This window comes from Crocodylus siamensis, chromosome 1 (genome assembly GCF_052110815.1).
Source record: "Crocodylus siamensis isolate JL-2025a chromosome 1, ASM5211081v1, whole genome shotgun sequence".
In the NCBI taxonomy this organism is placed as follows: Eukaryota; Metazoa; Chordata; order Crocodylia; family Crocodylidae; genus Crocodylus; species Crocodylus siamensis.
The window spans coordinates 114,600,186-114,888,543 of NC_143395.1; the positions used below are offsets into that span (position 1 = coordinate 114,600,186).

General features: G+C 44.2%; 1 protein-coding gene across 1 annotated transcript; it reads left to right on the forward strand.

Moving 5' to 3' along the window:
- Nucleotides 1-47,057: 47,057 nt before the first annotated feature.
- Nucleotides 47,058-216,363, forward strand: GRM1 (glutamate metabotropic receptor 1). The gene is made up of 7 exons (XM_090033204.1): nt 47,058-47,269; nt 101,176-101,411; nt 145,866-146,112; nt 173,469-173,637; nt 175,939-176,065; nt 182,685-183,615; nt 216,303-216,363. Exons 1-7 carry the CDS (start codon nt 47,058-47,060, stop codon nt 216,361-216,363), a joined length of 1,983 nt encoding a protein of 660 aa, XP_089889330.1.
- The last annotated feature ends 71,995 nt before the right edge of the window (nt 216,364-288,358 follow it).

The following is a 288,358-nucleotide window of genomic DNA, read 5'->3' on the forward strand; positions in this document are numbered from 1 at the left end:
TGAATACGCATGACGTAGAGGGTGCTGGAGCATGCTAATTAGCACACTCCAGGAGACTCACAGCAGCCTCAATTAACTAAGTCTGCTCCAACGCATGCTAATTAGCACACATTGGAGCAGATCTCTTGTATAAGTGCCCTATGGGGTTATCTGATAGCTAGCATCCTGTTCCTTTACCATTTTCTTTACCATCTTGTCATTTTTTTTCCAGAATAGTTTGATTCTGGGACATGTCCACCAAATATGATGGAATCCTTCCACACTCCCTCCAACACTCGCTCATTACTGCATCACTTATATGCTTAATTTTAATTGTGTCTTCTTTTCTACCTGAGCACATCCCCCTCTAGTGCCTAGTAGGGCTTTACTAGCAAAGGCTACAGGCTGCTGCTTTAACATCACTATTGCTCCTAGACCATCTCCTGAGACATCACACTGTAAGATGTAAGTGTCTCATAGGGTATTAGGACTGGTGCCTGACTTTGAGTTTGACTTTATTCTATGAAATGCCTGTTTTTTGTCTGTGGTCATTCCAATCTGCTTCATTGTTTGCTATACCTCTCAATGACTTGAAGACTTCTAGTGGGTACATCTGAATCTGTACAGGTCCTGACTAAACACCCTTCACATCTTTTGGTCTGGACATTTCTTCATAGCTTCATTTTCTTAGGTTTCTTCTTGGAATCCATCAGAGGTTAACAGATACCAAATTTAGAGGATCTCAGCTCCAAATTCTCTAAATTCAACATAATATTCCACTCCTAACACCTGTTTAATACTTTCTGGGCACATCTACCTGTGAAATTAATTTGATGCAATAAACTTTGGTGCAGTTTGCACTGGAATTTATTGCTCCTGGGCACAGCATTTACACATGTACCCAGAACTGTAGCACATTGAGACAGGGCAGCAGAACGCCAGCTGGCAAGGAGCCTGGGGGTCTGGCTGGGGCATGAGAGTGCTCCCGTGTGCCCCAACCAGCCCCAGAAACCACCTACATGTGTGTTACAGCACGCTAAATAACTCTGCTGTAGAATAATACTTGTGTTCGTTAATACTGTCCTATGGTGGAGTGAATTTGTTTATTTCAGCCTAATAACACTGCTCGTGTAAACAGTGACACTTTAGGGCAGAGCTAATTAGGCAACTCTGAAGTAAACATCTCATGTAGATGCACCCACTGTAATTTAATATCATGGTCCTTCTTGGATTTCCTCTTCCTTGTAAAGTTTCCTCCTTGTTCAACAATAAGAACATCACCAACTACAGTCTGGGATATCCCACTAACATTCGGTTTAAATTACACTGAGCATCTATGAAGTTCGGTTAATGCTCAAAGGGCATTTTTACACATGTTCTAGGATGTGGTGCCGGGTACTTTAATTAGTGAGCTGTGCTAATTAAAAGCATCTGTGCATCATGTGCATCAGTGTCCTGGCACTGAAAAAATGGTGGCAGGTTGCTTTGAACTAAAATTCATTGAATGTGTTTTATTTAAAAAAACCCACCACCATTTTTCAGTGTGGGGACACACAGGAATGCTGATATACACAATGTGGAAGGCTGCTGGAACATGTCAATTTCCACGCTCCAGCAGACTCAATTAATCGAGCCTGCTTCGACACTTTGGATTTCCAGCATATCAGAGCAGACTCCTCATGAGTCTCCAGCAGCCCAAAGTCATTTATATCCCCAGCAGTAACTGCTGAAAGGTATGCTAGAGATTGTCAGATGTTATCAGATTTGCCCATCACTTTGGGGTGCACTCATTTATTAGGGATACATTTCTAGGGTCTTTGTAATTCTATCAATATGCTGTCTGTGTTACTTGCGTTTCTTTACAGAGCTGTATATCCCCCTTCTGCAAGTCCTCACCTCCAAAGGAGCTATCTTGCAGGACTCAGTTTCAATGGGGCTGGGTTCCTCCAGCCACCAAATCAGTCATACACACACAAACGCACACAGATTAACGTGACATGCCTGACCCGGCTGAGTTGATCAGCATGGACAGGCTGACACCCTCATATGCCAAGAATCAGTGCATCAGAACAACAATAAACTGCAGTCAGACAGAAGCACACAGGTAAACAGAATACTTCTGAATCCGGCTCAGTGTCCAGCTGACACCTTCATGGGCCAGCATTCAGCTCATTAGGGCATGTCTGAGCCAAACTGGGTCAATCAGCCTGTACAAGCTGATCCCCTTATGTGTTTCAAACTCAGCACGTCCCAATCTTTTAGCCTCTTGATGAGCAGACCCCACAGCATTTTTGGGCTTCACAGGGATCTTTAGCTTAGGTAAAAGAAGCATTGTTGCAGAGCAAGTGGGGAAGGAGAAGTAGAGAAGGAAAAATATACCCAGTTACTACCAGTTTTACTATAAAAGTTATTTATTGCTAAGTATATGAAATATATAATGGTACTAGTAGTAATAGACTTGCAAAGGAAAAACAAACACAAACAGTTACAATACTACCCTGGTTTCACTAAGTATTTGGGAAACTTAGCTCAAACTTAACTAATACAGGTCAGGTTCAGAAATCTATGCCTAGAGAGAAAAGAGAAAAGAGAGAGAGAGTGACAGCTGGGATCTCACCAGTCCAAGGCACTCGGGTTCCAATGCTGACAGGTAAAGTTCTTAGCACAATCCTTGAAGGGAGATGATCTGTTTCTTCCAACTTCTTAGGAACAACAGCGGATGGTGTCAAAGAGATTTTTCCTCTTGAAGCACACACTTTGCTACTTTTTTTTACAGATTTTTATACCCTCAGTTCAGCTTCTTCAAAGCATTTTTTTAATAGTGTAAATAATTGTCTTTTCTATTGACAATGGGTTATCTGTTTTGGAACATACTGATTAACAACTTGGAAAAACATAAGTTTTTAAGGAGTAACCAGACACTTAGGAGACAGCTTGAAATTCCTGTGGCTAGCAGATATACTGATGAGATACCTTATTGTTTCTTCGGAAACCATAGATAGCTTGCGGCATCAGGATTTTGGATTTTTACCCATTGTGAATAAACCTCAGCTTAGCATGACTTTTCCAGATCTTACTGTAGTCTTTTAACAGACTTAAGGCAATTATTGGAGTGTTCATAAACTTTTGTGAGGAGGACTTCCACCAGTCATCCTTGGAAAAGTATAACAACATTTGTGGTCAGGGCTCCAACGGGTTGGATGCTGTGATGAACCCTTTACCATTGTTCAAATGTTGCCCATACCCCTTCTGACTCAGTCTCTTGCCTTAGCATTCCCTAACCCGGTGACTGAGTTTTAGTCAATCAAGTTTAAATAGGCCTCCCATAGTGGGACCAGGGAATGTATGGCCCCAGATGCCTATTAAACTTTACTTCTGCTTAGTTCTGGTTAGATGAGGTGGGGGTGTGGTTGGGAAAGGTCCTTTGTAAATCCAGATTAGAACTGGTCTGATAAATGCTGAGCTGTGTGTGTGTAAATGTGGGTTGATTAGCATTTGGAGTACAGATTCCCCATCATGCAGTGCTCCCCTGCTTCTCTGATCCCAAAATTCACTGCGGTCTTTGCTTTGGGCTTTCTGTTCTCCATCTCCCATGTAAATGAATTGTCATCTGGTTCCATCTCGGATGCAAATGAGACCTAGGGTAATTGTTTCACTTATCTGGATGGCTTTAGGTGCATGTCCCACTGCATCTTCATTGTCTTTCATAATCAATTTTTGTTTAGGTGGGGGGGAGGGTGGAATTCTTTGTGAGTCAGACAGGCTGCGTCTTGTCCCACGGTTCTCCAATATCACAGAGCTGAGAGGTAACAAAGATGAATGGATGGCTCATCTAGCTCAGTATGGAGGGACCTATTCTTGACACTTCAAATAGTTAAAGCTTTTAGAACAAGTAGTAACTTGGTAATATGTAGTGAACTTTTTTCAATTCTCTGTTCAGTAGTTCTAAACCAATACATATCTCAGTTTACCTGAATCTTTCCCCATCTATACTAGGCTGATGAACTATGCTGTGTGAATTTCAGTAGGTGAAATGATGTCTTTTCTTTGCAAATCTGTCAATTTCTTCTTAGTGGGACCCTCAGAACTAATGTAACTATATTTTGATAGTGTCAGATGCTGCATATCTGCAGTCCATTCCCTCTTGTCCTTAAAGTAATGTCCTTACATTCTGTTAGTATGTGGGCCAGAGCCCATGATGACTATTCTTTCTTCTATTTCACATGGAGGATATCCTGGTGTGGTACTGTAATCAAATCCAAAGTTTGCATTGCCCTGCTGCTAAGCAGTTTCTGGTACTCTTGTGTATGAGCTATTATAAACACCAAACAAAAACATCTTGTGTTATAGCTTTGTTATCAGAAACCTACATTTGCCCTTTGACATCAGAAGGTTTCTGTTATACTTCTACAACACCACATTCTGTTCTCTAATATTTCTACTTTTTGGTCCTGCTGAGATTACATTGCAGCTGGCTCCATGGTCCAGCTGGAATCAACCTACTCAATGATCTAATAGCACAGTTACAAAAAGGAGAGTTTGATGTCATGTTGCTAGCCTAAGAAAATCAGCAGCAACTAGAACAGGGCCATGTCTGAAATGTCTAAGTGAGATGGCTTGCCTTCCACATACTGACATTGTACCAGTTTGGTGATTTTTGTGTTGTATAGGTGGATAGCAGCTGCATTTTCTTTCTCTATTTGTAGTCATTATAATTTGATTTTACATGCACTCCCAGGTCTCTCTCCAGGATCATAATATACATGCTATAGGAGCAATAACACAGACTTTAGGAAAGACAGAAATTAAATTATTGCTTTCCAAACAATTTTATTTTCTGATGAAGGCTCTGTAGAGAAACCAGGCTTGACCCTGAGTGGTATGGTTCCCCAAATATTTTGAATTAAGAACAAATAGAAATATATGATGCCAGGAAAGTCAGTCAAAGACCTGGCATGATAAAAAATAGTATAGATAAAATAGTGTAGATACAGATATTGTAATAATATAAATAGTAAGACAGTATAGTTGAAATAGTATTGGGTATAAAGGTCTTGTAATGAGGTGCAGGTCTCAGGAGCTGGAACCTAGCTGCAGAGGGTTAAGGGGATAATAACCTACCTGTTTAAGAGCACTGGATCAGCTCATAGAGGTAATGATCTGGGCACAGAGGGACTTAAAAGCTCCCAGGAAAGGAAGCTGGGAGAGGAGAGAAGATTGATGCTTAGGGAGAAGAACAATGACTCTATCATTCCTCCAGGTCTGAAGGAAGACCAGGGGGTTGATTTTGTGGTTGTTCTTTGCACTTCTACTTGTAGTGTTTGCTGTGGTGAGAAGCTTTCTGTATAGATAACAAAGGTACTAGAACTAAGAATTGGTTTTATGAGGAAACTGGCTCCTGAGTCTTCCTAAGGTCAACCTGCTACACGTGGTGGAAAATGTGGGTAGTTTAATCCCAACTCTACCCATGGAGACAGGAGCCATAATAAAATGGAAGAAGGGGCTGCAGAAGCAACGTCAGCTGTTTCAGCAGCTCTAACTCTAGCAACTGCAGCAGTTCCAGAGGGAGCAGCAGCAGCAACTGTAGCATTTCTAGAGGGAGCTTGTGGAGTCAAAGCAGACTCCTATCCAAGTTGGTGAGTTCCAGACTGCCATGAGGATAGAGGGTTCAGTCCTCACTAAGATGGGACCTGCAGATAACCCCAAGGCCTTGCTCACAACTTTGAAGCAGGTGGTGGAGATCTATCAGTGGCCTCAGGATATGTGGATTGTCAGAGTGGCCCCGCCATTAACTGGAGAGGAACAAGCTAAGTAACTTGTGGGCTGATGTAGCCCAAGACTATAAGACACTCAAAGTGGCTGTGCTTGATTGGTTCAGCCTCACTGAGGAAGCCTATTGTGACAGGTTTAGATTAGAGACATGGGACCCAAAAATACAGGCCCAAGCCGTGGCCCCAAAACTAAAAGACTTATCCACCTACTGGCTCTACTCAGACTCGTGATCGGCTGGAGAGATCGTGGAACTTGTGACTCTGGGACAATTTTGTGTTATCCTCCCTGTAGAGACTTGGAAGTGGGTGTAGTGCCTAGGGAGGTGTGGCTACCCAGGGAGGTGTGTCCAGCTTGGAGTAAGGCACCCAGAAAGTGGAAGACTTCATGAGGATGGAGGTAGATTGCTGGGGAAGCCAGTAACTTTCTGACCTAAGGAAGCCAAGTCTCTGGGGAAGACCACATTAACCCCATTTCCACTAAGACCCCATCCTAGGGTAGGGCCCTGGAGTGACCCCTCCAGAGAAGTGAGCCATCTCTTGCATTCCCTGCAGCCCAGGAGGAGGAAGAGAGACTCAAATAACTTGTTTTTGGTGCAAGAAGAAAGGCCATTGATATTGGGATTGCCCACAGATAGATTGTTGGTACACTTATGCCTATGTTTCCAAGGTGAGGTGGGGAAGCCCATATTTGAGGGGATATATGTTTCTCATAAAGATTGGGGATGCCTTGATGGCTGGGCTCATAGACTCAGGCTCTGGACAGACTTTTTCCCAAGAATAATATGTGAATCCTGCAGACATCCTGGTTGGGGAACGTACATATGTCACTTTTATTCATGGGGACTCCAGACCTTACCCCATAATACACCTGAGCCTGAATATTGGGGGGAAAGAGGGCCACGTGAGAGTCAGAGTGGCCTACCAGTTGGTTTACCCTGTGGTGGTGGGACAAAACCAGGGCTCAGTGAACAAGTTATTACAGTTAGCTTGAAGGATGGGAAAATCCCAAGCTGCCTCTAGTCCAGCAAAGCCATAGCTCAAGGACATATTTCCCTTTTCAGATGCTGAGCTCTTTGGTCCACAACCCAGATCATGCCAGGAGTGGTGGCAGGTCAGACAGGAAGCACTTGTAAGTCAGAAGAAGCACTCAGGAAAGGGGGTTGGAGTGCAGTGCAATCTGGACCCCCTGCCAGATGACGCAGAAGGTCAGAGAACCTCTGAAATCCCCTGGGAGAGGGAACTGTTTCAGGAGGGGAAAGCTGGGATTTGGTGCAAGATCAGAGGGAGGACCCAATATACCTCCCTCTGTATGGATGATTGGGGCAGCCAGTGGGGGTCACAGTAGATGCAAACTTAGCCACCCAGGACCCCCATTTTGAGTTGCAAGAGGACCTCTTGATGTAGGTGTTCAAAGACAAGGCCACAGGGGCCTGGCAGTCCCAACTTCTAGTGCTGGAAGAGTACTTCAGATAGGTTTTAAAGCTGGCCCGTGATGTACTACTATTGGGGGTGGGGGGCATCTGGGGATGGAAAATATGCTGGTAAGGTTTTTCTGGCCGGGGTGTACCAAGAAATCAAGGAGTATTGTGTATTCTACCCAAGTCCCAGCTGGCTGTCCCCAGTGCACTCATAATGCTCCACTAGTACTGCATCCAGTGGTCAGCATACCTTTTGAGTTGGAATAGTGTCACAGGATGGGGTCCCTAAGGATGGCCGTGTTACCCCTGAGGCCCCTTGACTATGCCAATACAGCCCGCTGGGCACCCTCTATTCTCGCCCACCACATCTTGATGGATATATGATATAGGGAGGCTGCCTTCACATCCCATTGGACATAGTCTTAATGAATTTCCTTGACCCCATGGGTTCCTGAACCCCTTGTGGCTCCTGTTCCAAAATAGATGTCACAGGACACTCCAGCCTTATGGGCTATATGTGTGGCTCCAACCGCCCCTTTACCACGTCCAAGCCTCACAGATGGTACTGGCGTTGTCTTGCCTAGGCCTCCTTATAATTCAGCCTCTTGTCCTCATCGGGCTCTCTGCAGCCCTGTCTCTGTGCCCCTCGATGCTAGGGTCTGTGCACCGCAAAGTGCTGCACCCTTTCTGGTGCCGGGGTCTGTGTCCACAAATGCTGTACCCTCTTTGGCACCAGGGTCTGTGCCCCCCCAAATGCTGTGCCCTCTCTGGCACCAGGGTCCCCATGCTGCAGTGGGCCCCCAATAAGGCCTCTTCCTTCCCCAAATAGCCTCACCCAAACCACCAGCCTTATAAAATGGCAAACAAAACATAAGACCCTGGGCTATAACATAACACAAGCTACATAAAGTGTGCTTGGCCCCTTTACATTACCCAGAGCAGAACTTAGTTAGGCCTCTTCCCTTTGCTTGCTCTAGGAGGGCTCCTGCTTCGTTGGCCACCAGCAGAGAACTGACTTCCCTAGTCACCGTCCTGGGGTTTATATGGGCCAAGGGCCCTGCCCCTTCTGGCCAGCTGACCAGCTGAAGGTGCAGACCAATTTTCTCATTAGCTAGCTGCCATAGCAACCTGTAACTGGGCTTCTGTCTGGCTCTTTGGGCTCTCCCCAAGCAGTTTCTGCTCCTCTTGGCCATCCTCTCAGCATCTCCACAAATGGGCACCTCAGAACTGCTATAGATCTTCCTCTTGGGTGGGAATTCCTAGGGAGGTTTTAACTGACTAGGGCATGGGTTTTAAGTCCAGGTTACTGCAAGAGGTTTGGGGCTTATGAAAGGTCCATTTGGTAAAAAGCCAATGTACTATCTCTAAACAGATGAATTGGTCAAGCGGTTTAATTGAACACTGAAGTGAATGTTGAGATATTTGTCTCAGCAGCAACGAGGAAAAGGACAAACTTGTCTTCTGTCTTTTCAGGGACTTGAGCACTTCAGAATAGAATTGCACTTAAGTGCCTAAGTCTGCTTATGCATCTATTAGGTGAAATAGAATCTGACCCAATAAGTCACTGAGGTCCTGGAACATGATTTCTCCCTTGGATGACAGAGCTGTTGTTTTGGTTGTGATAGTCAACATACCTGATACGGTTTTCATAACAACCCTGAACAAAAACACGATAGGATTAATCTTTCCTTCCTTTTAAAGAAATACCTCCTGGTCTTGGCAGAGCAGTTTTCTATCCCTATGCATACTTCTCATGAAGACAGAGACAAACAACAAGATTTAAAACTCTGGTCAGTTTTTACATTAAAAAATATCATGCATAATCTGTTTGGTGGAGGTCTTTGCCTCCAGAACAGTAAATAACATCTCCTGCAGCCTCTCTGTCTGTTAGGACATGGGCTGGAAGAGGATGAATTGCAAAGCCTAGCAAGGTCACTGCTATATTTCTTACCACTTTTGGCACTAATCCCCAAGATAAATATTTGTTTTCTGCCCTATGGTAAAATCTAATAAGAACAAACACACATTATGGACTCCCACACCGTGTAATGACTTCCTCATATCAGGGGTGGTCATGATGCCCCCTGGTGACCATTCAGCCCTTGCCACCTTATCTCTTCTTGGGCACTCCCCTTTTTGCCCACCCCAGTTTGATCTTATCCTTTCTTATAAAAGGGATGCTGCCCCAGGGCTTCCCAAGCCTGATCTTATTCTTATGACCACAGGTGTTCATGATCATTGCCTTAAGGGCTCATTGCATGGCTCCATCCATCCCTATACCATGCCCCATGCCTCACAGGTGTTATCGGTCACCAGCCCTTTTGGGTCATGGCCTCTCTGCCTGGGCTCTTTACTCACTTCAGCTAATCCTGGGTGTAGTTTCTAAGCTCACCTGCTTTCCCTGGGTGTTTCATTTATCATAGCTACTCCCAGGAGCAGCCTCCCTGCCTGTATTCCCCACCTGGGCACTTTGCCTACCCAAGCTACTCCTAGGCATTGTGTCCCACCCTACCTAGCTTTGGCTTCTTCCTGGGCTTTGGGATATTGACACTGAACTCTGGGCTGCTTTTCTCTTCTTCTGCCCCTCATTGGGCTTCAGGGTACTGACCCCATGCTCTGGATTGCTTTGCCCTTCTTCCTCCCCTTTCTGGGTTTTGGGGTGCTGGCCCTGAGCTCTGGGCTGCTTTGCCAGTCCTTGTCCCTAGGCCTGTCTTTTTCAAGTCCTGCTGTCTTGCTGGGCTCCAGCCCTGCTCCCAGGCTTCTGACCATGTTTGTCCTGCCCCAGGCTTAGGCCTTCCTCCCTGCTCCCGAGTCACAGGCTCATCCACCCCTGTTCCCAGGCCTATCACTTCCAAGGCCTGCCTCTCTAGGCTATGGGCTCCCCCCGCTCCCCACCTAGTTCCCAGCCCTGCCCTATTCCAAGGCTGTGTGCTGCTTACCCCAGTTCTGCTGTTCCCAGGAGCACTACTACAGCCCTGTTGTCAGGAGTTCCTCTCCCTGTGGATCTCAGAGCTAGGCTGCCTAACCAGCTCAGACCTGAGCTCAAGCTCAGCCCCCTTCTGGTCAGGTGACTTTCTAATCAGCCCCGGTACACCAGGAGGCTGTTTTTCAAGCAGTTTCTTTGCTCATAAAGTGACAGGCTTGCCAATTGCCTTGTCACACCAAAATCAATCAGAAGAAATTCAACAAGGCCAAAAGAAAAGTCCTGCACTTGGGATGGAATAACTGCATGCATAAATGCAGACTAGGGAATGACTGACTAGGTTGCACTACTGCAGAGAAGGACCTGGAAGTTACAAACCTGAATATGAGGCAACGGTTGGAAAAAAAAGCCAACATCATACTTGGTTATATCAACAAATCAAAGGAAATGATTATTCTGCTCAATTTGTCAGTGGTGAGGGATCACCTGGAGTAATATCTATAGGTTTAGTTTCAACACTTCAAGGAGGCTGCGATGTAGATGATTACACTGTTCAGGTGGGTGGCAAATTGGCTTAGGAGTTGTACACAGAGGGTGGTAGTGGATGGGTTGATACTGACCTGGAAAGATGTGGGCAGTGGAGCCCTGCAAGGCTCGGTCCTTGGACTGGTGCTGTTCAATGTCTTCATTGGTGATTTAGATGAGGGTGTGGAGAGCACCCTGTCCAAGTTCACAGATGATTCCAAATTACGGGGCCAAGTTCCACCAGAGCGGATCCAGGCGGGAACAATGGGCAAAGTGAAATAGGATGCAGTTCAACAAAGACAAGTGTAAAGGGCTGCACCTGGGCAAAAAGAGCCATCAACACACTTACAGGCGGGGGGATAACCTTCTCAGCAGCACAGCAGTGGAAAGGGATTTTGGAGCTAGAGCTGACTCCAAGATGAACATGAGTCATCAATGTGATGAAGTGATCAACAAAGCTAACCAGACTTTATCATGCATTAGCAGGTGCATGGTGAACAGGTCCAGGGAGGTGATGCTTCCCCTCTATGCAGCACTGGTCAGGCTGCAGTTGGAGTAGTGTGTCCAGTTTTGGGCACCGCACTTCAAGAGGGATGCGGAGAATCTTGAAAGGGTTCAGAGGAGGGCCACTCATATGGTCAGAGGCCTGCAGGCAAGGCCCTACGAAGAGAGACTGAGGGACGTAAATCTCTTTAGCCTCCACAAGAGAAGGCTGAAAGGTGACCTTGTTGCTGCCTGTAAATTCATCAGGGGAGGGCAGCAGGGAATAGGAGATATTCTATTTACTAGGACACCCCCTGGAGTAACTAGAAACAATGGCCACAGATTGATGGAGAGCAGAATTAGATGGACATTAGAAAGAACTTCTTTGCAGTAAGGATTGCCAGAATTTGGAATAGGCTTCCAAAGGAGGTGGCACTCTCCCCTACCTTGGGGGTCTTCAGGAGGAGACCGGACAAGCACCTAGCTGGGGTTGTCTGACCCCAGTGCTCCTTTCTGCCCAGGGCAAGGGGTTGGGCTTGATGACCTACTAAGTTCCCTTCTGACCCTAACATCTATGAGTCTATGAGGATGTGGACAGATGGAAAGAGTCCAGTGGAAATCAACAAAATGATTAGAGGCCTGGGAACCATGACATGCTGAAAGTCTGAAATAATTTGCGTTATTTAGTCTAGAGAAGAGAATACTGAGATGGGATTTAATAGCAGTCTTCAAATATATGAAGCATGATTACAAAGAGGATGGAGACAGGCATTTCTCTGTGGCTGTAGGGGACAGAACTAGGAGCAACGGTCTCAAGCTTCAGCAGGGGAACTTAGTTTGGAAATTAGGAGGAACTTGCTGACCAGGAGTGTATTCAAACATTGGAACAGGCTACCTCTAGAAATTTTGGTAACTTCATCCCTGGAAGTTTCCAAGAGGGAGGCTAGGGAGACTAGGATGTTTCGGGGGGGGAGGGAGAAGGGGGTAGAGAGGAGGGGTGATTCTGTCTTGAGCAGGGAGTTGGACTACATGACCTCATGAGGTCCCTTTCAGCCTCATTTTCATATGATCCTATGAATGCCAACTGCAACTGTAATGGCAATGGATGTTCTAAACCAGTGGTGCTCAACCTTTTTGCCTGGTGGGCCAGATGGGCAATGCCTGATCTTGCTGTGGGATGGCCAGAGAGAAAATAACAGGGCAGCCTAACCTTCATTCAGTTGTGCAGTGGAAGAGGGCTTGGTTTGGCCCCAGCCTGGCCAAGCAGTGGGAAGGGAGCATGGGCTGGCCCCTCAAGGAGGTGGAGAGGGAGTGTGGCTCAACCCAGAACCAACCTTGCAGGGGGAGTGAGCATTGCTCAGCCTTGCAGGAGGAAGGGGGCATGGCCCAGCCTCAGTTTGCCCATGCCAGGGGAAGGTCATAGTCCAGCTCTGCTCAGCCCCATGGGGCTTTGAATTTTGGCAGTGAGGAAGGGTGGAAATATGACCATTGCTCCCATGCTGCCAAATTTCCCAACTTGTAGGGAGCCCTGAAGGCTAAATTACAAGGCTCCATGGGCTGCATTTGGTCTGTGGGCTGGAGATTAAGCACCCTGTCCTAAAGAGGCAAAAGATTTAAAACTTGGCCAGGGCACTAAGCACTAACAGCACTGTCAGCAACCTAAATGGAATGAGATTATGAAAACGCTTACTCAAGAAAGGTATGATACTTTATAAATAGCAAGGACAGCCATATTACAGCAAATTGCTATGAATTCTTCACTAACTTATCAGTGACTCCTAATACCTCTTTGATCCTGGGAAGGTCTGAGGAGCTCCTGGAAGATGCTGAGCTCCCTCAACTCACTCTTCTTTAATCATTCTCTTCAGTGAGCATTTAGTGCTTTCAACAGTTCCCAGGAAGTTTCCTAGCTTTGTAAGCAATCACACTGAGCCCAGATGGCTACTTACCTGAAAGCGAATATACACATGCAATTAATGTGAACCAATAAGCTCTGGAGTTTATTGCCACTTGAATGTTTGCCTGAGACTGCAGCACATTGAGCTGGGGTGGAGCAGTCCCAGCTGCCAGGGGATCCAGAGGGGCTGTTCCCCCAGCTCAATGTGCTGTGGAGGGCCTGGCTGGGCACGAGGGTGCTTCAGCAGGGGGCTAGCTAGCAGGCAGCCCTTGCACTGGAGCACCCTTATTCCCCAGCCAGCTGGGGCAGTGTCTACACATGCACTGCTGTGGAGTTTTTTTACTCCGCAACAGGACAGTACTTGTATTTACAAAAGAGCTGCTCTAATTAAAGCATTGCCAGGTCTCCTGTATTAGCATCCCTGCACTTAAAAATGGCAGCAGGGGTGCTTGGACTAAAACTCATTCATGAAACCAGGGGTGATGCATAGGGGGTGCACATGCACCCCCTAAGCGTGGTGGTGCACCCCCTGCAAAAAGGCACCACCAGTACAGTGGGAGGCACCTGTGGGCAGCCACTGCTCACCACCCCACTGTCGACACTGCCAGCAGCATCTGTGGGCAGTCCATGATTGCCCCTGGCTGCTGCCAATGCTGCCAGTGGTGCCTGTGGGTGGTTGCACTCGTCACCCCACCCTGCTGCTGCTGACAGTGCTGACGGCATCTGTGGGAGCTCTGTGCTTACTGCCACCAGGCTCCCGCCATTGCCACCACACTCCTGCGGCCACCATCACAGCCATGCCCCACCAGCCACCAGGGGCACATGCTGTTCATGCGCCAAACTTTAGTTCAAGTGTCCCTGCTGCCATTTTTAAGTGTGGGGATGCTGATACATGAGACACAAGAGGCTGCTGAAGCACAGCATTTGCAATGCTCCAGCAAACTCAATTCATTGAGTCTTCTCTGATGCACTGGAATTCCAGCATGTTGGAGCAGCCTCTGGACTTGTGTATAGGTGCTCTGGGATTACAGGTACTAAACTTAATGTGCTGTAATTATGGCACATTAATGAATGTTGGTGCGTCTGTCTGCCCACTATACGGCAGACACACGAATATAGTAGACATGCCCACTCTGCAGCAGATTATGGTAGATGTACTGATGGATGTCAACTTCAGCTGAATTCTCCCTCCTGTTGGACTTATGCCAATATTTTCCAATTAACCACATCTTTCCGGTATGCAGATTTGACATCCAAAGAAATACATTCCTTCCTTCATTTATTATTCTTATTGACAAAACCTAGGGAGTATTAATACCAGTTACACAGCACTTTACATCTTCAAAGCACTTTACAAATATTGCTCCAAGTTATGAGAGGTCCTCTCCTCTCTAGTGACTAAGAAATACAAATCTTTAAATTCTTCAGTATTTTTCACTTATGTGATGCTCATTCTCATTATTTCTAGGATTTTGCTGTCTCTGTTAAATTAAGCTAAATGCTCCCTTATGAGTAACCCCTATATTGTCCCCAGTGATTTGAAAAAGGCAACAATATTTTATGAGTATGGGTTTTTTTGCTTAGGAAGAAGTGATAATGACTTTTCAGCTGCACACTTCAAGGGCTGCAGTTGAAAAAAAAGCCCATTAAATCAAGCAGAAATGTTCCCCACACTCCATTTGTTACACTCATCAACTCTAGTTTAAGTGTCTCAAGGAATGGGATTTCTGGTTTCTGCCATTTCCCTTGAACTGTTCCTCTGCAAAATAAACTGTACTGTTGCATGTCCATGATATACAGCCCAAAATCTGTTTTCCAGTTTTGTTCCATTGCTCCTTGTTACTGCTACACGCCCTTTATTACTCTGAGTTTTTTCTTTTCACTGTCATAAATTTGTTCTCTTCCCAAGTCTTTCCCACTCGACCTTAATCTTCTCTAAGTAAAGCTATTCATAATTAGCTTCTTACTCTTTTCTCATATTTAAACCCTTTCCACCCTTTCACCCTTTTGTGGCTCTGTATTTTCTGCAGTTTTCCTATGGTTCAGCTAATATTGTACCTACATCTGAATATAGTAGTCCTAGTGTGGACTCATTAAATTTATGTAGAAATTAACCATTACTGCTCTGTGCTGTTACTGTAATGCCTCTGCATATGGAGTCTGTAACTCAACTGACTTGTATTTTCTGTCATTAGACATATTCTGAAGCTCATTGCAGTCAGTGGAAAATTCCCATTTACATCAGTGAGCTTTGGATCAGTCCTGTATTGTATTACAGATATCACATCTAATTTGTTCTCCCTCATTTTCCCTAGATCTTTCTAATCACTATTACTTTTTTTTGAGCTTTCCCTTCTAGTAAAATCTGTCACCTACATTTTTCCCTAATACATATTTTATTCAGCATTGCTCCACCTTGAATCTTCTTATTCTTTTTGGCCCATTTTTTAGTTTCTTCTAAATTAAATTTGCCTTTAGGTGCTTTTGCAACTCTCTCAATTATATTACCACTTGCAAATTTCACTTAAGTGCTCTTCTTTCCCTTTGAGATCATTGAAGACTATGGTGATGAAGATCAGTCCTTGAACAGATTTACGTAGCATCCTAGTTGTTATTAGCCTACAGTACAGAATATGATGTTTATGGTTACTCTTTATAAACTTTTTGACAATCCTTGAGCTTTTAATACAAAGAGGGGAAAATAGAGAATTGTTAGGTCTGATGGTAAATGTGCGGCTTGCAGAATCTTATGTCCTGCAGTAATTTTAATAGAAAATTCAATGACATATATTGGAAGTCAGTGAAAGCTACAGTATGAGAAGCTAAAACTCACTGATAAAAAGCAATCAAGAAAGAAAACCAAAGTAATAAACTTTAGTGATCCAAAAGTGAACGCAATTATCTGTGTATTTTAATTTCTTTTTTCAATCCAGCATATTCTAAAACAATAGGGGCCAATCTTTTTGGCAGGGGTGCAACAATTTAACCCCACACCTTCCTTGATCCCTTTCCCATACCACATCTGCTGTTCTCTCAACCCTGCAGGTCACACCATGCCACACCGCCCTTCCCTCCAGGGGCAGGGATAGGAAACAAAGGGAGCCTGGAGACTCCAGCAGCAGCAGCATGAGAGCAATGGGGAAGCAATGCCAAAACCAGGAACCCAGAGGTTAACCTCTCAGGGGACAGCTGCTGCCCACCAGTTAGACAGCCCTGATTTAGACTTATGATTCAGAGCTGCCATGTAAAGGGACATTTACACAACATTTCACTTCTAGTAGACCATTTATGGTAACCTGTGTAATCTTATCACCGTAGTTGCTGCTGCTCCCCTCAGCACCTTCTCGTAGTCATGAAGGTTCTGGTTCTAGATTGATATTGCTACCTGTGAGATCACTTACGTTTGCAAAATATCACCAAATCAAAGTTGTGCAATTATGCACCCACTTTGCATACATTTTAGGGAGGGGCAAGAGATTCCCCACTAAGAAACCCTTTTCATGAATTACTGACCTGCCAAAAAGTGAGGTTCACAAAATTGGCTTAAATTCACCCACTATTTTTATCTAAAACAATGTCAAAATTGAGACATGGCAAATGGTTTCTTTCAACATTTCCATAATGTTTTGTTTTCAGGCATTTGTTGTAAATGCTAAGGATACAAAGGGCTAGCTTAACAATGCAACCAGAGGAGGAGGAGGAGGAGGAGGTGGTGGTGGTGATGGTTACCTGCTGGTCTTGAAAGCACTTTAAAAAAAATGTCAATAAACTGAAGAGACCCTGGAAACACTGTAAGAATGACAAGAGGTTTAGCACGTTACGGGGGTGTACTATAATACTACATAAAGCCCATAGTAGCTCTTCCTAATTTCTGCATTTTGGCTTCTCCAGCGTAAGGTGTTTTTAAAAAGAGTATCCTGATTTCTGTATTAATCCTTATGTGCTGCTCCTAGTGGCTATAAAGAAGAGGTACAAATTAGCATGCAGTTGAAATACTGTGTACCATGAAATTGCCTTATGTTAGCATAAATGTTATTGATGTACAGAAATGTTACAAAAAGTCTGTGGAGCTTGTACATGGCATTGCAATGTGTAAGACAACAATAAAAGAAAGAGTACAAGTAGCAATTTAGTTTTTATTTGTTTGGGTTATTTTGATGAAGGGAGTTTTACTTCATTTAAAAAAAAATCTACCCTGTATATGAACTGCAACATCTAACACCAATTTTAATTTGTTCCATCACAAGAATAGATTGGTCCTGTTTCTGATATGGCTGAGAATACCATAAGTTATTGCTCTGAATTTCAGGACAAGGGGAGAGACTGATTTGATGATCATGCAAGAACTCGAGCTTAGGTTGAAATTGCAAAAGGGTAAGAAGATGTTAGGGACCTATTACAGAACATCTAACCAGAAGGAGGAACTGTGTGTGCTAAATTGTGTTTGCTTTTGGAACGCCTGACAAGCAAGCAAACAACAGGACCTGGCTGTAATCACGGATAAATCTGGAATATCTTTTGGAAAAGTAATAAGGCAGGAAGCACACAATGCATCATGTTCTTGGGAAAACATTTCGTTTTAGAAGCTGAGAAAGTTATAAGGCAACTAGCTAATTCAGACTTGATCTGACTAATAAGGAGAAACTGACTGAAGACTGAAAGGTGGAAAGTGACTTGGTGAAAGAGACCCTGTAACAAGAGAGTTTATCATCCTAATGAATGGAAGGAGTAAGAGCAGCAGAATGTCCACCAAAGAAACATACTTCAACAAACTTGGGGCTCTTGAGAAGCAATATAAGGGTAAGGGAAAACAAGTATTCTGGCACTTGTTCAGAGACTATGTTAAAGACACAAGAACAAACTATCCCAACGCAGAGGAAGATAAGCATAATAGGAGACCATTACGGCTGCAAGAGGAACTCTCTGAAGACCTGACTACCAAAAAGGAATGTAAAAGTGCAAATTTAGGTCCTGTGATTAAGCATCTGTCTAAAGGAGTGCATGTGAAGATAAAATCAAAATGACTAAGATTCAAAATGATTTACAAATAGTAAGGCGTATAAAAGGTAACTACAACATGCTCTATCAATACATTAGAAATGAGAGGAAGACAAAGGAAAGCATAGGCCCTTACTTATTAGGAGAGAAGAGCAAATAATGGACAATGTAAAGAAGACTGAAATGCTCAGTGCCTTCTATACCTTCAGTCTTCACAAATTAGGTTAACTGTGACCAGATACCTAATTTTTTTAGGCTAGGCTAAGGAAAGAATAGGTTAAAGAAAATGTAGCTGTTAGATGTACTCAATTCATCAGGGCCTGATGAAATTCACCCTAAAATACTTAAGAAACTAGCTAAAGCAATCTATGAACCATAAGCAATTATCTTTGAAATCTCTCTGAAGTGGGGAGAGGTCCCAGAGGATTAAAGAAGGGCAAAGAGGGTAAAAAGGAGGTCTCTGGGGATTGTAGAACAATCAATCGAACTTTGATACCCCAAAAGATATGAGAACAAACAATTAAACCATCAATTTATAAGCATGTAAAAGGATAAGAAGATCAAAAAACAAGGTATAGAAGAAAGGTGGGCACACAACTAGTAATTGTATATAATAAGTATTTATTAGTGGCTCCTTATAGAACCATAGCATTTAAAGTGGGGCTCTGCAAGGGTTTGTCCTTGTTCCTGTTCTGTCAATGTTTTTATTAATAACTTGGATGATGAACAGAGAATATGCTTACAAAACCCGAGTAAAGCATCACACTGGGATGGGTTGCAATTCTTTTGGGATCGTAATCCAGGATGATTCAAGATGATGTCAATAAATTGTATAAGTGATCCCAAATCAGATAAATGGTCAACAATATGATCAATAAAAATCAACAAGATGATGGCTGATTTTTAGAAAAGACAAGCACAAAATGCCATCAGGGAAAAATCAACTGCACAACTACAAACTGGATAGTATTTGGTTAGCCTGAAAAGACCCTGGAGGTGGATCCCAAACTAAATGAGAAAGTAATGTGAGGCTGTTGCAAAAAAAAAAAAGTCATATCACTTTCTGGGATGTATTCAAGTATGAGACATGGAATGATAATTCGGCCCTACCAGTGCTAAGGCAACCTCTGGTTTTAGGCAACACACTTTAAAAAAGATGTCAGCAAACTGGCCAGACCCTGGAAGCACTGTAAGAATGACAAGAGGTTTAGTAAATAGGACCTAGGAAGCAAGGTTGGAGAAAATTTGGGTGTGTTCAGAAAAGAGAAAACTAAAGCAGAGAAATACAAGAATAGTACTGCATTACATGAAAAGTCATTATAAGAACTATGGTGAATTGTTCACCACATCCATCAGGGAAAGGCAAAAAAATATCATCTCCTTAAGTGGCAATAAAAAGGATTGAAGTTAGACATTAGGGAAAAGGCTTTCAACAATCAGCCGTGGAACAGGCTACCTAGAGAAGTTGTCACTAGCAGTTCATGAAGTTAGACAAGTATCAGTCACAGGGGTACCTGGATCCTGCCTTTGCTGGAACCCTTCCAACCTTACATTTCTATGATCCTAAGCACCAACTCTTGCACAGAATAAACGAATTGGCAATGCTTAAACATACTTTTCTGAACCCTGTAAAGGAAAAAAAAGATTTACTTTGAGATGAGCAGTGCTTTGTACAGTGCCAGTGCATCTGAGCAGGGCACATCATTTCCAGCATACAGCAAATGCTGCCAACTGGAAACAAATCAAATGTGTTCTAATGAAGAACTTTTATTTTGAAAGGTAACAAGCTGCATAGGTGTTCTGGCCATTCTGCTTCTTTCCACAAGGTGAATTTGGCTGAAAACAAGGAAGAGTCTGGGAATTATAACTCCAAGTAATAAAAAGGTACAATAGTTGGAAAAAAATGATAATGCTAGACTTAAAAGAAAAAGCTTAAAAGAGCAACAAATCTCATTCATTCACTATTTCCAGGAATTGTTCATTCCACCAAGAAGTAATAATTTTATTTTATTTACTTTTATTTTGGATGAAGTGTGTGTGGTAGAGTTTGATTAGTGAAGGGATGGGCAGCACAGTGGCAGATAAGGCAGGCAGCAGAAGGTAGAGTATCAGATCAGATGTACTGGAATCCACATCTACCATGAATGTGTGCTTTATTCACCATATTACATGGGACACTGATAATCTTTCCTATTGGCACTGTTCCACTTCGAACTTTTCACTTAACTATCCATTGAATCAGAGAGTAGTTAACACATTTCCCTGGGAAGGTGGGTAATGTGGGTTCAGTTCTTGAGGCAGAGAAGAGAACTGAACCTGGGTCTTGCGTATCCTGGGTGAGCACCACGAGTTATGATATATTGGCCACAAAGGCAAAATGGAAGGCAAGCAGGGGTGGGGAGGATGAATATGCTACTATTTCTTTGAATTCAGTCCTTTTATTCCAGCTGCTTATACATGTGGATCTTACTCTCAATGCCAGAAAGCACCCCAAAATGATATTTTCCACATTGACCAGGTACAGACATTCAAAATGCCTGAGCTGGAAGTGATCTAAGTTTTGTGCTTTACTCTAAGCACCCTAGGTTAAGTTGGAAGTAAACAGAACTAATGTTCAACCTTTGGTGGGGTGACATGCTGACTGCCCGCACTGGCCAAGGCCAGGAGGTTGGGGGCACTCTCACACACCTCCCAGTGTGCCCCACAGGCTCCCTGGGTTGCTGGAGATTCCTGAGTGCAGCCGAATGGCTAAACCATCCCAGATTGGCTGGCAGGGATGGACAACCCCCCCGTTCCCCCTGCCGTGTCACCATAGACTCTCCCCTGTGCTCAGGCCTAGGCTTCCAGAAGACCCCTTGAGTAAGTGCCTTCTGTTATGACTTGCATGTGTCTCCATGTCCCTGGCTGCCTGCACCTTGCCATGGCATCCGGCTACACATGCCCAAGCAGGGAAACCCAAGAGCTGCAGCATGTCCTGCTTGTTGCTCTGTGTGACTCTCGCAGAAGGCTGCAGGACATCATGGCTGCTGGCAGATATTAAAAAACAAACAAACTGGGCTTTACGAGAAGAAGCAGTGTGTTACTTTGACCCAGCTCTGCAGCATCTATATAGATCCAGTGCTTCAGCAGGGCTTTTTTATGCTTTTAGCTATTAGATAAAAGTTCCAAAAAAGCCCAACCAAAGCGCCTGATTTATACAGATTGTCAGGCAAGCTGGGTACAAATAATGTGCTGCCTCATCTGAGCATGTGCTGGGCGTGGTGTGGGAGCATGCCAAGTTTAAAATAAAGTGCCAATTTTTTTTTTAATGTCTGCGATCTGCCCATGTGTTCCTACTTGGACCTGATGTGGTGATGGGTCATGGTAGCACATGCCTTGATGCCCATGAGCCAGAAGTCAGCCATCCCATGTGGGCCACCCACCACACCCTGTACTTACCAAGTGTCATGGACTGGTCCACCAACTTTAATATGGCTCATGAGGACAAGGCCACCTAGGACACCATGGTTGCCAGGGTGTTCTGGCACCATCTCCAGACTATTAAGCACTGGTATTGGGCCTGTGCCACCAGCACTGGCTGGTGGGAGTGGAGCATCTTGCCCACCTGAGATGACAAACAGTGCATCCAGACCTTCCATGTGTGCAGGACCACCTTCATGAATATTGTTGCCCAGTTGGTCTCCCACATCACATGCTAGGATGACAGCATGCGGGCATCCCTCACTCCAGATAAATGGGTGGCCATTGCTTTCATGAAGCTGACCACTTCCACAGTTACTATTACATTGCTAGCTGATTTGGCATGGCCAAGACTATGGCTAAAGAGGCTGTCTGGGTGGTGTGCCTGGTCATCTAAGACATCCTGGCCATCTGTTTTATCTGCCTCGTCAACCCACCAGAGGTAGTTGCTTGCTTCCACCACATGGGCTTTCTTAGCTGCATGGACAGTTGTGGATAGTAGGGGCTGTACACAGCACCCATATCCCTATTCACTGCCCACCCCAGGCTGTCCGTATGGCTACTTTTCCAACATCAACCACTGGGATGACTTCACCCACATCTTTTTGTCTGGGTGGGCACCTCCTATGATGCCTGTGTCTTCTGCAATTCCCCATTTCCTGGACTGATGGAGAGCAAACACTATGCTCCAGGGGTCCCAATTTCATCATCATTGATGTCATCACCTCGCCTGCATTGTTGGCCTGGTTTACTCCTTCCTGCCCTGGCTGATAAAACCCTATGGGAGGAAGCTGGACTGCTGGAAGGAGCACTTCAACTACTGCCTGAGCAGGTGGTTCATGACTGGAGAACACCTTTAGCCACCTCAAGGTGCACATGCCTCAAGATAGAGAAGGAGAACCTGCCACAACTCATCACCACTTTCTCACAACATCTCTGAGACCAGGGGGTAGGTTTTCTATGAAGCCTTGGGAGAGGAAGCTCTGTGTGTAGACTGGACAGGGAAGCTTGAGGATATACAACACAAACATGGGAAAGTCAGTGAGCTCCTTGCTGATGGTGGGAGCACTGGCCTCATACAGCAGCATACAGTCCTAATCCATGAAGTCCAGTCTGACTACCACCTCACCCTTCAGAACCAGGAGCCCTCCCTGGATGAGTAGGGCCAGAAGACTTTGAGACCCCATGCCTAATTCCAGACCTATAGGCCTAATACTCAAACATTTTGCATCAACAGTACTCAATATCAAAAGGAATAAGAAAGACTTCTGCAAATATACCAAGAGTCAAAGTAGCAATAAATGGGAAAAATCAGTTCCCAAACTGATAGAAAAAAATGAAAAGAATCAATTTTTGATAATTTTAAATATTATTTTACAGTCATTCATATCTGAAAAGTATCAGCCACCTCTTCTGAGAATTGGGAAACCAGATTAACATGGACGGTATCTAAAGAAAAATAAGATATTTTGCAGTGTTGTTTTTCTAAATAAATTCCAGCAATTGACTTTTCATTAATGCTTGTTACCAGGTATTTTTCACCCAGAAAAATTAGAAGTGTTTTAGGATATTATACCTGATTAAGAATCATAGAATCATAGAGAAGTATGAGTGGAAGGGACCTCCATATGTCATTTAGTCCAATCCCCCTGCCTGAGGCAGGATCATCCCTATCTAAGCCATCCTATACAAATCCATTGCCTAACCACTTTGCAAAACTATAGTCAACGCTGACACAAAAACCATGACATAATACTGTAACCTGCCACAGATTAAGCAGGGGGACCATTGTGCCTAATATCCTGCTGCTGCAAAGGTTGTTAATATACACCTGAGAGATCCCAGGAAGAGAGCTATGCCCCCACTACAGAGGAAGGCAAAACTCCCCACAGTTCATACACCAACCTCACTAGGCTAAAATTCCTTCCTGACCCCCAGTATAGTGATTGCTTTGACCTTGAGTGGAAGGGCCAGACCCTCTAGCCAGGAACTTCTGGGTTTAAGTCCCAGCAGGAACTCTAGCACACCCCAGTCCCAATCCCCAGCCTTGGCTGCAGCCAGTACTGTTTAAAATAGAAACAGACAGAAAAAGATATATGTAGCAGCGGGAGGGGGGAGAAGTGGTGAGGAGGAAAAATTCTATCCTGGCCCCATGAGGTAATCAACAAGGCCAAGAAGCATGGGAAACATCCAGAGAAGAACAAAGGGATAGCTATGTCTCGGTCATCCCTGACCGAGTGCATGTCTAACCTCTTCCTGAACACATCCAGGGATGGAGAGTCCACAGCTTCCCTAGGCAGTCTGTTCCTTTGCTTCACTTTTTTTTTAACCAGTCAGGAAGTTTTTCTTGATATCCAGTCTAAACCTACTTCGCTGCAACTTCAAGCCATTGGTCTGTGTCCTACTCTCTGCAGTAAAAGTGAATAGGTATTTTCCCTCTTCTTTATGGAAGTCTTTCAAGCACTTGAAGAGTACTATCACATCACCTCTTAAGTGCCTTTTCTTAAAAAGTGCCTTTTCTGAAAGCTAAACATGCATATCTCCTTCAGCCTCTCCTCATATGACTTGCCTTCCAAGCTCTTTATCAGTTTTGTTGCCCACCTCTGGACCCTCTCTAATTTATAGTTTCATAGTAGTTTCATAGTAGCTGGGGTCAGGAGGGACCTGAACAGATCATCTAGCCTGACCCCCTGCCACAGGCAGGAATGAATGCTGGGTTCACAAGACCCCAGACAGGTGATCATCCAACCTCCTCTTGAATTTGACCGAAGTAGGGGCGAGAACCATTTCCCTGGGAAGGTGGTTCCAGATTTTGGCCACCCTGACTGTAAAATATTGCCTTCTGATCTCTAACCTAAACCTATGCTCCATCAGCTTATTACTATTGTTCCTCATCACCCCAGGTGGTGCTGGGGAGAAAAGGGCTCTACCTATTTGCTGTTGATCTCCCGTGATGAGTTTGTAGGCAGCCACCAGGTCCCTCCTCAGCTTCCTCTTGCTGAGGCTGAACAGGTTCAGGTCCCTCAGTCTCTCCTCACAGGGCATGTCCTGCTGCCCTCTCACCAAGCAGGTGACCCTCCTCTGAACCCTCTCCAGGCTGTCCACATCCCTCTTGAAGTGTGGTGCCCAGTACTGGACACGGTACTCCAACTGCGGCCTGACTAAAGTCGCATAGAGGGGGAGTATCACCTCTCTGGACCGGCTATAGGTGCATCTTTGGATGCATGACAAGGTATGGCTGGCCTTACTGGCTGCAGTCTGGCATTGGTAGCTCATGTTCATCTGGGAGCCAATAATGACTCCAAGATCCCGTTCCGCCTCTGTGCTTTCAAGAGGGGAACTCCCCAGCCTGTATGTATGCTGTGGATTCCTTCTCCCAAGGTGCATCACCCTGCATTAGTCTACGTTGAATCCCATCCTATTCTCATCTGCCCACTTTTGTAGTCTGACTAAATCTATTTGCAGCCTCTCTCTCCCCTTAAATGTGCCCACCTCGCCCCACATCTTAGTGTCATCAGCAAACTTGGACAGCATACTTTCCACCCCCTTGTCCAAGTCAGTGATGAAGATGTTAAACAGTGTGGGCCCGAGGACTGAGCCCTGGGGTACCCCACTACTCGCATCTTGCCAGGTTGAGTACAACCCGTCCACCACTACTCTCTGGGTGCGCCCCATCAGCCAGTTTTTTACCCATCTAACTGTGTATGCATCAATGCCACAGTCACTTAATTTATTAATGAGAACAGGGTGAGAGACAGTGTCAAAGGCCTTCCTAAAGTCTAGAAAGATTACATCCACGGCGACACCATCATCCAAGGATTTAGTTACTTGGTCATAAAAGGCAATCAGGTTGGTCAGGCAGGACCTGCCTTCAATGAACCCGTGCTGATTGCCCCTGAGCATGATCTCCCCTGTTGGTCCCCCACAGATGTGCTCCTTGATGATTCTCTCCAAGATCTGCCTGAGCACCAAGGTGAGGCTTACAGGCCTATAGTTACTTGGGTCCTCCTTCCTCCCTTTCTTGAAAATTGGGACCACATTAGTCAGTTTCCAATCCCCCAGCACTTGGCCAGATGACCATGAATGCTCATATAGTCAAGCCAAGGGCTCCATGATGACCCCTGCCAGCTTTCTCAACACCGTTGGGTGGAGGGCATCTGGACCTGCAGGAGGGATCTGGAAAAACTTCTCCATGTCCTTTTTCTTTTTAAATATGAAGTTCAAAACTGCACACAATAGTCTCAATGACATCTAACCAATGCTGAGTAGAACATGCTGTGTCTTGCACCTAATGCTACTATTGATGCATTCCAAAACCACATTTGCCTTGTGTGCGGTTGCGTCACACTGCAGAGTCATATTAAGCCTGTGGTCCACCAAGACTCCCATATCCTTTTCCACAGAGCTGCCATCCAGCTAAGAGTCGCCCATTTTTTATTTGTGTTTTTTATTATTTTTCCCTGAGGTGTAGCACCTTGTATTTGTCAGTATTGAATATCATCCTATTGGCTCCAACCCAACTTTCCAATCGTTAAGATCCTTCTGAATTGCTGTCCCATCCTTCAGTGTGTTTGCAATCTTTCCCAGTTTCATGTTGTCTTCAGACTTGCTCAAGAAACTCTCAATTCCCACTTCCAAATTATTGATAAACATAGTGAACAGCACTGAGCTCAGGACAGACCCTTGTGGGACTCCATTTAAAACCTCCTGCCATCCATTTATAAGTATCCTTTGCTTGTGGCTATTGAGCCAGTTATCTATTCACCTTATTTTAGTTTTTTCCAGCCCACATTTTTCCAATTCGTTTCTGAGAAGCTAATGAGGGACCTTATGAATACTCTATATCCACAGCATTCCCTCCATCCACCCAAATAGTTACTTTGTCAAAGAAGTTTGTTTCATATAAATAAAAGTCACTTCTAGCATGAAAACACGCTATTTATATCACATTTCTTTAATAATAATGTTATTTATTAATTTTGCTATTATTTATTACAATTTTCCTGTGTGACATGAAGCTAATCTTCAGAGCTATTAGTTAAAGAAAAACCTACCTAGACAGCATGTATTCATTCTAGAAGGTTTGTTTTAACATATGAATCAGAAAACACCATCTTTCCTTTATCACAGCACTCAAATCAGGAAAGGCACTTCAGCTATCCCTAATCTTCTCAAGATGACATCCACTCCTGTGCCTCTGGCCAGCACAGAGTCTTAATTTCTACTCAAGACTTATTGTGAGAAGTTCTGACCTTCTTCAATGGGTGGATTTCATCTTAAATTGTATCTTCTCACACAGCTTTGTTAACATAGCAGAAAACATGTTTCTGTTTTCATAGTCATAAAGGATGGAAACTCCAGGAAAATTTGAAAACTGTTAACACAGGAAGAACAAATGGCTCATGGAGCCATACTGATTTGTACCAGCTGATGATGTGGCTCAACATTTGGATTAATGCTCAGTATGGCCCACCATTGTGTTATTTCAGTTTCATGGCAATTAAACTCAATGGGCAAGTCCCCATGAGTGTGCATATGCAGGTGCACTACAGTGCTATGGACCTGGGTTCCTTTGCAGTGTACCAGAGTATGCGTGCAGGGGCACACCTTGGGACAAAGGGCAGCAACACAAATATGTGATGCTGCTTATTATCCCATGGGAAACGTGCCCCTGCACATGCATGCTCATGGGGACGTGCCAAACTGGAATAATTGGAATGGCAGGGGTGTCAAACTGGATTAACTCCGCTGGCAAATGAGGCCATATATTTCAATCTGTATCTATGCTTCAATCATTATTTATTTTCTTTTAAATAAATCATGTTAAAATTTACTGTGTTCATAACTAGTCTTTCTAATGACGACCATGGCTAGTAAATCAGCTGGAACCTGATGAACATAGATGTATCTTGTTTCATTTCCCTTATCTGATTCTCTCAGGAAACTAGTCTGACTAAGCTTGTCATTACATTTTAACTGAGGAACTTGAACTGAGACTGCAGGTTATTTATATCATAACACTTGATATTCTATTAACCTCCACCACTAAAGTAATCTGGCAGTATTATAAGGATGCTAAGCAACTTTAGTTGGATCCCTTCCATCTTCTTGACTAATGCATTTGAGCACTGCAGTCTGAGGCTCTGAAACATGAAAAGACAGAATAATAATTCTGCCTTTGTAATTGTTACTCAGGGAAATACTGCAAAACATTTTTGCAAGTAGCTGCTGCAGTTTAAAAATGATTTGTACTGGCCACATTCTCACTGCTGTTCATTCTGCGCAGACGGTTAGGCAAGTGGAATTAACTTGCTCAAATACTGTTAGAGAATGTAATATACCCTCCTGTAGAAGACTAGCACAAGCACAACTTATGAACTTCTACTTATGAGCCTAAGCTTAACCTTGGTGGTGGGGTAGACTCTTTCATCTGGATCTCTGCAATGGGGATAAGTCCACACAGAAAACAAATTAATTTGTGCTGCCTTTAAATGTGCCGTTTCCAACCAAAATGAACATTGACAGTGCAGTATTCATAGATGTTGTTTGAATATTGTTGAACGTTCTGAACTCAAAGATATTGTTTCAGTCCCTTGACAAAGCCATAACTAGCAAGTTGGAAGCACTTTTTACTTCACTTTAAATATATAATTTCCCTTTCACTCAACAAAGCATAGTGATGCACATGATCAGTTCTAGTTAGCCAGCCACTTATTCATTAGCTGATATCCAGATTCTTGTTGGCAGTAAACATACAATGTACACATTTGCTCTAGGAGCTCCTCAAGACATGGGATCTTTCTGAACGTTTCCAAGAAACCATTTATCTGCTGAGGAGGAGAAAGAGAAAACACATGAAAGTACTAGAATGTATTTGCAGGACATGTGAAAGGCTTGTTTGATTACCTGGTACTTGCTAGTTTGTTTTCAGTAGGATCCATGTAAACACACTTGCCTGAAATTGTGTAATGGAATATAAGTGATGCACAAGACAGACAAAAGAAGGGTTAATACTGCACAGGTATTCCAATTTATTATTTCTTTTTTTATATAATTATTAATATTTATATATTGCATTCATAAGGCAGTAGCAATGAAGGGTTCATGTTCCAAGTGCAAGACTATGTACAAAAGCAGCAACAAGGGACTTGTTTGAATAACTCAGGGCTGGTAGCATGTCTCAGCCTTCCAGTTCCAAAAAAAGTGGTTCAGTCTTCATAAGCCACTCAGTCACTGCACTCGCTGCTGAAATAACCAATGAAGGGCTAGTTCTGACAGGACACGTGCAATGTTTTCATCAACCCCCCAGAACTCATTTTTTAAAGACAACTCATTAGTCATGGTAACATTTTTCTATATCTGAGCAAGGACACATTTGAACTGGGAACGAAAAGATTCAGCATACCATTGCCAGTGTTGAGTAGGGTTCTGCAAATGATCATCAGTTTAGAATTTGTTCACTGAAAAATGCAGCTTTGATTCACCCAAAATTCAAGTGACTTCAACCCGAATTTGATTTTTGATTTGACCGGGAGTTTTTCAAGCTAAGGCTCTGTTCACAAAGCCAGTGGAAGACAGCTGCTGCTGCTGCTCTTATTCCTTAGTCTAGGTACAGACATTCAAAGGGCATTTATACACATATTTTTTTATCCCATGGCATGCTGGAGATCTGCAGCTTTGGACACAAGCTGATGTGAACTGCGCTGCACCACGTGCAGTTGTGTAAGTGGCAAAATGCAAATCAGCACACAGAAAACGGCAGTGGTGCACTTTTGAACCACAACACCTTCTATATGTTTTAGTTCAAAAGTGCGCTGCCACCATTTTCACAGTGTTGACACGCATTTCGCTGCTTATACAACTGCAAGCAATGCAGTGCTGGGAGCTTTTATGTGTAAAAATGCCCCAAAAGCCCAAGACAGAATCAATCTAAGTTATGCAATTTTCTACAAGCGGTGTAGTTTGAATCAGTAACGAACAAAACGCACATTCACCCTTTTGTTCTGGGGGGGGCAAATCTTAGACTGGGTTCTGCCACTTTTAAATCAGGCTGTGTGCGCTAAAGTTCTGTTCTGTAATGAGTACAGACCAGCTTCTGATCACTTATACCAGTAAAAGTATAATGTCTGTACCTGGCCTTATTGTCTATCCATTAGGTTTGCTTACCTCCTTGCTGAAGCAGAGGTAGGCTTTGAACTGAAGCCTCCCATTTTTCATGTGAACATTCAAACTATTGCACTATCAGATATTATCTGAAAGCCTCCAATTTTCTCCTATTCAAGCTGTTTTGTTTTGTTTAAAATACTTTAATATGTACTGCAGGACAGGCCAGATCCCAGGTGACCAATTTCCTACATGAATGTCCTAACTACTACCAGACTAAACCCTTTAAGTAGGTTCTCTCAATATCTTCTGTTGAAATTGTTCCCCTGTATGTTAAATACTTAACTAATCACAGGTACAGGAAGCCTAGATCCCTAACTACATGGATAATTAGTTAGACTAATTTGCTCAGTGAATATTTAATGAAGTAGAGTCCAAACAAATTCTCCAGTCTAGAATATCTTTTACCGTCATGGGTAGAGAGTTCTTGTAGTCCATGGCAAGCTTTGGTTCAAATCCTCACTCTGAATCAGAAGGAGAGGGGATATGAATGCAAGTCTTCCACATCCTAATTATGGCTCCTAACCGCCAAATATAAGGAGAACTCTGTGAATGTAGACTAAGTCTCTTTACAGTTACTAGAAATACCTTAAAACAAATAAAAATAAAATTGAGGTAAATTTTCTATTTGACACAAAATGAATTGTCTGGATTCATCCAGACTCTGAACATCTTTGGTTTCTTGATATCTCTTAAATGATTTGATTGAGATGAAATGATTTAGTTGTTATAGTTCCTTTTTTATATGGAATGTAATCAGGACAGAGTCCTTGACAGCTGTTCCCAGAATGCAGAAATGTGATTTAAAGTCAGAAGCTGAGCTGGCCTCTAAGGAATTCACACGTATAGAAAAAGCCAAAAATGATCACATATGAGGAGAGATAAAATGACTGAATAAGTGATGATGGTAATATATGTATTTTTAAATACATATGTTTAATACTTTAGCAGCTGCATGGAGCACTGCTCTTTTCTAAAATAAAAAGTCTCTGTATCTTCCATGGACCAGTCTGAGAAAGAGCTTTTCAATATACTGTTGATCAGCTGTCTCTTAACATAAATCAGAGTACAAATCACTACATGTATTACTAAGTGGTGGTTGAAAGCAAGTGACAAGGGCACATTGTTTGGACTTGATGTACTGTAGGTAGCTACCATTCATTTCAGTACCTAACCTGCACAGCAATCATATCTGTAACAGCTAGACCAGTTTCCTCACAACAAATGAACAGCGGAGGAAGAAAAGGATTTTTTCTTGCTGATTTCAGAGAACTTGTTAAACTACTAGATGCTTTAGTTCACCATTTAAAAAAAAATCATTTTAGCATTGTGAACAGACTAGGGATAGATGCAGAGGTGTGCAATTAAGATATCTTGAAGACTAGAATATCAGAGCTGGGAAGACAAGTGCAGTCCTGACATTTTCAAATATCACTCTTGGCTGCAGCAGCATGATCAGAGTGGTGTCATACTGAGACTGGGATTTTGAGTGTCGGCTTACTCTGCTCCTGGTAAGTCCAAAGGAGTGTAAATATTGCATTTAATGGAAACAAAATTAGGTGAATATTGAACACTTTTGAAAAGCCTATCTTTAAATGTTTGACTGTGGTGCCTTCTCAGGAGCACCATGTGCCAATAGTTCCACTGACACGACATTTTTAGAGAATGCTTATTTTTACAGTTGTGACCATAAAACTGATTTAAAGAAACAGTGGCCTTCTAAAAGTAGCTACATTTTAACAAAACCACAAATAAATACAAAAAGGAGGACTCAGATTCTTTGTGTGTGAGAGCTGTACTCACCTCTACTAAATTCATGCAGAAACACTCTCTTGTAAAAGAAGAGGTTTCTCGGGGGGGGCGTTTGCTTTGTTTTCATGTAATCATCTATTTCATGGCTATGCTCTTGCATCATGCTAACATGGTCTGAGCCTTACATAGCCCCTTTTTAGGCAAGAAACAGTCACTTAGAGAAGGTTGCAATTTAGGGGGTTGGCAGATGTAACAATTCAAAAGTTTCAAACACCTTATAAATGTTTTAAAGGGCCAGCTGCACACACAGGAAAGCCCTTTGAAATATTCAAAAAGTGGCGGAGGCATTTCAAGACAGTACCTCTTAACAGGAAGTACTATTGGAGCGTTTCATTTTTGGTTATATCTGCATGATGTTTCACTTTCGGTTGATGAGTACAGTGTTGTGTTGGGATTTGAGCAGGGTAGAAGAGGCTCACACTTAGGTGCCTACATCCACTTTAGGCACCTAATAGGTAAACTGAATCTGGGCCTAAATTGTGTTATTGTCTAGGCAGAGGCTATGGGCCTGATCCCGAGTTTCTATAAATAGGTGAAGCTCTAATTAAGCTGGAATAAGTATTGGTGAAGCTAGTATGTCTTGACTTTCATTTTTAATTTCATTAGAGCAGTTTATGCCAGCTGATGATCTGCCTTAGCTACCATTGCTATAATCTTGAATATATAACTTTTTAAACATTTTTTAAAATCAGCAATGACCTGAGAGTCCACTTGCACTCATTATAAGCTGTTTTAGGGCCTTGTTACACATTAATTTTGGACAGCTCCTGGAGCTCTTTCCCCCTGGATTATCTGTCTGTTAACACCTTGAAGTGACTTAAAGTAGTCATTATGTGGATCAAAGTTACAGTACTACAGGGCAGGATTATCTTTCATTTGCACAACCCAGCTCCATTAGCATGTAGCCACTCTCCACAGATGTGCAGCTCAAGTTGAAGTTTTCCAGTATCCCAGGATGCAGTGGCTCCTCTCCAATCCTCCTGTTCTATGGACTCTCACACCCCCGGCTGGTTAGTGGAACTGCAGCTTTTCTATTTCTGCAAGCCTCCAGCCCCCCAGCCCAGGAATGGCAGCCCAGGGCACTAGTACTGTAGCAAGTGGGGGCAAGCGGGGTGCCTCCGAAGTGGGGGTGAGGAAGTGGCACTCAGGATAAGCCCGCAGCGGCAGCCCACCCTTGCCCTGTGCACAGATTTGGGTGGTACCCCTCCACCCCCGCCTACTGTGCTTGTCCAGGGGTGCATGCAGTGGTAGGAGATGCCCTTCCCCTGTCCCCGTGCCTCTCCCAAATGAGCCACTTGCAGTTCTGTCCCACGCCCCACCCCGGCTAGGCAATGCCTGTTGATGGGGCTTATCCTGTTTCAGTTAGCTGGCCAAAGCTTTAATTATTTCCTTGCAGTGTCCTGTGATTCCCTTTCTGTGACGCAATGGGAGACATCTAATCGGAAACGCAGGATGTCAGAAATTGGCTGTGCAATATTTTTGAGAATGGATATCATATCCTAAGAATTATACACATTTTCCTCGTACAGTTAGGTTACAAGAAATCACCTGGCTTTAGAATTGTGAGCCTGTGCCAAATCCCACTGATATCAATTGTCATGCCTTAGGTTTATGTGCTGGAGATCAAGTGATGTGATCAAGAGATTAACTTTCATCCTTTCTTCCATGGTAAAGAATTGGACAGTTGAACGGGAGCATTAAAAAGGGAATTGCTGCTTTCCCCCAAATAGCTGATACTGAGTATTTCTGAGAGAGAGAATATTGGACTGATTGGACCATTGGTCTCTCCTGGGATTTACATTTCTCTTTTCCTGTGAGCTGTGATATCTTCATGTCATTTATTTTCCTGTGAGTTGGTGTGAGAGGTCAGTTCCACTTGGCTGCACTAGTGTGAACAATGGCTTCTAGTCACTGCAGACGCTCCATTAAAAATCATATTGTGACAATCAGGAAGACATCATGTGTCACCACTGTGTTTATATTATGGCACCATTTACACTGTTATTATTTGGTGCAGTAATTACCTTATTCCTTTTTTGTTAGTCCTGCTCTTTCTTCTTTTATGTTTTTGTTTTAAAGAAGAAGAAATAACAGCTTGTCTCTTTGAGAGCAAATAACACTCTTTAAAAGCAGTTGCCAGGCAACATACATTTACAGTTTGGGTGGGCTGCTGCATGTGTACTCAGCTCTGAACAAAAGTGAACCCCAAAATAAAAAAATAAATGAGCTTCCTGCCTTGATAAATCTGATCAGAGAGATAAAATACGTCTTTGCAGTGTTCAGCCTTGGGTACCACTAAACTAGCCTCCTGTAGCATGATGTGGCTCTACTCAGGACGTACATCATCATATTTAATGTGGGAAAGGAAGATTTTGTTTTTCCATCAGAAATTCAGTCACATGTAACACCTTTGAGGGTGGAACCAAAGAAAATTGCTCCATCCAAAAACAGCCCACCCCAAACTGATGAGCCAACACCTGAGGAATATCGAGAACCCGTGACTCCCACCGGTAACTAATAGTAAACTGTCATCACCTCTTAGTATATGATCTGACATTTCTAAAATCGTAACTTTTATCTTAACAAAAATGTTAACACCTTACACACACATGCATTGCAGGTGTGTTGTGGGAACAGGCTGGGAATCACAGGTGGAAGGGAACAGCTCCTTTCTTGTCCTGAGATGCTTTTGGATTCAAAAGATTTTTCTTTCAAGACCCAGTCAAACGGAAATATAAATAGATGTAGGAAGCTGCCCAAACACTAAGAAAAAGCATCTGGCTTTTCTGTTTCCAAGAGAACTTGTGCATTCTAAGATTGACAGAGGAATTCCAGTGCTTGCGAAGTAAAAATTACACATTGAAGGCAGATGTTTGCACTATACGATCCATGGAATGCTTTTTTCCCCCTCTTCAACTTGTTTTTTTGCTTTGAATATTTAATAATACTATGTACTCAGGCTGATACATTTCCCCCCCCCCCCGAGAAGTAGAGCAAAATGAATGGATTTCACCTCTTCCTCTAATTATAATTTATTTTGAAAGGAGATACCAATGTTCTTAACCATGTTAATTACTCAAAATGAGTTGTTGGATAATCTTGGTCAATAATTCTTAGTCTGCAGCATAGTCACAAGGAGGTCACCAAGAATGCTGCATATTCAATATTTGAAATTCAAACTATTTTCAATGGATGCATTGTCCCGTACACTCTCTTACTACTTGTATTAATTAGGCCAGTGGTGTCAAACTCCCCCTGGGTCCTAAGCCATATATAGACCCTGGGTGTTTCTTATTGGCCAGATCTGGCTTGGGGTAGTGGGGAGGCTACTACAGAAGCAGTGAGGAAAATAGCCATGAGCCAGGCAGGCACTTGCAGTGGCAGAGACATGTAAGTAGTGTGGGGGGGAGACAGGTATCTCCAGGGCAGCCCAGGGCTGTTTTGTACAGCCCTTGTTTGCCACTCTTCTGCTGAGGGCCATATCCAATGGGACCCCAGTCTTCTGTGGCACTCCACACACACTGCTGCCCATGCCTCCAAACTTCATGGGTCACTGGTAGTCCAGCAGCCCATTTGGCGTGGATCCATAGTCCTGGTCCAGCTCATAGGCAGTATGTTTGATACCCTTGCATTAGAGAATTTCTCTCCAAGCAACAGAAACTATGGGGTCACATATCCAGGGCAGGACATTCCCAAGCTTGCCAGCCCACCTGCTCCCACTGACATGTTCCAAATCCTGACTTTGCAGTGGTGAGGCTACTCTAGGTTGTCCCTGTGTGGCTCTTCTTGAGACCTTGGTCTCCATACTTGAGAGTAGCCGCTGTACCTAACCTTGGAGCAGCCTTACCAGAGTATCTTCAGATTGGGAGCATGCCAGAGGGAGTGGGTGGCCTGCTTGTGCTCACAAACAGCAATAATCTGACCTGCAGACTTTTGAGGTTAGGTAAGTCTATAACATCCCTATAGACAACTTTGGCTCACATGCCTTAGGTTGGCCCCAATGTGAGGAACTACATACTGCTTATCTGAATCTACTAGGAATTTTGGCTGGATGTGATACTCATTCTCCATTTCTTTTTCTACGCTGCTTTATGACATTGCTGTCATTTGGAGTTGCGTTCACCCTAGAGGTGCATTTCACCTGTATACCTTCATGTGAATGTGGTAATGCTTAAATTAATGTTTGCAATGTGCTTTGAAAGCTTTAAGAGAACAGTGTTATAGAAGTTTAAAATATTGTTATTATAAATTATATCCTTTACATTTTTTACTGATTTATTTTTTTCTTGGGTATTATGGACTCAGTAGAATTTAGATGTTTAGGGACAAAGTTTTAAGTGTGTTTGGTTTTTCAGCTACCCACAAGAATCCTATAAAAATAACAGAAGTTGCAAAGGAAAAGTTCCTTTCCTCCATCCTGTTTTGCACTGTCACCTCAATGTTCCTTATTTACAACAGTTAGACCCTTTGTCACACACATGCTTCTTTTCTAATTTTGTGTTGCTCTCTCTCCAATCTGCTCTCACATTCACAATGGGAAGCCCTACAGAAATCCAGAGATTTTTCTTCCTGTATTGCAATTGGCCCAGGGGATAGCATCAAAGGTGAGGGACAGCCTTGCTGCCTCTATTTGGCAGATTTAGAGAGAGAGAATACCTGAGGCCAAAGAAAGCAGATGCTCTTTGTTCACTGCTCTTTCTCTCATCAAGCCAAGTTTTCCCATATGCACCATAAGAACCAAAGGCACGCTGACTATCAAATGTTGCCTCATCTTTAGATCCAGATTCATGCAAAGTCACTGAGAGGTGAAAACTATTATATGCAGATCCCAGTAGCTTTTCATTACTGCCTTCTTCAAATGCCACCTCTGAGCTAGCATTCGTGGTATACTTCCTGGTGTCATATACAGGACAAATAACATCAGCAGAAGATCCAGAAAGGTATCTGCTGAAATATTCCAGATGCTCACATGGCAGACTCATGGCAAGCACTCTTGGAACTTCAAAAAAGCACTGAGCTGATATTCCTTCTGCAGTCAGCATCATGCCAGAGAAATTAAGAGGTTCTGAAGAATGTAAAAGCCTTTGTATTATCAGCAAACTTTAGGTTTTTAATTAGCACTTCTTTAAGTAAAAGTAGTAGGGGTTTCAAGTGGGAATAAATACTTGAATTAGTCTTGCATCATTTTTTCACGTGAAAAATAATTTAAAGGGGAGGAAAATGTAGTAGAATGACTATATAGTTTAGATATAGAGAAAACGTAACTCAATCAATGAACAGGCGACTGAAAACTGTAGTGTCTGACCTTTGAGAAACATACTAAGGTGCTTTTCGGAGCTGGCTGCAGAGTGAATTCTACAATGCTACTCTGTGGATGCATGTACATGAGACATTTACCAAGCAGTTGACTAATTAGCTGCACAGAAAATATCATGGCATTTACACATGCACCCCTACTAGGCTGGAGTAAACTAATTTACTCTGCAGCAGTGTATGTGTAGGTGCTGCCCAGCTGGCTAAGGCATGAGGGTGCTTCAGTGTGGGTCCTGCCTGCCAGCTAGCCTGCTGCTGAAGCTCTCTCATGCTCTAGCCAGCCCCTCTGCAGCACCTGGAGCAACCCTGGGTTGACAGGCTGACCCCTGGGATCCCCTGCCAGCCAGGGTTGCTCCACGCAGTCTCCACATACCATGCCTGAATAAGCTGCAAAGCTTATTGCTCCGGAGTTAATTGTTCCCGGGTGCACATTCAAGCAATGTACCCAGGAGCAATTAACTCTAGAGCAAATTAGTTCCACAGTTTATTCAGGCACAATAATTGCACATGTAGATGCACCCTGTCAGAATGATTTGCATACTGAAGGAGAGTTAGAAACGGTAGGTAATCAACTTGTGCTAGTTATGCCAATGCTCTGCCTGTCACTAACACAACTATCTCACAGTGTTTAATTACAACATAAACATGAGGCCCATTGCTCTAGACCACAAGACAAGATTTTCAATCAGTGCTAAATATTTTTGGCAATTAGTGGTTTAAAAATTTATAGACCATTTCAGTTTTCACATTATGGTATGATGCTAGTAAATGTGCATGTTATTTACTACTGCTACTGACATCATGAAATGAATCACTAATATAGGGTCAATTCCAGATTGGGCTGAACTCCTGTCCCTATCTGAAGCATCAGCACCTGGCTCTGGGTTACATGTTGAGATCCAGTTTCCCCTATTCTCCTATTAGCTGGTGTAAAAACTGCTTAGGTTTTGCCTAATACCGTTACAGCTAGAACACTTATCCAAGATGTAGGAAATCTGGCTTCTAGGCCTTGCTCAGCTTGAAGAGGGTCATACCCACATTTCCCACAAGTGTGTTCTTTCTACCAGGCTGTAGAATAATGCAGGTGAGGGTAGTACAGTACCTGGCAGACAGTTCTGTCTGTTTTCCACAGCTGTACAAATGATTTACATCTAAGTCAATTGTATTTGAATACAATGGCCAGGACATCACATGATACACAAATATACATTCATTCCAGCCCTGTGCTATAACAACACGTTAATTACTTTTAGCCTTTGAATTGCTTCACTTTAGTTACTAACTTTATTTAACCACAATTTCCCCCCACTCTCTACTGTGAGTCTACTAACAGGAATAAAAAAGGTCTGCTCTTTTAATGACTTTTCAGCTCTATGAGCAGACTTTGAAAATGATAATTAACTCAGTTAAAATTTGTAATAGTAAGGTAGTCATACAGCATAATGAGGGTGACTGTGTCCTTAGGGATATTTGCGTACTGCTTCTTATTTTGCAAACATTGGAATATAGCAGCTCAATGAAAGTCTTCACAAAAGGACTTTCCAGTTACCATTGTACGAAGAACCAGGAGATTTTTCACGCCTCCATTAACATAGCAATAGGTGTATTCTGTGTAAATTCCATGCTACAATGGAACAGTAATTCTCCTTTCCTAGCTTTACAATAAACTGGCTATTCTGGATGAGGAGAAAGAAATCATGACATGCAATTCCACAATAATTGACAGGTAGATTAAGGTGGGGTGTTCCTTTCTTACTTAATGTAATCGGCTTGTGCTAGTTATGTTGGTACTCTGTATCACTGACACAGCTGTCTTACATGGTTTCATTGCAACATAAGACTTGTTGCTCTGGAAAAGAAGACAAGATTTTCAATTGGTACTAAATATGTGTAGTACTTAATGATTTAAAAAGTGTAGACCATGTCATATAGAATATACAACCTGTTATGGTATGTCACTTGCAGTTGTGTATACTAGTATTTAGTACTACTACTGATGTGTCATGAAATTAAATAAAACTAATAAACATAATTTAAAATAAAAGTAAGATGACAAAAATTCTAGATTTTTTTAAAGAATTAATGTTGTGACAAGAAGTTTCTGAAACTGAATAATTTTTTAATTGCATTTCCTAGGAAATTTTGACATTCTGGAATAAAAACAAATAGAAAGTCTGAATTTCAACCAGCTCTGCTTGTATTTGCCTTTATTTTGGGTGGCAACATGTGTGAATGTGTCTATGATTTCAGCTCTCTGGTTCAAAAAAGCTTCACTATCTGCTCCAGTTAAAGACAGCTAACACATCCAGTAATTTCAATAAGATTTAATCCAAACCATTACAGAATTACTCTTAAATGGAAGTTTCTCTCATCTGTTTTGAAAATTTCCTGGAATTTGGGGGAGGAAGTTGTGGTTTTTTTCTTCTTTTCTCTTTGCTGCTCTAAGGAGTTGTTCCACTGATGCATCTGTCCTTATCACATTGCTACAGAAGAAATACACTTAGAAAGACTACAGGCTTCCAAATTAAATATCTTGTTATTCTATGTTCAATATGCTTCCATTTCTTAAAATGTTTACTTGGCTACTAGTAAAAGTATGCATCAGACTAAAAAAAAAAGTGCTGCTTAAGGAATCATTCAATATGTAAGAAGTATAGCGGGTAGAAAAATTTCTGTCTTCTCATTAGAAACAATATGTCTATGTTCAAAATTAAAATGGTAAGTTCATACCTTCTCATCTCCAATTAGTCATATGGAAATACTGTTAGGTTCCCATGAATTCCATGGATCTTAGTGGATCTTATACTGAGTGAATTGCACTGATAATCAGTTCTTGTATTTTTTTAAACCAAAAGGTTATTTAGATTATTGAAAGAACTTTAAAATATGCATGCTTTTCTGTATGGATGCATTTCGATATATTCAGTATGCATTACATTTGTTCACATTGAACAATGAAAATGGATTATTTACTTTCACAATTTTTTTTAGTAAAGTTCAGTTTTACTATTTTCCAACTAGATCAATATTGAAATGTATATTTCAAAGCATTGTAAAGAAATATTCATAATGCTTACCCATTGAAGACTTTTCCCATTGAAGACTTTTGGAAAGCCTTCATAGACACATTCTATTAGCCTTAATTTTAGACTTACCATAGTGGGGGTAGGGCTTGTTTTTAATTTTGATTTTTTAAATAAGCTTTCTTGATTTGACTATGTCCTTCAAAAAGTTCAGCATTTTATTTTTGGTATGACTTACAGTCTTGATAAACAATTCATGTCTCTATGTATAGTAAAGAAATAAATGTTATACAATGCATGCTTATAAAATAATCTACAGAACATTTTTGTTGTCCCAGTGTAGAATTCCAGCCCTTTTCAATATAATACTTAAGTCCTATTGATTTTAAAGACGGTTAAGTACATGCCTAGATTTAAGCACTTATTTAAATGCTTAGATGAACGTGTATGGATTGAAGCATGTTCACTGATAATTTGCTGAACTGGGATCAAGACTTGCAACCCAATAATTATTTACTGAAGGGGTCTGCAAAGAATGCCACTGAAATCAATGAATGTCTATGTGACTGCAAGTGTCTGCCCACACGGCACTCTCTCCTGACAATACCCCATTTAATTATGCAGAAGTGCCTTAAGTTAGATCTTTCAAATAGATTTAAAACTTGCCAGAGTAATAAAACATATTTCTAATGTAAATTATACAGTGAGGATGTTTGAGAAATATAGAATGTACCTTATTTCCTCATGGAGACCTAGTATTTGTAGCAACACACTATGGGAGAAAGCTAGGCTGCAATTTTGGTTTGCTGCAATTTAAAAATAGCCCCAACTTTTTTTTCTTTCTCTGTTTTCCATTTACCATTTTTTTAATATGATGAATTTTCCCACTAATATAGGAAAAATGGGTTGCTTATGGTCATCTTTAGTTTGCTGTTTGAAATGTATTTGTTAAGAAATACAATTCCTTCTTTTCAAAGGTCTCCTTGGTTATATTGAGTTTTTTCCTCTTCTCCCACTTCCCACAACCTCAAACAACTTTTCATCAGAAACACATGAGACAAATGTCACATGCAGCTATCCAGTGAATATCCAACTGTACTAAAAAAGACTGAGGAAATTATGATGGCAAGGGCAGAAAAGGATCCTTAGGTTTAAGCTTCTTACTCAGTGATGACCGGACCGCAGCTTCTTAGTCATAGGTGGCTCAGTGTGTTCCCTGCAGCTTTTTACAGAAAATGTTAGCAAAGGTATTTTTACTGTGTGCAGCAGATATGAGTTTCCTGCAATCATGAATGATGCTATACATTTGCTATCTAACCCTGCCACTTGTGGTACAAGCACTGTATTGAACCTGAACTGAAGCTTGTTTCCCATAAAATTCATTGAAGGGTGTACAGGCCGTTGTGTCTTTTTGGTTAACAATGAGTGTCCTTGGGATTCCTGTGTCCATCAGGACTGAGTGTCACTGATCTTTCTTGCAGATGGTTACCCAGCTTAAACAAAGGCTCTGCTTTATAGCCCATTAAAATCAATAGAAAGATCTTCAATGACCTCAGAGGGCTTTGGATCTGATCCTATATCTTCCTACCCTTTGAGGTACACTTTTACATAGATATTACTGTGTAGTTTAACTTTCATAAATGTAAGTTATTGCTAGTCAATTTTAAAAATTGATCACCTAATTTGTATAAAATAGGGAAGAGCATCTGTCCAAGGGAGAGACCTAATTTCCTCTCTGTGAGAGAAGCCTCTAAATGGTTATTTCAAGTTCATAATTTATAGATTCCAGTTTCCCTATGATTTATGAGTTAAACTGCCTGTTAGGAAGAATGAGTTTTGTGTGGGGTAGACAGGGCATAATTTCCTATCCTTAAAGTGTTTTGCAATTTACACAGGCATATTTTTCTTGTTTGTATATAGTACTTTCAAATGCAGCCAAACCTGTGTTTTGTAGAGGGCCCATTATTAGTAGGAACTCCTCAAGCAGTATGCCTTCTGCAGACCACACCAGACATGAGCGTACTGCGGGAGGGTAACATCCTTCCAATCTTCCTAATTTCAAACAGAATCAGAATCTGCAGGCAGCCTTCTCTCTTTTAGGCTCAGATTTTGTTTTCCAATTATTAATGTAATAAAAATCAGTGGAATATAAGGTAACAAGAGTAAGTTCCCCTTGGACATCACTCTGTGGTAGGTTTTTGGGACTGTGTTTTCAATTTATTCCTTTCCTGAAGGAAGTAAGGAATAAATAGTCATAAATATCTTTTTATACTGGCTTGCTCCAGAAACCATTTTCATCTGATGGAGAATTTTGTATGCTTATCTCATTTAATATATTCACTCTGGCTCACAAAGGCAGCTGCAGAGTGTTAAGTTTCAGTCATCTGATGGCTTAGTGGAGAGGGCCATTCACTGAGAAATGAGTTCGCATACAAGAGATCTTCCTAAAAGCTAATTTTGTGGGATGGCTATTACATTGGATGGTCTGTGATTACACCTGTTGTAATTTAGTGTTGAGAGATCCCATGCTGTCTCAATTATTTCTAAATCCAGATACTTTGCCAAATACCAGGAGCAGCTATTTAGTTGACAGTCCTAAATTTTCAAGGCAGCTCTCAAGATTTTAGTTGTTAGGACTCCTGTGACTTTAATTGGAATCATATAGCTTAATTTCTCTTTATTGCCCATGTACTTCTACGAAAATGCACCCCTACGGATTGGACAGTAAACATAGGCAGAAGTTTCTTTATACAGTAGACTACAGTGAGAATTTTCAGATTTCATTACTCTGATCAGAAGTGGCGTTGTGGGCATTAGAATAGCAAAGGAAAGGATCAGGGTGCAAAGACACAAGCCCTGTTTTGAGGGGGTTAGGTAGAGCAATGGAGTGCTGAAGTCTGGTGCTGCCTCAAAGTACAAGGAAGCATGTCAACCTCATCCTCATAATGTGCTTAGGTTTCCATCTTTGATGTGTTTGTGAAAATAAGAAACAAAGTCTCACTACCAGGTTGGGTTAGACTTTTTGAAGATGGTGGTTATAGAAGCTGTCTTCAGAATAAATTTAAAGAAGCAATTCACCTCCCTTATGTAACCAGTTAGCTGAAACAATAAGACTGTCACCAAAAACGCATGCAACCATACAGCAAGGATAAAGTAGGAACAACTCTGTGGCTTAGTATGTATACCAAACATAGGGCTTGTGGCATTGTTGGGGTATCTGTTTGGGCACCCGTGAGAAAATTAAAGAAGCTTAGGGAGAATGCAGCAAGGAGCATTAGATGCAACTCTAGCAGCAAAACACTGAGAGAGAGCCCATAGGATAACTGTTGGCTGAAACGGGCTCTGAGCTATGAGTTAGAAAACTCTTCTCTCTTTGCTCCTCCTGTCATCTGGCAGACAGACCTTTATAAATTCCTTGTATTTAACACAATCGCCTCATGGATATATTACTTCAACAAAATCTCCTACTATTGGACATTAGGAATGAAGCCCCAAAATAACACAGGGAGGATGCTTGAGACATATAGAAAGTACCTTATTTCCGAGCGGAGACCTAGTATTTGGACAGGCACCTGGCTGGGATCACATGATCCCGGGTTTGGCGACCCTTTTTTTGCCTGTCGGGGGCAGGGGGTTGGACAAGATGGCCCATTGAGGTCCCTTCTGACACTGGAATCTATTAATCTATTTGTAACAAAGCCCTACAATAAAACACTGGGCACTCTTTTGGCTTGCTGCAATTCAAGAATAGCCCCTGACTGGTTGTTTGTTTGTTTTTTGTAGTATTTTTGCACTCTGGAGTAACCCATCAGATCATGCTTCATTGAAGATTTGTACTTTATTTCTATCCAGTCAGAGACTGCATGAATGACTTCTACAAAGTCAGATGAGTTTCTAAAGCAATATTTTACCTATCAACCAATACTTATAATAGCTCCTGCCCTAGGGTATTTTTCAGCTAAAACCTATTCTTCTGTTCAACTGATCAACTGAATCAACTGATCAAGAGCCAAAAGCACTTGAAAATGCAGTCCATAGTTATCAAAAGTGGCTTTTGATGGATGGCTCCTATGGTTTTCTTAGTGCTTCATTTGTGTAACTCACCTGAGCATAAATTTTTTTAACAAAGCCACAAGCAATGTGAGAATTTAGCAACTGCAATTTTCTTTTGGATCCCTCATTATATTTCCTTATTTTTATGAAAATAAATATAATTTGATTTTCTTCTTACAATATTATTATGAATCAACAGCAGCTTTTAAATTTGTATTGTGGAGGTGGAAGTACACAGCAACAAAGCCATGCAAACAATCTGCAACAGTCTCCACACAGAAAAATAAAAATATTTATGGGAATTACTACTATTTATTAATCATATAGTGTACAATTGCAAAATTGTCACATAGATTTATCAGCTAAGTCTCACAATATACTTACCCGTTATCAACTAAAGAAAACATTGATAATATTTTGTTGATAAATAACTAGTCACTGTGGGAAGCAAGCAAATAGAAATTTGCTGATATAGCACCAATGGCTACTGTATAGAGAAGCATGAAAACAACCTCCCTGACCCTACACTGAAGTTAATAAAAAAATGACTTCCACTAGGTATGGATAGACCTTCAGGCTGGATCCAGACATGCAGGCAGGTACTGCTTGTGGTGCTGCAAACCTTTTTGAGGTTTCCTGAGGCATGCTGCACCCCAGCCAGCTCCCCTATTTCCATGTGTTGCTCCCCGGCTGGTTGGCTGTCCCCTGCTAAGACACCCTGTGCCACTACTACTTGTGCCACTACTATTTGTGCTGCTGCAAATGCATACTCCTGCTCATGTGGACACAGCCTAATTGGACAACCTACAGGGGTAAGGAAAGGTGGTACATATTAGCACAGTTCTTGCTAACCTCATCTTTTTCTAGGATATTTATTCTCTTTCATTTTACCTGCTGCAGAATAAAGCTGAATTAAACATTATTTATTGATTACACGCTTTCATATTGTCAGCTCTCAAATGATAAAAAAGAAAACACAAATCTGTATATCATCATGAAATTTAGCACTCAACGTTCAAAACATCTCTTTCTGTCTCTAAAATTGAAAAAGGAAATAGCTCTCTAAAAGTAATGTTAGTGTCAGAGTTAAACAATCCAGAGAAAGTAGCCAGCTAAAAGGAAAGGACAGATGTAACCTTGAATTTTTTTCTGTTTGCTAATTTAGAGAAATGTACGTTCTTTCTTCAGTGCATGATTGCAACTGACATTATAACAAGCTGTATGGATTCCAAGAGAAAAGCATATATTCTCTTTAATGATTCAGTTATTTAATTCAGAACATGATGAAATTCAGTTGCCCACGTAAGACAGGTTTGCCATAATCCCAAGGCCAAGGATTTTTTTTGAAAAGTGTTGTTTCCCCCCTTCATTTTAATTTAGCGTTCCAGTTTGTTTCCCCTATCCTTGGTAGTAGCCACTGCTATGCTTTTCCCTTTACAGAGCTTTGACATACAGGGCTTTGAGGGCATCCTACACTGTGAGGAGAGAGAAAAAACGGATGTTGTTGAGCCTAATGAATTTCCTCAGCTTATGAATAAGGGGAAATAAACCTTTGGCCAGATATACAAGATGAGGGGATTTATTTTAGTGACTGTGAAGGCATAGCTAGGGCTGCTAACTGTCTCTAAAACTCTCATATCCCCCGACCTTCCTCTAGGAAACTTATAGTACTATATGTTATAAGGAAGTTGTACTGAAGGATGAAAAGTAAATGCTAGGAAACAAAGTAGCACATTTCAGACAAAGATCAGATTTATGTTTCGACACAGAAGAAGATTTTGTTTATACTAGCAGCATGGAACAATGCTGGTGAATCAATTAAATGTCCAGAGAATTAAATGAGGCTTCCTAGCCTGTAGGTGGACTATCCATCAAGATTTGAATGAACAGCTGCTAATATTTTCCCTAGATAATATCACATAACAGCAGAAACTCTAAAGGCATTTCATTAAAAGAAAAAAAATGATCATGAACAAAGCACCAGTGTTGTGAGCCTAACAGATATTTCCTATAATACATTGCCATTCCATTTTAATTCCCATGATTGTTAGAAACAGTGTTGTTCACCAAATTAGTATTTTTATAGGCAAACACAGTCCAAAGGAGCAATGGGCAAAATCTATCTATCTATCTATCTATCTAGCTATCTATTTTTGCTTCCTTTGGGCCTCATACGTGCCAAAAGATATTCCTCATAAATCTGGTATAGAATTAATGCAAAGGGAAAAGGATGTGAGGAGTAAATGTGTAGGAATAAAGATGCATGAATCATCAAAGCTGGATTCAAAGCCTTATATTTTTCTAGCCTGATATGCTTTTGTAAGAGGAGATAACGTACAGCCTGTCACCTCAGTTACAAAGGGAGGGCTTTGGGGAGAATGATGTTATGCATTCTTTATATAGAAAGGAAGCAACCCTATTTATGTTACAAATACATACCAACAACAGGTTAAGAGGTCCTTATTAAAATTGCAAAGTTAACCATTCAAAAATTAAACAGCACCAGGCTTTTCATGGTCTGTGAACTTCAATTCAGCCTCCTTACTTGGGGGTAAGCTTTCTTCCCAGTTCCCTGTTCCCAAGGCAGGCACCGTTTACCAGAGGTAAGCTGTCTCCCTCCCCCTTCTCTCTCTCTCTACTTCCCCCCCCACCCCCCCATGACATTGGCAGCCACTTCTCTCCACACTTTCTCGCTTCCCTTCTTCCCCAGTTGAGACGAGTGCTGGCCTGTGGTGCAGCCAGGTCAGAAGCACACTCCTGTGGCTCTAGAAAATTAAACTCCACTGTTATCAGATAATTAAAGACTGTATCCTTAAATTAAAAAGTAATAAAGAATTAAAGACTCTGTCTCAATGGTCTAAATGGGGGATGGTAGATCTAAAGCAGCCTCTATTCCTCCATATTCTTGCTTAGGTGCTGAAGGTCTTGATGTGATTTATACTGGTCAAAATAATAAAGTGCCTCTCATGCTGGAATGTTCAAACTCTGACCCCTAGGTTCGATTCAAACTCTGATTTATAGAAAATGGCACTAGTAAACTATGAATTGCTTAGGCTCAGAATTGACATGGCTCACATGATCAGAAACTCAGCTCTCAGATACAGGTTCTATTGAAGAGAATGATAACACTATACTGTGGCATGGGAAGCCAACAGGAGAAAGCGGGGAGTAGGCTTTGCTATTAGAAACAGCTTACTATCTTTCTATGTAAACCACATTTCTGTATCTATTTGACGCCCGATGTTCAGAGTGCATACACAGAATGGCTTCACCAAGTTGTTTAGTGTCTATGTGTCTCCCCTTCAAGCTAGTGATGAAGACAAGAATATTTTCTACCAACAACTTGAAGAAACTGAAAAAACTGACAGAAATGATGCCATTATAATACTTGGTGACATCAATGCAAGAGTTGGATGTAGTTTTAAGAACTGCCCTGGACAAACATGGAATTGGTAATATGAATGAAAATGGCCAGCGAGTGTTAGAACTTCATACAAATCAAAATCTATGTGTTATCAACACCAACTTTGTTGGGGAAATCACAATAAAAATATCTTGGAACCATCCAAGATCAGTACACTGGTACCAATTAGATCTCGTATTGCCAGGCTTAACCACCTGAAAGAAATCCTGCATATAAGATCATATTACAGTGCTGCCTGTAACACTGATCATGCCTTAGTTTACTTCTGATTCAGGATCAGTGCCAAAAGATCCACCATAGCAAAACTACCAGTCATTGTCGAATAGACATCAGCCAAACTAAAGAGATAGAAAAATGCAAACTCTTCAGCGAAGGAGTTGTAAAAGCAAGGTTACCTAACAACTCAACCACTGAGGCTTTGGAAAACTTAAAAACTAACATGTTCAATGTTAGTTGAAACAGCAACTAACAGCATGTAACAGCATTTGGCAAAACATGCAAGAAAAATGCAGACTGCCTTGAAGAGCACTCTGAAACCCTTCTACCACTGATTGAGAACAAAAGAACAGCACTAAACAACTATAAGAAATCTCCCAACATAATAACCCTGAAAAATCTAAGAAAGGCTTGAAGAGGAATGCAAAAGGAGGCTAAAAAATGTGCCCAAGTTTTTTGGCTGAAACTCTGTGATGATTTTCAGAAAGCAGATGACACAGGTGATAGTCATGGAATATATGAAGGCATCAAATGAGCAATTGGTCCAGGCAAGAAGAAAACTGCTCTACTGAAAAACGTAAATAGAAATGTCATTACTGATAAACAAAAACAACTCAGCATGGGATTGAACACTATGGAATTCTATACTCCAATGAGACTGAAATCAAACATGAAGAACTCAAAGGATTACCACAGTTCCAAGTTATGACGGATTTGGGCAATGAGCCTATATTACAAGATTTGCAGAAAGCAATTAAATCAATTCCTGGGAACCAGGCATCTGGCAACAGCTGTTTGCCTGATGAAACCTACAAACGTGCCAACAACAAATGAGTTTGAAAGCTTCATGAAGTTATACTGCTCTGTTGAAAAGAGGAAGTGGTACTGCAAGATTTCAAAGATGCTTGGTTTGTACTATTATACAAAACCAAAGGGGATAGAAGCAACTGTGACAACTACAGAGCTATCTCCCCATTGAACATTGGAAAATTGTTGGAACAATTGCAGGAAGAATAGGAAATATGGCAGGCAACTAGCTTGACTTAGTAGAGAGCTCTTAAACACAAAAAGGAAGCTTACAAGAAGTAGAAGCTTGGATAGATGACTAGGGAGGTGTATAAAAATATTGCTCGGGCATCCAGGGATGAAATAAGGAAGGCCAAAGCACAACTGGAGTTGCAGCTAGCAAGGGGTATGGCGGTAATAAGAAAGGTTTCTACAAATACGTTAGCAACAAGAGGAAGGTCAGGGGAAGTGTAGGTCCCTTTGTTAATAGGTCAGGCACCCTAGTGACAGATGATGAGGAAAAGGCTGAAGTACTCAATGTCTTGTTTACCTTGGTCTTCACAGGCAAGGTCAGCTCCTAGACTACTGCACCAAGCAGCACAGTTTGGGGAGAAGGTGAGCACCCCTCAGTATTGAAAGAACAGGTTAGGGACTATTTAGAAAAGCTGGATATGTACAAGTCCATGGGGCTGGATGCAATGCATCCAAGGGTGCTGGGGGAATTGATTGATGTGACTACAGAGCCACTGGCCATTATTTCTCAAAATACATGGTGATTGGGGGAGGTCCTGGACTATTGGAAAAGGGCAAATATAGTGCTCATATTTAAGAGATGGAAGAAGGAGGATTTATAGAACTACAGACTGCTCAGCCTCACCTCCGTCCCTGGAAAAATCATGGAGCAAGTCCTCAAAGAATCCATTTCTAAGCACTTGGAGGAGGAGACAGTGATCAGAAACAGTCATCATGGATTCATCAAGGGCAAATCATGCCTAACCAACCTGACTGCATTCTGTGATGAGATGGCTGACTGGCTCTGTGGATGCAGGGGAAGTAGTGGATATGATATACCTTGAGTTTAGCAAAGCTTTTGATACAGTCACCCTCAGCATTCTTGCAAGAACATTAAGGAAGTATGGGTTGGACGAATGGACTGTATGGTGGATAGAAAACTGGCTGGATTGTAAGGCTCAACAGGTAGTGATCAATGTCTCGATGTCTAGTTGGCAGCCAGAATCAAGTGGAGTGCCACAGGGGTCGGTCCTAGGGCTGGTTTTGTTCAATATCTTCGTTAATGATCTGGAAGAAGGGATAGAGTGCACCCTCAGCAAGTTTGCGGATGACACCAAGCTGGGGGGAGTACTAGATATGCTGGAGGGTAGAGTTAAGACTCAGAGTGACCTAGACAAATTGAAGGATTGGGCCAAAAGAAATCACATGAGATTTAACCAGGACAGGTACAGTCCTGCACTTAGGATGGAAGAAATCAATGCACTGCTGCAGGCTTGCGACTAACTGGCTAAGCAGCAGCTCTACAGAAAAGGACTTGGGAGTTGCAGTGGACAATAAGATGGATATGAGTCAACAGTATACCCTTGTTCCCAAAAAGGCTAAGAGCATACTGGGCAGCATTAGTAGGAACGTTCCTAGCTGTCCAAGGGAAGCAATTATTTCCCTCTATTCAGCACTCCCTTGGTGGGGCTGTGCATCTCCTGGTTAGACGGAGTTTCTGCATTTTGGCTAGGAACCTACGTGAGTGGTCATACCTGGCTGACTGCTCTTCCCAGCAGATGTCTGGGAAGTTCAGGTCACCCATGATGACCACGTCTTTTGACCTAACTACCTCCGTGACCTGACTTAAGAATTCCCGGTCTAGCTCTTCCCCTTGGTTGGGTGGTCTGTAGTAGACCCCCCCACTGTTAAGTCTCTTTCCCCTCCACTGCCTTGTATTCTAGCCCAGAGCACTTCAGTGTGCCCCTCCTCTGACCCTGTGCTACTTGATGAGGATGTGTATTCCTCCTTAATGTAGAGTGCCACACCCCCACCTTTCCTCCCTGTCCTGTCCCTCCTGTACAGCCTATAGCCTTTGATATTCATTGCCCAGTCATGCATTGGGTCCCACCATGTTTCTGTGAGCCCCACTATGTCTGTTGCTAGTGGCTGCGGGTGGTCACTGCTTGCCCACTCAACAAAGCCCTGGCTGGAATGATTTAGTTGGGGCTGGTCCTGCTTTGAGCAGAGGGTTGGACTCAGTGACCTCCTGAGGTCCCTTTCAACCCTAATTTTCTATGATTCTATGAGATGTTTGACCAAGAAAATGCAAGAGAAGTGTAGAGAAAAACAAATAACACTGTACATCGTGTTCATCGATCTGATAAAGGCCTTCAAAACAGTCAAAAGCCTTTTTACTGTTCTGAAGAAACTGGGCTGTCCCCCCAAATTGCTGAACTTCATTCACTATAGTGTATGAAAAAAAGAATCAAATGTCTTTTTGGCATCAGGAATGGGTGAAAGGGGGTGCATCTTAACCCCCATGCTTTTTAGCATCTACTTTTCATTCCTGCTTCTTCATTCATTCAAGAACAGCGATGATGCCATTTATCTTTGAACCAGACTAGATGGAGACTTGTTCAATATTGCAAGGTTTTGCATGGAATCCAAGGGGAAAGAAATGGTTCTGAGAGATTTCCTGTTTGCAGATGACATGGCCTTGGTTGTCCACAGTGAAAATTCCCTGCAAAATCTCTTGGACAGATTTTCGGAGTTATTCAAGAGCTTCAGGGATGGCAAGTAATCTCAATAAGACTGTGACCATGTACCAAGGGGTGAAAAAACCAATACCTGACATAAATCTTTTGTTGGTATTGACAGTTTTTGCTACTTGGGTTCTGTAATTAACAGGAATCTTGACCTTCAAACTGAACTGACAAACAGAATCGGAAAGGTAGCTAAGAATTTTGGGCTATTACAGAAACATACATGGAATAACTGGTAACGATCATGCAAATCTATGAGGATTGTATGCTGTCATCCCTAGTTTATGATTCATAAACGTGGACTACATATGCTTGGCACATCAAGAGTCTGAACAGCTTCCACATGAAATGTCTGCATAAGATCCTGAAAATAAAGTGGGAAGACAGACTACCAAGCACAGAGGTACTGAAGCATACAGGACTAACACGCTTAGAAACTACTACCAGGAAGAGGAGGTTGTGATGGATTAGCCGTGTCAGGAGAATGGGAAGGTACTGTATCCCCCAGAATATTTTGTATAGCAAGATTCAAGGTGGATCTAGAAAGCAGGGCCGCCCTCTATGGCAGTACCATGATGTGTGCAAAAATGATATGAAGTTGCTCAATATCAATGTAGAAAGCTGGGAGGAGGGCACAGAATCCTGTCTGATTTGGAGGGAACACCTGGCACTGGATGCAGCTCAATATGAAGTGGCTTTTGTCCAGAGGAAGAAGCAAAGCGAGAAAAAAGAAAGCAGCATGCTGTAAACTTGGACTCCAACTCAGACAACATATGGATCTGTGAAATTTGTAACAAGCTGTGTCACTCTCAAATTCAGCTCATCAGCCACAAATGGATTCATCAGGCATCTGACTAGACTTCTTATGTGTACAGCATGATCCAGAGGATTGACAGTTGCCTACTATCATAGTGCTGAATTAAGGTTGCTCAGGTAATTTTAATTCTAGAATCTTGTAACTTTTGAGTAGTTTACTTTGCAACCTTAATGGTGTGTGTGTGTGTGTGTGTGTGTGTGTAATTCCTAGCATGCATAAGAGTGATATTGTAGCCCACAGAAGTCCAGTGCTGCAATTGCAGGGAAAGGCCTGATCAGTCCCATGCTAGATCATGTCCAATGTTGATAGACTTCGTGGAAAATCTGATTGCTAAAATCTAAGAAATCTCTTCTGAGCACATGAAAACTGTAATTTTTCAAAGGCTTAAAGCTTCATCAAATTTGAGCAAATTTTCCGAGGAAGGTGAAAGGCAAATCCCTGGCAAGTTTAACTCACTTTCCATATTTTGAAAGTAATTAGACAAAGAGTTTTCTTCTGTATAAATGTTTGAGGTAATTTAAACAATATGCTCTGATTTATGAAGAATTTCAGGATGTATGTAAAAGAACATTTCCTTTTCATTTCCTCTTCTTACTTGAATAGTTTGCCAGTTTTCATTCAAGGTAGCTGCCATCAGATACTCTTGAGTGGAGACAAAGACTGCTGACTGTTTTGGAAGGAGGATAAATTCTGACTATGGGCTAGGAACATCACAAGTAGGAACCTGTGTACAAAGCCAAAAGCTTATGAAATAATACAACACAATAGATTTGGTCACAACTGTAAAAACCAGTGTGTAATGCCAATAACTTTATTGAACCTATAAACTGAGAAACATCATAAAGTTTATTCTGATACGAGGTGGCCATCTATAGAGGACAAAGAGGCCTTTCTGTACAATTTCTCATAAAAATGCTCAGGAAAGAAGGAGCCAAATGACTTGAAGTGTACAAGGCATGTATTTTTGTTCTTGTCCATCAGTTTGTTTAATAAATTGAAAATGCCTCACTTGATTGTGCAGAATAGGGATTAGGATCCTTTCTAAATTCTGTATTTCCTCACATTCTCAGTTTGGTGGAAGCTCTTATACTCCTACTTCTGGGGAAGAACTTCTTTTGAAAGAACTATAGTCCTTTTCTTTCCTACTGCCTGATGCTATCATGGCTTGCTCCAGATACTTCATTTTCTATGGGCAGGTAATGGTCTTGATGGATCACTTAGATCCCCTTTAAAAGTTAATTTAATTGTGGGGTGGGATGGGATCTGAAGAGAGGGATTTTAACCTGGATTCTGAGAATCATGTATCCTGCTATGTCAGACATTCAAGGCCTGGCATGGCAGGATGTGTAGTTTTCGGGATCTGGGATAAAAACCCTCATATAGATTCTGTGTCTGCCAGAATTGGCTAATCCTAGGTTCCCTGTGCACCCAGACATTTCAATTGGTTTGTGACCAGCACAATACTGTGGAGCCTGTATCTGATGTAGGGTCCCCACATGACAGCATATTTAAAAGACATCGAGGCAGACCAGCACCAAGGAGTAGCTCCTGAATCCAGACTCCCCTTGTACACACCACACTTTGAAATTAACTCTGATATAAACCTGCCACAAAGATATTCCACCTTTAACATCTCTATGATTGGTTTGCCATTTTTACTGCATGCTAAATTCCTTGAATGCATGGCATGTTGCTATTTATCCCAAAGTGAACACATTAATCGTGTAGGCTCCTGACAGATGTGAAAACCCCCCCCCAGCACTTTATCGGAAGAGGAAGTGCATTAGTTCAAGACAGCTCCCTAATGTACTTCAGCGGGGATTTTTGGTTCTTTTATCTAATAGCTGATTCAAATGCTGAGCTTAACTTAAAGTACTGGGGGTTTTTTTTGACATCTTTAAGAAGCCATAACATCTGGAAGGGGCCTTACATTCAGACTCAGCCCCTTTACATTTTGATATTTCAAAGGCTCCATTTTGGTATGTTCTTCTTCTCAACCTTTTCAGGCTAACCTTGGATTCTGTTTTTCAGCATTATGATATGAGTCCTCCATGGTCAGATTGGCATGGACTGTGGGGATTTCTGCCTTTCTCTATAGCATCACCCTCTTCCTTGAATTTCTCAAATGTATTTTAACAACCTTGCAGTGGGACTGTGCTCTTGTTGCCCTGCTTTAACTGTGGCTGGTTAGGTTGTCCTTGCTCTTTGGGGGCAATGTGTTTTGTAGTTGTGACAGAGTTATTGTACAGTTTTAGGGATAGGTTTGACAAGCATTTGTATGGGGTGGTTTGGATAGGGATGATCCTACCTTGAAGAGGGGATTGGAGTAGGTCACCCTTTGAGGTATTTTCCAGCCCTACTTCTCTATGATTCACTTTTAGCTGTCAGCTTGTCATAAGGCTACTATGATACTTTTGACTGACTTGTTTTTCTGATGCTAAATTATGGATGTTTCATAATTTTATGAAGTCCAGTTTAAACAAAAGAGAAATAATTTTGCTCAGTTCTAAATATTTAAGTAAGGCTCTTTCTTTATTATTTTCCTTTGAAAATATTCTTTAAATGTGAACAATGTGGAAGGTTATACTGACATTGGATTTACAAATTCTCCAAATTATTTTGCTAGTGCACCTTTTTATCTTCTATGATATAGGATCTGAGTGAGATCCCTGCTAGTTAAGATCGACACAGTGAATTAGTTAACAATTGCGTTCTTTCAAGGTCAGATTTTTGAAATCCTGTCTTTATGGGGTCTCTGTGATCACGTTATTTTTAAAATGCTGCTTACACAAAGGACAATTCTAGAAATCTTAGTGGCAATAGGTTGTCTTAACACATTAAAGCTGCTTTAAAATCTGTACCTGAGCTTCCTGCAAAATCTCATATTGAATTTCAAGGCCTTTTAATGACATGTGGCTGTTAGTAGTTATTCTCTAAATATCTGACTGGATTTGTCCTCATGTCGCCCTGATGACTCTTCAGTGTATTTTGAATGTGACTTTGAAAAAACGAACGCTCTCCAGTTGTGGAATAAGTTTCTTAGCAAGGCCTGGAGAATTGTCACACTTAAGAGAAAACTTAAAAATTATGTTTGCTGTTAATTTGGGACAAGTGATCTAGTTCAGATAAAATAACTGCTCCAAACATATGCCAAGAACATAATTTGATTTTTATACTCTTTTATTTTTTTTTAAATAATGAATAATCTAATATGGCCTTTGTAATTGTTCTTGAGATTTGATCATGGCAGACTCAAAATATCCTGAAAGATGCCATTTCTGCTGTGTTTCTCCCCAAGCCTAAAGGCATTTCTGCAGCTTTGCCCCATAAGATTTTAGTCCAATTTGTGAAACCATAAGGTTCAGCCTATTTCAGTAAAACTTGAACAAGAATTGCTTGAGCAAAAGAACCGTGAAGCCTTCTGAGGTTAAGCTGTCACTACTTTTATTGTAAGCATTTAAACTATCAGTAGCATATAGTGCCTTAAGATTATAAGAAAAAGAGATGTTTAAAATTGACAGTTATATTCTACTCCAAGCTTTGGTGCTGCTAAAGACTAGGGCTGTGTGAAGCTTTGGTACCTGATTTGATTCAGAGGAGATTTGGCCCAATTTGGGGACTGAATCTCCGAATCAAAATCAAATCAGGAAACCAAATAAAAGCTCTGAATTGACTCAAAGCATCCAAATCAATTCAGAAAAGCTTCAGAAAAGATTCAGCCACTTCAGAGATTCAGCCATAGACTAAACAGGCAGCTGACACGGCTGCCTCCAACTAGTAAGTCTGTTGGGGTTGGGAGAGGGGTGAGGGAAGGGGCATGTAGGAGGGTGGGATTGGGACTGGGGCTGGGACCAGGACAAGCTACCCAGCCAAGGCAGGGGGTGCATTACACAGGGATGGGGGCAGGGTGGCATGGTACGTGGGCACAGCAGTGCTGGGAGTGGGGGCTCTGCCCTGCTGCCACTTGCCCAGCTGGGGCAGAGGGGGACAGGATGTGGGTGTGGCTCACTCCAGGCAGAAGGAGGCAAGTGGCAGCAGGGCAGAGCCCCTACTCCCAGTACTGATGCAGGCACGGTAGCACTGGGAACAGGAGTTATGCCCTGCTGCTGCCCAGAGCAAGGCAAGCCTGCATCACCCTCTGCCCCATGCCAGCTGGGCAAGCAGCAGCAGGGCATAGCCCCCCTCCAAGCACTACTGTGCCTGCATCCCATGCCTGTCTTTGCCAGCTGGCAAGTGGCGGCAGTGCTCGCCACTCAGCACTGGCTGGCAAGCAGCAATAGGGCAGCGTTCCCACTCCCAGCACTGATGCGGGTGTGCAGCAGTGCTAGGAGGAGGGGCTATGCCCTGCTGATTCCTGGAGTGAGCTGTGCCTGCATTGCACCACCCCCATTGCACTGGATGGCCTAAGCAGGGGATAGGGCCAGGCAGGGCAGCCGTGGGGGCTTCTCCCATAGCTCCTCCCACCTCTCTGTTGGAGAAGCCCCCCTGGCTGCCCTGCCCAGCTCCAGACTCCCAGCACTTAAAAAAAAAAAGCCCTGCACTCACTGGCTCTGTCAGCGGTGATCAGGGTCTCTGAGGGCTTGTGGCAGAACTCCCCTGTGCAGCACGGGGCAGCAGAGGGCAGCAGGGATTGCTCCTGCCTTGGCACAAGCACAGCAGCTGTTGCACTGAATGGGTGCAGCATGGCTTGGCAGCACACAACACACTGTCTGGGAGGTGTGATGGCTCCATGTGTCACCACTCTGGCACCACTCAGCCCCAGTGGCCCCAGCTCCCAGACTGTGCGCAGTGCCCTGCTGAGCCACGCTGAACCTGCACCATGGGGCAGCTGCTGCACGGGTGCCAGGCAGGGGGGAGATCTCCACTGCCCCTACTGCCCTGTGCAGTACAGGGGGGCTCTACCATGAGGCCTCAGAGGCCCTGTTCCCTGCTGCTGCAGCCAGCGAGTGCGGGCTTTATTTTTTTTTTTAAGTGACAAGAGGTTGGGGCAGGCCAGGGGCTGGGGCTGGGCAGGGCCGCCATGGGGGCTTCTCCCGTGGCTTCTCTCACCCGGCAGGCACAACTGGAGGAGCCATAGGAGTACCTGCAGCCACCCAGCTGTGCTTGCCTCTCCCTGGCCGATTCGAACCTCTGAATCAGCACTGAATCAGTGCTGAATCTTTGATCTGATTCAGTTGAATCGAATGGGTACAGTGATTTGAATCACTGAATTTAATCACTGTCCTCTGAATTGGTCAAATCTGAATTGAATATTTCCCTATTCACACACGCCTACTAAAGACTGACTTGCCCGCTGGAATTAATTAGAGCAGTCTCAGCACCATCCTATCTTCTTGGAAAAGGCTCTGTGTCACAGAGTGTCACTCAGTCTTTCAGGGGCTTGGTCATTGCAGGTTTACAGCTGAGAATCTAGTCCATAAAGAATAATCTGAAGTCAGTAAAAAGATGAAATCGTAGGAGAACTAATACCATGCTTTGTGCAAACTTAGTGGAAATGTACTTCCTTTAAAAGATGAATGAATGAGCAACTGAATAATCATATGGTGCCCCAGCCTTTTGAAAATTCCCTTTTGTGTGGGAGCTTGGTATGCTGTAACTTCAATTAGCCAAGTCTACACATCTGGTAACATATACACATTCTTTACTTTAGACTATTTTAACATTACTGTCAGGAAGTGCTTTATTGCTAAGATGCTTTCTATTCAATTTCACATTTCAGTGACAGGATTAAATACCTATTCAGGAATTCATAACCTACTGTGGCATTCCTTAGGGCAGGGCAGGCCAAACTGGATCATTACACCTTGTAATTTTCTCTCACTGAGTATGTTTGCCATTTCCTCTCTTAGAGTTCCTGCTGAGAAGACATACTGTAACAGTAGCTTAGGATCCCTGACTCTGGATCTAATCACACAATGGTTATAATTTGTAGTCTTATCCAGGACTAAAAATGCAAAAGTTGACAGTGTAATTAGGATTTTGGTGTCTCTTTGCAACCTCCTACCAGCCTCTAGATAAATTATTTGGAACAAATGATGGGAGCAGAGACATCTCTTAAATAAGAACACTGCTGTCACTCAAAAGGTAACAGAAATGGATTAGAAAGGCTTCTTCAGATACCAGCTTCTCTGTAATGAGGAGCCCCAGTACAACAACAAGACACAACTAAAGCAGCAGTTTGATGTACCATGTAGACCCATGGCTACCTATTGGAATAGACCCAGTTAACGAGGCATTCTCATTTGAGAGGAAAATCAAGGACTTGCAATAGAAGAAAGATAAGTGTCTACAAAGGGGCTGGATCCAGGAAATAGAAACTATGTAAAATGACCCTGACATTTTGATTCTGGATGCACTTTTAACCCACCATTGGGTGTATATTTTATTTTTCATTTGTCACCTTTTCATATTCTGCTACAGCCTACGTTATATTTCCTAATTTGCTAAATAACCAACTGAATTTAATTTCAGGGGCATCAATGCTGGTCATAAGAGGTGGTCTGACTCTTGGTTACTGGTATTTTATGTATCTAAAGCCTTTTAACTATATTTTTCACATTGTAGATTCCCTCACTCACACTGTGCTATCAAATTCTTAGTCTGGTACCTACCAGACTACAGCTGTTGAAGTATACAATGTTGTTTGAATCTTCAGCTCGCTATGGTAAGACTTTAGTAATTTTTCCTACAGGTCACTTTCAAAAAAGTAGGACGCTTGTTCCTGTAAGGTTGCACTGCTATTTTCAACTATATTCCCTTCATGAGATGGTATTTATATCACTCTGATATTTTCTAAAGATTGGTTGGTTATTTGACATTTACTCTCCCTGGTGCTGTCCCTTTTTATGTAGCATTCCCAAGAAAGCTTTTTCCTTTTGTAGCCCTGGCTCCATTTTTTCACGATGTCACAGGTGACGCTGGCCTGATTTTTTCTTTCAGCTCTTTGAGCTTACGTTCTGTTCCTATATTCTGAGGTCTTTCTACTTATGTCCTCAGGGTTTCTTTTTTATCCATTAAAAAATAATTTAGACCTGAGGGATGGGGAAAAATATCTATGTTCTCAAGATACTGTGTTCAACTTTCAGGTGACATGCACCTCTCAGCACTAGGAGGACTAGAGAGCAAGGGCTGACTTTTTTTCTACAGGTTTCCAGGTGCCTTGTACAGTTGGCTCTAAATCCCTTCTGAAGAGCCTTTGTGTCAGAGCTATGTCTCTCTCCCAAACCATTTACAATTTCACACATTCTCATTAATATAACAAAATGCTTGACAAAATCTTAATTTACTGGATGTCAAATTTACTTTTTAATGAAGAAAATGGCATGTCTGTGGAAACAAAGGGACTGAGCTCTCTGGGCAGGTATCATGCAGGGAGGAGCTGTTGTAGTCTTTCCTCCTCCCACACATCTTGACTTATCCTTAATGCACCCGAATGTGGACTTACAGTACTCTAATGCTCCTGGTCTTGGGTCTATCTTAAGTAGAGACTGCAGAATTGTGTTAGACTGTGGAGTGCTTTTCTGCCACAAAATAATGTAAATTGAAGGATAATGTTAAATGTATCTTGTTTTACCTGCAGTCTCAGGAGAACTTGAAAGACCGTATTTAAAATGCACCCAGTTTTTAAATACAAGTTGAGATTCTGATATAATTACACATTTTATTTTGATGTGACTCCTTTAACTGTGACGGCATTGCTCCTGAATTATATTGATATACGTGAGATGGCAATCAAGCTCACAGTATTTTCTACAAGCAGTTGAACTGATTGAGTGTATCTATATATGACATTAAGGTGACATGATAAACTCCAGTGCTATTTGTGCTGGAATCAGCTGCTCCCAGGCACAGTGTCTGCATGTGCACCTAGGACTTCAACAGGGCCAAGCAGCCCCGGGCTGGCAGGGGGCTCTGGGTGGTGTTATAGGGCTAAAGTGCTACAGTGTGGGGCTAAGAGGCAGGCAGCCTCTGCACTTTAGCACCCTCGTGCCCCAGCCAGACCCTTTCACGGTCTACATGTGTATTTTGGCACATGTAAGTACTCCGTCATAAAATAGTACTGTCAGGGACTATCCTATGACCGAGTTAATTAATTCACTGCGCCCTGCTAATATAGTTTTATCTTTAACCTTTGTCCCTTTAGGGGGGAAAACCTTATACCGCGATGCCAGTCCAAGAAGCTACAAAACCATACTACAGGAGAAGTTGGGACTTCTCTTTCAGTGCCTCCATTTATTTTACTTTTCATAAAGAGTATGTACATGTCCATTAACACTCACACACACTCACCTACAGAAACCATCCACACAAAAAGAAGATGCATCTCAAAGTATATTTTTGGAATTATTTGCTAAATGTACATTACACTTCATCCATACGCCCCCAGGCACCCTATCCAAAGCAATCATAAAAACAAGAAGAAAAAAACCTATGAAAATCCCAAAGTACTAAGTAATATTTCCATGCCAGAAGATGAGTTCAGGGGCATTTTTGAAACACTACTCTTCTAATTCAGAGACTACACGATACGCTAAATAAAACATTTAATGAAATTCCCAAGAAAATTTTCCACCCTCTTCTTCCTGAGGTCCGGATTTACAATCTTTTTTCTTTCAGGAGGTCCATGACTTATGACTACCCAGAGAATATTATTATGCAGGCTGTCTATCCACTCTCTTCTTATCTGAATGTGAAAATAAAACAAACAGAAGCTGGTGATGGAAGGGAATGGCAGGAAGACTACTGTGAGAAACTAACAGGCTAAAGGAAATAACAAATACATCAGCGGGAAATAAATGCTAGGGGGAAAATAAAACCATAGATGAGGAGGGAAAGGAAATCAATGGCTCTAAAATGGCCGAACTGCTTTTAAAAATCTATCTTTAACAAGAAAATATAAAAAGAATACAAGGACATTTAAAAAGGAGTGAAAGGTTCCACCAACATAGTAGAAAGCATAAGGGATGTAAAATGATGCTTTGATAAATGGCATATCTAAATGAATGAACAAGTTATAGCAGAGGAAATAAAAGATCCAAATTATGGTTGGGAAATTATTTGGATATATGCAAGCTGATGCTGCATATGTAAAGAAAAATAATTCAAAACTCAGGTAATGTTAGGAAGTCAGTCAGGGCTAAAATGTGTTTTTGTCTAACAGGGTTATATAGGGCATCTTTACACATATTCACGGGTGGAGGGGGGCACTTAAATTAGAACACCTTTCATTTGACATGCTTTAGTTGAAGTGCCCCCACTCCCACGTTGATGTGCAGGGATGCTATATACACATGACGCAGAGGTTGCTGGAGTGTGCTACTTAGCATGCTCCAGTAGACTCAATTAATTAAGACTGTTCTGACACATGCTCTACATGTCTGGAACATGTATAGGTGCCCAAAGAAGGGGAATACAAATTATGTAGTATTTCATCTTCAGTGAATATCTTTACATTAGCATCAACTTACTATGATGCATTGGTGAATTAAGTCCAGATTTTTGAAGAATCAATATGGTGATATTAATTTTTCTCATTTCTGTTCATTTGTGTCCATAATTTTAAGAGGTCAGCTCTCAGTTGCTCTCTTCGTTCCAAACACTTTCGTTTTCACATAGAAAAATCAGTAGATTTTCATAGAAAAATCTCCCTTTATAACTGAAACTAGGCTTTCTTTGGATTGTAGTAGGTCACTATAGTCAGGTCTATACTGCACAAAGCAGAACCTTCCTGAGACACTAGCTCCCAAAGGAGAAGTAGCATAGCTCCAATGATGTATTGCTGTGCTCATGCCAAAAAAAGCTCTATTTATAATCACTGAGAGAGATTTTATTGGCACAGTGCTGCATTAGTGCAGCTACATTGTTTCCAGTTTGAGAGTTATGTCTGCAGAGCAGGCACTGCCTGTCTCAGAATGCAGTATTATGTTTCCACACGGCGCTACCTTGTCCATATAGATATGGCCTAAACCTCTGACCTGGACCTGAAAGACTGAGTTGGAAGTGGTGCTTCCCTCAAAATACCCCATCAGAATACCGGGGCAAGAGAAACCTTAAGAAACTTCAATGAATTATTAACTTGTGTTTCTGACCTTCAAAGAACTGGGTGTCATTTGGGCAAAATTTACTAGTATATTCATTCACTTTGCATCATTCTAGTAACAAAAGATGAAGATGGATTTGCACTGACTTGGTGTTACCAGTGCAGCATGAAGCTCCAGAACACACTAGCAAATCTTGCCCATAAATGTTCTCCTATTTGGAATGAAATATTTTTGTGGAATCAATGTGAATAAACTGCAGAGTAAGAGGTCAAGGTAAAAAAGTAAAAACCACAGTTTTGCATAGCTCTGCTTTTGAGCCCGTATTTTAAATGTGCCCATGCCTGGAACCAACAGAGTTGCTAGTTCCTGTGATTTAATTATAAATCTTACAGTATCTGGCACTTTTCTTAAAGCTCCATCTCCTGGATGCTTATCATGACATATAAATCCTAGACTGTGGATAAAAAAATGAATTTCTACTTTTAACAATTACAAAGGAAATCCTGAAAACAGGAAGTGTGAGCCCATAATGGCTCAAAAACCAAGAGATAAATAACCCCCCCCCCGAAATTATTACATTTTGAAACAGAATGATTTTGAAGCCAATCTCATGATGTTATGATGCCTGACTCATGAACTTTGAACATTTGGGATTGGCCACGCTGCAGAAGTCTCACAAACTTTATCTGAGTAAGACCCATGGATGCACTCAAAGTCCAATTCTTTGTCAATCGCTTTTAACACTGTAGCTAAAATACATGCAGCCACTGAAGATTAAAATACAGGAACCATATGTTGTCTAGAAAGTTACCATCATAAATACCTTTACTCACCTGAGTTTCAAAGTGGACCATATTCCCTTATACATCTTTGTTTTTGTCCTGTGGGAACAAGCAAATATACTTTCTATAAATGAGAAATAGAAAACCTCTTCAGAACTGTTAAAAGACAATGAAGGTTTGGTATTTGGCACTGGTGAGGCCACATCTGGAGTACTGTGTCCAGTTTTTGGCCTCCCACTATAGAAAAGATGTAGGCAAATTGGAAGCAAGTCCAGCAGAAGGCAACAAAAATGGTTCCAAGGCTGGGGCACATGACTTCGGTGGAGAGGCTGAGGGAACTGGGTTTACTTAGTCTAGAGAAGAGAAGACTGGGAGGGGATTTAACAGCAGCCTTCAACTACCTGGAGTGGGATTCAAAAAGGGATGGAGTTGGACGGTTCTCAGTGGTGGCAGATGACAGAACAAGGAGCAACAGTCTCAAGTTGCAGCAAGGGGAGTTTAAGTTGGAGAACAGGCAAAACATTTTTACTAGAAGGGTAGTAAAGCACTGGAACAGGTTACCCAGAGAGGTTGTAGGATCTCCATCCTTGGAGGTTTTGAAGGCCCATCTTGAGAAAACCCTGGCTGGAATGATCAAGTTGGGGATGGTCCTGCTTTGAGCAGGCTGTTAGACTCTAGATAACTTCCAGAGATCCCTTCCAACACAAATTTTCTGTGATTCTATGAGGGTTATGCTGCCTTTTTAGATTCTGGTGAAGAAGCTCTGGTAGAGAAGGCAGCAGCAGTTTCAATTTCCATTATTGTTAAATGGGCTCATTGGCTTTAAATGAGCTTATTATTTCACTACAGCAACAACAAAAAATGTATCTGATTAATTAGGCTCTGGGATTTCATACAAAAGAAAAGATCTAAAAACAAATCTGCCCATTTGCTTCATGCACTTATTTTTATTTCTATTTTTTTAAGGATATGAATAGCTTCTACAAAAGACACTGCCAAGTGTTTAACATTGGTGTATGCTTTTCTGGGGATCTCCTGACCACAGCATTTAAAAAGGTTTTATTTTAAAAATTCCCTTTTAGACTTAACCATGTAAAACCCTTCCTTCTCTACTCACCCACCTTATGCACAAAATAACTCCTGCCATTTCTGTCCACTGATTAGGTAGACTCACAGTAAAGAAATGCCTCTTTGCTTCTGGGTTATTAGGAAACATAGTCCCAATGCTGTATTCAATAAAGTCTACAAATTTAGAGCCTTGACCAATACCAAGACAATAAAAACCTGATATCGCAGATAGTGTTTTCATTGCCCATTAATTTCAGGACTCTTACCCAAGACAACTTTCAACCTTTCAGTATTCCTGGCTGACATAATTATATCAGATATATAAAATCTGGCATATCAAAAGGCTTCTTCTTCATCCTGTTAGGACAAGAAGATTCAAATAACTACCAAAAAGATACTGGATGATCATAAAATACCTCTCATATTCCACTGCATATCAATAAAGATAAAAATGCACCCCCCGCTTTGTAGCTTTCAAGTATTTTACAAGCTTTCAGGTTGTAACATACTGGCTGTGCAGAATTGTGACTCACAGAAGAGTCTTATTAAGATTTAACAGAGGCCAGAAATTCTCCCTCTGTTTCTGTAGTGCAGGGGTGTCAAACATATGGCCTACGGGCTGGATCTGGCTCACATAGTTGCTCTATCTGGCCCAACTGGCTACCAGTGGGCCACTAAAAGTTTTGGGGCATGGCCAGGGGAGAATGGCTTGCTACAGAATGCAGGGCCCTTGTTTTGTGCTGGCTGGTTTGGATAGAAATGATTGTGTCTCGGGTAGTAGATTGGACTAGATGATCTATCGAGGTCCCTTCTAGCCAGCTTCTCTATGATTTTATGATATGGTGATCACTGGGAGGAGGCGGAGCGAGGGCTGATACAGCCCTGGTTTCTCTCCAGGCGCTGTGCCTGTTGCCACAGAAGGAGTCCTCAAGCAACAGCCTCCCTGCCACTGTGTGCTAGAGCTGGACCCAGAGCTGTTGTCACCTTGTGCCCCATGTGCTGCATCCATTGCATGAGACATGTGGTGGCAGCAGCAGCAGCTTTAGCTCTGGCATGAGGCATGCAGCAACATGCTGTTGCCACCACATGCACTGGGGTGGGAGCTGGAGCTGCTGCTGTAGCCAGAGCCATCCTATGCTTGGGACTGGATCCTGCCCACAAGGAACTCCATAGGCTGGCTCCAGCTCAAAGCAGGAGGTGTTTGACACTCCTGATGTAGCGGAAGAAAAGGTTTGTATATTTTTGCTTATCATTCACAAAACAGAGCAGAGTGGCACCCACCATAGGGTGCCAGTAGATGTGTGAGGACACTGCTCCAATGCGTTGTAATTACTTGACTAATTGAGTCTTCTGGAGCATACTAATTAGCACGCTCTAGCCACCTCCGCATCTCATGCACCAGTGTCCATGTGCTTCAGAATGGCAACAGGGGTGCTTTAACTCAGGCTCACTGAATAAGCTTTAGTTAAGCACCCCCATCTCCATTTTGAAGCACGGGGATCCTGATACATGGGAAGCTGTGGGTGCTTTAATTAAAGCGGCACTTCAAGCCACTCGAATTAAAGCGTGTCCCCCTCCCCCACCCCCGACTCCCAGAGCACATGTAAAGATGCCTTTAGAGACTAACTTGTTTCTCATTTATATTGTAAATCATTGTTTATCATTTGTGTTATGCTTAAATTTTGCAATGCTGAAGTCCCATTGTGCTGGACAATGTATAAGTGGACAGTAAATAGAAATCGCTATCCAAAAAACTGCCTATGGAAAATGTAGGACAACAGGGAGGGGGGAAGTAGAATTAAGAAATTTTCTGCAATCACAGGGGTTACATTTGCATGTGTCAGCTTTGCCTGGCAACTCTAGTGTCTGTTGTCTTTAGGATGCAGATTTGTTGGTAGGTAGAATGACATTCCCATTTATTCAAACTTTGTTAATTATACATAAACATTACTAGGTATTTCACAGCTGGACAAAAGCAGTTACAAGTACCAGCACACAAAGAAGCAAGTTAGTTAAACATGGTCTAAACATTAGTGCTTGCTTATAAATATATTAGTAAGCAGAAACATATAAACATATAGTTTTGTTTGCTGACACTTTATATTTTTCTTGCTTCCAAATGTCTAAGATAGTAGTGAATGCTGCTGTGTTTTTAATTTTGCTTTGGGGTGTTTTGTTTGTTTGTGTTTGGGGGAGGTGGGTTGGTGAGCATTTTTCAGTTGGTATTATTTCCTAAGTGCTGTTAAACCAAGATATATTAAAGGCTTTTTCTGGTGCTATTATTTTAAATAAAATGAATTGTATCTAGTTAATGTGGAATATGAATTCTTCACTTTTCAGATATTAATGATTTTCCAAAGGCAGTCGCCAAATCAGAGACTTGATTTGGATCTTTTCCAGATCCTTTGGAAAATTACAAGTGGCAGTATCTTCAGGTTATTTGCATACTGGATCCCAACATTGTTTCGTGTTTGAGTACAACTCCCAAAGTTGTAGAATTACAGAAACATAGAAAAGCAGAGCCGGAAGGGACCTCAAGAAGTTGTCTGGTCCAGGCCCTATCTCAAGGCAGGTATATCCCTGCTTAAAACATCCTAGACAAGAGTTTGTCTAACTTCCTCTTAAAACCTTCCAAGGATGGAGATTCACAGTCATAAAGAAAAAGTTCTTCTTCATATCCAACCTAAATTTCCATTGGTACAATTGAAAGCTATTATTCCTGGTCCTGTCTATAGTGACCACTGGGTTCAATAAATACAAGCAAGAACTAAAATACAAGGAGAACTAAAACTTTACTGTGGAGCAGTAGGTAATCTCTGCAGACCTTTTGTCTGGCTCTAGCTAATTAACTCATAGTCTCTCAGTCAGGGAGCTGTCTCCCAATTCCAGACTCCCTCAGTTTCCTGTTGGGGAGCATTTCTAAATTTTAACTTCTATCACTACATCAGTAAGAGTTTAGAAGTTCTTGCCTAATGGTTAGACCACTGAGGGAAAGCAGAGGCCTGAGGCTGGGTCAGAGGGTGGGACCCAGATTACCAAATCCAGAAGGAAATCCAGGGGCAGAGTTCACAACACACTCTAAGCTCAGGTTCAAAGGATAATCCACGAATCAAATTGGGTCAGGAGCCAGGAAACAGATCCCTGGTGAAATCCAAAGCCACAGTCTAGAAATAAGCCAAAACTAGGGTCAGGAACCAGGAAAACCAGAGTATAGGAACCAGGAGGTTTGCCACAGCAGAACTGTTGACTGGCCTGAAAACCTAAGGTCCCAGCTGGTGCTAAATGCATAGGCAGCATGCCCAGCAGCTGAAAAGGTTGTTCACTGTTCCTAAACTGGGGCAGAGTTCATTTGCTGAGGTACTTGACCCAGGCTGGCCTGCCTGATCAGTGATCAGAGTCCCTGACAAAATCTTCCCTTGTAACAATAACTAAAAAATCAATTAACACTAAAAAATCACTGAGCACCCATCTGTAGAGGGAAGGTTACTGGCGCATCACTCTGAAGTGAGTCTTTATTACTCATTTCCCCTTTTCTGTAGCTCTTTTAGTAATTCTCCCTTACTCTTTCTCAAGTTTTTATTTTCCTCCCAGACTGGTGATGTATCAAATCCAGTTTCTGATTTGTTTTTCGTGGGAAGCTTTTCTTCCAAATCTTGATAGACTTCAGTCCTAATACTGGGATGTAACTGATTTGCACTTTTGGCAGCTGTGCTTTTGCACCTAGCACAAAGGCCATTAATTACAGACTGCTGAGGCTGATTTCCTCTTTCTGCTTGACAGTATTTGTATTTGTGCTTGTAGGTACATTTCCTCCTGTAAGGACATGGTTGTTTCTTGCGTTGTGGAACACTTGACTTCTTCCTAAGAATTGTGTAGATTCAGGCCATGATGACCAAGAGGGTCATTGGGAGGCATGACTGTTGTGTCTTCTATTGCAAGTATACAATTAACTAGATTCAGTTTCACACAAGCTACCAGAGCTACAATTGGTGTAATCTCCCTAGGCCAGCGGTAGGCAAAATGTGGCCTCCGGGCTGGATCTGGCCCACCAATTGATTGTATCCAGCCTATGGCTGTCCATGTAGCACTCCACAGGGGGCAGAGCCCCAACTGCTGCTGCTCAGGACAGCCCACGCCATGCTCCCAACCACATCCATCCTGTGCTCACCAGACAGCACCACCCCAGCCCCAGCCAGCATGCACAGCTTCCCTGTGGGGCTGCTGCTGCCGCCGCCTCTGAACTGCTCAGCTCCCCTCATCTCCAGAGGCTCCTTGTCCTCCTTCTGCTGCCCTGCTATGCTGCTCTGGGCAGCGGGCAGCAGCGGGAAGCCATGGAGATGCATGCCAGGCAGCAAATGCCCAGTCAGGTCTGGGGGAAGCTGCAGCTGAGCAGCTTCTGCCCCAGCGTACACAGCTTCAGCACTAGAACCTCCCTACCTTTCACCCACTCGGTCACTTACCTTCTGCCCACTTGGCCTCCAGTCCCTCTCATTGAATTCTTGCTTAAGTCTATCATACCCATGTAAAATCTGATATGATCTCAGTTGTATGCACTTGAGGTTTTTGTATTTGAGATCTACAACATCTGGCAGAAGTGTCCCTCTTATTACAATAAAGAACAGAGCTTTCCAAATGCAGCACAATGTGTGGGCGCTAGTTGTATTCCATACTTGGTACATGTCTGCTTATTTGCTCTGTCTCCCTTAGTATTATCCTTGCCAATGAACAGTTCCATCCTGTGAGATGGTTTCTTATTAGTGGAAAATTCCACCCTGTAATTCCAGCCCCATTCTTTCATGGACAACCCTTTTTAGTGTATGGAGCTCTGCAGCCTGGGCCTTCACAGTTTCTGCTGCATACAGATCTAGAGCTATACTTTCTCCTGTTTTTTGCACGTAGAAAAGCCGTGTCTTTCAAAGACATCGTTCTTTTCTGGTGTGCAGTACTCCTCAAATTTGGAGTCCTCACTAGTGCTGAATATAGTGGGAGAATCACTTCCCTTGACTTGCAAGTGTCAGTCATATTAGTGTAACCCAGTATGTTGTTGGCTTTTCTGCAACAAGAGCACACTGTTGGTTTATATGCCGTGTCTGGTCTGTTATAATCCCCAGGTTCTTTTCTGCAGCCTAGAGAGTCGGTGCCCAATTTGTGCATGCAAGACTTGTTCATTTGATTGATTTTTGGACCATTTCATCAGAGTATCAGGATCCTTCAGAATCCTAATCCTAGCCTCCAGACTCTCTGCACCTACACCTAATTTAGTGTAATCAGTGAATTTTCTAGGTGTGCAGTCAATCCCCTTTCCCAAATCAATAATGAAGATAGTAAACAATAATAGATGCAGGAGAGGCCCCTGGGGAATCCTATCCATTACCTTCTCCCAGTGAGATATTGAGCCATTGATGACTATTGGCCGAGCTTGTTGATCTCACCGGTTATGTACCCACCTAACAGTATTTTCCTCCAGACTGTATTTCCTTAGTGTGCTAGTGAGACTGTCATGTGAGACCATGTCAAAAAGCTTGCTAAAGTCAAGGTATAGTACATCTGTTGCCCTCCCCACATCCACAAAGCCCATCATCTTGGTAGAGAAGGTGGTGGGTTGGTTAGGTACCACTTGTTCTTGATGAATCCATGCTGGCTGCTTCCAATCACCTTGTTCTTCCCCACATGCTTAGAAATAGATTTTTTTATGACCTGCTCCATGATCTTTCCAGGTATTGTGATCAGACTGACTGGTTTGTAATTCCTCAAATCCTCCTTCTTCCCATTCTAAAAGATGGGCACTATACTTGATCTTTTGCAGTCATCTGTGACCTCATTCTAACCTCCATGCATTCTCAAACATAACCCAGCTTCTCTAAGTAATACCTTTTGGTTGTTTATATCTTCCCCTATCCATACTGCAAATTCCACTCATCAATTTGGAGCTAAGTTTATTTGCAAAGGCTAAAGTAAAAAAGGCATTAAATACTTAAATTAGACATTAAATACCTTTCTGCATAAATACCTTTATTCATTGCAAAATGCCTTCCGCATTCAGTAAGGTGCCTACTCTTTCCTTGATCTTCCTCTTATTTCCAGTTTATAGAATCTTTTGTTGCTGCCTCTTATGCCCCTTGCATCTCAATTCATGCCTCATATGTCCCTTGCATCTTAATTCATTCTACTCTCCTGAGCTTCACTTTCCCAAACAAGCCTTTCCATGATGTTTCTTGTGACCCCATTACCATCCTGATTTTCTCCCCGCATTCTTGTGCTATTTTAATCTAATAAAGGGCTTAGTCCATCTGTCTGTCTGTCTGTCCATAACACTCTTGGATCACTCTGGTTACTGAAACAACCAATCAAAGTGCTCCGAGAGTGTTCTGGACAGGAGGTGGTGGTGCCAGTGGTGGTGGTGGCAGCAGCGTGGTGGAGCGCTGCCATTGTGGTGGGGATGGAAGAGATGGAGCGGGGGGCTGAGACTCTGATCCCTGGAGGGGGTGGCAATGGAGCAGATGGAGCAGTGGAGGCAAGGCCAGCAGCTCTGGACTCGCCCTCCCCTCTCCCTGCCCTGCTCCCTGGAGGCAGTGGTGGTGGTAGCGTGGGGTGCTGGCCAAGAGGGACGGAGGGGACAATGGGGCAAGCGTCCCCCCCCCTTTGCTCCTGGGAGTCAGTGGCGGTGGTGGCAGCAGCGTGGCGGAGTACTGTCATGATAGCGGGGATGGAGGAGACAGAGCAAGCACAGCGAGGCCCTGCTCCCTGGACGTGGTGGCGCCCCATCCCCGCCTGTCTTTCCCCCTCCCCCATCATTTCTGACAGGCAATTGGTTAGTATTCTTATATTTCTCTCTAGCAATATAGCCAAGTTTATACTTTTTAGAAGATTCCTTGTTTGAACTTCAACTCATTGTAGAGTTCTCTGCTTAGCCTGGCAGGTCTCCTGCAGTATTTCCTATCCTATCATTGCATTTGGATGGCTTGCTGTTGTGTGCTTAATATGGCCTCCAGATGAGTGTGTGCATGCAGGAGTGTGTATTTCCTGTACACACATCTTTGTTCTGCTGTTTTTGTCTCAGGGCACACCCTTGCACATGCACTTCAGGGTACAGTAAATTGACCTGGGTGGGGTAGAGGAGGCTGGAGCCAGCACCTAGGGTTCTGGGGGCTTCCCAGGGCAGCAGTGGCTCCAAGCCAGCCATTCGGAGCCTGGCCAGCAGCCAGAGAATCCCTTTGGCTGGCCAGGCTTTCTTTCTGATGGCTCATGCTGCTGCTGTATGTGCCATGCTCCCTTTTTTAGTGGTGTTCTTTTTTGACACTGGGAGATCCCAGTCTCAAAAAAACCCACCATGCTGCAAATTTGCAGCACATGTGCCCCATGCAGTTTGTGATATCTCAAACTATGTGTACACTTGTCTGAACACACCCTTAAGGTGCAACCAGCTCTCCTGAATTCCTTTTCCTATCAGAATCACCTCTTGGGGAATCCCAAGTTTGTCCAAGTCTGTTTTCTGAAATCTAGTGTCTTTATTCTGCTACTCTCCCTCATTCCTTTCATTAGTGCCTTGATAGTCACTGGGTGTGTCTACATGAGATGCTACATTGTCGTAGTGATGAGCTACAGCAATGTAGCTCATCACTATGGTGACAGAGTGTTGGCGGGCATGAACCATGATGCTGATGATACTGTGCAGTTTCAGGGAGCTACTGTGCTGTAGCTCATTGCTACTGCACAGTAGGTTTGGAAATGACCCATGAGCTGCTGGGACTGCACAGTACCATTGCAGTCAGGTGCACGTGTAGACTTGCCCACTGTCCCCCTAGTTGCTTTACACCTTCACAGTTTTTACCAATTCCTTCCAAGTCCAAACATCTCATATTCTATCCCAATAGTCAGATATTCTTTTCCCATACCTTTTCTCTCAGATATTCTTTTCTAATTTGTTTGGATGAAAGTACCCTGGTCCCAAGGCCCAGTTCTATAAGCTTTTCACACAGTGAGCAGTTTTACTTACATGAGTTGTCCCACTGACTTCCATCAAACTATCCAAATGAAAGTTTAACCAGACCCCGCAAAAAAGCCCCGGGGGCAGGGGGAGGAGGGAGAGAGAGGGGAGTGTCAATGTTTCATAATCAGGCCTATTGTACATTATAATTATTCTTTTGTATTAGGGAGTAAGAATTTCCTCCCTGTCCATCCTTTTTGCATAGTTGTGTTATCTTTTGAATACCTTTGAAATGTAGTCCTTTGTCTGCTAGGACACAAGTCAGTAGGGTTGGGCAAGTGGACCTGGCTAGTCATGTAAGGTGCAGGTAGAAAGAGGCCATGGCAAATTATTCCCTATTCCAGTACATTCTGGGTGTTTGCCAAAAGCACTGTGTCTGCCTAGTATTTAGTCCCTCCACTAGCTTCTCCTAAGGCAGTACAGCTATGCAATCCCCTTTACTCAGAGCTGGACAGAAAATACACAAACTAGTCCTATATCAGGCCTCACCCATTCCATCTATTCTCTTCATCTATTACTTCTTTTCATTGAAAGGCAGTTTTTTTGTGACAAAACTATTCAAAACTGTATAGATAAGATCCAGCTGCTTTTCCATTCATGTTTGCAACAATATAGTTCTCTTTTTGAAAGATCTTCAATCAAAGCCTCTTCATTTTTGTCTTATCTGCCATGGTTTTTTATGTGGATGTGACAAATTCTGAGGATTGCAAGTTTTATCAGATTTTTACCAGATTAATAAAAAATTTTGTAGTTTAAATGTCATGTTATAAATAACTGCTTTCTCCTAATCTTCCAAGCTCCCTATTACAGACTTGAAGTTGAAAGGTTTGTTTTCATATATTGGTGAAAAATATTGGCAGAGATTTAATTTCTTTGAGATAAGCCAGTAATTTTTAGCCTTTCTCACACTGTCCAGCTGCATTACAACAGAAGGAAAAAAATATCTTGGGGATATTTCCACTGTCTCCATCATTTTGAGTTTATTTTTCTCCAATGGAAGCATAAAAATGGAAGGATGATCACGCTAATTGAAACAATAAGGTATATTATATACAGTGGAATGATGATATAAGGCAGAGACTCTAATACTTTTTCATACTGTAGACAATGAAAACATTGTCCCATGGATCATCTCCCTTCCTGCCTAATGGTCACCCAGGTCAGTTTCCCTTTCATCTGTGCATCTGTTGCATTTGTGGTTCTTTCTCCTTCAGGGTTCTATAAGAGAGAAGTAAGACTCTTAGGGCACGTCTACACATGCATTTGATGCGGAACCAATTTACTCGCTAGTTAATTATTCATGAGTAAATGCTGCTGGGCATGCATCTACATGTGCAGGGAAGCAGAAGCAGGTTTGCTGCCAATCTGCTCCTGCTTCCTGGGGCCCTGCAGTGAACACCAAGCTCTGGCTGCAGCTGTCTGCAGCGAGAAGTCCTCTTCAAAAGGCGTCCCCATTTGCTGCTCTCTAACCAGTCACTTCCCTGGCCAGAAGCAGCATTCCCAGCACAAGGACAGTGTGCTGAGCACTCTTCTAGTCACCTGTGCCTCCCTGCACCATGGCTGCTCCAGCTCCTGTCCCTGTCCTGTCTCTGCCCCTGCCTCTGGCAGTGATTACCATACTCCTGCTGGCCACTGTGTTGGCCTCACTGGCCCACTACACCTACTGCCACCTGGTCTATAACCATCTCTCCCCTCCCAGCTCCCCCATGTGTAGCAACTGCCTGCCTGCATGCTGTGTGCTGTCCCAGGGCTGCCGCCGCACACCTGCCACCTTCACTCCATCCACCTGGCCGGACCCCATCAGGGACAGTGATGAAGGGCTCCAGGATACCACTGCTAGGGCCACTATCACCTCCTGGGCCTCTGGCCGCACTGCCTATGGGCCCACCAGGCCAACCAGGACTGATAGTGGCACAATGTCCCATGGATCATCTCCCTTCCTGCCTAATGGTCACCCGGGTCAGTTTCCCTTTCATCTGTGCATCTGTTGCATTTGTGGTTCTTTCTCCTTCAGGGTTCTATAAGAGAGAAGTAAGACTCTTAGGGCACGTCTACACATGCATTTGATGCACACCTGGATGATGAGCAGCGGCTAGAGGCCTTTCACATGACTCAGGCCACCTTCTGGGACCTACTGGAGCAGCTCTGACCCCACCTGAGGTGGCTGCCCCCCACCATGGAAAACCTCCTGGCACTTGTCCTGCTCAAGATGGCCATGCCCGCCAGTTTGCAGCATATTGGCCATCAGTTTGGTGTGGGCAAGGCCACCACTGGGGTGGCCATCCTGGAGATGTACAGCACCCTCCAGGATGTGCTGAGGGATACCATGCTCTGTGTGCACGACTCCCTGGTGATGGTGGAAGGGTTCCATATCCTGGGATTCTCTCACTGCATCCCCATCACCTGTCTGTCCTGTGGAGACCACCTGTATTACAGCGGGAGGGGCTTTCAATCTAGTGCCATAAGCCATCAGGGACCACCACGAGGCCTTCATGCATGTGAATGCCAGCTGGGCAGGCAGCACCCATAATGCCCATGTCTTCTGGAATTCTGGCCTTTCATGCCTAGTGGAAAGTGAGAGCTTCACACTGGGGGTGCCAGACCTGCAGCTGGGTGCTATGGTGGCCCCAGCCCCTGCTCATCAGGGACTCCACATACTTGCTCCTACCTGGCTCATGTGGCCCTAGACTGGCCACCTGGACCCCTGCCAGGCACACTTCAACCAGTGCCTGGGTCAGCCCTGTGACTTGGTCGAATGTGCCTTCGACTGCCTCAGGGGATACTGGTGCACCCTCACCACTCACCTTGAGCATGCCGAGGACGACATCCCCTGGGTCATCATTGCAATGTGTTGCATAACATCTGTGAGACCCAAGGGGCAGCTGTTCCACAAGGCCTGGGAAGAGGAGATATTGTATGTGGTGGAAACCTCGCAGCAGGAGTACCACCTGCGGTGGCAGTGGCAGTCCCCACCACTGAGGCCCCAAGAGAGCTACGCACCCACTAGTGGGGGCCAGGACATCAGTTGCAGGAGGCACTGGCTGACTGGCCCACCTGCATCACTGCCCCATTCTAGTCTACCTACACCACTGCCTACAGGCCCCTCAGCCCCCCCTTCCCACCCCCAGTATCATGCTTACAGCAGACACGTGTCAGAAAAACTAGTCTTTATTCTCCTCACATTAACCAAAGCCCCCTTCCCCCTCCCTCCTCAGAAAACAGAGCCCCTCCACCACCCGCCCTACCCACCAACAATAAAAAAACCTTCTTCCTGTTGAAAACAATGTACAATGTCCTTTGTGTGCCATCTCAGGTTGGGGGGCCATGGGGTGGGGTGACTAGGGGGCAGAGTCTGGGGACGAGTGGCCAGCACCCTGACATCTGGCTGCTCTCCCATGGGTGTGCACACTGCAATGAGTATGGTGCATGGTGGGCTCGCTCAGGGGCCATGGTGGCTGGTGCTCCCCTAGTGCAGGCAGTTCCACTTCTGGCAGGTGGTGTCCAGGGTCATCAGGGCCAATGTGCAGCCCTAGCCCCACTGCAGGCAGCTCCAACACCACACCATGAGTTCCGGACTTTTGGAGGAAGCATAGGGCCTCCTCCCAGGCCCAGGTGGGGGCCTGCTGCTGGGCAGTGGGTGGCTGCCAGGGGACAGAAGGGGCTAGGGTTGAGGGCTTGGTAGCAGGTGGCATGAAGGTGACTGCCAGGGCCAGAATGATGTCCAGCACCCAGGAGTTGTTGTCTGTGGCCTGCATTGCCCAGGCCAGGATGGCATTCTGCTCCTATAGAACCTCCATCCGCTCATGCTCCAGGGTCAGGAGGTGTGCCCAGAACTCCCAGTCTTCCCAGTCCTGCACCTTCTTGTGCTGGTCCTGTGCCTTCTTGTGGGTGACATCCTCCACCTACCACCTGTCCTGGCAGGCCACGTCCTCCACCTGCCACCTCTCCTGGTGGGCCACATCTTCTTTCTGCCAGGCCTAAGCATCCCTCAACCAGTCCTGAGATGCCATGACCAGGCATTCCAGGAGGAGGACACTATCCAGGATCTTCCTGTGGTGAAGCCGGCACATCCACAGGGCCCCAGCTGTGAGCAGTGATGACCCTGAGACTGCATCCTGGCTACCAAGGGCAGACTTTCCCCTGTGTGCAGCTGCACACCCTGTAGAGCCATAAGACAGAAGCTGTTTGTGAGAGTTTGCAACATTTCAGAGATAAGATGCTCTGTACCAGGGTGGTGGACTGCCCAGCCTCAGATTGGGGGTTAGGTGTGCACAGGTGGCCAGGGACCATGGCAAGTTAGGTAGGCAGACCTGGGCCCAGAAGGCCATCAGCCAAGCCCCTGCATCCCCACTCACTCCTCTGGGGCCAGTGGGCCACTGGGTGCTGGCCCCAGGCAGCCTGCCTCCCCTGTTCCCTTCCCAGGGTGGGACAGGCCAGGCTCCTGGCATCACCTGCTGCCACAGCTCTAGACCCTGCTTCCCACCCCACCTCTCCTACAGGCCAACCACTCTGCTGTGCTGCCACCCAGCCCATGGTTCCCTGGGCTCAGGAAGCATGGGGTTCCTAGACAGCTGGAACATGGAGCTACCTGTGCCCCCACTCTGCCTTTAGTGGTTTTCTCTGGGGAGTCATCGGTGCTGTGCATTGAGCATGTCCCTTCTGTGCATGCCCAAGTAGTGTGTGAGTTGCTGTTTGTGTGGACCATGGGATGCCCAACTCACTACACCCTGCTGCTGCTGAATGTCATGGTGCCCTGGATGCACCTGCACACTTGGTATAGGACCCTGACCTATGACTGTGTGGGGGACAAGCCTGGGCTTCTCCACAACCTCTGCTACTTCCTGGAAGGCTAACTCTGGCTGCACTATACATCCCTGCCCCCTGCAGCCAAGGAAGACATTGTTACCAACATCAATACATTCCTCAGCATGTGAGAAGCCTGTGCCTACCGACCTGAAGGGGCATAGGCTGCTCAATAAATTACTGCCCTGTCTTCCACCTCCCTGCATGCTGTTGGGGGGAGAACCCAGGGCCAGGGGAGTGTGGGCAGACAGGTGGGGACTGGGGGCAGGGACAGAGGTAGGGACTGGGGGTAGGGGTAGTGGTGGGACTAACCATGTAGCTGGTGCTGGTGTGTCTGGGGGCTCTGCATAGTCATGGCTGTCCTCAAAAGCATGCAGCTCTGGACTATGTCCTCAGTGGCGGGGTGTGGTGTGCAAGTACCCAGCTTGGGACTCTCTGAGGGAGAAGCTGGCACTTCTAGTGGCTGGCAGTATCATACCCCCATGGATGGGGCTGGGGCTGGGGCTGTGGAGCTGTCAGGGCAGGTGCTGACCCAGGTTCCCCAAGCTGCTGGTGGAGGGTGCAGCTGAGGAGCTTGGTGGGACAGGCTGCTGGACACCCAAAGGATCCACATCCAGTGATGTGTTGCCAGGGGTGCCAGGCAGGGGCACAGGAATGGGCTTGGGCAGGCTACCCATGATGCTATAAACAGCACAGCTGCAGCCTTGGTCCTGGGGCATGAAGATGTCCATCAGTTCCTGCATAAAGGGCATGGACTTACTTTACAGGCACTGCCTGACCAATGATTGGGTCAGTGAGGGAAACCCCCTGTGCCTGCAAGGCCTTGACCTTTATGTAGCACTGCCATGCCAACCAGTTGTGCCTGTGCTACTGCATCTGCCTGACAGCACCTCACAGATGTGAGGGTTGGAGCGCCCACTCTGCTTGAACTTGCACTGCACCACCACCTTGCCCCACAGCACCACAAGGTCACCAGTCTCCTCCATTGACCAGTTGGTAGGTATGAGCGTGGGTATAGTTACAGACAAGGAGGATGCTATCTTGGGTCTAACATTGACTCTTTGGGCCCTCATGTGACTGTCCCTCTGCTGCTGGGCCTAGACAACTGCCTGCAGGGTCCAGCACAGGGCCCTGGCATGGGACTAGCAGCCACATGGTAGAAGGAATGCCCTGCAGCACTTGCAAGCTCAGGGCAGGCTGCTGGAGGTGGATTGTGGGTAGGTAGAGCTGGCCCTGGCAACCAGAAGCTTCCTGCAGCTGGGCCTGGTGGCTGGCAGGCCTGGCTGGAGCCTGCAGCAGCCTGCAGTAGCCTGCAGATCTGAACAGCACAGATATAGCAGATGCAGAGCACTGCAGTAACAAGCAGTGGCACTGGGGTGCAAGCAGGCTAGGGCAGCAGGCCTGTGGCCTGTCCAAGGGGACACAGGGGCCTGGAGTATCCTCAGGCTGCCTGCTGGTATGCCCCAGGACTCTGAGTGCCTGCAGGATTTTGAAGGCCTGAGGCAGGGGCTGCCATAGAGGCAGCCCAACCATGGGACAGGAGAGGCTCCCAGCCCAGAGCCCTGGGGCTAGCCTCAGGCTGCCCTGCTAGTGGCAGGGCTGACCTGGGAGTAAACTTGATCCCAGGTCATGTCCACACATTCATTACTGTGCAGTAACTAATCATGTGAACATTTGCTACCGGCATTTGGAGGTAGCCAATTTAATTGTGATTAAGCATTTTTACTGATCAGTAAGCATGCACGTGTGTAGATGCATGCGCCTACTGTGCAGTAAACTTCACTGCTCTGCAGTTAAGCATCTTGTGTAGACATGCTCTTAATGTATTATTTAATGCATTATAGAACAAACTGGTCTTCCTACTATTTATAAATATTGTTAAGTTGAGAACACTTAACTTGGCTTTTTTTAATATTAGAGAGGGTTAGTCTGTCCTTTAAAGCAGCCTACATACTAGTACGTATTGTAGCCTTTTCTGTCTCCAGAACAAAATTTAATCCTTTGTAGATACCAGTAAATTCTCCACTAACTACAAGTAGAGCACAGATTGAGAACCGATGGTTTGAACAAACTTGCGAATAATGTTTTTTTATTCAAATCTGTCAAGGATGGTTTGAAATAAAACTAGCTGTATCTGATTAGTGTCAGCTATGAGTGCTTTGTATCTCAAATACTGCCTATAAAGAGCAACTCCATGCATTGGATTTCCCTAGACAACACTTGACTCTTCTAGCCTCATGATGTTATAAAATCCCTTTCTCTAACATAGCATCTGGGGGACTTTTACATCCAGACTCTCCAGTTTTTCCTTCGTCTTTAATGTTTATATAGGAGAGAAGAAAGACTAAATATAAAACTGAGCACTTTATAAGACAAACTGGCCCTTCCTTATATTTAAATATCGATAAGTTGAGAGCACTTAACATGTCTTTTTTTTAATATTAGGGAGGACTGGTCTGCCCTACGCAGTTTGTTAGATAATGTAACCTTTCCTTTCTCCCATACAAACTGCAGAGATTTCTTTGGCCTGCCTCTCACACATTCTAAAGCCCTTCTAAAAGCAAAGGGTGAAAAAGAACAACAGTCCTCAGGTCAGATCCACCTCCTGCTGAATTAATAGCAATTCTTCCTTTGATTTTAGTGGGATTTGTATTGGGATAAAGTACAAGTTCATTAAAGCTTAGCTAGCTATCCAACCACAAAAGGATGCTGCCACGGGCATACAAGATGTGCACATGCTGCTACGTGCCATCATGAAGGATGTGCAGCGTATTCCCCTCGTGCATTTAGCTGGCTGTACTAGTAAGCTCATGAGAAAACAGTCATGGTGCCTCCTCCTTCCCTTCTCCCTTTGCCCCTTATGCTCATGGACAGGGGAACAGGAATTTTATTTTAGTCAGGTTCTTTTACCAAATCCATCACACTTGAGTGTTTCCTGGAGATGCACAGAAACAGAATTAGTATTTTTCACATGTGGATTTTTGCTCCATTCCTCTTCCCCGTAGAGGTGGCTGTATGTGGTAGTAATGCTCAACATAAATGAAATATGCCTTGCAGTTGGAAATGAAAGTATTCCTCCCTCATGTCCTTCTTATGTCCTCTCTCTCCATACAGCTCTGAAGAGCCAGGCATAGTCAGGTCCTATGGTATGAGCTGCTTTTATTTCTGAACTACTGAGCTGGCATTAGCGGAAGATAATTTAACTGACTCCTGAAGGCTGGATGGAGCAATCACTACATATGATCATGCAAAATGGTGTGAGGGATATAGGCCTGTGTTTGAATTGGGCTGGGAAAACTTGAATTGTTTCACAGTAAATAGAATGTATTCTGAAAGAACTATAAAATCAGCTTTGTCTCTCTAGGTTAAAAGGCACTGGTTTCCCACAGATTCGCCCGTAGTTCCTAATCACAGTATCTGTTATAGGCTAATTACTTTCCAAGATGCTAAGCTTTGGCCCTGTGTACAAAACTAGATGGAAGGTGTTTGCAGTAATCCCAGGGTGGGCCCTGCTTTTCGTAGTTTTGAAAGATATTTGCAGCTGAATTAGAAGAGCAGATTTTGCAAGTAGACAGTCATTCATGGCTAGAATATTCCATTATGGGTGAAAGCTGCCCACCATGAAGAGACTGGTCCACATTCCATATATCCAGTCTGCACTCCCTAATGGGTCCTGAAACAATGGGCCTTGTTACACATTAATTTTAGGCAGTTCCTAGAACTCTTAACCCCACACATTAACACCTGAAGCTAGTTTTAGGCACACTTTAAGAAACTTAAACTTCACCACTCCAGGGCCGGTTTATCTCTGGGCCATGTTTCCCAGCTCATGGTCCATTAATGTGTGGCTCCCTCCTCCTCCTGTTCCTTGCAGACAAGATTTCCACCCCCTGAGCTCTACTACCCGGGTGGCAGTTATGGCACCTCTTGCCTCTGGGCGTGTGACCTTCCTATCCCCAGGGGTGTGACCCCATGCAAACAGCCTGCAGAGCACATGGCAGCTAGCCAGGTTGCAGGGCATAGATGGATCTAGAAGTGGGGTCTAGGAGGGATGGTGGGAATAAGGTAGGGGGCCAGATCAGGTCCACATGAGCTGAGGCTTCATTCCTAGGGCAGGGGCAGTTGCTCCCCAAAAAGCACCTCCCCTCACCACTCCTACCTCGCAGCCACCCTGGGAAGCATAACTAGCACCCCTCCCACAACCCAAACCCAAATCCCAAGTTATTAAACCGTGAGACTTTCTTTTTACTTCCTCTTTATTTCTTTTTAAATTCTTTTTTTTTTTACTTCTTTTTATTGTATCCTTCAGTGGCTGACTTCATTCATTTCACCACTCTTCATTCTACCCCCATGTCCTTTCTACCTCCCATTTCATTACCCACCCCATCCCTTTAATTTTCCACCTCCTAGCTTAATGTTTCTGCCTGCCCCCCACCTCCACACAAGCCCCCTTTCCCACACCCACACCTACAGCAGGGATAGAAGCCTATCCTGGCTCACCAGCCCTGGACAGCCCTGGACAATAGTGGCAATTTACAGCTGTACTTCCTAATTAGACCCCTGCTTCCCAGCCCTCCAGTGGAAGTCACAGTTGTGTAGAGCAGGGAGGGAGGAGAAGCAGATAAAGTTTTTATCCTTAAGGTGTGACTGCTCCTAACTCAAGCTAGCACTAACACCGATCAACATCTGAACACCTCAAAGTACAACATATAACAAGACCCTATGAAAATGACCCCAGGTGGATGTAAGTAGGAAATGATCCCTTTAAAGGACAAGATCATGCACAGGAGACATTCTCTCACTCTCACTCAGGCCAGCACCAACATCTGAAGTAAAGGGCCCCTTGATTCCCTGGGGAGCCAGAGAAAGGAAAAAGAAGTCCTGGTTATTGGCAGAGCCAGCCTAACCAATCTTGTGCTAACTGAGAGATACTACTGGTGTCAAGAACCAGCCAAACTATCACACTTCCTTACAACAGCAGTCACATGAGAGAAAGATTCTTAGAACTGAAGTACAAAAAGTTCTCTTTCTTATTCTGTTGTTGATTTATGTGATGGGCTCCATGTTGCTGCATCAGGGTACGAATATGTGCAGTGTATGTGTCTATAGGTAGCATGATCATGCATCCTGGTTTGGCCGGGACAGTCCTGGATTCCATAGGCTGGTCCTGGCTGGTTGGTCAAAAGTTACATGCTGGAATCCAGCAGGGAGGTGGAGCGGCATGGTGTGCCAGGCATGTGGGCAGGCAGGGAATGTAGGGACCTCAAATGTGACATCTTAGGGTGACCATATGTCCATCAACCTTGTTCCTGCACAGTGGCAGGAGTATCTGTCTGCCTGGCACACCATGCCATTTTGCCTCCCCACTGAACTCCAGCTGGGACTTTTGACCAACTGGCTGGGACCGGCCTACCGAATCCTGGACTGCCCTAGCCAAACTGGGACATATGGTCACCCTATCCATAGGGAAGTGGCATAATAAGTACCTCCCTATAAATTAATCCCAAACCCCCAAGTCTGTCATCTATAATAGTGAGTACCTCTATGGTTCAAAAATGGTGTTAATCAAAAGTTGCTATTATATGTGATTTAGTAACCATCTCTGTGTTAAAGTTTTTTTTACATTTTCTGCTATTTTTGCATAAAGGGGTGAAAAAAGAAAGAAAGTGGCAACAGCAGTGAATTTGAAGGAAGAAATATTAAAGGGTGAGCTTTGTGGAAACCCACTTTGGTCTCTGTATTTCTTCAGGACTAGCCAAGATGATTTAATTGCCTATGCTGACCTCCCTTGGTAAGAGGGTCTCAGACCAGAATGGACATTCATGTCCTTCACCAGCTAGATCGCTGTCCCAGTTCTAGCTGGGATATTAGTTGGGGTCTTAAATGAAAACACTCAGTGCAGAATTGACAAATAGTAATTCTTCCATGCATCAGCCTCAGGATTTAATTCTATATTAATCTGATAATTTGAATTTGTTATTCTGTTGATTCACTCTTAATTGTGATCTTGATTCAATCATTCTATTCCTAATTAGTTTTGATGAAATTTTAGCAGTTTAGTCTGTGGCAGGTTAGTTTAGTTTTGTATTTGCTTGCTTAGTCATCTTAATAAAACCTACAGAAAGTATACAGGATGGTTTTCTTCCTGTGGCTTTCAGCATGGGCCAGGCAACTGAGAGCCGATCTATTTGAGAGCCTCAGGCTCTGTTTCTAAATCCCTACTTCTTTTTCTTTGCAATTTCTATACATATCCATGAAATGATAACATATCTTTTTGCTACTCTTCTGTGATATAATTGGTCAAAAATCTTCATATTTCACAATAAAATCCGTAGTTGTTCTAACTGCTTCAGTTCTTTAGGTTGGCATATTTATTGTCTTATAAAAGAACAGTTCTAAGCATGTTATTCAAGATATGAAGAAGATCTTCCAGATGTCTTGTTATCATGTGCAAGTTCATTCATAAACATTTCTCACCTTGATTATCCATGTCTGTCATCTCAAGATGAGACTGTTATGGGAATTGCTGTATGACTACTCTGAAACTTGCGCTAATGCACAGTGTAGCCAGATTAGGAACCCTTTAGTGATCAATTACCCAAACACCTCTCTAGCTAGTAGTTCACGGGACAAGGAGGAAGGAGTAGCAGCACCCAGTGTGAATCAAGGGCTAAAAACATAGCCCTCAATAAGTATCATTTAATCAAGACAGTGCATTGAATTGAATGTAACTGAAGAAGAGTGAATGGCTTCCAGTTAATTCATAGGCAGAATTTAAGGACTACTTAGGGTTTGCTAGCTGACTTCTCTTCTCATAAGAACATAAGACTGGAAGGTGCTTGCTGGAGTATCATCTCCAATCCCATGGGTTCCCAGAAGGGCCATCCCATCTTATCCTGCAAAATCTGTGGCTGCAGGGAGCCCTGCAGCCAAGGGGCCCCCTGTGTTCGGCCACTCTCCATGCCCCCCTCCCCCCTGCCACCACCGACTTCACCTTTGGCTGCTCACCACCCCTCCCTCCCTGCCACCAATGCCAACACAGGCTTCTTTGCATCAGGGGGCCCCAAAATTATATCTTCCAGGGGGCCTCAAAAAAAGCTGTGGGCCAGCACTCGTTCCCAGACAACTGTGTATCTATGGATTTTCCCAAACCACACCTCTAAACAGTAACACATAACTGCAAGGCACTAAGCCGGAAACATCAAAAAACCCCTAGAGCAGGAGTATTGAATTCAATTGCCTCCCCTCATTCCCATCCCTCCTTCCCCAGGGACAGTGGGGCGCTTCACAGACAGAATCTGAACCCACTTCCAGCAGCGGACAAGTATGGCAACATTAACTGCTATGGGTGCCTGAACCACTGTGTCAGCTCAGGGTTTGACACAGCCATTGCTTGGCCCACTGCTGCCAAAACAAACAGCAGGCCTCCCCTCCAATACCTTGCTTATCTCACCCCCAAATTTCCAGCTCCTGCAGGAATCCCACAGGGTGAATGATGTGACTTTAGGGATTAGCTCTGGCTTGCAGGCCTTATGCTTGACAGCCCCAAATAGTATGCCAGAGGTAAAAGTAGGAGGTGAGGCCAACAGCAAAAGAGTAATGGGTTCTTTTGCTGTATTTATAATTGTGACAATCTTCAGGAGCAAAATAGAAAAGGTTGCTGGCAGGATGCTCTTGAAGAGAGATCTACATTACTAAACTTGCTGTTTTTTTCCTCTGTTTGCTTTGCCAGGTCAATTTGATGAGTAGAGCATATTTTAAGGCTCATCATTTCTTGTCAGGCCTATGTTGGGAACGAGAGAAGACAGATGGAGGATGGTTGGGTGTTGAGATCATTGAGCATTGTTTGCTTCAGATAGGCAAGCCATTCAGCTTAGTTTAATCTATACCTCTGTATGATTTAACTATTCAAACAAATATGTAAAGACATGGGAGAAGCACTTTATAAAAAGTGAAAAAATGTAAGAAGAAAGGGAATTAATATTACATAGTCTGTGTTTGTTTTAAAATGTCTAGCAAAAGTTGCTTTGGGTTAGATGGAACATCATGACATGAAAGAATGAGTGAATTATTCAGAACAAATAATTATTCAATAAATGTTGTCTTTTTTCATGTTCACTGTCTGTGAACAGATTGCTTAGTTGTCAGATTAAGTCACTATTCAAATTATTCACTAGTTTCTTCAGCAAATAATTGTTGGCCTGTAAACTGTTCACAAATGGTTCATTGCAGCTAAAATGCAATGCTGTATTAATGGGTTACAAAAATCTCACGGTATTACTTCTCTTTAGTCAGTATCTTGACTTATATAACCAACCAAAATAATGTGAATTCTGAAACTGAAACCTGAATATACATTTTAAAATTAGCTTCTGGTAAATATTGAGTTAAATATAATAATTTGTGAATTTAATGTTCAGTTTAAATATTTGGATGTTCACAGTCAGTAGACAATGTTTAAATAGACAATTTGCATTCACATGCGATTCTCTATTTTCTCAATACATATTTAGTCTTGATTTATAACACCCGTAGCTCTGAGCTTCATTTATAGCTTCCATTACATACTAGTACCTTGCATCTTCCAATTTATTTTAATGGAAATATTGAAGTCAGTACTATTACTTTATAGTTTGAAATGGACAAAATGTGCTTAATTCCTTGCCTGAAATTACCATGTGTTGTTAAATGGCTGGTATATTTCAACCCTAAAAGGCTTACATTTAAGTGGCTGATAAAGCAGTTAGTAACTGCTGTATTGTTCAGGCTCAGTTTTCAAACATGGACACATAAAGACATCGCCAAGATCCTTGTATGCTCTTGGGCATGTAAAAATGTTAAGACAAATAACTAGTATCAGAAAATAAATGCAAGATTTAAGATGTCCTATTTAAATATTGTAAGCTGCTTTGGATAGGGAAGGATCTAAACAACAACAACAACAGTAATATCTATGATCAAAAGCTGCCTTTTCTGCCTTGAAGAAGGACAATTCTAAAATACACTGTCAGTATCTGTTCCAGAAAATGTTAAACCTTAGCTTGTAAATGTTGGGGTGTTGAACTCTCTTCTTGGGTGACTCCTATTTCAAGAATCACAAAAGTTGATTATGGCAAAGTGGGGGTCCCTGACTAGCCACAGAGCTAGTTTTCCACCTGCCTCTGGGCATGTCGCCCACCTGTCTCCAGCATCAGAGCAGCCTCCTGGTTCATGTACAGGCAACCTAAATGAACATTTGGGGTTTGCTTGGAGTTGCCAACATTAGGAGACCTCTAAAAGCTACTTCCTAAGCTACCGTAAGCCCAGTGAGGGGCAAGAAAGTGTGGAAGTAATGACTTGTGAACCCTGGGCCAAGAAGTGGGGGGAAGGGATGTGCAAAGAGGGGGTATTAAGCACTAGAGAAGGGGTTCCCAAACTATGGTATACATATCCCTGGGGTATGCAAGGCATCTCTGGGGAGCACTTCCTTATATATATGGGGAGTACATAGGAGAAATTGTGCAATGGTAGATTTAATTTTCATTAGAATAATAACTGGATTTTAAGGGTTTACAATATAAAACGTATGCTGTTAGGGGTATGCAGGCAGCTGGTAAATCTGTAAGGGAGTACGCAATAAGAAAAAGTTAAGGAACCTCTGAACTACAGGGTTTTACCACACCCTGGATCATGCTGCCACTCAAACCAGTTCAGTGCACCCTTCCTGGCCACTGAGGCTACTGGAATCATAGTTTCATAGTTTCTAGGGCCGGAAGGGACCTGAGCAGATCATCTAGTCCGACCCCCTGCCATGGCAGGAAAGAGTACTGGGGTCAAACGACCCCAGCAAGATGTTCATCTAACCTCCTCTTAAAGACCCCCAGGGTAGGGGCCTGCACCACTTCTCTTGGAAGTTGGTTCCAGACCCTAGCTGCCCTGACCGTGAAGTAGCGCCTCCTGATATCCAGCCTAAACCTACCCTCTGCCAGCTTGTGACCGTTATTCCTGGTCACTCCTGGCGGTGCTCAGGGGAACAGGGACTCCCCCAATGCCTGCTGATCCCCCTTACTAGTTTATAACAGGCCACAAGATCCCCCCTCAGCCTTCTCTTTTGGAGGCTGAACAGGTTCAGGTCCCGCAGCCTCTCCTCATAAGGCCTGCCCTGCTGTCCCCGATCATACGAGTGGCCTTCCTCTGGACCCTCTCCATGCTGTCGACATCCCTCTTGAAGTGCACCGCCCAGAACTGGACGCAGTACTCCAGCTGCAGCCTGACCAGTGCTGCTTAGAGGGGGAGGATCACCTCCTTGGACCTGCTCGAGATGCATCTGTGGATGCATGACAAGGTATGGTTGGCCTTCCTGACTGCCTCCCCACACTGCCAGCCCATGTTCATCTTGGAGTCAATGATGACCCCCAGATCCTTTTCCGCCTCCGTGCTGACAAGAGGGGAGTTCCCCAACCTGTAGGTGTGGTGCCAGTTGTTCCTCCTGAGGTGCATCACCTTGCACTTGTCTGTGTTGTCTGTGTCTTGTCACCTCTGTGCACTTTGCTTATGTGCTGAGGCTGCTGCTGGAGTCAGCAGTATGCACCCTGCCTGGCTGTGGCTGTCATGGGATGGTGTCCCTGGGGGCTGCCTTTCTAAATCAATACCCTGCTCGTTCTCCTCCTCCCTGTCCCTCCCCCCCTCCCCCCACGCAGAGCAAGGACTGGGGAGTGGATGCAGGTAGGGAGAAAAGTGATTTAAGACACATTTTTATTGAAACCCCTGGGAGCCAAAAAAGAGACCATTTCTCTTATATTCTCCTCTTGTTCCCCTGCAGACTACACAGGACCAAGATACCAGTAGGTCTTAAGTTTTACATACTTATAAATGGGCAGTAACACAACTGAGGGGAGGCAATTGGGAAGAAGAAGAGCACAAAAGCAGCCTCTACCACAGCAGGTGGCTGGTTTTGTTGTTGTGGCTGGCAGCCCTGGGCACATCGACCACCCAGGGCACAGAGCAACCCTAATATGTTTCTGATGGGCTTCCTCACCTAGGATTTAATCTAGTGTATCCTCTGTATAAGAGTACTAGGTCTATGCTTGAAGAGTTTGAGGGGTTTATTCCTGGGCAAACCCTATGGGAGATCTGGGATGGAGGTGGGGGGATTTGCAGGCAGGGAAAGTGCAGGAGAAGCCTGGGTGCTAAGGCCATTGGTGGGTGGGTAGGAGGCACAGGGATCTTACCTCCCAGGAACTCAGAAACAGTTTTCAGCTCCTGCTGCCACCACAGGTGTAGCGTGGCCTGCCTGCCCCACCTGTTGTTCTTAGCGGAAAGCATCCATGCACCTAGCTGCTTCTACAGGAGTAAGGTTGTACTGCTGTTCTTGTTGCCAGAGCTCCAGCTCTGTGGGGGGGAGGGGGGCGGGGTAGGAGCAATTCTGGTGTCCCTCCTAAGTTGGTGGCTGGGGCTGGTGTTCCCCTTGCACATCCTTTTCCTAAGTGCAGATAAATACATAGGAAAGTCTTATTCATGCCTGCAAGTTGATCACAGTTGTGCTTCCATTTGATCATCCATGATTGAAAATGGATCCTCTCTTCCTCTTGCATGCACACGCTTTGGTTTTCAGAAGAAAGCAGCTTCTTTTTAATGAGTTTCTAGCATGCAGATTAGGGACTTAATCATCCTGTCAATCTGGGGTGGCAATCTTGTATTTACTTTTGAAAATCAGCAATTGCCCTTGAGAATATATGTGCAGCAGCTGATTATCAATATATGCATGGACATACGCCCTTGAGAATGGTAAACATCTTATTGCATGAAGGTATCAGTCACATTTACAAAACACTGTAGATGACAACAGTGTCTAGAATCTTTACCATAAAGACTCCCCAAGAACACATTGGTGTGATAGACAGTTAAATTGCAGTATGCAAATCACATGCAAATGTATGCACTGCATATGGTAATTAAACTCTTTCTAAACACATATTTACAAAATAGACAATCCATCATGGTCCATGAGGTTATAATCTACATTTTAAAAATAAAGAGTGCAGAAACTGGAAGTTTATACAAAAAACACTACAATGATTTGAAAGAAAATGATCTATCATTTATCTATCACATTTGGATCCTTTACAAATTGTGCTGTTCATTCAAAAGGATCCACTAGAGTAGATACTTAATATTGCTGTATGCAGCTGACTCCAGGAAAAGAAGTGAAGTCTTGTGTATCTGATTTAAACTACAAGAGAAATTTAGGAGATTTTATTAGTTAAATGATAATTTACCAACTTCCTCATTCTTATAGCATGGTAACGTTCAGCCTAATATTCTTGAGGCTGAAATAAGCATTGTTCTACCTCTGGTTTTCCAAGTACATGAGTAATCTCAATAATCTAGCCTGTTGATTGAATGCATGAAGAAGGATGCCTTACCAGACTATATTTTTGGATTTGAGCTAAAGCTTATTGACTTTAATAGAGGGAGTCTTTTGTTTGACTTCAGCAACCTTTGGATTTGACAGAGGCATAGCAGTTCAGCTCCATGCTCAGGGCACCTGCACAGTGCCTGAAGCAGCATCAGCTCCTGCAGTACCAATTGTAATGGTGCGATCAGCGGCTGCTGCAGTAACAGCAGCTTTTGGGCTCTCCCAGGAAGGTGGTGGCTGGGATGCTGCCTCAGCTGTCCCTCCATCCCGTCTCAGTTATGCTACTGGAATTAAGCTCTTAAGACAGCCATAGGAGAAAGAAAAGCAACTTTGTCAGTTCCTGATGCCAAATTCTTTACAATCTCTTCATTCTGCTTGTATAATTTTCTGTGTGGTGTATGTACCACAAAAATGTAAAATACCTTTTGGTAGAATGAATTTCCCTTGCCAATAATGCCTTTCATCCCTGATGCCTGAAGATATGATAATGGTTTTTGTCCTTAAAATATAGTAGGTTGAGCAACATGAAAGTTCTTTAAAATATTTCCAAGAAAGGATAACTCAATCTGCCAACCAGTTCTGCTCTTGCTGTCTCCAAATTTCTTACTGGCAGATGCTGCCACTCATGTTGAGAAGTAGCAGACTACCCTAACTTCAGTGAAACTGCTTGTGAAATAAGACTATTTGATCCATTTTCATTTGTTTGTTTGGCTGTAAACTGGGATTTGAATTCCATAGAGTCTGCTAACATACCAAAAAAGAGGCTGTTAAAATGACATTTCCACTTGCAGAAAGGGACTGGTCTAAGATTGTTATACTATGCCAATATGCAAGTAGCTGAATATGTACCAGAAGTCCATGAGAGAGCCATTTTTAATAAAATATATGGACATATGTTCCAGGCCTGTTAGCTTGATCAGCTATCCAGAAGGTCAGGCACTTAACTAAGCACAACTCCAAACAGTTTAAAATTCAGTCTTTTTTACTTAAAATGCCTGTAATACTTTGAAATGCATGTATATTGCTAAGGGTTGATAGCCTTCCATCAGGATGTGTTCATGCAAATGTGCTTTCCAGTTCAAATTTCAAAATATTCCCAGATAAAAATCTTTTCTCTTTAAAAACAAACAAGCAAAATAAAGTGGAAAGAAAAATGATTAAATGTTGGACCTTTTGGTTGGTGTTGTCCCTATATTTAAATCTATTAGAAATTAAACATAACAGCAGGCCAGCTGGCATTTCTATAATTCAGCACTGAAAAGGGTGTCCAGAAACATGTTTTGTGGGGGTGGAGGAAAAGTACTTTTTCAAGTAATCTGTGCAGAATGGAGGAAAAAAAGCAAGGACTCAGGCTCTGAACCTTCTGTTCACACTGAGTGCGTCTACACATTCATTAATGCACCATAATTACTGTGCATTGAGTTTACTACTTGCTCCCCCGGGAGCCGCAGGGGAGAGCTCTGTCTCCCTCTGTGACTAAGGAGGACTCTGGGACCTCCCGCTCTGCCCAGTCAGGGGCATGGACCAAGGTGGTCAAGGGCCCCAAGGCCCGCCGCACCAAGGCCCCTGCCTCGCCGGAGCTTAGCAACAGGTTCGCACCTCTTGCAGCCCCAGCAGAGCCCATGCAGTTGCCAGCTCCCGCAGGCAACCCAGGCTCGACCGCAGCTACTGGCCCCGCTCTCCCCAAGACAAAGCGTAAGGTGTTTGTTGTGGGAGACTCCATCCTGTGGGGCACTGAGAGGGCAATCTGCCGCCCCGACCCCTTAGCCCAGGAAGTCTGCTGCTTCCCGGAGGCCTGCATCCGAGACATTGCGGAGAGGATCCCGCAGCTCCTCTGGCCCACAGACTACTACCCCATGTTCCTTATTCATGTTGGCACCAATGACACGGCTCGGAGCAACCCCCAGCCAGGTCATGAGGCGCTACAGGGAGTTGGGAGCGGGGCTTAGGGGTCTGGGAGCTCAGGTGGTGTTTTCCTCGATCCTCCCAGTCTCGGGCTATGGGCTGAGGAGGGAGAGGAGGATCCACGCAGTGAACCAAAGACTGCGGCGCTGGTGTTATCGGGAAGGCTTTGGCTTCCATGACCACAGCCCGCTCTTTGGAGAGAGAGGCAGCGAGCTGCTGGGAAGAGATGGCCTCCACCTCTCTCCCCTGGGGAGGAGGCTCTTCTCAGCCAGGCTGGCTGACCTGCTCCACCGGGCTTTAAACTAAGCCCGCTGGGGGATGGGGGGACTACTGCCCCTGCTGGCCCGCTGAACGGCCCTTGCAAAGCCAGCGGACCAAGGCACTTAAGGGGGCACTTCAGGGAGCTCACCCCTGCCCCAGCCCTGGCACAATCTGGGCAAGGCAAGAGCCCCCAAGGGCACACTTGCCTGCCTGTACACTAATGCCAGGAGCCTGGGCAACAAGCAGGACGAGCTCGTCCTCCTGCTCAGTGCAAAGAAATATGATGTCATTGGGATAACGGAGACCTGGTGGGACTCCACCCATGACTGGACCACGGGTATAGAGGGCTATACCCTATACAGGAGGGATCGTGTTGACAAAAGGGGCGGGGGTGTAGCTCTCTATGTGAAGGAAAGCTACATGTCCCTGCAAGCTGATGTTGGCGACCGGCATGGACAGCTAGAGACCCTCTGGGTAAAAATTTGTGGGGAATTCAGCACAGGGGACACAACGGTGGGAGTCTACTACAGACCTCCCACTCAAAGTCCCAAGCTTGACCAGGAGTTCGCCCGGGAACTGAACTGAGGCCGCTTGCTCCAGGACCTTGGTTGTCATGGGTGACTTCAATTACCCGGACATCTCGTGGGAAGATCACTCAGCTAAATCTGAGCCGGCACAAAGCTTTCTCTCGTGCGTGGATGACCTCTACCTGACCCAAGAAGTCTATGGGCCAACGAGAGGCAAAGCGCTGCTTGACCTGGTACTGGCTACGGGGGATGACCTAATCGGCGACCTAGTGATTGATGGGAAGTTGGGTGACAGCGACCACAAGCTGATCACCTTCACCATCCGCCGTAAAGCTGGCAAGTCAGTCAGCAACACAGAAGTCCTTGACTTCAGAAAAGCCGACTTTGACAAGCTCAAGAGGCTAGTCGGTCAGGCCCTCAGGGACCATGACCCCAGGAAGATGGGAGTTCAAGAAGAGTGGTTGCTTCTCAAGGAAGCGATCCTCAGTGCACAAGCTAAATCTATTCCAACACGGAGGAAAGGCAGCAAGAAGGCACAGCAGCCCTCCTGGCTCTCCAGAGACCTAGTGGACCTACTGTGGCTAAAAAGGAAAGCCTACAAAGGATGGAGGACGGGATTCACCTCCAGGGAGGATTACTCCGCGCTGGTCCGGTCCTGCAGGGACCAAACCAGGAAAGCCAAGGCTGCAACTGAACTCCAACTAGCTTCAGGCATCAAGGACAACAAAAAGTTCTTTTTCAGGTATGTGGGGAGCCGGAGGAAAAGCAAGGGCAATGTTGGACCCCTGCTAAACCAGATGGGGCAACTGACAACTGACGCCCAGGAAAAAGCCAACCTATTAAATAGGTACTTTGCATCAGTCTTTCATCAGTCACACGGGATGCCCATGCCTGCTATGGGACAGGGAAATCTGGGTGAGGGGAATCCCCTACCCTCCATAAATGCTGACCTCGTGAAGGAACACCTTGAGAAGCTGGATACCTTCAAGTCAGCTGGCCCTGACAACCTGCACCCCAGGGTACTCAAGGAGCTGGCGAGCGTCATAGCCCAGCCCCTGGCACGGATCTTTGAAAACTCCTGGCGCTCTGGTGTAGTGCCCGAAGACTGGAAGAAGGCCAATGTGGTGCCGATCTTCAAGAAAGGGAGGAGAGTGGATCTGGCTAACTACAGGCCCATTAGCCTGACTTCTATCCTGGGGAAGATCTTAGAAAAGTTTATTAAGGAGGCCATCCTTGAGGGACTGGCCCAGACTAACATTCTAAGGGACAGCCAGCACGGGTTTGTTGCGGGTAGGTCTTGTTTGACCAATCTCATTTCCTTCTATGACCAAGTGACCTATCACCTGGACAAGGGAGAAGAGATTGATGTCATATATCTTGACTTCAAAAAAGCTTTTGATCTGGTATCCCATGATCACCTCTTGGCCAAACTGCCCAGTTGTGGCCTTGGCTCCACCACTATCCGCTGGCTGGGAAATTGGCTTCGTGGTCAGACCCAGAGGGTTGTGATTGATGGCAGTCACTCATCATGGTGCCCTGTAACCAGTGGAGTCCCTCAAGGCTCTGTCCTGGGACCCATACTGTTCAACATCTTCATTAATGATGTGGACATTGGAGTTAGGAGTGGACTGGCCAAGTTCGCCAATGACCCCAAACTTTGGGGCAAAGCATCCACGCCAGAAGATAGGCGGGTGATCCAGGCTGACCTGGACAAGCTCAGCAAATGGGCAGACGAGAACCTCATGGTGTTTAACACCAAAAAATGCAAGGTTCTCCACCTTGGGAGGAAAAACCTGCAGCACCCCTATAGGCTCGGCAGTGCTACGTTGGTTAGCACTACAGAAGAAAAAGACTTGGGGGTCATCATTGACCACAAGATGAACATGAGCCTGCAATGCGATGCTGCAGCTAGTAAAGCGACCAAAATGCTGGCGTGCATCCATAGATGCTTCTCGAGCAAATCCCAGGACGTCATTCTCCCCTTGTACTCGGCCTTGGTGAGGCCGCAGCTGGAGTACTGCGTCCAGTTTTGGGCTTCACAATTCAAAAAGGATGTGGAGAAGCTTGAGAGAGTCCAGAGGAGAGCCACGTGCATGATCAGAGGTCAGGAAAACAGATCTTACGATGACAGGCTGAGAGCCATGGGACTCTTTAGCTTGGAAAAGCGCAGGCTCAGGGGTGATCTGATGGCCACCTATAAGTTTATCAGGGGTGATCACCAGGATCTGGGGGAACGTCTGTTCACCAGAGCGCCCCAAGGGATGACGAGGTCGAACGGTCACAAACTCCTGCAAGACCGTTTCAGGCTGGACATAAGGAAGAATTTCTTTACTGTCCGAGCCCCCAAGGTCTGGAACAGTCTGCCAGCGGAGGTGGTTCAAGCACCTACATTGAACACCTTCAAGAGTAAATTGGATGCTTATCTTGCTGGGATCCTATGACCCCAGCTGACTTCCCGCCCTGGGCAGGGGGCTGGACTCGATGATCTCCCGAGGTCCCTTCCAGCCCTAATGTCTATGAAGTCTATGAAATGTAATGAAGTGTTAACTAAATTCTTAGGAGCTACAGTTACTGTGCAATAACACTGGTGCATGGTGTTTTTGTGATGCTTTTAGTGTAACAGTAGCCTAATAATACTCCGTGGTAGCGTATTAGCACAGTTTTTGACCACCACACTACTGTGCAGTGTTACTCGGGTACTATGCAGTAAGGGTCTCATGTAGACATGCCCACAGAACCATATAACAGGGCAGTTTGACCCTTTAAGGGAGAGAAGGCAGACCTATTGAAGAAACCTAGCTGTGGGCATTTAGATAATGAGCAAGTGTCACACTAGAAGTTTAAAACCCCAAGGGATACAGTAGAGCGAGGCATACTGGGTGAAGGAGCAGTTTGCTGGCAGGAAGCAAACTAACTCAAAGAACTTGCTACCAGAAAGGGGACAAACTACTGTGCTGGGGCCAGAGTTGAAGGCCCCCCTACTGGCCAGAACATGATCAAAGGGTTTTGGTTTTTGGGCAAAGACTGTGGTTTGCTGCTTCTTTTTTTTTTTTTTTTTGGAGGCTTGGCTGAGGGGGCTCTTCAGGGAGCAAAGCCAGCCTACAAAAACCAGCAGGGTTGGCCTACAAGAGCCAATGTCCTGCTAAAGTCAGCAGATCTGTAGGTGGGTGGCTACCCACTTACAGACCTCCTGACTTCTGCAGAACTCTGTACCAATCAACCCGCACTGCACGTCATGGAAGACAGGGGCCACCATTCCCAAGTTGTTGGAATTACCCATACTCAGAGGAGGAGGAGAATAAATGGTTTATTTATGTGGATTTATAAGAACGTGAGTCCCCAAACCCTTATTCTCAGCATTTTTGCTAGGAAATCAACATAAAAGCAAGATAGATTAATCTAGCATGTATAAAGTTTTGTATTATTACTATTTTATAATGAGTTCTGGCATGTAACATCTCTTTTTTTATTAGTGGCAAGGAAAGGATAAAAATTAAATTGACATTAATGCCAGCCGTGAACAGTAATATGAATATACAGTTAATTTGCTAATCCAAAACTCTTTGACAAAACTGCCAATGACGAAGTCCAGAAAGCATGAGATGAATATGAATCAGCACCCGTCTAGGACCCCAGTTCTTGAAATCAGTAGAGCTCTATGTTGCAACAAGGATCCACCTGCTCCAGTAAGGCTGCAGAAATGATGGGCAGGTATCATTTTCTCAATATGTGAAAGATTTAGTTGTGGAGATATTAATCCTTCCCTAGAAAAACTGCAAGTAGTTTCTAAGTATTTCTAATAATTGGTATCATGTTTCCTTTTTCTTTTTGCTAAGAAAAAGCATCTTGGATATTAATGCTCTGATGGATACACAGGGCTGCTAGTGCACAGCTCAAGAGTTAAAGTCCTGAAGAGGATGAAAATAGAACACTTGATTGCTGGTTGTCTCATCAGCCCTCATGAAAAGCAGCTGACAGTATGTTCATGTTTTGGAAGAAAAGAGGAAATTGGAAATCCATTAAATTTCTCCTGATATTTCAGGCACAAGAATATATGCAGCATGTAAAATTCTGAGTTTGAAAAAATGCACAGAGAATTAGGTGTTGGTATTTAAAGTGTTCAAGTCAGCGATGTAACACACCTGCAAGATGATAAATCTTAATAGAGAAGAAAGCTTCCATTTCCCTTTCCCCAGTGGATACTAACAACTCTGAAACTAGAGACGGGTAATTTTGAGAGATGTTTCCATTCTGCCTGATTGTTGTTTGTGACTGTAACCCCTGCCTTTGAATCTGGCAATGGCAGGGTCAGCCACAAAACTGGTACTGAGGCAAAGAGCATCTTTCTGAAAATTGGTGACCAATTTGATTGTGGTGAACAACGTGGAACAGCAATGGAAACAGTTGGTTGTCTGTCTTCTGACAGTGAACAGAGCTGCTGCTGGTTGTACACCCACACACGTCCCCTCCTAGCTGCTTCTCTGCCTTCACACTCTAAACGCCCTCATACAGCAAGAGATTAACTGTTGCACAAGGTACCAGCTTCTTTTAAAGACAAGAATGTTGTACAATAAACATGATCAGACAGTTACCATAGTAGGCAATACAGGTAGTGGATATACTGCCACCTTGGGACATCTGTAAACAGTGCCACTATTTCAAGTGTTATTTCTTGCAATCCACACTAAAAACACACAGCGTGGATGAGCCAATAACATTCAGTCTGTAACTCTGTTTGCTGCACAGCAGGAATAAATATGGAATATATTTTTAGATGGAAATTGCTCAATTCCTGGGGTAGCAGAATAGTCTGGGATGCCTTTTAGATGACACTTCATTTTTCCAGATGTTCATGTTTAATTAGTGAGGAATCTGATTGCATCATTGATATGCATGCTGTAGAGTGAGCTCTGATTTTGTGACATTTTTTGTATTTTCTTCTCAGAAATGGCTAAAATGTTTACCATTATCCTCTGAAACATTCTTCATCTATTCATCTAGTACCAGATGCAGTTAAGCCTCATGTGAACCTAATTTTTCATTAAAAAAATCATTTTGGCTGAGAAGTTCAAAAGTAGCTGGGTCCATAACTCCCTTAAACTATTTGGAAGATCTCAGCTTTAATATTTTTTCCTGGAAAGAGAACTCACAACTGCCTGAATGATAGTTTATTCCTCAACATTCATGATACATCTTATTTTAGCCAATGACTCACCAACCTAATAGGAAATTTCAAGACTCCCTTTAATTTCCATCCATCTCTAATCTCCTGGCCTCTATTCTGCAGTCAGATCCATGTGTAGGTAGGTCTTTACGCAGAACCAAAGCCAGTTCTAGGATCTGGGCTGTCTTGTATTTGTGTGGTTGCCCGTATCCAGATGCAATTACACATGCCCCAGTGTTGATCCATCTGCAATTGTCTCACAGGTTTTGTGTTTTTCCTTTCCTTATATCTCTCAGGGGCTAGCTAATAAATTGTTTTAAATGGTGGTGATGTCAATTTTTGATGCTGTCAGTCACTCTGCCTGCCCTATGCTATCTATTCATTCAGAGCTTTCTTTTTGCATAGTGTCCAACAAGATGATATCCTGATCTTGGTTGATCCCCTGGCACTACTGTACTAAAAAGATCGATAATATGAGATCTGTGCTTGATGCCAATAAGGACATAAGTTTAAGTTCTTGTGGTACACACATGAGTACTTGGTGGCCACGATATCTGTGGATATATGTGACCAAGAATCATTTTTTTAACATTTGACTCTGGAATTATAATGTCATAGTCCTCCCCTTCCTGGTCACTTCCTTTCCTCTTGCAGGCTGACTAGATTTAAAAAAGGGGATACTAGAACATTAGTGCAGATGTGGAGGGATGACAGGGGATATGAGGCAGGCTTTTAACAAAGCTCTCTCTTTCTCTACACTTTCTCTTTTAAAATGAAAAGCTAAGACACTTAATAGCAAAGAGCAGGATGGAAAAAAGCAGTATCTAGCCCATCATTATTGCTTTACTGCTTTTTTCTTGTCATTGTATTTTCTATATCTCTCTCTTCCAGCTTTCTCTTATATGTACTCCTAGTGTCTTCCATTCGCATCCTCCCTCTGACACAGCCCTTCCAGACTAACTCTTTCCTTCCCTAGCAGAGAACTCCCAGAGTCTCTCCCATCCTAAACCTCTCTTGCTCAGTGATCCTCTCCTACCTGACACTGCAAGGCTCATAACTTCCTCCTGCATTAGCCCCAAAACTATCCCTGTGCTTCACCACATCTTAAAGAAAGCCCACCATGGTCCTGAAATCACAATTCTTCATGATCCATCCAGCCTATTCAAAACCCCTGCTACACTCAACGGATCCAGCCAAGCTCAGAATCACCACCCAGCTCCGCCTGCAGACTCAGTCTTATTCTCTTCCTCCCTTTCCCCTTCTTTCCAGGTTAGACCACTCTTCGCCATCAATTATATATTCCCCATCTATCACCCAATATAACTCCCACATCCTGTCACTTGCTGTCTCCATGTTGTCTTGCAGACATGGAAGCATAGGCAATATGGAGGGTCTGAGCTGAACTAATCTTGCAGAATCCCAGGCACCCTGGTTCAAACCTGATCCTACTGCTGTTTGTAGTCCATGTGCTACAGAAACTCTTGGCAGCGAGATCCATGTCTTCTAGAAGCATGTAGTGCTAAAATGATGCCAAGCCTTGTAATAGAAGACTGAGGGATTCCTTTTCTAGCATGGAAAGTGCTGGGAACTGGATTGGACCCCAAAAATGCCCCAATAGAGGGCACTAGCAGCTTTGGATGATCCCCAATTATATATAAACTGCTAATAACCTAATCTGCAGCCCAATCATGTTTTCAGCACTGCCCAAGGGGTATATATTTTCAGACTGTCAAATGTCACATGAATTTTCAGGTAGATTTAACCTGAGGAAATAATCTCTTGCTGAACTAGGGGGCCAGTACCTGGTTTCTTCCAGAGGAAGAAACACAAAACCAGAGCCATCATTCCCAACCAGGTAGTTTTTCCTTCAACAGTAACTCAAAGAATATTGACACATTTTCTCCAGAGTTTGCACAAATGCTGTCCTCTGCCTTCTGCAAGAAATTGGCAGTTTGCCAAATCCAAAATATAGGGGGAGAGGAAATAAATCTTTCTAACAGTAGCTGGTAGCAATCCCAACTCTAAGGACTCTTCCCACTCTCCACAAAGACTTGTAAAACATGACCTGATTTAATAAAGCTATTTTGACTCAGTAATGATTGTACAGTTTGCTGAAAACTACAAACATGGTGACACATAATGGAGTAATTGTGCAATTAAGATTTAAGTAATTATGCTGGCAGAGCGACCCTTTGATTGTTTTTGCCTACTTAAAAGAAATAATGTATTTACTCGATTCCAGGACAACCCCCTCCATCACCCCTTCCCCACCCCCACCCCCAATTAACATGAAGAGGGAAAAGAGCCCCTTGCCTTTGATGGAATATGAGGCAGCAGAAGGGGCAGGTGACTGCTGTGGCTTCTGATCCAACCAATGACTGGGGATGCAGCTGCTAGTGCAGCTGGTGCCTGCCTCACTCCCCCACCTCCCCTGCCCCCTTCCTCATCTTCCTCCCCCACCATTGCTATCAGGCCAGGCTCAGGCTGTGCTTTATGCTCCAGGCTGGAGGGCAGAAGAGTCTGACAACACCAGAGCACAGGTAAGTGGTGAGGAGGGTAGGAAGAGCAGATGGTTGCAGCAAGGGAAGAATGGGGGAAAGAGGAGGAGAAGGGGGACCGGGGGGTCTAAGACTGTTGGGGGCAGAGGCTGCAAGGGGGGACACAAGAGAAGGGAGGCAGGAGGCCTAAGGTGTTGAGAGGTAGATGCGGCGGAGGGGCACGTATAAGGGGGCAAGCAGCAGGGGGGGCAAGTGGTGGGGTGAACTGATAGCAGGGGACAAGCTGCTTGGCCCCCCACCTTGACCTGCCTCCCACTGCTTACCCCATTGCTCCCTCCATTGTGTGCCCCCCAACTTGCCCCTTTGCTACTGCTACAACAGTGGGGGTGGGGGGGGTGACAAATTTAAGATATCTCACCAATACTTAAATTCTATACATGGACAATTATAACAAATTTTCTACATATAGAATAATTATTGCGGGGTCCTCTTAAATTTAGGGTTGTCTTAAATTTGGGTAAATATGGTAAATAGTGTAGCTTTTGCGGGGTAGAGTGCAACTTGAATGATACAGATTATAAATGCTTCATTCTCCTAGTTATGCCTCCGTGGACTACACAGACCCTGGATCAGGATACAAAGGAGTAATGGTACACTGTTGCACTGTACATCCCAAACAGATTAATGTTTGAGAAACAAACAGATTAATGGTACACTGTACATCCTGTTATGCCTCTGTGTGAACCCATGACCACGGAGAGGTGTTAACAGAAGCATCCTGGGTTTCCTCCCATCCTGAGAACTTCAGTCCACACAGCTGAATGGAGATGAGAGTGTTGAAGTCTGCTGGTCATGTAGGACTTCAGTGAGAAGGGAATCCTGTCTTAAAGGTGTATCTCTGAGGCATGTCCTGGGCTGGCATAGTGAATGCATCATTGTTTGCTCAGGGCAATGCCTAAAGGCATAATGTAACCCTCAGGATGGAACGTGTGTACTGTTGCTCTTAGGGAAGTCAAAACAGAACCCGAGAATTCAGCAAGATCAATGAACGTAGAATTTAGTGAACTAACCTAAGCATCAGATGTAAAACCCAAGAGGCCTTCTTCAGAATCATTACACTGACCATTCATCAAATAATATTGCCAAAAAAAGATTTTTTTTCTAGCGTTTGGGAATTCGCCTTACTTTAGGAATGCCATTTTGTATTAGTGCTATAACATACATAAATTAATCCATATATAAATAAATATACAAATTTATAAGAAATAACAACATGGTTTTGTGGTTTCCCAGTTGGAGCAAGAACAATGCGTAGCTTAGTTTTCAGCAGATTCAATTTTCTTATGTATTCTTCCTCCTCAACCTCTTTCCCACCATGATATGTTTTTCAGTTCATGCTTGATTTGAATTATTCAGCTAGCTCTCCCCCGTGATGCATTTCTTGATTCTTATTTGATTTGAATTATTCTGCTTGCTTCAAGAGCCATGCATGCTGAGATCACAGCCCAATTGCAGTAAAGTCTCAGGGCTTTCTTTTAATCATTATTAATTCCTTGAATTTAGACATTTGCACAACACAATATGCAATACAGAATTCTTTCAGTCACAAAGACGTAGTCTCTCTAACTGAAAGTGTACCTGGAGTTTTTTCAAGTGAAGCAAAGAAATCGGGGAAGATAATCTTTTTCATTCCAAATAAGAAAATGGTTCCTTTGTCTGGCCCCACACCTGTAAGACTTTGTTAGACATAATACTTATTTTCACTCTCCCACTTCGTTTTCCCTCTATACCTGAATTTTAGAATTGGAGTGGTTTTTATTTTTCTCCATGACCATCTCTTTTCAAGCATCCTGGCTTAGTTTTGCCTACGTGCTCTTTCATCCTCAGTTGCTGTCTCTGTATAACACTTTTTCTTTCCTCTTTTCAGTGATGGCTGGGCAGACAGAGATGAAGTTATCGAAGGGTATGAGCCTGAAGCAAATGGAGGTATCACTATCAAACTACAGTCTCCGGAAGTCTTGTCATTTGATGACTATTACCTGAAGTTACGTCTGGACACCAATACCCGAAATCCCTGGTTTCCTGAATTCTGGCAGCACAGATTCCAGTGTCGCATTCCCGGGCATCCTCTAGAGAACCCCAACTTTCAAAAGAACTGCACTGGTAAAGAATTAAATGCTTTTTCCCTATTTGAATATCTGTGGTTTGATAAACCTTTCTCTCCCTTGGTTCCTTGCAAGGAACTTAGTGCTAGTGAAAATTGCCAGATTCAATCCTCTGAGACTCAAATCCTCATTCAAAGATGAGTGTCTCTCGTGCTCTCTCCAAGCTGTCTCCTATTCTCCTGTCAATGTATCTCTGTCCTGTTGTAAAGAAGCCAGTTTCTAGTCTCTCTGCTGATCTGCCAACAAGGAATGCAGTTAATACTGTAAATGAATGAGTCTGTCATATGAAAATCTACTCACTACTTAATCATTTCACGTGGGCCACCCACTAATCTTTGTCTTTTAGAGTATAGGCATATGAACAATTTACTGTGGAATACAAAGGAGTGAGGCTTTAACATACATCAGCTGCCCCATGGTAACTATCAATGTGTACAGTCTTATCTATGGTAAGCAGAAGCTAAAGCACAGCAACTTAGACTTCAATGTAAGGGGGTAAATTGCCTTGATTTAGCTTCCACTGACATAGGGTCAATGACCATAAGCACTTGCTGTTCAGTAAAAGTCCACCTCTTTACATCCTACAGTAAATTGTTAATATGTCCATATCCTTAGATTTACAAGGGCCAGACCTGATCTGGATTTGAATTGCTGACCTAGACATAACAGCTCTGTAACTCGTTCCATGGCTGTCCCATTCCTGCACATTCTTGCCCCAGTGTAAAGATAAGTAAGAAACAAAACAGAGTTGGTCAAAGTGAGTGGAATCAGTGAAATGCCCAGCCTGGCTGATAAATTATCTTTAAGAAGGCCGGGTTGTGGGGCAGGGGGGGCACCTTATTTTTTGTCATAATAACATTTTGACCAAAAGAAAGGGGGTGAGGGGATCTGCATTTCTGTTTAAAGAAAAAAAAAACTGGTTTTGACCAACTGTCTTGATGTTATCAAGACAATGTAATGGTAACTGCTGGAAACCTAAGGAATGTTGAAGGGTCTTAAAGCTGAAATGTAACCCTCCCCCTTCCTTCCCCCCGCCATTTTTTACACTATGAGGTATTCATATTTTGTTTCTGTTCCATTACATGACCCTCAGACAGAAAGTAGGTACCCCAGAAGCAGACTTATCTGTCCCATAATTGACAAAGCCATGAGAATATATGCGTGGACACTCAGACATTCTTTGGCATGACAGGAGCTAGGCAAAATATCTGCAAATAGTAATCTTTGTATTAATCTTTTTTATTAAAAAAATGGAAGGCATGAAGAAATCGACAATAAGCAGATTGGTTTTCTGATCAGAAATATTTCATGAGAATTTCTGGGGATAATATAATTTGTGGCTTATTCCTAGAGTTTTTTTTCTAGTGTATGGTACAAAACTTTGTAGTGCTATGACTGGTCCAATGACAGGGATGCGTTTCATCCTCTGTAATATAAAAAATAAGTTTTTTAGAAGCTCATCAGTTGTTCTAAATGCAGGTAATTTGTAATCTCCATTGATTAAAAATGCTACTATTTTAATTAAATTTCAAAATCATGATAAATACTATAGTTTAAAAATCCTAGAGTACTACTTTAGGTTTCTTTTACTTTTTGTAACAACTGTTGTTTTTGCATGATACTGCTAAATCATCCATTTTAGAACAAACCACATGTAGAGAAAACAATGTAAAATGAAGGCTTTTCCAAAGATATCATTTTACTCTATGATTTCTGTCAACTATGGAAATGAATTTCAAACTCTCAGCAATTTCGCATTTATTGACTCAAATTAATTTCTATGCATATAAGATGAAGCGTTTTAATGATATAAATACTGTTTTTACCTGAATCCAAGATTACTTTGAATTTAAGATGACACCCAAATCATTAATTCAGATACGGGAAATTTATAACTTGCTTTAATTTTACATGTCTAGAATCTAATTTTTGGATGGCTGTCTTAAACTCATCCTCCACATCACTGCACCAGGGAAAGTAGCAACAGAGAGGCAGGTGTGGGGGGGGCAGAGCGTGGGGCAGGGTGTCAAGTGTCCTACCCACTATCCCCTGCTGTCTCTGTTTGTCAGAAAATCAAAGAATCATAAAGATTTAGAGTTGGAAGGGACCTCAGGTCCTTAGTACAGTACACCACCCTGCTCAAAACTGGACCATCCCCCACTATATTGTCCCAGCCAAGGCTTTGTCTAGCCAGGTCTTAAAAAACTCCAGAACCAATCTGGGTAACCTGTTCCAGTGCTTTACTACCCTTCTAGAGAGAAAGTTCTTCCTGATACCTCACCTAAACTTCCTTTGCTGCAACTTGAGACCATTGCTCCTTGTTCTGACATCTGCCACGACTGAGAACAGCTTAGCTCAGGGGTTGTCAACCAGGAGTACGCATACCCCTGGGGGTACTTGGAAAGGCCCAAGGGGGTACCTGGTAGTGGCACAGAGAAGTCAGGAGCAGGGCTGGCAGCACTTTGCACCACCGATGCTTTTGTTTTCGCCAGCACTGTGCACCACCGGCACTTCTATTTTTGCTGCTCCCGCACCTTCCCTTGTCGATCAGCCACGGGGGTATTCCCCTCTTCTCTACCAGTGGCCAGGGGTACATTGATGAAAATAGGTTGAAAACCCCTGGCCTAGCTCATAGGTGAGCAAAATGCTAGATCTACCTGGCCAAGCAGTTTGCACCACAGATGAGCAGTGCTCATCTGTAAGCCAAAAGAGTTATTATGGGCCCTGCCATCAGCTGCCTGTCTGAAAGCTGGCACCTCCATGTAGAAAGTGTGGGTCTGGTTGCTAAGCACCCAATCCCCACCCCAACCTGACCTGACCTGTCTCCAGCCCCAAGCCACGGGCACTAGAGACAAGAAGCTTCTGCCTGGCAGAGACTTTTGCCTGGCCACCCTGAGGCTGTTTCCAGCCTCTCCCCCCTGCAAGCCTGGAAATGCAGCTAAGGGCCCCATGGGACTGGGACAAAGGACTCTTGTTGAGAGAGAAGGGGCTAGGAGCATGGGGAGTTGTGTACGTGGGGCTGGGTCAGGTTGGCCCTGCATGTTGCTGCCATGTGTAGCTGGGGATTCAGATGAAAGCATGGGAGCCACACACTATGGGGTTGCGAGGGGCTGACTCCACACGCTGCCACCATGTGCTGCCAGGGACTCAGGTGGGAGCATGAGAGCCGCCTGCTATGGGTTGGGGTGGGGTGGGGCAGGACCTACTTGCTGCCACCACATGTGGCTCTGGGGACTCGCATACTCTGGGGGCTCTGAGGACTCACTGCCCCCATACACACACCCTGCACACACACCCACACCCCCCATACACCCCGCCTTCCACTATATCCCCCACAGCCCCCACACACACTTTCACACACCCCCACACCCTACCCTCATCATACCCACACACATACCCATACCTTTGCACACACCCTTCACCCCAACCACATACCCCAGACCCACACCCACACATTAACCCATACCTTCCCCGACACATACACCTGCCCCCCACACCGTCCACCCTCTCCCACCCTCCCCCCACACACCCCACCCACCATACCCTCCACACATCCCATTCACACACTTCCCTAAACACACACCCCACACATCCCCCACATGCACTCCCACACAATATACAAGAGTTAGACTGTATTTTGAGCTATTATGAAATTGCCTCTATATACATTAGGCAAGCACACATAAATCAGGACAAATAATTTTTTGAAATAAAATTCAAATATGTTACAATATATGTTAGATTTTTTTACTATATGATTTGGGTTTTCTGGTTCCAAGATGACAACCTCCTGCCCTAAGGAGTACTTCTGGGGCAAGAGGAGAGACTTCAGGTGGCAAAGATCAGGGGTTAAGGGGTGGGACTTCGAGTCCCAAGATTGTGTCTGGGGGCAGGGCACCTGTTAAGGGGTGGGGCTACCCTTGTGACAGCTCACCAAAATTCATTAAGTGGCCCTCCAGCTGAAATAATTGTCCATCCCTGGTCTAGCTCTGTCCTCTTTGGAACCATGCTTCAGGTAGTTGACAGCTACTATTGAATCCCCTCTCAGTCTTTTCTTCTCCAGATTAAATAAGCCCAATTCACTCTGCTTTCCTTATGAGTAGGGACCTACTGAATTTGTGATGAAAGTGGGCTGCATGGCAGCTCCTTTAATCTTGCAGGTTGCCCCGTGTGCCCCCACTGCTGATTGGAGGAGGGTCCCTGCCAATTACTACTCACTCCTGATTGATGGGAAGGCAAAAGCCACAGTTTAAATATGGTGTCATTTTTGTCACTTGCCACTGTCCACTTGATCCTGATGGGCGGGGTGGTGAAAACCATGGTTTTAAATATGGCACCATTTTGCCTCCTGTCACTGATTGGCTGAGAGGCCTCAGCAGCTTTGCTGCTTCCTTCTGACTGGTTGGGAAGCAAAGAAGGTGTCAAATTTAAAACCAGTTTTTGCTTCCCTACAAATCGCTGAGTGTCAGAAGGCAAAAAGGGGCCATATTTAAGCCAGAGTATTTGCCTCCTTACCGATCAAGGGTGAACAGCAAGTGGCCAAGCCCCTCCACCAATCAGCAATGGGGGAAGTGCATGGGGGAACCTACAAGATTAAAGGAGCCACCACTCAGCCCACTTCCACCACAAATTCAGCAGGTCCCCACTTATAAGTCATGTGCCCCAGCCCCCTCACCATTTTCATTGCCCTCTACTGGACTCTCTCCAATTTGTCCATATCCCTTCTGTGGTGGGGGGCCCAAACTGGACACAGTACTCCAGATGTAGTATTACCAGTGCTGAATGGAGGGGAATAATCATTCCCTCAATCTGCTGGTAACTCTCCTACTAATGTAGCTCAGTATGCTGTTACCCTTATTCAGAGCATGAGAACATTATTGGTTCATATTCAGTTCATTGTCTACTGTAACCTCCAGATCCTTTTCTGCAGACCTGCTGCTTAGCCAGTTGGCCCCCAGCCTGTCCTGGTGCATGGGATTGTTCCATCCTAAGTGCAGGACTTTGCACTTGTCCTTATTGAATTTTATAACATTACTTTTGGTCCAGTCCTCCAATTTGTTTAGGGGTCCCTGAATCCTACCTCTACTCTCTAATGTATCTACTACTCCCCCCAGCTTGGTGTCATCTGTAAACTTACTGAGGATGCACTCCATCCCATCTTTCAGATCATTGATGAAGATATTGAACAAAACTGACTCCAGGACTGACCCCTGCGGCACTCCACTTGATACTGGCTGCCAACTATACATTGAGCCACTGATTGACCCTTTGAACCTGATGATCCAGCCACTTTTCTATCCACCTGACCACCTATTCATCTCACCCATACTTCCTTAGCTTTTTTTTAATGTTGTGGGAGACCATATCAAAAGCTTTGCTGAAGTTAAGGTATTCCACATCCACTGCTCCCCTCTACACAGAGCCAGTGATCTTGTCATAGAAGACAATCAGGTTGGTCAGGTGTGACTTACTTTTGGTGAATCCATGCTGACTGTTCCTAAGAGGGTGGCTTCTTCTCCAAGTGCTTAGAAATGGAATATTTTAGGACCTACTCCATGATTTTTCTAGGAACTGAAGTGAGACTGACTGATCTGTACTTTCCCAGATCTTCCTTCTTCCCTTTCTTCAAGATAGGCACTATATTTGCCCTTTTTCAATCATCAGGGACCTCTCCCAATCACCATAAGTTTGCAAAGGTAATGGCAAATGGTTCTGCATCATGTCTGGCCTTATAGACTTACATGCATCCAGCTTTTTTAAATATTCCCCAACCTGTTCTTTCACCACTCTCAGCTGCTCATCTCCTCCCCAGACTGTGCTGTCCTGGACTCCTCAGACTGCTTCCCTCCTCAGACTGCCCTCCCAGGGGATCCTGGGCTAGATCCAGAGTCGGACATGCTGCAGCAACTGCATGGCTAGGCTGGGGCCAGAGGCAAAATATGTTCAAAGAATGCTTCCTTCCCTAGATGCCAGCTAAAGTACAGAGCTGAATGAAATTTCTGTATTTACCAAGTATGTGTAGTTTGGGCATGGTTCTAACAATTTCATAGGAGGTTTTATCCTTCATGAGTTGGTGGAAAGATACAAACAAGATAGGCATAGAAGTCCTTGTCTCCCTACTCCTTTTTAGCAAAAACAGTAGTGATGGATGCTTCATTACAGTTGGGGGTTGGGGGTCCCAACCTTATGATTCTATGACCACTGAATTGGGCATCAGTGGGCATATCTCCATGAGACTCTACATCACTGTAGCAATAAGCTCATTGCTACAGTGATATAGCATTGGTGGGTACTAACTGTGATGCTACTGGTACTGCAAAGTAGCAACGAGCTCATTGCTACTGAGAAGTAAGGTCAGAAATGACCCTTGTGCTGCTGGGACTGTACAGTACTGATGGATACTGCTAATGGGGTGCCCAGTGAGTGCAAGACAAATGGCCTCCCCAGGAGGCTCTCTCAGACATGCTCTACAACCCAGAGTTCACAATGCTTATGACAGATAGTAGACAACCATGTTTCATATAACTAAGCAGGGAGAAGTGCTCCCCTGTATTATAGAGAAGCAGTTAAGTTATGGAACTGGTGCTCCCAACATGAGATTTTGTTCACAACAAAATCTCATTCCTGCCACATCTGCAAAATCAGAGCAGACACTTGCCTGAGTGGGCAAATCACAATTAATTGATTCAATCAGTCTTCCAGGAATGGGGTCACCCAACAGGAGAACAATTTGCAGCCAACAAGAAAAAAAAGTTATATTTTCTGTCCACAGGGGTTTCACTCCAGGTTCCCTGAAAGATGTACAATGCTATATGCTTATCACCTGACTTCATTGCTTCAGAGAAGGTGGGTCATGAGCTAGCTAACACATGCCTCAAACAGTTCTGATTCCCAGAACTCATACACTGATTGAGCCATCTTCCAGTTCTTCTTCCTGTATCATTTGACCTATTGTTTGAATGAGCTCATGATCCTCCTTCGCACTGACTACTTCTCATGACTGTCACAGATAGACATGGCTTGTGCAACAGATGTACAGAATGCATTTAAAGATAGTATGAATAACAGGAACTTGTACTTCCTGGGTAAAAAAAATCTCAATTCTTGATGATTTACTGTCTTTAAATACTTCAGGTCTCATTTATTTCTCTGATAGTATACCTTGCAGCCATTGCTTATCACCTGTCAGGGACCTTAGTCATCAGCTCAGCCTGGACTAATTGCCTAGGCAGACAAATCTACTTTGAGACTCTGGATGACAAGCTCTGCCCCACCTAGTTAACCAGCTGGCTTCCTGATTTGCTGGGAGACTGGGAACTTAGTCTCTCCAACAGCCTCCAGGCCAGACAACAGTTTTGACTCAGTCTGTTATGGTAAGGCTTCTGGTTCTAGTACTCCCTAGCTTTCCTGGTTTCATAGTTGGTAGGGTTGGAAGGGACCTGAGCAGATCATCAAGTCCGACCCCCTGCCATGGCAGGAAAAAGTATTGGGGTCAGACAACCCCAGTGAGGTGTTCATTCACCCTCCTCTTAAAGACTCCCAGGGTAGGAGCCAGCACCATTTCGCTTGGAAGTTGGTTCCAGATCCTAGCCGCCCTAATGGTGAAGTAGCACCTCCTGATGTCTAGCCTGAATCTACTCTCAGTCAACTTATGGCTGTTATTCCTTGTTATTCCCAGTAATGCTCAGGGGAACAGGGACTCTCCCATTGCGTGCTGGTCCCCCTTGGCCAGTTTATAGACGGCCACCAGATCCCCCCTCAGCCTTCTCTTGTGGAGGCTGAAAAGGTTCAGGTCTCGTAGCCTCTCCTTGTAGGGCCTGCCCTGCTGCCCCCGATCATGCAAGTGGCCCTCCTCTGGACCCTCTCCATGTTGTCCACATCCCTCCTGAAGTGTGGCGCCCAGAACTGGACACAGTACTCCAGCTGCAGCCTGACCAATGCCGCATAGAGAGGGAGGATCATCTCCTTGGACCTCCTTGAGATGCATCTGTGGATGCATGACAAGGTGCGGTTGGCCTTCCTGACCACGTCCCCACATTGTGATCCAGGTTCATTTTGGCATCAATAATGACTCCAAGATCCTTTTCTGCCTTTGTACTGATGAGAAGAGAGTTCCCCAGCCTCTAGGTATGCTTCTGGTTCTTCCTCCCTAGGTGTAGTACCTTGAACTTTCAGTGTTGAAATCCATCCTGTTCTCATCCACCCACCTCTGTAACCTGGCTAGGTCCAATTATGGCCTATCCTTCCCTTTTAGCATGCCCACTTCCCCCCACATCTTAGTGTCATCTGCGAATTTGAACTAGGTGCTTTTTACTCCTTCATCCAAGTCACTGATGAAGATGTTGAACAGTGCGGGCCCGAGGACCATGCCCTGGGGGACCCCACTGCCCACATCCCTCTAGGTCAAAAATGACCCATCCACCACTGCTCTCTGGGTGTGACCCTCCAACCAGTTAGTGACCTGTTTGACTGTGTCAGTGTCGACGCCACAGCCCCCTAGTTTTTTAATGAGAACGGGATGAGAGACAGTGTCGAAGGCCTTCTGAAAGTCCAGGAAAACTATGTCCACTGCTAACCCTGCATCTAAGGATTGTGTGACCTGGTCACAGAAGGCCACCAGGTTGGTCTGATAGGACCTGCCTCTAATGAACCCATGTTGGTTGCCCCTAAGCATAACGTCCCCGCTGGCCTCTCATGGACATGTGCCAGGATAATTCTCACAAAAAGCTTGCCCAGGATTGAGGTAAGACTAAGTGGCCTATAGTTTCCTGGTTCTTGACCTTGCTTGGCTGTGTTCTTGGACTTTTACCTGTGGGTTATCCCTTGGACTTGGTAACTCAGCATCTGATTCCTGGACCCTGAGTCTGGCCTGTGTTGTGTACTCTGCCTTCCCACAGTAGCCTAACCATTAGGCTAAACTGCCTACAACTTGGTCCCTTATACCACCTACTTATCGACCAGGTTTTCATTTTTTCCCATCCAAACATAGTCACATTCTTGATGGATTTGGTGAGGGTGTTTTCACCAATCAGGGAAAGAATTCCTCTATGGGATATTAATATAGTTTTGCCACGTGTCATGGGTCCCCCATCCAGACCTATTGCATCATGTATTATCTTATACTCATCTAGAAAATCTTCCTTCTTTGTAGTTATTTCATCAACTGAAATAGTGAGACTCTCATAGCTGAACAATTTACACAATTTTCAGTTCATATAGGGTATCTTTCAGCCAAAATTTATGCCTGAAGTAGGATGCAAACTTCATTTAAAACAAGTAATTCAGTTCCCTGTATTTTTTCTCATGCCCCACTCTTATAATGAGAATGCTGAGAGGATGAATGAATGAGCATTTTATTTCCAGCCATAAAGTATAGATGTGGATTTCAGGATATATTAGATTATAAAGTGGATACAGTAAATTCACCAGAGCACATTAGAACCTTTTCCACAACTGTGACACACAGCTCCAGGGGCTCTTCTGAGAAACATCCCCACATTTGACATACGTGAAACTACCACTTGGGGCATCAGTATATATCTTTACTAAGCATTGTGTTTTAACAGAAGAATCTTGAATGAACATTCTTTTGTAAGAGTAGTCCTGCAATCTATTCTTTTCTCTCTGAAGATAAGATCCCAAGCACATACTACCTCTATCAGATTGTTGCATGTATTACTAAAGTAGAAATATATATGGGTGCACCTGAAGATGAAGGAATAGTTACTACCTAAAAGTAACTGAAATTCTTCAAGATATGTTGTCCCTGAGTACATTCCATGAGCCTGTGCGCCGTGCTGCACGGCCCAAACCAGCCCAGCCCTGACTCTGCAGAGTGGAGCAGTGCAGGGCACAGTCCTCCCTCCTAAGGTTCCCAATGGTGGTCAGTGGGCCAGATAGAATTAAGTGGCAGACCAGATATGGCCCACGGGGTGTATTTTGCCCACCCCGAGTTAGAACATACTGTGAGAAGTTGCATGTTAAAAATGAATACCTTTTTTTGCCTGCACAGCTCTGATTTGCTGCTAGAGGGCTGGAAAGCAGGGGTGTTACTAGAAGACAGGACACCTGGGCTCTATCTCTGCACTGTGGTGAGGGGGAGGGGAGGCTTAGAAGCAGTGCATCATGGGATGCTGGAAGATGGTTTAGACCATATTACGGGCACTTAAAATGTGAGCATTGCACATTAAAGCTTGTTAACTCTTGCTAAGTCCCCTCTTAGAATCTCTAAGTTACACCACTTCTGGCAAGGGTTAACTCTGGGCCATGATACCTAGCATGGGTAACTTCAGTCTGCTCCAGAGATATAAAACAAGCAATTTGTAGTCCTCTAGCATCCCAGCATGCACCTCTCCCAGCCACCTCCCTCCCCACCCAGAGCAGGATAGAGCCCAGGTGATCTGGCTCCTAGCTATGCCCTTGCTTACCAGCCTTCTAGTGAGTGCTTCTCAACCTTTTTTGTGCCATGGACCTGCCATGGACCTGTAGGAGTGGTAAAGCCAGCTGCCTCCCTCCTGGGGCTGCCCCTCCCCCCAGTTTTAACCCCGCATGTCACTGCTGGTGGCAGAAGCCGCTCACATGGGTGTACAGATGGAGGGTTGAGTGGGGGGCTTGTGCCATGACCCAGCAACCAACCCACCACTGCCCTGCCCAGTACCAGGCTGCGGCCCAGTGGTTGGGAACCTCTGTTCTAGTGGCTGCATTAGTGTATTAACCTTTAATGGGCAGCTGCCCACATTCTAAGCTTAAAGCTGCTTAACATACCAAAGATTTAGTAGGGTCTAAGTAACTTGTAACTGTGTAACTGTGTACCCAGTACAAGGGTATTCAGGGAAGTCCAGACACTACTAGCCAAGTCTCTAGAACCTGGTCCACATTCACAGCTAAAGTTAAATATACACCAAGACAGCACATCTCAAGGAGCTCCAGCTGTTTTTCGTGTTAGTTCAAGGTTTTATTACAGGTGGTAAAACAGTACTGCTGTAACTCTATTTTATTCCAGGCAAAGCTGCAGGCCATGTTTATGTCTTAAAAAATGCTTAGGTCTCTAAAAACTTCCTTTCTATAAAACTTCCTTTATGCAAGTCCATTCATAGTGTGATGGGCTAGCTGGTAGTGACTTAGCCATGGGGTTTTGAAAGGGTAAAAGATGATTGGAGGACTTGGGATTCCCTTTCCTCACCAATCAGGCCCCAGAGACTCACCCTCAATGTCCCCTGATTGGCCCCTTGGGTCACCAGGAGGGGGATAAAAGAGGCTGTGTGGCTGACTCAGCAGAGACCAGTGAAGGACCACAAGGAAGGAGTCTCAATGAGCTTGCAAAGAGCTGGGCTAGTGGGGCAGGAGCAGTTGCCCTAGAAGCACCTGGAGGAGTGGGACCTGCAGGCAGCAGTTGGACCCTCAGCAGCACAGCGTGTGGCCAGCAGGAGAGGCTCCCCGCTGGGCTCCAGGACCCCCTGGGAGAGGCTGCAGCCAGCAGGAGCAGCTCCCCAGCTCCAGCAAGGATCTAAGCAGCAAACTGAGAGGTTCCCAGCTCTGCTTCCAGCTCCTCCAATCAGAGGCCAGGTATCTTGACATGAGGCCGGGGCTCCTGGAAGGTCAAGACCCCTAGCAGCTTGGCATAATACCTGGATTGGTGGCTGTGTGGTAGAGTTTCTGCCTACCACATGTGAGTGTGAAGTTCAAGTCCTGCTTGACTTGACTTGGGGTGAGTGCCCTAACAGGGAGAAATTCTTCTTGCAGTGTAAAGCAGTCATTGTATTTCCCCCTTTCTTCCCCTCCAGGTACCTAGGCCCTATATTCCTTGTCATTTGACATTTTGTATTTTGTGCCTTTTATATTTCGCCAACCAGTATTGTTTGTTCTGATGTTTGCATTTTGGTTAACCCTGTCTTTTGTCAACTGGATGAATATGTCTATGATTGTGTCTAACCTTTGTTGAATCCTGCCCCCTTGGGGCATTGTAGTGTCCCCTATAACCCCTGGTTTATACTGGTTATGTTCCCAGTACTGTCCCCATTGGTGGTCTGGCTCTGCTGTATTGGGGGAGGAGAGTCTCTACACCTCCCACAGTGCTTGTGCACCTGCTTTGATCCCTTCAACTGGAGAGGGGATACCTCTTGGAGTACCACCCGGGTTACAATAGTATCTGATGAAGTAGGCTGTTGCCAGTGAAAGCTCAGCCTTTCTGAACTTATTAAACTCTAAGGTGCTATCCTGCGCTATGTTCTGCCTGCCTTAAAAAGACAGAGAGAATAATAATGTGCTTACCTGTGATAAATCCTAGTCATTATTAGGAGAGGAAGTCATTCATGGCCAGACAATTGTTTCAGCTCTTGGTTTCTTAGAACGCTATTTTTGGATTTGAAAGAATACAACTCCACATTTCTGGTATATTACCTGTGCCAAAATAGCTTCTGTTTAAGCACATTGTTGAGCCCCCTGACAATCAAAGAGGTAATCCTGTAACAGATTTTTTACTTTAAGGTCCAGAAGGTGTCTCAATGAATTAACAAGGTAGTCATCAAATAAGACAAAGTAGAAGCATATGCAGCTCCTTTCTTATTGTAAACAGAAGATAAAGCTTTTTATAAACATGTAGCTATAATGTGGTAGCAGTAGAGCAATGTTTAGGGTTTGATATTGATATTTATATTTTCTATGGTGGGTGTTTAACCCTGAAATTGTTCATTTATGGGATTAAAATAAAATGCATTCTCAGTTTGTCATGCTACATTCAGTCTCCCCTATTACACATTTGAGCACTAGAGCAACAAAGAAGCAGGATGGATGAATCCTATCCAGCCATATTCTATGCCTATTGAATATGAAAAAGTGTATGCTTGACAATGTCTTAGTCAGAATTCAGTGAACTCCTAAAATGAAATGGTTGGGGAGAGAAGAGCTGAAAAGTAAAATGTATTGATTTTGTTTCTGTAAGTCGGCTTTCTGTGAAGAGAGGTCATCTTGGATACAGCTCTTTCCTCTCAATCAGTAAATAAACCGGGAGAAATAGTCCAGGTAACTGATCTGAAGAGAAGGCCAATACAAGTGCCTTTACTCAAACACTTAGTCATTTATTTGATTATGTCTTTCCCTCTTTCTCTTCTCTTATTCACTCAGAGCTGGCACATCCATTAGATTACAGTTGCTAGTTTATAAATTGTCATTAGCCCTTAAATGTGGGAGCAGAGGGGATATGTTAGATGCTGCCACTGAAGATGGTATCAGAACAGAGATCTCTTTGTGCACAGAGGATCTGTCATGTGGGTAAAAGGAACTGGAATCCTTTTCCTAAACTGGGTCTTTGTGAGAGGAACAAGATGAGCACAGCACTGGAAATAAATAAGTTTCTCATTTTTCTCTAGAACAAATGAACATATGGATGTTCAAAAAGCCAGGGTAGGAATCGATTAAAGTTACTTGGTTTTCTGTAAAACCAAGGAACTTCTGTAAAAAGCATCTTAGTTTAGATCAGGAGTGGACAGTATATATCTTTACCCTTTGAGGGGGAGAGGAGAGAGTGCAGGCAGGGGGTGCTGCTGCACACCTTTCAGCCTGACCTGCAGGCTACTAGAGAACACCGAGTGCAGCCAAGCCCTGGTTGGCCACTAGGTGTGGGCAAGTCCCCCCCCAGCGCCCCCCCCCACATCATTGTGGACCCTTCTCTGCACCCCACACTAAGGCTTTGAGAAGAGCCTCAGAGCAAATGCCCTCTCTTGTGAATTACATATGTCTCCATGTCCTGGCCTGCCTGCACCCATACCTGGCTCCTCACTTCCCGCACCCAAGCACACAGACCCAGGAGCTGCAGCGTGTCCTGCTTGGTGCCTTGTGCAACTTGCCAGAGGCTGGAGGACATCACACATAGCCATCTGGACATAATCTGGCAGCTGGTCACCATGGGATGCAGCTTTCTGCCTCTGAATCAGCAGTTGGACATCTGGTGTGGGGCCAGCTACCACACCCTGTGCCTACCAAGCATTCTTGTATGGGCCACCAACTTCCAAGTGGCTGACAAGGACAAGGCCACTCAGGATGTCACTGACACCAGAGTGCTCAGGCACCACCGCCAGACTGTTGAGCACCAATTCTGGGCCCATGCCAGCAGCAGCAAATGGTGGGACCAGATCATCCTGGATACTGTGGACAACAAGCTGTAGATCCAAACCTTTTACATGCACCTGACCACCTTCAGGGATATTGTTGCCCAGGTTCCCTCTCCCCACACCCCCATCATGTGCCAGGAGGTCAGTAAATAGTCATCCCTCACTATGGGGAATTAGGTGGCCATCGCCATCATGATGCTGACCACTCCCAGCAGTCTCTGCTACATCACCAACCAGCTTGGTATGGGCAAGTCCATGGCTTGAGAGGCCATCCAGGGGGTTTGCCTGCTCATCCAGAATGTCCTAGTCAACTGTTTCATCTGCCTCATCAACCCACAGGAGGTGGTCACTGGCTTCTGCCACATGGGCTTCCCCAACTGCAGGAGGCCTGTGGGTAGCACCCACCTCCCCATTCTCTGCCCATCCCAAGGTGCCTGGGTATTCATCAACATCAAGGGCTACTTTTTGTTGCCCTGCAGGGTGTCATTGACCACCAGGGCTGCTTCATCTACATCTTCTTTGGCTGGGTGGGCAGCACCAATGATGCCTGCATCTTCCACAACTCCCCACTCCCCCAAATGATAAAGAGTGGGTGCTATGCTCCTTGAGTCCCCAGTTATGTCACTGGCACCATTGTTGTCCCTCCCCTCATCACTGGGGACCTGGCTTACCCCCTCCTGCCCTGGCTTATGAAGATCTACATGGGACAGCTGGACCACCAAAAGGAACACTTCAGCTACTTGCAGAATGGGTGCCACATGACTATGCCTTTAGCCACCTCAAGGTGTGCTGGTGGGCTCTCCTCATGTGCCATAAGGTGGAGAAGGAGAACCTGCTATGCTTCATTGTCTCCCCATGTATCCTCCACAGCATCTGCAAGACCAGGGGGGAGGTCTTCTGTGAAGTCTGGGCAGAGGAGGCATGGTGTGCAGACCAGACATGATGTGCCATGCATACATGGCTCAAGGAAGCTGGAGACACTGAGTTCCCCACTGATGTGCGGGGCACCAGCCATGCACAGTGGCAGGCAGTCCATTTCTGCAGAGCCCTGAGCACTCCCTAGATCAGTAGGGCCAGGATGCTGCTCCCCCTGCTTCCTCCAAGGGGCACAAACTGGGATGCAAGGGAACGTGATGTAAGGAAGAGACATGCCTCCATTTAGTGTTGCAGCTGCCAAACTTTTCTTGTTTTTATTAAAGAAAACCTGTTGAACAGTGCCCATGCCACAACTTAGTCCCTCTTCACTTTTATGCAAACTAGCAAACCTTCGTAGGGTGCAGGGGAAGGAGTGATGGCAGGGGCAGTAGAGATTTGTGAAAGGGGTAAAACAACCTTGATTAGAACAGGGAGGGAATCGAGGTTATAGGGAATGCTGCAGCTGCTGAACCCAACACAGAAACTTGGAGGGGAGGCATGGGGAAGGGGGGCCCCAGTCCTTTCCTTCATATGGTGGTGCCCCTGGGGCCATCCAGGCAGGCTGCTAGTGGGCAGAGTGCTGCCGCAGCTCGGAAGCAGCACTGGGCTCAATCAAACTGTTCCCTGAGCCCAGCCAGTCACTGTTCCCCAGCCAGGCTCGGGGAGCTAGATCAGGCTGGGCATTGCCTCTGGGAAGTATTCAACAGCTGGAGGGGGGCTGTCTGCTTTGAAGGTATGCAGGGGAATCCTAGGTTTCCATTCAATGTGAGAGTCCAGCTCATGCTATCTGTGGCTCCGCTATGATGAGCCAACACCCATGGATGAGTTCGCAATTGCCACAACTATAGATGTGATGCTGAACCCATAGCCTTACCCAGAAAGAGGTTCCCCATACCCTGAATGCCTAAGAAAAGCCCTGCCTTGCACTGCCTGTGGTTTTCCAGCACCTTTCTTCTGCTTTGAATGTACTGGGATGAGGTGGGAGTTGCTTCATTTTGAGGGATTGGTGAGGGGAGCACTGCCTGGGTCCATGATAGAGGGAGTTGCTTGAGGGGTTGGTACAATGACTACCTGTACCATGAGACTCAGAGTTGTCTGACACCCACAGACTTTCCCCAGGTATCAGATCAGATGTGAGGGGAAGGTGCCGGAGTGCCGCTTTCAAGCCTCTCCATATGCATGACTTGGGAGTCACCCTGGCGGTGGGACTGGATCAGCTGAGATAAGGGTTCCCTCACAGACTCCTTCCATCACATCAGTGCCTGTCTGGGACTGGGAGGGAGGGGTTTTTTCTTGTTCCTGAAGTACTGCAAATCCAGCTTCTTGGCCTGAGAAAGAGCTATGACCACTGGGATGGACTATAGCAGCCACTGGTTCCCTGGGGGGGGGTGGGGGGAAGGGGAAAGGCCAGTGGGTTGGGTATAGTGACTGCCTTCCAGAAACGGGTTTACACAGAGAGCTTTGGGCTGGCAGGACATCATCATGCTTCTACCTGCCTGCCCCATTAGCTATGGGCACAACCTGCCTGCTGGAGCAGCAGCCACCATGCTGGGAGTCAGGTAGTTGAGGGGCACTCTGCACGTCAGAGGAATGGAGCAGAACATCCACGGCAGCTGGGTTGGGAACAGTGTCATAGGGGCATGTTCAGTGGCATTGAGGACCAGGACAAAGGCCCCATCAGATGGAGAGCATGGACTCAGACTCCAGGTCCTGGGTTTCAACTTCCATAGCATCAGAGCTTGTCCCTTGCTCTTGTGTGCCGTTCTCCCTGGTCTCAACAATGCCAAAGAAGATGTCAAGGGAGCTCAGATCCAGTTTCAGGTACAATTTTGCTTCCAGATCCTGTGATGATCTGGGGACCAGCACCATTGGGCTGGAGTCCTTGGGGGCCATTTCCATCAGCAGAACTTATGCCCTGTGGCCCACAGTGTCCTGCTTCTGGGCACCCAGTTGTCCCATTGTCCTGGAGCCTTCCTGTGTATACTCCTCTGGTGGAGTCCTTGCCAGCAACTCCTTTCCTCCTTTGCTGTTGCCATATGTGTGCAGGGTGGCAATGGCTACCTCACACACAGGACAACTCCTCATAGAAGGGTATTTTCTTCTTCTTGGCCCCAGACTTTTTATTGGCATCATGCACACGCTTGCACTGGATTTTCATCCATTTCATTTTGTACTGCACCCAGTCCCTGTTGTGGCATTGTGCTTGCACCTGTTGGGCAATGCACTTGAACATGTCCCAGTTGTGGTGCCCTTTGTGGAGCTGGGTCTCCTTCTTACCCCAGATGGTGATGAGATCCTTCATCTCACTGTAGTCTTAGTTGTGTGTCTGGGGTTAAGTGGGGGAGGAGGATGGGATGAGTTTTTCCATGGTCTGCAGTGGTACCTGGGGTTATCAGCATCCAGCTGCAAGGGGGGTCAAGTTATACATGTAGATCAGGTTACATCGGGGTGGGCAAAATATGGCCTGTTGGCTGGATTCAGCCTGCCAGCTCATTGGATCTGGCCTGCAGGCAGGCACCTACCAATTCATTGTATTTGGTCCCACTGGCAGCTCCCAGCCCCAGCCAGCAGCCACAGCTTCTGGGCAGAGCTGCTGCTGCCACTTCCCAGGGAACTGCTGGACTCCCCAAGCCTCCAGTGACTCCTCCTCCTGGCCCTGCTGCAATTTTCCAGGCAGCAGGTAGAGAGGGGAAGCTGCAGCATTGAGTGGAGCAGGGTGGGCACTGTCTACAGCTCATTTTGGTTCTGCTTGTGCATGGCTGGGCAGGAGAGTATGCAAAGGCAGGAGAGGTGTGAAGGAACTTGGCTGCTGACAAAGCCCCACTGGGAAGGCATGGGGACAGATAGATGGGGCGGGAATAGCAGCAGGAGCTAGCATGCATGTGATGCAGCCCTGCCGGGCAGGCATATGGCATGCAAGCAGCAGCAGCAGCAGCCAGAGTGGGCTCGGCTGCAACCCCGCTGGGCAGATGTGGGACAAAGACCAAGAGAGTTGCTGGTGACAGGATTGGCTCCCTTCCCACCTTCCCCTGGGGCTTCTCTTGCTGCCCAGAGGTGGCAGCTGCTTTCCCTCCCTTGCAGCACACTGCAAGCCCCCAATTGGTTAAGGTGTTGGTTAAGGTGTTAGACTTAAGATCCAAAGGATGTATATCCATGTGGGTTAGACCTCCCCCGCCACACACACTCCTGGTAGCTGAAGTTTTTGTGATTGCAGAGCCATGGACCATTATCTTTGAAAACTCAGACAATCAGGAGAGGTCTCAGATGACTGGAAAAGGGCAAACATAGTGTCCATATTTAAGAAAGGGAAGAAAGAAGATCCAGGGAACTACAGACCAGTCAGCCTCACTTCAGTCCCCAGAAAAATGGAGCAGATCCTCAAGGAATCCATTTCTCAGTGCTTGGAGGAAAAAAAGGTGATTAGGAACCATCAGCATGGATTCACCAGGGTCAAGTCATGCCTGACCAACCTGATTGCCTTCTATGATGAGGTGACTGGCTCTGTAGAGACCAGTGGATGACCAGTGGCTCTGCGGGGAGACCCATGGATGTGGTGTACCTGGATTTTACAAGGCTTTTAATACAGTCTCCACAGCATTCTCACAGGCAAGCTAAGGAAGTATGGGCAGGATGAATGGACTGTCAGATGGATAGAAAACTGACTGGACCATCAGGCTTAGAGAGTAGCAAACAATGGCTCAATGTCTAGTTGACAGCCAGTATCAAGTGGAGTGCCCCAGGGGTTGGTTCTGGGGCTGGTTTTGTTCAATGTCTTCATCAATGACCTGGAAAATGGCATACAGTGCACCCTCAGCAAGTCTGCAGATGACACCATGCTGGAGGGTAGAGCTAGGATTCAGAGTGACCTAGACAAATTGGAGGATTGGGTCAAAAGAAATCTCATGAGGTTCAACAAGGACAAGTGCAAAGTTCTGCACTTAGGATGGAACAATCCCATGCACCAGTACAGGCTGAGAGCTGACTGGCTGGGCAGCAGCTCTGCAGAAAAGGACCTGGCAGTTATAGTGGACAATAAGCTGAATATGAGCCAGCAGTGCACCCTTATTGCCAAAAAGGCTAACAGCACACTGGGTTGCATTGATAGGTGTGTTGCCAGTAGGTCAAGGGAAGTGATTATTCCCCACTGGTTTGGCCACGTCCGGAGTATTGTGTTCAGTTTTGGGCCCCCCACTACAGAAAGGATGTGGACAAATCGGAGAGAGTCCAGTGGAGGGCAACAAAAATGGTGAGGGGGGATGGGAGACATTACTTATGAGGAAAGGCTGAGGGAACTGGGCTTATTTAGCCTAGACAAGAGAAGACTGAAGGGATGGGGGTGTTAATAGCAGCCTTAAACTACCTGAAGGCAAAGAGGATGGAGCTAAAATGTTCTCAGTGGTGGCAGGTGACAGAACAAGGGAGCAATGGTCTCAAGTTGCAGTAAGGGAAGTTTAGGTTAGATATTAGGAAGAAGTTGCTCTCTAGGAGTGTAGTAAAACACTGGTACAGATTGCCCAGAGAGGTGGTGGAAGCTCCGTCCTTGGAGGTTTTCAAAATCTGGCTAGAGAAAGCTTTTCCTGGGATGATCTAGCTGGGGATGGTCCTGCTTTGAGCAGGGGGTTAGATTAGATGACCTCCTGCGGTCCCTTCCAATCCTAACTTTCTATGAGTCTATGTTCCCCCTCCCTGCTCCCCGGCCTGCATGGGGGCTAGGCTCAGCCATGCCACACAGTGGGCAAGGGAAAACCATATGGGGGGAGGAAGCCCAACTCATCTACACACCAACCACATCCCACCATACACACACATCCAACACTGTCCTAAACACCCCAACCATATACCCAACCATACCCACACCCCACACACATATCCACCCACACCCCAGCCCCACCATACCCACATACACACATCCACACCTCCACACACATGCACCCACACCACCTCACACACCCCACCCCCACCACACCCACACACACATCCAAGAATCCCACACCCTAACCACACATCCCAGATGCCCCCACACATCCAGATACACACCACACACACTCCTCCACATACACCCCACCCCGATCATACCCACACATGCACCCAACAATCCCACACACCTCACCCACACCCACACACACACCTCACCCACACCATATCCACACCCCCCTGCAACCACATACTCTGCCAGCCACACCCCCCCCAGCCCTCCACACACTATAAATAAGCACCGTCCCCCCAAAGGAGTACTTCCTGGACAAGGGGAGAGATGGCCAGTGGTGAGGGTCAAGGGTTAGGGGTGGGACTTCCAGTCACAAGATGGGAACCAGAAGGGTGGGGAATCTGTCAAGGGGCAGAACTATCTTTGCGGCCCTCAATGACTCAACAAAACTTGTTAAGCAGCTTTCCAGCAAAAATAATTGCCCACCCCGGTTTACATCTTTAGATCATTTTGACTGGTCTAAGTGTAATATCTGTTAGGTGCCCATGAAGTCAGGCTGTGAACATTAAAGTGTGATGGGTCTAATCCACTGCTTGGAGTAGACTATAAAGCCTGTGGACTGTACCAAGGAGTTTAACCTGACACAAAGCCCATGCTCCAAGGGGATAATGCTGGCTGTACTAGCTCCATCCTACCCATTGTCCAAGATCCTTGCTTCAGGCTAGCCCAGGGAGAGTGGGGAACTAAGGCAAGCGGAACCACACTGTGCCAAGCTGCATTATGACTCATAAAGAGCCATTGCAGCACAATAGAGAAATGACCTCTTGAGGCCCCTTCTAGCTCTAGATGGCTTTGGCTTCTGTGACATATATGAGATAGAGCAAGCTCAGAGTCTGGGAAATGTGAAGTCCACTTTGCCCTAAACTGTCTAGAGCAAGCTACATTCAACAGGAAAGGGGAGAGTAAGGGCCATCCTGTATATATTTTCAAAATATCAGAGCTGTGTATCTGTTGCTGCTTAGAACATCCTCTGCTTTCTCCATATGCTGATTTTGATGTGCTTTTCTACTGTTACAGACAATTCTGGTCTGGAAACCAATCTGGAAGCCTCATGAATACAATTTTTTCTCATGAGACCTCAAGTACTTTTGTTTTACTGGATATAATTTAAAAATACTCTTTCTTATGGTGTTTTTTATATTGCTTCCTAGAACTGAGAAATAAAGAGTTACACAAAAATTAAAACAAAGATTTTTAATCCCTTTCAAATTTCATATAGAGCCTTTTTGTTCTGTTGAATCTGATGTGTGTGTAAAGGTTTGAGCCATTTTTTTTTGCCTTCTGATTTGCAGAGCACTGCAAGCTTAACTAATCAATATAACATTGTCCTCAGGCAGATGCTGTGTAGAAGTTTCTAATCATAGCTTTACTCTAGACAAAACCCCTTCCTTTTTCCTCTCTGTATGATACTGTACATGTTTGTAAATTGCCTGCCAGCTAGCTTGAACTCTGTGCACAAGTCCTGTCAGTATGCTCATGGGAAGGAAAAGCAGGTCATCGAATGAATGCACTGTACATTGTGAGAATTAAAACAGAATATCTCATATACTAAATGTTTGAAAGCCCCATTTAAAGTTACTCCAAGTTCTGGGAACTCCTCCCTTTTCCTCCCCCTCCCTCCCCCCCAAAGGAACAAACAAACAAAAAAATCTTTTGTAGCTGTGCAAGCTCTGCTATGGAGGTTCTCAGACTTCAAGGTAGCCTCAGGTTGTTCCCAAGAACATCTTAAAATAGCAATTATATTTTCAACAATGCCTATGGTTGCTTACCTTGAGAAGTAAAGTTGATATAATGCATGCTAGAAAAATTTGGAGTCTGATGGGAGGAAGATAATACACATCCATCAGAGTGTAAAGTAGGAACACATTGTGCATGTTCCACATTGTGTGTAAAAAAGCCACTACCCAGCATCTTCTATACCAAATAGTTTAAGTTCCCTTCCTATTTTTCTTATGTTTAATGCATTTGTTATTTTAAAGGCAAATTACTGCCATCTGCATGTGTAAGCTCTTTGGTACAAGAACAGACTTTGTCATGTATTTCTGCACAGTACCCAGCAGAATGAGGCTATGATTCTACAATTGTGACCTTGGGTGCTACCATGGTACAAATAATATTTTATAGCAACTGAAAGTGAATCAGCTGCAATTCTAAAACTGTATAACAGAGCAGCTGAGAGCCACATGCCCCACAGCAAAGAATCCTCTGCAGCAACACCTCTACTATGAAAGGGCCAACAGCTGTGCTAAGTGGTGCCTGCACTGGGTCAGTTCTTCTCATCTGGTTTAACAGTACTTGTACATTGCCGCAGTAGCAGGTAAAGGCAATTCCCACATATACACGGATACTTTCAGGCACTAGCTCTGTGTCTCTGTAAGCCCACCATGTCTTTTTAATCCTGAAGTAGCTCTTGCTGTATTTCCACAATGATAAATAGTTTTTAGATCAGGCTTCTGCAGCATAGACTTCCATGTGACTATCCTCCAAATCGAAGATAATACAGCTGCCCTTATCACCAAGCCAGCAAAGAATGCCTCTCATACCTAATGCACGGCCACACCAGAGACTTGCCCCTCAATCTATGGTGACTGATCTGAACAAAGGGTAAAGCCATCCTTGCCCGGATGCAAGTCTGTGGTTCCAGAGAGTCTAGGGTTTCAATGTTTCATGTGCTAAGAAATCGCCTACAGTGAAATAAGATTAAACACATGTTATTTTCTTCTTTGTGGTAGGAGTGAGGCATGCAAGTGTTCGTGCTACTTAGACTTTGGGTAGTTAATGATATCTGAGGGACTCCCATGTGCTTAATAACACTTCATTGTTATGAGGGTGGCAGTAGGGAGGAGGAGATTTGGGCTTTTAAATGATCGTGAAAAGGGAAAGAATAATAGCAATGGCAGCTAGTGGGAGACAAACTGTAGTGCAAATCAGTGTGTATCTTTTTTTGTTCTTATGAATTAACAACTTAATTTAAGCCAAGATTAGTTTATATTATACTTAATTGCACTTAATTTCTGACTGTTCTCCAGGCTTCTATAGAGTCATAGAAATTTAAAGTGTTAAAAAAACAATTAAGCATCTTGTGTCTCCCCTACCGGAAGCAGATTGTTCCCTGGTCTATGAAAAGTTTTGTCCAATTTTTAAGCAAATCTTTCTCAAGTCCTCAGGATCTCTGACCACACTGTTTTTTGATCTAGACCAAAATTTGAGTCTAGCCTTAACCTATTTAATTAATTCCATTTCTAATATATATGCCAAATTGGAATACAGTTTTCCATACAGGACAGGCAAATAAAATAATTTATTTTGCTGTTCACTTTCTGTTTTATGCCTCACTGCTCTGATGACTTGCATTGAGTATCAGGGAGTTTTAACTTTGCGTTAACCATTTGGCATATGATAGGACTAGCCTTTTACTGATTTGGTCCTCTACCCAGCAATCCTATAATGCATGATTAGTATGAAAGCTTAGCTATTTTCAAAGCTGAATACAAAATTTTATGATGCCAATGCTTACAGTTAAACTCCTAAATCCATGGTGTAGGACAGTAGTTTTGAATCTTTTTTCATTTACAGACTCCTCAAAAACTTCAAATGGAGGTACAGACCCCTTTAACTCGTAAGGGTGGGTACTCACATAGTTTTGTTTGATCATAGTCATATTTTCTGGACCCCTTAGATAGTCTGTGGATCACTAGGGGTCCATAGACCACAGGTGAAAAACCACTGGTCTAGAATCTAAATAGAAGTGGTCTGATTTTCAGAGATGCTGCTCTTTCAAAATTCCCTGTGAAATCAATGGGGGCTATAGAAATTCATGCATTAATCAAATCAATTATTTATCTAGATATGGATTAAAGTTCCTAATTTAGGCATCCAAATTTGCAAATGTTGGTCTAGGATATACAAACTATAGTATCTTCCATTTTAAATGAAGTTCCAGACTTTATGTGAACAGCATGACATTTAAACTTTAATCAGTCCTACTTCTATCTGCTTCCGGTTAATTTAGTTTGTGGTCACTGTACATTGTAGTGGGACTTCTAGATATTAGGTCTGTGCAAAGCAGCTAGTATTCACTTTGGATTTGGCCAATTTGGGGGACAGCAATTCGATTTGGTGATTCAAATCACTGTCCCGAATCAATTTGGCCGAATCTGACTCGGAGATTCAGCTGCTGCTGAATCAGCCGAATCTCTGAATCACCCAGGCTCATCTGTGCCCACTCTCCCAGCCCCAGCAATGGCTGCCCCGCCTGTCCCAGCTCCTGGCACGGACTCACCAGGTGCTGCCTGGTGGGGGGCAATCCTAGCTGCCCTGCACTATACCACGCTCCATGGGGGGCTCTGCCATGAGCTCTGCAACCCCTGCCTGCTCCTTAGCCCTGCCCATGGCTGCCCTGCCCACCCCAGCTCTGGCCCTTTAAGGGAAGAAAAAACAAAAAAAGCCCCACACTCACCAGTTCCTGCCAGGTAGGGGGCGATCCCCACTGCCCCCCACTACCTGTGGGTGCTCTGAAGGAGCCGGTAAGTCCAGGGGTTTTTTTGGATTTTTTTTTCTTAAAGGGTCGAGCTGGGGTGGGCAGGGCAGCCATGCGGGGGGGTCTGGAAAAGTGGAGGGGGTTGGGGGCCTTGTAGCAGAGCCTCCCCACCATGCAGTGGGGGGCAGCGGAGATCACCCCCCCACACTGCACAGCAGCTGGTGAGTTGGGGCTTTTTTTAAAGGGCTGGGAGCTGGGGCCGGGCAGGGGCTGGGGGAGCAGGCAGGGGCTGGGGCCTGGCAGTAGTCCCCCCATGGTCCAATCTCCCCTTCTCCAGCATCCCCTCCCCTGCCCGCTACTTACCAGCTCCAAGTCCAGCTCCCTGCTGCAGCAATGAGGAACTGCCCGAATCATTAAAGCTCTCCAAATTGATTTGGAGAGCTCTGAATTGATTCGGACCTTTGTATCGGTCCCCTGATTTGATTCAGATTTGGAGATTCAGGCCAAATCTCCTCCAAATAGAATCAGAACCCGAAGCTTTGCACTGCCCTACTAGATATATCTGGTGCAGGATCCGAGTTTGTAACTAATGTAACAACCAAAAACATAATGACTAAAGCTAGGCAAGTTATAAAAAATTAAAAGTTTTTTTATCTTTAAAAATATTACCTTTGACTGTATTTATGACTTTAACAAGATAGACTATCCCCTGAAAGAGCAGTTGTGGCAAATGATCTGTTAGTTTTGTTCCATGAAACAGTCCCTTTAACAACAGTTGTTAGTTGCCTGGAACTGGAGGGATCACAGTATTCATCTGGGAATGAGAAATAGATAGCAATATCATGTGTAGTATTATATGAGCTAGGCAGGAAAGATGATGCTAGGGAATCTTTTTTTTAACTCAGGAGAGACCAGATGTGTATATTTCTGGAGTGAAGGTGACAGACCCCTATGTCTAAAGGGGCAGGGTAGCAGGGTGGAGGTAAGGCCACTGGAGATTGATGACATCTCATGAAAAGCAGAACAATCCAGAATGGCTCCATACAAAGGATACATCCCTATTAAAAGCTGGTCCTGACACCAGGGATATCTGTGAACCCATCAGGATCTTAAGACACCCTGACAAATGGAAAACCAGGAAATATAAAAAGAGTAAAAATTAGGAATTGAATATCTGTATATTATTATTTCTATAAATATTCTATACACACTATTATTCCTAATAAATGGAAACCTCAGTTGTAGCACATGGACTTGTAGTTAGAGAGACAGAGGGAAACTGAGGCTGGTGGGATTGTGGTGCCACATATTGATTGCTGTGGAGCAACAGTCCTCTGTTATGATCTTTTCTTTTTTAATCTTTTAACAGAAAAGCTTTGTTAGCACCAAACTTTTGAAAAGCGAATCTTCCTCCTGGCTATTCAGATGTTGGCCAGAAGTCAATTTTGACTTGGATAATGAAATGATAATGCAGATTTCAAATATTACAATCAAATGCAAAAGTCAAGCTGTTTCTGGGTAGATATGCAAGTCATCCAATTAAAAAAAATGAAACAGGAAAAATATGAGATAGCATATGTTCCTGAATAGAAGATGAACTGTGCACTCCAAATTCAAATATGAAATGGTGAACAATAATTGCAGAGCAGGAATTATTTTCTGAAGATATTAAAAAATAATTTCAAATAAGTAATAGAACATTTTGCACTCTTTTGCAAACAGTTTGCATGTAGGCCAATTTTTAAGAAAACAAATTAGTCATTACAAGTTATTTGTCCAGCTCTAGTCATAATAATTATTGTCTGTCTCTACAGGAGGGACTATAATCACTTTGGTTTGTCCTCGCCATTGCCTTCTTTTAGGATAAACATTGTTTAATGTTATTAACACATTGCAGCTTAGTTTCCCAGCTATTAAATCTTCTGCAATGGGATTTTAACCAAAACTTGTTTAAATGGATCCCTCAGGTTTAGAATTGGAGGTGGATTGTTGTTGTTTTCACCTTTTCATGTTAGCCCATTAATTTGAATATGATTTGAGTATATCTGTTAGTTACAACTGTATATTTGCCATTCAGTCATAACAAGCTATTGGAATATGGGACCAATGTCTCAAAAAATTCTATCCATTTTTCAACAGGTAATCACAATATTTCATCCTAATATTTCATACATATATAATATGTATCTTTTTAATCATCAACTGCCTCTTTAAGGAAACTCTTAACTCTCTTCTCTCCAGCTTTGTCACCTGATGTATAAGATTCAAGATTGTGTGTTTTTCAATAAACGGCACAAGGGTTTCATAAACATGCATAAAAATGAAGTCACACTACGTGCATTACCACAGTTGCATTTGCAGTGATAGTTATTGCACATATATGCCGCTATAAAAATAGTGGCAAGTGTACATAAAATTATTTCTTTGCAAAATACTGCTTATTTAAAGTATGAGACTGTAATCTATAATGAGTTTGTCTAGGATTCCAGGACATGGAAATTAATTTTCCTCAAATAATGACCATCGACTCTCCAATTGTTTTCCAGTCTATTAATCTCAAAGTACAGTAATTACAATAATGGTACACTGGAATTAAGTAATAAATAAGCCTTAAAAATTAAGAAATTACATCCTATCCTTGCCAAATTTATTCTAGCATTCTAGACAGCTGTTGGTATTTTGTAACAAAGCTAATTCCTATTAAACAATTTTTGTGTAGTATTCATACTGTCTTTGTGTAGTATTCATACATAGCAAAATATTGTACTTCTTTTCCTTTGTTTGGTCTTTACTATGACAGCCTGCATCTTATATTTCTACCAGTTCCTCCATTTGCTTTAGAACAAAATATGTCCCAGTGCAGTTACTTCATCATTTACAGGGGGGTGTCTCAAAGTCAATCATTGGCCTGCCCACCTGTCTAGGTAGAGTCTACATGTCTGACTCTCTTGCCATGTATTCGTTGCAATTGTTGTTCCTAGGGAGGAGGCTGCCCATTTAATGCCCTGATGCCAAGGGCATAATACAGGGCTCTGAACCATTCCTACACTGTGTCCCATGCCTTGCAGATGGCATCTGATTCAACTGTGGCCTCTCACTGGGCCCTCTCCTTCAGGCCTCAGGCTCTTCCCTGGGCCTCCCTCCGGGGCCTCCTGCCCCTTACTTCATGCTGGGTTCCTAGCCTCTATGGGCTCCTGGCCCCTCATCTCATGCTGGGTCACTACTCTGCCCCTCCACTGGGGCTCCTGGGCCTTATGGCCTTTGGGCCTCAGATGTCTGTCGACATGCCTGTACCCCTAACTCAACCTACGGCCCACTCAGGCCTCAAGTGTCTATCAACATGCCTGGCCCCTAATCTGTCCCCTCTGAGGAGTTACCCACCAGGCAGTGGGGGCTGAGGCTTTTGGGTGCCCCAGCCTCATCTTTCACTGGGGAAGCACAGGTCTGGCATTTCCTGGAGACTGCCCCAACAAAGGCAGCCCTACCACACCATCTGACCCCAGCAGGGTACAAATTCAGGTCTTACCCAGGACCAGGAACCCCTTCCATCTCCACAGTTCCTACCCTGACTCCAGATGTTCTGGGAGCAGCCAATCTCTGGCTGGGCTATGTTATTTCAGCACATCCCTGCAGCAACTGCCAGCTCTGTTCTCAGGGCCTGGTCTTATACTCAGGCTGCCCAGCCCTTGACCAATCAGGCAGCTTCCTGGGTGCCATGTGACTGCCTGATTGGGCCATACCTGCAGGCTGATCTGCAGCCTGCTTAAGCCCTTAAAGTGGCAGGTACCCAACAAATCACTGCCACAAACATTAATAGAGATTACCATTAAAAGGACGTAATAATTAGTGTTCCTGCTGATCATGTAGCACAATGATTGTTACCCAGGGTGGCATGGCACCCTGGGATACCTTCAGATCCTTTCAAGGGTTCTGAAGGGTATCATGTAGTGATAACACTGTTTGGTGTGCAAACATGATTCACACGATAGACCCTAACATTTCAAGTAGGAAGACATAGTGTTAAAAACATTCTGACCTGTTGTGGTATTCCTCAGTTCTTCACAGCAGGAGACATACTATATATTTTTTTGTAATAAAAATATGACAGAAAACTAAACTGGCATTTTCTGAAGGGTGCCTTGAGCCTAAAAACATTGAGAACCACTAGTGTAGCATACACAACCATGGGACTATACGACTGCAGTGGAAGAGGTGTCACACATTAGTTTGTTATGTTTTTGTTGGGAAGGAAAGAATCTGTATCACAGCTTTACAGGACCCAACCCGTATCTTTTCTCTGATGACAATTCTAATAATGTTAAGGGGAAGTTTTACTCAGAGATTTGGGGCTAGATACAAGTTGGTCCTTAAAGCACCTGCAGTATAGGCCTGAAAAATATATGCCTATCTTCAGAAGAGTAATTTCAAATAATTGAAGCTAGGCCTCTAGGCTCCCTGTATAATCTACGGAGAGAATTAGGTATGTTTGGAGCCTGGAACCTAAGCAGAGAGCTGCCTAGAGCTTGTCTAGCCTAGAGCTAGAGCTAGGAAACACTTAGCATAGCTGTCAGTCTGAACTTAAAGTGTGGTTTTGGTGTATCCATCTTTTATCTAGTAGTAGTTTAGCAGCTAGAGCACTCGCTGAGGAAGTTGGAGGCCTAAGTTGTAGAACCTCCTCAGTCTGAGGGGATTCAACTCGTTCTGGAGTGAATTGCACCCAGAAGATAACAGGAGAAGCAACATTTCTGGCTGACATGTCTGGCACTTTTGTTCTCCCCCTTGAGGATAAGGCTCACTGTGTCATTCTGCCTGGACAGAGGGTGCCATCTAACCACACTCATGCTAATTGTCACAGTTTAATCAAAACTTTTGTAACATTTGATAGTTTCCTTAAAGTTGTGGCTCCTCAAGTCATCTGATTATGGGAGAGTTTCAATATTCTTTCAGGAAAAAAAAAGTTTCATGCCCTTGTGATTGCAGAGGAAAACTTGAAAACATGAAGCCTAAAGGCTCAAAAAGAAGCAAGAAGAAAAACAAAATCCCTTTTAATGATTTTTAAGATGATCATATAAATTTTGGGGTGACTTACGAATTGCCTGGGGATTAGTAAAGCTGAATAATGTCTTCTCTCCTACTTTGCATGTTATGATCCTAAGGCTCTCCCTGCATCCAATTAACGCACCTTCGTGCAGTCAGTTCCTTTCGTATTTCTGCTTTGCTTGTGGCACTGTGGTATTTGTGCATGTGTTTCATTTTGAAGAGTCTTTGACACTAACTCTTAAAGCCTGATTGTGCTTACATAATGCGTCATAGAGGACTGGGAGTAAAATCAGGTCTAGCAAGAGACAGAGCCCCACTTGCACTTCAATATGATTTTCTTACCATTGGAAGGTGCAAGGATTTTTATGTATGGTTTCTTTTTACTGAACCAACGGCATGGTTGGAATAAACTTGATTTGGTGTTAAGGAAGGGCTCAGTTTCATTAGGTGCTTGTTAATCAGAAGGGAGTTTGTTTCTGATGATGAGTTGGGCAAGGTTCTGTCTGAAGGCCAGAAGTTGGAGGGGGGGCCAGGAGGAGTGGTCTGGGAATATTTTTTTCAGGATCTGATCCTTTTTAAATACCAGCTGTAATTTTCAGATGATCCTTCTTATTGTTTCAAGCATTGGGTCAAGTATGGGATGGTAGATGACAACCAAGAGTATGCAGTTAGTAGAAGTTTTCTTCTTGTATTGTAGTAGGCTGCTAAGGAGTATCTGAGTAGTTCTTTCGAAGAAGCGGTCTTCTCTGTTGGAGTGTCCTTGTCAGGCAGTTTCAGTTTGATAAGATGAGTGTCACAAGTATTTTCTTCTGAGCAGATGTGGTGGTATCTGAGGGTGTGACTGTGGATCACCACTTGTTATGTTTGGGAGGATTGCTGACATTGTGAGTGTAAGTGTGGGGGCCCATGGCAGGTTTTTTTGCTTATTGGGGTTCACAGGGTACTATCCTAGGTATAGATTGTGGTGTCTAGAAAGTTAAATGTTAGTGTAGGAGTATTCCAGAGAGAGAATTTGACTGAAGGGTGGTAGTCATTAAGGAAAATACGCATATCCTGAAAGGAGCTGGAAGAGGGTTTTGAAGACCTTTATAGTGCCAAATGCTTAAATGAACCTCCTAAAAATGTAGATATTAACCACCAAATGCAAATATGAAGACAGGAAGCATATAATGGTACTGTACTTCTTGAAAGTTAAGTATGTGTTTTGGTAGGATTCAGAGTTACATTCTGATCTATTGTAACAAGTGATTTATTATCTAGATAAGACAGAAAGAGGAGGCAGGGGGGAGAGCTAATTAAAAGAAAAAACCTTTAAATTCAAGCAACTGAATCTAGAAAAAGAAAGGCTGTTTGTTTTAGAGTATATATACGGTAGATACATAACTTGCATTTGAGGAGCTTCTCCTTAATGCTTTGTCTTTCCTCTGAAATTTGACCAAAAAAAAAAAATGGGGGCTGGCACTAATAATGATTAAGAGGAAATGTTTTTCAGTAGCTCTTTATAGAAGAATAAAGAATAAAAAGGAAGATCACCTCTGGTAAACATAAGTGTATCCTCTCCTCACTGCTGAGAGAAAAATAAAGTAAATATAATTACAGGACTATAAGAGAACTGGTCTTCTTGGGCAAATAGGAACAATTTGAAGTATGGAAATGAAAACTTTCCCTTTTATTGACATCTTGAAAATGAAGTCTGCAGCCCTCTGAACTTCAGTTACTGCTTCATGAGTACTGCAAGATTTCAAATGCTAAATATGTTTCAGAATTCAGTGCAGAGTCTGCAGATTTTATGAAGTCAGTGGTTTAATTCTGTTTTGTTACCCAGGGGAAGGCTGTGCTTGCTATACTATGAACAGCATGGCATTATTTTGTTTAGGTTGGTGATATGATCTGCAGCAGGCCTCCTGCACAGTTAAACAAAGCATCCTTCTTTTGAACAGCTTGCCCATTTTTCAGCTGTGACAAGTAAAGGAATTATACCCAATCAAGAAGATTGCATATGCGATAGTACCTGAGCTGAATGTTTTATCTAACATTTTTAGATAACCCATACTGCCAGACTGACTTCTGTCTTCAGATACCCCTGGGTTCATTCAGTTCTCTCTCTCTTTCTCAACCGGCTTACCTACTGCCCAGGCAGAGACAGCAATTAGAAGGCAAAAGGTTAAACTGTTAAACCTAGACATGGAAAATGTATAGAAGTGTTATACTTGTCACCCCTTCCACTGTAGGGGACAGGCAGTGGAGAGGCAGATGGTGTGGGAAAGGACAAGTGCCATGCCCTCTACTTGTGCCTGCCCCCTTGCCATCTCTCCCCCTGCCTGCCTCTCTCCCCACTCCCCCCAGCCCCTGCTCCAAACCAGCAGGTTCACTCCCTGTTCTAACCTGGAGCGCTGAGCACAACTCCAGCCTAGTCTTGTGTCATGTCTGGGCCACCTAGAGTCAGGAGAAGCAGCCAAACTCCAAGAGGAGTATGCAGACTGAGTGTAGGGAAGCCAGAAGCCAGGAGATCTTCTGGGGAACAGTCAGAGATCCAGAGGGTTGAGCAGAGAGCAAGGTCAGGAGTCTAGCCAAGCCAGGTATCCAGGAGATCAGACCAGAGTCAGATCAAGGAGCCAAAGTGTCCAGTCAAGCTCAGGGACCATGGGCAAGCTGGGTAAATCCAAAGGATTCATCAGCGAACCAATAGCAGCACAAGCCAAGGGTACAGCGGCCTAGGTATAAGGTTGAACCTTGTTGCCTGGACACTCCCCCTTATGGGTCTGAGTCATAGAGGAAGAAAATATGATTTGGTGGGGGCTGAGAGCACGTGCAGACAAGCCTGCACCCCCTCCCACCAAGTAAGTCTTTTGTGGGAAAGAGGAATGGTTTCATAGTTTGAAACTAGTTTCATAGTTTGTAGGGTCGGAAGGGACCTGAGCAGATCATCTAGTCCAACCCCCTGCCATGGCAGGAAAGAGTACTGGGGTCAAATGACCCCAGCAAGATGTGCATCTAACCTCCTCTTAAACACCCCCAGGGTAGGAGCCTGCACCACTTCTCTTGGAAGCTGGTTCCAGACCCTAGCCGCCCTGACCGTGAAGTAGCGCCTCCTGATATCTAACCTAAATCTACCCTCTGCCAGCTTCCTGGTCACTCCTGGCAGCGCTCGGGGAACAGGGAATCCCCCAATGCCTGCTGATCCCCCCTGACCAGTTTGTAACAGGCCACAAGATCCGCCCTCAGTCTTCTCTTTTGGAGGCTGAACAGGTTCAGGTCCCGCAGCCTCTCCTCATAGGGCCTGCCCTGCTGTCCCCTGATCATACGAGTGGCCCTCCTCTGGATTCTCTCCATGCTGTCGACATCCCTCTTGAAGTGCGGCGCCCAGAATTGGATGCAGTACTCCAACTGCTGCCTGACCAGTGCCGCATAGAGGGGGAGGATCACCTCCTTGGACCTGCTCGAGATGCATCTGTGGATGCATGCCAAGGTGTGGTTGGCCTTCCTAACTGCATCCCCACACTGCCGGCCCATGTTCATCTTGGAGTCAGTGATGATCCCCAGATCCCTTTCTGCCTCCGTGCTGATAAGAGGGGAGTTCCCCAACCTGTAAGTATGGTGCTGGTTGTTCCTCCCGAGGTGCATCACCTTGCACTTGTCTGTGTTGAAACCCATCCTATTCTCGTCTGCCCACCCTTGTAACCTGTCGAGGTCTGATTGTAGCCTGTTGCATCCTTCCAATGTACCCACGTCCCTCCACATCTTAGTGTCATCAGCAAATTTGAACAGGGTGCTTTTTACCCCACAGTGAGGGAGGGAGTGGGACAGAGATAGGGGGAGGAAATGGGGCCCCGGGGTCAAGGTGGGCCATGCAAGGCTCAGAGCCCAGGGTGGGCCATGTAAGGCTTAGAGCCCAGGCAGCTCATTCAGAGGCACCCGGGGGGGGGGGGGGGCGGTGTCTCCAGCTGATGCGCACACCCCCAGGGCAGGAATGGGGGGAACATGTCCCCCCCTCCCCGATCTGTATGTGGCATAGCCACTGCAGGCTGCACTCTTCACCCTGCTGCCAGTTTCCTGGTACCTGTGCTACTCCATGTGCCTCCTATGCACTGGCTGCATTGCTTGCCAGGCAGTGGGAGGCACATGGCACTGCATGGCTGCCAGGGCACCAGCAGCAGGGTACAGAGCACAGTCTAGTGGCAACCACCTCTGCTCCACACACAGCACCAATAGGGGGCACATATCCCCAGTGCCTGGCCCAGGGGTGCAAGCAGCAGCAGGAACCCCACCCCACAAACCCCCTGGATGAGCCACCTAGGCTCTGAGCCTCCTACAACCCACCCCTGCCCTAGGGCCCCATTCACCACCACCCCCACAGGGGCCTCCATCTGCACCCCCCATGCCCCTTCCCACCCCCACATCCCTTCCCATCCACACAGTAAAAATGCAGCTAGGCCAGGTTGAGTTGCCAGCCACCTGCAGGCTCTGGCTGCTTGGCTCTGTCTGTGCGTGTCCCTTCCCACCCTGCAGCCACTCAGAGCCTGTGCCCAGGCTGTCTGCATAGGGGTGGAGAATAAGCCCCCTTAGCCCCAACCTACGGTCAGAGCTTTATACTGGAAGGGGTGAAGGGTGAGCTGACCCTGGTTGAGTTCAGTGGCACAAAGTCAGTGTGTAGCTAGGCTCAGCTGGTGGGTTTTGGCCACCTGAGTCTGCCCTATTGCATTACAGAGGAGGTGGAAGTTTGGGATGAATAGCTAAAGGTAGGCTGAAGCTCCAGGTTCAAGGCCATGGTATAACACCCTGCACCAGCTGTGTGGGGCTGGGGCTGTGCTCAGTGCCCCAGGACCCAGGCTATAGTGTAGATAGAGCTAGCTAGTATGAAGCAAGGGTAAGCAGGGGAGGGAGAAAGGGAAGCAGAGGCTTGGCAGGGGAGGGATGGGAGATATGATGGGGGACAGACAGCAGCTGCAGCTATGCCCCTGATCCTCAATAGGGGCTAGAGCCTGAACCAAAGCCTCTCCCTACTGCCCTTGTACATGAATCTAAAATAAGGGGCTTTTTTGCCAAACTAAATGGAGGGGGGTGGGGCTCATCTTAGACTCTGGTAAATACAGTACGTAGATTTCCCTTGAGCATGAAGACACAGAGGTCAGAGAGGGAATGGTTCTTCTGTGAGAAATGTGTTCTTAATAGTATGTGTGTGTCTATCCTTCATATTGATTTTTTTCTGAGAGAGTTCATTCTGGTGCATACTTGCTGTTTTCACCCAAGTAGTTGCCACAAGTGAATTTGATGCATTGGATCAGATATATGACATTTTGGGAAAAGCATGTGTAGGATCCATGGATTCTGATGGTTTAGTTGTGGGGGTGTTGAAGGTAGATGGTTAACTATTTCTTGCTACAGCATAATTGTTGCCCTGCTTAATGTTTGCTGAGAAGTGGAGAGTTTGCTCTAATGATGAGTTGGGCAAGGTTGGGGGAATCTTTGAAAGCCAGGAGAAGAGGAACTGGGACTATTTCAAGGTCTAATTCTTGTCAAGTAGAGACTGCAGTTGTTTGATTCTTCTTATTGCTTCTAGTGTGGAGTTGTAGACAACCACCAAGAGTATGCGCTTGCAGCAGGGGTAGGGGTTCTTTTTGTATTGGAGCAAGTTACTATGGTGTATTTGGGTTGCTCTTTCAAACATATGATCTATTTCTTTACTGGAGTGTCCTTGCATATTCTCCATATTTGGGCAGTTACAACTGGATTTGGGTCCCCTAAAGCAGGGAATTGGATGAAACAAAATTTAAGAGCAGTAAAAAGGCTGGTTGCTGTGTGCAAAATTGAAGGCTGGAAGAAATAGACATCTGGTAGTTTGTGCACAAAAGAAGAACCATTTGTTACAGCAGCCCACTCTTCCTGCATTGTTTTGACTACTTTTGGCTGACTGGTATAACTCAGTATATTCATACAGTAGACTCATACAAATGTTTCTCAAGACTGTAGATGAGGTTTGTGTTTTAATGAGCACATCTATGTGAGATGCCATCATGCACAGTAGCCTATTCTACTGCACTTTAGCGCATCATGGCAAAAACCATGCTAATGTGCAGTAGAATTAGCTTCTGTGCATTAAGCATCACAAAAAAGCTCACCTTAGCTACTGCACATTAGCATAGGCTAATGCACCTTTATGTAGTACCTCATACTGGAAGTACTAAACTTAATGCGCAGTAGCAAAGGTACATTAGTGAAAATGTAGAAGCGCCTAATGAGCAAAGCCCACATTTTTAAGAATTTAAAAAAACATTTGTTTTATTAATGCACTAGTATGCATGTCTTCTATTGATTATATTAAAATATAAGAGTTCATATGGCAGTGACTGATTTCATATGAAATTAATCTAGTAATGGTTTTATTGAATTTTCCCCATTTTAAGAAAATATATTTCTAAGATTTAAAAGGGGAAGAACTAGCAATTATAACTCACTTGAATTAATAACCCAAAAAAGGTTTAAACAAAAGAAGTATTATTGCAAAGGTATTAAATATTGTTGTAGATGGTCTTGGTTACTTATAAGACTACCTGTTATGAAATACAAGGAAAGGAAAACTTTTTAAAGAATTAACAGCTAAAGAAAATTTAGAAGAGTTTACATTTTCTAACCTAGATGCTCAAAGTTAAAAACCATAAATCCATATTTAACTAAGTAAAAATGGCCTAATTTTTCAAAAGCATCAAAATCCTTCATATCCCTTTGAAATCAAAGAAGGATGTAACTGTTCAGTGTCTTTCATAATTGGGACATATTTATTTAGATTCCTAAATAACATTTTAAGAGGTTAACTTAGGCACCAACATTTGAAATTTTTGGTCAGTGTACCTTTCTAGAATGTTGGCCACGTTCTTCAGATTATGGTTAATGCTACATCTAGGATTGATTAATTTGTGCTCCAAACAGTTGTATCAGCTCCTTAATGCGGAACATTGAAAGGCATGCTTGCAGATGACAACAAGCTGAGGGGAGTAGTAGATACGCTGGAGGGTAGGGCTGGATTCAGAGTGACCTAGACAAATTGGAGGCTTGGGCCAAAAGGAATCTTATGAAGTTCAACAAGGAGAAGTGCAAAGTCCTGCACTTAGGACCAAATGACTGGGCAGCAGCTATGGGCCAACTGACTGGGCAGCAGCACTGCAGAAAAGGACCTGGGGGTTACAGTAGACAATAAACTGAATATGAGCCAGCAGTGTGTCCTTGTTGTAAAGCAGGCTAATGGCATAGTGGGCTATATTGGTAGGTGTGTTGCCAGTAGGTCAAGGGAAGTGATTATTCCCCACTGGTTTGGCCACGTCCAGAATATTGTGTTCAGTTTTGGGCCCCCCACTACAGAAAGGATGTGGACAAATCGGAGAGAGTCCAGTGGAGGGCAACAAAAATGGTGAGAGGAGATGGGAGACATTACTTATGAGGAAAGGCTGAGGGAACTGGGCTTATTTAGCCTAGACAAGAGAAGTCTGAAGGGATGGGGGTGTTAATAGCAGCCTTAAACTACCTGAAGGCAGGGTACCAAAGAGGATGGAGCTAAAATGTTCTCAGTGGTGGCAGGTGACAGAACAAGGGAGCAATGGTCTCAAGTTGCAGCAAGGGAAGTTTAGGTTAGATATTAGGAAGAAGTTGCTCTCTAGGAGTGTAGTAAAACACTGGTACAGATTGCCCAGAGAGGTGGTGGAAGCTCCATCCTTGGAGGTTTTCAAAACCTGGCTAGAGAAAGCTTTTCCTGGGATGATCTAGCTGGGGATGGTCCTGCTTTGATCATGGGATTGGACTAAATGACCTACTAAGGTCCCTTCTAATCCTAATTTTCTATGATTCTATGATTAAGTTAGTACTTCTTATTGATTTTGGATATATGCTAGCAGCAGATGTATCTGAATGTACCAGTTACTCACTTAGAGCTGGATAGTAGGGCTGTGCAAAACACCATTGTTTTGCTTTGACGTTTGTTTCACCATTTCAAAGGGGCAGTGCTTCTTTTCATTTCGTTTCATTTTGCTGCCCATGGAACTCAGCCTGGTGGCAGGAAGCGGAGCACAGTGTTGGGGTTGCACTCTCCCTGCCACCACCAGGCTCAGCTCCCAGCGGCTTGCAGTCTCATGTAACCGAGCCTGGTGGCAGGAGGCAGAGCACAGTGCTGGCTCTGCCTGCCTCCGGCGACCAGGCTGAGCTCCATGGGGTTGGCAGAGCTGATCAGAGCGCAGCCAGGCGGTGGGAGGCAGGCAGAGCCAGCGCTATGCTATGATCAGCTCTGCCAGCCCCATGGAGCACAGCCTGGGGGTAGGGATAGCCAGCCAGGGCTGCGCTCTCTGCTGAGCTGAGCTACATGGGACTGTGGAGCCACTCGGAGCGCAGCTCTGGCTCTCCCTGCCTCCCACTGCTGGACTGCTTCAAAACTCAAAACATTTCAAAACTTTCAAAACGTTTTGTGTGCCCTCATTTCATTTCAAAGTGTTTTGATGCTTTTTGTTTTGTTTCGATTTCACTGTTTCAAGCTTGAAACCTGTCAAAACAGCTTCGAAACGAAACATTCAGCGAAATTTCGCACAGCCCTACTGGGTAGATGGTACACGGACAAAGCAGTGCAGCAGTGACAGTGGCCTGGATTGTGAGAGAGAAAACAGAAGAAATTTGCCTCCTTGGCTTTTCCACAGCCTGTACACTGTGCTTTATCACTTTGTGGTGTAACGCATACTCTGCTCAATGGCACACTCTGGGAAACTAGAACGTCACGCGCCTCGAGAATCAGGAGGGAACAGTTCCTGCTCTCCTATGAGCACTGCCATGCTAACCATGCCAGGTTCTTATGTGTACTGCCAGTGTATGGGAAACTACTCCTCAGCTCACTGCCCACCCTTACAGAACTCTAGCCTTGATGTACTTCCAAAATATGTTCACTGTTTATCAGTTTGTTTGCATGGAAGTGCACAACCAGGAACAAAGGACTCTGGTTGTACTTCTTGTATAGTCTACACGTAAGCCATTTAAACTTAGAAAGGACTGTCTCTAGTGAGGAGAAGAGAGTGGTCCATTCACTCCTCAGTGATTCTACCAAGACCATTAATAAAGGTGCTAAATGTAATAGTGGCTCTTAACTTGACCAACACCGCCAAATCTCTTTCCATGTGCCGTGGAATAGCTAACAGATGGTAATGTATTTTTGCTCACTAACAAACATTTGAATTATATGACTAGTGCTAGGTAAATTTTGTAATAATTTATTTGGGGAATTTGGCTTCTTTTTATGACCATGGTTTGTGGCTGAACACATTGACGTTTTTAAAACAACTGTATTCATTACTCAAAATTATTTGCTAACTAACTTTACCTGGGTAGATATGGAGTGGAGACCCAACAAAAACATTTCTACATTGCTTCTTTTCCTCCCTAATTCTTCCCCTGCCTCACCATTCTGAGGGCAGAGAACAATAATACATTCAGATTAAATTTCTGCTGAATACTGTTTTTCCTTTAGGCATTTATGTAATTCCCATCTATTCATAATTTTGAGAGGAATATATAGCTTCTTGTTTATTCCAGTTTATACTGAGCATGGCTTGCATGGTATCCACTCTACTTCAGGATAAAATAATTTATTGCCTAATTAACAGAGATCTGCTAGATTAAATTCATCATTTTTTTTTTTACAACACTAGCACATACAGAAGAAAATATGTGCCAGAACCTCCTGCATGTTAAAGTCAAAGGAAATACTTCCGTTGACTTTTAACAGGGGTTGGGTTAGGCTGTCAATCAAGCAGTCTTTCTTTCTTCCTCTTCCCACTAACTGAATCTTACTATTTACAAAGTGGTTTTTTGTACTGTACGCATGTGTGTTCAGCCTACTGTGTTTTGATAGGGAAGGGATGGCAAAACCAGTGAACATAAATGGATTGTGATAAGATAAATACACCCAAGACTGTACTGAAGCAACTTAAAGGGAGAGCCAGATCACAGCTAGAGAATAACGTGAAGCAGAATTTTAGGACATTTGAATCCTGTGAGGTCATTCTAAAAGATAATAACCTAATTTAGGTGTGTTCCATTAATGTGGTACTCCTGTGGCTTACAAGAATCTAAATCACCATTTTTCTTTGCTTAGAATGTGAAAAATAAAGCTTCTTTAAAAAGCCAGCAAAACACCTTTCCTCTTTTTTTTTAAAAATTTCAATTTCAGATACTTTAAAGTGTTTAAACTAGCCATTATGCGTTTTGGATCGGTCTTCAAAGAGTGAGGAGGGGAAGGGAAAGCACCTTTGTCACACAATCAAAAGAACACTTCATTTCTCTTTTTTGTTTGTTAAATGTTCATGGCCAGGTGCAGCTAAAAATGATAACTTGACAGAGAAGCTCATAACAAATAGGAATAGCACCTTCACATTTTACTATGATGAATAGCTGTTCTCTGAGGGTTTAAAGGAATAAAAATTAATGTCTGCGATGTATCCCTTATGTTAAGAGGTGAACAAAATTGTATGGTTTCAATTTGTTAAAAACAGCATATTTTGTGAGTAGTTTTCATTGGCACAGATTTTGCACAAGCTTAAATGCATAAAATGCATGTACGGTATATAATAGAGAAATTGAATGTAAGTGGATTTCTGTAGGCAGGAAAGTAAAATTAGGTAAACTGTGGTTTTATATACAAATCAGGTAGGTTTCTTGGCAAATATCTCCTTTTGTAAGACTGATTACATTACTGACTTGTGAATTATTTATTACAATATTAGGACTCCAGGTAATGTTTTCTGTTGAAGTAGAATTACTCATTCCATAAATGAAAACTTGGAGATATCTTTCAAGAATAAAATTAAGTCTTGGGAGGCAGTAACATCTTCAGGGTTAAGCTATAAGAAGGGTCCTATGTAAAGCTCATTTTATTGCTTTATTTGGGGAAAATAGAGACCTCATACTGTCAAATGTTCAAAGTTTCATTGGAATATATGTATATTGACATTTAGATAGATAAACACTCTGAAGAAAATGACAAGGAAATTAAGCATATATTTTTACTGATCAACCCCTTTGAAACTGATTTCCTTTTAAAAACATTGTCTTGTATGTATCTCTCTTTTGTAACTCAACATAATCCTAGAAAATATGACAGGTAGCTTTTAATATGGCTCCTGGAAGATGCCCCCCACCACACATGCTCATCTGTGCACACATACTCTTCTGCTCTATCCCAGATGTGAGGAGGGGAACCCCCCTTGGTCTAGCCCCAGCACAGCAGCCTGGCCCTCCTTTCAGCACACTGTTTACTTCCTCCTCTCTTCTGCTTACTCTTCTGGGCATATTTAGCACTCCCAGCCAGCTCTTTCCTAATCCAAATGCCCTAAAGCTGGGCTTTCTTAACTGGAGTGACTATTCCTTCTTAAAAGCAAGACCGCGCTACTACACCATCCCTTCTGTATCTCCACTCTAGGAGCCTTATCCTGGGACTCACAGAACTGAAAAGGAGCAAGGTTCAACTTCTAAGTTTTGTAACAAAACTGGATGCCAGCAGTAGGCCTTTTTCTACCTATCTAGTATTTCTAGAAAAGATGGTAAAGTAGATGACATGTTTATGGTGCTTCTATTATAATAAATCATTTAAAGAAAATCTGTATTGCTGACTACTGCACAACAATGTTCAGCAATATGTTCATGTAAGAGGCATTGCATGATCCAGACAGATATTATCATATGGTACGTGTCCTGAAGCTCTAAGATATAGATTGCCTGTGTAACAATATGTAGAGAGTTTTGGTGAATTTATTTCTAATGTTTCTGACCTTATTGCCTTCCTGAAAAAGTCACTGGGTTGGCTTTATACTGCTTGAATGGAGACCACATATTACACTGCTGCTGAGTACTAAAAGAACTGATGTATCTCTGAATTATATTAGGTCTGTGTGAAGCAGCAAGTATTCACTTTGGATTTGGATTCAGCTGATTTGGAGGACAGTGATTCAATTCAGAGTTTCAAATCACTATCCTGATTCAGTTTGGCCAAATCAGATCTGAAAGATTTGGTGCCGCTTTGGAGATTTGGCCACAGACTAAACAGGCAGCTGACAGCTGCCTCCAGCTGGTAAGTCTGGAGGGAAGAGGCATGGGGGAGGCAGGGATTGGGGCTGGGACAAGCTGCCCAGCCAGGGTGTGGGGGCACATTACTTGGGAAAGGGGGGTGGGGCACAGGATTCAGGTGTGGCAATACTCAGAGTGGGGCCTCTGCCCTGATACCGCTTGCCCAGCTGGGGTGGGGAGGGGCAGGATGCAGGTGCGGCTCACTCTGGGCAGAAGGGGGCAAGTGGCAGCAGGGCATAGCCTCCACTCCCAGTGCTGCCATGCCTGCATCAAGTGCCCCACCCCCACACTGGCTGGCAAGAGGTGGCAGGGCAGAGCCCACACTCCCAGTGCTGATGTGGGCTCAGCAGTGCTGGGAATGGGGGCTATGCCTTGCTGCCACTTCCCCCTTCTGCCCGGAGCAAGCAGTGCCTACATTGCGTGCACCCCCCCATGCCAGCTGGGCAAGTGGCAGCAGGGCATAGCCCCTGCTCCCAGCACTGCTGCACCTACGTCAGTGGTGGGATCAGGGGATCTGTGCTGCTGCCGCTTGCCAGCCAAAGCAGGGGTTGGGGAGGTGGGCACTGTTGCTGCTTGCCTGACAGCACAGAGGGGCTGTGGGATGTGGGTGTGGCAGCACTGGGAGCGGGGGCTATGTCCTGCTGCTGCTTGCCCCCTTTCACCCAGAGTAAGCTGTGCCTGCATCCCACCCCACCCCTTCCCACCCCAGCTGGGCAAGCACCAGGAAGGCAGAGCTCCCGCTCTGAGCACTGCGGCACGTGCATCCCACGCCCCCCGTCCCCTGCCCCCTCCCCAAGTAATGCAACCCCCGCCCCAGCTGGGTAGGTTGCCCTAACCCCCACCACAGCCCCAATCCCTCCACTACGTCCTTTCCCTCCTCCCACCCCAACAGACTTACCAGCTGGAGGCAGCTGTGTCAGCTGCCTGTTTATTCTATGGCCAAATCTCCAAAGCGGCACCAAATCTTTCAGATCTGATTTGGCCAAACTGAATTGGGACAGTGATTTGAATCTCTAAATCCAACCACTTTCCTGTGAATCAGCCGAATCCGAATCCAAAGCAAATACTTGCCGCATTGCACAGGCCTAATATATTTTAGAGATGCATCAGTTCTTTTAGTACACAGCAGCAGTGTAATATGTGGTCTCCATTCAAGCAGTATAAAGCCAACACAGTGACATTTTCAGGAAGGCAATAAAGACAGAAACATTAGAAATAAATTCATCAAAACTCTATATAGATTGCTCATGTAACAATATATATTCTGGTGCTTCAAAACACGTACCATAGGGCAATATGTGTTTGGATCATGCAATGCCTCTTACATGCAACTCCCAGCAATATATTGACTATATTGCTGAACACCGTTGTGCGGTAGTCAGCAGTATTGATTTTCTTTAAATTATTTATTATAATAGAAGCACCATAAAAATGTCATCTACTTTACCATCTTTTCTAGTAAAACTAGATAGGTTGTCCCCTGATGCCGCTTGCCCGCATCCCTATGACCTGCCCCCCCTGCCCAGAGTAACGTGCCCCCCCCCGCCCCACCTGGGCAGCTTGTTCCAGTCTGAATCCCCCCCTCCCCCACTTCCCTTCCCTCCTCCCTCCCCCAACCCCAGCAAACTTACCAGCTGGAGGCAGCTGTGTCCCTCTTTGGCATTTTCCTCAAAAATCAGCGGTTCATATCCACAGCCTCAATACAGGAAAACCTTCTACTGCCACATGGCAAAGTAAAGAGTTCCATGCCCATTAATCCAGCATTTACACTGAAGTCACATAAAGAATCTTTGGGCTCATCTACATGTGCACCTGACTGTGCAGTTGTTACTGCACAGTCATTTAGTGCATGTTTTACAGGCTTTAGCAAATACTAAATGACTGCATGGTAACTGCCGGTACTGCAGAGTTCTGGCACCACATGGGTTGTTTCCGACTACTGCACAGTAGCAATGAGCTCATTGCTACTGTGCACTAGTGTTGACATCACAGTCCATGCCTACCGATGCTATGTCACCATAGCTCATCATTACGCCAATGTACTGTCGCGTGTAGAGCAACCTTTGAGTATTAATAACCTCTACTGGCTGTCTATGATAATCCAGCATGGCACACAAACTAGTATTTTGGGGTTATTGTGATATAGTAAACAATAACTGTCAAGTTTTCTGTGGTGATTTGACTGATATATAGATATATGTATTATATCTATCAATAAATTTATTTATATATATATATATATATATATATATATATATATATAAAAAAAAAAATAATGTTTTGTGTTATTTCAGGCCAGTAAAAAACAAAATCTCAGATGCTTGTTGGATAGGATACCCAGTTCCTATCTAATTCTAACTAACAGTATAAAATAACATAAGGTAAAAAAGTATACTGAAAAGAGTGTGTACACAAACATGCATGCACGTGCATGCGCGCACACACACACACACATATATTTGAGAGATGGTAATCTTAAAATTAGATTGGTTTTGTTCGAACATTTCATTTAAATAGTTTTGAAATGCTTTTTTTTTATACATTTTCCTTTTAAACTGTAGTATAAAATTAACTACACTTTAATTTTAAAAGAATAAATCTGGGTAGTTGTTAGAAACAACCCATTCTTATGAATAGATTTAGTTTTAATGTATTATTACATTCTGGGGGGAAAAATGTTTCACTGAAATTTCCAGCCAGCTCTATATTTTATGCTATTAATGAAAGCGATAAGAATTGTATATTTTTAAAAAAAATTATTTTTACCGTATCATGATTCCATGCAAGTAGTTAATTTCTGTCTTTATAATAATAATTTTATTATTAATATAGGTAATGAGAGTTTGGAAGACAGCTACGTCCAGGACAGCAAAATGGGATTTGTCATCAATGCAATATATGCTATGGCTCATGGGCTTCAAAATATGCACCTTTCCCTTTGCCCAGGACATGTTGGGCTGTGTGATGCTATGAAGCCCATCGATGGTAGCAAACTCTTGGAATTTCTCATAAAATCTTCATTTATTGGTATTTCGGGAGAAGAAATTTGGTTTGATGAAAAGGGAGATGCACCTGGAAGGTAAGACACTTTTTAATGTCAGCTAGTGAAAGAGGATTTATTTTTTCTGTACTTTGCAGCATGCAGAAGTGTGAATCATAAATGAGATCCTATCTATCAATTTAGTCTTATCAGTGGGTGATAGTAACACCAGATAATGGGTTACATATTGGTGGCAACAGCTTGTTATAGGCCTGGAGTTACAGCACCCTGTGTAAGCTTTTTTCCATGCTCTGCAAAGAGCAGAACTTGTGCCTTAAAGAACTCTTGAACTGGAGTCACCATCTGTGTTTCTTCTCCAAACCTTCCCTGAGCAACTGTGTATGAATTTAATTGCATCTCCTTCATAAGTGAAGCATGTGAATATAGTGGAGAGCCTGAGTGATGTGAGGAATAGCGTAAGGCAAATATTTTTCCCCTAGATATTTTTTTTGCCATAACAAGCTGTTTCAGTCATTTGAAACTATTTTTGAATTTGTGTCGATAGTACTTCAAAATATATATATATATATTTTAGCATTAGATTTGTGCACCAGCCGCTTCCCATTTTTTATTCAGTAGCTTGTTGGTTTGCATAATTGCTCAAGATGAGGAAGAACCAGATTCAGCTCCTGTCTGAGGAGATTTGAACCCCATTTGCAAGGAGGAGAATCTAGGCATCCCACTTCGGAGATGAGGTCCTGCACTGTCACTGGGAATGCCTGCCCCTGTAGTAGTGAGGCTTGAGAGGCTAGGCAGTTACAAATAGCAGCGCAGGTGGACCAAGCCTAGGCAAGGTGCCAACTGAGCAACTGGCTGCACCTGATCACTGGGTGCAGTGGACCCAGTCACGTGGCCAGAAGGAGGCTGGATTAGGTGATTTAAAGCTAGCCTGGGGCCATACAAGGGAGCCTGCAGTGGGCAGAGGAGCCCTAGAGGGTGCCAGGGTGTGCTGTAGGGCAAGGTGTAGATGCGTCCTTTTACTGGTGAAGTGTAATGTCTGTACCTGGCCCGAGAGAGTGTTTTAGAGCAGCCTTCCCCAGAATACCTATAGCCTGGGGTTTAGGACTTTCTCCTAGGAAATGGGAGATGTGCATTTAAATCATTTTTAGGTGGAAACATTTAAACTGGGTCTCTCACATCCCGAGTGACTATGTTATTCACTGGCTTGTTGGATAAAATAGGATCACCTCCTGCTCAGTTGGCAGTTTGGGGAATGTAGGCTTTCATGTCCTTTGATTCTCTGGCAAGTGCCTGGAAATAACACTTTTTGTTTCTGGTTGAGTGGGATGTTTTGTTCAACATAAAACACTTTTTTTCTCCCCAATGTTTTGTTTGAAGCAAGAATTGGCAGATGGCTTCAAAGTATGACTGTAAGGGCATGGGCAGAGGTTACACTTGTAGCGCAACAAATGCTCTTGTAGTGCTACAAAAGTCAAGGGGACACCTGTGCATGCTACTTATCATGCTATAAAATGCTGGAAGCACTACAGAAATGTTCCTGGGTGTTTTGCAGCATGACATATGTGACTCCTCTTCTAGGCCCTGGAAGGAAGTACAAGGCCAAGTTCAAATTTGGGAGTTTTGGCTGAAATCCCTACTGAGAAATTTGGGAAGAATAAACTTTACTGGGAGTTCTAAAACAACTTCCCCATTCCCAAACAATTTGTTACAAAGCAAAAAGTAAAATGTATTAAAGGGAAATGAGAACAGCAAAAGGTTATTAAACAACTCATTTATTAAACACCCTGAATATCAAACACCTCTGTTAAATACCCCAACAGTTAAATCACCCTTGATCTGTCAGTTGTAGTCTCTATCTGAAAACTCCTCTTGCACTAGGTGTTGTTGCTTTGCCCAGTCCAAGAGGGAGGGAAGTCTTCCTCCAGTTTGCTGGTGGAGATTGTGTCACTGGCTACTGCTCCTGAGTAGTTGCTGAGATCACCTGCTGTTGTCGCCACCACTGTGTTATCAAAGGTTGATGCAGTGGTATGTCTCCTGCCACCACTCTCTCTTCTTGGGGTTGCACCACCTGCAGCCAGTTGGTGTCTCTGCTGTTGTTTGGGAAACATCGTTCAGAAGTCACACTGCCTGCCTCAGGGTCTCCGCCTCTATCTAGAGCCCCTGCTGCTGTGGCACTTTCACTGCTACAGATTCACATCTGCCCATGGCCAATAAGACAACACAATCAGAAGATGTCTTTAAAGAAATCTTGCTTCTGTTTTCAGGTATCTAGGGTGTTGCCATATTGCCTAGAGGCAAAAGGAATCAGAACTTGTGATAGAGGTGGTATCTTTTATTAGACCAACTAGATTTTTGCAACACCCCCCCCCCCAAAATTATTAAAGCTGACTAATCTAAGTCACTGTTTATTGTTTGCTTTATTTCTTATATTTAAGCCTTTTTGAACAATAAAGGAACATTGGTCAGCCAAAGATCTTTGCATGTTAAGCTAGAACCTAAAGTTTTGGACACTAGGCCTGTGCGAAGTGGTGAGTATACGCTTCAGATTCAGCAGGACAGTGATTCGGTTTGGAGATTCGAATCACTGTCTCGATTCAATTTGGCCAAATTGGATTTGAAGATTCAGCACTGCTTCAGGGATTCAGCCATAGACTAAACAGGCAGCTGTCCTCATCAGCCTCCAGCTGGTAAATCTGTTGTGGTGGGGAGAGGGAAGGGGCTTGGGGGAGGGAGGGAATGGGGCTGGGATGCAGGACTCGGGAAGGGGGGGGCACGGGATGTGGGCACAGCAGCTCCAAGTGCAAGGGAGCAAGCAGCAGCAGGGCATAGCCCCCACTCTGAGCGCTGCTGCACCCGCATCCTGTGTCTCCCTGCCCCAGCTGGGCAAGCAGTGACAGCGTCCGCATCCCCCCCACCCAAGCTGAGCAAGCAGCAGTCGGGCATAGCCCCCACTCCCAGCACTGCTGCTTCCACATCCCACCCCCCCTTCCCCTCTCCCTGAGTCCCACACTCCCCCACCCCAGCTGGGCAGCTTGCCCAGCCCCAATTCCTCCCTCCCCCATGCCTCTTTCCTCCCCACTCCACCTACCACAACAGACTTTCCTGATAGAGGCAGCTGTGTCCAGCATGGTGAGGACTACTGCCTGTTTACTCTATGCCTGAATCTCCTAAGTGGCGTGAAATCTTTTCTGAATCGATTCAGAGGCTTCCAATTCAATTCAGACCTTGTAATTTGTCTCCCAATTTGATTCGGATACAGAGATTTGGCTGCCAAATTGGGCTGAATCTCCTGCAAATAGAATCGGCTAATAAAGCTTTGCACAGCCCTAATGGGCAACAAACAAGTGACTGCAAGCTAAGGGGGTGGGCTGAAAAGAGCTAAGTTATTATAGGTTTCACTCCCATGTACTGCAGGGTAGGAGTACGCTCACAGGCAGTTACCATGGTAAATCCAAGCCTTCCTTTGATCCTCAGTGGGCACATGTACATGAGATGCTATGTTGCCATAGCTTCGGAGGGCATGAACCATAAGTGCAGTAGTTCTTTGCTACTGGGCAGTAGGGTCGGAAATGACCAGTGCACCACTGGGGCTCCAAAGTAACAACTGTGCAGTTGGGGGCACATGTAGATGAGGCCAGTAACCTTTTTTATGTGCCCATGTTCCAAATACTAAGTGTAAGCAATCACCTTATTTAAATACAAATATTCAATACAGAGTATGAGCCACTTGAGACACTCAGGTGTAAGACAGCAAAGCATTTAAAATGAAAGTGGCACTGGCTACTTGCCAAACCCCATTAATCGCAGTATTAAAAGGCACTGCTTTAACCAGTTTAAACATGTTGGCTAATTTGTGAGACAAACCTACTCTCAGAAGTTCAAAGAGCTTGTGACTCAGAGCTCTTTGCCTCCAATAACAGGCTTCAAACTGGCAGAACTAGTTGGTTCCAGGCCAGCTCTGTTTCGTGTGACCCTGTCTGGGTAATCGAGGAGCAGCTCCCTACTTAATATAAACAGTGTCTTTATTATAGCAGTTTCTTACAGAGCTGTTACAGAGCCTGCTGTTCTCCCACAGCCTCTCTAACTCTCCTCCTCTCCCTGTCTCCTCCCCCTCATGTCCTGTTCCTCCTTCAGACTCCTCCTTTCTGCTGCTGCTGGTTTTGCCTCTGAGATCTATACATCTTTCCTTTCAACAGTTCAAAGCAGATGATTACTAGGGCTGTGCAGAGCAGGTAATATTCGATTCGACAGCCATGTCGAATATTAAACCGGGTCCCACTTCAATTTGCCGTCCACTTCGAGTCGAAGCGGGTCCACTTCGAGTTGAGGTCGAAGCTCAGTTGAATATTTGAGCTGCTTCGATTTCCCCATAGGCTATACCGGGGAAGGTCAAAGCAGGCTATAACTTCGGCATTTCTTGTCTGATCCTGATGAAACTTGCAGGATTGGTAGCTCCTGAGGAGCCCACAAAGTGTACCAAGTTTCAATAAGATAAGGTAAGGGGGTGCAGAGACACTGTACCCCAAATTCTTGAGGAAAACCTTGTGTGACTTCTGTGTGGAAAGCCGCAGGGAGCTCAAAACTGCAGGCTTGCTAGTCCCTGAGGAGCCCACAAAGCCTGCCAACTTTCACGGTGACACCACGGTGTGAGGGCTGTCTGCCTGATCCTGTGATCTGGTGGGTCTGGACCCCCTAATGCTTGCCATGGACCTTAGCCCATACTGGCAGCGCCTGTGGTGAAGGGGAAGACTGGCTCGTGGATGGCAGGCTGGGTTCAGGCAGTGGATCCCTCTGTCCCACTTCCCGCCGCCTCCGCCGTTCCGCCTCCGTCACTTTCTTCATAAGTACCTCCCTCCAGTGACTCAGTGTCTCACTGCCACACATGGTGCCCTTCACCTTTGGGTCACAGATGGCGGCCAGCATATGCACTATGTTGGACCCCAATGATTCAAGCCTTTTCCTAAGGCCCTCCTTCAGCCGCCTTACCAGTGCCTGCACATCTGGTGAAAGCGGCCTGCCCCAGCCAGGAACATCGGCCCCCAGGAAGCTCTCCATTTGGCTGCGGAGCTCCTTCACTGTGGGGACCACCTGGCTGAGGAAGGTATCAGCAGTAGTGAGGGTCTCAGTGGCCTTGAGGAAGGGCTTGAGGACCAGCAAGATCTGGGAGATGGCATCCCACTCAGCTTTGGTCAGGGGGCTACTGATCCCAATCTCCCCAAGCAAGGCCAGCTCATGGATGGCCATCTGTTGCTCCACTGGCCTCTCGAGCATCAGGTGTGTGGAGTCCCACCAAGTCTCCACATCCTGCATGATTCTGTACTGCGGGATATTTAGCTCTGCTTGTTTGTCCCACAGTATCTTGCCCCCCTTGATGCTCTGGTAGAAGTAGCCTGCATCTGGAAACGAGCCTGCTGGTGTTGCTGGTGCCATCACCAGCAGCCCTGTCCCCCTCCAAGGCATCCCTCACAATCAGATGTAAATGTTGTGCCACACAGCAAATACCAGAAAAGTTGGCATCATAGACTGCCTTGACCATATTGGCCTCATTGTCGGTGACCATGAAGCCGCAGGTGAGCTCAGCCTGCCCAACACCCAGCCACCCCTGCGCCATGTGGTTCATGGCCCCCCTTATCTCTGCTGCTGTGTGGGACTCATCCATCACCTTGGCATGAAGGAGAGCCCACCAACGGCCTGACTGGCCACACCAGTGCCCTGTAAGGGAGAGGTACACATGATCTCCACCCCAGCTGCTCCAGATGTCTGAGGTGAAGTGTATGGTGACTTGCGGACCTGCCTTGTGCAGCTCCTCCCTCAAGTGCTCCCTGCATGCTTTGTATAGGGAGGGTACTGCCGTCCTGCTGAAAGTGGTGTGTGTGGGCACCTGGTAGGATGGTACCAGCAGTGCCAGGAGCCGCCTGAACCCTGGCCGCTCAACAAAGGTGAAAGGCTGGCCATCCAGAGCAAGCATCTCCCCAATGGTCTGGGTGACCTTGCTCGCATTTACAACTGGTCCCTTTTGCCCCCAATGTTCCAGGGTGCCCTGCCTCTGCTGTGGGGGGACAGGGGCTGTGGAGCAAGCAGGGGCCATTCCTGTGGCAAAGGGGTGGTACCTGTGGAGATGATTCAGCATCCCCGAGGTGGTCTTGTGCTTTGTTCCCTTGCCCCGGCTGATTTTGGCTCGGTATTGCACGCAGATAGCAAACGCGGGATCATCTGCCAGCTCATAATGATCCCAGTCCATGCTAGTACTAGGCCTTTCCCTCTGGCGTGCGGGTGCATCTGTGGATGCTGCTGAACTCTCCCCCTTTTCAGCAGTCAGAGGCACAGCAAGAGAAAGAGCGGACTCAGCTGAGCTGCTTGCCTTCACCTGTACAGAGGCACCTTCTGAAGTGCCTTCTGTCATGAAAGCACTCCTTCCCCCTCGGCCCCCTACCTCCCCTTACTTTCCTTTCCCACCCCCCCCCCACAGGGAATCCAGTATAGGCAAGTCGAATATTCGACCTGCACTGTTAATATTTGACTCACACTGTTAATACCTGACTTCTGGTATTTGATTCGACAGTTATTCGACCAGCTGCTATTCGACTCGACTTTCACTTTTCAAGGTTGAATATGTCGAATATTTGTTGAATTGAATACTAAGTCGAAGCTTTGCACAGCCCTAATGACTATCTTATTCCCCTGGTTGGGCCAGAGGTTGCTAGTACATAGGCCATCATGGAGACCGAGCCTTTACTGCTGGTCTTCTGTGTTCTTTAGGGATCATAGTCATCCAGGTATGCCGGTCATTGTACCAGCCTCACACTTCTTGTTTTGTTGATTTTTCTGGGTGTTATGCCTGCTTCTGTTCTGTCCATGTCTTTGTTGTGTGGGCTGGACTCTGCTTTTATATCTCTTCCCTTTGTGGAGTCCATGGCATCTTTCTCCCTTATCTGAGGCTCACTGATGACTGACTAGTTGGTTCTGATCCTGGGATCTTTTGCTCACTTTGTATTTCTGCTCTGCCAGCTCTCTGCAGCTGCTTCTGGTTACGTCTCAGTTGCTGTCCACTATCTGTGACAACTTTGTAGGATCTATCTCCCACTGCACCCTCAACGGTGGCCTTTTGCCATTCTTTGACATGTGGACTTACTGGTTGTACCCAGATCTTTTCGCCTCTGCACAGTGGTCTCAGGTCCCTGGCTCCTTTGTTATACTGTGATACTTGCTGAGACTTGCTGTTTTAGCTGCTTCCATGTACTGTCTCCCCTTCCCCCCCTGGAGTTGTAGCAACAGTCTCTCCTTAGGAGTAATGTCTTAGTTCTCCAGCCCATTTATCTTGGCTACTGTTCATTCTTTGGGAGGATGTGTTGCAATGATCCAATAGAGCCAGGTAGGGATCTCCTGCAGTCTTATTTGCCTTCAACAAGAGTCTCTTGGCTGTCTGTACCACTGATTCAGCCTTCCCATTGCTTCGTGGGTACCCAGGGGATGATGTCTTGTGCTAGACTTCCTGTCTAGTGCAGCACTGTTTGAATTCTCTTGATGTGTATTGTGGGCCATTGACTGAGAACAGTGTCAGGTATCCCATGCTGTGCAAAATGAACCTTTAGCTTCCTGATCACCGTCCTTGCCTGAGTGTCTTCGAGGTAATCCACCTCCCAAAAATTGGAATAGTAGTCCACAGTGACTGTATAGTTTCTGTCATTGACATTGAGCAAGTCAGTCCCTACCTTCTCCCAGGGCCGAGAGGGGATGTCATGAGGGTTCACTGTCTCTTTGCTGTTTGTCACTGTATTCCTTGCACACCTCACACTGCTCCATGCATGTCTGAAGCGGGCATTCGTGCCTGGCCAGTAGATGCACTCCCATGCTCTCCTCAGGCATGACTCTATTCCCATATGTGAAACATGGAGTCGGTTCATGACGTCTCACTGCAGAGCTGCTGGGATCACTACCCTGTCTCCCTTGAACAGAATTCTATCCTGTGTACATAGTTCATCCCTCCATTGGTAGTATGAGGCAACTTCATAGATTTCATAGACATTAGGGCTGGAAGGGACCTTGGAAGATCATCAAGTCCAGCCCCCCACCCAAAGGGCAGGAAGTCAGCTGGGGCCATAGGATCCCAGCAAGATAAGCATCCAATTTGCTCTTGAAGGTGTTCAGTGTAGGTGCTTGAACCACCTCCGATGGCAGGCTGTTCCAGACCTTGGGGGGCTCGGACAGTAAAGAAATTCTTCCTTATGTCCAGCCTGAAACGGTCTCATAGTAGTTTATGACCATTCAACCTCGTCATCCCTTGGGGTGCTCTGGTGAACAAACGTTTCCCCAGATACTGGTGGTCACCCCTGATAAACTTATAGGTGGCCATCAGATCACCCCTGAGCCTGTGCTTTTCCTGGCTAAAGAGTCCCATGGCTCTCAGCCTGTCATTGTAAGGTCTGCTTTCCTGACCTAACTTCTGGTGGTACTTGTGCCTTGTGCTGTGGTCAGCCCTCTAGGATGGTTTGTTTAACTGCTTGTAGCACACCATCCTGTTCTGTACTCTGTTGTATTGCTTTGAGACTGCTTTTGGAGATAGGTAAGTCTTGTACCATATTAACGGACTATCTCCTGCTCTACAGATTCATCTGTGCTGCACTCTGGAAGGTATTCTCTACTTAGAGCGTCTGCCACTTGCAGGGACTTCCCTGAGTAGTATTTATAACTCACATCATAGGCCTGGAGTCTCAGCAGCATTCATTGAAGTCTCTTAGGAGCACTCAGCAAGGGTTTTTTCAATATGATCTCTAATGGTTTGTGATCTGATTGCGCATCTACTCTCTGTCCAAAAGTGAACTGATGGAACTGTTCCAGTCCAAACAATACCACTAGTAACTCCTTTTCTATCTGTGCATATTTCCTTTCGGTTTCAGTCACTGCTCTACTAGCAAAAGTTACAGACTGATGGTTCTGCATTAGTACTGTTCCTAGTACTAATGCAGAACCACTGGAAAACTTCCCACTGGAGAACTTCCAGAGCTGAACTGATCCCCATGGGCATCCTTAACCAGCGATACCTGCCAAAGGGTGCACTAAAGGTTGTCAGGTGCCTGGAAGATTTGTCTAGCTCCACATGCCAAAGTCCATTCTTGACATTGCAAACTGTGAACACTTTTGCCCTAGACAGGTCAGGTAGTACATCCTCAATTGTTGGCAGTGGGTAGTGGCTTCTTTTGAGTGCCCTGTTAAGTGGTTTTGGATCAATGCAGATTCTCAGTTTGCCTGATGGTTTCCTTACTACTACTAGGCTGCTGATCCAGTCAGTGCTTTTTTCAGCTGGTGTGATGATGCCTTTTTTCTGCAGGTTTGTCAGTTCTTTTTTCAGTGGCTCCAGCAGGGCTAGCAGAACTCTGTGTTTCGGTAGTCATACTGGTTGCACCTGTGGATCTATTTCTAACTTCAGTTTGCCTTCAAAGACTCCAATGCCTTGGAATATAGCTCCATATCTTAACAGAATGTTGGGTCATGAACCTAATGACTGTTATTGCTCTTCTGTGACCTGGAGGATGTTGTGGTGTTGTACTGTAATTAAATCCATGGCCTGTGTTGCCCAGCTGCCCAGCAGTGGATGGGTGTCTGCCCTGTCAATCACCAGGCAGTACTGTTTCTTGTTGCATGGATTTATTATAGTCAGCCAGCACTTTCCCAGTGGCCTCACAGTTATTTTGTTATACATTAACATGACTTGGTGACATTTTTTCATTCTCATGCTGTTACTCAATAGATTCACAGGAAGAACATTGCAAGTGGCTCCACAATCCACCTGGAATCTTATAGGTCTTTGCTCTAGCGTCATAGTTGCAAATATGGCTGAGCTGTTGCCCACTTTTTTCTGTAGTGTGCATATCTTGTGCACCTGTGAATCTGTCAAATTTACAGTGAAAGCTTCCTCTTGGTTTTGGGTGAAAAACTGATATCTCTCTACAGTCTTATTTTTCCTGGGGTCACAGTATGCATCAAACTCCTCTATTAACTGTTCTAGTGTGTCCGGGTTCCCTGGCATCAGTGTCGCACTTACTTCATGGCCTTTTCCCCCCCACTAGATAGTAAAACAGCTTTACCTTCACTTTCTCTATCAGCCATGGTTAACTCTGTATACAGACGGAATTCTTGCTTCCATTGTTTCCATGTCTGTGCCAGGCTCTTTGTGTTGAAATCCAGCGGTCCTGAAGGCTTCAGTCCCTCCATGCTTCTTGCAATCTGTTTGAGTCACTGCTGGTGCCCAGGTCTCTCTCTTCTCTTCTCTTCTCTTCTCTTGGGCTTCCTCATAGACTTTCTGCTGCCACCATGTTTCATGTGACCCTGTCTGGGTAATCAAGGAGCAGCTCCCTACTTAATATAAACAGTGTCTTTATTATAGTAGTTTCTTACAGAGTTGTTATAGAGCCTGCTGTTCTCCCACAGCCTCTCTAACTCTCCTCCTCTCCCTGTCTCCTCCCCCTCATGTCCTGTTCCTCCTTCAGACTCCTCCTTTCTGCTGCTGCTGGTTTTGCCTCTGAGATCTATACATATTGTTACAGGCTCATAGCCTTACCCAGGGCAACAGATAAAATGGGCTTGAATGATTAACTGCCCTGCCATGTCAATCAATTTTTCTGCTCATCATATCAGCCAACTATGCATGACTTAGACTGTACTTGCCCAGGTAAGGAATTTGGACACCTTCAGATTATTTAGAAATGTAAACGTATGCCAAATGCAGCTGTTATTTTATTGAACATTACTTCCCACTAGGAACACATTCCCCTTGCCCTATGTAGACTGCAGTAGCTACCAGTTAGTTTTAGGGTGTTGGTACTGATATTATTAGACAGAACATCTCTCTCCTTGGATCTTATTGCTGTAGCTGAGATTAGCAAAGGGGCTAAAGTTAGAGATAACACTCCCATAGCTTAAAAAAGGAAAAATGTAGAACTGTTCCCATGACTAGCTCATGATTGTGGAATGTATTTCCTCTACCTTCTGAGCTATTGCAAGGTTTATTTCTTCCCATTCCCTGGCTTCTATCTGGAATTTCAGTTGATTGAATGAGGGAGGATTTTCTTTTGTTCATAATCTTATATTTTAACTGTTGGATCTGGTGAATGGATAAAAGTACCGTACAATATTCTTTATCCTCAGTTTTCCACCTCTTGAATACTTGTATCTGTGTGTGTGGTGTGTGGGGTAGGTCATTAGGTCATTTCTGGAACTAACTTCCAAGGGAAGTGGTGCTGGCTCCTACCTTGGGGGTGTTTAAGAGGAGGTTGGATAGTTACCTAGGGTCATAGAAGCCCAGTATTCTCTCCTGCCCAGGGCAGGGGGTTGGACTTCATTATCTCCTCAGGTCCCTTCTGACCCTACATCTATTAATGTATTAATTTCAATAAATGGTAAGTATCTAATCTGTGTTCACACATCAGACCTTTGAACGCCCATTCAGTGGTATATACCTGACTTCGAAAATCCAGCTCAGTACCAAACCAAAGGCCTTTACTAGTGAAGATGAATATATCATACCATTTTATTAATGTCCAAAAATATCTCCATGAATGAAATATGAAGTTCCACAACATGTTCAACACCTTGTCAATTAGCTAAAGAAAAGAGCACTGTAACTGGAACAGCCTTTTCTGTGACCTTTGCTAGAATAAATGTGGAGATGGAGCCCTTGGGAAAACAATGAGCTGTTCATATTTTTACAAACACAAGAACCATTTTCAAACTTTTTTTTAAGTTTTAGAGTTTAATAATATGGGTAAGAGGTATAGTAAAAGAAAGCAAACACTATTTACTATTGTATTTGCAAAAATACATCATCAGCCATTCCCAGCACTTTTAGCTGAGGTCAGAATAACATCCTAAACTATAGAACTCCAGCTTCCTGCTGAATGTCCCATGGGAAGTACAAGAAGGTCTTGCAAGTGCATAATATACGTTCCAGCAGTAGTTTGCCAGCTGCTATAAAACAAATCAACCAACCCAATTCTGCAAGATGGGGGGGCGGGGGGGGGCGGTCCTTACCTAGATTACAAGGTAACCTTGTGGGTAGATTTACTGATAAAGGAGGCAGAAACAGGTCTACAGCCCAACCTTTTATTTTCTTGCACCTTAAAACATGAGAACAAACATTTATCCGAAAGTCTGTGCAGCTGCCCACAACAGCACAACATAGATTCTCACCTATACCGGCTGGGGAGACTAGAGTAGTGGGAGGAGTATGGTACACAGGAGTGTGGCAGGAGGTTGTCTTGAATATGCAGAGATCTCCCAATTTGCCTTCAGCCTATGTCCAATATTTAGATGGCTGGTTTTAATATTTTAAGAAATGACCTTTGATTGGTTCTATTTAAAAATCTTGTTTCATGGAAACATCTGGAACTGGACTGATCAGATCTTTTGTGGACTTGGAAGGTGTCAATTATTTGAGATTTATATCCTTGGGAAAAAGGGAGAGTTTCTTATCTCCTTTCCTTCCCCATTGTGGAATGCTGTTTCTGTTTCTTCTTTACCTTACTTTATGGTCTTCTCCGACAGAGTGTTTTTGTTTTTAGAAATTATCTAAGCATTTTAACAAAAATATATCTTTTATAGAAGAATAACATCTAATACATTTGGTTATATCAATCTCTACTACTAGTACTTTAAGATAGAGCTAATGATATTGCATATATTATTTAATGTATGGTTTTCTCTTATCCCCGTTTAGGCCTTATGAATTGTTTAATTATGTTTGATGGTTTCCTTTACTTGCTGACCAAGTTAGTTGTCACATCTGCGAAGGTTCACACTACAGTTACTCAGAAACAGGCTTCAGGCCTTCTGCTTAGCAGCACTTCTGCAGTTTAGCTTAGGCCCCTTGAAAATGGCCACAGCTGGCAACGGTGGGAGGGGGAGGATATAGAAATGCTGCTTGAAATACTGATGTTTATATTACTCTTTATTTATAAAATCCTCCATATTTTAACATCCAGGATAAGCAATTGGTACTTTTAAGCCTTTATCTATTCTAATTACAGACAGAGCTGGTAGTAGTGGTTATAGTTAGGTTTGCCTGATAAGTAAGCTTATAAACTCCTTTTTTCAGTTCCTGACAATTTTGCACAACTTTGACCATGTCTCTGATATTCCCTATGATGATTTTCTGCCTCAGACTATATAATTTCATATAAGTGTATATGAAATGTACAGAAATGGCCTAGTGTATATCATATGTACATTTCACATAAGTGTACATGGAAAAGTTTAACCGTTTCTGAAAATGAGGTTAGAGAACAAGGGGACTTTTTCTAATAATTAATACTAATTTTCTAATAACTTTTCTAATATTTTTTTCTAAGCTATGAAGCAAAGACTTTAAATTTGTCAGAAGGGCTGTGTTGCAGTCAGGTGCCTTTCACTGCCTTCATGGAAAACAATATAGATCTGGCCTATAATAATCATTATTAGTACATGCTCACTTTTACTTATCAGGCAGTTGGAGGTGAAATTTCTGAATAATTCATTTGCAGCAAATATGCCCCATGTGTCTTCAACAAGGGAGTCTCAAAGCTTGAGCTCCTGAAAAAAGTGGAGGAAGCATTCCCATCCCATCCATCTTTTTGGTCTGGGAAAAGAGGCACAGGTTTGGGAATCAAGAATTCACCATGCGATCCAGTCTTGGCATTTCCCAGTTTGACTTTTCAACCTTAATGGGTGTGTCTACATGAGGCACATTAATGTGCCTTGGCCTAGTTTACTGCGCAGTAGGGGTGCACGTCTACATGTGCATGCCCTTACTTCACAGTAAAATAGCTAATTGTGACTAAGTTTGAACTAGGCTTGTTGGGGGAAGGGGAAGATGAGGGCGGAGGAAACATCAGACTGCCAGACCAAACAGCACCCACAACTACAGCCCAGCCCAGACCAATGAGCGAAGCGAATAAACAGGTAAGAGATAGGGGCCAGGGTAACACTGGGACTAGGGGCCAGAACACACACCCACAGGAAGCCTCAAATGCCTCTACACAAACGCTCGTAGTATGGGCAACAAGCAGGAGGAACTCACCCTCCTGCTGGCTGACACCAGCCCGGACATAGTGGGGATTACAGAAACATGGTGGGATGCAACGCATGATTGGGCTATGAATGTCAAGGGCTATAGGCTGTACAGGAGGGACAGGATAGGAAAGAGAGGTGGGGGCGTGGCGCTCTATATTAAGGAGGAATACACATCCTCGACAATTAGCAAGGAGTCAGGGGAGGGGCACTCTGAAGTGCTTTGGGTTATAGTACAAGGCAGTTGAGGGGAAAGAGACTTAACGGTGGGAGTCTACTACAGACTTCCCAACCAGGAAGAAGAGCTTGACCAGGAATTCTTGGGTCAGCTCACAGAGGTAGTAAAGGCCAAGGATGTGGTAGTCATGTGGGACCTGAACTTCCCAGACATCTGCTGGGAAGAACAGTCAGCCTGGTCTGAATGCTCACGTAGGTTCTTGGCCAGAGTGCAGGACCTCCATCTAACCCAGGAGGTGCACAGCCCCACCAGGGGGGACACCTTGTTGGACCTAGTGCTGGCCACGGGTGATGACCTGGTGAGGGGGCTGCGGGTGCTCGACCACCTGGGCGACAGCGATCATTGCCTGCTAGAATTCACCATCCAGCGCACGGTGGCAAAGGCATGCAGTAAGGCAGCGGCCCTAGATTTTAGGAGGGCAGACTTCAACGAGCTAAGGAGGATAGTTGGAGAAGCGCTGAGGTCCCAGAGGGGAGGGGAGCCAGGTGTCCAAGGAGAGTGGTCACTCCTTAAGGAGACGATCCTCCAAGCCCAAAGGAAGGTAATCCCAACAAGGATCAAAGGGAGCAGGAGAGCACACAAGCCTCCATGGCTCACCAAAAGCATTCGGGAATGTCTCCTTGCTAAAAAGGAGGCTTATACCCAATGGAAAGAAGGGGTCATCACCAGGGAGGACTATTCTGTAGTTGCTTGGGGAAGTAGGGGGATAGTTAGGAAGGCCAAGGCAGAGATGGAACTGAAACTAGCTTCCCGGATTAAGGATAATAAGAAGTCCTTTTTTAAATACATGGGGGGTAAAAAGAAGGTCCTGGGTAATGTGGGGTCCTTGCAGGACGCGATGGGAAACTTGGTCGTCACACCAGACAGCAAAGCTAACATGTTTAAAGATTTCTTTGCCTCCGTCTTCCTAAGTAGGGGCCAGAACAGCCACCTCCCTGCTGGGCCCCCCTTGGGCCCTGGGGGAGGCACACCTGGGCCACGGGTTAGCGAGGATTTAGTTAGGGAGCTTCTGGAGGGGTTGGATGTATTCAAGTCAGCTGGTCCAGATGATCTCCACCCTAGAGTTCTAAAGGAACTGGCCGAGGTCATTGCAAGTCCCCTGGCACAACTTTACGAGCACTCATGGTGCTCTGGTGAGGTACTGGAGGACTGGAAGAGGGACAACGTGGTCCCCATCTTCAAAAAAGGCAGGAAGGAGGACCCAGGAAACTATAGGCCAGTTAGTCTTGCCTCGATCCTAGGCAAGCTGTTTGAGAAAATTATGCTGGCACACATCCAGGAGGGGCCAGCAGGAGACTGCATGCTTAGGGGCAACCAACACGGAGTCATCAGTGGCCGGTCCTGTCAGACCAACCTGGTGGCCTTTTACAATCAGATCACCAGATCATTAGATGCAGGGTTAGCAGTGGATATAGTCTTCCTGGACTTCCGGAAGGCTTCCGGCACTGCCTCTCACCCCGTTCTCATTAAGAAACTGGGGGGCTGTGGTGTAGACACCCACACAGTCAAATGGGTCGCCAGCTGGCTGGAGGGCCGCACCCAGAGGGTGGTAGTGGATGGGTCCTTCTCAACCTGGAAGGATGTGGGCAGTGGGGTTCCACAGGACTTGGTCCTCGGGCCCGCACTGTTCAACATCTTCATCAGTGATTTGGACGAGGGGGTAAAAAGCACCCTGTTCAAATTTGCTGAGGACACTAAGATGTGGGGGGACGTGGGCACACTGGAAGGATGCAACAGGCTACAATCAGACCTAGACAGGTTACAATGGTGGGCAGACGAGAATAGGATGGGTTTCAACACAGACAAGTGCAAGGTGATGCACCTCGGGAGGAACAACCAGCACCATACCTACAGGTTAGGGAACTCCCCTCTTGTCAGCACAGAGGCCGAAAAGGATCTTGGGGTCATTACTGACTCCAAGATGAACATGGGCCGGCAGTGTGGAGAGGCAGTTAGGAAGGCCAACTGCATCTTGTCATGCATCCACAGCTGCATCTCGAGCAGGTCCAAAGAGGTGATCCTCCCCCTCTATGCGGCACTGGTCAGGCCGCAGCTGGAGTACGGCATCCAGTTCTGGGCACCACACTTCAAGAGGGATGTCAACAGCATGGAGAGGGTCCAGAGGAGGGCCACTCGCATGATCAGGGGGCAGCAGGGCAGGCCCTATGAGGAGAGGCTACGGGACCTGAACCTGTTCAGCCTCCAAAAGAGAAGGCTGAGGGGGGATCTTGTCGCCTGTTATAAACTAGTCAGGGGAGATCAGCAGGCATTGGGGGAGTCACTGTTCCCCCGAGCACCGCCAGGAGTGACCAGGAATAATGGTCACAAGCTGGCAGAGGGTAGCACATCTTGAATGCACATCTTGCTGGGGTCATTTGACCCCAGTATTCTTTCCTGCCATAGCAGGGGGTCGGACTAGATGATCTGTTCAGGTCCCTTCTGACCCTAGAAACTATGAAACTATACCTGCAAAAGCAGGTATCAAATTTAGTTGTGATTAGTTAACATGCAGTAGCGCACATGTAGACATGACCGTGCACTAACTTTAGTATCAGGTCTGCCCTGCTGCTAGGGAGCTGGCCTTAGTCTAGCCCCAGGGCTCCTGGCTGGGAGCTTTTCCTGCCCTAGGGCTGGGGTGCTCCTCTGGCAGTCCCTAGCTTCAGGCTATAAAAACCTGCAACCATTTTGCATCTTGGGGCACACTGCACAGACATCTAGTGGATTCTGTGCAATCCCCAGGACTACTGCAGGCCTCGTATACCCCCTGGGCAGAACACAGGCTGCCTCTGCCTGGCCTGTCCCGTCTGCGGAGGTGCTGCTTGGCCATAGTTGTGTGTTGCAAAGGGCTGCAGCTTGCTGTACCCCTTGCCCAGTCCTGATATCCTTCCAGGGCTGCTGCCTGGCTGTCTCTGGCAGCAGGGCCAGCACCTGCTCCCTGCTGCTGCTTATCCCTAGCAGTGTCTTGTGTCCTTGAACATCATGTGGTGAAGTGGGTCTACTAAATGACTCCCAGTCTTTGGCTGTGTCTTCACGCTGGGTCCTGCTAGCAGTTGTCCAGGGCCAGCATCACAGAGACAGCCACATGGGGGGTGCTCAGAGAGCCAGCACGGGACATCATGTCCTCACCATCCTCCCCATTGAGCCCCAGCCCTGCCTGCATGTGCATGCACGTGCTGACTGCCTAGGCCCCAAACTGGACCTGGGAGGAGGTTGGCAACCTCATAGCATGTGGGGGCAGTGCTGACATGCTGAGGCAGTTTGAGCAGGGTGGGCACTCGAACGCCCACATATATGAGGCCCTGTCAGATGGCATGCAGGACCGAGGGGACTCCTGGTTGGCATGGCAGTGCCACATTAAGGTCAAGGCCTTGCAGGCACAGTGGATGGCCATGACTGACTACAGTCATTGGTCCAGTCATACCCTCAAGACCATGGCCTTTATGCAGGAGCTGACCTGGATTTTGGTGCCTCGGAACCCAGGCGGCACCCCTGAGAGTGTCATCAGCTTGGGTGGCCTGTGCAAGTCCCTGCTTCATTCTGACCCTTCTGGTGACACATCACCAGAGGAGGAGACCTCAGACCTTCAGCACCCTTCCCCACCCTACTCCCCAGCTACTGCATTCACTGGCAGCTTGGGAAGCCTTGACCAGTGGCTGCCTCAGCCTTGGTGCAGCACCAGACCCTGCCAGGAGGAATGGCCAGCAATGTCGCCATTGGCTGCCAGCAGTGCCAGCTCTTCCCACCCCCCCGCCAGGCTGGCAGCTCCCCTCCCCTCCCCCGGGCTGGTCACTGGCTCACCAGGCACAGTGAGCCATAGACACCAGGAGCAGCCAATCGCCCTTGTTGATGGGGAAGCCCATGCTGTGCCGCCAGCCCCACCAGCCCCAGGCATGTGGTAAGTCCCATGCTGGGGGTCCCCATCCCCTGCCCCTACTCCCTGCCCAACCTGTCCACACTCCCCTGGCCCCAGGTCCCCACCCCTACAGCACACAGAGGTGGGACACAGTTCAGAACTTTTTTAGCAGCCCATGTCCCCACAGCTAGGTGGGAACAGGCCTCTTGCCCCCCAAGGAAGGTGTTGATGCTAGTGGCAATGTCATCCTTGGCAGCAGGGGGCAGGGACATACAGGTGGTGCCAGCAACCTAGCCTGTCCCACCCTGGGAAGGAAGCAAGGTAGACAGGCTGCCTGTGGCCAGCACACGCCTCAGGGGAACAAGCAGGCCTGGGCCCGGGCTTGTCCAGCTGACTTACCATGGTCCCTGGACACTTGTGCATGGCTGACCCCTGATCTGAGGCCAGGCACAGATGAAGGCCTGCAGTGGGAGCACATTACACTGCTCTGGCAGCAGGTGGCCCTCCATGCCTGGGCAGTGGAGGCTGAGGATGCTGACCCGGTGGACCCTGGACACCTTCCTGGGCCTGACATTATCTTAGTGCGCAGTAAATTTAGTCACGACTAACTGCATGTATAGATACACCCAATGTTGTTGTAATATAGGGTACTTTTACATTTGCAGGGGTGGGAGGGTGGAGCTTTAATTAGAGTGGTTCTGAGAGCACATTCCACTTTTGACGAGCTTTAGTTCAAGCACACCCGCCACCACTTTTAAGTGCATGGATACTGATACACAAGAAGCTGGGGACTTTTAGAGGGTAGTAATTGCTACACTTTAGCAGACTTGATGAATTAGATGCACTGAAATTCCAGTGTGTTCGAGCAGCCTCTGCACTCTCTTTTATAGGTGCCCATACTTTCTTACATAATGGGTAATGAGAGTTTTGCTGTATTTAAAGATAAGTTTCAGCCTCCTCAATAACCCCCACTTGTTCTGTGGTTTCCAGCTTTCAGGAACAAATTTTAACTTGTGCAGAAAATGTGTATGCTTTTTCAAAGGGAAGAGAAGGGGTGTTTACTAAAATAAAGTTTATATAGGCACTGATTATGTGTATATGCATAAAGTGAAATAACCCAATAGTACTGTACAGCTCTTCTCCATGATATTTTGCAGGGTGGATGTCAAAGAAGAGATGAGAAAAACACCTACTCCATTACAAGTACAGTCAGCTGGTCTGCTGAATTCCTTTGTGATTTAAAATTCAAGCCAAGTTTAAAAACCAAAATATTGTGTTCACTTTCCATAGGCAAGATTTGTCTAAATGGTTTCAGTTTAAAAAATATCTTCAGTATTCCTGTTGTAGTATTCCCTGCCCACTTGCTCCAGCTTATCTCACGCCAACTCCAGAAATACAGCCATGAAGCCAGCTTGAGAATATCAACTTGATTAAGGTTGCAGTAATGCTAGTACAGGCCGTGTCACAGAGGTGGTTAGAAAAAGGTTAACAATGAGTTTACACTTAAGTTCTATTAAGAGAACGCAAGCCTGAAATCTTGTTTCTATCCTCCACATTCTCCTATACAGAGAGTATACAGAGTTACTATACAAAGTAACTGATTGTACATCCATCTGATCCAAGGACACAATAAAAAAATAAATTGGTTCTTCTTGCTAGCAGGAGACAGTTATATTCATGTCATTTATACTCATGTATATCACAGCTACATTAGGAAGAGCTTTCAGGCTATTGCTTTATGCAGTGATGCATTCTCCTGTTCACAAAGCTATCAAAGGGCAACGCTACTTTTATATAGTCTCTTTTTTTAAGGACCAGGAAAGGAAGAGGAATTGCCTTTCGATGACAAGGAAGTGGGCTTGTTTTGTAAACTGGCTTTCAATTAGCAAACAAAGCTGCACAAAGAGATCTTTATACCTGCCGAGAGCCCAGGTGAAGTTGTCAGTACCCCAGAGAGGGATCAGACTTTGCTGATAAGTTAGACAATGGATTTCTTTATGGTACTTTGGTAGGAATGATTCTCCCTCAGGCAAGGAGTTGAACTAGAAGATCTTTGGAGGAACCTGCCAGATGTTGTGCCTCCATGACTTCAGTGAGGCTCTGCACTGGCAAAGGAGATTGTCTGAAATAAACCACTTCTGCAGCGCAATTTTAAAGGACCCAGCATTTCTTGAATAATCCTTCTCTCTAAAAAAGGATTCTCAAAGCAAACAAGGGAGATAGAGAGAGAAGGAAAAGAAGAGAGAGGCAGATGTTTCAAAAGAGTTTCTATAGGTACAGAGATGGCTGAAACGTTGAAAATCAGCAAACAATATATTACATATTTGAACCTAAGAGGAGAAAAGAAAATGCCGTGGGTGTTCTAATATTCATGGTTAAAATGGTTCTCACTTCATTCTAAATTAAAGAATCATTTCCAGAGAAGGGAGAGAATCAAGCAGAAAAACAACCTAGGGACTCTAATACGACAGCAAAGTCTGTCACTGTTTCCAGTTGAAACCTCCTTTTCACTGCTCTCTATAATCAAAACATTTCCCTGAAGGCTGCGTGCAGTGCTCCCTTTCTCATCTCTCAAGAATCAGCCTGTTTGTTTAGCCTCAGCTGGGGTTTCTCCTTTGCACTGCTCTCGTCCATTCTTTCCATCAGCCCTGCTTGTTGACCCCTACAACAGCTGATTAGTGACTAGGGACTTATCACCACTTTGCCTAAACTACTATCAGTGCAAGAAATCCAGAAGCAAACACCAATAAGGCTAGGGACAGACATTTCAAAAGCCTGAGCCTGAATTGATTCAAACTTTGCAGGTTAGTCTAACCTGGTTAGGCTGAACCAGTTTGTAATTGGACAGGCATTCTCTCTCTGGACTGAGGAAACGCAGGCACATGCTTGCAGTGGCTTAGGCTAGAAGCTGGTGGGGGTGGTGCTAGAGCAACCCTCCCTTCCCCTGGTCAGTGCTGAGCTGAGTGGGGACATGGCCAGGCCTGGGCAGGACCTCTGATTAGGGAGGTGTGCCTGAACCATCCCAGGCTTTTCCCTGCTGGCTTCAGAGATTTCATAGACGTTAGGACTGGAAGGGACTTTGGAAGGTCATTGAGTCCAGCTCCCTGCCCCAGGGGCAGGAAGTCAGCTAGGGTCATAGGATCCCACCAAGAAAAACATCCAGGTTTCTCTTGAAGGTGTTCAAATTAGGTGCTTGAACCACCTCTGGTGGCAGGCTATTCCACACCTTGGGGACTCGGACAGTAAAGAAGTTCTTCTTTATGTCCAGCCTGAAACAGTTTTGCAGGAGTTTCTAATCATTCGAACTTGTCATCCCTTGGGGCACTCTGGTGAACAAACGTCCCCCCGGTTCCTGGTGAACACCCCTTATAAACTTATAGGTGGCCATCAGATCACCCCTGAGCCTGCGCTTTTCCAGGCATAAGAGTCCCATAGCTCTCAGCCTGTTGTCATAAGGTCTGCTTTCCTGACCTCTGATCATGCATGTGGCTCTCCTCTGTACTCTCTTAAGCTTCTCTACATCCTTTTTGAATTGTGGAGCCTAATACTGGATGCAGTACTCCAGCTGCGGCCTCACTGAGGCCAAGTACAATGGGAGAATGACGTCCTGGGGTTTGCTTGAGAAGCATCTATGGGTGCAAGCCAGGGTTTTGCTTGCTTTACTAGCTGCAGCATCACATTGAAGGCTCATGTTCATCTTGTGGTCAATTCTGACCCCCAAGTCCCTCTCATCTGTAGTGCTAGTCAGCATAGTATTGCCAAGCCTATAGACATGCTGCAGGTTTTTCCTCCCAAGGTGGAGAACCTTGCATTTTTCTGTGTTAAACACCATCAGGTTCTTGTCTGCCCATTTCCTGAGCCTGTCAAGCCTATTCAGCCACCTGGATTACCCCCGATCCTCAGGTGTGGATGCTTTACCCCAAAGGTTGGTATCACCGGCAAACTTGGCCAATCTGCTTCTGACTCCAGTGTCCACATCATTAATGAAGTGTTTGAACAAAATAGGTCCAAGGACACAGCCTTGAGGGACCGCACTGGTCACAGGGCACCAAGACAATTGACTTCCATCAACCACCACCCTCTGGGTCCAACCCCGGAGCCAGTTACCCAGCCAGTTTAACATGGTGGACCCGAGGCCGCAGTTGGCCAGTTTTGCCAAGAGGTGATCATGAGATACCAGATTGAAGGCTTTTTTGAAGTCAAGATATATGACATCAATCTCCTCTCCCTTGTCCAGGTGATAGGTCACCTGGTCGTAAAAGGAAATGAAATTGGTCAAGCACAACCTACCTACAGCAAACCTGTGCTGGCTATCCCTCAGGGTGTTGCCATCGGCCAATCCATTAAGAATGGGCTCTTTGATAATCTTTTCTAAGACATTCCCCAGGATAGAGGTCAGGCTGATGGACCTGTAGTTTGCCGGATCCACTTTCCTCCCTTTCCTGAAGATAGGCACCACATTGGCCTTCTTCCAATCTTCAGGCATTTCACCAGAGCACCAGGAGCTCTTGAAGATCCATACTAGGGGCTGAGCTATGATGCAGACCAGCTCCTTGAGTACTCTGGAATGTAAACTGTCAGGGCTGGCTGACTTGAAGGTGTCCAGCCTCTCAAGGTGTTTCTTCATGAGGTCAGCATTGATGGCTGCACAAGGGGCAGGAGTGTTGCCAGACTGCAGTCCCCTGCTAGCACTCTAAGGCAAGGGGGGTGGTGTTCAATACATGCATCTGTTGATGATATGGAGCTTTTTAATCTCCCTCCGTGACAGAGTACCTTTGGATGCCTGCCACTTTAAGGGCAGAGGCAGGCAGCTACCAGGTTCCTGATGAGGGCAGCCATTTTGAAAAAGACATATAAAGGCTGCAGTTTGCTGTGGCCAAGAGAGGCAGAAACATTGCCTAGCTGAGCTGCAGGAGGAGCAACTTTGGAGGTAACGGCAGGAGTTTATGGGGATGGCTTGGAGGCTCCTGGGCATGACCTAAAACTGCATCCTGCCCTGGAAGGGTGGCCTGGTGAGGCTCCTGGTGGCACAGGAGTCCCCAGGAAATGCCAGGCCAGTTACCTCCCCAGTGAAAGGTGAAGAGGGGCACCATAACCCCAACTCCAATTTTCGTGTGGGTTTTGGAGGCAGCTGGGGGAGTAGTGGGGGCCAGGTATGCTCATGTGTTGGTGCCTGAGCCCAGCAGGGACGAGAGATCCTGGAGACCCGAGAGGGGGTAGTGGAGAGTTGTGGGACTAGTGGGGGCCAGGTATGCCCACATGTAGGTCCCTGAGCCCAGGAGGAATATGAGGTTCTGGAGACCCCAGAGGGGGTAGTGTGGAGAACATTGGGAGGCCCTGCACTGAGTAGGGCTGAAGTGCAAGTAGGCCTGAAGGGCTGTGTGTGTGTGAAGGGGCTGTGTGGCAGGCCAGTAGGGAGCGCTCCTGTGTTGAGCCGCCCACCTCCCTGAGCCCGACCACTTTCCAGGCTCCGAATGCCTCCCTAGGGGCGCCTTACATCTGGCCGCCCCCCTTCCTGGAGCACACTCGCTAGCCTGGGGCTAACGTAGCCGCCACCCCCCCGAGAAGGGACTCACTCTCGGCCCTGTGTCCTCGGGGAAACACAGGCTTAAAGTCCTACAGGTACTCGACCCAGTACAAGCACTTGGGGCACTTCCCCAAGTTAGGGGCCAAAAAGTAAAGTCTCCCTTAGTCCGCAGACCTAAGAGGTCTCTTAGGCATAATTTAGACCCAGCCCTCAATAAGTCTCCTACACCGGTCACAAAGGAGAACTTTATTGATTACAGGGGTAGGGTGGAAATAGGATACAAGATTGAGTAATATCCTAGAAATCCTAAAGAGCAAACAGTCTGGCTGAGGTAGCCTTTTGATCACGCATCTAAGTTACTGCCAGCTAGATATCTAATCAGATCTCGGGTAGCTTACTCACATGCTTCATCCAGAGGCTGGTGAGATCTCCTCTAGAGTCAGGCCATTTCTAGCTTGTGAGTTTTGAGGGAGAAAGCCAGTTTCAGATGGTAAAGCTCCTCTGAGTCCCCCACATGGCTGCTGCCCCCTTCCTCCTGGGCAGTCCCAACTTATCTAGCCCCTGTGACCTCATTCACCTGGTCCAGTAGAGGCCAGCTTCAGTTGGCTATCAGCCAACCAATTTGAAATACATCACCAGTTGCCGGGTTGATTCCATCCCACCAGGTAAAAACCCTTCCAGTCAGGTAGGCAGAGGGAGCAGGTTTCCCCCCTCCCTCAGGAATGCAGCCAGCTCAAGTTACCTAAAGAGATAGGCTGAGGTGTAACTCCTCTGCTGGGCAATTCTTAATCACATTGTCACAGGGCAGAGATTCTGGGGAGAAACCAAGGTAGCTTTCTGCCACAGGCTGAGTAGGGCTGAAGTTGGAGTAGGCCTGAAGGACAGCACGCTGAGTAGGATCAAATGAAAGTAAACTTGAAGGACAGCGCAAAGGCCAGACCCATAAGAAGTTGTGCCCGGTGAGAGGCTTGGGGCAGAATGAGCCCAGGGTTTGGCATAAGGCCGACCCACATAGAGTAGGGGAACTTGCGGGAACCAAATGATCTGTGTGGCAAGGCCAGTATGAGAGTAGCGAAGCCTGATGGCCCAAGAGTGACACATTTAAGAATGAGCATAAGAATGAGCAGGGTAGTGGAGTGTGGCCTGGTATCAGGCAGTATGTCAGAGGCCCCGGTGGAAGAGGGGCAGAGTGGAAGAGGCCTTCTGTGACAGTGGAGGTGTTGTGAATATGTGAATAGGTTCACGTGTGCGTGTGCGTGTGTGTGTGTGTGTGTGTGTGTGTGTGTGTGTGTGTAGCCCAACTTTGGACTCAGTTTGCTTTGGTCTTAGCCTGGGAGTGATATTAATCTGGATGCCATCTGCAAGGCATGGGCTGCAGTGTAGGGGAGGCTGGAGCTGCAGATAGTGTCCCCTGGCATCAAGACAATAATGGGCAGTCTCCCACATGTACCATCCATATATGGGAACATCTAAGTCATGGCAGGTAGGATTGGGTGGGTTGCCTGTAGAGACAGGTGGGTGGGCTGACCTGGCCCGAAGAGTTGCCACTTGTCACACCCTCCCTGCTTCTTTATACTGTCTGTAGCAAACTGACAAGAGAACAGGCCAGCAGGGGGTGATAACACTGTTTATGACCTCATCAGCAAAACAATAGCCTTTCTTCATTAGTTGAAACTCTTCTTAAGCAGCTTACCAGCTAACCTGTTGATTAGCTCCAAAAGGCCTTAAGTGGTCACTTTTCTGTCTGCCTTTCCCAATGAAATTGGAGACATGCACAGACACCTCTCGGCATTAGCTAGCATGCCACATGCCTAGGGTCCATGGTGCTTGGGTCTGTGCTGTGGGAGATGGGAGAGAGGGAGGGGGAAGCCCTGCTTCAGCAGCGAGGTGGGGTAGGGCACGAGGAAGCCAGGTAGACCCTGCTGTGCCTGCAAATCTCTGCCGTAGCTCCAACCAGGGAACAGAGGGAAGGGGCCAGCTCTGTTGTGGAGCAGAGAGCCCCAGCCAGCCCAGAGAGCATGCTGGGATGCTGGGGGAGTCTGGTTTATCTTAAACTAGTAAGGGGTCTGGGACAGACATTGCATAAACTGGCTTAAGCCCAATCAGTTAATTCTGATACTACATTCAACCAAGTTTATCTGAAACCAGTTTCAGCCATTTTCAGACTGGTTTATGTGCACTCAACATCTGTTCTGTTACAGGTTTAAACCAGTTTCTGATCACTTAAACCAGTTTGTGTGTAATGTCTGTCCCTAGCCTAAAAGACCTTCACACATCAATCCCCCCGTATGAGGAGGAGAGGATGCAATGATGGGGATTTTAGAGTAGCTGAATGTTGATAGTAGCTTTGTTTTTATGTTTCCTTTATACCATCTTTGTTAAGTTCTGTTCTACTTGCCCTTGGGCAGAAAAGTAGATTTTGTGCATGATTGCTACATTTTCTTGACAGTATCATGGGTAACTTATGCAAACTGTTAAATTAATGTTTGTGGTTAATTTTTGTTGTCTGTATTTATTTTGCTTGAATATGTGGAAGATACTATTTAAAAACTTGTAGGATAATTCTAGACCTCATGTCGTCATAATGCTATAGTGGAGCTATATTTGAACTATGTATGAACACTCAAGGGAATAACAAATTAAAGGGCATCCCTTCACCACCCTCCTGTGCCATTTTATGATCACTTTAGGGCATGTGTTGGCAACCTGCATTTATCCATCAAGCGATTTCATGTGGTCCATGAAGCCAGGATGTTGGCAGCCATGCAGCAGTTGAGGAGCTAGGGAAGCAGCAACAATTAATCAACAATTTAGTGGCAATGCGGCAGGCAGGTGCAATAGCAGTGGTCAGGTTGGAAGCAGCAGCTTGCTTGTGGACTGAACTTCATTTGATTTGGCCCACCACTCCAAAAGGTTGCTGACATCTGCCTTAGGGCTATCCTCATCTGAGTTCTGAGTGAGCGCTGGGACACCATGCTAGATGCGTCACCCCCACATTTGGGAGTTAGCAAATTGAGAAGAGCATGAAAGTAAGCAAAGGCCGGTGTACTGTACTCCATACTTGGGGCATGTTGGAATGCAGCTATCTATATGAGAAGAGGGTATGTTACTTTCTGTAAGAGGTGGAAGCTAAGTACTACCCAGCTTCTGCTACTGTGGTGTCCTGAGAAGAAGCTATATCCTCCTTGATACAATTCCACCTGAGACCATGCAATTGCAAAGTGCTTCTTAGCCATGGCAGGGATATAAAAGTGACAACTATACCTTGTAAAATATTCCACCATTAAATATGTAGTAATTAGCATTGCCTACTTTCATGATTTTATGGTAAACCTCAAAATATTCATGGTTTTTTCTGTTTGGATTTGATGTGAACCCCCCCTTCCCCCCCAACTCTGACATTAGAAAGCAAACGTTTTAATTTAAGGGGAAAATATTAAGTCAACCTTATGGGCTGTGATTGTGACTTTTGAATCCTTGGCCCTGTCAGTGCAAAGTAAAATGTCAATGAAGGACAGTAATATAACCAAGGGTGAGCAGCCAGGGCATCGGCTACTTTTGGAAGAGGTGCAAGAATGGCAACTGCCGCTGCTACTGCTTCCCTGGCCTCCACTTCAGCTCAGGCCATAGAAACTGCTTGGTACAACTCTGGCTGTAGAATTCTTAATAATTTCTGGAGCAAAAATCACTACTTCGCAGCTTACTATACAGTGGAAGGATAAAAAGATTTAATTTTGAGACCTGACTTTGAGGATTGCTCTGCTTTCCATTTCCAGGTACGACATCATGAATCTGCAGTATATAAAGCCTAACCATTATGATTATGTCCTCATTGGAACCTGGCATGAAGGAGTATTAAATATTGATGACTACAGGATTCAGATGAACAGAAGTGGAATAGTCCGGTCAGTGTGCAGTGAACCTTGTCTGAAGGGTCAAATTAAGGTATGTCTCAGAGCTGTCTTCTATATTCTCTGTGCAGGAAGATCGAAATTATATTAGCGATAGATGACTAATAGGTCTATGCTTGTTCACCAGAGCTAGGAAGACTTATTTCAAGCAGGAGAAAATGTTACCTGCTTGTAGTTTCCTTGCTTTGCAGTTATGTTTAGGGTGTAAAAATCTCTTTTATTCCTGCAGCTTGTGAGCCCACTGTTTTTGGTAAATACAGACTGAACCTACATTTCCTAAGACTTTGGCTTCTACAAGTGGACAGGCTTTTCCAGCATGATAGGATCAGCATTAAAATTTAGATTGCACTACTGAAAACAGCAGGATTCTCAGTTAGCCATTCCCCACAATTTTCTGTAATTGCACTACTTTTGGTAGCTGATTTTTTTCAGGTTGTGCATCCTGTGGGAATCAACTGTGTTTCCTATCAACAGCACCTGGAGGAACAAAAGATGTTTCTGTTTGTACCCTGTGCTCACCACAGGTGTTGTGGGGACACAAATGAAATCTCTGGCTGTTTACTATACAGTAGTGCTAATATTCAGCTACCAGCAATTTACCACCTGTTATGTTCAGGTGCCATAAAGACAAATTTCAGCAGTATCACAAGAATATGGGAATCGTCAGTTTAAAAGGACACGATGCTCCATTGAGAACATCTACTCTACCAAACAGCCTCCCGTTTCTACTTTAATCTAAAAGCTTAAAGAGGCATACCTGTCTGCCTCACTTAAGCACAGGTTCATAAAATTTTCATTTTATTAGAAGACGAAGGTTCAGCCTGATGTAGAGGGAAAACAAAACTGTCAACATATACTGGCCTCAAACTGTACTTCCCGTAAAGAAGGTTGTTGAACTAATCCAGCATGTATGTATATATGTATGTATGTAGGTGTGTGTGTGTATGTGTGTATTCAAATATAGAAACAGCCTAATCCATCTCTCATTGAACTCATTTGGACCTAAAAAAAGAGTTTTATGTTTAGAGAACTCAGCAGAAAAAAGTTGATATATGTCTTTCAGCTCTGTGCATGAATAAGAAAGATCCTGAGTGAGAAGGATTCCTCCTGCTGGAAAACAGAGAAAAAGGGTCTTCCAGAGCACTTAGGCCAGATGTAGCCATAGCTTATCCTTTCAGTTAGTCAGTCATTTCACCTCCCTTATGCATGATCTGTAACTGCATCTGGTTGGCTCCACATACTGCAAGCCACAAGATCAGTTTGCAGAGGTAAAATCAAGGCAAAGGATCAAAGGTCATCTTCTTGTGTATGTCCTTGATAATACAGGCTTGTTCCCAACTGTATAAATAAAGGTTTATATCTTCCAGCTAATGGCATTTTAGCTTGTTACACCGAAGCACACAGTTCTGAAAGGCCTTTGTAATCATTTTCATACAAGAGTGTACACGCACGCACACACAAACTTTTACTCCAGAGTTAACAATTTCTCATACTACTTCAGGATAGGTTCTTCATAAATACTGGTTTTCCTGAGTACGGTGGTACTCAGGGAAAGGTGATACATTCTTGTTCACAACAGCTAGGGCCTATTCTCATTTGCACTAAGGCCCTTTCAAGCACTGTAAAGTTTAATTTTCATCCACTTTAAATTCCATTTACTCTGCCAGAATGGATCCCAAAGGGGATTTAGTGCAAATGAGAATCAGAACTACAGTTTTTTATATCAACTTTAAGATACTACTCTATTGGATTTCTGAAGAGAATAGAAATAACAGCACACATACAATATGTACAATAAATTTATGTGTTTCATTAATATTTGTAATAGTTTTAACCATCCATCTCCTGCTTTTAACCATCCATCTCTGCTGCTTTTTATTACTTATGGAGAGAAGTAGGAAATATCAAATACAGTGTCAGCTAGTTCAAATAGAATGAGAGCTAGCTTCAATTATCTCTTAGATCAAACCTCTTTTGAAGTCTGATTTAAAATATAATCCTTTTGCTGTCTCTGTTCTCACTGATTCAAACTGAAGAAAAAACAAATATAGATATACCATGAGAGAGATTGGTTTTTATATCTAATGCAGATAAATTGATTTTAGAAATGTTCTGAAAAAGTTTGCCCATATTGGAGCTCAACCACAAGATGTACCAAAGAGGTACAGACAAGACCCAGATTTTCATATTCATCCAACATTAGAAACATCCCATATCCAGGGAATATCCATGAATTACATAGTTTTACAATGCTGCAGAAGGTGCTTGCCTGTTCCAATGACCCATGTGCTGCCTTACCCTTAGACAACACTCTTCTTATCTTTTTTTGTTACAGGTCATCAGGAAAGGGGAGGTGAGCTGCTGCTGGATTTGCACTGCTTGCAAAGAGAATGAGTTTGTGCAAGATGAGTTCACATGCAAAGCCTGTGACCTAGGCTGGTGGCCTAATGTTGGCTTGACAGGTAGGAATATTTTTCCATCCATACATATCTTCATCCAATTAGGTAAGAAAAGTGTGTGATTCAGAGTGAGGAAGAGTTTTTAAAAGTTCTAGTTATACACACATGCCTGTAACATTTAGACTTCCCTTGGTGAATTAGAAATATTATGCCTTTTAGGTCTACTTTGTATAGTGTGAAAAAAAAGGTCCTGGTGACTATTAATACAGGAAAGTCTGTATGTTCACAGATAGCTGGGGAGGTGGGGGCAGGGGAGTTATGATGCATTCTATCAGCCCTTCCCTTTCAATTAACCTAAACATTAATAAAACAGATTAATTAGCACAGTGCAGTTATTACTGTACTGATACTGCCAGAGCTAAATGCCTCTACTGTTTTACTTGATGCATATATTTGATCATAAATTAAATAAATCAGCTTGATACTTATTAAGTTCAAGGACTCCCAGCACCTTTTTTACTTCATCATAGAAATTCCCTGAGACAAAGGACTTTCCCAGCAAATGCCAAGTGTCAAAATGCTACTGCAACCCATCTCGCAAAGGTCCCTTTAGCAGAAGCATCAGAAACATTCTGGTGAGAAAGGACACAACTAAGGCACATCTCCTCCTCCTGGGTTTAAGTTAGGGAAGTCTTCTAGTGGCTGTAACTTCTGCTGAGCTGGCCTCTAGCTACCATCAGGTAAAGGGGAATAATAAATATATATTTTTAGAGTGGGAGGGGTTTTCTCCTGCACATGACATGTCCCATGGAGGAGTAATAGAAGCCTTCAAGCAAATTGTAGCATGGGACAACTGTTCATGCCATCTACCCCACTGACCAAATGGTGGGATAGAAGTACTTCCCCTTGTCCCCTTTACTGAGCTCTGAAGCGGTCAAGCTGACTTACTCATTCCTAAATACAAGGGACCAGAGTCACCAGTCTACCAGTTTATACCACCCTAATGCTGCCTAGATGGCCAGTTGATTGACTTTGCTTTATAGTGCTGAAGTTTCCCAAAGCAGCAAGGGAATGCTAGTGCCCCTGAACACAAAGTTAGGAGCATGGTAGTATGTACAAGGTGGAGGCTGGTCACAACCTCGCCCTTTAAGGAAACTTTTGGCAAGTAGAGGTCAGTGGAACTACTCATGCGTGGGCAAAAGTACCAATCACCTAGTTACTGAAAATACATTTCTGAGAGATTTTTTTAATACAACAAAGTTTAGTAGAGTGATGTTGAGTAGTTTTGCCTGTAATATTTGTACGTAGCCATTCCCTATAGCCTTTCAACACAGACATTTTCACTGTATCCCAGGGTTTTTTTCCCTTTAGATTTATAGGCTAAAATGAGTGTTTCTAGGTTTTTTCCAACAGAAGTGGACGTTCTTAAATTCCCACTTTCATTTAAAATGTGAGGAGTACATTATTTCCTTAGATCTTTTGCTTAAGATTATTGTTATCCCATTTCAAAGACAGAATATCTCTGGTGTTCAGGAGCAGCTGAACAGATTATTATGTGAAGCAGGAAAATTGTAGGGCAGGAAGGATTTCTGCCTGTGTAGTGTGTGTACTATGCATTTTATCTGAAATGAGAAATATTAATTCAAGTCACTATTTTGGGGCATTTTCCCAGGAATTTCCTTTTGACAAAGGATGTGTTTTATATAATCAGAGGTTAGAGAAAAGGAAAAAATGTATTTCTAGTAAACTCAGTTTTCTCAAGTTTAAATAAGCAATAAAAACAAAAGAGGACCACAAATTCTATAGAGCTATTATAACACGCATTCTGAAGGTCTTGTGTCTTCATATGCCTGAGATGTTTGTTAATGACCTCAAAAAACACCCTGGAGTTTCTTAGTGGTTTTATAATGTGCATAAAATTAAAAATGTAAAAATCAATTAGCCTTCTACCCTGGGAAATGGTTCATATTAAAAGTGTAGGAAAACTAGCAGTGTAGATGAAAACTAGCAAGTGGTGTTTTACCAGCCACTCTTGCTTTGTATTTAACCTCTTGCGAATAATTTATGGTCTCATTTTTTAAGGGCTGAAAATGCTCAATTTACTACACATCCTTCCCCTTCTTCTTTGTTTAGTTTACAAAAAACCTTCCCCATCTTGTTCTCCTTTTTCCTAGAGAACAGGCCACTGTTTCAGATTCTGCCACTCAATAGCACTACATCATAGTAAAGCAATCCATAGTTCAGAGTGGGTGTCATGGAACGTATTTAGCACATAGATAGCATGTCATGACCATTGCGGCTTGTCAGCACACAGGAACTGAACTACTTTAATTCAACCAGGTTTTGAATTTTACAACCCCCCCACCCAAAAACATAAAGCTTATTAGGTTTAAATACTATGTTGAATGATAGTCAAGGCACTGACCATATTCTTTAAATTGGGGGAATAAGAATATGGCTTGGTATTGCTTAGTTTAGACTAAGCAGTTGAAAATTAACCCTGCCACTGCCCACAACAGCATTGCAACACTGGAGTCTCAATCAGAAAAGGAGTTCTAGTTCTGTTTCAGTGAATCACCCTCCATTAAGCTGTTTCTAAAGCCAATTGATACCTGATTCCATTTCTACTTCTCAGCACCTTGTTACACCTTATGCCATAAGGCACACATATGTTAATTGGCTTAGTGTTGTTCGACTTAATGAGCAGTCACATCTTAAGGTATAAAACCATCTCTGACTGTCCTTCGCCTGTACAGCTGTGACTTGCCACTAGAGGCTTGGTGAGCAGGGGCAGGACTAGGACCTAGGGGCAGGACTAGGAGCTGCCCATGGCTCCAGGAGAAGGCAGTATGCCATAATATTCCTTGTGTTTTTCTGTGATTAAAAAGTCTTTGAGTTCCCTAAATCTGAGCTCCTTTCAACCTGAAGGGTAAAAGGTGGTTGAAGCATCCCCAGCAACACCAGCTGATGCCAGGACCCAAAGCACATGGGGTCTGGGACACCTGTGGCTGGGAAGGAGTAGCCGGGGGGGGAGGAGACCACACTGAAGGCACCACAGCTGATGGGCACTCTAGGGCTGTAGCACTCACTCTGTCCAGCTCAGCTCCCACCAGGCAGAGCAAGCACCACAGCCCTGGAGTGCCCAGTGGCCACAATGCCTCCCACCATTGCCGGGACTGGCTCGTTGCTTCTGCCAGATGAGCAAGCACCATAACCCCCCTGGGCCTCCTACCTATACTGGGACTGACTTGCTGCTCCCACTGGCAGAGTGAACATCACAGATCTGGAGTACCCAGCGGCTGTGGCTCTTCTAGGTGCTCCAGGGCTGTGGTACTCAGTCTGCCCAACATGCCCAGGGGGGTGAGAATTGCCACTTGCCCTGACTCATGCGGAGAGGAAGGGCCACTGCATCCTAGGATACTGGAAGACTTCATCTTGGGTGGAACAACTGAGTGGAGTGGCCACATTGTAATGGAACAGGAGCAAGGTTATGCAGATTAGAGATAATCTTGCTTTGAAGTTGCATAACTTTAAGCCAATTAACAGTGTAAATTTACAGCCAATCCATGGGTTTAGAGCTCCAGAAGCTGCCTAAAATACTGTGTAACAAGGCCCTCAGTAGTGTTGTGGCCTTTAGCAACAGTCTTTCAGGTCTATTTAAATTTTTTCTTTTCAGTTATGTTTCCTCATGAATATTTGTTAGAGGAAGTGCTTTCCTTCCTGTGTCAGGTTCGAGCTTTTGTGTTCTAATTTCTCTCTCCTTCTTATACTTTGCTTTCTGCACATCTTTTCGCAGCATCTGATGAAGTGAACTTGGGATCAAAAAAGCTTGTGCTCTCTCTTTATATGTAGTTTATTTAGTTAGTCTAAATAAGACTGCTTTCTGACTGACTTCAGTCTAACACAGTTAACTACCTCTCTCAGCTTTCTGTGTGCCACCCAGAAAAAGAGTACAGGCTGACATTTTCCATGCCAGACCATATTGGGGGGGAAAACAGGGGGGCCTAACCACAGCAAAACTGGTTTACTTCTTTCTCCAAACCTCAGGATGAGATTTTAGAAAGTGTTTCCCTATTTTAAATTATTCTCAAGCATTTCACTGAGAAGCTTTACTTGTTTCCCCATGTTAAACTATTCTTACAAGCATTTCATTGAGAAGCTGTACAGCTTTGTTATGCTTTGGAGATGGGACTTGTCATTTGAATCACATCATGTTTCTCGCCATCCTGGGAAAAATCTACCTACATTTGGCAGTTTGGAGACTGAGTAGCCTTCAGTTCACACCTGCTGAAAAAGATTCCTCCGGGGTCTCTAGCTGGACTAAGCATGCTCCATTCCAGGTCTTCAAGGGTTAAGCAGGACACTCCCTGCAGTAGCACAGCTGAACTGAGAGCAGAGCAAATGCCGCCTCTGTGTCCTCTGTGCACTGATTCTGTTCTGGAGGCCAGAAAGGGAGGAAAAGGGGAAAAAAATACATTTTTAACTTGAGTACAAGGAAGTGGGCCAGTGGTGGTGGTAGAGAGGAAATTAAGTTAAGTGAGTGGGATTGAGATACTGAGTGTGAACAAGTGTTTGTGGGATCTAGCTGAAGTTTAGGCTGCTTAGTTCAACCCGCCTAAACCTGAGTCCGGATCACCATATACAAGTGTTTGCCACTGGCTGGGAGGAGGCATGGACAGCCAGAAGCAAGTAAATTGTAAAGTGGGAGGCTGGTGGAAGTTGGGGGTGTTTGCGGGTCCAGGGGTCCTGGTGGGTCTGTGGGAGAGTGTTGGTGGGTTTGTGGAGGGAGACTTCCCAGTCTCAAGGGGAGCTAGTATGAGGTCAATGAAGAGCCTGATCAGGATAGGAGTGTGGCATAAGAAGAGCACAGCCCCAGAGAGTATCTGGGTATTCCCAGCCCTAGGGAATGAATGTAAGCATTTGCTAAGCTTGCATGCCAATCTAAAGTTGGTTCTCATCTGATGAGAACCAACTTCAGATCCAGTGCACCATTGTTTGAGCAACCTAAGCCCTGCAAATGCTTGCACACAGGGACACTTATATCATCCTAAGATCAGTTACAGCTAACTAAATTAACTTTTGTATGTACCCACTGACAGTGGGATGAGGGGCTGAGTGGGAGAGTATCTGGGACTGGGATATGGAGCTAGGATATGGATGGGGACTAGAACATGGACATGGTAGTTAAAGGACAGTAGGGAAGAAGAACTGCACTGGGAGAGTTGGGGCTAGAACAAAAACAAGGAGACAGTAAACAATGGGATTGTGGGGGAGATATGCACAGGAGGGTTTTGTGACATTATACCTGCTCCTCTTCAATCTCTTGATGCCTGAGTCTCAACATTCCTCTGCTCTCAGCAAACACTGGTGCAGTCGGTGGATCTTTCTCTGCCAATGGCAGATCCACACACAAAAATGTTACCCTCCTACCACTGTCACCTACTTGCTGAGATTGAGAGGTCTGTGCTGTGGATCTGAAGGCTTCAACCTTGTTGATGACTAAGGCAGGTGTCAAAACAAAGCCACACGCTGGAATTTCTGGGGATATTTTTCACCTATAAAAATACAAAAAAATGCACATAAGAATACCGTTAAGATTGCAAAATCAAATATGAAAAAATTAGGACATGCCAGAATTAAGGTTTTGAGCATTGAACTTGACAACCTTAACATTTTTAATGTACCTAAAGTTTTCTGTTCTTATTATAATGTTTATATTGTCATGGAACCCACAGGCCAACTAGGACAGTGGCCAAAAACTTAAATTTAATTTACTTGTGAATTGCTTGATGACATTGAGCCTAGGGGTTTTAGCTGCTTACATCGCATGCTGTTTCTGGGAATGGGTGATAGCCTTTATGGCTATTTTCACATCCATATGTACAGTGGTGTTTTTTAAAATGTCCTTAAATTGCTGTTATCATTAGAAGAGAATGTGGGAAAGAAGCATAAAGAGGAAAATATCTTAATGAAAATATAGAGCGAAAAATAAAGCAGAGACAATAAACCAAAACCCAGGCAATGTAAATAAGGAAAATTGCAGAGAGAAGAATTTTATTGAAAATATGCCAAATAGGTTATTCATGAGGAACACACAGTCGTTCCAGTCTAGCTTTAGCTTGCACAGGGAGAGGGGACTTCTCTTTATCGATCCTGTTGTTGTTGTTCTTCTTCTTCTGAAACAGTTACCCTTGGAAAAACCCAAGAGTCCAATTATACTTGTTTTGCAAACAAACAAACAAAAAAATTAGTGTGTAGTATTGGAAACCTTGAACAACCCATGAGGTCTTGCCATCTCTGTCCTTAACTGTCAATAGTCGACACTTTGCTGCTTAATTAGGAGCACATGTTGGGCTTAGCAGCCAAGAGCTCTGAGTGCTGTTCCCAACTCTGTCTGACAAGACACTTAGACAAAACTCTTATATAAAAAATATCCACTAATTTCACTCTCCATGCTTGGGCACCCTGAGCAAACCTTAATTGGGACACTCAAAATGTTATGCTTTTGAAATATCTTTAGTCTTAACCTTTCTGTGCTCTAGTTCGCTCCTCTGTAAAAGAATCTATCTCAAAGCACATATACCTGCACCAATGTTTGTGCTGTAGGTTGGGACCCAGAGAAGCTGTTTATCCAACCAGAAAGTAGCCTCCTAACACTGTGTTTCTTTTCTGTACACTGCAGGCTGTGAACCCATCCCTGTAAAGTATCTCCAGTGGAGCAATATAGAGTCTATTGTGGCTGTGGTCTTCTCCTGCCTGGGGATCTTGGTCACCATGTTTGTCACCCTTATCTTTGTGCTCTACAGGGACACCCCTGTTGTCAAATCCTCCAGTCGGGAGCTCTGCTACATTATACTTGCTGGCATCTTTATGGGTTACATCTGCCCCTTCACCCTTATAGCTAAGCCCACTATCACTTCCTGCTACCTCCAGCGCCTTTTGGTGGGCCTTTCCTCTGCCATGTGCTACTCTGCCCTTGTGACCAAAACCAACCGCATTGCACGTATCCTGGCAGGCAGCAAGAAAAAGATTTGCACCCGCAAGCCACGTTTCATGAGTGCTTGGGCACAGGTGGTCATTGCTTCTATTTTGATAAGTGTGCAGCTGACACTGGTGGTCACACTGATCATCATGGAGCCCCCTATGCCCATCCTCTCCTACCCCAGCATCAAGGAAGTCTACCTGATCTGCAACACCAGCAATCTAGGTGTGGTGGCCCCAGTGGGCTACAATGGACTCCTCATAATGAGCTGCACCTATTATGCCTTCAAGACTCGCAATGTGCCCGCCAATTTCAATGAAGCCAAGTACATTGCCTTCACCATGTACACCACTTGTATCATCTGGCTGGCCTTTGTGCCTATTTACTTCGGGAGCAACTACAAGATCATCACCACCTGCTTTGCTGTGAGCCTCAGTGTAACAGTGGCCTTGGGGTGCATGTTCACTCCCAAGATGTACATCATCATCGCCAAGCCCGAGAGGAATGTCCGCAGTGCCTTCACCACCTCGGATGTGGTGCGTATGCATGTTGGGGATGGCAAGGCACCCTGCAGGTCCAACACTTTCCTCAGCATATTCCGGAGAAAGAAGCCGGGGGTTGGAAATCCAAAGTGAGTAGTGTATACATGTCTGTCTTTCTCTCCCTGTCTGTCCCATTTTCCCATTTTCCAATATTGGCCTGCAGTAGATTGCTTCATTTTTAATAAGGTATGTAATACAATTTCATGTTGTGTGAAGCAAAAAGGAGGGGAAGGGGAATGGGGTAAACGCCAAATGGTCAGCAGCCCACTGTCTCTGGTTCCCTCATTCTGAAGGTTGCTTTTGTGTGTAAGCCCCCTTTGGGGCTGGTCTGTCAGCAGCAGAGTAATCGAAGCTCCATTTTCAGCTTCCCCATCTCTCAGTGCATGTGACTGGAGTCTCACATACCCATTTGAAGTTGTTCTGCATTACTGTCCAAACTGAGGTTGCAAGTGTATTTCTCCTAGATAATGGACCAGAAATCTGTGGTTGAGTGGTTGTAAGTCAAACATACTTGTCAAAAGACCACTGGAGTCTGTGTGTGGAAGTAAGGTAGCCTTTTGTGAAACTGTTATTAATTGTTGTCAAAGCACACCCCTCACATTGTTTGTATGTTGAAATTTAAAATACAGGCTAAGGGGCAATATTTTCAGTGATCAGCATGGTTAGCCCTTATTCCCAAGTCCAGTGTTTGATGCAAAGATTCACGGGGGTTGAATGATCATGGCAATAGTCTTGCATTCATAATTAACTTGCGTATGTCCTTGTCCTCACTTATAATGGAAAATAACCAAGCTGCAGCAGAGAAAGAAACTGTTACTTCAAGCGACAACTCCCTGTGAGCAGCTGTCTAAAGACTAGCACTCATTATTTTCTTATTGCTTTGTTAATAGCACAGTAGTTCTTTAAAGAACAACCACAGTGCTGGGCACAGACTTAGTGCTGTTGTCAGAATTGTAATGGCTAGAACATTTCATAGCCATGGACAAAATGTCAGAAGAAAATAGGAAGCAGCAGAGGTAGAGTCCATATTTATAAGCTCTTTGTTAGCATTACATTTCAATTAATTTCAAATCTTTTATCTGTGTTGAACAATTTGAATGTTTAACAGCCAATCTTCCTGTTGGTTTCACTTTAGTTTGTGCAGGAAACTTTAAGATACAGGGACGGGAGCAAGAGATAAATAATACCATGTAAACTCTTGCTGTGATCAATTTTGCCTTCATATTCTTTAGTACTGTCTATTTTAGTAGAAGGCAGGGGGTAGAATGTAGAGTAAGCACGAATAGCAGGAGCTCACAACTCATGCAGCCAGTAAGGACACAAAAGAGACATCAAGTTCCAAGTTATACAAAATGAATAATATTCAATTTAGAGGAGCCTATTGTGCAGAGAGGTATATTCTAGATTGTAATATTCTATCAAAATACTGACCACTGTATGTCATATTCATGTGTTCCTTGAAGACGGGGAGATGGGGGCAAATCCAGGGGATTGCAGTGATACAGTTGCACCCCACTTTGATTCCTGCTCCACCCCAACTTTAAAACCAAGACCGTGGGAGGGGCAATGTCATTTCTATTCAGGCAGGACTGAGAGAGTCAATTGTCTTCACAACTCATTATCATGTACTTGATTCCTAATAATCTCTCCATTGTACGGGTGCTAAGGACCTCTGTCCTTGTTAATGTTCTTGAGAATCCATTATTGAAACTATCCTTTCTTCTACAATGTTGCTATTTGTTAGTAGTTCCTGGTTAGGTCTGTCTCCTATTTCACAGCCCCGTAGTGTAGACTGTTTTTAATTCTGGCTAAAAACCTTAGCTGAGGAGTTGTAATATTAACTCGGGTATAGAAATGACTAACTATGAAGTATTGAAGGCACTGTCAAGATGCTCAGGAAGCCTACAGTTTGTTGTACTAATCTGTATCTTTTGATTATTTTTGCGTAGTTAAAAAGCTTATATGTAATATTGGAGATTAGTGTACATTCCAATAGTTATATGTTTCATAGTTTCATAGTCTGTAGGGTCAGAAGGGACCTGAGCAGATCATCAAGTCTGACCCCCTGCCATGACAGGAAAGAGTACTGGGGTCAAACGACCCTAGCAAGGTGTACATCTAGCCTCCTCTTAAAGACCCCCAGGGTAGGAGCCAGCACCACCTCGCTTGGAAGTTGGTTCCAGATCCTAGCCACCCTGACAGTGAAGTAGCGCCTCCTGATGTCTAGTCTGAATCTACCCTCTGCCAGCTTGTGACCGTTATTTCTTGTCACTCCCAGTAGTGCTCGGGGGAACAGGGACTCCCCCAATGCCTGCTGGTCCCCTCTGACTAGTTTGTAAACGGCCACCAGATCCCCCCTCAGCCTTCTCTTGTGGAGACTGAACAGGTTCAGGTCCCGTAACCTGCCCTGTTGTCCCCTGATCATACGAGTGGCCTCCTCTGGACCCTCTCCATGTTGTCCACATCCCTCTTGAAGTGTGGCGCCCAGAACTGGATGCAGTACTCCAGCTGCGGCCTGACCAGTGCCACATAGAGGGGGAGGATCACCTCTTTGGACCTGCTTGAGATGCATCTGTGGATGCATGACAAGGTGCGGTTGGCCTTCCTAACTGCCACTCCACACTGCCGGCCCATGTTCATCTTGGCATCAATGGTGACTCCAAGATCCTTTTCTGCCTCTGCACTGACAAGAAGGGAGTTCCCCAGCCTGTAGGTATGATGCTGGTTGTTCCTCCCCAGGTGCATCACCTTGCACTTGTCAGTGTTGAATCCCATCCTATTCTCATCCACCCACCCCTGTAACCTGTCTAGGTCCAATTGTAGCCTATTCCTCCCTTCTAGCATGCCCACATCCCCCCACATCTTGGTGGCATCAGCAAATTTAAGCAGGGTGCTTTTTACCCTCTCGTCCAAGTCACTGATGAAGATGTTGAACACTGCGGGCCCGAGGACCGAGCCCTGCAGAACCCCACTGCCCACATCCCTCCAAGTCTAAAATGACCAATCCACCACCACTCTCTGGATGCGCCCCTCCAGCCACTTAGTGACCCATTTGACTGTAGGAGTCGACGCCATAGTCCCCCTAGTTTTTTAATGAGAACGGGGTGAGAGACAGTGTCGAAGGCCTTCCTAAAGTACAGAAAGACAATATCTACTGCTACCCCTGCATCTAGGGATTTTGTGACCTGGTAAGGATTTTGTGACCTGTTTGCTTCAATCTTAAACTGAATGACATAGTGCTAGTGTAGTAGTAGTAGAAGTAGTTTCTCTCTAATTGGAGAAAAATAGTGTTGTGTTATATGTGATGATGATATGCCACACCATCTGTACTCCTCTCTTCAAAATCCTAGACCATGCAGGGAGATGTAGATCTCAAAACTGAATTTTGGTCTTCTCTCTTGAGGCCACAAGTCCAGGGTCTTGCTCAGATGCTTGAAAATGGGCTGTTTTGTGTCTTGCACCATGAACAACCTCAGCAACTACTTTGTTGTATGTAGCGTGACTTTCTTCTTGCCTAATAATAGTCTTGGAGCTTAAAGGGATTGATAAGGAATATATTAACAGTTTATAAAGAACTTTTAGAACAAAGCACATAAAGAAAATTTTCTTCTCATTAGAAAACACATCTCATTGCACTGCAATTGCACCTAATAAAATGTCTTATTTTAGCCAAGTTTTCTGGCAATTGGTTGTTGCATATATTTTAATAAGCATCACTTGACATTTTAGTTCCTTTCTGCCCAGCATGTGTATAGTAATATAGAACAAAAAGCCCTTATAGCACTTTTAAGCTATGTTCTGAGCTCAGTGTTCATTAGTTTGTTAATATGCATTCTATATTGAGTCCAGAGTCAGGTTTGTGAATCTTTTACACATGAGAATTCAAAACTCTGAACTCAACATCTTGATAGGCTACGGCTGCCTTCTTAATTTACGTTAGCAGAGAAATCTTTGTAGATGTGCTCACTGTTTTCTAAACTATGTTTACTGATTTGCATCACAAAGTTCATTTCAAATTTCAATTCAAATTAAGGGTTAATAGATGATTATTGACTATCAGGGAGATTTTTGTGTATTTCTGCAGTAGAGACGGCAGAGAGCTCACTTGGTGCACCTGGTGGTGGGCACTAGCAACAGCAAGCCCTAGATACATGTCATATATACATATTTATGTTAATTAATACAGTTTAAATTGCCAAGTTTGGACTGTCCTAGTCTGCATTAACTTTAATCCTCATTCAATGAGGATTAAAGTTAATTCAGATTGGAGCCAATTTCAGTTTGGACTACAGACGTCCACATATACATAATGATAGTTGTAGTCTGGATTAAATCCAGAAAAATGTAACATCTATAAATGGCCAATGGGCTTAAAGAGGGAACAAAGTACTGCAGCTCCCTGGATCCAGTTATACAAAGAAGGTGGCAATACTGCATACAACCAAAAAGTTTGGTGGAGATTTACAGAAATATTATTTGAATATATATGAGGAAGCCCTCTCATAAAGAGTTTTGAAACTGAAATTCAATCTAGAAGCATGATTAAGGCCCAAATCCATAGCACCCTGACTATACATATTGAGCAAGGGTTATAACCACTTTGGCTGTGTTGTGCAGGCTCAATGATCTCAGAGCTCACTGCCTGGTCAGCATGGGCTCTGCATGACCAGTGAGCTCACCCACTGATTGGAGCAGGTCTGGGAAGAGTCCTTGCCTTTGCATGGCTCTAAGCCCAAGGGGTAAACACTGCCTTTTGCCCTTCTTGCTGAACTCAGAAACAGGGAAATGGAGGGGGCAGGGGATGGCAGAGCTCCATACAAGAGTGGGGCCTCTAGCCAGACCCCACACCAGAACCTTGTGTGGCACAGCCCATGGGAGGGGGCAACCAAACTCCTTTACCACTTTGGATCTTTCCATGTTTCTAACTCTGCTCTGCTAATTCTGTTCTCTACTGCTCACTTACTCTGTTACCTGATCTTGTCATTGCCAGCCTTGGGCAGAAGGCAAGAACCACTGATTTTTGGAGGGACTGTTTATTCTTAGTGCTTTCCTCTGTCTTTTTTCTTGTTTTTTTCCATTGTTTATTCTCTCCTCCATTTTTTTTCACTTTTCTGTTTTTCTTCTCATTTCCCTATACATGTTGTCTTTTCCATCCACTAAAGCAGTCAAATCCAATTCCTTTCTCTAAGAATGATTGTTTAGCTATTTAATGTACTGTATTTACTTGTTTACTACATGTACCTTCCCCCAAAAAATCAGCCCTCCAAAATGGGGGTGTACATCTTAAGTAAGGATGATGATTTATGTGCTGAAATTGAAGAACAGGAATGCTGTAATGGCTGCTGAAGCTCTTCTTCACCCATCCAGTGGGAGGAGAATGGAGTCTAGTCTTTAACTTTACAGTGGGTGCATCTACACATGCTTTAATATGCAGTAGAATATTTTATTGCCCATTAAAGTGTTACATAAAAAACTATGACATCACACTAAAATGTCTAGTATGCATTAAATGTCACTAAGAAGCATACAAATGTGCTACTGCACACTAGTGCAGCCTAATGGCCATTAATTTAGTACCTCAAATTAGAGGTATTAAATTTAATGCACATTAGAAAAGGTGCATTTTCTAATGTGTATTAAATGTGTCAACACACCCAGTTCATTTTTGACCTTTCACAGTTGCTGCTGAATTGGCAGTAGGTTTTGGCTGAGCAGCAACCTGCAGCCTTGACTCTGGAAAAATCTTTTTTTTAATTTTGCCTTTCCAAAACAAGGCATGGGTCTTGTTTGAGGGTCATATGGTATACAAGAAAATATGGTTAAATGATTTAACTAAAAGCTATAAGTCAATGCAGCTTGAGTGGAAATTAATTTACAAACAGAAGGTGAACTAATATAAGTTAAGTATAATTCATATAAGTGTTCACATGCAGAATTAAAATAATTTTGAATTAAAATCTTTAGTTTAAACTGGCACAGGTTTGGGAGTAGGCCAAGACAAACTTCTCTCCTTCTGCTTTTTAATCTAGACCAGACTAATCAACCAGGAAAGTCTGTTCACAAAGGCACCATTAGTTAATTGAACCCCTTCTGTTATTTTCAACCCTGCTGTAAAAGAAGGTAAAAACCACATTGAAAAACATCTGTTGGATCTAAATTGAGCTTTCCAGTGCAAATAAATAGCTCAATAGCAACCATCATCTTAATCTAAAAATAAAGGAATATTATCTTTGTAATTTAGGCTGAGCTGTCTGCTTCTGTGGGTGGGACCTAGAAAGGATGAACATTATGCTGTCTCTAGCTAAGTGGAAGTCACTGGCTCTTACAGAAGTTAAGCTGTCTGGGAACTTTTGAATTAAACATTTTTTCCACCAGAAAATGGTGCTGGCATGAAACTTGTCCTGGAAATGTATCGTTTTGCTGAGAAAACTTCTCTTGTCCTGGAATGGATCTTCTGGCTGGTGGGTGGAAGGAGGGAGCCTCCCCTGAAGGCTCATTAATCCCGTGGTCAGAGCATTCAGTTGGGGGCATGGGAGATCTGTTTTCAAGTTTATGCCCTGCTTGATTTGGACCAGAGTCTTGAATCTGGATCTCACACATTGGAGGCAAGTGTGCTGACCACTGATCTGTTGCCTTGTCTCTCTTCCGTTCTCTGACTCCTTCTGAATAAAGGAATACTTATTTATACAATGTGGAACAGCTCCATCAGGAGAGATTCAGAGAGATATTTGTTCGTTTTATTGAAGCTGTGGGTAACTGTTTAGAGTTAGAAGATGCAAGTGACCATTTAGCTATTGCTATTAGAGGATAGCAATTTCATGGAAGGCCTTTTTCATCTTTGTCTAGCTATGAGATGTTGATTCATTTATTTTTGGATGTTGCTATTGTCATCCACTCCTTTATCATTTCAAGACAAGCTATGGGATCTACAGTGGGTTGCTATACTTTAAATCGGTTCAGAGAGTAAAGCTAGTTCACAGCCATCAGTTTGCCTCCTTAAGTGATGGATCTTAGTGAAATCACACTAGTCCTTTGCTGGCTGCCTATCGATGTTTGAAGGATGCTTGAAACTTTGGCTGCCTATACACATGCTGGTCCATGTTCTAATTAGAAAGATTCAGTGTGGCCTCATCGTCATGTATATAAACTCCTGCAGATTTAAAAATGGTTGCTGGGACACTTTATCTAAACCTCATTGAATGAGGTTTAGACAAAACGTCCTGCAGTCATTTTTAAACCTGTGGGGACTTAATACTTATGACGATACGGTGTTTTAAGTAAAGAGGCTCTTTAGGAATTGTTTTAATTAAAACACCCTTTCCCTCCCACCCTTCCCCTGCCACCCTGATCACATGTATAGGCACCCTTTGGTTATTAATGGTTTGGGAACTCATGCAGTGTAAAATAAGGTAGGACCTTTTGCTTTGGCATCTAAACTGCTGTCTCAACTGTTTGTCATCTCTCTCTTCCATCCACACATGCCATTCGCCTCACAATACTTGACGGCATGCTACAAGGCCCATGTCTTTACTCAGGTATTTGGGGATGGAGAGACATTTGAAAGACTGTTTTTATAGGGACTTAAGTCAACAGGATTGGATAGGTTAATTAATGCCTGTTTTTGTGGCCTAGCTGCTGGCTCAGTCTTCTGATGTGATGACTTCAAAGTTGCTGTGAAGGATTCCCAAGCCCAAGAAAGACACCATTTCTTCACATTATAAATTAATATAAATAAGCATTTACTTACACAAATAAGATTCCATGCCAAAATCTGATCTAGCACTGATATGAAGGCCAACTACTAAAGAATGCTGGGTAGTTGGGAATCAACAGTAAACTTTGAAGCCATTTGTCTCCTCATTTTCCAATTTCCAATTTCCCTTATGTTATTCCAAGCTACTACCCCTGCTCTTTGTGCTAGGATATAAATTGCTACTTTTACATTTTTCAACAGTTGGTCAAGATCACCTGCCTTTTATTTGTTTCATAGCAAATTTCCATAGTTCCTTTCCAGTTGCAGAACGCTCTAATAGTTCCTGCTGTATTATACAACCAAAATTCAGAAGAATGGTAACAAACATATATCAGTAATGACAAACACTATTACTGTTGTATGTTGATAGTCATAGACATTAAGGGCAGGCTGTTACCCTTGTTGGTGTTGAATGGTACCTTTCTCCACAGAGTGTCCAAATGACTTCAGGGGGAAACATGTAAACTTAAGTAGCACTCAGAGTATCAGTACTAGAATGTAACATTAACTGTATACACCAGACAGATACATATATCTGTCTATATCATCTCTGTGGGCTTCATCTAGAAACAAAGATGATATGCTATGTTTTCAGGTTAGTTTTTCTCTTTTCTTTTTTAAATTTACTGTACCTTTTGGAGTTGCCATTGCATCCAGGTCAGTAGTGAGTATTTGTGAGGCATATTTTTTTGGGATGAGTTTAATTATGAGGTTGATTAAACATTGGAACAGGCTACCTAGATACACTGTGGAATCCCCATTCCTGGATTTTTCAAAAGCAAGTTGAAGAGACACTTGATTGGGATGGTTTAGTTAGGGACAGGGCCTGTCTAAACAGCTAGGCAGCAAGTTAGGGCAGCAAATTAAAGGGGGCAGGAAAAACAGTGTGTACGTACCTCCCACATGCTCATTGAGGGGCACCTTGGCAGTCTAGGCATGTGCAGAAGTGAGCAGAGCAGCTCTAGCACTGCCAAGCTGCCACTCCGGGACTCTGTCTGGTGCCCACACTCACCAGGCACTAGGTATGTTACAAAGGAGGGTGGAAATTTTAATTTGCCTAGGGAGGCAAAAATCCTTGCTGTTCCTGGTCAGGGATGATTCTGCCTTGAGCAGAAGGCTGGACTAGATGAACTCATGGGCTCCCTTCCAGTTCTACTTTCCTATGATTCCATGGACTTTGGTATTCACAAAACACAAGAACTCCAAAGCACCCGCTCCTTCCTTGCCGCCTTCATTTTTTTTCCTATTATTGAATTATAAAGGGAATCACAGGATTGGATTGCCCCCAAATTAAAGAAACTTAGGTCCATAGGAATATGGCAGTAGAAGGTGCAGCTTGGACCATTCTTGGGTAACCCAAGGAATTCCCAAAAACACTGCTTCAAACTTTCACATACACTTACAAGGCACTATTTTATTTTGATAACCCAGAATACCATAAAAATCTTATGGCAGAAGTAAAAGTAGGGGATGCGATGGTGCTGCCAATGCTCTGCCTCTACAACAACAGGGAAATATATACACTTAAAAGATCTTAGGAACAGGACCAATGTGACAGAGGAAGGCCACTATGCCACAGCCCTTGCCAATCTCGTTTATAGGGAGAAAAAATCTAGGAGAAAAAAAAATCCTTCTTGACTCCTACTGGAGATCAAAGATCTGGTGCATGGTACTACCAAATACCTTATACAGTACACGAAAGTTACATCTATACTCCAAGTGGAACTGCAAACACATGACTCCACCTATCATACACACTGATTGTTGAATGCGAACTCCATGCCCTATCATACCATCCCTTTCATAAACTTACCCAATTCAGTCGTAAATAATTCAGGTTCATCAGCCCTGCCACTTAGCTTGGAATATCATTCAAATCTTCACTTCTCTGATAGTCAGAAATATTCTAATTTAGAATCCAAAATTATCGGTACCTAGCCAGTTTAATCTTGGTGAGTGTTATTTTGTAACCTAAGAACTTCCTCTCTTTTCCAAATACTAAATTCAGGAATGAATAATTAAAGAGAGATCATAGCCCCTCTCAATATCTGTTTCCCTAACCTAAACAAGTCAAGCTCCTCTAACGTTTACTCATAAAAAGGTATCCATTCCCTAGACCATTTTAGGGCATGTCCAGATGAGCGCAGACGTGCGGTATGTGGTACCGCAGACCTGTCCGCAGTGCTGCACACCACACATGCCACATGTGCAGGTGTTCCCTGTGCTGCTAATTTGGAGCGGGGGGGGGGTTTTGCCCATGGGATATCTTGTGTCAAAAAAACCCTACCTAAAAAAAGCAGGATGGCGCATGTGAAAGCAGCATGCTCTGCCCAAAACTGGCTGGCCAGAGCAATGCTTTGGCTGCCAGTGGGCTACACAGGATCTTACCAATGCCTTGTACAATGCTACTAGTACCTCCTTGTCTCTTGTATATACCTTGTTTAATACATTCTAGGGTTGCAATTAGCTTCTTACAAAACTTTGTCACACTGGCTGCTCAAGGTCAAATCTGTAGTCAGGTAGTAAAGCCAGGTCTCTCTCTTCCTCAGTTGTCTCCAGTCTGCATGCCCCCATTTTATAGTTGGAGTTGTTGTTATTAGTCCCCAAGTGCATCAATTTGTACTTCATACTGTTAAACTTCATTCCATTTCTAATGTTCTATTCCAAAAGATATCTACATTTTCTTGTATAATAATCTAGTTTTCTTCTGTCTTGACAATATACAATACCTTTCAGCACATTTCATGAGGCTACATCTGGTTACAGAACAAAAATTCCTGATAAAAATGTTAAACATAATAGGTCCTAAGACTGATCCCTTAACATCCCGAGTATCTACTCTCCAGATAGATATCTAACTTTTCAACACAACCCACTATAGTATTCAACTGAGCTAACTCCTTATCCACCTCACAAATGGAGCATTGATTGCTGTCTTTTACAGTTTGGTCAATAGTTTCCCACAAGGTGTGGTATTAAAACTTTGATTAAATCTAGATACATTAAAGCCATTACATTACTCTTATCCAAGAAGTCTGTTACCTTGTCAAAGAAGGATTTTAAATTAGTCTGCCATGACCATCCTCTGATAAACCCATGTTGTGTTTTGTCCTATTTTCTGCTTCCTTGTATTTCTTTAACCATTCTTTCATTCAGTATCTGTTCTAAGATTGTACCTACTATTGAAAACAAGCAAACAGGCTTATAATTATCTGGATCTGGCTACCCCCTTTAAAACATAAGCATTACATTTTCTATTTTCCAGTCATAGGGTACTAACATAGAGAGTCAGTGAATATCTGAGTGGTAGAGGAGTTGCTATGTCATGTCTCAGTCCCTTCAATATTCTTAGATGGACATGACCTGAGCTCCCCACATTTGTGACTGTAATGAGTCTAAGTTTTGCTTCTACCTCAGATATGAACCTTTCGTAGCCTCATTGCCATGTGATAGCCTGCCAATATCTGCTACATCTTCCTTTTGATAGAAGACTGAGTATTTGTTCAGTCCTTGAGCATTGCATAGATTATCCTTGATCTCCACCCAGTTTTCAGCATATAGGTCCCACTGCTCTGTATGTTCTCTCTTTATTTATATGACAAAAGAAGCTTTAGCTATTAGTTTTTAAATTCAAAATTCATCAAAATATTGAGTTACATTAAGCCTTTGGTATGTTGGAGTAATGTTGCAGCTGTGATGGTCCAGGAAATATGAGAAACAAGGATTTTGTCCTATTTTCCATTGCTTATATTGGACCAACTCTTGCTCCAGTGAAAGATATCACCCACAAAACTGTTTGCCTCTTACAGTTTACCCTAAATTCCTCCTTACTGATTAGTCCCAATTTCCAGTGCTTGTAGATCCTCTGGTTATTCTTAATACTTCTTTTTGATGGCTTGCTGGAAGTGACTTGACCTGGGATGTGTAGTGCATCATGGCAAGAGTTTTGGCTTCCAGAAATTATGAGCAGATGCCCAGCATATTCAGCTACTACTAATAAACAAATGAATTTTTTCCACAGCTTCTAGGTTGGTCAATATTTCAATGGCTTATAAACCAGTCAAAATAGGGTGGAATTTCATGCAGACAGTGAAAGGCTTCTCTAAACTCAGAACCATTCCCCTTCCTGTGTTTCCATGTGTTTTGCACTGATGTGTGTAGGCTAAGCCTCATTTTGATCAGACTGAAAAATAAGTTCAAATTGATATATCCACACATGGAAATTTCACTCTGAATGGTTAAAGCTTATCAAAAGTTATATTCATCTAAAATAGGCAAGGAAAATGGAAAATGTCAAGCATTTTCAAAAATACGGGTTGTTACAACATGACTGGACATTTTCTTAATGTGCCTTAGTACATTATCCCACCCTCATATGCCCAGGAATCATTTAAGTATTTTCTATGGCTTTAGACTGGACTGATAGACTGCACTACCATCCTTTTGTGGTATTTAGATTAGATCCAGGTGTAACTTTTTATTGCTCTCTCAGTTCGGTATAGACCATTGCACCTAACACAGAATGTTATGCCATTTGGAAAAATCAACATGGTAGATAGATTTCTTACTACTTTAGCATTTGCATACAATAAGACAGTACTTTATTTCAGGCTTTGGAAAAGACTAATATTTAAATAACATACTAATACAGTTAAGATCCTTAAACCTCAGGCTTTGTACCTTATAATGTACAGTTGTAAACTGTGCTTGGTCTGCATGCATGACCTATTAATGCTCAATGGGAAAGGCAGCATTTCTGCCATGCAGGTTCTTTGGATAGTGTGTAAAGTGATATAAAAGGTTCCTGGAAATTAGAACAGGGATCTGAAGGTTACCAGGGTTGGGGAAGAAAGTAACCATAGAGAAAAAAATGATAAAGGATGCATTAGTTAAACTGAATAAAGAGCTAGCAAGGACTGTGTTCCTAACATACCAATAAAGTATTAACCCGAAAACAAAGCCCAGCTTCTAGCTCCATTCAACTGACTTTGCACTGACATACACAAGCCTCTTCTTCCAGAATGCCACAGCCCTAAATAGTTGAATAATTTGAGTGGCCTGTTATTTGGTTCACTCCCTACTATTCGTGTTACCTGCAACACTGTCTTTTGTTTTTCTAAAAGTCTTTGTTTAATGCATTCCTGTTGGTGTGCCTGGGGGCTGCAATATTTTTTTAAGATAAGCAACCTGCATGTTCACAAGGATAATTGAACGGTTTACTGCCAAACAGCCATTCCTGAGCACTTGTATGTTTCCTAGGATCACTAAATGACTGCTGAACTTAAACCATTAATGATTTTATTTGGACATATTGTGCTGTGACAGGTAACTATCTTTACACAGTTTGTCCATACCCATGATGTGAATTTCAAAGAGGAAAATTCAGCAAGCCCAGTCAAGCTGTTCAGTCCTTGTCAGTTTATTGATTTAAGTGAATATTTAAAACTCCCACAAGATGGTTATATATTTCCAAAGGGATCTTTGCAATTAAAGTGAAAAATAGAGAGGAACAGAGACCAAAGGAATCTGCATCTTAATAATTCAATAGTGATTTCTCTTGCCCATACTGCAGGGTTGTTCATTACATCTGAGCAATGTATTTATGTCTAATTTTGTCCTTTATAGCTTTGGATTTGCATTTCCTTGAATAGAATTGATGTTATTCTGTCCAGTGCATCAAGAGAGGCATACAGAAAAAGTATTTCTCTTCTCACTTCCACATTTGCATTTTGCTGGTAATCTTACTGAATACTTAGGACATATTTGCTTAAAAGCTGCATATGGAAAGTTTCTGACCCCAGCACAAAAACCTCTGACTGGATGTATATACAATAAGATAAAGTAAACAAGGGGAAAAAACAGCCCTCATACACCACTGGCTATCCAAAGAGCTTCCTTTTCTCTGTGCACTTCATAGGAAAAAATTCATACGGGGAGGGTAAGAAATAAAATTGAATAATGCAAGGTCTGTCTTTTCAAGTTTCTTTTAATTAAATGCTAGTTCCACTGTGTACATTTCTAAACAAGCTGAGCTAAGTCCTGAAGTGATCTACACAGCTAAAGAATCAACCAGAAGAAAAGATGCTTAAAAGATAAGCTGCTTTTTCCCTGTAATAGGAAGTATGTGACAGGACTGCATGATCTGGGGGGTGGAATTTATTTCTGTGCTGTGCCTTTTTTGTGCTAGCAACACCCATAAAAAAGGCCATAAGGCTGCTGGGAGGGTCTCTTGTGGAATTCTAGCAGTGTAGCTAGGAGGAGGGAGGGAGTCCCTAGAAGAAGCTACTTATGCCTATAGCCTGTCAAAGGAGAAAGGGAACGTAGTCAGGTATTCAGTACCTAGCTGTTGCAGCTGCCTGCTGGGACCACTGCCATTTTGATGCAAGTTTGGGCAGCTAGTTAGTGCAAAAAGGTCTTTTGCTAGCCACAAAAGCAAATGGGGGCAAACTGGCAATGAATACATTTAGGTTGGGAATTAAAAGAAAGTTGCTAACCAACAGAACTGTGAGGAGTGACCTTTCTACCAGTGTGAGGGATGGGGGGTGGAGGGTATAGAAGGAAAAACCACAACTACTTTTAAGATGGGGCTTAATCAGTTAATGAAAGGGAGTATGTGAAAGGCTCCCTGCAAAGGCGGTACAGTCACCCACTCTGGCAATCTTCAAAAGGCAAGTTGACACCCATCTTGCTGGGGTCATCTGATCCCAGCAGTCTTACCGGCCCAAGTGCAGACCAAATGGTCTGTAAGGCCCCTTCCAGCCCCTAACAGCTATGAAACTATTTAGTTGTCTGAGATACCACAGGGCTGAACTTAAGGACCCAATAGGACCCTTGTTGACATCAGTTTCTAAAACATCAGTCATTTCAGTTGGACTGGACTGCTTAGTTGAAAGAGCTTTTGCATAGCCTATGACTTCTATTTGTACTTTGTTCCCTTACTTAAAAGTTCCCAAGCCAGAGCATTTTTATCACTTGCCCATTGTAACAGTGGTTTTCACAACTCTCTCCTCCCATATGTTTTTGACAGGAAATTAGGTGAAATAATTCTGGCTTTCATAAATGCAATTTGGCACTTTCCCAAAGTAAAATGGGCAGATTCCCTTTACAGTAGGGGCTCGCTCTTTGAATTCTCAGAGCGCTCAAATCATAACATTGTATTTTACACAGAAGATCTCTGTAGCACTACACCACATTACATAATGAATCTTCGTAGTTAAACACAATGATGCAGAGATGCAGAATTACACGTGAGGGAGGTCTCACAGTTATGTAAAATGCTCTATGTTTACTGAGTTAACAGAAGCAGACAAAGCACTTTGGACAGCCTAAGAAAGGCTATCATCTTTTTGGCATAAAACCCAGGAATAAAAATACCCATTATAATTTAATTTCTTGCTTGACTGGGTGACTTATTACATTCCCTTGCATTTCTGTATGTGTTTGTATTTATTATTTATTGCATTGTGATTTTACAGCAGAAAAATGCAGCCATAATGAACTCAGATAGAAATTTTTTTTCATATGGGAAAAAGTGCAGGTGACAAACAATTGGTTTTACTTGTAGTATATGCTCAGGTGGATCAGTAATGAGGAAACAACCTCTGTCAGTCGGCTTAATACCAAACATCTGATACTCCTGTAGTTAGGATTCTATTAGTGCTGAAAGGGAACCAGGAATCACCTCTTGTTAGTAGTACTAGGCAAACAGAAAAGACTTGAAAGGTGTATCCAGATAAGCATCAGAACTTCTGTATACTTAACTCAGGGACAGTCAATTCTTTTTGGTCTGGGAACCAGGCTATATATCATTAGAGCTTTTTTTTTTTAAACAACTAGCAGAAATGCCATGAAACCAGCCCCTCCTTCTTTTTAATTATATATTTAAAAAATCAAAGCAAATTGACTTGAAATGCAGAAGCTTAGGGAAGTTAAGATTTTTAAAGCAAAACTGCCTCCTTCCTTATCCCCAAAGGTAGATTGTTTCATCCCTACGCTTCACTTATTCTTCACATATGAGCAGCAAAGACAAGTAGAGCTGTGACATTTCATGAACACAAGGTATTTTGTGTACTAGTACTTGCCAAAATAAACATATAAGAGAGTCTGTGGATGTGTAGTCAGTAGGGATCTGTCTTGTGATTTCAGACATCTTTCACCTAATTTAGAGATTAGTGTAAAAATAGCATTGAGGCATCATTTGGATTTGTGATGGTCTCTAAAAAGAGGATAGCTCTATAAAACACTGGATGGATTGCACTCTTCCTTACACGGCATGACTATTTTTTTTTAAACCTGTAAAATATTGTCTGCATAATGCTCTCAATTTATCTCAGTATTCAATGCAAGTTACTAATATAAAATAAACACTATCACTACCAAGTGACTGTGCTCTCACATTACTCTGAAGAAGGCACACAGGAAAAGAGCTTACAAAAAATTCTTGGGAATGATATCACTTTTTGACATACAATATGACTTTGTAATGTGAAAGGCACGTCGTGTTCTGGTTCATCCACCGAGGCATGCCACAGCCTTAAAGCCAGCTTTCAGTGAGCATTTCACTTTGCTGAGAGGCATACCACATGTCACAAAATGCCTCAAGCCAAACTGGAAACATTGCCAAGGCACACTGACAAGTTGAAAAGTTTTGATGAGCCTTTTGCAATTATTGATTGAAACCTACATGCACAAATAGAAATAGGGGGTGACTATAAATCTGAGATACCATTATCTTTCCTGGCCAAACCTGTCTGTTTTCCAAACTGCTGTAAGTTAGTTTCTGACAATTTTTTTATATTGATTCCATACTCTTAATCTTGATCTGAGGATGCTTTACACTGGATACAGGTGTAGCTATAAAAATATGTTCTGGATGACACAGGCACATGTTGATCTGTTTGTTTGTTTTTATTTTTTACTTTGTGAAGGGTATATTTGTAAATTGAACAACTTGAAGATGTATTTAAGAAGAAAGCTATCAAAAAGTCTTGCTAAAATGAACTTGGGCTCATGAAAGCTTACACATTTGTGATTTAGTTATTCTATAAGGTGCATCTCTATTCTTTTTTCTGCTATTACAATCACACAGATCTGACAAAGCAAACATTGATATTCAGTGGAAGTAGGTAATGCTGCTAAAAAATTCTAGGAAATATCTTTGTTGCAGCTTCACCGCTGTTAGTGTTACACTCGAACCAGAGGCTGCTTTAAAACTTGAGTGTCTGCTTTGGCTTCTTCAAATCATTTCCTATCCATAGAGGGGCACAGTACAGTCATCTGGATAGCCCAACGCCTTCTTAAACAAGCAAACAAAAAAATCACCTTTCTATTAAAATAATCCAGAATAGATGTCTATGCATTTATGAGTGCCAAACTGGTCCCTCAGAAATGTAATATCATCCAGACATTTCTGTTAATGAAACATACAGTATACCTCTACGAGATCAGTGGTATAAACATGAAACTGAGTATAACTGGGGGTAGGGCAAACTATATAGATAATAAATAAGTAATCCCAACCAGTAAAACTCTTGGATTTAGAACAATATCCCTGTGTGTGAGCCTGAAAGCATGCAAAGAAAAAAATGGTTTGCAAATATTTAGTTGGTCTAATAAAAAATTATCACCTCTGCCCAAAGAGTTTTTTGTCTGCCTATGTCCTTAGACCAACATGGCTACAACCAACCTCTCTGAAACATGGAAGATATAGTATTTTGTTATTTGAAATGGAAACTTCACAACTTGAAGAAGAAAGAAGCCAAAATCAACAGTGACATCAACTCTCCAAGCCTGGACTAAGTATTAACATTGGATTTATGGCACCCCATATCCTGCCTACCTTCTGAAAATCCCAAGTACCTTGCCTGCTCCAGCTGTTGTCTCCTCCTCATTTGCATTCTCAAGGAGCAGCTTTTTAGAAACTGGCTTTTCTACCGGGAGAACTTTTACCATCTCCAATTTCTCTTTGGCCTAATGGAACTTCTTTTCATAGAAATAATAGAAAATTAGCATTGGAAAGGACCTCAGAAGGTCATCTTGTCCAACCGCCTGCTCAAAGCAGGACCATCCACAATTAGATCACCACCTCTCTGGGCAATCTGTTCTAGTGTTTTACTACCTTGATGGTGAGAAAATTCTTTCTAATATCTAAGCCAAACTTCCCTTGTTTCACCTTGATACCATTGCTCACTGTTCTGTCATTTGCCAACACTGAGAACAGTCTAGCTCCATCCTCTTTTGAGCCACCTTTCAGGTAGTTGAAGGCTGCTATTAAATCCCCTCTCAGTCTTCTCTTCTTCCGACTAAATAAACCCAGTTGCCTCAGCCTGTCCTTACAAGTCATATCCCCAAGGTCCCTCACCATTTTTCTTGCCCTCCACTGGACTCTCTCCAATTAGTCCACATCCTTTCTGTGGTGGGGGGTCCAAAACTGAACACAGTACTCCAGATGTGGCCTCACCAGTGCTGAATAGAGGGGAATTATCACTGCCCTTGACCTGCTGGCAACCTACTAATGCAGCCCAGTATGCCACTAACCTTCTTGACAACAATGGCACATTGCTGGCTCATATTTAGCTTATTGTCCACTGTAATCCCCAGGTCTTTTCCTGCAAAACTGTTGCCCAGCCAGTCAACCCATAGCCTGTACTGGCGCATGGGATTGTTCTGTTCCAAATGCAGGACTTTGCACTTGTCCTTGTTGAACCTCATGAGATTTCTTTTAGCCCAATCCTCCAATTTGTCTAGGTCACTCTGAATCCTAGGCCTACCTTTCAGTATATCTACTACTCCCCCCAGCTTGGTGTCATCAGCAAACCTGCTGAGGGTGTTCTCTATTCCATCTTCCAGATTGTTGATGAAGACATTGAACAAAACCAATCCCAAGACTGACCCTTGGGTCAGTCCACTTGATACCAGCTGCCAAGTAGACATCAAGCCATTGATTACTACTCTCTGAGCCTGGTGTTCCAGCCAATTTTCTATTCACCTTACAGTCCATTCATCCAGCCCATAATTATTTAGTTTGCTTGCAAGAATGTTGTGGGATACTGTATCAAAAGCCTTGCTAAAATCAAAGTACACCACATCCACCAGTCTCCCCACATCCTTCCTTTCCTCAGGATCCTGCAGCAAAAGCCAGTCACCTCATCATCAGAGGCAATCAGGTTGGTCAGATATGACTTGCTGACTTTTCCTAATCACTCTTTTCTCCTCCAAGTGCTTAGAAGTGGATTCCCTGAAGGATCTTCTCCATGACTTTTCCAGGGACTCAGGTGAGGCTGACTGGTCTGTAGCTCCCTGTATCCTCCTTTTTCCCTTTCTTAAATATGGGCATTATGTTTGCCCTTTTCCAGTCATCCAGGACCTCTCCCGATTGCCATGAGTTTTCAAAGATAATGGCCAGTGGCTCTGCAATCATATCAGCCAACTCTCAGCACCCTTGGGTGTATCCTATCCTGCTTCATGGATTTGTACTCATGGATTTTCTAAGTAGTCCCTAACCTGTTCTTTCACCACTGAGGGCTGCTCACCTCCTCCCCACACTGTCCTGCCTGGTGTAGTAGTCTGGGAGCTGACCTTGCCTGTGAAGACTGAGGCGAAAAAGATATTGAGCACTTCAGCCTTTTCTGCATCCTCTGTCACAAGGTTGCCTCCCTCATTTAGTAAGGGCCCCATACTTTCCCTGATCCTCCTCTTTCTACCAACATACTTGTGGAAACCCTTCTTGTTACCCTTCACATCCCTTGCTAGCTGCAACTCCAGTTGTGCTATGGCCTTCCTGACTTCATCCCTGCATGCCCGAGCAATGCTCTTATATTTTTCCCTAGTTATTTGTCCAAGTTTCCACCTCTTATAAGCTTCCTTATTGTGATTTAGTTTACTGAACGGTTCCCTGCTAAGCTAAGCTGGTCTTCTGCCATACTTCCTAGTCTCCCTGTGCATCAGGATGGTTTGTTCCTGTACCATCAATAAGACTTCTCTGAAGTACAACCAGCTCTCCTGGACTCCTCTCCCCGCAGTCTGGCTTCCCAGAGGATCCTGCCCATGAGTTCCCTGAGTGAGTTGAAGTCTGCTTTTCTGAAGTCCAGGGTCCTTACTCTGCTGCTTTCCTCAGGATCCTGAACTCAATCATTCCATAGTCACTGCTGCCCAAGTTGCCATCCACTACTACATTCCCCACCAGTTCATCCCTGTTTGTGAGCAGCAGGTCAAGAAGAGCATGGCCCCTAGTTGGCTGCTCCAGCACCTGCACCAGGAGGTTGTCCCCAACACTCTCCAAAAACTTCCAGGATTGCCTGTGCACTGCTGTATTGACCTCCTAGCAATTGTCAAGGGACACCCCCTACTTATTGCTAATGCTTCCAACAGATGTCAGGGTGACTGAAGTCCCCCCTGAGAACCAGAGCCAGTGATCAGGAAATTTCTGCCAGCAGCTTGAAGAAAGCCTTATCCACCACTTACTCTTGTCTGGTGGTCTATAGCAGACTCCCACCATGACATGACCCTTGTTGCTCTTCCCTCTGACCCTAACCCTTACACTCTCAACAGGCCTATCTCCAGCTCTAATACTGGAATTCTGAGCAATCATATATTTTACATAAAGTGCAACTCCTCCTCAAACTCCTCCTCATCTTCTCCCCTGCCTGCCCTTCCTGAACAGTGTGTACCCATCCATGAGAGTGCTCCAGTCATACGAGCTATCCCTCCAAGTCTCTGTTATTCCAATCGTGTCATAGTTCCGTGACTGTGCAAGGACTTCCAATTCTTCCTATTTGTTTCCCAGGCTCCATGCATTTGTGTATGGGCACCTGAGGTAAGTAGTTGATTGCCCTGATTTCTCAGGAAGTATGACAGCATGTCCCCCGTTCCACTGTCCTGCTTGCTCTTCTTTCAGGTTATCCACTTCCCTACTTACCTCTTGGCTTTGGTCTCCATCCCCCAGCAATGAACTCTTACCACCTTTAATTTCTCCTTTGCCTGATGAAGGGTGTGTGAGGCCAAAAATCTTACAAAGAAAAAAGATTTTTTTGAAAATGTTTAGTTGGTTTAATAAAAGATCTCACCTCTACCCAAAGAGTTTTGTCTGCCTATGTCCTTAGATTAACATGACTACAACCAACATCCCTGCCATAGGGAGGCAGTATCACTTCATTTACCAATATTATGTCAATCTTATGTTAACAGAATGCAGGATAAGATACAAAACCTATTATGAGCATGCTGTGACAAACATTAGAATAACGCCATAGTGGTTCCACCAGTCCAGTATTTGGACTTAGATACAGATAAGTATATATTCCAAGGACTAGGGACAGAAATTACAAATAAACCAGTAGAATTTCAAATCTGTAACACAACATAAGTTCAGTGTGCGTAAACTGCTTTCAAAGTGGCTGAAACCAGTTTAAGACAAATCTGGACGTATGTAATATCAGACTGACCTAATGTAGGTTAAATTGGTTTATTGAACTTCTGTCCCAGATCCCCTCCAGATTCAAGATAACTCAGAATCCCTCAGCATCCCAGGATGCTTTGCACCTCCCCTACAAACCTCCTCTTGCAGGGTGGGCAGGCTAGCTTAGATTCAAGCTGTCTGTTCCAGCCCAGCGCTAGGGCTTGTTCTACTACCCTCCAGCTTCTGTTCTGAGCCACTGCAGGCACGTGGCTGCATTTCCTGAATCAAAAGTGAATGTGTGTTCACTTGCTTATTGATTCAATCTACCCAACTTAGACTAAACTTCGACGGCTGAATTGATTCAGCCTCACACTTTTTGACTGTCTGTACTTAGCCTAGGGGTATTTATACATATACCTTTTCATTTAGCAATGCTCTGGAGATCCGATGCTTCTGAGAAGACTCAGTTAATCAAGTCTGCTCCACATGCAAGCTTACACGCACTGTGGTGCACCATGCAGCAAAATGAGCATCAGTGGGGAGAAAATGGCAGTGGTACACTTTTGAACTAACGTACCTCTGTGGTGTTTTAGTTCAAATGCTCACTGCCTCTATTTTCTTTTCCCTGGCATGCATTTTGCCAGTTATACAACTGCAGGCATCACAGTGCCAGGCATTTTTCAAAAGGCCCTGCACTGCAGTGTTTGCACGTGTAAAAATGCTCTAAAAGATCATATTTCAGTGCCTTTAAGGCTCTCCTTTTTTAGGTGAAATGTCAATGAATTGGTCTTGTAATCAGTTGTCCTATATACTGGTCTCAGATGCATGATCTTCATGTTTTTGAACAACAATTTTTGTGAATGTTATATCAGCCAGAACAGCAGTTTCCAAGTTCAGAGGAGTGATATTTCCCTGAGGTGGATAATTTCTTTTTGCCTCTGGATTCACCAGTCTTGCCACTGTTTGATAGTATTATCAAAAAATGCAGTTGTTCTTCATTCTCATCAAAATTATGGACACCTGGATTCCTCAATTTGATTTCTTATTGCAGTTTTTTTTGTTGTTCTTGCTGTCTTCCTTTGTGGTCATTTAGGGAGTATTATAATATTCAAATATAACCCACAGGAGAGAAAAAAAGACTGTAGTAAAGAATTCTAAAATTTCCTTTTCCATCATCTGCTTTTCCTTCACGCACCGTCACCTTTCCTTTCAAACATCTTATCTCTCTAGGAGAATTCCTGAAGGTTGGGACAGACATCACACATAAACCAGTTTAAGTGATCAGAAACTGGTTTAAACCTGTAACAGAACAGACATTCGGTGCACATGAACCAGGTTCAAAATGGCTGAAACTGGTTTAAGATAAACCTGGTTGACTGTAGTATCAGACTTAACTGATTTGGCTCAAACTGGTTTATGTATTGTCTGTCCCAGAACCTTTCCCGATTTGAGTTAAATCAGAGACCCCCAGCATCCCGGCATGCTCTCTGGGTAGGGCTCTCTACTCTAGCCCAGCCAGGCTGGCTCCACCCCTCTGCTCCCGAGCCCCAGCAGGCACAGGCAGGGGCAGGGGTCTGGCCAGAGAGGCATTTAATTCCCCATCCCTGTACCACCAGCAGGGACCAGAGCTGGGTCTGCCCATATTTCCCCCCTCACTGCTGCAGCAGGGAGGGCACCATGGCCCCTGAGACAGAGGGAGGCAGGGAGCAGAGTTAGTTTCCCCCATATCCCGCAGGCAGCCAGGTGGCCCCCAGAATAGGCCCCCAGCTGTCCCCTCTGCTGGAGGCTGGAGGGAGGAGGAATAGCCCCATCCCTTTCCCCACTCCCAGGGGCTCTGGCTGGCTCTGCCCCCTCTCCGCTGCTGCAGGAAGAGGGGGCAGGGCTCCTACTGGGGGTGGCAGCCCCTGTCACACTGTGGGGGAGAGCAAGCCCCTTCCCGGTGAGGGGCTGAGCTGTGGGCTCAGGCTGCGCACAGCAGCACCAGGATGCGGAGCGGGCCAGAGCCCTGCAAGCCCCCGCAGCTCTGCCATGCTCCACAACAGCTCTGCCAGCCCTACAACGCAGCCTTGCCAGAAAGCCGTGACGGGCTCCTACCTGTCTGGCACTCACTGCTCACTGCTTCAGCTGCCAGGCAGGGGCAGGGTCCAGCTCTGTGTTCTGTGTCCACTCGTTCTGTGTTCTGGCAAGCCACTGAGGGAGCTTATTCAGCTGCTTGCCCCAAGACTTTCACTCCTGCAAGAGTTACCTTGCAGCCCCAGGGCTCCCAGTCTGTGGATGCCCCACCTCTGTTATTCCCTCCTGAGCTTCAGCTGAGGCCGGGCTGGGCATACTCCCACTGCAGTGCCAGCAGCCAGTGGCTGAATAAGCTCCCTCTTGCCAGGATGGAGCCAGCTCTGAGCACAGAGGAGAGGCTACCAGGCTGGGCAGACCCTGCTGTGGTGCGAGGGGCTGAATAAGCCCCTTCCCCCTGGGAGGGGGCTTGCCCCAGGCACAAAGGTTGCTTGCACCATAGTGGGGTTGGCCCAGCTCAGCCCAGCTGCCACTTTGTACTTTCTGCCCAGCCCGGCCACCACTGGCCCAGAGCAGAGCGGCGGTGACATTCCCTGCTGGTGGCAAGGGGGGCGGGAATTAAACCCATCTCAGGACAGTTTGGCCTGGGTTGGCTGTACCCCGCCAGCACAGCTTATCTCCAGGTGAGGGCCAGCTCTAAAACCGGCTGCACCTGGCCTGAGCAACTGCAGGCATGTCCCTGAATTGCCCCAGTCCAGAGAGCATGTTCATCTGGTTACAAACCCATTCAGCGTAGGCTGGTTAGACTAACCTGCAAAGGTTGAATCAGTTCTGGCTCCAGCTTTTTGAATGTCTATCCCTAGCTGAAAAGTGCTCCATGCCTGGTAAGACACTGGCACTATACATTTTCTGATTATACTGATACTTACCAGCACTACGGTTTTATGACAGTTCATAAGCTTCTTTCATCTGCTTTTTCTCTTTCTTGGTGCAGGTAAACCAATGTAATAGAAATAGGAAAATCAGGTGATTTCCCACAGAATGGTGAGAACCTGATAGCCTAATTTTGGCTGCTTCCAGACATTTAAAAAAATCAAAAACTGCACTTTACCAGAAGAAGCAGCGTGCTACTTCTGCCTGGCTCTGCAGCATCTGTAAAGACTGGGCCTTCAGCGGGGCTTTTTGGTGCTTTTAGCTAACGCTGATTCAATCAGCTATTAGATAAAAGTACCAAAAAGCCCCACTAAAGCACCCAATCTTTACAGACACTGCAGAGCCAGGTTGAAGTAATGTGCTGCCTCTTCCAGGAATATGCAGGGCTTGGCGCAGGAACACACCGAGTTTAAAATAAAGCACCATTTTAGGGTTTTTTTAACGTCTGCAAGCAGTCTTTGTGTTTAGTTGTAGCAGTTGTTCTCAGTGTTTTTAGACTCAAGGCACCCCTCATCAGACTTAAGGCACACATCCATAACTTTTGTGAATTGACTTGAACCCTGTTTCAAAAACTAATTAATTTGTTGCAGTTCTTACCTCCTTGCAGAGGGGTCCGGCAGTGGGGGTGCGGGAGCAGCTACTCAGGGATATCCTGAGCTTGTCCTTATTTGCTTATCTCCTCATATCTGGACCCTGAGTCACTCCTTAGCTGCTCACACCTGGCTTATCTCCTCAAACTTACTGGGGCAATCTTCAAAGGATCTCCTGGCACCCGAGGTCCCCAGCACCCTGGTTAAGAATCACTGATTTAGGGCCACAGATTACCCTATTAAAAGGACCTTCTGGTTTGATTGTTGTTCTTCTAATCAGGCATGTAACCATTGCAACGTGCATGTTACAAGATTGTTTAAGATGCTTCAGTTCTGCAGTAGGCCTGTGAAAAAATATCATGAGCTGCACTTCTAGGGAAAACAAGTTTTAGAACCAAAGTGATGAAGACCTTGTCTCCCAAAGTGGTGGGGTGCGCATGAACACAAACTGATTGTAAGGCTTCTTTTGCTTGACGTACGCATAGACTCTAACAGAGTTTCTTGTCTCTATCTACAACCAATAAAACAAGACCTCTGGAAAGAATTATTATTCTCTCTGCTTCAAGATATCCCATCTCCCCACGTGTTTAATAAACTTGTCATTTGTATTATTTAGGTAGCATCCATTGATTTCTTGACTTGGTTTCCAAAGTCATGTTCCACTTTTATCCAAACACAGTCAGTCACATCCATACATCAGAACTGTGTGAATCCTCTTATGTTCTCTTATTAGGTGTGTGCCCTAAGGATCCATAGTGAAGAATTTGAGCATTACCTCTTATCTTTCTTCAGGCTGTCAAAATGTTTTCTCATGGAACAGTAAATCTAATGCCCCAGAGAAATCATCTGCTCTTGGTTGGTAGTAAAAGGGCCCCTTTGGTCATCACTTTGATGACATATTTTTCTTTCTCCCCTATTTCCAGCGAGAATTTATTTTTGTGAGATCAATTTTCTGTTTCTGTTATCTGCTGGCAGTTTTTTTTCTGAAGCAAGCCTGCCAACTTAATTTATCTCTGAGAGGTCAGATCATTCAGCTCGGCCTCTCTCGTCTGACTTCCCCAACTTTACACTCCTAGATCAAGGATTATTTTGAAACTGCTGCTCTCTTAAACTAAGTTAAAAAAAGGCTTGCAGACACCCGAGCACTTCCTGAGGTATGCCTGTATTTCAGTCACTGCAGTATATCCTAGGCATAACTGAGCTAGCTACAAACTAGCTACCATGAGTACCAGTAGAAATCTAGCCACAGGAGTATATTGTTCATTGGGAACTACAAAACTGGCCCAGGAGACTGAGTAAATATATAGGATGAGCTCTATACTGCCACTATCAGACTACTACCTGTGTCCTGTGCTACATTACTCACAGTATCTAAGGAGTGCACTGAACAATACTGGGATGACATCCTACACAACAGCAGCATCCCCTTTGACCTCTTCAGTAGAGGTCCAGTCCTTAGCAGGATAACATGCAATGCAATAAACATCATTGTGGATGGCGAAACTTTCTATTTTCTAGGTAATTTGTTTTGTCAGAAAATTGGAGTCCATTTTGTTTATTCTGTATACTTAGTGTTTGGGAAGTTGGCACAACACATATTATAAAAAATCACAGTGAAAACCAAGCTAGGGCCAACCAGAAATTCCTAAACAACCTTTTCTAAATGTTGATATTGTGATAAGACAAGGGTGTTGGATTCAAAAGTCTAGATTAAGACATTTCTTCTGACACATTAAGTTATTTCCAGAATTGAAAGTACTTCTTTTCTGAATATGGTACAGATATATACAGCTTGAGAGAGCAGAAATCTTGAATTCACAAGTTTTTTGTTATTATTCAAGGTAGTCAAGGTAGTGGAAATGTTACATTTTTCATAGGAGTCATCCGCATACATTTGTGGGATTATTTGCATGGGTAAGTGCTGGCCAGTTCTAGCAAGACGTGACCAGCAAGAGCTAATCCAAGTAAACTAGTCGTAAGGCTTCTTCAGTCATTGAATTACAGTGATTGTGGACTCATGCGTTCCATGACATTGTTTCTCTCTTTTTTTAAGTATCTTTTATCACAGTTTTAATTGATTAAAGGGGTCATCCATAGGGTGGCCATCATAGAGAACATTCCGGTTTTCTGCTATTCTGCCCTCTATTGATACGAAAACCAACACCTTTGTGTCCTCTGTTTTTTTCTTGAAGAGAAAAATAGAGCACACAAAGGCATTGGGTTCGTATCAATAGAGTTCAGAGGACAACTGGACTGTCCTCTATGATGGCCACCCTAGTCATTGTCACAGGGCACTTAGGTGCCTGCTCCTAGAAGAAAAGAAACTGCCTGGGGAGAGCCCAAAGAGCCAGACAGGAGCCCAGGTGTAGGCTGCCATGGCAACCAGCTAATGAGGAAATTAGCCTGCACCTGGTCAGCTGGCCGGAAGGGGCAGGGCCCTGGGCCCATATAAACCCCAGGACAGGGACTAGGAGGTGGTTTTCTGCTGGTGGCCAAGGGAGAAGGAGCCCTCCTAGAGTAAGTGAAGGGAAGAGGCCTGACTAAGTTCTGCTCTGGGTAATGTAAAGGGGCAGAGCACATCTTATGTAGCTTGTGTTATGTTATAGCCCAGGAGCTTATGTTTTGTTTGCCATTTTATAAGCCCGGTGGTTTGGGTGAGGCTATTTGAGGAGGGAGGAGGCCTCACTGGGGGGCCCACAGCAGTGTGGGGACCTTGGCACCAGAGAGGATGTGGCATTTGGGGTGTGCAGAGACAAGGGCTGTGGAGAGCCCAGCACTGAGGGGCTCAGAGACAAGGGCTGCGGAGAGCCAAGTGAGGACAAGGAGCCCAATTATAACAAGGCCTAGGCAAGACAATGCCAGTACCATCTGCAAGGCTTGGGGCATGGTAAAGGGGCAGCTGGAGCCACACATATAGCCCATAAGGCTGAGAACCCATGGGGTCCCGGGGAAGTCCATTGGGACCGTGTCTGACCGGACATGAAGGCAGCCTCCCTACGTTACTTTTACATCATGATGTGGCAGGTAAGAAAAGAAGGTGCCCATCAGGCTAAATTGGTACAGTTGAGGGGCCTTAGGAGATCATGGCCATCCTTAGGAACCCCATCCCATGACAGTCATCCATGAAGCAACCACATCTCTTGCTTTGTTTTTTTTGGTAACCTTTTGCTGTGTAAATGGAAAAGTATACATGTTGATTAGCTACAAAGCATGGACTCCAAAAATTTTTGATGCACATGAACCCATAAGAAAGATACAGAGGAGGAGCCTAAGGCAGGAGTCTTCATTTGAATTCTCATTCTGTGAACAAACTACAGAGATTCAGCTCCACCTGATCAGGAGAAGGTGTTTGTCCTTTTTTGCACAACTATGTTTTCAGACACGGCTCTGGCTGCCCTAAGAGGCCTGAGGTTTCACTGTAGTGAATATCATCCCTGTGAGCTTACTTCCATGAATACCAGCATGGTTTGCAATCTCAGGTGTTAGGCCCAATGGCACAGTCAAAATGTACGCAGTCAAATCTGCCATCTGACTCCACCAAGTACTGTCTGGCCGTCCCTCGCGCTCTGAAGACCTGGGTTCACCTCTAGGGGATCAAAAGAATGTTGGGAAATTTTCCAGCCATGCAGTTTTCCCTTTTGGAGTGATTATGTCTCAACACTGAAATGTGAAGTAGACATTTTAAAGTGCAGTGTGATCTGGTATCACGATGCTATGATCCAAATGGGACATTTTCCTCTGCCCATCCTAAATTTGAGATTTTAAATTATTTTTTCAAAAAGCCGTTGAATGATTCACTGTCACTGAGTGACATAGAAATCAAACCATGTAGCAGCCTGGTGTTGTCATAGCTTTTGTATTCTGTCCCCACCATGCTATCTTCATATTTATGGCACTTGCTTCAAATTGGATCGTAAGTGATTTGGAGCAAAATGGTGTTTCCCTCTGTGATTTTGATCAAGGTGAGCCTGAAATTCAGTCAAATGACTTGGCAATTTCTAACATTGTGGGTACCCAGATCTGACTTCAAATGCTATTTCAGTGTATATAGTAAATAATACAAGGCCCTTTACTTTAGCTGTCCTGGATGCAGGACATATTGTCATGGGGGCACAAGTTGGGAGCAAACAGATCGCCTAGCCATTGTTACACTCCAAGTACTCAAAAATGTTGCCACAACCAGTTGTTTATTGGTGCCACTCCAAGGACAAGTGAGATATCATGGCTATACCATAGAGTCAGTTTGTGAGAATCTGGATGAGCAGAGCGAGTAATTCCTGAGCTGTAGGTGAATTTATCAAGCTTTGTGGCTTATACAAAAATAAAACATCACAGATAGCAATTTACACTTTTCTGAAATTCTGACACAGCTGTTTGCCTCATGGGATGATTCGTTTACACTTAAAGAAAAAAATAGTGAGAAGAGAGACTCTTCTGTCAGACCCTTTACATTCTTCACAGCAGATTTCAATAGACCTGTTACTTTCCCTGAATTCTAGCCAGCTGGCTTGAAAAAAATCTTTATGCTCTAAAGAAGAAAAAGTTAAGTAATTAATGCACTTCATTCAAGAATCCTGCGCATAATCACACTCTTGTCTCTAACAAGTTCTGTGCTAGTGGGCCCTTCTCCTTCACTAAAAGCATTTTCAGCACCTTCACTATGCTATGTTTGTTCATTCAAACACACAGAAAGTCTGGTTCTGTGGCCACAGGATGTAAATAACTGTCATTGAGTCAGTAGGAGTTGTCTAGATCCTGTAGAATGCAGTCCCAAATAACAGCCTTTTAATATGGGATTTGAAAGAAAAAGGTAAGGTAGAGTTGCACGTTACAGACAAATTGAGTCAGAGATACATAAGATAAGCTTCTGTGAATGAGCCTGAGCTTACTTCATCAGATGTACTTTACATCAGGCTCACAAAAGCTTATGCTATGTAGATCTGATTTAGTTAGTCTGTAAGGTGCAAATCTACGCTACCTTCTGCCTGACTTCAAACCAACAGGGTTAACTATCTCTCTCTGCTCATTATAAAGAAGGGCAGAACATTTAGTTGTTCAAAAAGCAAATGAATTAATAAGCGAAGAGTGATTACCATATGCAGAGCAGAAAAATGTTATATTTAAGGGGAAAAAAGATGATGAAGAAAGAAAAGAAAGGCCCCTGAAGAACTAGGCCATAGTCCATACTAGGACCCTTGGGCACTGCCGATATTAATAATAAATAGGACTGAAGTGACCAAAGGCACAAAGAAATAATTTTAAAATCAATGCAATGAAATAATTGTTGTTGATATCACTGGCATTTGTTGCTAGCATCAAAGCATTCTGCAGAATTACAAACCACTTTTGAATTGTGTTGCTGACTTTGCTGCAAATCCAAAATAGTTCAACTGAAGTCACCATAGATACGTTGATGCCAAACTCGGGTAAGTCAAAGTTGAATTTACCCCGACACATAGAATAGTGAGGAGGGTGTAATGGCAGAGCTGACAGGGTGTCTCATTGGAGTGCCGTAGGTGGGAATTCAAGCCTTGTTTTGGACTCATGCCAGTTGACCAAGCTATAGATGGCACCTGTTGATTCAAGACTGGGAGGGCACATGCGACTGGGCAGGATGCTAGCTACATCACTCTCTTGTGGACTTCTGGCTACAGAAACTGGCTTTCTTTGCAAATAGCTCAGGCAAATTTTGACCTTTTCATATGATATAGGCATCACATGAGTCACCAGTGAAATGTCACCATGTTGGGGAGCAGGGGGACATGGCATTCATTTTAACAGTGCCAGCAACAATGCAAAACAGTTTAAGGCCAGAATGGGAATGTAATATGTAATACCTACATTTGATTTTTGGCTAGGGTATGCATCTGTTAATGAGGTGCAACCACAGAGAATGAAAGCTACTTTTTTGAACATGCTAGATAGAAATCTGACTGTGTCTGCATGGTACATTCCCTTTTGTGCATGAGGAATTCATAGCAAGAACCAAAGATGTCAGGGAATGGAGAGTGAAAAGAGAGAAAGACCGCAAGTCTTATGTGAGATATAAAGAAGTATTGAGTGGAAAGAAGATTCTGAAAAAGCCAAGAGTGAGAGTGCAGTGTAACATGTAGGAAGTGGATCCAGTGAAATACATTGGATTTCAGTCCAGTGAAATACGTTACTTCAAAAGGAACCTGACCCCTAGCCATGACTTAAAGTCAAAGGACATTTCACCATTTTTTTACAGTGGTGTAACTTGAGTGGGATGATCAGTTGTCTAGCCCAGGGTGCAGATTCAGTGGGCATGCCAGAAAGGCAGTCCCCAGGGAGCACAAGCCACTGTTACAGCAGGTCCTGTTAAGGAAGCTTGCACTGGGGTGAAAGCAACCTATGCCAATCCTACAACTCTGGCAGCCCTTGTGCAAGCAGGTAAGCACTAGCTTTCCCCACTTCTTGCTGCCTAGGACACCCAAATATACCTCATACATTTGGTTTTTAATGTTGCAAGCCTAGGTCCTTTGTGTCATAGTGTCTTTCATATGTACAGTGCGAATGCTGCAGTTTCACACATGCTGGAAATATTTAGAGCTAGAGTTTCGTCTCAAATAATGGGGTGCAGATTGTCACCTATTTTGTCAAATGAGCTGCTGTGACTGAATGCACTTCTAATTTCTAATTTCTAACAAAGCAAGCAGCAATGAGGCATGACTCGCATCATTTTCCACAGAAAGCAGAAAGCTCTTGGTCTGCCAGTAAATACTAAAAACCCAAAAATCTATAGAAATTTTGGCTGTTCTCTTTAATCAGAAGCTTTATTATCTTTCTAAGCTCAATGGGGTGTAGAAGAGGTCATGGTAGCTAAGCTCCTAATTATGATTGCCTTTACATTTTCAAATCTCAGAGATCTTGTCACTGCTGGTGAGGATTTTAATTATCTTAGAGGCTCCAAGGTGGGTAGATTGGAGCACTGAGAAATAGCCCAATAGCAAGTTTTACTCGCATTCTAATAGTTCAGAAGTTGTCTCCAGGCCTTTACATCCCCAAACTGTATGCATCACTTTGTGCCCCGCCGTGCATCAGTGTGTTGTGAGATGAGTTGGTTTGTTTTGATTGTTAGAAGCCATACAAAATATGTAGTACTTGTACATGCCATCCATGAACTCTTTGTTATGGGAGAACACAAGTCTGGCCAGTGTGCACCGTGATTGTTTGTTTGTGGGCAAAAAATGCTGAGATTTGATTTTGCATTTGATTTTCAACTGAACTAAACCTTTTTACAGAATTTTGTTAACATGCTCCCCTTGCAAGAATACCTGAGATTTTTATCGAAGCTTTTTTTTTTCTTTTACTGGTTCTGGGAAAGACAAGTTGAGCACTTGGTTCAGCTTTTGTTAACCATATAGTGCAGCAGAGAAGAGAATGAAAGAGGAAATCGTCTTACTTTATCTGCCATGGTAATACCCAAAGTGACCACAATTTACAATTCTGAGGCACTGGAGTGTCTAAAAGAGCCTCAGCTTTGTGCCTACTTTCATAAATGCTGTTACTTCTATGAGAAACAAAAGAGCAAATGCAGTGAACATCAGTGACTATTCGCTCATGCCAGACATTCACAGAAAGGTAACAATTAGACAAGCCAACAATAGGAGTAAGGGCCACTGAAGAAAAACAGGGACTGAGCATATATTGAAAAAAATAAAATTCTTTAGAAAACATCTGAGAGTAAAGATGGGGTGTGAAAGGCACTTCTTCCTTTTGTACCATTCCCACCCTGCTTGGGGAAGGCCAAGGGAGAGTTTCCACAGAAGACTAAATGCACAGCAGCATTGCCACCTGCTATTTGAGAGCCTAAGGTATCAGTAGAGTGAATGAGCATAAACACCATGAGAAGCCACTTGAAAACAAAACACACAATAGCAAACGAGAGATTTTTGTGGAAGTTGCAGTAGACAACCAAAGAAAGCAGAAAAGAAGATGAGGAGAAGGAATGGGAAAAGACGCAAGGAAGACCAGGACTAGATGAGGGACAGGCACCCTATTGAGTGGTATAACCACCATGTGTGTACATGTGTATAACCACTCACTGGGTGTCTTTTTCTTTTCAATCTTCAGGAAGAGGCAGCCAGAATTCTCGCCCACCAGCCAGTGTCCGTCGGCACATGTGCAGCTTTGAAAAATCCCACGCTGCAGTGAATGTGTAAGAGAAGCTGCATGACAAACAGTGGTTTTACCCCTTGCTTTCTCTTTCTCATTGGTTTATCATTTCTAATAACGGGAGAAATGTGGTGCGTGCCATTAAGGATGGGGAGCTTGGTTATGTGCTCGATTTTGCACAATGCCTTAACCTGATTATCCGTCCGTTCTGAAGAGGACACCATTGATCATTTTTTACAGCTTTTATTTTTCATGATCTTCTCTTTTGTTTGTTAATGCCTACAAGTATGCTGATACAGATTTTTATACTAATTTCACCTTTTTTTCCATTTAGCCAACAATATACTTTTTTATCTTGTTACAGTTTTGCATGGAGCTGAGATTATCCTGCGTGCTTTTTAACAATAATCTCTATAGTGGCTGTCTCATGGGAAGACTTCTGGGTTGTGCACAGCTCTTGCTAACAGCACTTGTTAGTGAACTGCTGCTGCAAAGCCAGCAGAGGGAACACAAAACACTGGTTTGGTGGGACTCACAAAAATAAGGAAAACAAAAGAAGTTGTGTGTTAGTGGGGTGCAAAATCTGGCCTCTAGTAGCTAATGCAATTTCTTAAACTCTGATTAAAGCAATGACACACATAAAAGGCAGTTAGAATCTGAAATATCCATCCTTTCCTAAAAAATTTTAGCAGGTTTTGGCTGTTAAGATCAATGGTTTTAAACTTGCTTAGTAATTTTCCAAGCAAATACAAAGCCATTGTAGAAAATAGCTGTTGTGCACAAAGTCTGTGGTCACTCCTAGCCTTTTCCTTTATATTCACTATTTCACATCCGATAAAACCCCAGAGACAAAACTAATCTGCTCACTGCAGAAAGAAAGGCTGCATAGTGACCAGGTAGCAGTCTTGTACCCTTGCACAACTTTTCATTAATATACAAAGCTATTTATGACCAGAACTGCTAATTATCTCTCACCAGTTACTGGGGTATAATAGACTGCTGGCATCTAGGTTCCTTTGAAGAGTTCATGTTATCAGCCATGTAGCAACAATGCTAGTCTTATACAAAGCAGCTTTGCTAATTTACTTGATAGAAAAAACATACGTGTGGTGCATTGTATGCTGTGTTGATGTAAGTGGTCAAGTGTCACAGTACTTTGGCAGTAGCCATATTTGCTTCAATGAAAGACAAATGTTACAATGTCAGTTTAAGGATTAGCATAAATATTTCCCTGTTAATTCCCAATGAAATGACAACATGCCCACTTTTCAAATCTGGAACAAGGCCCTCCAGTGCTCAGGAATGCAGGTTGCCAACTGCATGTCCAAGAAGACTGACTGAGAAACTAGGAGCCAAATAGACAAGAGCACAACAAAAGGTGCTATAAAATGCATGCAGCAATGAGCTACAAGATTCCCACATGCAAGAAAGGCAGAAACCTCACAACTCTATTATTGCCAAATTTTAATAAACAGTTTTTAAAAGGTAGTCTTCTAAGTGAGGTCATAAGATTTTTCATGTAACAAAAATCCAATTAATAAGTGGTCCTTGAAATGGTTTGTTGCTAATGGATCCAGATAGGTGCTAAGAGTTCAGGTGATTTTTCTGAAGAAGTCTCTAGTAGTTTTTACTTCACCAACCTACCAGAAACTGAAAAAAAGCAGCAAATACATTTTTGGATTTGAGGTCCCCCTTCCAAATCGAAAACCAGATTTTGCAATTCACTCACTTTCCAGGTATGTGCAAACAGATCTGTGTTTTCTCCCTTTGATTTTGGTCATACTTACCCTTGGTTACCATACAACCAACTCAAAATGCTTAGCAACCTTCATCCCACACCTGGTTTTGCGGGTAGCTGGAAACACAGAGAAAAAAAATTAAAATAGTCAGAACCGATTTATTTTTACTCAAAAGTTCAAAAAGATCACATTTGAATTTGAATTCTCCAAGGTTGTTACTGGCACTATTGCAACCTTTGGCTATGCCCCTATAGCCCTCAATCCTTATTGTTTCTGCGTGTTGGTTATATACTTTATATATATCTATATATATATTATATATATATACAACAGTATACCTTATCGCTTAGTATTATTTATTTAGTGTGATAGGCAGTATTTTACCAGTGGGATTATTTTTATGGCTGTTTCCTGTGGCAACCATATTCCATTTACATTCAGAATAGTAACAGTAGCAGCCATTGCAATGTAAAGCAAGACTGCTGGCTCTAAAAGCTATTTATATTTTGAAAAACTGTATTAGAATATACTGAGGAATCTTCTACATTAAAGAGGAAAAAAAACTAAGCAGATTACCATTTCTCTGCCAGTTCAGGATTGTTACTTACTTTGTCCAAACAAATGTGTGAAGCAATTTTCCAATTCTTGATTTCATCCCATGGCTCTCAGCTATATGTCTCTATAGCTCAGTATTCTCTGTCTATTGTGTTAAAGCCATTCAGACCTTTAAAGTCTGCTCATGTATTGTTTGGCCAAATTATGCATATTTAGCAGTTTAATCTTCCCTTGTATATCATCCTCTCTTTCCCCTGATAATTTGTGTTACTCTTCCATGAACAGTTTCAAGTTTACCGGTATATTTCGATTAACATGGCACCCAGAACAGATTTGGTTTAGCACCAGAGCCATAAAGGAAGTCAATGACAAAACTTCCCAATATGTTAAATATTATAGGCCTTTACCTGTAGGACTGGAACTATAAACTCTGCACATCATAGGCCACATCTACATGAGACGCTGACTGGGTGGTTGTTACTGCACAGATTTAGTACCTGCATATACAAGTACTAAATGACTGCTCAGTAGCATTGCCAAATGGCTTTTAGTTAACACTGACTGCATAGTAGCTCGTTACTACTGTGCAGTAGTGTTGCATCACACTTTGTGCCACGCAAAGCTACTGTGCAGTAAGGAGCTAATGTGCAGTTAGCATCTCATGTAAAGGCGGCCATAGAATAATGTTTTTGTGCTTTCAGCTCACACATCCATCGTTTATTTTTATAGACATATTTCCTTGCACATTCATAGTTATGACCCCCCTGACAGGTTTGTCCCCACTGCCAACACTGCTGGCGGCTTCTGCAGGTGCTTACCAGCCCTGTCCCTGCCACCAATGTCGCTGGTGGCTTCTGCAGGTGCCCCCCAGACTCAAAAGGCAGCAGTCGCCCATGCCAGTGCTAAGTCACTTACATCATTATTACTTTACACATCTCTGGACTCCATTAAAGCTACAAATTATTCTTTTTGAGTTGCATCAACTTACCTGTTTCCAAAATAAATCTATTTTTTCTTTTCTGTCCACATTACTGAGCTCTCTAAGGTCCTTCAGTCCTGATAGGTATTCCCTGTTCTTCCTCTATTCATATTACCCCTTGGATTTCAGGAACGTGCCACTTAGTCTCTCTTCCAGACTATTAGGCTAGGGACAGACGTTACATATAAACTGGTATAAGTGATCGTAAAGCAGTTCACATCTGTAACACAACAGAAGTTCAGTGCACATAAACTGCTTTCAAAATGGCCAAAACCCGTTTAAGATAAACTTGGATTGATGAAATATCAGACTTAACTGATTTAGGTTCAATTGGTATATTGAACTTCTGTCCCAGTCCCCCTCCAGATTCAAGTTAACTCACAGTCCCCCAGCATCCCAGGATGCTTTGCACCTCCCCTGCAAACTCCACCTTGTAGGGTAGGTAGGCTAGCCTTGGTCCAAGCTGTCTGCTCCAGCTGAGCAGGGAGGTATACTCTAGCACTCTGCAGCTTCTGGCCTGGGCTACTGCAGGCATGTGACTACATTTCCAGAATCAAAAGTGAATGTCTGCTCACTTGCTTGTTGGTTCTATTTATGCAGCTTAGATTAACCTGCAAAAATTAAATTGATTCAGCCTCAGGCTTTTTGACTGCCTTAACCACACCAGCCCTACTTAGCTTTAAGGAAAATATTAAATATGAGTTAAATCAGCCCTCATTCAGATCCCCTTGATAGCCCAGCTTAGTACAGAGCCACTATGAATGATCTTTCAGTTTTCAGTTCATATGACAGTATTTCCTCCTATTCCACTTTTAATTATTTTTTTCATTGAGGCTTTTAATAATACAGTTCCCCTTTTATTGAAATTTTAGTCTCTGGAGCCAAATATCCAGAGAGTGTAAATTGACATTTTCATTGATGTGAGAGAACCTGTGCTGATTTGCACTACATCAGGAACTGGCATATTGACTATTATGCTCCCTTCATCTACTGATTTCACAGTCCTGTTAGGAAAAAAAACCCCTAAAATGTATCTAATGAGATTTATCCTTTCAAAATTGATGTTGCTATTGCTTGTATTAACAGAAAAGCAGTCAAAATAATAGCATACATTGATAAAGCATTGACTTATGGTACAGACAAAGGCTAGGGACAGATATTACACATAAACTGGTTTAAGTGATCAGAAACTGGTTTAAACATGTAAGAGAACAGGCATTCAGTGAACATAAACCAGTTTCAAAATAGTCGAAATCGGCTTGAGATAAACCTATGTGATGGGCTGGCTGGCCATGACCTGGCTCAGGGGTTTTGAAGGGATAAAAGATGATTGGAAGACTTGGGATTCCCTTTCCGCACCAATCAGACCCCAGAGACTCCCCCCTTCCCCCCCCCTGTGTCCCCTGATTGGCCCCTTGGGTCACCTGGAAGGGGATAAAAGGGGCAGCATGGGCTGACTCAGGAGAGACCAGTGAGGGACAAGGAAGGAGCTTCATGGAGCTGAGCCAGCGGGGCAGGAGTAGTACCTCAGAAGAGCCTGAAAGAGCAGGACCTGCAGGCAGCAGTAGGACCCTCAGCAGCGCGGCGTGTGGCCAGCAGGAGAGGCTCCCCGCTGGGCTCCAGGCTCCCCTGGGAGAGGCTGCAGCCAGTAGGAGGGGCTCCTCTCCTCTCCAACAAGGATCTGAGCAGCGAACTGAGAGGTTCCCAGCTCTGCTTCCAGCTCCTCCAATCAGAGGCCAGGCAGCTCAAGGTGAGGCTAGGGCTCTGAGAAGGTCAAAACCCCTAGCAGGTTAGAATAACGCAGTCAGTGGTGGCTGTGTGGCAGTAGTCCTCTTTACCATGTGGTGGATCTGGGTTCAGGTCCCAGCTGAGGTGACTGGTGGTGAGTGAGATAACAAGCAGTAAGTCTTCCTGCAGTGGAAAGGGGCCATTGTGTTTTCCCCACTTTCTCCTCATCCAGGTACTAAGGCCCTATATTTCCTTGTCATTTGACATTTTGCATTTTGTGCCTTTTTCATATTTCATCAACCTGTATTGTTTGTTCTGCTGTTTGCGTTTTATATTTTGTTAACCCTGGTTTTTTGTCAATGATTGTAAGTGTCTAACCTTTGTTGAATCCTGCCTCTTTGGGGCATTGTAGTGTCCACTATACCCTCTGATTTATGCCTGTTACATTCCCAGTATTAAAAGGCATATGGTTAAGTCCCCATTGGTGGTCTGGCTCTCCTCTATAGGGGTAGGAGAGTCCCTACACCTCCCACAGTGCTTGTGCACCTGCTTTGATCCCTTCAGTTGGAGAGGGGGTACCTCTTGGAGTACCACCTGGGTTACACCTAGTTGAATACAGTATCAGGTTTAACTGATTGAGCTTAAACCAGTTCATGCAATGTCTGTCTCAGATACTTTCCTGGTTTAAGTTAAATCACAGTCCCTCAGCATCCCAGCAAGCTTTCGGGGCTGGGCTGGGCTCTCTGCTCCAGCTCAGTAGGGCTGGCCCTGCCCCCCTGCAACCGTGACAGTTTCCTGAAGTGGGAGCCTCTGCCCAGCAGGTGGTGATACTGCAGGGTGGGGAAAGCTGCTGTGGACCATGGTGGCAGTATTGGTGGTGCTGGGGAGAGGCTGTGGCCTGCTCCAAGTCCTGGTGCTGCTGTGCACAGTCTGCTGTGGCTCTGCCTGCCCTGCATCGTGGCCCCACACCAGGAAGGGGCTCTTGCTCCCCGACACCATGACAGGAGCTTCTGCCCCATCAAGAGGCCTGCCTTGTCACTGCTGAAGTAGCCGGGGGGGTGTGACTAGACATCAGATAGCAGGGCCCCTTAGGCAGGGGGCAGGGAGAAGAGTTATTCCCCCTCCATTCAGCATCTGGCAAAGGGCCAGGAGTGGGCTTGTTCTGCCACTTGTCCCAAGCAAGGAGTGAGTGGCAGCAGCAGCGATCAGCGCAGGCAAATCTGGCTGTGCGCCCCCCCAGGGGAAGTGGGGATAGAGGGAGAAATAACCCCTCCCTGCCCCCTCTGCCTCAGGGGCCATGAGGGTCCACCTGCAGCAGCGAGTGGGGAGCACCTGGCAGACTTGGCTTGGGTCCCCTCCAGTGGGACAGGGAAGAGGGAATTAAACCCTTCTCTGACCAGTTCAGCCAACGCTACTGTCCTGACTGGCCACACTCCCTCCAGCACTACTTCCCTGCAGCTAAGGGCGCTCTAGCATCCCCTGGCTCCTGGCCTGAGCAACTTCAGGCATGTGGCTGCATGTCCTCAGTCCAGAGGGAATGTCTGTGCAGTTGCAAATCAGTTCAACCTAAGCACGTTAGACTAACCTGCAAAGATTGAATCAATTTAGGCTTTGGCTTTTTGAATGTCTGTCCCTAGCAAACAGACAAACTATGGTGAGCTACAACAGATTAGAAACTTGAAACAAGTTCACTGCTCTGTGGTAAATGTCCCTATGGTAGTATAGCCATTTAACTGCAGGCTGAGCCACTTCTGTTTAGTTACATTTTGTATGTAACTGTTTTTAATAAACTAGTCTCAAAGAAGCATTTTAAATAGTCCTTTAATTGACTTAGACTATTAAATCTTCCATGTACAAGGAAATTTTGCCCTAAAAAATAGGAACAGAAAAAGATATTTTCAATGACCAAACTTTAGAGAAAGACCAATATAAGGTTAAACTTTGTTCTAATTATACAGCACCACAGAGAGAGCTAGTCAGGCAGCAAGAAATTGTTGTGACATCCTTTCATCTCTGAGCTAGAAAGTGCACAGGACTATTACCTCTTGGTAATAATAAATAATATTTATCAGCAAAGGCCTAAGCATAGTATAGTTAGATTGTGATGGGTTGAATCTATCTCATTCTTGGGTGAGTCATGATGAGCTCAAACCCTATCACTGGACTGAGAGAAGTCTGGCAGGGAAGTGCTTAACAAAAGTGACCTATTAGGTTAGAGTTGACAACTGCAGATTGTTAATTAGAAGCCACGAGAGACTAAGGTTTTGGTAGGCAGGGTGGAATGAGAGTTTTGGAAAGGAGACTAGCGTCCTTTTTATCCCTGTTGATAGCAGCTTGGTCTTGACTGTAAAAGCAAGCCTAATGGAAGAAGTGTTGGTTATGGCTATACTGTAGGCATAGAAACAGTGGCATAACTTGGCAGGGGAACTGGAGCAGCTGCCATGGGTGCCACTTGGGGGTGATGGGGATTGGAAAAAAAATGACTACTGCTGAGGCTGCACTGTCATAATCCCTGCAGTGGCAACAACCAAAAGTCACGGCTCTCCCTGTGTGTAGCAGCGGCCCTGTGCACCTGGTCTCATTCTTATGCCTCTGCACAGAAGTGATTGCAGTGCACCCTAGTATACAGATGCTCATGCTGAGTACAAATAAGCTAGCACAGGTACTGGTAGCAGGCTCATGCCTGGCAATCTAGTGAGTTTCAAGTCAAATATGGATGTCTCTGCATCACACTACACAGCAAACACTTATGTAATTGCAACGTAGACATACCCAAGGCCTCTTTTCTTGGGATAGATTTTAGGGTCAGGCCTGCTTGGCATCATTGGGATTAAAAGAGTAGTAGTCTCCCCTCCAGACCTCTCATTCAAAGTCTGTGACTTCATTGTCAGCAGCCAAGGTATCCAATCATTATGGATAATTAAATGTTAGGCTACTTGGGAGAGTGGAAGCTGCTTTCTTGAATGGGATCCACAAGTAAGAGCTATTTGGGCCAAGAAGGGGCTTGTAACAGAAGTTGACTTTGGAGTTAGTATTTTTGTTTTGCTTTTGCAGTGATGGTTATGTGAAGGGTGTAGTTATAGCCTTTGTACAAACCTTTTTGTGGTACTGTCATTGAAGAGCATTTTTCCCTTACAACAGAGTTAGCTCAGTGCTAAAATTGGTCAGATGGCTTGCTGACCTCTGACTCCACAAAGAAGAGATACTTTTGCTTAATTCCTGAGAAGTAGCTGAGATTCATCTTCTGAAATGATGGTGAGACAGGGAATTGAAAACAGAGCAGGGCTTGGTATCCAGGGTTTTGGTTTGGGTCTTCTATTGATTGATGATTATTCAGTCCTGTCTCAGCTTGCATAAAAGTGGAAAGTGGGCAGATCAGAATAGGATGCAATTTAACAAAGATAAGTGAAAAGTGCTGCACCTGGGGAGAAAGAATCGCCAGCATATCGATAGACTGCCATTCTAAGTAGCACAGCAGTGGAAAGGGATCTTGTTCTAGCTGATGCAAAAATGAACATGAGTCACCAGTGTGGCAAGGTAATAAGTAAGGCTAAGCATGCTCTTTCCTGCATTAGTATGTCCACCATGAGCAGGTCTAGGGAGGTGATACTTCCCCTCTATGCAGCAACGGTCAGGCCACATTTGGAGTACTGTGTCCAGTTTTGGGCACTGCACTTCAAGAGGGATTTGGATAACCTGGAAGGGTTCAGAGGAGGGCTGCTTGTATGGTTGAGGTCCTGCATGTAAGATCCTTTGAAGACAGCTTGAGGGACCTGAATCTCTTCAGCCTCTGCAAGAGAAGGCTGAGAGGTGATCTTGTGGCTGTTGACAAAATCATCGGGGGGGTGGGGTCAGCAGGGAATAGGGGATACTCTGTTTACCAAGGCACCCCTCAGTGTTGCTAGAAACAATGGCCATAACCTGAAGGAGAGTAGATTTAGATTGGACATAAGGAAGAAATTATTTATGGAGAGGGTTGCCAAAATATGGAATGGGCTTCCAAGGGAGGTGGTGCTTTCCCCTGCCTTGGAGGTATTCAAAAGAAAATGAGACAAGCATCTGACTGGGGTTACTTGACCCCAGCACTCTTTCCTGTCCAGAGCAGGGGGTCAGACTCGATGATCTAATAGGTCCCTTCTGACCCTAGAAACCTATGAAATCTATGAAAAATTCATTCAAAATTTAGTTCATAGAAGAGACCCATTAGCTTATCTCATTTGACTTCCTGACTATTACAGACTATTAAATTTCACCCAGTTAAATTTGTATTGATCCCAAGTTAAAGAATATTTGGCTAATATATATCTTTTAGAAAATATCCAATCTTACTTTAATGACAATGAACACTGGAAAATCCACGATTTCCCTGGGTAGCTTGTTCCAGTGGTTAATCACGATCAATTAATAAAAAAAGTGTGCTCTTATTTCTTAGAGTAAATTTAATTGGCTTCATATTCCACCCCCTGGTTCTTCTTATGTCTTTCTCTGCTACTTTGAAGAGTCCTCCAACAAGTTATGGAATTTTCTGTACATCAGTAATGAATCAATCCTATCTAACAGTACCAGACCTAGAGCAAATATATCCATATGTGTCATACCAGAATCCTTGCTCCTTTTGCGAGTGTTTGAAGAGGTAAACAGGTACTCAGTGGATGCATCTATACATGCACTTTAATGCATATTAACCTATTCTACTGTGCATTAAAGCATCATGTCAAAAACAGTACTAATGTGCTAATGCACAATTAGTCTACAACACATTAAGCATCATTAAAAATGTGTTCACTTTTGCTACAGCGCATTAGGGTAGCCTAATGTGCATTTATGTAGTACCTCATATTAGAGTAGCAGTAGCAAAAGTACATTAATGAACATGTAGATGCACCCACTGTGTGGCTTGGTGTATTTTGTGAAGACGGCAGGTGAATTCCAAATGATACAAAAAATACCTTGCTATCAGCCTCTTTCTTTTAAAGTGAGTGGGCTTCTGCTCAAGTGCATTAACTGATAGCAGCTATAAAAGAGTCACACAGGTAAGTAGGCAGTTACCCAGGTAACAACCCATTTATCTATATAGCTGCCTATCTGGTTTCCCATCATCATGGCATCCAGGCATCTCAAAACCATTCAGAAATTTATCCTTACAATACCTTTAATTTAGAAAATTATTATGTATGTAATAACCAAGGCAAAGGAGAGATCCAGTAAAGGCACCTAAAAGTTACAATCTGCAGTACCTGGAGCAGCACTACATTTTGCGAAGGGCCCAGTTCATCAGTGTGTGTCAGATGTGCTCTGAGAGTGTCGCCTGGATTGGGCCCCTCAGGCATCTCAGCAGATAAATACCTTGGTCCTGGATATGGATCCTCTAAGGAGCAGCACTACATTTTGCGAAGGGCCCAGTTCATCAGTGTGTGTCAGATGTGCTCTGAGAGTGTCGCCTGGATTGGGCCCCTCAGGCATCTCAGCAGATAAATACCTTGGTCCTGGATATGGATCCTCTAATTCTGTTTCTGATTCATAGGCCTTGCCATCATCAAACTTTTATAAAAGTTGGAACTCAACAGGAGAACACATTCCTGAAAGCGTTGGTGGTAATTTTGCACTTAATGAGAGCCAAATAATAAGTACATTTGATTATTTTTCTTTTCATCAGCCATACATGCAACAGTACAGCTGTGGCAGGACACCTTTGGGTGCCTGCCACTTTAAGGGCAGAGACAGGCAACTACCAGGTGCCTGATGAAGGCAGCCATTTTGAACAAAGCATAGAAAGGCTGCAGTTTGTTGCAGCCAGGAGAGGCAGAAACATTTCCTTGCTGAGCTGCAGCAGGAACAACCTTGGAGGTAAGGACAGAAGCTTATGGGGATGGTTTGGAGGCTCCTGGGCATGACCTAAAACTGCACCCTGCTGGGTAAGGGTGGCCTGGTGGGGCTTCTGGTGGCATAGAAGTCCCCAGGAAATGCCAAGCCAATTACCTCCCCGGTGAAAAGCAAGGAAGGGTGCCTTAACCCCAGCCCCCATCTTCAGGTGGGTTTTGGAGGCAGCTGGGGAAGTAGTTGGGGGTCAGGTATGTAGGTGCCTGAACCCATCAGGGATATGAGGTCCCAGAGACCCCAGAGGGGGTAGTATGGAGAGCAGTGGGAGGCCCCTGCACTGAGTAGGGCTGAAGTGCCAGTAGGTCTGAAGGACAGCCCAATGGGCCCAATGAGTAGGGTCAAATGGAAGTAAACTTGAAGGACAGCACAAGGGCCATGAAAAGTTGTGCCCGGTGAGAGGCCTGGGGCAGAATTAGCCTGGGATTTGGCATAAGGCCCACCCACATAGAGTAGGGGAACTCACGGGAACCAAAGGTTCTGCATGGCAAGGCCAGTAAGAGAGTAGCGAAGCCTGATGGCCCAAGAGCCTCTCAAGGATGAGCAGGGCAGTGGAGTGTGGCCCAGTAATGGGCAGTATACCAGAGGCCCTGGTGAGAGAGGCCTCCTGTGAGAGGGGAGGTGTAAATGTGTGTGTGTGGAGCCCAACTTTGGACTCAGTTTGCTCCGGTCTCAGACTGGGAATAATATTAATCTGGATACCATCTGCAAGGCATGGGCTGCGGTGTAGGGGAGGTCAGAGCTGCAGATAATGCCCCCTGGCATCGGGGCAGTAATGGGCAGTCTCCTGCATGCACCATCCATATATGGAAACAACAAAATCATGGCAGGCAGGATTTGGCAGATTGCCCTTAGAGACAGGTGGGTGGGCTGAAGTGAGACCCAAGAGTTGCCACTTGTCACAACAGCTAACAGCAGTGGTTCCTAACTGGCTGATACCACGCAGAGGAAATCAAACCTCATGTTTCTGATTTGCTGTTTTAGTTGTAGGGAAGGACAGCAGCCTTTATTTCTTTTGTTTGTTTATAGAATATGACTTTTCAGCAGACTGCTCCTTTAAATGATCTAAGGTGCTAGAGCCACAGAAGTCCAAGTGAACATCAGTGAGCCAGCCAAGACCCCAGCCTATTCCCTATCCACTCATGCCCTAGAACTACTTGGGCACATGAACCACTGTGGGCCAAGCTAGCAACAGCACTGCCCCTTTAAGGGTGGGAAGGAAATAAAAATACATATCACTCAGGGAGCAGAGCATGAACCCAATGGTCCCATTATGTCAGGGCACATAAAGTCAGAAGCAACAGTCTAAATTTAGACTGGTCACAAGTGCAAAGCAATTATCATAACAATGAACAGGTTAATCACACAATAAGTTTAGACTAGCCACAAGTGAAAAGTAATTATCACACCATAAAAATGACTGGCATAAAAAGAGCCAAGTAACTACAAAGTTAGTGCTGAAAATTTGTAACAACTCTGTAGCTGGTTTTTATCAAGTTTTAATTTGAATGTGTAGCAGGGCCCCATATGAGAGGCATGTGTACTTTGCAGACAGGTCCCACAGTTAAGCCACCACAATGATCACAAAGATAGGTTTAAACGGTAAGTATGCTTGTCCCTTTAAGCCCTGCCTGCAGTGCTGTCATCTCTGATAAGGGCTGTTCCTGCCAACACCATGACTGCTGCTCCACCGGCTGAAGGAGATACACCTGGACTGTGGCACAGATTGTCTTGCTGATCTGAGCTGATCTGTACTGTGCACTTGCCTGGTCCCACACAAGTAGCACAGGAAGCCCTGGTTTGGAAGAAAGGCTGGGAAGAAGCAGAGCTGCTCAGGCTCCGTCTGTGTGGTTCATTGTGAAAGAAGTTTTTATGTAATCATATTTTTAAAAATACTTTAACAGTTAGTTTTATTTATTTGACAGAGAAATTGAAATCTAAACAGGTAAGAAAAAAAATAGTAATGCATTTCTTTTGTCTTCCTCTATCACTGTGGTTCTCCACTGGGGTGCTGCTAAATTCAGAACAGTTTTGGTGGGGCGCCTTGAGTCTTTAAACGTTGAGAACCACTGGTTTACAGACTAGAGTCAGTCAGGGGAAGTCAGTTTCTTCACAGTCAGCTGATAAGCTTCACAACAGCAGCCTGGAATTTCTGGGAGAAACCTAAATTTAACATGACGCTGCTGTTAAGTCAGGGACAGGCAGATATTTTGGGTGGAGGGTCGCTTACTGAATTTTGCTAATCCATTGAGGGCTGCATGACAGGCACCCAGGGGCAGATAAATATTAATTTTCTAAATATTTTAGGGGCCCCGTGGGCCAGCTAGAATGGCCTGGCGGGCCGCATCTGGCCCACGGGCTGCTTTTTGCCCAACCCTGTGCTAAGTGATTTGATTTGTGCTCAGCCAGCTTCATCAAGAAGGGTTTTCTTTGCTGGCCTGCTTTAAAGATAAAAGTAGTGCCCCTGCTGCTTTTCTCTCTTCCTAGCACAAGGTGGGGAGGAGAGACCCACTGCTCCCTTTCTGATTCCCTATGGCTAAAGAAATGGGGTCCTTCCTGGCTGAAGAGTTTTTAGGGGGGGCCACTTTACTTTCTTTTGAACTCTGTCATTAGGTGAGTCTTGTACATCACAGAGACTGTGGTCCTTACACTATAGTCCTTACGCTATAATGGATTGAAACATCACCCTGCATCTTTCTGGTGGAGGCTACCTGTGCTCTATCATTAGGGCACCGTTTCCCAGAGACTAAATTTTTTTATCACATTTCTGGACAGTCCATGCTTGGTTAAAAAGCAGAAAAAAATTAAATTCCAGTTTAAGGCAAATTTGAGTCTCATGTACTTTGACTAGGGAAGTGCTTAGGAAATTAGCAGAGGTCTTTGCAGGATCACTGGCACAGCTTTACGAGCACTCGGGGTGCTCTGGTGAGGTGCCGGATGACTGGAAAAGGACCAATGTGGTCCCTATTTTCAAAAAAGGGAGGATAGAGGACCCAGGAAACTATAGGCCTGTTAGTCTTACCTCGATCCTGGGGAAGCTCTTTGAGAAAATTATCCAGGAGCACATCTGCAAGGGGCCAGCAGGGGAGTTTATGCTTAGGGGCAATCAAGATGGGTTCATTAGAGGCAGGTCCTGTCAGACCAACCTGGTGGCCTTCTATAACCAAGTCATGAAAGCCTTGGACACAGGTGTTGCGCTGGACATAGTCTTCCTGGACTTTAGGAAGGCCTTCAACACTATCTCTTACCCCATCCTCATTAAAAAATTAGGTGCCTGCAGTGTCAATGCCTACACAGTTAGATGGGTCGCAAATTGGCTGGAGGCCCGCACCCAGAGAGTGGTGGTGGATTGGTCATTTTTTACCTGGAGGGATGTGGGCAGTGGGGTTCCCCAGGGCTCAGCCCTCAGGCCCGCGCTGTTCAATATCTTCATTGGTGATTTGGACAAGGGGGTGAAAAGCACCCTGTTCAAGTTTGCACACAACACTGAGTTGTGGGGAGAAGTGAGCGCGCTAGAAGAGAGGGACATGCTACAACTAGATCTCAACTGGTTACTGAGGTGGGCGGATGAGAATAGGATGGGTTTCAATACGGACAAGTGCAAGGTGTTGCACATGCAGAAGAAGAGCCAGCAGCATACCTACAGGCTGGGGAACTCCCTTCTTGTCAGCACAGAGGCAGACAAGGATTTCGGAGTCATTATTGATTCCAGAATGAACATGGGCCACCAATGTGGGGATGCGGTCAAGGAGGCCAACCATACCTTGTCATGTACCCATAGATGCATCACGAGCAGGTCCAAGAAGGTGATTTTCCCCCTGTACAGTACACTGGTCAGGCCGCAACTGGAGTACTGTGTCCAGTTCTGGGTGCCGCACTTCAAGAGGGATGTGGACAGCATGGAGAGGGTCCAGAGGACGGCCACTCGCATGATCAGGGAGCAGCAGGGCAGGCCCTATGAGGACAGGCTATGGGACCTGAATCTGTTCAGCCTCCACAAGAGAAGGCTGAGGGGGGATCTGGTGGCCACCTATAAACTTGTCAAGGGGGACCAGGAGGCAATGGGAAAGTCCCTGTTCCCCCTAGCACTATCGAGGTAACAAGGAACAACGGCCATAAGTTGACCGAGGGTAGATTCAGCCTATACATCAGAAGTCACTACTTCACAGTCATGCTGGTTAGGAGCTGGAACCAACTTCCTAGGGAAGTGGTGCTCACTCCTACCCTGGGAGTCTTCAAAAGGAGGCTAGACAACCACCTAACTGGGGTCATTTGACCTCAGCATCCTTTACTGCTCATGGCAGGGGGTCAGACTAGATGATCTGCTTAGGCCCCTTCCAACCCTACCAACTATGAAACTATGACTCTTTCTCTCCTCCTTTCTCAGAGGTGTCATAGGTGATTCACCTCTCACAGCTATATATTTCAGATTATTTTGACCTCTTCCACAAAAAAAGCCCCAAAAGAGGGGTAGGACAGTCTTGTAGGACCTGGCTATGCCAGATGTATTCAGGATAGTACTCTTTCTTGTAAATGAACAACCTAGGTTCCTATTTCTCCTGTACTTATTTATAACTTGAATGGTATAGTTGTTTAGTTGCTGTCTCACAGCCCCATCTTGACAATTTGGGTTATTCCAAATGACTTCAGCCAAGGACTATGGTCTTTATTTTGAAGTAAGTGACCATTCCTTTTCATATTATTTGTTCTGGCTGGATATGTTAACCTGCATCTTACTTCCTGTTAGCGTCCCATCTGAATTCCAAGCAATAGAGCTCATATAGTAATTTCATGTTGTCATAATATTTCTCTATCAAATATGAATTATTAATAAGCTAACTGAATATTGACACACTGAAGAAAGTAAAGAAAAGAAAATAATGGGGGGGAGATTGAAGGAAGTAGGAGAGGGAACATAGATGCAGTTCTTCAAAAGAATAATGTTATTTTTTAAAGTTACTTAACTAACAAAATTAACATGATCATGAGGGTGCAACCATGACATATTGAAGGCAATGGCAAAACTCTCATTGTCTTCTCTAACATGAGGATTTCATCTAGAGCTAAGAATTTGAAGTAAGTTTTGTGAGTGAGCAGTTGTAACATAGATGTTGGGGGAATAGGTTAGCTTGATTATAGCATAATTGATGATTTGGGTATTTAAGCAGATTCTGGAGATTTTATAGATAAAAGATGTAACTTTTATTTAGGAGCCCTATTAGAAAAGAGGAGGGAGAATGTGAGTGGGGAAGGTAAGTGAGTGGAATGGGACAAAAAGGCAGATGAAGATAGAACTACAGAGGCACTTTGCTTTTAATGTAAAACGCAAGATCTTGCTTGCAGAATCAGGTGGAGGCTAAGTTGCTGGTTTGAGAATAGGAAAGATGAGAAGAGATACCAAGGGGTGTGGGGGGGAGGGGGCAGACTTAGTGATAAAATCTACTAGGCATGAGAAAAATTAGATCACCATCCAGAATGCAGTGTGCACATAGTATAGAGAATCCCTTAAAGAAAAGGCGAATGATTTTTTTCTATGGGAAGAGTTCAGTAAATCCTTGCATATTGAAATGTTACTTTTATGGATATGAAACCTTTTGCTACAAACATTTGCAGTTATTGGACTTGCTTATCTTTTACAGCAAAATGTGATAAAACAGATCACTTAGATCAAAACTGAGAGAGTCTACAAAATATTTAAATCCTTATTCTTATCTTTTCATTGATTACTATAATGTAACTGTTGCTTTCTTTGACCATCCATAATTTCCTTTTTTCCCCTGGGCAAAATTCTAGCTCCAAGAAGTTCTGTACTGTGGGGAGATAAAAACTTTGTACTTGGCCCCTTAGTTCATTGTGAGCCTGGATGCAAGACACCCTCCTTCTAGGGAAGTTTGGTTCTGCAGCTGAACTTCACAGCTTGGATCTACCTCAAAGTCTACTTCTCCCCCCCCAATTTTTGCACCTATGTTGTGTCATTTTGTCAATTACTTCTTTCTGCCCTAAATTGACAGGGTTACATTTTGCCCCCATTTCTTGCAGTTGCTGCAAAGTTCCCATCGTCATGCCACTGTAATCTTCACAGGCTTTGACTGTCGTGGGGAGAAATCTCCACCAGAGAGGAGCAAAACACTTAGGATAGTATGGCAGGGGCAGTAGCTAGGAGGGGAAACCCTGTCAGCCTGACTCAGAACTGTTGTGACAGAGCTGTGGGAAAGCCACGGGTAGATCTGGAGGTGGTACTAGCTTTCCATATGGATTGCTTTGAATCACTAATGGAATCACAGGTTTTGAGGGTTGAACCCTTGCTTTTTCTCACCTCTTGACATAAGAATGCCTGAGACAAAGGAGCTCCATGTGGGGAAATCTTACAGCTTTCTCCTCCCCCTGAGCTTGCTTCCAAGTAGGAGTGCATAATGACTTCGAGCTACTCCCACCAGGTTTCCTACTACTCTGAGAATTTCTTACTTAATGACCACAATTCTGTCACGCTGTATTAGCTGAGATGCTCTTCCTCTCCAGCACTAGTGCCACTGCAGAGCCAGAGGGACAGAAGAGCACAGGTCTTTGGTTCCCTGCGTGATACCCCTTTATGAGAATAAAGATGGAGACCCCAATCCTGAATTCTTTCTTCAGCCAGAGGCCCAGTGGAGCGTATTTTAATGGCATCCTGCCAGCATGACAACTAGGAGGATTTGGTTCAGGATGATCATATTGCTCCTGTGACAACATAAACCAACCATTTCCAATCCCAGCATGTCTCCCAGCTTGAAAATCAATATAGTATCATAGGATGAGGAGTTAAATCCTCTTCATCCTGAACATACAAGGAGTCTGTTGGGTAAATAAACAACTGTGAACATAAACGTTTCATTTTTATTTTTACACTTTTAAGTAGAAAGGAGATGACAGAATAGAGAGTCATAGAAGTTGAACAGTGTTTTGCTTGCTAGGCCCTTGGAGCTCTTCATGACTTTTGATGCCTGACTAAATGTGCACGTGTTTGTGTTCAGGGGGTGGTTTAAAGGCAGGTAGAAAATATTTAGTTGTTGCTTCTACTGCCTGGCTTAATGCTGAGGGGTGAAGACTGTGGGATTGTTTTGCTCCCAACACTTCAGAAATCTTCCATGTAAACTGCAGTCAGCATTAATTAGAGCTGTGCCTGTGATTCCCTTTGAAAGGTACAGTGAACAAATCTAGATGTAAAACAAAATAGCCGCAGCCCCCAAATTTCAAGTGACCTTTGCAACACCCTTTTTCAGCATTTTATTTTCTTTGCTGGCTGCGGGGTTGGTAGCCAGTGGAGAGTAATTGGCTTCATCTAAAAACTGGCAATTGCTGCTTTTAAGAGAGATTGTTGTTTCCATTTGCTGTATTTCCCTGTGCTTCTTTCTGAGATGACACTGAAAAGCAGGAGAATTGATTAATGAGGCAAAGCAGTGAAGCACTCTATAGGCTTGTTTATTATATTGGACATGTGTGCATAATGTAAATGCAAATAAACCCATCTTTATTTTATTCATAGTTCTAATGGAAAGTCTGTGTCATGGTCTGAACCAGGTGGAAGACAAGTTCCTAAGGGGCAACACATGTGGCACAGACTCTCAGTGCATGTGAAGAGCCAGGAGTCAGGATGCAATCAGACAGCGGTGATCAAGCCCCTCACTAAAAGCTACCATGGCCAAAGCAAAAGCATGACTTTTTCAGACATCAGCAGTAAGACTCTATACAATGTGGTGGAGGAAGAGGAGAATGAGCCAGTGCACTTCAACCAGCCCAGCAGCCCTTCCATGGTGGTGCACAGACGGGTGATGACGACACCCCCACTCCAGGCAGCAGCAGAAGAGACCCACCTGTTCTTACCCGAACAGACCCCCAAAAACCTGCCCCCACAGCAGAAGTCCATTATGGAGCAGCTGCAAGGTGTGGTCAACAAGTTTGCCACTGGCATTCCTGACTTCAACTCTGTTATCCCTGTGCCTAATGCTGGGAATGGAGTGAAGCCCCTCTACCCACCTCCACTGCTGCTCCAGCAGCAGCAGCAGGCACTTCCTCTCCAGATGGCTGCTTTCAGCGAAGAGCCAGTCTCGCCTCCAGCCGAGGAAGCAGAAAGCGAGAAGCTTAAGCTTATTCAGGGATATGTGTATGAGAGGCCAGATAACCCGGAGGATGAGGAGGAAGAGGAAGAGCAGGCAACCAGCAAACTGACTCTCGAAGACTCGCCGGCACTGACGCCCCCATCACCTTTCCGAGATTCAGTGGCTTCAGGCAGTTCTGTGCCCAGCTCCCCCGTGTCAGAGTCAGTGCTCTGCACCCCTCCAGACATGACCTATGCTTCGGTCATTTTGAGAGATTACAAACAAAGCTCATCCACCCTGTAGAATGGGAGGCCCACATCAAGATGTGAACCAGGACAACTTTGGCTGCTGTCAACTCTAAGTTACTTGGGGGGAAAAAAGCACCAACCTATGTGAGAGAGAGCAGAATGTGATGTCACATATGGTGGGTCAAAAACTGTTTCCTGCACTAAAAAAAAAAGATCCATTTGAGGGCTCAAATTCTTTAGCTATTAAAAATAATAATGGAAGGATTGTATTTTGAGAGAAGGATAAAAAATTCTGACAAAGCACAAACCTAATAACTTCTATAGCAAAAAAAAAAAATGAATAAACATAAACACACACAACACACTCTCGGCAATGCTTGATTGAAAAGGACTCTTGAAATGCAACCATAAATAAGTCATCAACACATCTCATGGCTGTAAACTTCATCTGGTGCAGGAGCTGGAAGGGCAGAGGGTGGCAGGGAGAGGTCACGGGGTCTATGTATAAGATCTTATGGCTTTGTGACTGGAAGAAAGTACACCAATGCGTGTTTGTGGGTGAGCAGCGACAATAACCCCTGGGCACAATTTTAAAAGAGTTCTATTAGAACAATCAGCTCCTCACATTAGATTTTTTCTTGTGCTGATTTTGAAAAGGGGCCAAGATAATTGTGATTTTTACTTTTTGTGATGAAGACTCAAGAGGTCTGGTGGAAAGAGCCTTTGCTGTAGTACTTGTAATGTGCTGAGGACTTTAAAAATCTGCCCTTTTGTGTAAGATTGCAAGCCAGGTGGCTAAACTGTTACACTACATTTACTGTAGCAAACCAATATTTACCAACTAACCTTTCATAATACAATATATTTGCCATGTGATTACATTGTTTCTTTGTGTTACTCTGAAAACACATACATGAGAAAAATAATTGTATATTTATAGCGACAATTACTACTTTAAATGAAAGGCAATTCTTTACTGTGGGTCATCAAATTCATTGTAGAAGCAGGAGAGTGAGTGTGTGTTTGTGTCCATGTATGTGTTTGCATAGTATGTGTGAAATGTAGTGTCTAATAAGTGCCACTGGAAGACTGTCTTATAAATATACTATGAATATTTTTATGTTCCAATCATGTTTTATATAGCATTGTTACAAATATACAATAGATATTTGAAGGTTTGTATGCTGTGCTAACACATTTTTCATATACAAGCTAAGACCGTTGTAACTCTTACAATAGGGTACTTTATTTTGCAGATATTTTATGATGTAGACATATGCTATTGATAACCAGTGCTTTGAGAACTTGCTACTTAAGTGTTTGCAACAAGTGTGGTTAACCAAAAAAGAAAAAAAGAAAAAAAAGAGTCTGTTTTAGAAACTTGCACATGCCAGTATTAAATCTATAAAAGCAAGACTGAAAAAGTATTTAGACCATTGCTAGTTTTTTCAGATAGTTAAAAGAAAATCATGTTCAAACAGGAACTTTAATCAGTGCTTAATGTGTAGACTAATATCTGGGTCTATTCAGAATTATCTGTTTGTCTTTCTCTCTCCTACATTTCCTTGTCTTTATTTTGGCATTTTCCCACTCATTAGCACTTTTCCTATTTCATTTCCCTTTCAAAGGTTTATATTCTCATGGGCATTTTGATGTGTTTGTTTTTTCTGTCATTCGTGTCCTCTTCTTGCCCCTGTATATGAGACTAATACAACAAACAAACAAAACCAAAAAATCCCAAATTCCTAACTTAGTAGATGTTCTAAATTCAAATCTAAATGTTGTGGTTTGAGCTGATATATGTGGTTGTTATTATGTATGCTATTGTGCCCTGCTTGCATAGGACAGAATGTCAACTGATGTAAATAGTCACAGTTTTGTTGAACTTAGCTGATGGGATGTCCTTTAACTTTTATGCTTTATTTTCTGTAGATATTTTCTGAAGTACCGTATTTTCATGCATATAGTCCGTGGGCTTTTTACAAACTTGATGGATGGCTGCGGGCTATAAAGGGGTGCGGGCTATGCAGAGGCTTTAGAACAGCATAGCCCATCCCCGCCCATCCCTGGCTGCGGGCTGATGTCACGGCGGCGACAGCCCCGATCCCCACTGCCACCTCCCCCCTCCCCAGCTCACAGCTCCTCATCCCTCCCTTCCCCTCCCCTGCACCACTTTTAGATGGCTCCGGCTCCAGCTCTGGCTCCAGCGGCCGTGCCCAACAGAGCCCGTGCTTGCAGCCATGCCTTGTGGGGAGGCTGCAGGCAGGCGGTGAGAGTCTTTAAAACAGCCTTTAATGAGCCATCCCTGGCTGCAGGCTGATGTCACAGCGGTGGTGAGGGCCAGCGGGATTGGCTTGAGCGCGGCTGGCGGCGGGGAGCCCTCCCCTCCCCTGCAGCAATTAGCACCATTTGTAGCTGGCTCCGGCTCCGGCAGTCATGCCCAGCAGAGCCCGTACTATCAGGTGTGGGGAATACATGGGTGTGGTCTATACACAGATTATTTTATAAAAATACAATTTTCTGTGGGTTATACATAGGTACGGGTTATATCAGTGTGCGGGCTATATGCGCGAAAATACAGTACTCCTTACAGGCCAACGTATTTATCTGTTTCTTTTTCTAAATTCTTTACATTTATATTTGATTTCTTTCCTCTTGTTTCTTTTTAATTAAAACAATCCTGCTGGAAATAATAAATTATTTTCCTAAAAATCAGCTGTTGTTGTTTGTATCTAATTATACAGTCAGTAACAGTAGAAGATTTGGCCAGTACCCAAAATGAGAACTAATATTTAATCCCTACTCTTCCCCCCCCACACACTTTTGGTGACTTTCTTTTTCTTTTATTCTGGTTTGTTGCCAGTTCTTATCAACATCTTGATGTGAAAAGTATGAATTGACTTTGCCCAAAGAAAGAATTACTTCTTTGTCAAAGGATTAATATCTCTGCTCTAGGATGAATACAATCTTCCAGAGGGATTTTGTTTGCTTAAGCCTGGTTTTGTTTTTATTTGTTTAATATGGATAGCTAATTAAAGAAATTGTATAAAAAAATAAACCCTGCAAAGTTTTATCTGTTGATGAGTATAGGGGCAAGAGGATTATATTTTCTTATATCTGCTATTAGTGAAGGATGGTTTGTATTGCTTCCAATAGCATACACCATCAATAGTACAGGATTAGCACTTCTGAGGTATGGCTTCTAGTACATGAGAGAAATACAAAAAAGGATCTATGGTGAAATGGTAAGTTGCCTTGCTTTACCGACCTAGCTGATTTGAACACATTAAGCACTGACTTTATTACTGCTATTTAATCATAATATCATAAGTAGGAGTTTTCTTGAGATTCCATATATTAGCTCTTAGTTTGTAATCAGTAAGACTGGAAACATACACATACATAATGTTATATCTAAAGGGCAAGGACTCACCTTTGTGTATGTGGTTGTACAAGCTATGAAGCTTCCTGTAAAAGTTATTCCTTTTGGCCTGTCAAATGCTTGATTAAAATTGCCTTTTTGTTGAAATGATCTTGGAAATGCTGTAAAATAAATATTTTCTAATTATTATTTAAAAAAGAAGATTATTACTTTTTGCTTCATGAAATATGCGGAATATTTTTTAACATACATGTCCAGAAATAAACCACCCCCAGGCTTTTAATCTGTGTATTACATGTCACATATTTGTGTGTGAGAGAGTGGAATGACTTCATACATATTGTTTTTGATTAAACTGTAATTTCAAGAGACCTATTCTGATTACTGGTCAAGATCAGGGACACTGGCCATTCTTGAGCCACGGGTTGTAGAGGATATCCAAGTGGGAAAAGGTGGGGAGAATTGCTGGTCCCATGGAATCATTCCATAGTTACATTGTTACATAGTTCCACACCAGTCTCAGGAGCCTGCCCATCCAGACACCGTGACACCCAACTGGGCATATCCAGAATAACAAAAGCCATTGAAACTGGTTCCACAGCACTTAATGGTGGGTACCAGGCCATACTCAAGATTGACTTTCTCTTTTGGACCTGACCTTACCAGCACTTAAGACTGAGAAGGTAGCTCCATTGATTCACATGCTATATACCTGGTAATTAATACTCCACTTCATTGCATAATTTGCGATGAAGTCTTAAACGCACAGGACCACTTGACCAGTAGGAATGACTGATAAAGTGAACCAGGAACTTAATGAGAGAGTACATAGTGATCTGCAAAATGTTTCTATCATAAAAGAAATGTTTAGTAATCATAATGAGTAAGTGGCTGTAGGATTAACTAGCCTAATCCTGCTGATCAAGATCTTAACTAGGGGTGGGTGAGTGGGGAACTGGCCACTAACTTGGGAGAGGTGCCAGAATCACCCCCAGGCCCCATGGAGTCCTCACCCTGGCCACAAAAGCAGCCCTAGAGCCTTGATCTTCTAGCAGCAACCTGGTACAGTTAACATCGTGCTGCTGCTGTAAGAGTAACAGTTGGGGCAGGCAGACTGTTGCAGCAACAGCAGTTAGGGACTGTTTTTGAGTCCCTGGCATATGTAAGACTCCTGTGCTGCCCTTTCCACACTGGTCTTAGAGCCCCCGGGCTTAATGGCATCTCCCTTCTTCCCCCACCCCCCGCCCCCAACCTGCTCTCCCTCAGCGTTTGCCCAGGTGCAAAACCTGCTTCTTATGCCTCTGCTTCCAGTACTGTGGTATGTGCCACCTTTCCTATATAAGATCCTATATATAGGATCACTCATATACATATCTTCACCCACCACTGGGGATCTAAAGTACTATCTAAAGTCCCTAGCCCCCATTATTAAAAGACTGGGGAACAAAGATTTCATAACACAATCCACTCTCATAAGTTAAGGGGTGGCCAATGGGGGCAGGGAATGAGAGAAATGAGCCTCCTTCCCCGCCCCCCGCCCACATTTTTATCATATGCTTCTGAATAGGTGTGACCTGGAGGCATCACAACACTGTGACTGTTCCCTGAGAGTTCAAGGGTTCTCGTTGTTTTGCACATTTAGCACATAATTCAGTTATCTCTCAAGCCTGAATGCATGTATAAATGTGTCTAAATGCACAAGTGGCCTTTTGGGCTTGTTGATTCCATTGCCATCTGTTACCTGTGCAATGTGGACATGTAGTGTCTGCACTTATACTGCACGTGCTCAGTAGGCTACACACTAGGCAGGTAGCTGTATGGCTTCGCACTCGCATACACTGGAGCAAGTCAAAAACAGGAGGTGAAATAGAACCCTCTCGCTGTTGCTGAGTGGGTAGGTCACTAACCCAGGAAGCAGGAAACCTGTGTAATGTTCCTATACTCTATGCATGCTAAAAATGCTACCTATGTGACTGGGTAGGTGTCATAAAGGGTAGTGGAAGTCCAGCCTTAGTCTCTCTTTTGGTTTCTTGAGGACTTCATAGGAAAGAAAGATGTAAAAGCACCAGAGGAGATAGCTAGTGTCATTTTCAGGTGAGAAACATTACACTGAGGGCATATCTATATGAGACGTATTAATGTGCATTAGCCTAATTTAATGTGCATTAAGGGTGCCTTTCTACATATGCATACCCTTAATACACATTAAAAATGGTGAATTTATGCTAATTGCGCCAAAATTTGATACCTGCAGATGCAGGTATCAAATTTAGGTGCAGTTAGTTAAAACACATTAACAAATGTGTAGATGCGACTCAGCACTAACTTTAGCACTGGGTCTGCCCAGCCACTAGGGGGCCAACCTGAGCCCAGCTTCAGGGCCCCCGGCTGGCCGCCTCTCCTCCCCCAGGGCTGGGCTTCCCTTAAAGCCCTAGCTGCAGGGTATAAAAGCCAGTGGACACTTCATGCTCTGGGGCCACACACCAGGAGCCTGGACAAGACTGCTGACCTGTGCAGGAGTCCAGCAGGTCCCATGTGTCCTTCTGGACAGACCACAGGCTGTCTCTGCCTGGCCTGTCCCTCTCCAGCGCTGCAGTTTGGCCACAGATGAGTGTTGCAAAGGCTGCAGCTTCCTGTACCCTTTGCCCAGCCCTGAGATTCCCCCCAGGGCTGCTCCTTGGTTGTCTCTGCTGGCAGAGCCAACACCTGCTCCCTGCTGTTGCTCACCCCCAGATGTATCCTGTGCTTGCAAGACCTCTGATGAAGAGCCTCTGTGCGTGACTCCCAGTCCCTGGCTGTGCCCCTGCGCTGGATGCTGCTGGCAACTGTCCAGGGACAGCCACACAGGGCCCAGAGAACCAGCATGGGACAAGCACATCATCATCCTCCTTCCCATCAAGCCTCAGCCCTGCCCACATGTCCATGCCTGTGCCAATTGCCAGGACTCCCAACTGGTCCTGGGAAGAGATGCGCAATCTCATGGCATTCTGGGCCCGTGCCAATGTGCAGAGGCAGTTTGTGCAGGGCAGGTGCTTGAACACCCACATATTCGAGGCCCTGTCAAGTGAGATGCAGGAGTGAGAACACTCTCAGCTGGCACAGCAGTACTGCATAAAAGTTACATCCTTGTGGGCACAGTGGATGGCTGTGACCAACTTCAGTCATCAGTCTGGTCATGCCCAAAAGTCCATGGGTCTTAATAGTTTAATCAAAATGGGGTCAGCTGCCCAAAAGTCCCTTTATCCAGTAGCTGACCCACATTTTGGCACCCTGGGATCCAAGATGCACCCCTTTGAGTGCCACTGTTAGGGGTGGCCTAGCCAAGCCCCCTCCCCACCCTGATGCCTCCAGTGACACATCACTGGAAGAGGGGACCTCAGGCCTTCTGCACCATGCTCCATCTTCCTCCCCAGTTGCTGCATCCACTGGCTGCTCAGGGAGCCTTAACCAGTAGCTGACTTGCTGTCAGTGGAGCCCCAGATCCCAGCACAAGAAGCAGCTGGCCACACTACTATCAGCCACCAGGCATCTAGGTGCCAGCCTGCTGCACACCATGGGGGTATGGATACGATCACCAATGGGTAGGCCCATACCAAGCCGCCAGCATCTGAAACATGGTAAGTCCCACACTGGAGGAGGGCCCTGCCTCTGCCCCTGCCCTTGCCCCTGGCCCTGGCTCTGGGCCCTTCCCCTACTCCCTGAATGTCTCACCCACAGTCCCCTGGCCCTAGATTCCTGCCCCCCACTCACCCCAGGCAGGATGCAGTTCAGAACTTTATTCAGCAGCCCATGTCCCCACAACTGCATGGGTCTTTCACATGCTAAGGAAGGTATCAATGCTGGTGGCAATGTCCTGCTCAGCAGCAGAGGGCAGGGATGTGTAGTGCTACCAAAAGTAGCTCTCCAGGTGGCAGTGGAGCTTGCAGGCCAGCCTAGCCAAGCCCCAGGACATCAGAAGGATCATCATCAGCAAGGTATAGAGACTCCGGCACTCCTCAGCCTGCACAAACAGCTGTTCATGCACCACCCAAGGCACGCACGGGAATGCTCAGGGCACAATGTCAGCATGGGAGGGCCAGTCCAGGGGTTCCCCTCACCCCAGTTGTCTGGGAGACCCACATGCCCTGAGCCTAGGCACCAGGGGCTGGACAGCAGCACAGCAGAGCGGCTGGCCTGCAGGGAGAAAAGGAGGGTCATGGGGTCTGAAACTATAGCAGCAGGTACTGCCAGCAGCTTGGTCTGGCATGCCCTGGGAAGTGGGTGGGGGAGGCAGGTTGCCTGCAGTTAGCATCCAGTGGGTTGCCAGCCCCAGGGGAGCTAGTTGGGGTTGGGGGAATTCCTGGTGGCCACCAGGACCCAAGCCTGCCCAGCTGACTTACAACGGTCCCTGGGCACCCATGCATAGCTGACCCTTGATCTGAGGCTGAGCAGTGCATGTCCCCTAATGCAGAGCATCTTAGCTCTGAAATGGTTCAAACTCTCACAAAAGGTTCTTGTCTCTGCAGGGACAACATCTGGACGCAGGGGAGAGCCCACCAGCCCCAGTAGGGATGCCACTTCAGGATCACTGCCACCCACCACTGGAGTGGTCCAGATGTGCCAGCTATGTTAGCAGTGTGCCATGCACCAGACCCTACCACTCCATCAGCTGTGGCAGTGGTGGAGGAGTGGGAAGCATGGTAGCAGGCATGGGAGGCACAGGAGCAGGCCTGGAAAGTGGAGGACATTGCCCCAGCAGAGGCACAGGACTGGGCTCAGTTTCATAGTTTTATAGTTTCATAGTTTCATAGTTAGTAGGGTCGGAAGGGAGCTAAGCAGATCATCAAGTCCGCCCCCCTGCCATGGTAGGAAAGAGTACTGGGGTCAAACACCCCAACAAGGTGATTGTCTAGCAAGGTGATTGATGAAGATGTTGAACAGTGCAGGACCGAGCCCTGTGGGAACCCCACTGCCCACATCCCTTCAGGTTGAAAAAGACCCATCCACCACCACTCTCTGGGTGCAGCCCTCCAGCCAATTTGTGACCCATCTGACTATGTAGGCATCGACGCCACAGTTGCCTAATTTTTTAATGAGAATGGAGTGAGACAATGTCGAAGGCCTTCCTAAAGTTCAGAAAGACTATGTCTACCGCAACACCTGCATTCAAGGATTTTGTGACCTAGTTGTAGAAGACCACCAGGTTGGTCTGACAGGGCCGGCCTCAAGGCCCTGGAGTGGGAGCACCTGGAGCAGTTCTGCTAGCAGGGGGATGCTGACCACTAGGCCATGCAGATATAGGTGTTGGAAGACAGGGGCTAAAGGGCTTAACCCCCCCCAAATACCCAAACACAGGGCAGTGGACAGGGCCACAAGGCAGCCCAGCCGTGGTTACTGGGTGGCTGCAGCAGGGATGGGGAAGGGTGCACATGCAGCCAGTATTGCAGCCTGGTGTGTGGATCACTAGCAGCATGGCAGGAAAGTATCAGTCTATTCTGTTAAGAGTAAAGGGCTGGGAGGGACAGATTGAGGCCCCCACAGTGAGGGACAGAGAGGGGCACAGGCACCTCCAACAACTGGAGCATCCAGGGAGGACATCACCTACCTCTCCCTCACAGGGCACTGGTACAATCAGTCAGGCCATCAGTGGGCTCTCTTTCAAGCCGAGGAACCAATTTTGTTGGCATCCGCGGTGTGGCACACAAGCCATACCTCATAGTCAGGGACACCTTGGAGGGGGACAGGGCTGCTGGTGATGGCACCATCATTACCAGCTGATTTCAAAATGCAGGGAGGTGGTGGGCTGCTTCCATAACAGCATCAAGGGGGGGCAAGACGCTGCAGGAGAAACAGGCAGAGCTGAGCATCCCGCAACACAAAATCATGCAGGATGTGGAGACTTGGTAGAACTCCACATACCTGATGCTGGAAAGGCTGGTGGAGCAACAAAAGACCATCCATGAGATGGCCTTGCTCGAGGAGATTGGGATCAGCGGTCCCCTTAACAGAGCTGAATAGGATACCATCTCCCAGATCTTGATGGTCCTCAAGCCCTTCCTCAAGGCCACCGAGACCCTCAGCACTGGCAATGCCCTCCTTAGCCAGGAGATCCCTTAGTGAGGGAACTTGAGAACCAAATGGAGAAGTTCCAGGGAATCAGTGTTCTTGGCTGGGGCAAGCCGCTGTTACCAGACATGCAGGCACTGATGAGGCACCTGAAGGAGGGCATCAGGAAATGGCTGGATCCCTTGCAGTCCAGTACAGTCCACATGCTGGCAGGCATGTGTGACCCAAGGGTGAAGGTGAGCACATGTGCTGGCAGCACCAAAACCCTCGATCACTGGACGGAAGTGCTGGTCAACAGAGTCAGGGAGGCAGAAGGGCAGAGGCAAGGGGATGTGGAAGAGGGGTGATCCACTTTCCTTTGGCAAGATCTGCCCACAGTTGCCCAGGAACACCTGTCCTGTCCAATGACCAGTGTTCTGAGCGAGATGGTGTTCAGCACTGCTGGGGATGTTGTGACACCCCACCACACCTCCTTGGATCTTGATTTGGTGGAGCAACTGGTGTTTCTGAAGGTGAACCTCCCACTTTTGGGGCTCTCCAAGCTGCACCTGCAGATGGAGTCAGTGCCACCCTCCTCACTTCATCCGCACCTATTTCAATTTTATTTTTTTAAACCAGTTAATGCCTCACTCTCATAGCTGGAGGGGGCACTCACTGCCTCACCAGTGAGCAGGAGAAGAACAAGTCCCTGCTGAGCTTCCATGCCAGGATGAAGTTGGAGGTATAGTCTGGGGCTGTGGGAAAGGAGGAGACCCCAGGTCCTGGGCATGACCACTAAAACTGAACTCTGCCAGGGTTGGGAGGCCTGGCGAGACTGCTGGTGGCATGGCAGCCCCAGGAAATGCCAAGACCAAGGATCCCCCTGGTGAAAGGTGGGTAGGAGGTGCCATAATCTCCAGCCACCACATGCACACACACAATCCTGGCTGGGAAAAGCCCAGACCCATCACATCTTTGACAGGCCTGAGGCTTGCTGGTTGCAATGGAGTTGTGAGTCTCCAGGTGAGCTCAGCTTAGCTGCCTGGGATGCCAGCTTTTGGACTGAAAAACCTATTGCCAGGCCAAGGAAGCACCTGTAGTTGGTGTGTGTGTGTGCTGTTCCAGGATAGAAGGAATAGTAAAGAAGCCAGAGGCTGGAATGCAATACAGGCAAGAAAACCAGTCAGTTAAAATGGAAATGGAGGCACCAGCGGATGACAGAGACAGGTTGAGGTAGGGAGGAAGGGTGAAGTAGCAAGTAAAAGTGAAGAGGTACCTGGGGAGTCAGATGTCTGGCAGGTTGTAGTGTGTCATAAATCCAATGTCTGTATTGAGTTCATGAGTTTCTGTACCTAGGAGGCTGATGAAGTGAAGTTCATAAGCCTGGCTGTGAAAAGTGGTTTGTAAATTCCCTTTCAGGATCAGGCCTGAGAGACTGGAGACAGAGTGGGGGGTTGGCAGAAACGTGCCCCCACAGGTAGTTGGGTATTCTTGTCTTTGATATATTCTGGTGTGCAGTTTGTGGGGGTACTGGAGATATGATGGCAGGTTTTGTGTTTTGAGCTGTAGGATGTTGGCTTCTGGAAATGAAGTTAGGGCTGAGCTGGCAGGGAGACTTCTCTGGCAGCTGCTGGAAAAGAAGCTGTTTCAGGAAAGGAAAGAAAGGCTGTAGTCTGTGACAGTTTGGCTGCCTGAGATAATAGTGCTACTGTGCTGCAGTGCACTGCTTACCCGTTGTTTAAATTGGTGGACTGGACTGAGGCTATAGGGGAGGAGGAAACCTCATTGGGGCACACTACCATGTCATGTAGAGGCCCCAGTGCCAGTGAGGGTGCATCTTAATACACACACACACACACAGTCACACAGTGCGGCTGCACCTTAACACACATGCTGGAGAAGCTCCTGCAGGAGAGGAAAGAAAGGTCCTGTTACAGTTTGGCTGCCTGAGAAGCTGCTGGTGTTGCTATGCTAGTGTGTAGCAGGAAAGACTTACCTCAGCTGAGTGAGGAGTGGAGCCGGCGGGATGCCATGCCAGAACAGATATGTGGTGAAAGAGAAACCATGGTGGGAGAAGACACAAAAGAACAAAAGGAAAAATAAATAATTTATTCCAGGAAAACATGGCAGGAGAGAACCCCCTGGGGCACCTTCCAAGATATAGCCCATTAACAAGCCTGTTTCTTCCTTAAGCAATGGTGAAACCAGAACAGGCCCTACGGACATGACGCGCAGGTGAATGGCATGGGAGACTACATAGTGCTCACTAAGTTATTTTATTACCTGTTGTCATTTAAAGTGGTGGACTAGAATGAGGCTGTAGGGGAGGAGGAGTCCTCACTGGGGCACACTATCGTATCATGTTGAGGTCCCAGCACTAGTGAGGGCACGCCTTAACACATACACAGTGTCACCCATGTCACGAGCTTTGCTTGTCAGTAGCCTGAGGTGCTGTTTCCCAGAAACTCCTGCACCTATCTCCTTGAAACCTGGCAGGCTCCATGGCCTCAGCAGGGGCTACCATGCCTGCTGTTTTCACCCTGCTGTGCCTTAACACACATGTGACATGAGTTTAGCTTTCATCAGTTTGAGGTGCAGTTTCCCAGAAACCCCTTTACCTATCTCATTGAAATTTGGCAGGCTTCATACCCTCAGAAGGGGTTACCATCCCTGCAAATTTTATCTGAATCAGCCAAAACAGGACAACGTTATAGGTACTTCAGTGATTCCCCATTGTAGTCTATGGTCAAATCTCCGAATCTCTCTGAATCGGCGCCAAATCTTCCGAAGCCAATTTGGCAGAATTGATTCAGGACAGTGATCTGAACCTCTGAACTGAATCACTCTCCAAATCGGCAGAATCCGAATCTGAATCGCATACTTCCCTAGTCGCGCAGGCCTAGTAAATAGCTTTCAATATGTATACCATTTACCTCACATATATAGCTTATCTCATGTAACAGTTTGCCTTTTGTAAGTGAGTTTTTTTATTGTTGGTGAGTGGGGAAGGTGGTGGAGGGGAGCTATTTGTTGCAGGGTGGGGATGGGAGTAGGGGTTGTAAGGCAATAAAATCTTTTGTTTCACCCATGTGCATGTCCCAAGAGTGGTGCAGGGGTAGGCAGGGGGTAAAGGGTGTGTGGGCTGCAGGGCACACAGGCTGGAGCAGGGAGTGCAGGAGAAGGGGGTCAGCCAGGACCCCCTGCAGCCAATGCCCTGGCCCCCACCAGAAACCTCTACAAAACCTCTAAGAGGTGATCAGCCTCTTAAGGAGAAGGACTTCTTGCCTAGGTTTTAAATTAAAATTTTAGAAGTATTCATATCTTGGGTCATCTGCAAATGGGCTATTCAGCAAGAAACATAGTTAAAGGCTGAATATATATATACACACACACACACACATACATATATACAGAGATATATATATAGATATATAGACACACACACACACACACACACACAAACACACATGTGTATGTGTATATATAAGCATTCCTTATAAGTGTTACTCTAATAATATCCAAACACCTGTTTTTATTGTATGTTTAAGTTATATCTTGTCTAAAATTAGCCGTATTTAGTATGAAACCACTAAATTTACTCTATGTGACCTTTAGTGACCTTTAGCCTAGTTTTTTTCCAATCCATCTTTCTCGAATTGTCTAAAATGTTTCACATCTTGTGATATCTTCTGGCCTGATAATTTCCTTGCACAAAGTTTGCTCAAGAAAATATCATTATGAAGTAACTTAAGGCCCACTACAGTTTACAAGTGCCGGACACGCGTGCATGTGCACTCGCGCGTGTGCACGCACACACACACACACACACAGAGTCAGATTTAAGAGAAAAGAATTAGGCCCTTAATTTCCTTGCATTTCTTAAAGAGACACATTCTATAAGAGTTGCTTAGAAACCTTCACAGAAAGTGAAGCATCAGTCACATGTCACACTAGGCACACGTATATCTCCAGAGTAGTTTTTGGATACAGAATGTTTTATTTCTATAAACCTTTTGTTTAAAGAAATGTTGTCAAGGTGAAAATCCTGGGTGTGATTCTCCTTTCACTTGCACAGATGTACATTGACAGCAGCATTGTTGCTATCAGTGTAGCAACACCAAGGTCAGTGAAATGCAAATCAGTCATTCATATTAATGTGAACCAAGAAACAAACAAACCTGAACTGGTATGTGACTGACTAGGGTCTGGGCCAGAGCTCCCCCTCCCATCCCAAAGGAATACTTCTGGATTTAAGGGAGCGACTTCCAGTGACAAAAGTCAACAGCTAGGGGCGGGACATCTGGTCCCAAGATAGTAACCAGGGGTCAGGGCATGTGGCAAAGTGCGGGGCTACCCTTGCAGTGCTGGACAGCTCACCAAAACTCATTAAGCAGCCCTCCAGCCAAAATAATTGCTCAGTCCTGGTCCAGGCTGTCCAAAGGGAACACATTTTAAAATACAAAATATAAAATGCACATTTTGCTGTTTAGTTTCATAGTTTGTAGGGTCGGAAGGGACCTGAGCAGATCATCTAGTCCGACCCCCTGCCATGGCAGGAAAGAGTACTGGGGTCAAATGACCCCAGCAAGGTGTTCATCTAACCTCCTCTTAAACACCCCCAGGGTAGGAGCCTGCACCACTTCTCTTGGAAGCTGGTTCCAGATCCTAGCCGCCCTGACCGTGAAGTAGCGCCTCCTGATGTCTAGTCTGAATCTACCCTCTGCTAGCTTGTGACCGTTATTCCTGGTCACTCCTGGTGGTGCTCGGGGAAACAGTGACTTCCCCAGTGCCTGCTGGTCCCCTCTGACTAGTTTATAACAGGCCACTAGATCCCCCTCAGCCTTCTCTTTTGGAGGCTGAACAGGTTCAGGTCCCGTAGCCTCTCCTCATAGGGCCTGCCCTGCTGCCCCCTGATCATGCGAGTGGCCCTCCTCTGGACCCTCTCCATGCTGTCGACATCCCTCTTGAAGTGTGGCGCCCAGAACTGGACGCAGTACTCCAGCTGCGGTCTGACCAGTGCCGCATAGAGGGGGAGGATCACCTCTTTGGACCTGCTCGAGATGCATCTGTGGATCCATAACAAGGCGCGGTTGGCCTTCCTAACTGCCTCCCCACACTGCCGGCCCATGTTCATCCTGGAGTCAATGATGACCCCCAGATCCTTTTCTGCCTCCGTGCTGACAAGAGGGGAGTTCCCCAACCTGTAGGAATGGTGCCGGTTGTTCCTCCTGAGGTGCATCACCTTGCACTTGTCTGTGTTTACACAGCTTATTTTATTTATTTCACTCAGATTGGGTAACTAAACAATACTAACAAGTTTTACTTTGTTTCAGGTTATTTTTAGTTTCTGAGTCTCCTGTTGTTGTGTGTTGGATCTCCGATGCCAATGGAGAATGCATTGCCTTAAGTCATTTTAGATTAAATGTTTCTATTCATGGTCATTTTTTCTCCCTTAAGCATACAACACTATATACATTTGCAGACAGAGCAGATTGGGCAATGTATCTATAAACAGCCCTCACTAAATGTGAACAAACAACAGCTGGCAGAAATGCTAAAGGGAAATGTGTAGCAGACCAGATGCTCCAGTCTGTTAAGGCTGCTTTGTGCATCTCTGGAACGTCAAAACAGACCTTAACCTTGTTCAGTTTAACAATGAAGATGGGATCCCCTGCTGATATAGAGCAAGAATTCCTCTGTCACCTCCCTTGGCCCTAAATGTAAGCAGCATAGCTTGGGAAATTGGGACATTGTTCTACATCAATTACCACCCATCCTTTAGATACAAGATCCCACTTCTGTTTCTGTCTCCAGACTCATGCTATCTTCTGCCTGGTCCAGAGGATCTGCTGCCACTGCCTTGCCCATGTTGTCCTCATTTCCAGCTCTGCAAAGTAGGTTTAGAACATCAGCAATCTGATTTGGTAATGGTATATAGCTGCTTTAGAGGCAAAATGAAAGGAAGCAGGGAACCAGGCCCTTGGAGAAATTTGGCCAAAGTGTTCATGAATATTTACAGCAAACTAGGGAAGCAACTTGATAAAAAGCTGTCTCATTCAAGTGTTTCTCAAAAGAGGAAAAAGCTTGTTGCTGTGGGTTATTTTGTTGGGATATTTTTCAAATAAATTAATGACCAGACAAGATTGGCAAGTACCAATCTGCAAATCCAACCAGAAGTAACAGCAAATCTGCTGTGAGTATCAAGACCTGCGTTTATCAGCATGAGGTTTTTAACTAGCATGTTGAAAAACCCAGAACATCACACAGTCAAGTGAACAATGTTATTGCATGCTCTACAGCTGGGCTAGAGCCCAAAGGAAGCTTTGCTAACTTCAAATCAGAGCTTTTAGTGGAGAGAGAAGAGTATGAATAGCTGAATAAAAACAGATTGCTGTTCCCCATGCTCTGGGGAATCCCATCCATTTAAAAAACAATAAAGCTATTTTTTTCTTAATATTGCCGTATTCAGACTAATAGCTTTTAATGCAAGTCAGTTGTACAGAATCACTGCTCTGCACCTGAGAAAGGGGTGGGGGCATTTCTTGTAAACTTGACTTCAAAAGCGATATATGCAGTGAATCTTAAGAAACACAAAATTAACCTATTGTTTTGCACAGTGGATTCTCACAACAGGTAGGTGGTGGAGCAGCAGCTGGCACAGATACCAATATAGATGGAGAAGAAGGTGATACTGAGAAGCACCCACATGAAATGGAGAGTATTAATACAATAAATTCCCTCCACCTACGTATTTACTGTGCACTTCACATTAGGGCTCTATGTAGGTGGAATGAAATGCATACCACAACCCACAGCTGAGGTATACATCTCCTGTGAGGCAGCATCCCTACTCCCTCATTGTTTCTGTCTTGCTCATTGGCCTAGAATATGGCTTTCTGTCCATGTCATGCATGCACGAGGCATTAGTGTAACTGGGTCTGTATAATTGTGTTTCTGTTCCACTTTGCATGTCCCTATTGGGCCTATATAGAACTGGCATGGAAGCACTGCCTTTGGAGCTCGCTGGAGGGAAGTGGCTAGCATTGAGAGGATCCAGAGGAGGGCCACTCACATGGTCAAGGGGTAGTGGGGCAGACCCTACAAAGAGAGACTAAAGGGCTTGAACCTAGTCAGCCTCCACAAGAGAAGGCTAAGAGGGAATCTGGTTGCCATTTACAAACTCACCAGAGTGCACCAGCAGGAACTGGGGGAGGCTCTGTTCCCCTGGGCACCCCCTGGGGTTACTAGGAATAATGGCCACAAATTGCTAGAGAGAAGGTTCAGGCTGGACATCAGGAGACATTACTTTACAGTTAGGGCTGCCAGGCTCTGGAATACACTTCCAAGTGAGGTGTTTGTGATGGCCAGAACCAAAAAAAATTAATAAGCAATAAATATGTGCTTCTTGGAGGCATTTGGAACTTTTGTCTAATATGAAGCTTGTCTTTTTGTAACCCACAAATGTAACTTGTAACTGTTTGTGGAACTGCCTAGGCCTCAAAGACAAAGCTATAGCTGTGAAATTAGCTGACCTAATAGTTCTTTCTCTCTCAGAATTTAGCCTTGATGATGATTAAACACTGGATTCAACTGCCCAGCTATTCCAGTACATTTCAAGAAAAACATCTCAAAAAAACAGAGAGAGTTCTGAAGGGGCTGGATTTAGGCGGGGTAATGTTAATTTCAAACCTGAAGATGCTGTGTTGCAACTTGCTTATTGGATAAACCCAAGCTTGGGCAGTAACTTATTATAATGATTTCTAACGCCTTTTAACCCCATAGGATAACAGCTGTAAAGTAATATTATAAATGGCTATATAACTAAAAAATTAGCATATTTAGAATATAAAAAAACACACACATCATCATAACCCTCGGGAAGGAGGGAACAGAAGGGTCATTGCTGTCCCATACCCCCACGGATCTCTCTTACTCTCTGTGAGAGAGAGGACCAGATCCTGACTAAGGGGCTTCCACTGGTGCTCCTTCGGGCAGCCCAGTTCAGAGACGTCTGACTTCACTGATTCAACTTGATGTGCATCTTCTAACCGAGGAACTATCGATAAGTTACTAACCAAGTGGGAACTCTTGGTTAATTTCTTTATCTGTTTTATTATTATTGTCAGTTTTAATCTGTATTGTTATGTTGTCTGTTTATTAGTTTATTAGCTGTTTATTCCTTTTTGTAAGTGAAACTTGTCATTTTCTTTCCTTTCCGACATCACCTCCTTGATCCTGAACCAAAAAGCCCAGTGGCTAATAAAGTTGCAGTGCTCAGTCAGTCTGCACCTAAATTGATATACTCACAGTGCCCAGCTGGCCTGTGACAGGTGTTACTCTTTCCTACCTTGGGGGTCTTCAAGAGGAGGTTGGATAGATATTTGGCTGGGATGATATGACCCCAGCACATATTCGTGCCCGAGGCAGGGGGTCGGACCTGATAAGGTCCCTTCTGACCCTAAGCACCAGGATACTATCATACTATGACAGGGATGTGCTGATCTTCTAACTCCCCAGAAATGCCTGATGTTTCCCCATTCCACTAGATCTTCTGATTGGTTTATAATCTCTTGCAATGAAGTAGGAAATTTCACCATCCTGTACTCTGTTCCTCAAGCTCATTTCCTTGGATAATATCTGTTTGCTTAAAAGAAGAAAGGAAAAAAGTATGTTATCTTTCTCCAAGTCAAGCAGCAGGATTTTCACAAGCTAGCAGACCATATGTTAATAAAGGGTAGAATGGTGGAAGTAATATTGGCTAGAGGTTAGATCAGTGCATGAGCAGTCTATTCCCAGCTCTGCCATTGATTCACTTCGTAACTTGGGGCATCATATTCAGGCTAAGATAATTTTAAAATGATCAAGGGACTTGGGCATCAGGTTCCTATGAATAACAATAGAAACTGGGCATCAAAACCCTCTCGGCAGCTTGGAAAATCTCAGCCTGAATTTCTCTGTGCCTTAACTTATCATAAGCACAAGCAGGAGAGGGGCTATCATTTCCCCCAAGCTTTCTTTTATTGTCTTGTTCATATCTATGCCAGCCCAGCTGCAGGCTTAATACTCTTACCCCTGTTTCTCTCCAGTCTTAAAACTTAGTCATCCTATTACACTTTTCCTGTCTGTAAGTATACAGGGCATTACAGAAGATGCAGCAGGGTCTAGTGTGGTGGTTCATGAGAAGCTAATTTTCTTCTTTATTTCCAGCTGCTTCATTCCTCAGATGATGTTTAAAGTCTATGAAAGCATCTGGTTATGAAATAGCAATGCAGCTACTTCTCTGTGTTGCCAGGGGTCCTGCTCCACCAAAAAAAAGACGGAAAGAAAACAGACACTACTTGTAAGGGGCTCAGAGCTGTCCATAGGGATACAACAGTTCATAGAGCCCCTGGAGCTGCCAGCCACCAGCAGGAGAGAAATGGCCAAATAAATATAACAGCAACCAACTTATGAAAATGAAGTTCTCCCAGACCTTAGTTACATGTATGAATAATATTATCAAAACATGTGAGTAGACCCTTGCATTTCACATATCAGGAAAGATTTCCTCTGTAACAGCCTTGTACACATCTGGGCAACTGGTAGGGCCCACTGAAGAAAAATATGAAGCAATGTCAAAGGGTTAATGTAAAAAGGATTCTGTGATCAAGGTTAAGTACAGACATTTGGGGAGGTTGGGGGTGGTTAGATCACACTAAAAATAGCCACCCAATCTAAAGTAAGTCTGGATGGGAGGCCTAGCGGAGAAGGGGCCTGGAGGAGATTACAGGTCCACAGGCGGATCAAAGGACAAATGGGATCTCTGGGAAGCATCGGGGGGATTGGGGGTGCAAGTGGCATCTGTGGGAGTGTTCAGGTGTGCAGGCAGGATCTATGGGGGTTGGAGTGCAGGCAGGATCCACTAGAGTGATTGGGGGTGTAGGCAGTGTCCTTAGGAGGGTTTGGTGGTACAGGCAGTGTCTGCAGTTCACATCGGGGTATAGGTGGCATCTGTGGGAGGGATCAGGTGTGCTGGCAGTGTCTGTAAGGGATCAGGGTATAGGCAGGATCCACTGTAGCAATCAAAGATGCAGGCAGCATCCCCAGGAGAGATCTGGGGTGCAGGTAGCATCTGCACTGGGATCAGGGTGCAGATGGTGTCTGTGGGAGGGATCAGGGTGCAGGCAGGATCTGCAGAGAAATCTTGGGGCAGGAGGGATCCACGGGAGTGCTCAGGGTGCGGACAGGGGTGTCTGTGTGGAAATCGGGGGTGCTAGTGGCATTTGCAGTAGCGAACTGGGGGACAGGCAGGATCCGCAGAGGGTTACTGGGGTCCAGGAGGGTTTGGAGGTATCAGGGGGATTTGCAGGGTCCATGAAGGGGCTTGGGCAGGACCAGGGGCTATTTTTAGCCCCACCCCTTCCCCCACCAATACTTACTTCTTTGGCTGCCAACTTCAGTGAACACTGATAAAACTGGCACCTGAAGTGGGTTGCAGGATGAGGAGTTTGGCAGCGGTGGGGAATAGTCCATGGGGGCCTGAGGGGAGCTAAAACTAGGCAGGTAGAAAAAGCGGGCATGTGACAGGGGGCAGGTAGAAAAAGCACAGGTAATTGTACAGAAGTCCTATGCCCCAGTCTACCTTAGATCAATTAAGTTTGAGTGTACATTGATCCAGGTCTAAATTAGACTGGGTTCTGCCACTTTTAGACTGGTCTGTGTACATGGAACTTCTGTCCTGTTATGGGATTAGATTGATTTCTAATCGCTGAGGCTGGGTCTAAGTGTAAGGTCTGCACCGGGGCAAACTAAATGGCCACTTTTACCCTGATCTAACCTCCCCACTAATCCCCCTCCCCAAATGTCTGCACTTAGCCCAAGAATGTTTTCTCAGTGCAACCTGGGGTGTTCCTCTCTACTGGACCAGCAAGACCTCAGAATTCAATCAATAGCTTTTGCACCCTTGCCTAGCTAAGGTCGAGCGCCTAAGGTGCTGAGCCAAGGCCTGCAGCTAACATCCTGTCAGGCCAGTTTTACAAACATTTCTCCAGAGGCTGATCCTCTAATGACAACTCTTAAAAATATGACAGGCAGCTGACAAATACTTTAAACACGTTCAGACAAAGAAAGGTCATGTCTTTAGAGAAGACTGGCTTCAGGACGTTTTCTTATTTTGAAAGCAAAAGCCTTGCATGAGCACATAAGGAAGTCCCTTAGAAATGTGTATTTGGTACAATATTGGTTACAAAAAATGTAGCCTGGATACATGTTGGTTTAAAAAAAAAAAAAAAAGAGCCAAAACACACACACGCGCGCGCAAAGCACAGTAAACAGCTTGGCAAGTTTGTAGTGAGATAGGATCCTTTTTTTTTCTAATACATCACAGATTTGATCCTAGTTTAGGTTGACAATGATTTTTGTTGTTCAAAGTCATCATCATCTAAGAAGTGCCTGGTGGCAAGCGTAAAATGAGCTTATGGTCTCAGACTAGTACCTAACAAAAACACATCAGCATACTACTTGGCACAAACTAGCACCTTTACTGGCAGTCACAACAGAGTTACAGTGTTTAGGATTTCCTTAAAAATAATATGGACATCCTATGTTTAATTTGTATTGGTTATAACTGCAGAGAACTACATTAAAATAATGTAATCCTGATTGCAAAAGCAAGCACTGATAATTTAAGAAATGCCAGAATTCAAGTTTCTTTTGGAAAAGTTATATTCCCTTCTTGTGCATATATATATCTTAGCGTGCAATTTTTTAATTAGAGTTATCATATCTTCTTTTCACTGGGCCCCTGACTCATTCAGTGCAGAGGATGGATAGTGCTCGCATCGTGAACTGTTTATCCGATATTTTGTTTCTCTTTGTTATTAAGTGTGTAGCCCTAGAGTTTATGCATGACATGCTGCTCAAACCCTGCTCTGAAAACAAAGTGATTCATACCTCATGGGCCTTCCTCTGATGTTATCATTAGACTGAGTGATTCACAGATATTAATGCATTTAATGTCATGCTATCTCTTTAAGTTGGGTAGTGGGGGAGGGTGGCATTATTCCCATTTTACAGGTGGAGAGCTGAAGAACAGAAACTAAAATTTAAATAAATCATCCATTACTTCTGGGTGCCTAATTGGATGTGCTGATGTTCTGACGTTTCAGGCAATTCACATTAAGCAATGCTATCCATATAAAAGACTATGTTTTAAAAGCTTCTGTTGCAGCCCTGTTTGCTGCACGGTGGAAAATCAGACCCAGGATCTCATGTTTGGTAACCAAGAAGAACACAGTCAGAAGAGGGAAAAGGTTGAGTTAGCACAGGCTTTCTTGGCATCCCCATGAGAACGCTGAGGTGAAGGCAGGGGTAGGATCCAGTTCTCCAGTACATCATTCAGCTGCATTAATCATTAGACCATCCTTTCTCTTTCCTCAGTCTCCTGACTCTTTTACAATCTGTTTCTCACCTTCTGCCATACATAAGGTAGGGGGTCTTATATGACACTACTCTTCCACATTACACATCCCTTATTCCACCCCAAAGCAGATACAGCCTGGCATTGAATAAGATGGGGTGGGGGGAATGGAAAAATACTATGTAATTATATTTCAAATGGTGTCACTACATATGCACATTAAGAACCATAGTTTTGGAAGAGACCTCAAGGCTCGCCTTGTCCAAATGCCTGCAGATTAATTCACTATTCCAAAACCATATAGTAGTTGCCTGGCCAGACTCTCTTAAAAACATCCAAGGAAGGACCGTCTATACTTTTCCTAGGCATCTTCTGGAATTGTCCCAGAGTCCTTAAGTTTAGGAAACTTTTCCTGAGATTTAAACAAAATATGAATTTTACTGTTGGTTGCACTTGCAAGTGTTTGATTTCCCAACAGTTCTTTTACCACCACTCTTTTACAGAAGATAGGGCAGGGAGGTCCCTTATAGACTCTTTTGTGAGCAAATGTCTACATTAAAAAAAAACACCCCCCCCCCGAGTTTCCATACTTGGAATCATAATGACAACCTTTCCTTTAAATCCAATGTACAGACCTTGAAATGTTGCAACTAATAGAAAAGTAGGCTGTGACTTCCATGGACTTCAGTGTCCCTTTTGCATGGTGGTGGGTGGATTATTTTGTCAATGGATTTCACAGATTTTGCTGACAGTAGAGGAATGGTCGAGACTCTGGGTTTCAGTCCCAGCTCTAGAAGGGAGCGTTTTCATCATCAGATCACTCTTGCTGCCCAACTGACATCCCTCTGTGCCACTGGTTCTGTCAGAGACCCTAGCAGGCAGCCCAGCCAAGGCTAATTGCCGTGGCAGTAACCAATTGTCTTGAGTCCCTGGGTGACAGGCTCTGCCCCACCTAGGTAACCAGCTGGCTTCCTGACTGGCTTCTCTGTTCTCAGTCTCCCCATTTATTCCCACCTACAGCAGCAGCCTCCAGGCCAGCCAACAGTTCTGACCCAGGTTGCTGTGGCAAGCCCCCTGGTACTCTGGTACCTCTGGTACTCTCCTCTCTGGCTTTCCTGGTTCCAGCTCTGTTCCTGGACACCAGCTTTGGATTTCCCTGTGGATCTGGTTCCTGTCCCTGCTTGGCTCTGTTCTTGAACTTTAACCTGTGGATTATCCTTTGGACTTGGTAACTCAGTATCTGATTCCCAGACCCTGACTCTGGCCTGTGTAGTGTACTCTGCCCCTAGATTTCCTTCTGGATTTGGTAATGTGGCTGCTGAACTCTGATCCAGGCCTTGGTCCCCGCCTTGCCTCAGTGGCCTAACCATTAGGCAAGCCTGCCTACAACCTGGTCTCTTACAGCCCTGATCTCCTTGTTCAGCCAGTCCCATTCTCTTGGCATGCACCTTCTCTTTCCAACCTCCTGACTGGCACCTTCTCTTTTTTTCTCTCCCCCACCCCACCTTCAATTTCCTTCCCTGGCTCCAGTCCCTGGTATTTGCCTAGCTAGTTGTAACTCTCTACTCCAGTTTCCCTCTCTTTCTCCCTACCAGTTTTCAACCTGAATTTCTGCCTCCTCTTCTCCCCCGCACCAACCCCCTCCTCTCCACTTCCCAACTCACATTTGGTTCTGCTATCTTTGCACATAGATCGGAAAGTATCCTCCTCCATGACTGTTTTAAGCCCAGAAAAGGGAACAAAAAAGAGTACAGAAAGAGCCTTCCTGCCTTCAGTCACAATGCCTGGCCTGACCAGAACAAGTCCAGAGATGCAGAAGTTACAAGACAAGTCCTGGAAAGTCCTTGTCTGATGCACACCTAGCATCAGACCTAGTGTAGGCAGCATTAAGGTGCCAAGCTCTTCAAAGAAAAGTTTGACAGACATTTTTTTAGCAAAGACAAAACAATATATTTTTCCTTAGCTGCCTTCTTTGGAGCAGCTAAACTGAAATCACATTGTATAAAAAGGAAAATTTCAGGCCAACTGGTTTAAGTTTGTTAAAGTTACAAGAATGGAAAATGAGTTCTGATAACTGGGAAGTGTCAGGTAGCCTTAATAACATGTAGAGGGACCTCCCTTGCCTATAATAATTGCTGTAAACCCAAATCAAGGATATGGAGAAACACCTTCTTATCTTTTCCTTTTGCTCAGAAAGAGAGATTTCTTGCAACTGTAAATCACTACGTCAAGCAGTCTATCTCACTGAAAATCTGAATTTATCTATTATCTCTTGACACATTGTTACTGTGTGTTATTTAAAGGATAGGGAAGTTATTCATCTAGGAATAATTTGACAATATAAATGGTGTTATTTTATGCTTTTGTTGTCACTACAATTAATCAAGCAAGAAACAATGACAGTTTTCTGATTTTCCCATTGCTTGTCTCAGAAATTTGGTAATTCATTCACTACACTGGTAATTCTCTATCATCTCAAACCCATTTTTCTTCAAGTTGGCTAAGGAATTCTGTAGCAACTCTGAGTAGGCTGTATCACATTCTTGGACTTAAAGGATACTCCATTAGTAAAAACTACTACTAAAACAACCTTTTCCCTTTGTATCCACAAACCTAGAAACTGGGGTTCACCCAGCTCCCTAGAAATCACCCACATTCAATCATAGGTGGTGGAAGGGGGGGCTAACAAGGCTTAGTCACTCCTCAAATGCGGGGCAGCAGTAGGGTTGCAAGGTAGCCTGGCTGCAGGCTTCTGGCAGCTGCAGCAGGGATAGGTAGGGGTGCATGCAGTGGTGATAAAGGAAGTAGGGCTGGGGTAGGCCCTGCACAGCTGGGCCACAGAGCGGGACGGCACCACTCATCTTGGGGACATGACGCCTACTGCTATGCACACCCTGGGAGGCATGCGGGGCGTGTGCTCCCAGATCTGCACAGGGTGAGGCGCAGCAGGCTGCAGCTGTGGGCTGGGGCTGTGCTGGGCTCTTCCCAGGGGGTGGGGGAACTGGGCTGGGCTGCCCTTCTGGCAGGGGCGGCAGAGCTGGAAGAGGGGCTATGGAGGGGCTTCATTAGTGATGTCATCACTCCCCAGTCCTCATCAGGGGCCTGGCCTACCCCCTGCTGCCCTCATGAGTCCCTATGGGAGGCAGTTGGACTACTGGAAGTAGCACTTCAACTGTGGACTGGGCCTGGCACCATAAACACAGGGATGGGAGAGAGGATGAGCCCCCTGCCAATATGTGTGGCCAAAGTCCTACACTGCATCAGGTTGTCCTGATCTGCAAAGCCTTGGCCAACGGCCTCCTCACCTGTATGGACCAGGAGGCCTCCCCAGATGAGCAGGGCTGGAGGGATTTGAGTGCCCATGCCTGGCAACAGGCCATGAGTCTTTTGCAATGGGTTCCTTTGGCCCTGAATCACAGCTGCCTGTGTATCACCCCCCTTCCCCTCTCCCGTGGCGCAAGGGAATGTGGCACAAAGAAGATATGCCTCTGTTTAAAATGTTGTGGTTGCCAAACTTTTCCTGGGTTCAATAAAGAAAACCTGTTGGGATGCAGGGCCTGAACTCAACACATATGAAATCTTGGAAGAGAGGTATGGGGAAAGGGAGGCACAGGGGATTGGTTGGACAAGCCTTCAGGACTGAAGAGGCATTATGGTGCCCTGCAGACCCTAAAGGCTCTCTGATCAACACTCTCTGGAGCATGTTCTTAGCAAGGTAACTAACTCATTGCTTGTTAATGCATTGCGTTCGTCTCCTAATAAATGTCCCTGGAACTCTTGTCTCTCCTTGTATGTCTCAGCCTTAAACACATCTGTTCAAGTACCAGCTGTGTCTAATAGCCCTTAGATTTTTTTTTCCAAGAATCTGCAGTTATTTCTTCTAAGCAGGTAAAGTCCACTAACCTTCAGAATAAGGTTGTCAGAGATGTATTGAACTAACCACAATTGTTAAACCAAAGACTTAATCTTTTTTTATTACTGTCTAGTTATGCACAATCAGCTGAGTCACCATTGGAAAGAGTCCTTGGGCAACCTGGTCCACAGGATAGTAAAGTGCATGTGTAGTTGTATACCAGATGCCCTTTTATTGGAAGTGGTTCAAACAGAATGCTCATGGGTACGTGAATGAACTGATAGAGATGACAGGGCTGGCAATTTTCTATTAAAAAAACCCACACAAAGACAGCCTGAAGGTAAAAAAAAAAAAAAAAAAAAAAGGATATTTTCTGAGTTCCAAAAGGAGGAAAGCTTCAAAAGGATTGTAGTAAGCAATTTTTGGCTATACTTCAAGCGGCTTAACATTGACTGTAAAGGATGCTTATCTCCAGCAAAATACAATATACGTACATATACATTTTAAACACTAAAATAAACTAAAAAGGATCAGCATTCATGAAATGTTAAAGATCTCATTTAAAGTGACAAAGCCATGGAAACTAAAGGCTAACAGCAAAGTGGCAATCCATTGTTAATTTTACTGCTGCTGCACTGTGCCTTGTATATAGCCAGATCTTGAATTTAACTTGAGTAGAAGTTTTCACTGAGGAAGGAATCAGTAAAAGCGCAGGAATTGATCTTACTTACTGCTCCAGGAGCTAACTCAGGAAAGCACTACTATTCAGCTAGATCATTAGGAATGTGTTCAGCCACATATCTAAGGCCTATCCTGAATGCCAGTGGGCCACTGTGTCCACATAATTCTGTTTGCACAAGTCAGACTTAAGTAACAACTCAGTTTGGCTCATAACAAATTTTGGATATTTAGGGGTATATCTGCACAGCCAACTTACGTCAAAAAGTAGTGCCTTCAAACAAGCCATGCTGTTCCAGGTAAATTTTCTTCCAGACTGGAAACAGCTGGAACTATTTCCATGCACTGTTTCAGGGGGGCTAAGTACCACTGCTGACTCACAACACATGTCTACCCCATGCTAATAAGCTGTGCTGTGTGAATGTGGATATTGCTCTAGAAGGCAGCCCATATGGAAAAGTGCTTGAGAGCTTTGCTCTCTGGAACAGTAAGTGTATTGTGTAGAGTTCATTTCCAAAGAACCAGTATTTAATTCTTCAGCAGAATCTGTAAATCTTCTTCTCTACATTACAATTTAGGACTAAGTATGGCATGCCCAGTGTCAGTCAGACAAGACTGGCCATGCAGTTCGCCCACAAAGATGGATCAATTATTCACAAGTATGTCAAGTTCTTTCCCCTAGTGCTCACCTCTTCCTGCCCTGTGTAATAAGCATCTTGGAGTACTGTAACATCACACAAAGCCCGTAGGCTGTGGATCGAGGTGAGTCTATCTTTTACATGTTCATTTTGAATGATTTTTCTCCTATTTGGCAGAGACTTTGTTATCATTTCTCCAAACATGGCAGTTTTCTTTGGGCACTATTGTAAGTCATGCATCTTTAAGCCTGTGCTGTCCTGCTTCAGTGAAAACTCAGTCTGTGAAGATGGAAGAAACTGTTTTAGTTCAGGGAAGCTACACATAGTTTATTGTTATTGCCACTCCAATGACATTTAAAAGCCCCAAGCAACCCAGGACCTATGCCATATAAATATGCTACAGGAGGGGCATACCCATCATTTACTACCACTCCCAGGTGTCAGCAAGCCTTTGCCCATGTGCTTAATGTGATGCAATTCTCATTGAAATCAATGTAGGTGCCTTTGGAAACCCTATTAGGCATCTTGTGTTTCTTTAGGTACCAAAGAACCTTTGAAAATCTAGCCTTACGGGTTTTCTGGATTAGTTGCTGAACAGACTGGAGAGGTGGTTCTCCATCTCTTCACAGTTAAGGCACTCCCTGGAAAATGCCTGCTCTTCATTTTTGCTCATTTTTTGACTACAGAAAAGTAATAGATCAAATGTTATATTGCAAAGAACTCAGACCAAAGCAGGCCAGAGTGTTTTCGACAGTATGGATTCCTACAACAATTTAAAATCTGAGTTTATTTTGCCAATCATGTGCAGGTGCTTTACAAATCTGACAGTGCTAATACTGTGTAACGCCCTTAAGTGGATCTTGGGGCACCCTGGTTGAGAGTGACTGGACTAGAGAAATGAGAAGTTGGAGAAGGGAAGTAATATTACCCCCTGTGTTGTTCAGGAATCACTCAGTCTCTTAGAGGGCTGCTTTGTCCAGTGTCTATTCTAACTGATCAGGACTGAAACATAAGCCCATGCACAAGACAATTAATTCTATCTGGCTTATGCCAGAGCCTCTGAAAGGTACAGTTCCCAGCATCCACATATACAGGAATACAGTAGAATACTTGTCATAACTGCATATCTGCAATATCAGTTGGCCTCCCAAAGGTGGTGATGTGCAGTGAGTAACCAAGTGTCCTAAATCAAACCTGAATAAGAGGACTTGCAAGGGATGCACAGTTCTTCTGTTCACAAAGGTGAAGTTAAATGCCATATACTGAACATCAAAAATGTCCTTTCATTGAGATACTTAACTGCCCAGCTTGACAAATTGCCTCATGATGATAATGCCCATTAATTTTATGAGATCTTATTGTTTGTTAAATGACAGTCTTCTAAACCTATTAGGGATAAATGGATTTAATTTCAAAGAAAAAAATAACTTACCACAGGGTTTGACATTCCAGTTTATACTCCTTCCAATTAAGAGTTTCATTAAAATTCACATATTATTCAGTCACTTCTGAATGGTAAGTATTTATAATAAAAAGTAAAAATCTGACGAGATGTATTGCTAATTTTAGCTGTTGAAATATTTGTGTAGAATGAGTTAAAGGAAGCAAGAGAAAGGGAGATGTTTAATACTAACATAACAAAGATCTTGTTTGTGGGTGGATGTTATCAGAAGTCAACAACTGGTCTTCTGAATTAAGCTTTAGGGTTTAAGCTGTGCTCTGTTATTAAGCAGAGTAACTAATTTCAAAAAGGTTGCTGGTAACACTGCCTGGCATAATTTTGAAATTGTAATAAAAAATAGTCATGTTTTGAAAAGAGAACTAGCTCCAGGACAGCTCAGCAGCTGTACACATGAAACAGTAATGGGAAACAACTATGTTTTCTGGTGATTTTTAAAATGATTTTTTTCATTAATCTAAAGTCAAAACATTATTCCAAACTTTTAAATAATGTCTCTTCATCCTCCAAACTTTTCTTTAAAAAATTCCTTATGGAATTCTCTTAGGGCCCCGCAGGGAGCAGGAAACCAAACATTACTAATATCAATACCTCTTCCCCACCCCTTCCCAAAAAAAAAACTATAGAAGAAAAGAAGCCGTAGAAGACCTTCCTCATTGACTTCAGTCAAACTCTGCTTATTTACAGCTGCTAAGGACTGATCCTATCTAACTGTATTACTAGCCCCTTTGAAGTCAGTGAGGCTGCACAAGTATAATGAAAGGTCAAACTTAGCCATAATTTATCAGATTTAAGATGGTACAGGACATTTATCATCATGGCATAAATCCTTGAATTTGGGATTTGTAATGACACTATTGACAGGGCACTAGCTGGAATATTGTTTTAGTAGAAAACAAGAAAGTGCAGATCCAATTTAGACTGAACAAACTGGTTATACAGGGAAGATATATGATCTTATTGCTTCTGAAAATTAGGTTAAAACATCAGAGGATAAGCAGATTTTTTTTTTGTCTGAATTTCCACACTCTCCAGTAAGTGAAATAATATTGGATGATATATACTGCATACTCCATCTAGGCCATACAGCATGTGTGGGAAGAGAAATATTTTGCATTTTGTTCCTAGGTTGCTGCCAGTAAACATTCCTAAAGTACTAAAGAAACATCAGTTAAATAGTTTGCTAACTGGTTCAGTATAAGAAAAATATTACTAGTATCAGTATTGTTCATATTTTTGCTTCAGTGTTTTAATCCCAGTGTCATTGAAAATTATTAAGGCAATCAGGACTCGTAGTAGAGATGATATCATTGATTAGACCAAGATTTTGCAACCGAGATTTGGTCTAATCAACGATATCATCTCTGCTATGAGTCCTGATTGCCTTTTCCTTTAGACCAATACAGCTATAACCTGGATACATTGAACATTACTGAATTTTAACTATATATTCTAATTTGCTGTAATTCAAAAATTGTTTAATTTTCAATGTGATGTCCTATTTTAATATTTGGACTTCAAATGGAAGGAAAAAGGGCATTCAGCTTTTGTTAGCCAGAACATGCTTCAGTTTCATAGAAGAATCAAAAGATAAGTGGATATCTCTTTAATCAGAATGGCTATACATTTTGCTTAAACTCGTCAAAATCAATGGCCAAGAATTGTTGTCATACTGATCATAGCTCAATAGCATATGATGGGCAAATGTTAGAGGTTCGGGCACAGTTACAGTGCTATACGGTCATAATAATAATAATATAATATGGATGTTGCTTTCTAATATGGGCATTCAGATATTTTTAAAAAACAATAAATATGGTGGAACAGCTATTTTGTATCTTAGAAAAACTCTAATATGGAGAAAAAGAATGAATAGTAAAAGCTAATGACACAAATTGCTTGGATAAATGAATCAGAAAAATGAAAAGCTGCCTTAGAAATGTTTACTCAGGCTAACATTCCTAATAATGCCATTTCCATCTACAAAACCAAAATTTGTCTCCTGTAATACAGATATTGTACTGTAATGCATATCCTTAAGTACTCTTAAGAAGATGAAAAGGAGGACTTTCTAGAACTTAATGTACAATAGTGGAAATAATTCAACTCAGCTTCCCAAAATTATATCTAATGTTAAAAAAAAAAAAAAGTCCAGTAAACAAATACATCACTGTATTGCTGTACAGACCCGAAATATGTTTTCCTCTTTTGGAAGTAAAAGAGTATAGGAATACAAGGGTGTAGGTTGTAGCTGTGTTGGTCTAAGGACATAGGCAGTCAAGGTTCTTTGGTGAATCTGATATCTTTTATTAGACCAACTTAAATAGTTGGAAAACAATTATTAAGCAAGCTTTCGGGTTCAAAAACCCTTCATCAGGCTAAGGAAGTTTCAGCAGTTGGTGTGTGCTCTTCCTGGATGGAATGAAAAGTAAAGAAGCCAGAGGCTGCGCTGGTATACATACAAGACAGGTAGTCAGTGAAAATGTGAATTGAGGAGTCAGTGGGTGAGAGACAGGCTGCGGAGAGGGGGGAGGGGGAGAAGAGAGAGAAGGGGGATGAATAGTGGAGAGATACCTGGGAAATCAGATGTCAGGCAGGTTATAACGTGTCATAAATCCAATGTCTATATTTAGTCCATGATTTTTAGTATCCAGGAGGCTGATGAAGTGAAGTTCATAGGTTCGTCTCTGGGAAGTGTTTTGTAAGTTTCCTTTGAGGATCAGGACTGCGAGATTGGAGAGAGTGAAAACCACTCAAAGCCCTGCATCTGGCCCCACGCCCCCCCTCCCCATCTGGGTCTGGCCCTGCTCCACCCCCTGGCTGCTCTAGGTCTGGCCCCGCTCCATGCCCCCCCAACCTGGCCACTGCAGGTCTGGCGCTGCTCCAACCCCCCCCCGAACCTCAGGTCTGGCCGCCGTTGTACCCCCCCAGCTGCTCCAGGTCCAGCCCCACTCTGCCCCACTCCTGGTTCTCCACGTCTGGCCCCGCTCTAACCACCCCCGCTGCAGCTCCAGGCCAGGCCCCGTTGTTTTCCCTCACCAACGCCACTCCACATCTGCCTGGCCTGTGTCCACCTCCCCCTCCCTGCTAGCTGTTCTGGGAGATGTTGGAGCCGGGCAGCAGCAGGGTGCTGCCACTGTGACCTCCCCCCTTCGCCCTCAGGCAGGGAGAAGTGGAGAAGCCCCACTGGCTGCGTGGCTGGGGCATTTTCACCCTGGAAGTGGCTCAAACTTGGGCCCATGCAGCCCAGGCCACACAGCCAATCACCGCCTGCCCTCTCAGCAGCGCATGCGCAGTTCCCCAAAAGTGTTACGGACAGACAGACACACAGATAGACAGACTACAACTTTTATTATATTAGATAGGCTGTCCAGCAGGAATATCTATGAAGAAGGTTAAGATTCAGTTCTTAACTTTTCCCAAATACTCAAGGATGATTAATTCCAAGGAATGTACTTTGTCATTAGCAAGTAGGCTATGACCTTTCACATTTACTTCACATTCTTTTAGAGTTATAGGAGCTAATGCTGGAAATGTGGCAATAATTTTTTCCCTAAAAGTTGTAATATACATGTTAGGTGCTTTAGTGACTAGCATGTTAATGAAAGTCTCTATCTAATTCGTAATGAAGTTTAATGGAAATATTAGGAAGTATATAATGGCCTTTTATAAAGTTGGTTTTATGCTATCATGTAAAAGTAAAATAGAGTTAGACTTAAAATTGCCTTTACTGGGCAGTTTGGGGATTTCTTGGACCTAAAGAAGGTGCCAAAGAGATGGCATGGATGACCTTTTCATCGTTTTTCTGAGGCATAGGGGACTTGGCTAGGGGGTTGTTGGTGGGGTATAGTAAAAGTACCACAACACTTCGGCAATCAGAGGAAAAACCATTGTCCCTGAGTGAAATTCAGTACAGTTAAAAAGAGGCTGTATATCAGAGGTTCCCAACCACTGGGCCACAACCCAGTACAGAGCCACAAAGGTTTGGCTGCCAGGTTGTAGCACAAGCTTTAACCACTGCTAGCAACAGTTCTATCTAACACTGCTAGAACAGGCCATGCTCTCACCATGCTGATGGGCTGGGCAAGAATGTCCTTGCTTGGCCAATCAATGTGACTTTAGCTTTTGAAATTAGACTGCGGTAACTGTGGCTAGTCACTTCCATTTCAAATGCAACAAGTAAGAGATGATCAAGCAAGCTTAATTGGATTTTTTTTTGGAAAAAGTGCTTCTGTGAAAAGGGGCAATGATGTTCTGAATGACAGAGAGGAGAACTGTCTGCAATCCTCACAACCCCTCCCCCCACATAAAATTACATTTAAATATGTAAATTAGATTGCTTCTCAATCCAGCCTGTCAAAATTATTTGAGTGAGTTTGCTGGACCGCAGTATAAAAAAGGTTGGGAACCACTGCTTTATATCATGCCAGGGCCTATCCTACTCCCCTTTCTGCTTTAAATTAGTACCTGTTTGGATAGTCAGAAGGAGAATTTGCACTGTTTTTGTTAGGTGCCAGGAGACAGGGGTAGGAATTCAGAGCAGCTACTGGTTCAGTTGGGTAATGACCTACACTGTTGGAATGTACTGACAAAAAGAAAAGATTGTATGTAGAAGGGAAAGGGACAAGTAGAGGGGGTGCTGCTAAAAGAGTTAATAAGTAAATTGATTTAGATCAACTAAGATGATCAAGCTGGTTAACACCCAGAGGTCTTGTAGCAAAACCCCCAGTTTTTCTTTTTTTAATTATTATTAAAAAATACATTCTTTCGCCTTCCCCAACCATTTCTGACTTTCTGCCCTCTCTATCCCTTATAAGTAATTACAAGTAGTATTAGGTAAGCTAAGTTCTTATACTTCTTATAGTAACAAGCCACTTTTATATTGTAAACAGTGTTCTATTATGTTTGTGTTGATATTTACTGTTTTATATTGAATGTAAATGATTTGGGCCTATGTCTGTAAAGTAATGTCAAGTTTCCATTTTATATGTCAAGCCTCCATCTTGTGTCCTCTGTCTGAGTATAACCCATGTTGTAACTGTGACTCATGTCTAACCAGTCTCACATAAATTGGTTCCTGAATGAATGGGAATGAATGAGGGTGCTTGAGGTACAATGGTAGCAGGCCTCTACTGAATGATCAACTCAACAACTGGACCATTAATTCCACAACTGGAACATTACCTTGCATTGACTCACCCAGGAACCACAGACTTCACCCAGGAACAGGCACAAACCCAGCATTTGAAAGACAAAGGACCTATAGGAACCCAATATTTGGAAGACAAAGACCCTACAGAAACCAACAACCCCACCATTGTGTCCTACCAGACAATGAGGACACCTGGATCTGCACGTAGGCATCTAAGCAGGATTATCCTTGCCTGGACATGTCCCTCCCACAGGAGAAACAGGTAGCCCACCCCTATAAAAGGGGTGGTAGGGGATGCCCTCCCTGGGATGCCCTCTCCATCTGGACCAGCACTACACCACGTCACCTATTCACCCAGAGGCCCTGCCAGTGACCCCCCTCCCCTGGACAACACCTTACTAGAGAAAACCCCGACTGGCCATCAAGGATCAGCTCTCAGCCTGGGATAGATAGCTATCACCCACCTTCTTCCCCCAAGCAAGGGACCTGAACTCTGTCTCTACATATCTGGACCTCAAATCCCTCCATTAAGCCTTTCCTCTCCTGCTACCATTGTGTGGGTATGTGTGTGTGAGTGTTTGGGGGGGGTCTGGGGGGGAACCAATAACTTTGTGGGGCTGTGTAGTGCATTGCCTGTTTAATAAAACTGTATTTTGGAATGCTGAGTTGGGTTTTTGTCTTACTGACCTCTTGGCTCTGCTCCAATTTCTACTCTTTGCCCCTCTGACCTTTGTTCTGTCTGTCTGTCTGTGTGTGTCTGTCTCTCCCTCTGCCACCTCCAAAGCCACAGCTTTTTCCCTTGCTTCCACCCCGGCACCATGACCCCGAGAAGTCCAAGCTACCCCAAACGCCCCCTAGTGTTAACACAAAGCCACAGAAGTGTGTTTGTGTATGTGTACGTGTGTGTGTGTGTGTGTGTGTGTGTGTGTGTGTGAACTCATAGGGCACGTCCAGACAAGCATGCACGTTCCTCTTGCTGTGTCTCAAATCCTTTTTGAGATGGGGCAAAAGGCATGTGTGGGCATGAGAAAATTTTCCCTGTGCTGCAAGGTTGCAGTGCAGGGAGAAAATTAGACCCCTGGATATCCATGGGTCTAAAAAAAATGGACTTAAAAAAAGTGGGGTAGGGCGCAGTCCTGGACCATGCCCTGAGGCAACTGGAGGCTGGGTCCTCCACAGAGATGCTCTGGGTGCCAGAGCATCTCTGTGGTTGGCCCTCACCGTGGTGCTGAAGCATGCTGCCTGTCAGGCAGTGTGCTGCAGCACCAGGGCTCCAGTGCTGGTAAGTAACGGGTCAGGGGGCCTAGAGGAGGGGTGAGGGGAATATGGGGGGAAACCCCGCTGGCCCAACCCACTCCCCCAGGCCCCCCCGATCCCTGCCCCCGCAAGGCCCCTGATCCCTTTCTTGCCCAGCCCCATTCTGTGCCCCCCTACCCTAGCATCCCCAGTGTTAAAAAAACAACCCCCCCCCCGACACTTAATGGCAGTCCAGCTGCTGTCGGTGTCACTGGGGCCCTGCCCACACAGCACGGAGCAGAGCGGACATCCCCAGCAGGGTTGGGGGGGAGCCATTGCCTGGGGGTGCAAGTGGGGGATGGGGCTGGGGGAAAGCTATTGGGAGGTCTAGGGGAGCGGTGGGGCTGGGGGGCCACCATTGTGGGGACTGCAGCAGCTGGCAGGGGATGGGGCCAGGTGGGGCAGCAATCAGGGGCCTAGGGTGGGGCATGTGGTCCTTTCAGGGGGGTGGTAGTCCCTGCAGGGGCCATTTGGCCTCTGATGGGGGGTCATAGCCACGGTTGGGGGGCAGCAAAATATATATTCATGTATTTATGAATTCATGAAACACGTATTTAGAGTTCACTTTATTATTATGATAAAGACACTAGTAGGCTTCCAAATTGCTTTAACACTGTAAATATATCAAAAAAATTTGCCCAACTGATCACTGTTTCTGTCTCATTCTCTCCCTCTCTCTCTCTCTCTTTATAGTGGTCTTTTGTTTTAATTGTGGAGGAACATAGATTTGAGGGTATTTTATAGAGTGACTTCAGGATTTTTTTTAATCAGGGATTTTTCAGTTTTCCAATAGGGAACACCAGAATTCCTGCTAGGGAGGTGAGTGGCAAAACCCTGCCTGCTCAGAGCTGGCACCTCGGACCCAGCTGGCTGTGGCTAACCTCCTGGCCAAATGGGGCCAGGAGGAAATGCTTTGACAGTTCAAAGCAGGCCACCACACGCGGAACATCTTCCAGGCGATGGCTGCCCAGATTGCCAAGCAGGGACACACATGGCACTAGTGCCGCACAGAGGCCAACCTTGCAGCCACAGCCCACTGGCAGCTGGCCCAGAGAGGCAGATGCCTCTACTGGCTGTGCAGTACCCATGCAGGTCTGGCAGGTGCGCTGTGGACATGCCCGTAGTGGTGTTTACACAGTTTGTGTGTGTGTATATAATTTTGTATCATGCCCTCCTGTCTAACAGCCCAATATTCGGATCCCGAGTGGTGTTTTGGCATGTGTCAAGTCAACAGTCTAAGTCCAGGTAACAGGATAAGAACTCATTGTCTCAGTTAAGACCAAGGTTAATACAGTCCAAGTCTGTGGATGATTTCTTGTTCTGCAATCTTGTATCCAAGGCTTTTTAAGAGCCACTACTGTGAGGAAAGTGATGGGATTTCCAGAGAAGTTGAAATATTCCACCATTGTCTTTCATGTGCTTCTGCAAATTGATTCTTATCCTGTACCTGAACTGCTTGTGCTGGTATCTTCCAGGTGTTAACTAGTATTAGAGATTTATGCAGCAAAGCATACCTGCTAAAATGTTCTGCAGCAAATTGATCTGAAAGCAATCTTGTAATACACATGGTCTAAACTGGCTGAAAAATCTTTTTCATAAGACATTGCAAGGGAGGGGGCTTCTTTATGAAAAGGAAACTGATAATTTTTCATTTCTTGTGCCTTTGTTGACAAGACATGGAAAACTTTAAATGAAATCAAAATGGTTTATAAAACCTTCATTTAAAAAAGAAACCCATCATAAAGTTTCAAAAATAATTCTTTTCTTTTCTTTGTTTCTTTCTTTGACTAGTATTCCTCACCATACTTTGTTTTCTTGGAAATGCCTTATCAGAACTGGACAGATAGAAAAAATGACCAACTGTGTCATGATACACCAAACATACAAAGAGTGACAGGAACACAATGCTTTTCAGTTTTCAGCGTGCACAATGCTGTGTATGACCACACAATTTAATTGCACTGGGTAACAGTGTTTTATGAAAAGACTCATGTTAATAGGTATCAGCTGCAGAAATGAATCTGAAAGGTTTTGTGTAAACTACATCAAACAGCGACATCAGTCCACAGATTAGCTTTTCAGTGTTGTTTATTCTACAGTCTGTACAGATGGTGATTTGCTTAGTGCTTGCTTTCTTTGGCCCCCATTTCAGGCACTATGTCTTATCTCATTTACATCATTCATGTTCAGAAGACTGGTATTTACATTCCCCCACATTCTCAAGCTCAAGGCCGATACAAAGAGTAATGGACATTTGGAGAGACAAAATGCAGATGACCCTCAAGATACAGAAGTACTACCAGTTATACCTGTTCAACTCTCTCTCGCTCTTGTCATCCCTTTTTTACTTTAGTAGGGTTATATTTCTCTTATAAATAGTCTTCCAGCACCTGAAACCCCAGATGTTCTCTTCTCCTTCATTCCATATCATATGGCCCAATTCACATCAGTAACCAAGCAGACTAAATTTTCCTAATGTAATATTATTTACAAACTTACTGGGATCAGCAAGGGGATAACTGGAAAAACTTCTATGGCCTGTATTACACAAGAATTAGTGACTGAATCTGTTCTCTGGCCTGAAAATCTGACTATTGATTAACTACATCTTGGGTACATCTACACATTCATTAATGCACAGTGGTTACTTCACATTAAATTTAGTCTGTATAATCAAGTACTAAATTAATTGTCTCTATGTGGCTGGGAGGCAGTGCTGAACCAAGTAAGGACAGCTCCCCCCACACACTGCAGCCCCATGCTACCTAGGCTGACCCAGACCAATTTGATCCCAGTCAGGGTCTACACATGTGATTTGGCACATTACTTTGTTTTAATGCACTGATTTCTAGTAAATGTATATACAGATACTAGAACATGGCACATTAGACTAATCTACTGTGTTGTAATTGCTGCACACATGTAGATAGTGATGTTTGATTGTGCGTTAGATTAGTCTAATGCACAGTAAACCATCTTGTGTAGACATACTCCATGTGTGCCATCTGTTTCCTCCTTAGCCTGATCTGCAGGTGATGTGATTCTATTCCAGCTCCTTGTTACACGACATAGCTAAAGGGGAGAGGCTCATACTTTCAATTACAGAGATTCCCATTTCAGTACCTGATGAGAGCCAAGTTGGCAAATGTTACAATATCACATTACTGTTCAAAATTTTGCCATTACATATTGAGATGAAAACAAGCACTTTCAAAGCTCTGTTAGGGGGGAGGGTGTCGGAGGAGACAAGATAGCCCACATTATTACAGCTAACAGACAGTAGAAACAGCATTTCCCTGGGATGTAGGAGACCCATGTTTAGAACCCTACTTTTCCTGATTCAAGCCAGGAACCTTAAGTCTTCCACATCCCAAGTGAATATCCTAATCACGAGGCTGTAGAATCAGGGGCAGATTCTATTTCATCTGTTCTGGGTGTAAATGAATTTTCAATGTAATTTCATCTAGGTTGGGTTCCTGAAATACTGGTAACAATAGGTGGAGGGATCAGTGCTTCCTCACTGCTTTTTGTGACTGTCTTAAGGGTCAGATGATGATGGTGTATACAAAAGTAGATGTAATATAGATATTCAAGGTAGAGTAGAAATGCACTTGGGTTCCCAATTGCACTTAGCTGCCCAATAGATTAATAGAATCTGGTCCTCCTCTGTCTGCTTGGCCTACTGCATGTTTTCACAGGAATGCACTCAGCCCAGGTCCACAGCTGCTTGTGCTGTATTGAAGTCCTGTTTCAGTTATTTGCACAGCTCTATCCATGTGGTAATTCAAGCATACCATTTATCTCTTTGGGTATAATGGGAACTTGATCTTTCTATGTGTTACTGGGCTACTAATAACAGTAAAATTCTGGGCAGATTCAGTACAATTTAACCGTACTAAAACATGTGGCTTCTACCTCATGAGCTAGAACCTAATATTCAGTATATCATGTATGTGATGGAAATGAAAGGATTAATCAGAAACATTTTTTTTTCTGTAGAAGTTTTTGCCACTTGGTTTAAAAGAGCAGTTTTCACAAGTATCACTGATTATGTTGTCATTTTAATTTGATATCCTCTGTTGAAGCTGCAATCTTAGACATTCTTCTTAGCAATTCTTCCTCAAAGGTAAGAAACCATTTTATTAATGTTATTATTATTATTGTTATTATTATTTATATTGTATGTGGAGTCTAATGTTACTGCTGGAAGGCATCCAGACAAGCAGAAGACTTCATTTTATATTGACTCCAATGTCATAATGCAGTTATAGTTTTGCCCTATTGTTCTTCACTGTAATACATGGAGGCACTAGTTTACTAAACTGTGAATTCCTAACTCAAGAACAGCAAGACTTTTTTTTTTTTAAATTAAATTTCCCCAAACAGATTAATTAACAGATTTTAAAGTCCTCCTCAAAATTTGAGGAACCACTTCTTAATGTCATAGTAAATAGCATGAAGATAGGAGCAATGAATGTTAGTACTGAAGCAATAACTAATTGCAAAAGTCAAATGCATGTGTTACATAGCTAACATCTTAATATCACGGTAAGATGAGCAGTGAGTGTTAGTACTGAAATACTAAATAACGTAAGACTGAGCAGTCACATGCACATGATATTGATCAAGAGGAAAAGGAACTGGTGGTCATAAGACTAGATTCTTTTCTGGTTTTGTTCTTGACTTGCAGTGTGGTGTTTGATAAGGCAGTGAACTGTTCTGAGCACGTTAATCCATATGGAAAATGGTAATCATCAAGATCATAATCTCAATTGTGAATTGTTAAGCTCAATGTTCTTTAAGTGTTTTGAGATCCTTGGTGGAAAATATCATTAAAGTGTTAAATTAAGTCTTAATAGACTAAAACCCTGAAAGCTACCGTATGATTACATGCAATGTTCGACTCAAGTGGGATTTCTAAACAGACATGCTCTTCCATTATTTGACTCACTTGCTAAGCAGATTCCTTTTAGTACCTGCCTTTACAAACTCTGATTCAATTTATGTGGACACGCTTACAAGAATGAAGAGAAGAATATACTGTTTGCAAGCTTCAGGGTTAAGCAGACTGAATAGTCACTTGTTAGAGCATTGAGAAGTGCATTGGCTTATGGTAAGACAAAATGCTCTTAAAAATCATTTCAAGTTGTCAATTAGAAGAGTTACAAAATAAACAGGTATTCAGTTTGTGTTAAAATGCACTGATGAAGCCTACCAAGTAAAAAATATATTTTCACAAAATCGTGTTGTTTATGCATAGTAGAAAAATGATTTATTTTAGTTTATCATAACATTTCTAGGTTAATTAGTCCTAAATATTCAAATATTGGATTACCCCTTCAGAATTTATCCCTACACTGCTTACATTTGCTTTGTGTAGATACTGGCACAATCCATTGCTTGATTCACAAAAGGTTGATCTATGAATGCTAATATTTACTTGTCATTTCATGGTACAAAAAATGTATATGCAAATATTTTGGCCCACAATTCCTGAGGCAATTTATGTGTGTATTAACTACCCTCACAAGCAGCAGGCTGAGTTTCTACCCTAAACCTTGCAACTAACATAACTGAGCCTTTCATTTTGTCCATCTTTTTTCTGATTTATTTTATTCTGGTCCCTGGGTAGATGCCAAGCATATTCACTTTGCATTGTTTTATAAAATATAAATAAAACACCATGCTGTGAATGCAAAACATACTTGGTAGGCTATAGACATGTCTTATTTGGTCTTTCTGTTAATATTCTAAAGACTAAGAGAAAAATCTTGTTGGCCTTAATGATTAGGCAATATGCCCCCATGGCATGAAGCCCTCTGTGGATAACAACACCTTTTTCATAGATTCATAGATGCTAGAGTTAGAGGGGACCACAACAGATCATCAAGTCTGACCCCCTGCCTCGCCAGGAGAGAGTGCCTATCCATCTTTGTCTTAAAGACCCCCAACGTAGGGGAGAGCACCACCTACTTTGGAAGCCAATTCCAAATTTTGGCCACCCTTACCATGAAGAAGTTTTTCCTGATATCTAGCCTAAATCTGCTCTCTGTCAGTTTGTGACCATTGTTCCTTGTTACCCCAAGAGGTGCCCTGGTGAACAGAGCATCTCCGATCCCTTGCTGTGTCCCCCTAATACATTTGTAGACACCCACAAGATCACCTCTCAGCTTTCTCTTGTGGAGGCTGAAGAGGTCCAGGTCCCTCAGTCTCTCTTCATAGGGCTTGTCCTGTAAGTCCCTAACCATATGAGTGGCCCTGCTCTAGTCTATCAACATCCTTCTTGAAGTACAGCACCCAAAACTGGATGCAGTACTCCAACTGTGGTCTGACCAATGCTGCATGGAGGGGAAGTATCACCTCCTTGGTTCTATTTGTCACGCATCTGCTGGTGCATGATAAAGTGCCATTAGCTTTGCAAATGATTTCATCATACTGATGACTCATGTTCATCTTGGAGTCCACTATGGCTCTGAGATCCCTTTTCACTTCTGTGCCACTTTCAGTTCACCCCTTTCTTGCTGCCATATCTTAGTGTTCTCTTTCTGTTTACAAATGCCTGGGAAGATGTCTTCTTCCTGAATTTACATGTATAATACCCACTGGGCACATCTACACATTCATTAATGTGCTTTTGTTAATGTGTATTAAATTAGTACCTCCATTGTGAGGTACTAAGAAAAGGTTCATTAGCCTATTTTAATGTGCATTAGCAAAAGTGAACAGTCTTAGCGTGATGCTTAAATGCACCTTAAAATAGATTAATGCTCTTTAAAGTTCATGTGTAGGCATGACCACTATCTCCTCAAATGCCTTTTGTTGTATTTCCTGTGTCCAGCAGCTTTCTAGCTAACATCTGACTGGCACTGCAGACTGAGTTGGCAGTGGGGAGGGGGGCGCAGGGGGGACAGGGGAGGGGTAGGAAATCTGTACTCTTGATACTAGGCCATATGCACCTATGGTGTTGTATATGATTTCAGAATGCATGCACAATCAGAAAATGAGAATTGTATCTGAGTAGCGAGAACCAGAGGTTTGGTGTAGATGGATCTGATTTTTTTTTTCCTTCACTTCCCTCCCTCCTTCCCCTCCTCCCCCCAAATTCTAGGATATTGTGATCTATCTAAGGAAACTAAAAGATTAAGAATCACTGACCTTGTAGGCAGACAAGGTTCTTTGGATAGATATGATACCTTTTATTAAACCAACTGAATAGTTGGAAACATTTTCTTTGCAAGCTTTCGGGCACAAACACCCTTCTCCAAACATAAGGAGAGTCATTGATACTATAGAACTTTATTCCCTGCAACAACCACACAAACAAATGCTTTTATCAATGGTAGCCCCAGATGATTATACAAGATTGTCTATATTTTCTAAATAAGTATCAAGTATTTGATACTTTAAGAAGAATAGAGTCTTTATGATTAACCCTTTACTCCAAATGCTTTTAGTTAGTCATCTAACTCACACTAAAATGGTGAGTAAGTCACAAAAATGTATTTATAATACTAACAGGCAGAGTGCATGAATTAAATATGAGGACTGAAAACTTTTTAAATAGGAGACAGTATATTACTTACTGTAACCTCCGGTTAGACATAACTGTTGTGAGCAAACTGATGGGTAGTGAAAGGAACAATTGAACTAAAATTAGTAGGAGATTGTTACCAGTATAGACAATAGCAAAATAGCCACAATAACTCTCCATGATATGGCATGTTTTTTCCCTTTTTAACAGAGTTTTGTGAAATATTAGCGTGGCTCGTCTATTGACTTTTTTTTCAGTGCCCTCTAGTCAACTTGTAAACACTGCTTCATATTAGGGCAGAGAGATGGAGGAATAGTTTAGACGAGATTTTTGTTAATGACGTGGGAATCCTAAAACTTCGTGTCATCTTTAAAATAAAAATACTAATACAGGCAAGCCTCGACTTACAACATTTCAAGTTACAATGTTTCACACTTACAACATTTATAAATTCACACCCTGTTTCAACTTTATGATGTCAGTTTCGACTGTACAACGCTTGATCTGATGTGATGCCACGCTACCGACCAAATTCACTGTGTCGCTCGCCAAGTTCACTGTGTCATGCTGGAGAACTGTCCAAACTTCCTTGGACACTTTCTTTAAGAAAACAGACAAGACTTCAGAAAAACCTGCAGCCAAGACTCCTGAAAAGACTCCAGCCAAGAACGCTTCAAAAAGTCCCACCCAAAGCCTTTCAAGAAGTCCAGCAAAGTCACCTCAAAGAAGTTCTTCCAAATCAATATGATTGCTATTTACAATATAAATACATTAATGTAGCTATATTACTCATCTATAATTGATCGAGTACAAAATTCTGGGGTATTTTTAGTGAAAATGGGGTATCAGGCCTTGGTTCAGGAACCAATCCCCCGTTTATAACTTTGCTTCTTATGAGAAAATTGGTTGAGTTACAATGTTTCGACTTAAGGTGAGGTTTTCAGGAACCAGTTGTGTTGTAAGTCCGAGGACTGCCTGTAAAAAGAATTGCATTAACATAGTAAATCAGAAGTGTGTGCATGTGGGGGTTGGGGAAACCATAAGTCAAAGGGCAGAATCCATTTTAAAGAAAGAAGAGAATGAGGTTTTGTCTTTGGAGGGAGTGGACACAGCTTGTTTCTTCCCTGTGAGTATCCTTCCCATAAGCCTTGGGCCCTGGAGCTTTGCTTATTTAATTTGTGATCTATCTGTGTGCATTGTTAAACCCTTTATTTTAACATCACGTTCCTGGTTCTAACCCAGATATTTTTAAACAAAATCCAGATCTGGGGCCTAAATTACTTGATATTATCTGAAACGTTGTTTTCATAAAAAGAGATACAGTATCAAACTGCATAAGGCAATAAGTTCAGGAGAAAACTAAGGTGTATTTAATGCGCCAGCTGCATTTTGTGCAAGCATTATTTTTTCTACTGGGAAGAAAAACAAGGAAAAGGGAGGCTTTTAATTTGCTATTTGAATGAAAATACACTTTAATGCCAGATATAATCCCAACAAAAGAATCTTCTTTAGGTACTAAAGGGTTTTCAGTGTTAAATGTGTGCAAGTACAAACTACATCTGTTCATTTAATCCAGCACAGAGGAAAGATATGTTTGAACTTGTTTGAATCACGCGAAGAATTATCACTGCCTGCTAGTTGTAGCATGAAAGCATATTTCAGTGCCTATATTAGGGTTGGATTAATCTGGCTCTTGATGAAGCATCAGGTCATCTGCAGAAGATTGTTTAATGTTTGGCCTGGTGCATGCATATTTGAACAGCAGGTGATGAAATGACAATGTATGGTAATAAGATGACAATCAGCTACAGTAATTGTGCTTCAGATATGCCAGAAGGCAATCTTTAATTCAGGTCACAAGAAGTATGTATCAGATCATAGGACAGAACTAGGATAATATTGTAAGTGAGGATAATTATAACCTTGTCTTGTTCTGTGTTGGAATATAGGAAGAAAAATATTACCAGAGCAGATGGTTTCATATATATAAAGAATCAGTTGTGAGTATACAATTAAATATGACAGTCCTTGTTGTTTCTTGCTTATGGCTTTTGATAGCAGAAGGAAAGTCAGAGGCTTAAAAATATGAACCAGAGTTTATTCGTTATCAGAACTGGGGAAATGATTGATTTACTCAGACAGCTATATGTACATCTCCTCACAAGTGATAAAGGAAAATGTGATTACTTTTATAGAGGAAAAAATTAAAATCTGGAAAACATTGGAGCTGTACTCAGCCAGCTCCATTAAAGGACACTTTATGATACTTGTCTTACTGCAATACTCTGATTGCTATTAAGTAGAAATAGGCCCCTACAGGCTGATTCTCATTTCACTGTGACAAAACTGAGAAACATGCCGTACAAGCAAAAGCTTGCAGGGAAGAAATAAATAATTATCTAAAGGAAGTCGATCCTTTTGTGTGAAGTTGTAAACCAACTCAGACTGCTTATTAGGTGTCACATTTTCACACCAGTCCCACAATGCAAGAAAGCCCTTGTGGGTTGAACAAGAGGGTAGTACAAAGCCTACAAAATTTATTAGAAGTCATCCCCAGTTACAGTTGAAAAGACAGGTGAAAAGACAGAACATGTTGACAGGTGAAAAGAAAGCCACATGTTCTGTTCATTAGATTTCTGATGGATCTGTTTAGCAGAACTGTGAAGGGCTGGCAAATGTAATATACTGGCAAGGCATACTGCATGGAAATGATTTTAAATGGTGTCATGCCTACTGTCACAAACCCTGTTATGTTTTGAGGTTTGCAGCATGTCATAATCATTTTCTTGTGTTTTATTGTAACACTATGGCATGTGTGATCTTGTTAGAAAGCCCATGTTATGCTGTATCCATTTATGCTACTGTTACACTGTATGAATTGTTATGCTAACTGTATATTTTTATGGTTTTCGATATGACTTAGCCAGGGAACTCAGGGAGCTGGCAGAACTGCTAATACTTCCTGGCCCTAGAACATAATTTTGCTGTTGTGTTCTAGGGCCAGGCAAACGGCTACTCACACTAACAGTCAGAAGGGGCCACTGGTGGGATGGGCACCCATGGGCATTTTCCACCTGTGATGAGAGTAATCAACTCTACATTAGTAAAGGCACCTGGGAGTAGTGGTTCTTCAAGGCAGAGGGACTCCAGGGACACTGGAACTTTTCTGAGGATTCCAGTGATTCACAGGCATTTGAATAATGCTACCTCAGGAGCTAGTTTGCAGGATGTTTAGAATCTAGCTAGGCTAGAATATTTCTCTTTGAATCTTTCACTTTGGGGGTTCACTGCCCCAGTTATCCAGGACTAGTAGAGTTGCCAGGAAGTCTGATCTCTAGGACTGTGATAAGCAGTCTCATGGAAAGTAGGAGGTAGCCAGATGAGAAGGTAAGAATCTATACTTGTTTCATTTTCTGGCTCCAAATTGATGATCCGTTCTGCTTGCATATGTCTTTCATCCTATGTAATCTTTTTGCTGCTTTTCTCCTTACTGATTGCTGGTGGAAAGAGTGATTTCTGGGCTAGTGACATTCCTGGCTAACTCTCTGTATGGAGAAGTGGACCTATCATTTCTTCCATAACCCAAAAATGGGGGCTATGGATCCACTTGGGGCTGGCAGAGATCCCTTACTGCAGCTTCAGAGTCCAGTGTAAGGGCAGAAGAACTGAGGTGCTGGGATAGGGAGCTACCTCAGGGCAACCTTGGTCTGTTCCTTGGAGCAAACAGTACCACAGTGGGGATAAAAATGGGCTGTGGGGGTCCCCTGTGGATGGGTTTGTGACACCTACTGTATAATGTCTCTTCAAAAAACACTCTGCTTAAAGTCCTATAAGAGCATCACTGTGGCATCCATTCTCTTGTCCATGGAGTCCAGAGTTCTAACCAACATCTCTGACCATGCTCTCATCCATCTACAAAATTTAAAAATAGACAAGAATGCTTTAAACCCAAATCATTCTCTGGATGTTCTAGTGAATTTTCTGTCTGAACTCTCCATCAACCTATTCAGGTTGAAAGCTCCACGATGTGGGAACAGTGTCTCCCTTTGTATCTTGTGCAACATCAAGTTCACTTATGTCAAGTCAGTTCCCCCTTGTAACTGAGTATGATTTCATTGACATAAATGCTGGAATCAGTTTCTGGCCTGGGAGTTCTATGCATACATCACTAACAAAGTAATAACATTAATGGCATCCTTCAGTCTATTCTCTTGCTATAGTCCTTATGCATAGGTTACATGATTAAAAGACACAGTGGGTTAGAAGCTCCAGTTTAGGGGAGTTTAAAGTACAATGCAGGTAATAGATACCAAATGACACAAATGTGGTGGCATATAGGACAAATGAAACTACCTGACTAACATTATGATGAATGCTTCTGTCATCACGTATGGAATGAGGTTATGATGTTATGAGAAAGGTGGTTCCTAGCATGGTATGGACCAGTACTATAGCAAGGGCAGTGCCAGTGGTATGCATGAGGGGGTGCCAAATCAAGGGTGGCTCCAACCATGACTCACCATCACCTGTGCACACACATAGAGGCTTGATACACAGCCAGTAGCACCCAGCTCCCCAGTACATGCCCACATTTAGAGTGTAGAGAATGACATGGATCCCCAGCCAGCATTGCCTGAGTCCTCTAGCTCATGGAGCATGCACCACATGCACTCCTTACATATGGTGCACAGCACCCAATGTGCACTCTTGGTGCACGCAAAAATGAAGCATGCAATACACCTCTCAATACCCATACAGCATCACATACACAATCCATACAAAGCCCATCACGTAATACAGGAGGGCAACCTGCCACATGTGCATCATAAGTGGCATGGGCAGCTTCTGTGTGTGGCATGTCTCTGACCAGGGAGAGAAGAGGGAGTGAGGTGACAGATAGGGCAGGGAGCAGAAAGCAGAGCAGTGGATTGGGCAGGAAGTGGCAAACAGAGCAGCAGTTTGGGCAGTGGAGAGGGTTTGGAGGGGCACTTGGGAAGGTTGTGTGGCTTAATTTGTACTATGCCTGTCAGAAAGGATGGCCCCCAGTGATATGCTAGATATATATTTTTATGTACTACTCCTCTGTCCCACAGTATTGATAAGGGGAAACAGATCTCTCTGCACACACCTGTACTCTTCAGTTGTTCCCTCAGCATGCCTGGGTAGGAGGTACATTCTGCTATCCTCTCTGAGCTCAAAGCTATCCAATGCAAGGGCTTGCCTAGCCCTATTGCTGCCACACTTCCCTAGCTGGAAGCCACATGTCGTCCACAACCCCTGGGAGAGAGGATGGTGTGTGTGCACCCTGCTGTACAGCTGGGAGCTTGTCTAATGAAACTGGGGCAGAGGAAGGAATTGAACCCTGGTACCTAGTGCTCTAACCCCTGGACAAGCCTTCCACTTTAGTTGGAACACTTGCCTGTGCTGTCCCATGTGTGCATAAACACACTGTAATGCACAATGGTCCTAAGTCAGACGTGCATGCTCCAGCAGAGATGTACGCTCCCCTTCAGCACTTTCAGGCATTCCAGTAGCCATCCACATATAGACATGGGAACAGTCACACCAACACACATACACACTCAGGCACCAATACACGAATGGATCAGGGTTTTTGTGTCTTAAATATGTACTTAAGGCAATCTTTGAAAACTCAATATACCCCTTGCTAGACTTGAGGCAAATGCCAGTGCTTAGTTTCCATTTGTGTTTTGACTACAGAAAAATAATAGACCAATTCTGTTCCAAAGCGTTCAGAAAGACTGCAACCGGTCTAAATGCTTTTGCACTACAGATTTCTATTTGAAATTTCTGGGTTTCAAAAATCCTGTGAATTATGTTTGCAAACCTAACAATGCTGATATTGCATAGCACACTGGTTGAGAGTCACTGACTTAAGATAGTCTTATAATATATATTATACATATCTTCTTTAATCCCACGCCCCACAAGGAAACAATAATCCATACTAAATGTTGTAACATAGTAGTGCATTGTTGGGGTGGTAGGGAAGGGGAGTGTACTCTGCACACGACAAAGGTGCCAAAATACCTGGCTACTGCTTTGATATGGATGACCAATATGACAGACTGGAAAATATTGAGTAATTCTTATTGGCCAATCAGACCATGGTTGGGAGAAGGCCCAGAAAAACTCACTCAGAATGTATGTGAAAGGACAATATTAGCAGATTTGTTTTAGGGCACTCCCTGTTCCCACCATGCACAGGTTAATGACCAGACTTAACCTTTAGGTAGATAAAATAATCTTTCAGCAAAACTAAGCATCACACCAGATACAACTTAGTATTAAAGTATCCTCTGAGAAGTTCCCATGTAGTGAACTACCTAAAATCCAGTTAATCTTCTTCCAAAAGATAAAGGTCTGAGTAGACAGAGATCTGCCTAAGCTGTTACACCATAAACAAGTAGATTTGAGGCAAGCACAAAAAACATGAGGCTTTTGGAAAACATATTCAAGAAATATGGTAAAAGAAATACAGCATTTTAATAAAAACAGAAACATAACAATATGTTTATCATGCACCTCTTAGAAACAGCTCCAAGGTTTTCTAGTTATTTTTCACCAGTCTAGCTGAATTAAATCATAATAGATGACAAAGCATATGTTTTTAGAAAACCCTATGTTAATGGATTAGATGACTCAAGGCATTAGTAATGAGGTACAGAACTTTTTGTCTGTAACGGCTTTTTTCAAATGTGGCTTACATTAGTATTAATGATAAACTATTACCATGCTATCAGCTATTCAGTGATTTATAATACAAACCTCTGTATAACCTGCCACGTTCGGTAAGCATAGGGACACCTACAGGAGTCTCTTGCAATTCTTAGTTTTCAGGACTAAGACCTCTGAACTCATCTGGAGTCCTCAAGGACATTTTTCTGTAGTTAGATTCCCCTCAACAAAGAATGCCTTGTCCCTAGTTCTCACATGTTTTGGTTTCATAGTTTCATAGTTTCTAGGGTCGGAAGGGACCTGAGCAGATCATCTAGTCCGACCCCCTGCCATGGCAGGAAAGAGTACTGGGGTCAAATGACCCCAGCAAGATGTTCATCTAACCTCCTCTTAAGTTCTGGACTTTTGGATCTGTGGTATTCGGAAGGATTGATTTATACCTGCCAGGCCAATTTGTAGATTGAAAATTGATTTTTGCTGTAATTTGGCCTAACTATAGCATGGCTGAACTACCTGCTTTAAAATTCAGAACCAAAATATTGGTATTAAAGTTGACTGTAAGCCACTGAAGATGTTGGCTTGATGGCCTAGGGAGGTGGTAAGATAATAGTGCTTAGAGAATAGCAGTCTGTTAGCACCTGAAATCTGCATTGTCGTCACATTACATTTAAAAGCCCTGATCATTTGAATATTTGTATCCAGGTCTTGGTCTTTCCAAGCTGGCAGTGATTTATTTTTTTTAATATACTCATGCTATGTGGCCCTTTAAGGTTTTGGAAGAGACAACCTAGACACTAAAGATATGTACAGAAGTTATATTTTTCAAGTGATAAAGCCTTCAAAAGCACTCCATAGCTAAAATGCAACAAATGTTCACAGCTGTGCTTTTAAAACAGCTGATCATGTGAAAATGTAACCCTCATCTAATGTAGTATCGGAAGGACACTCTAAGGCAGAACACTTTAGGGAACCTGTGTACAGGTTCTGGCAAGGGTTAATTTTGGGTAATTCTACCTATATCCAATGTAGTTTTGCGAGGCTGGGATGGTGCTCCTGTGGAAGAGCATTGGCCCATCCCCATCCCTGGGGCTGTCACAGAGAAGAGGCAGAAAACCTCCATCTCCTCCGTGCATAGCCAGATGGGGCAGGGGGTAAGGAGCCCTTCCCCACTGAGCGTGCCCCTCACCCCCAGCTATGCCAGCTGGGGTTTTGGGGGGAACTGGGCTGGGCCCACAAGGCAGGGGGACTCCCTTTCCCCTTCCCACCCCATGTTAGCATCTTGACAGTAGCAGAGGCTGTGGTGCCTGGAGCTGGGGTGCGGGGGGGAAACCGAGTCCCTCTGCCTCACAGTCTTAGCTCAGATCCCCCAAGACCCCAGCAGGGGAAGCCAGGTGGGTGGGGAGCTCCATTTCCCCCCACCTGGATACAGCAGCCTCTGCCACTGTCAAGACACTCATGGGGGCAGGGGAAGGAGCTCCCTCCGCCATGTGGGCCTGGTCTGGGTCCCCACAATAGCTCCATCCCTCCCCACCACACCCAGCCCCTGTTGTTGGTTGCCAGCTGGTGAGAGGGTAGTGGAACTGGGGAAACAGGCAGTTCAGCAGCCTCTTGGGAGCACCTGTTGTGTTCAATGGTGCTCTAGCTCATGGCACTCTGTGCAAAGTGTCATAGTTAGAGCACCTCCCCAACAGGCTGCCTGAACTTCTGTACACACCTTAAGGCTTTAGACCACTTGAACGGTTGGAGATTGTGGCTAGTTAGTGGGTGGCCAATGCAGCCTCTTGGCTAGTTATTTGGCTCAGTTCTCATTTCTGACATGGATCACTTTGCCTAGCCTGCGTTCAGCTTGTGCCAGCTAGTTTTCATCCAAGAACTGATTATTTATCTATTTATTTTTGGCAATTAGATATCTTAGTACTAGTAATGCTTACACCTGTTGAGAAGGAGATTTGTGTTTGAGTGTCATTGGAAAAATGTGAGCAATTGGGGCCATGGTGAACAACTCCTTCTTCCAGCAGTATCATATAGAGAAGAGGAGTGAGAGGCCTAGAGAGTGAAGATTTAAATGTCCTGGATTCACTTCCAGGGTTATCATGTCCTTGCTTCTCCTTTAAACAACATAGATGATTAAAGTCTTGGAAACTAAGACTTAAGAAGACAGGCTGAAAAAATTAGGATTGATAAGTCTGCAAATAATGGTAATTGTAAGGGGGATAGATATGGTCTTTTCTCTAGGTTTGTAGGAGACAGGACAAGAGGCAATGGACTCAAATTAGGGTGAGAGAAACTTAGGTTGAATACTAGGAAGAACTTTCTCAGGACAGAGCATTGGGACAGGCTACTTGGAGGTTGTGGAAGCTCCCTTGGTCATTTTTAAGAACAAGTTAGACAGACATTTGACTGGATGCTTTAGCCAGGGACATTACTAATTTGATTCTATTGACTTAATTATGCATGTTGTGTGTGTGCATTCTGCCAGTTCTTAATTATATGACTTCCTGCATATTCAGTGCTGCGAATGGACCATGTTTTGCCCAACCCGAGCTGGAGGGGATGAATGGATTGGAGCCCTTCCCACCTCACAGCCTTTTCCCCAGGTCCCTTGACTGGGGTACTGGGGAGAGCCAGGCCGGGCCCATGAAGCAAGAGAGTTCTGATCCACCCCTTCCCCCTCCCCACCAGCTTAGACAAGTCCGCAGCTCCCACTGCTCCTTTCCCCGCTCTGTCTTGCCCAGCCTCAGCTAGAGAGGGGGCATGGATCAGAGCCCTCTCACCTTGTGGGCCTGAGCTGGCTCCCTGCAGTACCCCAGCCAGGGACCACAAGATGGGGGGGGCTCTGATCCATCCGCTCTCTCCGCAGCTCAGGACAGGCAAAACCCAGTCAGCAGTTCGGTGCTACTTTCTTCCCCCTCCCCCGCTGCTGGCTGTCCTGGAGCTGGGAGTCGGGGACAGGGCTGGGGAAAAGGATGGTTCAGCTGCTTTCTTGGATGCTGCTGGAGTACCCCTGCCTGCTGGCCAGGAGGTCCCCAGTACAGACAGACATGATTTCCCTGCCCCCCTCCCCCCCATCCAACAGGGGAATGTCTGTTGAGCAGGGGGGCAGGGGGAGTGGGCTCTAACTCATGGCATTTTATCTAAAGCACCATGACTTAGAGCAGGGGCCTGAACATCTGGCCTGCACCCATTGATAACACAGGTAAGTGTTACCCAAGCAAACTCAGCTTGCTCCAAATTGCTTAGGAATGTGATGGAAGAGACAATGGGAGAATTATTTAAACTGTCATGTTGTCAAGTGGCACCTTATGCACATTCCTCAATTTTGGGTGTCTAAATGGAATTTGATATACAGAATTACTGAGCATGCCCAATTTTAAATGCAGATAGTGAGACATGAAGCTGCTTAGAACCTCTGTGTGTAGGACAGTATGGTTTTGGGAAGGAAACAAGGACTAAGGGTTAGATGGTCCTGCATTCTAGTGCTGATCGGCTACTTACTTGCAACGTAGCATCAAGCAGGAGTCTTTCTCTCATTCGCAAAATGGAGATGATAAATGCATTTATCTCATAGTGGAGATATAGTCATTAGTTCTTGTGATTCACTTGGGTACATTTATGATGAATGCCCTAGAAAAAACTATGAGGAAATAAATGATTTCCATATTCATTGCATGCAGTAGTAACTATTTGAAGAATGAAGATAAAAG

What these genes read in the sequence shown, in the direction of transcription:
- GRM1 (XM_090033204.1), top strand. Translation starts at nt 47,058, where the DNA reads ATGTTCAGAGTGCATACACAGAATGGCTTCACCAAGTTGTTTAGTGTC. An exon ending in AAGGGAGATGCACCTGGAAG is followed by an intron (nt 146,113 to 173,468) that starts GTAAGACACTTT and finishes TTCCATTTCCAG; the next exon opens with GTACGACATCATGAATCTGC. An exon ending in GCCTAATGTTGGCTTGACAG is followed by an intron (nt 176,066 to 182,684) that starts GTAGGAATATTT and finishes TGTACACTGCAG; the next exon opens with GCTGTGAACCCATCCCTGTA.